At 41.9% G+C, this 247,231-nt stretch overlaps 2 protein-coding genes across 7 annotated transcripts; both read left to right on the top strand.

Annotated features, from left to right (window-relative positions):
* Positions 1–18,493: 18,493 nt before the first annotated feature.
* Positions 18,494–49,426, top strand: HDAC11 (histone deacetylase 11). Of its 5 annotated transcripts, none has more exons than XM_049826688.1 (10): positions 18,494–18,571; positions 20,363–20,511; positions 23,216–23,316; positions 29,752–29,868; positions 34,867–34,909; positions 36,323–36,399; positions 38,157–38,219; positions 40,281–40,377; positions 43,456–43,634; positions 47,080–49,426. In XM_049826688.1, the coding sequence occupies exons 2-10, from the start codon at positions 20,445–20,447 to the stop codon at positions 47,320–47,322; spliced, it is 987 nt and encodes a 328-aa protein (XP_049682645.1). In that variant the 5' UTR covers positions 18,494–18,571; positions 20,363–20,444; the 3' UTR covers positions 47,323–49,426. The 5 variants fall into 5 exon arrangements, with proteins under 5 accessions (XP_049682645.1, XP_049682647.1, XP_049682642.1 ...); XM_049826690.1 differs by lacking the exon at positions 18,494–18,571 and adding an exon at positions 18,823–18,952; XM_049826685.1 differs by lacking the exon at positions 18,494–18,571 and having other exon boundaries at positions 19,132–20,511.
* Positions 49,427–124,458: 75,032 nt separating this feature from the next.
* FBLN2 (fibulin 2) lies at positions 124,459–233,710 on the top strand. 2 transcript variants are annotated; one of them, XM_049826937.1, is made up of 17 exons: positions 124,459–124,619; positions 152,750–154,213; positions 195,671–195,782; positions 199,978–200,107; positions 204,895–205,081; positions 206,514–206,720; positions 209,257–209,373; positions 209,820–209,921; positions 217,849–217,983; positions 220,085–220,222; positions 220,546–220,689; positions 224,275–224,403; positions 224,933–225,058; positions 225,708–225,824; positions 226,659–226,787; positions 231,021–231,144; positions 232,175–233,710. In XM_049826937.1, exons 2-17 carry the CDS (start codon positions 152,833–152,835, stop codon positions 232,530–232,532), a joined length of 3,636 nt encoding a protein of 1,211 aa, XP_049682894.1. In that variant the 5' UTR covers positions 124,459–124,619; positions 152,750–152,832; the 3' UTR covers positions 232,533–233,710. The 2 variants fall into 2 exon arrangements, with proteins under 2 accessions (XP_049682894.1, XP_049682895.1); XM_049826938.1 differs by lacking the exon at positions 124,459–124,619 and adding an exon at positions 136,417–136,516.
* Positions 233,711–247,231: the final 13,521 nt, after the last annotated feature.

Genomic DNA, 247,231 nt, shown 5'->3' with positions numbered 1-247,231 from the left:
ATCATGTTCAGGAAGGCTAAACCAACTTGATACAAGTACTAAGCATGTATCTAATATTACGGTTCTGCATACCTGCTTTCCTGGATTGAGAGCTGAGTCTCTGACAAATTTTGAATGAAGAAAATCTCAGGTTCTAGAGTTCATTCTCTAGAAAAAAAAAGGTTACTAAAAACATCTCGCCAAGGAACACCTGACTTTATTTTCAGGCATTTCATATTTTAACATGTCTGAAAAACGCTCCTCTACAAAAAACAAACAAACAAAAACCCCAAACCAAAACACAACCCAAACCCCCTAAAAACCCCAACTCTGAATAATTGCAACTCAGAAAGTGAAATTTCAGCAAAATGATAAGGCAATGAGGTGTGGAAGATTATTTTAAAGTGTACTGGGTCAAACTAACTCAAAACTGTTCCAACCATAACCCTTGTAGGTATGTCTATACTCGTGTAACTGTATAGGGCTGGCTCTGTGTAGTATCAGCAGCTAAATGCATTGTGTACAATTTAATTTTAAGAACAGTTTCATTAAACTGGAAGAATCAGGGGTCACACAGCAAAACGATGAAAAATATTCTGTGCTATCACGCTCATGAACCTCTCAAATAAAATAATATTTGATTTAAAGGCTAAAGAGCAACTAACAGATAAGAGTAACACATTTAACGAAAAGACTGTTCCTCCAGGGATGAAGCTCTGGTTGAGAAGAGATGGGGAGCTGCCTACACCAGGCTGAGTAGGAGATGAAAAGGGCAGGTTAATAGACTTGGAGAAAGAAAGTGGTCTGGGAATAGTAACTTAAGGTGAGGATAACAGTGATGGACGTTTTTTTGTCTGATGTTGTCTGTGTTTAAGGTGAAGAATAAAGAAGTATCCTGCAAAAATTGCTGTGAAAGATGGTCAGTTTCCTTCCTCCTTATCAGGCCGCATCTTATAACACTTCAGCAGCCCCCTTTGTGTCTGTCTTACCCATCGCTGATCTCAAAGTACAGTGCTTTATGTGTATTTGCTGGCTGACCAGCTCTATGGCTTTCATTGCTGTGCTTTTCTTCTGCTTAGTTTGCTGTCTGGTTTCATCCTCATAGCTGCAGAGCCTTGCAAAAATATCTCCACCAAAGAAAAATCAGTCAAAGAAGTATTTAAAGTAGTCCAATATATGAAAAGGTACTTTAAAACACAGTCAACAGAGGAACAAGATTACAACTGGTGTCCCTTAGTACTAGCAAAAGGCTCATGGGAATTAGTAGTTCACAGGTAATTGTCTTTGAGTATGTGATTATAGCCATCCATTATTTAAAAATTAAATGGAAGATCTTACATATATACAACTGTTAAGCTTGACTGGCAAAACTCATTAATTAGGCATTGATCCTGCTGCCAGAAATGCATGGGATAGGTTGCTGCCTCTGCATTATGTCTCTGTTCAGCTGCTCCTGCCTACCTATGGAGATCTAATTGTAAGAGGGGGCATTACACTTCATTACTTTAAAATAGGTATCGTAGACTTAGAGGGTACATAAAACAACATTCCTTTTTCAATTATTTCTTTATCACTTTCTCTACTAGTAGAGTTATCATGTTCAATTTACTGTATTAGACTTTCTGTATCTTCATACGCCTATTGAAGATTTTATGAGAACATCCTCTCAGTCTTACAACCGTTCTCTACAGAGATAATGATAGATTGATAGCAACTATAAAACTGAACACTTTGGTTATGCCTGCCAGTATTTTCCTTCCAAGAGAAGATTTTTGGCCAAAGGAAGGCATAAATTCAGTAAATATTCAAAATTAAGGCAGCCAGTTAATGGTAATAAGGAAGGAAAATTTGAAATTCCATCAAGGTTGATTTCCTTCAGAGTATTCAGAAAGGAGAACTTGTGTTTAGAAAACCAGTAAAATAAGGGCCAAACCTGCCATTCTCTGCATAGTCTAATCTGCCAGGGATGTCACCAGGAGTTTTTGAATGTGTACCAGGTAAGTAAGATTCAGTCCCAAAAGGGAAATGTAGCCCTTTTTAAATCTCTGCTCCTATCGTATAAATCCATTTGATATGCAAGACTTTCCCAGATGGTCTAAAACCCCAAGACCTTACTAAATTATTCAGGATGAATCTGATAACACGGAGATTATGAAACAGTAACATCAGATAAAAATAAACGTTTTTCACTTCAGAGTTTATCTACCTTTCTAATGTAAATTTATGGTTATTAAAGTAGGTTATTTATAGCTGTCTTTTCAAACAGTTACATAACTGTGGTCTTGCCATGTGCCTTTATACACAGATAGAAATCATATTAATGAGCTATTCACTGAACAACTGGATGAATGTATGAGTGATGAGAATTCACAAGACGAGACAAGTAACAAACAAACAAAAATCCCAACCTTTGTTTGTGCTTTAAATACATCAGGGAAATTTAGGAAAACACAGTAGTCTTAAATTTTGAAAATAATTAATACAATTTATGAATAGGCATGTGAATATGTTTAGTGACTTAGTACTAAGGAAAGTGAATTGAGATGGTTTCAAGGTTACTTGGTTGCAAGTTATGGCATGTACACCTCAGAAATTTTAAGTGGGCAATCAAGTACAATAATTCTGAGTCTTTTTAAACATTAACGCTGTTCTGAATTGGTTTGTTATTTTTTATGCTTTAAACACCAACATGGGACAATTTATAAAATTCCATCACCTTTTCTATTTTTCCCATTCTCTTCCTGCAGTAGTCTGACCTCACTTATCTCAGCACTGACAATGATCTAGAGGGCTTCTGTACCTACCCAGCAAGACTGTCAGACTTCCTCTGTATTTCTCCATGTATACTGGCAGTATATAGTATGCATTTCAACTGTAAAATTGAAAATTTGTATTCAAAATAAATTCTATTTTTTCCACTCTAATATATACAGAAGTACAACAAATTCAGCACCTCTTGCTGACCTTGAAGAAACCTAACACAAATTCTGCTATGTGTATAATGAGTCCTTCCAATGGAGATTCACTTACTGCAGTAGAATGTTAGTGGAAAAGCAGGATGTGCTGCAATGCACAACAGAATATAACGTATCATGTACACATTGCACTGAAGTGAACTGATTTCTATTTTGTCTCCTTAATTCCTTTCAGGGTCACTGTTCCAGGTAGGCCACCTACCAGTCAAGTTACCCTGGGGAATGCAATATTCAACACTGAAAAAAGATACCATTCCTGAAAGCAAAAAAGTTATCTTCGATATGAATTTGCAACTGCAGATTTGTGACAAATAAAGTTAAATACAGTGTCACTGAGACAAATTCACTGCAGATAGTGAGGCACTGGACAGAGATTTTAATGGTCTCCTTTTAAAAAAAAAACAACTTTCAGAATCTTGGCAAACCAAGGTCTAGTCCCAGCAACACAGACACAGCTTGCATGAGTAAAATTGTACCCAGGCTAGCAAAGTATGACGCAGCAAGCTAAACTCCATGGCCTTTGAAACCGAGGTCTGAAGTTTGCTGCTTGCAGCCATCTCTAAGTGCATACACCTTTTTCCTTTTTTGATTTTTGTTTCTGTGTTGACTCTGACTCACCCTGGTTACATGCAAGCCTCGTTTTCACTTCTGCCCTTTCTGTCCTGCGTCTTACACTGCCACTTTACCACTGGTACAGCGCGCTTCACAGGTATTTAATTAGTGTGTCTTCACAGCTGCCCTTTATCCCCATTTTGCAGACATGCAACTAAAACCCATGAAAGAAATCTGAGATTATGCTAGAAATTCCATTCTTAACAACGAATGTCCCCGTCTAACATACCAAGCACCTTCCCAGTCCACTATATGTTTGGGTTTGCCAAGTGGCCTGTATCATGTCTGGAAATGTGATTTGGGTGAAATTTGGAGGCTGACTAGGACTTTCTTCAGACAGGACAGTAGCATTAGCCCTTGATGGGACCCTGAAAATCTTGCACGCAGCCACTGCGCATGCTAAAATCTCCTGTACAGATCTGAGTACAGTAAATCTGACTGTGTGATGTGGCCCAGTGTTCCACTGAACAACAAACATCTAAATTGCCATGGTGGATATATGGAGAAGAATTAGGACACACTGAATGCTGCCCTACTCTGGCATGACCACTGAAACTATAGGCTAGTCTGGTTACAATGACCCTCACTTAGGTTTAGGCCCCTAATTTATCTTTGAGATTGGGTCTTAGTTTCTAAAGTTGGCGATCCAGATGAATAAATGTGAGTGTGTACCTAATTATGCAGATAGCATCCAATAGGACTTAAAAGGCAGAATGCTCCATTTTTTATTTTTTTCTTTAAACTTTAACAGAATTTTCTCAGCATCACGCATTAGGAACCTGTATCTGCCTTCAGGCACTTTGTAAACTCTTCTAACTTAAGTAAAGGAATTTGCTTTGACTAGAACCTATACTGAAAACTCTAGTAAGACAAGGCACATCTCTCAGTGGCTTCCTGTGAAAAGGACTATTAGCTCAGTAATACAGGTTATTAAAATGTTGATAATTTAAATGCATTATTACAGCTGTATACTTTTTGTGAACATCTGTGCTAATAAAATTTGATCTCTCAAAATGTTCATGAATGAAGGAGGTTCATTTCAAGAGCATGTGAATATTCATTAGTATTTTTGCATTATTCTTGTAGGCCTTCTTTGGTACAAAGTTCAAACAACAGGATTTGTATCTGGAAGATGCTAATTAGCATATTTTAAAGCTGCTGTATAAATTACACAGTTTTGTACATGCTGAAGTATGATAGTTTCAGAAATAACTAGATGTTCTGCTGATGTTTATAACACATCTAAGTTTTAATACATTAATTTTTATAACAATGGCAGAACATAAAGAAACTGCCTTTGTGTGGCTTGGTGCTGTTTGTTCCAAATATATTTTTTGCTTACAGAAATGTCTGCTACAAATACTGTATCAAAGTGTCAGAGAAATGTGAGAAATTTTCTGATATCTAGAAAAAACTAAATTACTTTGACAAGGGAGCATGTCCTGCCAACATGATTATAGCTATGGTAGTCATCAGTTTAGTTCATTTTTGTTCATCTTTTACAGTAGGCTTGATTAGCTATAAATTCTATACCTTGTCCTCTCTGGATTGAGAGGACACAAGTTTTGACATTCCAAGGGTATTCTAGCCAAGGCACTTTTAACAGTTTTGTAGGGGAAGAAATGCTTAAGGTACTGTTTGATAGCTCAGTGATTCTGTAAACAGCAAGTGAAACAGGTATATGGAGGTGGTATTTCCTCTTTTTTTAATTGGTTTTGGTTTTTTCTTAACTAGTCTGTTTTTTTCTCAAGTCCCATAAAAGTCAGTGGAAATTGCAGGTGCTTGTACTTGCAGAGTTTTGGGTAGTTGGGTTTTTTGGTTTGGTTTTTCCTTCAGATTAGGGATAAATCACAAGTCATCCTGATTTTCACTGTCAACACTGTTGTTCTTATGTGGAGAATTTAATTCATTAGTCTGTCAGTTTTCAATTCAGTAGAGGTTAATATTACTATGTCCAAAGGATCTGTACTGTAGTTAGTATTTAATAAATTCATTAATTATCCAGAAAGGCAGAAATGAGGTGTAGCACAAAAAAAATGAGATCAGCAGGATTTGCAGATGACAAAATTACTTAGTGTAAGTCTTTGTAAGAGAAGGCTGTGATGAACTTCACGCAAACAGAACTAGACAAATTGGCAGCATAACGGTTGATGATATTCAGACATTGACAAATGTAGGGTAGAGCACGTTAGAATGAAAAATCTGAACTGCTTGTGCACATGGCCCTGTTCTAACTTATCGCTAACTGCTAAGGGAAAAAGAGCACCCAGCACAATTAAAAACTCTTCTCAGTGCCCAGCAGCAGTCAAAATCTAAATAAGGTGTTGTAATACAAAATAATAGCATAGAAAAGACCCACAATACAGTGGAAAAATATTAGTTCCAGCTTTACTTTAAACTTTACAAGAAGCTAGGATCATTCCATCTCACATGAGATATGACAGGAGAGGGCTGTGTCTCTAATAATTCCTAAATCCACCTTCAAGTCTATTTTGTTTGTGATGCAAGAAGCTGGAAGCCCATTGTTATAACACATGCTGGGTTGTGTAGGAACCTGTGAAGATAGTTTGCCTCCTTTTGCTTGTCATTATCAAGCTCAGTGCTGTTTGGCGATACTCTCTTGGATGTACTTCTGTCGATTTATCAAGAGAAGATCTGCTCTTTACAAGTTGTCATCAGTTTTATTCGTTTATGATCACACTGAGCACATCAAAATCAATCTTCCATTTTATTTTTCCTTACTAGCTGCCATCTTGGTGACACCATTTTTGATGTTCTTCATAAATGTTTCCTCTTGGAATCCCGGAGACGCATTTGTATTCTCCTTTTTCGCCCATATGCTTTTGTTATTGGTTTTGGTTCCTTTTGAGTAAGTTCTTACTACCTCAGATCAGTTCTCTGCATAACAAGCATACTAATTGGGGGTTAAAGAGACAGGAAGATCGATTTATAAGAAGTTCACTAGCATTACACATGCTGAGGATAGAGCCAAGGTTAGTTACACTGTAAGCAACAGCAATCCTACAAGACTAAATATTTTTGTTAGATGACCTCTGTTGCAGCATTAAATTTCAATTTTTAACTTTTTTCTAATGGAATTGCTAAACAGTCCTTTGTAGTTGTGGCAGTAACCCAGAACTGAAACCATAGAAGGGTGTTTGTCAACAGGTTTTCAAGCAATTTTAAATTTTTTCTCATTTTAGTAACAGCAGACCAACATTTTTTCTTACTTTTCTCAGGTAAGAGTTTTGCAACAAGCTGTGTGAAACACATGAATAAAATTAGAAGAATCTCCATATAGCCCCATATTGGCTTATTTTACAATCACAGAGTTCTACTTAAAATTTGTAAAATTCTTTAAGTTTTTCAGATTGTAAGAGCCCCCAAAAGTGCCATGCTGTTTTATATACCTAGGTATCTGACATAATTCATAGAAAGAGGGAAAAAAATTAAAGCAACTCTGCAGCATGTATTTTCTCCTTGTGAATTATTCTCCCCGTATTTTTATGCAATAGCATAAATTAATTGCAAGGATGCCAATTTTAGTTCTGTGTTTGTCAAATGAAATTACACAGAGATTCCCGATAGTACATTGTATGAAGGCCTACGGTTTTGGAAATATTTAAGTTGATGAAAAATTAATTTTTCACTTATTAGTTCTCATTTCACAATCTTCTTTGTTCATAACTGACTGCTGTAACAGCTTTGAGTCTTTGATTATTACCAATTATTTGAATAAAGATTTGTTATTATTTGAAAGTTTGAGCCTTTTGGCTCTAACTAATTAATAAGACAGGATGAAGGAAAAAGGTGGTGAATTATTCACTAACATTTGGCTTAATTACAGTCAAATGACCCTTTCAAATTGAAAAGCACTTGGTGAAAAACAGAAGACAAATTATATTTTTCTGTATAGAATAATGAATGGCCCTAATTTTTAAATTAAAAAAAAAATACACTATGTATTCTATAACTTTGTAGTAAGATGTACTTTGTTTTCGTGAGTGCAGAACGCATTCTCTTTGACCTTCGTGGAGTTTTCTTTCTGATCTCATCTTGCATCTGCTTAGCTTTAGGGACTGTAATTCTATTCCGCTAAAAAAATTATGCTGAAAGCTCCATAAAGGTTTTTTCCTTCCAACTTATGCCTGATTTTCACCTTGCAATGAACTAAACAGATGAGCTATATTGCAGGACTATGTGTGTGTGCAAGTACTATATTTGCAAAAAACAACATTTGCTTCAGTATTCAAATATTAAGTAATATCTCAGTCACTTAACTATGCTCTTCTTTATCCTAGATCATCTTGTAAAGGACATAATTTAATTAAAAACAATTCAGCAGAGCACAAGATACTCCTTCAGTGCAAAAACTATCTGTAAAGGATCTAAATATTTTATTAACTTTCCAATGTCTTTAAAAAATGCATCATTATAATTACAGGTGCTCTGCCCCTCAGCAGATGTATGCATATCCTTACCCTTGTACACTGCTTGCCCTCTGAATTGTTTTATTTAAAATGCATCTTTTGCTATAAATTGATCCAGATTTGTGAGATGAGGGTATCTGAAGTGCATATATGGCCTGGAGTTCACATTTGCTTCCATTTTGCAATGTTGGCATTTTGGAAATAACTGTCCCGAATCCTGCTATAGACTCTACGTTCCTTTCCACTGACACTGGGTTGGTGTGTGTAGAGACCAAAGTCAAAGAAAAACTTTGATGCCTTAGAAGACCAAGCAAGTTATCTTTTGAACTAGATAAATCTACTTTTCTTTCAAGAGGGGACTGTAATGAATTGACAAGCAGAAAACAGATGGGTTTTAATGTTTTCTCTACTTAAATTAAAAATTTTCAGAAGTCTATCTTTTAACACATTAGAGACAATTGGAGACAACGCATCATTCCCAAAAGAAGCTTATCTGCCCTGCAAGCCAGGACTTCTAGTTCAGGCTGGTGATCTGAATTTATACCTGGCTATTGAATATATCCAATTATATACTTACATACATTACATGTTTGCATTTTGCTGCAGTTCGTCATTTACTCTTCATCTCTGTTGCCTTTTTGCCTGATAACAGAGCAAATCCCCAGTGCACTAGCCTACATTGATAATGAATGAATAATGTTAATTACATTTTAGCTGTGGTATTAGAAATGGGTATTACATACTTGGCCTAGTAATGCAGTTGAAATAAACAGATATACTTTTGCTGAAATTTAGCTTTCTGTAAAGTGTAAGAATTTACTTTTTGATTAACGAACCAACAGTTTATATATCTGATACTGAAAAACAGAAGGAGCCCAAAGTTTTGTGTTTACATGGAACTGTCCTTCACCCCTTTTCCTCCTTCCCTTTCTCCCAGCTATCCCTTGTGTCCTGGTTTATAGAAAGAGCAGACAAATGTGATTGTCTAATAATTGACAAAGTGGGTAAACTGCTCAGTGTTCCAAGGCAGACACCGGGAAGGAGGAACACTCTCTAGAGAGGTCAAATTAGTGTGTTTGTTGCCAAAATTAGAAAGGGATAAACAGTACCTATCCTTGACTACATCACTGCTAGTCAATCAGCTCTGTACAAGGGTTCCAGGAAGAGGGAAAGATGAAGCATAGCGAAACCCAAAGCATATTGCACTGCCAGGAGCATTTACAGGGGAATATAAGTAATCTGTGATGACTGATCTCACGCCTCTGGCCTTCATCTTAAACACATTTGAAAGTATGAAGAAGGTGCCTCCCCAAAGGCTTAGTTGTCTTGACAATTTAAATGAATGAAACATACTGCAACTGTTCAGCCGGGCTTATATGGAAGGTGGCTTCCAATTTGGGTTAGTTTTGCACTGTGGAGAAGGGAATATTGGGTTATATAAGGAAGGTAATCCATTCAGGGAAAAAAACCCCACTATTTAGTTTGTTTGCTTTTTCACCAAATGCCACTGTTTAGTCATAAAAATATTCAAATAAACCAATAATAGCTTGCCAGAAGACAGGCTGTTACAAAACATACAGACAAGTTCGGATTAAAATATGCTAAAAATTATTAAAAAAACCCCAAACACAAACACTGAAAAGTTAGGAAATACCAAAATAAGATTACTTGGGCAAACTTAATACGCCTCTTTTTTCACATGTAGGATTTTACAATCTCTAGTTACCTGTCCAAACAGTGCTGGTATATGGACAGGCACCTTTCAGAAGAACCCCTGCTCTACTCAAGGGCACAGAAAGGATGATGCTTAGCTATTTTGTTTTCCCCTCATTATTCAAGCGTGTGCCCTGAAACCTTATCTGCTGCACATGATTCAAACCATGCTCTGGAGAAGAGTAATTAATTTCCTTTTCTGTCACATCTACCCATCCAAGAGCCACCACTAGTGAACAGATCTCCTCAACATTTCTGCAAGCCAGAAAAGTTATATTAGTCATAATTATAGGAGTAGTGGTATTAAGAATACTAAATATACTGGTGGACAACTGAGCCACAGATGCACAATTTACAACTACTCATTCGAAATGCCCTGGTTTAGGGGCGTACTCGAGGATTTCTGACACTGATATGTTTAGATTTTACTTTGGTTAATTTTATGTATAAACAATTCTGTAACGCCAACCACAGAGTGCCAACCTCAGGCACCCCCTAAACAGCACATTATTTTAGCGAGCATTTGATGAAATCTTTAGTCCTAGTTATTAAGAACTCAGTTTCAGAAGCAAGGTTAGTACTGCTCTCAAATGGGGAGAGCCCAGAAAGAATAAACTTCATTGCATATTTTGGTTCACCATATTCAGCCATAGCAGTTGGGTTTTTTTACATAGATAGGAAGATGCAGACTCCTGGGAGCTCTGCCAAGTCCCAAATAGGAGATTTTGTCTCCCTCATAGTAGCCATATAACCCAAGGATGTATGAATTTTACAAAGGTAAATAATTTTAACTGAAGGACTAGAAAAGACCAGGCTGACCCAACAGAACTTACTCACCTTGAAGTTAATCCCTTATTTCATAAGAAAAAAATAATAGTTAAACTTGAGAGAGCAGGAAATAGTCTCATGAGTTTCACTGTATTAGAGAGAAGGACTGAGCGGGAAGAAGAAATGGAAGCCTGCGACGTGCAGCAGGTCAGCAGGCAGGGAGATGAATTACCTGACCTGTTGTTTCAGTGATTTTTCCCAGCTTTTCTGACCCTGAGGGAAGTAACAAAAGGCTCCACCCCCTACTGCTGCTTTAAATCACCACACACCCCAAATCAAGATGATAAAAGCTGCAATTAATGCAGCACTAATACAAGAATTGGTGTAATCACAGTAGCTAAATGAGAAGGGTGCTGATTTCTGGTCATTGACATACTTCAACTGATAAGCAGCCTATTAGCCTTAGAAATGAGGGAGGTTTATTACTATCACGTTGTGTGATCAGCACATCTTTGTCAAAATAACTTCCTGTGGAATAAAAATAAGAAATGAGCTGCTCCTTACACATTAAGAGGAGTTTTGCTGAGACAGTTGAAAAACACGTTTTTGTTTTGCTCTGATTGTAAGTATTAGTCGTATGGAAGATGGTGAGGGAAAGCAGAAGGAGTCATCTTCTGAAATTCTCTTCCTCTGTGCAGACGTTATGAAGGATCGCTGGCTTTGATACTTTCTGAAAAGCAAGTATTTCTTAAACTGGGATTGCACCACGGTGCACTAAGTGTATCTTTGTTCCCATATTACTTCTACTACCTTTTTATATATAAATATATGCATATATATCTCTTACGGTTCTTCACCAGTAGGAATTTTTATTGCAATACAACTATGAAATGTTATTTTCTTCTAGAGAAAATAAACACAGATCATATCCCAGATGTGGGAGTGTGATGCGGCAATATTTGTCACAACTAGATTTTGGGTAGTTTCTGGCTGGCAGCTCCTCTGGCCACGCACCAGAGCACCCCAGAGTCGTGCTGTAGCTACACAGAGCCAATGCAGGCTCTCCTTTGGCACTTTATTTTCTTGCTGGTAGGGTTTATCGTCACTTCATAAGTTTCTGGCTTCCTTAAGAGTTCCTGGGTACGAAGCGGAGCAAGCACTGTTGCAGAGTCCTGTCTACTCCCTCTGATTTCTGTGAGCAGTATATCCAATTCTGGATTAAGAGTAATTAAGACCATTTTTTAAAAATGTTGCTTAAAGTGACTGAAAAATGGATTTAAAAATACCATTGGGAAGTTCCTTAGGGAATTTGATCACCATGACTCAAAGGAGTGTTCTTCACCCTTTAAAAATAAATCCTGAATATCCCTAGCATCCCTCCATGTATGCCACTTTCATTTTGAAGTGCTTCATGTAATAGTTTAGTTCTTTCCTTCAATACCCACAGTCTGGCTGAATGCAGTGGTGTAGGGCAATTATCTCGGAAGCTGCATGGCCTTATTCAACTACATTTTACCGTGTCTTTCTTCTTGTGATCATTACATCATCATTCAGCAACCGAAACATCTATTTAGTAATGCCAGACGTAAGGAGCTGGATTGTACTAGCTGCCTGTTTGCTAAAAGAAATGATACAAAACGTTGATATTACTTCATCATGCCTAATATAGTTTGAGTGCCAATTATTTGATAATTCACCTCTAAGTTGTGCCGTGATATCTGAGAACAAATAAAATGTCCAATCTAGTTATCGCAAGACATCCCTATCTCAAGGTGGAAACGCCTCATGGTGCCGGCGAGGAATTTCATCTGAAGGCCTTTGACTCTGAAGGAGAGTTTCTGAATAGTTCTGAGCTTATCAAACCTACAAAGCCTGGAACAAAGTCAGGTTGCTTAGTAATGGTTCATATTGTTGTAGTTCCTTTGCTTTTCTTGACTGTGCTCAGGTGAATATTGATGTTGAAATTCCTTCGGGCTGTCTCTTGAGGCATTGTTACGTTGCAATTTATGAATCTAAAACTAGTAGAGAAATATGAAAATATTGAAAAGGGATAATGGAATTGGAAATGTTTCAAGTCTGTTTTGTGTCATGATGAATTTTCCCACAAGCCCAAGCCACACCTCACTTCCTTCACTGAATCCCTGACTTCTCTTGGGACAGTACAGGTGTTCCTAGTCTTTGCAAATGGTAATTGTGCTGCTGGTAGCAGAAAATTCATGCTCCTAGTTATGCTTGATGTGCTTGGCTTTAACCCGTAACAAAGTAATAGTCAAATATAATTGTCCTATATATTCAAACCAGATTTCTATATTAACTTATCTTTTTCAGAGAAGATTTTTTTCAAGGGAACTTGAACTTTCACATGTATTTGTTTTCCAGCGTAAGCTTGAATGTCCTTACTTCTTGTATGGTACCTTTTCTAAAGAATGTGTAAGAAATGTGCAATGTGTATATAAAGGCATATCAATGATTCTGATTCATCTTTTTCTCATGAGACTGTTGGACTGGACATTTTAGCCCCTTCCTAGACTTTATTCCAGTAGGAATTCTCCTTTCAACTTACTGATATCTTCAGAAATATTCTGTAAAACTGCATTTCCTTCCCCACCCCTCCACCCCCAATTTGATTGAGTACCAATACTAATTACTAGGAAGTTGTTACAGTTGTTGCACAGAAAATTGTAGCAATCGTTACCTTGTTAATGGGAAAGGTGCATGAGGTCATCAGAAACAAAAAGATGTCCTGAAATCTGAGATTTAATCTTTTCCTGGTAGTATAAGGAATAATATACTTTTCAACATTTTGCCAATGTTTATTACACTTTTACCACCAGCTGAATAACAGATGTCTAAATGTATTTCTATTGAATGTACTTGGAAAATGCAGGACAGAAATTTGTGTTTTACTTTGCCTCTCTCTTGCGTATTATAAACAGACTAAATATCACTCATATTGTCAAAGCACTTAAAAATCAGAATAGAGTAAATATCAACTAAACATGCTCAGCTGAACATGCTAATTATTAAATGAAAACAGGTTTTGTGTATCTGGTTGTTCTTAGGACTGAATATTATGAAATCTGTACATGTTATACACAACCTTGTTTATTTTGACAGGTAACAGAGTACTAGACTTCAGGTTGTGTCTGTAATTGGCAATGAAATTACAAAATTATATGCCATACATACATTTATAAATATGCTCTGGGAGAATGGATACAAATTAATTTGGAGACAAATCTGAGGTAATAAAGAATGTGTTATTAATTAACTTAATTGTGTTTCTCTCCTGTGTTCATGTTCACCCGGTTAAGTAGCTAGCTGCACCTCTGAAGGGACCTGCAAATGAATCGCTTGTTTGAAAACTCTTCTTGCTTCAGAAGGCACCTCATTGTACTAAATACAATTTTCTCCATTTTGATATTGACTTGCAGATGTTTACAGTGTATGAGAGTAAATCAAATCTTATGGCTTCCTTCACTGGTCATCGGCTCAAAGCATTAAGCCGGGTCCCTCTAGTGAATTTGAAAAGGCTATTTAAAGTCTATTTTGAATAAACCCTTGCTGGGATTTTTATAATCTGAATTCTGTTGCAATAGCCTACATCTCTCATTTTGAAAATCGCCTGACACTGAAGGCACAAAGTGGTGGTTAGTGGTATCATGCTCTATTGTTTTAAAAACTGAGGATTTCAGTTAGATGTAATTCAGTGAGGGAGAAGGATTTAGGCTAATAAGAGTGAAGATAAGACTACAAGGAGAATAATGATATCTTTAAGGAATATTCAGGCCTTGCATTTCCAGCTGCTCTGAGCAAGAGGAAGGGAAGAAAACTGTATCAGGTTCTGAGCTATAAAAAGCATAGACCTTTTTCTGCTCCGCTGGATTACAGGAATCAATAATTTCACATTTTCAACACACCATGGAAGTAAATGCCTGATCTCCATCATGTCACTACATGGCAGATCAAAGCCCTCAGGATCAAAGAGATTAAAGTAGCACAGGCTCTCAAAATATTATTTTCTGGTTGAAAAACACTAATTAAAATTTCTGTAGAAGCTCATGTAATGAGTTACTATTAAAATTTTTTACAGGAAAAGTCAGTCCCAATGTAAATAAAAAATCCCTTTTCTATATGTTCCTTTAAAAGTGTTTCATCCCTGATTTTATCTGTAGCACATTTCCTCATGTTACCTGTTTCAAAAGCCTCAGCTCAAAGTAGTTTGAAAGCAAACTACTTGTGACATGGCTCTTATTTCATTCCCGAGAGTGTCTCGCCCTTTAAGGAAGGATATTTCGCATCTCACAACTGAAACAAAATGACCTGATTTGCACACTTTTCTTTTCTACGGGGGACAGGCTGTCGTGACAAGAGATGGGGGTGAGACTTTGGAGGTAGCTAAGCTGCCTCTATACAGAGGAGGAGGATAGCTGCACACGTTGGGCCTGATCAAACCTACTGGGATTATTCCAACTCTTGCATTATTCCAGCTCCAGGCGGTAACTGCAAAGTTTCTAGGAGGTTAAAACAATACTGTAAGTTGCATTAGCTCTTAATTTGGCATCATACTGCTTCACCTGTGAGGCAGGTGACCCAAAGGTTACATCGCTGATATAGATTATGGATGGCTGGATCTGGAGTCCCAATTTTCATAGTATCATGAATTTGCTACCACTGACTTCTGTCTCTAACGTCACTGTTTCTTGATATGGAAAAGCTCTTGTCATGTTTCATTATTCATCATGTTTAAGTAATTTCACCATCATGGAACATCAGAACTAAGAAGTCATTTTTTATGACATGGGAGGTTGAGAAGCTGATGAAGGGCTTTTGCCAATTCCCTCATTCTCCTACGGAATCAATGTGCAACAAATTACTTGAACAGATTTAATAAACTGGCACAATTACTGGCAGGCCCGGCGGGCCAGTCTCTTTCATATGGGACATTAGTCAGACTCGTTTTTCTGTTTGCTAAAAGTTGGTTTTGCTAGTGATTCAGACTCTGGGACCCATCTTCAAATGGATCTGCACAAGTGGGTCCCTGAACTTTAAAGAGACCAATCACGTGAACAGCCTGAAAAGAGTTCCCCAGAAGGACAGCACCATTATCTGAATCAATTTCAAACCGGAGCCCCATTATAATGAAGTATTTCTCTTTGGAAGGCAGTCTGTCCTCCCAGAGGTGCTTTTTATGATTTTCAACATGAGATGAATGATCTCTTGGATGACGAAGAGCACGTTAAACAGGCCAAACCTTGAGAGTTAATAGGTTGCTGGTTATTTATTATAACAATGATATGCCTGTGCTTTCAAGTATGCAGCAATTAATAAACTCCCTTACCACAGGATGCCAGCGTTATCCATAATATTGTCAAAACCATTCAAGTTGCACTTTGTGTCAACAGAAGCAAAATGGTATAAGGAGAAAACATTTCCTTTGTCTTGGCAAAATAGAGCTATCGGTTGAGAAAGAACATCAGTACACTGCACGAGCTGAGTTGTAATTCAACTATTTTCTCACTTTTATGGTGTATTTGGGGCCTAATTTCGAAGGATTCCAAGAAATTTAGAGAAGGCTGGCTTCTGTACATTCTGTAACATTTTTCTGCTTGTTAGGAGTATATGCTTTCATTCTAAAAGACTTAGGCCATTTTCTCATATTTTCCACTCACCTATGGTTGTTGCCCTGCTTTTCAAAGTTGTAAGGAGCAGATTAGAACTCAGCAGAACTTTTAAAGGAAATATCTTTCAGCCAGATGTATGGATTCAGCTATTCCAGTATATTTTGTGAATGTATATTAATTTAAAAGTTTATTATTTGTTTGAGTCTGACTTTTTTTTTTTTAATCAAAATATTTCACTTATACATATTTAAAATACAATTTCAGGACAGACTGACTTTTTTTGAAATTTTACTTTGCTTTAAATATTGCAATGTTGTAAAAAGACAATGTGAAGCCCAAATTTTCTTCAAAAAAGTTTTTTTCAGAGTGGCTAGTGAACCAAAAATGTCATTATTTGCTCAGCTCTTCTTCTTCTACCATGCTATAAGGTTTCCGAATCCATTTGCCTTGAAAAGTCTGCTGGCAGAAAACTGGAGCTCGGAAAACATCAAAAATCCAGCACGGGTCATTCTCTTGCATATCTTGGGCCTAATTCATGAGGAAATAATTACCTTCCTACATAAAAAGATAAGACTGAACAACGTTATGCCCCATATGGTTTGTTTAAAAACTGTTAGAAACTCATTGTGGTAATGAAACTAACTGTCAATGCTTCTGCAGTAGGGCTGTACCTGCTCTGGGGCGAGGACTGCCCACATGCAGACAGCTTGTTCCCTGGAACCGCCGCAGTGTCAAGAATAACAATCACAGAGTGCCCAAATGGTAAATACATATTATAAAAAATATTTTCTAATTGATAGTATCTTAAATATCATGGCCTACACAGAAACAGGGACACGTCCCGATCGTATTTCTTTTTCAGCTGGAGAAAAAAAAGAATCGTACCCCAGCAAGAATGAACAGGCATTAGTCTAAATACACGCAGCACTTCTTTAGGGGGCCTCCAAGAGAGCCTGTCTCTGCCACTGATGCAGAAAGGAAAAGGTGTTATTGGGGAGCCTGGCGGGAATCAGCCTGCGGGCAAGAATCCAACTCACTGTGGCACAAGAGGAGGAAAATGAGAGCAACATCACAGCTAGCCAGAACAGAGGAGTAGATATTTTCATTTGATTTTTTGGAGGCACACAAAGGAATGGCTGAGCAAACTTTCCATTTGGAGAAGTGTGGGTGCCATAGTTTAGATGTGAATTATTAATGGGAAAGCACGTACGAAAAACAATTCACAACATCCAATATGGAAAGCAGTCTGCAAGTTTATTTTTAATTTAAAAGTTAATTTAAATGAAAATGAAATAACAACACATTATATTTGTATCTAGTTAACCAAACAACACTCGAACTCTAATTAAGCACCAAGCATTAAGTAGTCAGTAACAAGGAATAAAAGGTAGATACGCTGAAATACTGAGGCAAGCGCACAAAGGACCAGAACAAAAGAAATGTTAATTAAAAGATAATGTCAAAGGGATAGAATGTTTTCTTGGGATAACAGTCTCCCGCTGCTAAATAAATACCAAGGTGAAGTCCAGGCATCCATCAAAACTGAATGCCAAGCCAAAGCCAGCATATTTTAAGAAGGAAGACATTTATCTGGAACTCTCATGAAGAGACATTACCCCTCACGTGAAAAGAGTGCTTCCGTACATTCATCCTTGGTTTGGTAGATACCGCCGCTATCGATGGCCCGTTTTTCATGACAGTGTTATCGACTTAGCTATACAACTGCGTAAGAAACGCTTTTTGGATATATTCAAGCAGGATTAGTGAAGTACACTTAGAAATTGGCTTCTGACTTGAAACGAGCTTATTTTCCTTGCGTGCCTGAATTTAGGGGTGGTGTTGCTGGGAGGGGTGGATCCCGACCTGACGAAATCGGCGCGCGTTCAGTTAGGCAACACCACCGCTTCACCTCTGTTTTTCCTCACTCTGCTGCTGACCTGCTACGTCTCTTCACCTGCTGGTATCGTGTTCGTTTTATTTTGTAACGGGAATCGTATTTTCCTGCCCAAAGACACCGTTTGGGTGGATTCGCTCTGAGGCCCGTCACGGAAAATGACGGCAGCAGCTGATGTCCGAACCCGCGTGTCGGTGGTTCTCCTCCGCCTTTCCCACTCCCACACCATCACACCGGCCGCTTCCCCGCCGCGGCCTCCCGGCTCCCTTCTCCAAATCCCTTCCCCGTCGGATCCTGCACCGCCCCGTCCCTCACGGCGGTCCCGCAGCTCGCCCCCACCTGCAGGACGGCCTTACAAGCGCCCTCCCCGCCGCCACGACCCCTCTTCCTCCCCGCCTCACGGCCGCCCCTCAGCCCGCCGCGGGGCTGCCAGCGCTCCGGCCCTGCGGGGGCTCCGGGGCGGCCCCTCCGTGTCTCCGCCCCGCGGCGGGGCGGGGCCGCTGGCGCTCTCGGAGCCGGGCCGTGGGCCGCCCCGCAGCCTGCGCGGCCTGGCCGGCGCGTCCGCGGAAGGCACCGGTGGGGCCGGGGGGGGGGGGAGGGATGTGAGTACCGCGGCCGGGCGCGACGCTGAGGCGGCGGCGGCGAGAAGGGCCCGGGCAGCAGGGCCGCAAGGGGCGGCCTGGGGAGCCGTGAGGGGCGGCGGCCTGGGGAGCCGTGAGGGGCGGCGGCCTGGGGAGCCGTGAGGGGCGGCGGCCTGGGGAGCCGTGAGGGGCGGCGGCCGGGGGAGCCGTGAGGGGCGGCGGCCGGGGGAGCCGTGAGGGGCGGCGGCCTGGGGCTGCGGCGGTGCCTCTTCGCTCCGCAGCCCCGTCCCGGCAGGTGGGCCGCTTCGGCCGCCTGGAACCGGCGTCGGAGTCGGCCCCGGGTGGGCGCTGAGGGCACCCGCCCCCGGGGCGTGAGGTGTGGGGCTGCAGGCAGGGCGCGGAGCCGTCCCCTTCCCTCAGCCCCCCGGGGGAGCGAGGCCTGGCTGGCGGGCGGGCTGGGAGAGGAGGAGCGGAGCGGCGGGCGGGGGTGGCAGGTGGCTTCGGTAAAAGCCGCCTTCTGTGGGGCGGGAGGGACGGGGGGAGGATGGAGGGAGCGGGCCCTGGCGCTGCTCGTGGGCGGTATGCGTGGAGCGGGGCTGCGGTCTCCGCTGAAAAGCGGCCTTTGTCTTCGTGTTTGGTTTCTTGCTCTGTTTTGTTTTTCGCTGGGGTTTAAAAGGGTATTTGGGGGCATATTTAGGCTGGAAATAAGGGGGGTTCTGTTTGCATTGTTCACCTGACAAAAGACCCTTCTGTCTCGCTCAGGAAGTTGTGAAGCCTTCTGCAGGCTTCTGCTAAGTTTTGGGGAGCCAGATGGGTCTCGGAGTAACTCAACAACCCGGGGTTTGGGGCAGAGAAGGGAGGCGGCGGCTGGCGGAGCAGGCTGAGCGTGAACACGGAATCGCCTCTGGGGTTCGGCCTGTCTGCTGACCCATGTGTGTGCAGGTGTCCGCCGAACGATCGGCGTCTGCGTTTGTAAATGCAGAGCACGGCATTGCTCACCTGCTCCGTGAGCGAGGGCTGTGGGCTGGCTGTGCCGTTGCTCCTTGTATTTGGAGAGTACAAGAATTTGGAGGGAGGGTAAAGGAAAGTATTGGTTAAGGGTTACAGGCGTGAGATCTAGAGTTGAGACCATGTCCTGTGGTTGTATGCTGTGCAGATACAAAACCGAGCCTTTTTACTGTTGCTGAGCTGGTCACAAAATAACCTGTCGCTGCTAGGAAAGGACCCTAGAAATCTTTCCAACCTTGCCTTGTTAGAAGTATCATGTGTAGGAGCAGTGTGGTTTGGTTTTTTCAGTGGTGTTTTGGTACAGACTTTAAAAGGTAAGTCTAGGAATGTATTTGTTGAAGGTTATGTTGTCTGGAAAACTGGATGCACCTTCTAAGGTAGAGGTGCCCCTTCATGAACTTGAAAAGACAAGTGGAGAGAAGCAAATGTTTCCATTAATTGTTGTCTGCGATGAACTTCATATGCATCATTCGTTAATGTACATTCTTTGGTCTTCGGGTTGGTCGTCCCGTCCCCCCCCCCGATTAGTTCAGGAGTATAACTGTACTGGTTGGAAGCGAGGGATGTTACTATCCCTGACCTTACTGCTGAAGAGCAGTTAAACAACCAAGTGTTTCCTTCAGTAACCGTTGGAAATAGCGTCTTCAGGAGTCCTTCCTAATGTAAAGTTGGTATTAACGAGGACTCTTAATTGGTAATTTGGGATTTTAGTGAAAAACAGTCAACTTTGTAAATAGTTGCTAAAAATGGTGACTAATTTGTTTTTTTGCTTTTCAAGGCCTCACAGAACCGAGTTGTATGAGGATCCTCCATCACCATGCTGCCCTATCGTATATTCTCCAGACTACAACATCACGTTCATGGGACTTGAGAAACTGCATCCATTCGATGCAGGGAAATGGGGAAAAGTAATCAATTTCTTGAAAGGTAAAATAACAGAAGGTATCTCTTAGACCAACATTTGGACAAAAGCTAATAGAAATCATGTAGTTAGTGCAGACTTGTGTTAATAATTGCTAATATAATAGTGACTGTGCATCTTCATTGCTTGTTTTGTAGATTTAAGCTACGCTCTTTAATCATATTTGGAGTGCTTTCGTTTTCTGATATATTTGTAGACTTAAATCTTAGCAAGTTAAATTGATTGTAGGGTTTCTGAGGTGGGTTGGATGTCATGTGTTACGCATTGTTGAAGATCTTTCTATGCAGTACTTAAAAGATGACATTGTAATGTTAGCGCAAACATCCTACACCAGGATTTTTTAATACAAAGGTTTTTTTCACAGTCCTTTGAAAATGTATTTTCTAGCCTGCTCCACTAAATAAACCCACAGTTTTGGTTTCAGCTCCGTTGTGTCTGTGCAGAGTGAAACTCATGAAATGTGATTGAAAATTCAAGCTCATTAAATGATTTGCTCTCCCCAGAGGCATGACTAATACTAATCAGAGTAACTAGTTTGGTTCATTTCAGTCTGGCCCAGAGCTTTACAAGACTGTGGGTAAAAAGGAGGAAGGAGAAATATGAGCATAGCAATGTCTTACACCATGTTAAAGTATTTCTGGTCTTTGGATTTGAATGTTCCATTGCTTTACACCTGGTGTAGCAGGAACTGGGGCATTCCTTTCCGCTTGTGAAACTACAGGTGTTAATGACTGGCTTGCTGTGGGGTGTAACTTGGTTATTCAACTTCAGCTGCAGACAGTCTACTGGCAAATGGCACTTTTCAGGCTGAAAGATAAGTGCATCTTGTATAAATCCATTCTTCATCAACCTCATGATACTCTGATAACGTTTGGGAAGAGCTGTGAGATGCCTCTGGTGACAGGCAGAACTTTTTGTGATGGTGCTCATTATAGCTGTTTAAACAAATTGGAAGATGCAGAAATACATTAAGGAAATAAAAATGTAAGAACCAAGTTTAGGATCAGGGCCTATAAAATCTTGGCATCTCTTCATCTAAAGTTCGAGTTTCTTCATCAAGTTAAAAAAAAACAACACCCAAACCCCAAACTTTTTCTCTTGCCAAGACAAAGGTTGTCTGAGAGCCAGGCCTCTTCCATTTATGTGGTCCTAATGACTCCTTCAGCTGATGTTTTTTGCAGTTAAGTATTGCCCTTCCAATTTTAGGCTGCCTTGTATCATTTAACCTCGGTTAAAAGAATTCTAACACTCCATTTAGTACCTGAGTTTTGGATCTTCCCTCTAATAACCTTAAACAATTAAGTCTTGGGTTCCATGACTATTTTCTTAATTAATCAAAAGCTTTGCCTTTCTACTCCTTCTCTGTGTAAAGTCTTTTCCTCTAGCTCTTTTCTGTGTGAAGCGTCCACTCTTTATTCTCAGCCTTTCACAGAAAATTAGTTTTCCCAATCGCTTTACTCCCCTTGCTTTGTAAAGGAGAAAGAAGCCACAGGATACCCCAGGGTGCTCTTGTTTTTCTCTGGCTCTGTAGCAACTCCTGGCAACAGCTGACCTACGCTTTTCCCTATCACGTTCTAGAAAATAACCAGTGAAAATCTTCTTACGCTTACCTTCTCCTTCCTCAAGAATAAAACTGTTAGTAGTTTGGCTTTCTCTCAGACACCAATGAATGAATGAAATGTTTCTCAAGCCTCAGTCAGGAGAAACATAAGCTTGCCAAAACAAATATTGTTGCAGGTGCTGTTCTTGTATAACACTTTAGAACAAAATCTCTCACATGTGAGAATTGTTTTCTTCCTCCTCCAAGAATAAAATCGGAGAAAAGGTACAGTCTTAGAAAGCTGCAGCTGTGCAGCAATTAAATATCAAAATTTGTCTGGGAAGATCAGCATGATGCCTTATATTTGGTGTTTGTAGTGATCATGTGCAAAACAATGTTGTTTTTCTGCACTGCGTGGCTTTTTTAGTTGACCCTAACTTGAACTTTCTGGCAAGTATATCCAGATGTATGTGTTCAGAATGTGATCAAAGATAATATGTTCGAAATCTTGGAGTGATGTTTTGTAACTTGCTCTTATTAAACTAGGTTTTTAAATAAACCGTCTTTTGGTCTCTTAAGGGGGAGAATTAAAAGCTGGTGATTGATATTTCTTGAAATTAAATGGAGGTAGGGGTGTGACAGAAATATCCTAATGAAGTGTAAGTTCGCTTCTGAGAACATCCAAGCAATTATTTTGTTTTGAATTTTGATTAATTTTTTTTATTCTCTTCTGATTTAGGGAATTAAATACTAGTATCAACTGCAGAGTTTCTTAAAGCATGTTAAGGAATAGTGAATATTTGATGGTATGAGCACCAAGATTTCCCCAGTGTATCAAGCCCTAGACTGTAAGGAGTCTTGTAATTCTTTTGTGTGTGTCCATCCTCTGTCACTACCTGTCTTCTCTTTCAGTTAAAACAAGAAGTTACCCCGATTCCACTCTGAAAACTGTCTGTAAACAATATTTATCATATACAGGCTACCTTAATAGCTTACATGTGTAGAGGGTTTGTATTTGGATAATTTATAAACACTGAGTAAACAACAGTTGTTTCAGTGATTTACATAACAGATGAAGTTATTGCATCAAGGTCAAAGTAGCTTCTTTGGCAATATGGGAAGTTAAGTGATGGTATACAATGCCAATTGTTATTTCTCTCCTGTTTCAGAAGAAAAACTAATTGCAGATGACTTGATTGTACAGGCACGGGAAGCTACTGATGAAGATCTCTTGGTTGTTCACACAAGGCGCTACCTTAATAAATTAAAGGTGCTGTACTTATTAATGTGTTTTTCAAGCAAACTGCCTAGAATTAGTGTCAAAGGCAACAGATATCCTACTCTATTTGTTACAGAATGAACTTTTACAGATTATAGAATGGTGTATTTTGATAAGATTGTCTTTGAGAATAGTGAAAGAAAAACATAGAAATAGTAGGCAATTCACACTATAGAGGGGTGGAGGGTAAAGAGGGTCTATGATGTTATATGGGTGACCTGAAATGATATTTCAGGAGAGTTGAATGAACATAAGGAAAATTTTAATGTTTGAGATGTAAATAATATTCTCCTTAGTACCAGGGGTTTAGTCTTCAAAAGTGTAAGTTTTGATTTACTCTAGTAAAATATGGTTCTGAAATGGAAAATACATTGGAGATCACTAAAATGGAGTACTTTATTGGATGTGTTTTAATGCAAGGATTGCTTTATAGGTTTGGGGTTTATGTAATCTCAAAAGAGCATCCGCGTAGGGAATCTGTTGTCAGTCCGTTGTGGTGGGAAGTACTGGCTTCATACTTAGACACTGCCTGTATCGGTGGAATATGGAGAGAGTTTAAAGATCAATGTAGGTGCATAACCTTGCATGTTATCTGTGTGTGAAGGTTTCCAATACCAGCTCATACAGGATTACATATTCACAGGGGGTAAAGAGCATTCACTGGGTATTTCTAAATGAAACATCCATTTGTTATACTTCAATTTAACTTTAAAACATAAACATGAGATCTCTGTTTCTGAATATATTCAGTCATCTGTAGGTGGAATTGGATAGTAGGTGAACGCAGGTGACATTGCTTTTGTTTTGCAACTCTTTACTTGGAGGGCAGAGAAGGGATTTTTATGAGAAATCCTCTTCCATTTCATAATTCAAAAGAAGTTATTTTGAGTCATCTTTGCCCTTCCACAGTGAGAGTCCTTGTATTGCTATTTCTGGAATGTTTTATTTTTCTGTGTAAGGGATCTATTATTTGTGTGAACTTTTTTCACTCTTAATCCTTTTCTGAGTTCTCTTACGTTTCTTCATTCTGTGCTATAAAGTTACATGCAATTTCATACATCATTAGATTTGATCTCATTGCAGCTATTCTTGATATTGAGCTTTTAATTCCATAGAACCACCCACCTCTTTTTACTGAATCACTTCTTTGAGGCAGGGTGTAATGTGTATAGCTCAGTTTGGAATACCATAATAATATTTTTAGTACCTACAGGATGGTTACACAGGGAATTGGCTGTATAACTTGTGTCTTGGTGTTCAAAACCAGTACTGTCATGTGCATTCAGATGTGATTAACTGTGTATCTCTCATTCCCCTTTTCTTGAGAGAATATTTCCTGCAACTGTAGAAACTGGAAGATGTTGTATTGGTCATGCCAGCAAATTCCCACCAAGCAGTGAAGATAAAAGTGCTTAGTTGCAAACAAAAAATAATATGGTGAGACATGAAAAGGCCCTGGGTATCCTCTGTATTGCCTTATCCAAAGTCTGCTGTGCTATTTTTTTATTTTTTTTAATCCAGACAAATACAGATCCACCAATAAATGGCATAGTTTTATGTTGGATCAGCTCTAAAGAGTACAAAGGTGCTTGCATTTCTGGGAATGCCTAGGTCTCTTAAAATAATTAGATCACTTGAGTATTCATTTAAAATTTGAGCATGAATTTGGTAGGAAATTCCATACGCTTGCAAGAAGAGGTGGTGTTTGGTATCTTAGCAGCAGCTGAAGAAGCTGGCTGGGGGTTGGTCGAAGGGAAACAAAATGGTGTGCATGAAGTAGATGAAGCAGTACTGGCAATTAGTTCTGTGTTGGAAGGAAGAGTCTCCCCATTTCCCTGTTTTAGGTAACATGACTAGTCCTTACAACCAAATTTGGCCGCCTTTTGAATTCAGGTGATTCCCCCTCAGTTATTCCTTTGAAGAATTTAGATCTCTAAGGCAATGATTGGACTTCAGATAATTTACTTACAGTACTTTTCCACTTACTGCTTTTTTCTAATGTTATGTAAAATAACGCATTTCCTGCATATCAGCTTTCTGAAATTTTAGAAGGAGATAGGCAATGAGGTTAAAGCTAGTTTCAGACCATTGGAATGCAAGATGTGCTTTTCTGAAAGTGATCCAAAACAGGTGATCAATTGAACTTAGAAATTTTAATCTCTTTTATGTATTTGCAAATTGTGTAGGCTTAAAAATAAAAAATTAAGCACTTTATTAGAAATGTAAATTTGTATGCCTAGTGAAAAGTGGATTGATGTGATTATAGGGAGTGTTGTCCGGTGTTCAAGTGCTTGTGTACTTTGACTCTTGCCTGGTCATGTGAGTGCATCTGCCAAGAGACCAGAGGTACCTGCCTCTTTGCTGCATGGTGGTATTGGCAGTGTGCCTGGGCAAGGTGGTAGGGCTCTCGGGAATAAAGGCAGTAGAAGCAGGCTCATAAAATAATCGGTTCAGCCTGTGATACTTCTGGCTGGTTTAGGTGTTTAGATAAACCAGCACAGAATGCATCTTGGGCTGTGTGCATTCTGTAAGTGACCACAGGTGACTTGGCACCTGAAAACATATGGGTTTGGTTTGGATAAAACAAGCACCTTCAGAAGTCCTTAGAATTCCCCTGTCCGGTTCCTCAGTTCATGCAGTTCTTGTGCTGTCATCCATTGTCTCTGTTTGCTCCCTATGTTGTGCTTTTTCCTTGCTCAATTTTCTGAACGTCATTGGTGAAAAATTTATGACGGCGAGTGGTAGTTTGCTATAAAATGTTAATTTAAAAGGTCATGAGAGCAGGTAAATGAATTTGATACCTTTTACCAAAATAGTCATGCAGATGTTAATATGTCAGGTAGAAGTCTGTAGGATATACAAAAATGTTATTTTAAAGGTAATGATATTTGAGTATGTTTGGAGAAAACGCTAACAAGAATACCTAGTCATAGGGAACAAGGTCTGACAGGTTTCAGTATTTACACTGCTGCGCAAATGCTATAGGGCACTCTTTGCAGCTGAAGCAACTAGTAAACCTCTTGAGGATAAGGTGGCATTTGGTTAACAGTTATTTGCTTCTTTACTTTTAATATTTCCAACTCATTGGTTGGGAGACTGATGCACCAGTATTATTTCTTGGCTGGTTTGTTTTCTTGGGTGTGTCACCTGGCTATCATTTGTTTCTATCAGTGCAGTATCTTATTCCTAATGATAATAGTGCCTTCATACCTTGACTTGGAAACTTTTGTGACAATTGCAAACTTCCTACTCTTCTTTATGATTTTATTTTATGTTAATTCAAGCTAAAAACATACTTTCTTTATCTATTGAAGATGGACACAAATAGCTTTGTCCCAGGCAAGCTTCTAAATATAAAATCAGGTTAGTTGCTTGGTGTTGGATTTGTAAGTCCATGGATTTTCCCTTGAAGCTGCGACTAGCTCCAGGAACGTAGCAAAGCTTTAAGCACGGTTTAAATTTAGGTAGTAAAGAACAAGATTGCATAGTTTTTTAAATTTAATGTGTTGTTGGCTATTTTAAAATGCTGGAATATGATGAATGTGTAACTTAAAAGGCAGTTCATCATAAGTTGGTTTTGATCATTAATGTGCTGTTTGTGTTAATCCAGGATGTGTCAGCATAAAAGCAGCTACTTTCATTTTATCTTCATAATATTACTTTTTCAGTTTAACTTTTAGTCGTTGAACACTAATAATCTGAAATAATTTGTAAAGTCATTTAAACTTACTAAGAGTTTTTATAGTTAAGGAATTAAAGTTAATAGTAATAATACTTTATAAGTAAAGACCTGCAAGAATATCCTCATTATGTATATGTTATTATGGAGTTTGGGCTTAAGCAAGGAAAATAAAGAACTCTTGAAGATGTGTGGATTTTTCTGTTTGTTTCATTTTGGTTTGGGGTTTTTTTTGAATGTAGCATCTTGGTATAGTGTTACACTTAGCCACATTTAATGATATTCCCTAGTAGTTAATTTGGTAGGTGGCATGTATTAAAGGAAAATGCCTGGTTAACCCTTAACTGTGTATATCTTTACTCCTTTTAAGAAAAAATTGAAACTTAAATTCATACATTGCATTATTTATCCAACACACAGGAAGGTAAATAATTTAGAAGATCTTATGATATTGGCAATAGAAAGAAAGGAAGAATTAAATGGAGTTGATAACTAAAAAGAATAACTGAAGGCATGTTATTGAATAGTGTTTATATATGATTATTACTCTTCCCTGAATCCAGGCCAAGTTTTAATTTCTGTTAAGTTACATAATTAGATGGCTACAAAACTTTATTAGAGAATCAGTAACTTGATGATGGCTGAGTGAAAGCAAGTATCTACCAAAAGAAATAGTAACTGATATTATTCTGATATATGCAATTTGAATGCAAAAAATAGTGATTTAAAAAAAAATAAAATTGAAGGGTTTGTTCTATATGAAAGGAAACTAATATGTGTAAAGAGTTGTGTTATGGAAGCCAACTGCCAGCCTGGAAAATGTATTTAATGTAGTCCTCATTCAAAATAATTATTTTATTAATTATTATTTTATTTATTTATTATTTAATTATTTAATTATTATTTTATTAGTTATTTTAGTATTTATTTATTATTTTTTATATTTATTTTTATTATTTTTTATATTTATTTTTACAAAATTAGCACATTGAAAAAAAGAAGCGCAAAACTGTCCACAGTTTCAGGCAATAAATTTCTCGATTACTATGATGGTGTTTTTTGAGAAGCATTTTCATTAGTCTATAGCTGCATTTTTGAACCCCAAGACTTTCCTCACAGTCAAATGACTTCTTCCTGGTGTGTTAGGTATTACATAAACACAATAAAGGACTAAGTCTGGAGCAGTGAATGTCTTTGGGCTTGGTACTGTTCTGTAAATGTCTTCAGCTGCAAATAGAAAGCTTTGCTTACCCTTTACTCATACCACATACGGATTTCTTGCATTCACTTAAAAACCTGCAGCAGCATACATGTTGATTTGAGTCTTTATTGCTCCCACTTCTTCCTGTTGAGATTAAAATTTTTTTAAACTGTGTTAAAACTTTATGCAATTTTGTTATCATGGTTCACATCTGAGATCAAAATTTATTTTATGCAAATGTAACCTTTTCAATTCTATATTAGAACAGAGGATTGAATCTAGTTTTTTTTACATTATACTTGTTTAAAAGCTAAAATATCTTGCAAAAGGACTTTATCAAGATTGACTGTATTACAAAATAATCAAAGCACTTTGTTAATGATGGAGACCTAGATAGTATGGTAACAGAATACTGTCTTACAAACAACAGTAGTAAGAGCTTAAAATGAATTGTTGACAAAATATAGTTAGTGCTTAAGAACTTTATGAATAATGCCACCCCTCCACTCCACCCAATAGTACTTTGTAGTTGAAACATTGATAACTGGGAAGCCAAAGTAGCTTAAGTTTTTCTGAGTATCAGAGTACCCTGAAATTGGCATGTGATTGTCTTTGGTTAAAATTGACCACTCGTATACATCCTATCATTTGTAAACAGACAGCTAACAGCAATTGGGCAACGAATGTACTGAACCTAGTTAAATTTCCTAGTGTTGAGGAAAATAGGTTCTATTCAGAATCCTTCTACAGGGTGTCAAATTCATAATTCTCTGTTCCTGAATATTTCAGATTGGATGAAGAAGTAGGTTCTTGCTTGTGACTTACGCTTTGAAATATATTTAGAAGTGTTATCGCTGGTAGCAATGTTAGTAGAATTTCTTTGAAGTAATCTATATGTGTTTGCAAAAAAAGCATTTACATATTGCAAATATTTTGTGTTCTAACCTTCAAATCGTATTCTTGATGGTATGACTTTTTAACAGAACATTTCCTTGAAACATTTTCCAGAAGTGTTTAATATGCTAAATAAATTTTAATCGGTTCTCCATGCTAAAATTTGCACTGTGTGTTCACTTAAGTATTTGAACTTCTCAATCGAGTTGTCTGTTTGTTTTTCCTTCCTCCTTGGTATATTCTTTTGACTTGACACAGGAAAAAATATTTTCAGTTTGAACAATATATCAAGCGTAGCTTACTATTAATACTGCTGAAGGACATTTTACAATTCTTCCCCCCAATCCCTGGTGTATTAGATTTTCTGTAATACCAGCTTGCTGAGAGATTGCTGATTTAGTACCATTTGATACTAAAATCTGAAAAACATATTGATGATGATTGAAAGTGATGATTCTCATAGTTAACAAGTCAAGGACAAACCTACTTGGAGGTTACTAGTAAATACTGTTGTGGTCACCTCTATCTAAAAATATTAAAAATATTGCTAAGGACCTTTGAGCTCCGTTTCAGTAAATAGCAACTGATCAGAGATCTAAATGTCATCATTAAGACAGGCTGCATTTAATTGGAACGTTTTTCCCCCTTGCAGTGGTCATTTGTTGTGGCTACAATCACAGAAATTCCACCAGTTGCCTTTCTTCCCAATTTCGTTGTTCAGAGAAAAGTGTTGAAGCCTCTACGAACCCAGACAGGAGGAACAATAATGGTAAGGTGCTCTTGATTCACTTTATTGTATTTAAACCTGTTCATCAAAACACTATTAACCTGTGAGTTGTGATATTTTGTATAACTCAAAGGCTTGAGCCGTGGAGGCCTGTAGAAGGAAGTGACTTAGTGTACAGCTCTAAACATGAGCAAAGTTTGCCACTTGTTAACAGCTACCAAGGTGAAGGACATACCTGATTTTATGGTCCGTAATTTGCAGAAGCGGAAGAGACAGTAAGGGGCAGCCTGGGAAAGCAATGATAGGTATGGCAGGACTTAGGGCAAATAGAGAAACTGACAAATACAGGCAAATTCTAGGAATGGGAGGTTTCAAAATTGATAATATAGAAGCTATTTTTGAAGCACAGATTTACCAAACAACCTTGGTACTGTACGGGAAGAGAAGCATGGTTTGGTTGCTCTTGAGACTAGGCAAGTGTTTAAAAATCATATCACCTTGCTCATTTTAATGATTAAAGTTAGTTTATCTATTTTTTCTATTTTAAATACTGCATAAGCAGCTTGGCTGAACTCAAGTGAGACATAGCCTGTTTTACCTTAACAGAATTGTTCTCTAATTAGTTAAATGAATGCTCTGGTCAGAAGAGCTCTGTGTTGCCAGACATTTAATTTTGCCTGAGAATTGCCATAAGAGGTGTTGAGGAAGTAGGAGGAAAGAAAACAGTTAAAAACTGGAGCAGGAATTAGTTATTTAAACAATGTATTGAGGAAAAGATGCCTTCATAATTGTAAACTGGTAACTAATGGAACCTCTCCTGCCCTTTTTATCATTCCTTGTCATATTAGAGCTAGAGTTCAGGAACTATATAGCATGGTACTGGGAGTAGATGGTAACAGTCCTGATGTCTCTTTGCAGGTACTGAGCTGTAACAGTTACAGAAATGGAAGACAAATAATCCTATCTGAAATCATTAATATTATGCTACAAATAGCTCTTTGCTGCATTTTAGCTACTCTTCCTGAAGGTAGCTGTTACAGTGGGTGCACGTGAAAAGGATAGAAGCCCATATTGCTTTTTCTGTATCTCTTTGAAGCTAGTTATTGAAGAACACTATTCTGTGGGTTGGCAAACCTTTCAGAGTATGTCTATGCCAGACATGAGACTATGATTTATTGCAACTACTAGATATTAAATGTGAGCAAGACTGGGAAGCCATAAATGAATGATAAAATAATAGCATTACTCTCAGAAATAGGATAATAATAGGTAGCTTCCCCTTTCTTGTCAACAGAAATGTAGGTACTTAGTAATCTGCACTGGAATCAAGGTTTCTTATTTTTAAATCCTTACCTTCGCAAATGTATCAAGAATCATTAAAGGCATAAATAATGTAGAGAGCTGTTCTATGACTACTGCATAAAAGGCACCACAGTACAGTTTTCAGAAGCAATGAACAAGGTCAAATCTGTTTGAGTCTGACCTATGAGAATGTGAGTGAGCCAAAAGTTTGGTGAAGCAGTTCTCCAAGTCTTAAATTTTGTGGGGCTGATGTGAGATTAACTGTTGCTACTATCACTTGTATAAGTGGATCTGGGCACTATTAAGTTTCAGCCCTTTTGGGTTTTACTATGTGAAATGAAAGGAGAGCGCCAGTTGTTATCAGATTTTAAGTCAAGATGAAATATCCTGCTTTTCTGTTGAATTTACTTTTTTAATGATAGAACTACTCGATGCTCGATTCTTTATCAGAAAAAAAAAAGGCAATTTCTTTCAGTGTTTTAGCACACTGTCGTTAAATCTGTCCCATCCAGCTGCTGGATTTGTAAGTGTGTATGTAAAAGTAACTCTGCCATTTGTTGTTTTTGCTACCAAAAGGTAGTAGAGAAAGGTATAGAGTGGACTGGCCAACTTGTGACTGGGCTTAAATATCAACTGTTAAGATTCAGAAACATCTTCTAACAGTGCAATGTAATTGTTTTAAGCATGTCATCTTAACTCCCTTTGTAATATCCAAAGCAGTGGTCATAGATATTTAAAAATCTGGAGCTCTTTGAAAAGTTTGAGTATATATATCATCATTTTTTGAGCTGTGTTGCAAACTGGTGCATTTAATTATTTATAATGAGGAATGTAGTGTTTATGGAATGTAGCTCTTCATGGTACTGTGAAATACTCAGAGTAGTTGAAAAATGTATTGACATACATATGCATGTGCTCAGAAGAATCTTGTTTATGATTGGAGGAAAAGGTGAGAGTTGTAATCACAGCAGAGAAGTAGCAAAGGAATATTTCCAGTAAGTTTTTGAACATGGGGACAGTGGAGGGAAAGATCAAAATGTCACCTCATTGATGCTGAAATTGTCTGTGTGCAGTAAGTTAACTATTGTTTATTGCTCTGAGCTTTTAAAGAAAAATGGCCAGCGGTCTCTTCCTAAATCATGAGGACAATATAGTGAGTCCTGTGACATTTACGGTGTTTAAGTACCCTTGCTGAGTCTGGTTTTAATTCAGGCTTGCAAGCGGGAAATGGCTTTCTTTTATAAAATAAAAGTTGTATGTATCGTGCCTATCTTGGACTCTGTTTCTCCAACTACTGTTCTCACCTCAAATCCCATTTCCTAATTCTACTTTAATTCTCTTGTGTTGCTCTGTCTTCTTGGATGTAGATATTAAGGTGAAAGAATAGTGAGGTAAGGAAATATGTGAAAGCATTTGAACAGTGTAGCAATATCTGGTGCTTTTGTTGAAGCCTAAAAGTCTGCATAAGCATGAGAAAACCAGATAAACTACTGAAAATGTTAAACCAGTCTTTAAGCACAACTTAAGTATAGGAGTTTTGAAAGAACATGCTAAGTTCTGGATAAATCTTTAGATTTACTGGATTATGGTAGTAGGCTAGATAACAAAAAGTACTACCTCCTTTAGTAGGTGTTAATTGGCAAAAGCAGACATGATGGAAGTGGAACACAGGGCATCTCCTTAATGCAAATCTGCATAAATCACCTGGAACGCTTTCTCCTGGCAATTTACCCGCAGGAGCTGGAGATAGCACCAAACTGGTTTTGTTGATATTTGTGTAGTCATCTTGCTTTCAATGGACTGCTGGGAAGTTTGGGGGTAGTTTGACTTTTTTTTTAAAGCTGATGTTATAGACTGGGTAGTAGTAGAGAGAAAGAATTCTGGTTTCATGTGGTTCATGTAGTTCAAGGTCCTTAAAAATTTTTGGTTGTCACTCAAAGAAGTAGCTCTGTTCTGTCTCCATGTAGTCCATCAGCATCACTTCAGAGTCCTGGTCAGTTCTCTCTTCTGTGCCATATTTCTGACTGCAATCAGTAGTGATTATTGAGATGGGGGTTTCTGGTCTGCAAAGTCCTGTCTGAATAGGAATGTGCAGAGTCTTCTGTTGTTATAGCCACGCTGTCTTTTTCTGTACAATATTTATGAGGAATGAAGGAAATAGCAGAAGAGAAAAATAATTGGTGGAAGTCTAGTTTCCTAATATTCTACCTTTGATACTTCTTAAGGGTCTTGACAGTACGCGTATGTGAAGTCTTTCTCCACTTGGTTCTAACTAGTCGATACTTTTATATAGTTTTGTGATGTTTTTCATTGTGCTTGTGTTATCTTTAATTCATAAAGTGTGTTCTCTAGTTATGAACGTGGTCATGTAGAAGAGATAGCCACTAGTTGTCTATTACCTCTTTGTGTCATGCCTCCTGAAATACACATGACATCACTGGTCACTTTTGGATTGATCTTGATGCCATATACTGTTATTTTTACTTTTTTTTATTTTTCATTATGGGGAAATAGGTATGTACTTTAAAAGCAGTTTTGATTTGTCAGACAATAAAATTTGTACAGTACCAGTCAGAAGTACAGTCTTCTGCTATTCCTGATGGTCCTGTTTATTGTGAAAATTCCTTTTGAGTTTCTGTACTTTTTAATGATTTTCTAGCAATATGGGCAGATTGTTTTCTGGTGAGGAATCCCTAGGAAGTATGCTAAATCACAGATAATGTGCTTTCCCTGTGACTTAATGGGTTTTATAGTTCAGAAATTACAATCTTTTCTCAAGATCTAATTTGTGTAAGTTAGCACACTCATAACAGGATGATGTTTACTTTCCCAGTAGTTTTCTTAATACTAAATTAGAACTGTTCAAATGTAAATATTGATGGTGAAGAATTCTCAACTGTTCAAACTTCCTTTCATATATGATGTGTAATATGTTCTTTCTGTGATTATGGAAAAAAAAATCTGGTTTTACCCTCCCCCCCCGCCCTATTTATTTATAGTTCTGGCTAGTAATATCTTCTGGTTTTTAACATGACACTTAAGGAATACTGCAGTTAAACACTTGCTTGACTCTTCCAGGCCAAAATAAGTCAGTTTTTTCAATTAAAATTTCATTATTTAAGCCTTTTGTATCTCTTCCTGTCAATACTTTCCCTTCTCTGAATGTCATTTGATTTCAAAGGAGAGATACAGGCATAGTTTTTCTATAGTGGAGGGGAAAAGATTGGTAATATTCTATACTATGCATGCTACGTAATTTAAAAGTCACAGAACACTTTATATTGTAGCATTTTTCTGTCCCCACCCACAGCTGAAACTATGTTAATCTGTATTTTCAGGTTTTTGAGCTTACATTCCTCCTATTTTTACATGAACAGGAAGGATATTAGGAGATTCTTGCTCATTTTTTACTCTTGCCACCACTTGTACTTTTCCCTTTCTCATTTGTCTGCTAGGGGTTGGTGTTCAACTCTGCAAAGTGCAGTTAGTTTTACATCTGTTCAACTGCCAGAGAATGAAATACAGAGGAGATATCAAGTATTTTTTCAACTAATTATGCTGAGGATAGTTTTGTATGGCTCGTATTCAGAGCTCTGATGCAGAATGACCTGCAGTGGTAAAACATCTGAAAATTCAATGGGCATGTCCGACTGCCAAGAGTTGCATTTGGGGTGGAAGCAGACAGTGTTAAATTGTTGCCTCGTTCATTCAAGAAGTTCTCACTGTAATTTTCTTAAGGCAGGAAAACTTGCTGTTGATAGAGGCTGGGCGATCAATGTGGGTAAGTACAAATGTAGTACATTAAATGATACTTGAAATAATGTGTTTAAAATCATATAATTTTCATTTAGCACAATGTGTATTCTGTTCATAATAACAGAATGTGACTGGATTGTGTTTAACAAAGGTCAACTCTAAAGGAAAAAATGGAAAAAGTACTGGATTTGTTTTCTTATCCACTATCACCCGTATTGCAGTTTTATAATTAAAATATTTTTGGAAAGGAAAAAAGGTAACTGGATAAAGGTATGATATCATATATAAGGAAAAGCATTTGGATTGAAGTTGTGCGGGGAAAAAAAATAAGTAAAAATTCAGAGTAAATGTAAATATTTCAATCTTTGATTTAATTAAATTAGAAAATAATTATCATAGATGTTATCAGCAGCTAATTTATATATTATACCAGATCAAGGGATTGGTTGGTATGCTGGAGAGCAGGGCTTCACTAGTTAGTGTCTATATCTGGCTGTGCAGTTTTTCCTGAAAAAGACTTGAATGAACAAATTATGAAGAATATAGTGAACATAAATATGCTTTCCTGCTCATAGTAAATAGCAATGCAAACCCAGTAAACTATCGAAGCAATATTTTGTGTCATGTAAGACTTAAGTTGTCATTTTCACAGAGCTCATCAATTCTGGGGTTTTTCCGTTATTTCTTACAAATAACTTTTGAAAAGTGAATATCCAATGTTAAAAAATAAATAGACATTAAAAACAAACCCAAAAGCCTGTCATATTTACTGATATATAATGTAAGCTTGTTTATGTTTCTTGCTTAGATATTTGTAGTGTGTGTCTCAGTAAAAAGTTCTGGTTTATTATATTAAAAATATGCTTTGGGCCGGGGAGGTCCAAGTACTTTTTTTCATGTGAAGAGTGTGTGTGTTTGTGTTTTAAAGAGGAGTTCTTAAAAGTTTCTTCTGGCCTGAGTGTTTGCAAAAGACAATGGCATGTGCAAATAACACCATAGTTCTTGGTTTGGTATTTTTTTTGACCCGATGTTCAGCATAGAAAAGAACTTTCAACCTGCCCTGTAATGTTAATTATGCAACTCCAACAGCCTGGGGGAGTTGAACTTTCAAAGCAGTATGCTTTGTCGTCGAGGCACCATGTGTTAGATACATATACATTTCTCAGTTATTCGGGCGCTTGCTAGATGTCAGGGACAATTCCTCTTAATCTGGGCTTCTGCACATCCTTTGCCTGATGGTCTGGTAGGCCACATGTAAGATCTGTACAGAAGCCCTGTGAGATGTTTTGCATTGCTAGGTAAGGGTTTAACAGCTCTAGGTGCGATATTTGCTAAAGAAAAAAAGTGCCTGATGTGTAAGTGATCTCTGTCTCTTTGCAAAGACCATCAATGTTCCTTAGCATCTAGCTTTTCACCTCTTCAACATTTTTATGTTTAGGTGGTGGTTTTCATCACTGTTCAAGTGACAAAGGTGGAGGATTTTGTGCATATGCTGATATCACACTGGCTATAAAGGTAAGAAGTACTCTTAAACCAGTATTTTCTCCTATTTGTGCAAATGGAAAAAAATCCACACATTCATAAGAACTAATTTGCATCTTAATAGGAGAAAATAAAGCCATCTGTAGATGGGTGGGAATGGGAAAATGGTGTGGTACTTGATGCTACAGAACATAACGCGTATGCAGTATTGTTAAGTGGAAGGGAAGCGTTGCAGGGGTCAGAATTATGAATGTAAATATGAACCACTACAATTGCATTAATAATGTCGTCTTGGGGGAAAAAAACCACTATTCAAAATCAAACCAGATTGACTTTTAATATCCTTAATGATAATTATCCTGGCCTTGCAGTTGAACCTGAAAATTCCACATTAGTTTTAGTGGTTACAATCAAGACAAATGCGGAGACAGAAATCCTCTCTCTGAATCAAGCTGCACTATACAGTGCTCAGACTGGTTCAAATTCATGAATAAAAATGTGAGTGTCTCCAAAATAATCATTGAATGTGAATGAATACATTTGGTATTTAGCTGTTGAAAGGCTGAAGCAAGAGCCTTCTGCAATTAGGCTTATTTTTATCAAATGTACTATGGTATATTTGTGTACTAGAATATTTATAAAGTATCAGTAATAATCAAACATAAAAAAGCTCTAGTGATTGCAGCACACCATCACATAACATCCTAATTTCTGTACGTGGTAATTTGCAGGAAAGTAATCCACAGTGTTCTATTTTCCCTATCATTAAAATACAGATTGAGAAATTATGGTGGGTGACAGTTTGTACAAAATCTTTGGGTTTTAGCATGTCTATATTAAAGATAGTAACTTGTCAAAGTTAAGACTCAAAGAATTAAAAAATATTTTTTTCTTCACAGACGTGGAATGAGAAATGAATTCTGTTACTAAAAGTGGCTTTAATGCATACAGTCCCTACAGCAGCTTTTCCTAAATAGTAGATTTCATGCTTATACAGTTGGATGCCATCACAGTGGACTGTTTCTCCCTTCCTGCTGATAAGCCTCACTTATGCTATTGTTTGTGTCTCATGAAGTTAGCTCCTCGATGTTTTGGGGCTCGTGCAGCTCTTGCTTCACCCTGTCCCAACCCACAGTTGTTGCTGTTGCTGTCTCCGTGCTGTCACTGGTCCCACCCCAGCCTCTGACAGCACCAATGCCACGATCAGCTTGATGATCCCTAGTTGGACCCGTCCTTTTCTGTCTGGCTGGTGCGAGAGCAGAGATGTACCAGCTATGTCTGTGTAGAGCCAGCGTTACTACAAAAGGGTTTATTGCCCTGGGCTTCAGTGACATTGGGCTTATGCCTTATTTGCAGAGTCCACGTTACAGGTTAGTGCAGGATGCTGTAGAAAGACATGTCCTTGATCCTATGTTGTGTCTGGTACTTTGTGGGAGAAAGAGGAGATAAGTAGAAATCTCTTTCTTCCCTCTCTCCACCAACTTTCTCAATAGGTAGACAGATGCCTGCACAGATGACTGTGAAATGTATGCTTCGTGCATTTCACTTGGTGGAAATGTATAGGTTTTGTTATTGTATAACCACAAAAATCATCTTTTCATGTGAAATAACTAGAGCTTTTGTAATTAAATATATTAGAATCATTTAGCCATTTATTTGGTGAATGTAATGGAGGCACACTCTACATTCAAATCAGAACAGTGATATCCTGTGCAAGCATCAAGCCTCCAGTTCAATCTGTCACCTAACTTCATAACATTCTCCATGTTTTTCTTTGTTTATATATCCAGTTCTTATTTGAAAGAGTACAAGGGGTATCTAAAGCCACAATTATTGATCTGGATGCTCATCAGGTGAGTAGCTTACTTATATTCAGTAGTGCAGATGTTTTGCTTGAAATACAAGTGTGTGATAAATACCATTTTTTCTAATAGTAGTATAAACTGTCAACTTGCAGAATACAAAGTTAATCATAGATGATGGAAACTGAACAGTTAATTATTTTATGGTGCAAAAGTCTGTTAAGCCAGTTCAGTAAAATTAAACTGAGTTGTAGCTCCATCATGTGGCTAGATGGAAAAAATATTTTCGAGTTACATACTGATCTGAGGCATAACGGTCTCCAGAGTAGATCAGTATCCCAGAAGAAACAAGGATCTCTTAAAACAGAATTACAGTTAGTTCAGCATGCATGATCATTGCAGCAACCTTTGCGGCGGATGAATTTGACCTTCAGTGTTTTAATGGAAAGCCTGGCTTCAGGCTAATGAAGTAACGAATACATCATTCTTCACCTGGTAGAGTGAGTTACTGTGGGTACTGAGAACAAATCTCATCTTTGGTGGGATTTCCAAAATAAATCCTGAAGGGGGGGAAATACTACTTTTAGAAAAGCAGTTAATGGACTAAAATTATGTCCAATCTGAAGCATTGAAGATAATTTATTATGTGTAAATAAACCATTTTTAGGTAGTTCCATGGCAGTGAAGAAGCCTAATGGCTGCAAGTTTTCCATCTTCTGTCATTTCTCTTATCTACAAGTTAAGGCATCCTAAAATTACCATGAAATAAGGACATAGGTTATGCAGTAGAAAGATGTTTTGTGTTCATGATTCTCTTCAGCCATCTCTGTCAGGGTGTGCATTTTTTGTGCTTTTCTGGGGTGTTTTTTTTGTTTTGTTTTTTTTAAGAACTTCTTGGAATGTCTTTTGATTTTCAGGTATCATGCTGGTAATCTCAGTCTGCACACTAAATCACCCCTTTTTTTTCCTTTCTTTGGGGAATGAGAGGTGTGTGAAGTAGTAGCTCAGCAGATCCTTTTTAAGTATGCAGATACTCTCATCTTGTAAGTGTTCCAGTTCTTGGTGCATTGGCGAGTTTCACCTTTCATAAGAAAATGATTTACCCAGAGGCTCTCGTATTCCTAGATTTCTGTTCATGAACTGTTTATTTGTGGACCAAAAGTGTTGAAGAAATGAGTAGGTGTTGCCATTTTTTAGCATAAAGAAATGCAATTCTGGTGCTTCCCATCCCCTCTTTCACACAGATTGACTAGCTTCAGCCCAGTGATTCTTGGAAGGGAGGCTGTAGCAGAAATATAGCTTAACTGTCCAGGGACATAAATTATGTAACTGAATTACGGAGTTAAATCTGTGGAAATGTCTGTTTTTGTAGTTTAAATGAAAGTCTATTGGGGGTAGGGGCTGGGGTCCTGTATGGTGCACTGGTTTCAACAAAATTATCTTGGTGATTGCTGTGAAAAGATGCTTTTATACTAGTGGAAAAAAATGTAAATGAGAGCCAAAAGAATACTATTTAAATTCAGAAATGGGGGGAGGGGAAATACTGAGAATCTGAGTTTTTTCCTGAGCATCCATCTTTACACCCAATACAATCTTTCTGTAAGAAATTCCAGCTGTTAAACAATATGTTAAACTGTTGGGTCTTTAGTGTTTGTAATTTTTCCAGGGATTGCTTAACTCACCAAGGCTTGAATTTTCAGAAGAGCTGTAGTCAGCTTTATTTATTAATCCTTGTATAAGAGTATCAGTATCTCTGCAGCAGTTGAAAGTGACTTTTTTTGCACAATTGGAAGACAAGATATTGCTTTTGTGATGCTGCTGAAGACAATTGGGTTTAATTTTTGTTGTATTTTTCTTATATGTGCAATAAGATTTATGATAATTACCTTCACAGAGATATTAGGATGTTGATTTTGAACCTGCTGTCTTCAGACTGATACTGTCAAAGCCCCCAGAACTCTACACCTCAAAATAACCTTCAAGACTATAAATAACGGAATGACAGAGGAGTTTTAAATATTAGATCTTTGTAGTCTGAATTACTCTAGCATTTGTAGATTACTTAATTCTGTGTTAGTATGCTAGGAATAGCTAATTGTAAATTTTCTTCAGGGAAATGGCCATGAGAGGGACTTTATGGATGATCATCGGGTATATATTATGGATGTGTACAATAGATATATTTACCCAGGGGATGGATTTGCCAAACGTAAGTATAATTGAAATTCATGTTCCAAAATGTGAAAGACCTACTGTGTTGTTAAATAACTTCTTCATTTACTAATAAGCTTCCTTGCAACAATGTTAATTAGATTATTTTTTATTTTTTTTTAGATTTCCCATTGGCCATACGATTTTCAATCATCACTGTGATATATCACAATAGTGTTAATGCTGTAGTGTTTTCCCTTGCTTCTGGAATGAATTTCTGGAATGCAAGGTGTGGGTATTACCTGGACTTTGTTAGCAGTCCATTCAAAAGCTCATGTCATGCTTAGAACAGCAAGTTAAATAATCCTTTAGATTTGAAGATAACTGTTAGAACTGAATCTTTCTTTTACACTAAATTTATGAAGAATTCACTAAGGATTAGCTGCGTGAAAAGGTTTCATGTTCTTTTGAAAGTTATAAATTAAAACATATTTAGGTGTTGTCTTTCCAGTAGAGCTTGTTTTATAAGCATCTAGAAAACAAGATGCATCTGAACGTGACACAAGTTGGGAAGCAAAAGGAAGTCATACAAATGTTGAGAGCTGGTGCTTAATTTTATGGTTGTTGTTTGTTTATCTCTACTGTGATGTACCTATTCTGTCTGGTGACCTCTCACAATTAATTAGTGGGGTTTTGATAATGGTTAAATTGGAATGTGAAAGCCCAAAGTTCATTTGATCTTTGATTCTGTTACACTGTCACTTATTATGGGCTTAATTTGTTACCTGAATCATAGTTTATTGGGGGAGATGTTCTTCTGCTGTTGAATTTCTTCAGTGGTGCTGTCATTCTGAAAAGCCTACTTAATTTGGATTCTTGGCAAGAATTAGGTGCAGTTCATTGTACTTCTGTTTTTTAACTAGTAAAGATTTTGAAAAATGTACTATATGTATTTCAGGGTATTAATCTAAAAAAGACCATTTAAAGCACATCCTGTCTGTAAGCAGACAAATTGCAAGCAAATGAAGGTATATTTTTTCTAAGAAAAGCATTTCTTTATTCATATCTCAAATGGCAACATTTTGAACAGATGGATTAAGACCAAAACAAAGTAAGCCCGTGTTAGCAAATCCGAAAAACTGAATTCACCTCTCTCCTGTGAAGCTGGGAATACTAGCATTCCCTTTCTACAGATGAAGCATGAGATGCAGAAGGCTGTGGCCAAAGACATGTGAATATGTAGTTCCTTGTAGTCTGCATAAGGGTATCTAAATAGGAGTTCAGTGGCTAAATTCTTTAAACTCTCTCCTGCTAGGTGACGAGACGAAGATGAGATCAGGGAGGGCATCTTTTTGAAGAGAGGTCGAGGCTTGAAACCTGGGAGTTTGAATTCTTAGGGTAAACTCTGATTGCTCTCTCCCTGGACTTCCTACTCATTTTCTCCATGTTTTATTACAGGAGTCTCTGTACATTTTTTTTGTCCCATGCGCTTCACAGGGGGGGCGGGGGGAAGGCTAGCTAACACTGCCTAATGCTTAGCTATAGGCATATTGAGTCCCTAAGGGGAAGTAGTTTGGAATTACACAGACGTTTGGGAAAAGAAAGGAGAAGATGGATGGGGAAGAGGACTAGTTCACTGAAGGGTGAGCATAAAAAGTTGATAGCTGAAACTCAAGGCCTTAAAAAAGTGTTGCTGTTTGAGTGTCATTTTACAGTATTCAAAGCTGTAGAAATACATTCACTAGCTAGCAAGAGATGGACAAAAGGGTGTCAAATGCAAAAGCTGTGTTCATTCTAACCTACAGATGCATCACCGTGTCCCTCGGTAGTCCCTGATCTGGATAATAACTGATCTGTAATTCTGTGTTTTGTGGTGGAGATGAAGACAAGAGACCTACAGAGGCATGGAATCTTATTCACTATTGTCTCAACTTCTTAATGGTTTCATCAGAACAATACTTATTTGTCCCCATGCTAATGTGTTTACCTCCTCCTCTAAAGCTCTATCCAGCTAGCGGATTCTTTACCCTGAAGAGGGTCTAAGTGCTGTTTAGAAGAGCACAGCTGTGCAGACTTACATGAACGTTTATATAACAATAAGAAAATAATTCAGGAAAAATATCATAAAGGAACAAAATTCTTTGAAAGTAACGTTGATGCAACGAAATAAAGAAAAAGAATGCTTCACTAATGCTGAACAAGGATGAAAAGCGGAAGAAAACCCCTACCCAGCAATCGCAAGAATAAATAAGTATCATTCTGTGTTGAATGCATTCATGCACACTTGGTGGGTGCTGACTCTACACTTCAGATTTAGGACTCCAAGGCATTTAATTGAAGGCATAGGGTATAGTGAGGTAGAAGTCATACCTTTTAAACACCTCTGATGTAGAGTTGATGAATTCAGATTTAGAGTTCACATAAGTCCGTAAAAGCACCCAAAGCTAGGCTGCAAAACCTTGGGTTTCTTTCCTCTACCTTCTCAACCCTCGTCTTCTAATGCTTTATTAGAAGCATTAGAAATAATTTGATTTAAATTAAGAGTAGATATTTGCTCTTCTGGTAGGATTACAGGGTAAGAACATTAAATTGAAAATGCTTGGGGCAAAGATGAATCTTGTTATACATTTATAAAGCAGTTCACATAAATTCATGATCCCTTGCTGTTAGCTTTGAGTGTTGTGATAAAAATAAAACATCTTAATTTCTCAGTGATATTTATCTTGTGTTTTCCCCCAACTGTTTCCTCTGCAATAGCAATTTGGTGTTTTCTTTCCCTTATGCTTTATTTAGATTACTTTTAATAATTTTCTTTATGATTTCTTTGCTGATTGGTAAATGGACATGCAGATCAGCTGCTTTTTCAGTAACATTTTCCACTTGTGTCTCAGATTATTCCCTCCCCACCCCCCGCATCTAATTTTCTGTCTTCAGTGGAATTTTTTCAAGGTCATTGTGCTTACATTTGCTGGGAAAACAAGTAGTTGAATAACTTTCTTTAATTCAAGGTTCTGTGAAAATGCAGCAATTTACAAAATTTCCAGAAATGTTATCTCTTTCTCTTGCTTACCTAAATCTTGTGTTTTCTGTCAAAACAATGCTTTGGTTATTGAGTAACATCGAAACGTTTTTTTAGGTGCCATAAAACGCAAGGTGGAATTAGAGTGGGGTACAGAGGACACAGAATATCTTCAGAAGGTACATACACATGTGGAAGGAGCATTAAATGAATTAAAACCTGACATCATTGTTTATAATGCTGGGACTGATATTCTGGATGGCGATCCTTTGGGAGGACTAGCTATTTCACCTCAGGTTTGTATAATACTAAAATAGCTACGGTCTTTCACTCCTCAATAGATACTGAAGGCAGTCCTGAGAGTGACTTGTGGCCATTTGTTAGATGAAGGTAAGGTGCATACTTCACACTAAACAGAGCATTTTCCTGTTACAGATATGTATCGATACATCTCTGTTCCTCTTTTCACTACTTTTTTTTTTGTGTGTCTTCCTGACTAAATATTCTTGTTCTTCAGGTGCCTGTTCCAGTATCATTTGTCTTCTTTCTAAAATATACTGATTTTGAACAGCAGTAACCAGACAGTAACCAGCGAGGCATATATTTTCACACCTCAGTGGACTCCTATTTTTCCTGTTTGGTTTGTTCGTTCTTTGTTTCTTTTACCCTCACATAACCCTTTTTGCGATGTATTTCTTTTGTCACCTGCCCCCAGTGTGTATCTTACACCTAATTTCCTCTGTAGCACTCCCAGCTGTTTTAAATTGCTCTTCTGGTATCTTCCAGTCCTAGTAATTTTGTGCAGCCTGTCTGTGTATTCTTGGCAAATGAACAGATTTTTTTTCCCCTTTCCTCATTCTTTTCTATACAAATATCATTACCTTTTTACAGTTCAGTTTACCTTCTCTCTCCTCAGATTGTTACCAGATCTAAATTTTGATTTATTCTGCATAGCTTCGTAGAAGTCTTCACCTTCCAGATACAACAAGTCTGCTTTTCTCAAAATAAACAAAAGTTTACAGATCTTGTATTTCCTCCATTTTTTTAAATGATTCCTTCTCTGACAGCTCCTCAGTTCTGCATGTCTGCTGTTTTCATATTTGGTTCTCCTTTAGTGTCTACCAGTTCAACATAGAAAAGTGCATTCTTGATTTATGAGCTCTCGGATTCCCTTCTAATTGAGCCATCACTCAATCTGTTCAGTTTTCATTCTATTTTGCAGTACTTTAGTTCTCAAGTGCTTCCTTTTGCACAGAGCTTTAGCTCCTTGCTGGGTTTTATTGGCTTCCTTATGTATCTCCTCATTCTTACCATCTCTGTCACTGAGCAGCTGCTTCGTTACTTTCTGCCTGCCCGCCACGTCCTCGGTGGACCCAGGGTGGAAAGACTTGGGAGCCACTCTGAATCTCCGGGTTTTGTTTCCATGGCTGTGTAGAAGTCTCTAAGGAGAAAGGAAGAGCTGAGGGGCTTGGACTCGTTTAGTTTTAACCTTGGAGAGGATATACCAGAGGTGTAAGATCTCATTTGATAGAGCAGAGCTTTTTGGAGGGCAGTGGCCACCAAGAGAAATGGAAGCTAGTGATAGATAGAGAATACTTTAAGATGTGCCTTTTCAAAAAATTTTCTGCCATTTGAGAAGGAGCAGTGTTAATTGCCAAGAAAAGTGAGTTGCTGTAGCTTGTTGGGTGCTGTGTAGGGAAAGAGACAAAATGCGGGGATGGGGAAAGAAAGGTGAAATGATTCTTCTGGTCACAAGTAGGGATGAAAGGCAGAGTGCTGTTTCTCTGCACAAGCAGTGGCTCGGGTCCCTGATGGAGAAAAAGTTTCTGTAGCTAAGCCTTCATTTTCTGAATTGAGGGCAGGGTTTCTTGTCTCTCTAATCTTGTTGGCTTAGGTGTGAATAGTATGTTTCACCGAGCTTGAAATCCCGGGCCACTGGAAATGCCGAAACTGAAGGCATTGAACCTGGATAATTCATCTCTTCAAGGTTCGCTAGTCCTGTCTTCAGTACTGCAGTTGTAGATGTCATTCATGTTTTAAAATCTTGCTACACTGTTAATTCTACTCAAAATTATGCCTCCTCAGAGTGCTATGAGTAATAGTTTCTTGGTGCTTGAGGCTATAACCAGAAAACTTGAGGTATAGTGGGTAAGTCCCTCTTATCTTTGTAAGTGGGAGCTGTGTCAGGCTGTCATTTTCATTTGATATATTTTCTTTCTTGGTAACACATGAATGCTGGAATAAGCCCATGTGTTTTCCCCTCAGTTCTTCCAGGCTCAGCCACTAGAGATGCTGGAGCAGGGATGAGGCTGTTAGGCTCCTATGAATGGTGACTGCTGCCAGTTCTTCTGTGGTATAATGTTTGCTACATCCAGCAATGGTTCCCGAGGGATGTACAGCTCATTCTGTAATTCTGTTACTTCCTTTAAGGATCTGTTCCTAATATAATTCTTCAGTTTCCTTTGTCTTATTTTTCAGTTATTATTCCTTACTCCTATTGTTCTTTTACAAGGCTATGTCAAACTATACAAAAACCATTACAGTTATATGGTTTTAAAAAATATTTTTTTCAGCTACATTTGAATTTTATTCTTTCCCTCTACCATTTGTTTGTGGTCTAATTTTTTTTAATGGCAGGGTAATATTTCTTGACATATTTACAGTCTTCCTCTAACCAGTCTGAGTAGTGCATACTCATTTTGTTGTAACACTTTTACTGCTGCTTCCTTAATTTTTTCTGTTTGATTGCACTTTAATCCCTTTCCCCTTCTCCAGCTTTTGCAGTTATTTAAATTTTGAGCTGTCCATTGTAAGCTGTTGTCTATTATGTTGTTAGTCTTTTTTTTTGAGGAGTTGTAATGGATTATTTATGCCTCCTACTCCTATGTGTCTCTGGAACTCTCTGCTTTTACTTTTTCCAGAAAAGTAGATTTTAATTCTGTTCTTACTTATTTCTGAATTCTTTCTTTTTCCCCACATGTACTTGTTTGAAACTGAAGAGACTTGAAGTCTTCTGTTGTATGAGTTTAATGATAGTACAGTACCACTTGGTCAGCAGTCTTTTGTTACTTTTTAGTTCCATACCCTTCTCTGAGTAAGAGGTTATTTAGAATTTGTTTTCCTTTCTATGGATTTACCATTACTTACATTATGGAACTCCCCCTTCAGCCATAGATTCTTTTAGTATTAGCTTTTGTTAAACAAACTGGAAGCTTGTAATTCAGCTAGTGATTGTGAACATGAAAAATCTTATTTGAATTTTTGGTTCTTCTGTACGTTTGTGAAGTCTTGATCAAGTTGCTAAACTTTTATCAAAGGGTGTCATGCAAGTTGAGCACAAACTAAAGCACTTCGAATTCAGACAATCTTTCTTAGTCTCAAATCTGTGCTTGTAAAATAGGGTGAACATTTCTAAACTTTGTAGTCAGTTTAGACTTTATGGCCTCTGATCAGGAATTCTTCTAGGAATTTATACTAAAGACTTATCTGTTGTGTCCTCTAAAACCAAGTCAAGGATTTTTGATTTGCTGTTTTCCTTTGTATTTTTTTAATGATTATGCATGTAAACCTGCTAATGGGACTTCTAAATGAATTTTTTATTTGTATTGTAAAATGTAAGGCCTAATCACTTATCAAGCATCCAATACTCTGAATCTATAAACCATAGACTGGAACTAAAATACCATATTTGTAATATTCATATCTCTTTTTTTTTTTTTAATAACTGTTGTAAACTTGCAGGGAATTGTGAAGAGAGATGAGGTCGTGTTCAAGGCTGCCAGGAGGCGCAGAATCCCAATCCTGATGGTGACGTCTGGAGGCTATCAGAAGAGGACAGCGCGGATTATTGCTGATTCCATCCTCAATTTGCACAACCTGGGGCTTATCGACAAGGAGCTAGCAACCAGTGGAGCTGAAAATCCCAAGGTAGAGCAGATGATTAGAGACTCTGCTAAAGACTTAACCAACTTGTCACTGCAATGACAAGTTACTAAATTTTAGGAAACAACTTCCTGGTTTAGGAGCAGGAAGTCTCCACATCATTATCAGGGTTAATATAACATATTTAAAAAAGACTCAACTTGCCTGTAAAATAACACAGTAGAGATAACATGCAGTCACAGATTAGCTCTGTCTAACTTCTGAAGCTATCTTGAGCAAAGGCAGCAAATTCTTTTAAGCTAATTGAGACACATACTCAAGGGTACTGTCTTTCTATTGGAATTCTATTATAATGTTACTGTAGAAAGCTTTTAATTGCTTCTCTTATTGTTATGGGTAGTCTGTTATGTTGAAAGAACTATGCAGCTGGTATCCAAAAACTGTCCCAGACCTATTTTGGATGATGCAGTTTGGACTGTGGTGGGAGAAATACAGACTAAAGCTACTGGCATTTTTTTTTTAGATACCGCATTTTATTTATTGCTTTTTCTGTTGAAATACTGTTATAAAATGAGTTCTGTGCAGGCTTCAACTGTCAGTTTAGTATTAAAGTTAAGTGCAACACTATAAAAAACAGTTCAGTTGGTAGGCTTTTGGGCTGTAGCCTATTAGAATGAAAGTTCATTAATTTATATTTTATTCCTGTTGTTGATAGTGACTTAAATCCTACTTATAAACACCTTGAGAAATAAAATACGAAATGCCTTTCACTCCATATGCAAATTAGCTCAGCATTAGCAGTCTGGTTTTTGCCTCTCTTAAAATGAGGCCTGCATATAAAAGGCAATAGTTACTATGCATCGTAAATCACAGAGTAAAGAAACTACAATAAAATTAAAACTAATTTTAGACTTCTGAGAATTCTTGCAGAAAATATGATGTAGAAATGTAGAGTATCTTTTATTATTGCTAACTTGTAATGTATAAAAGTGAAGGGTAAATTTTGATTTCTTTTTTTTTCCCAACTAGTGCTGTGGTTTTTTTCACTTGCTCAAAGAGTAATGGTACTCATAGTTGCAGTCGTAGTTGGTAACCAAACTGTTCATATTTACAGATAAAAATACGGTGAAATGTCTGCATTAAGTTAATGTGCTAACTTTATGTGGGAGCTTCTAGGAGGATTTGGGAACAAAATAGTGTATACAAAAGCAAATTCAGTACACTAACTGTAAAGTTTGGTTTTATTTACGTTGGTATATTTTGCATTAGGTACTGTTTGTAGCATTGGGTCGTAAACGTACTAAACTGTACATTTTGCAAGAGCTGTTTTAAATTCCAAGTATTCACTGATTTGTAGTAAAAGTTTCACATCATGTTTAGGTTTGAGCCTTCCTATGAAGGAACACCCGGATTTTCCTTGTAGTAGAATTGGTATGTAAGCTATTTAAGGAATGTTTAATTCTAATTAGAATACTTACCTCACTTAGTGTTAATTTTTAGATTGATGGGGTTTGTTAATTGTACGAACTTGCACAATTGCTATAAATATCTGCTTTAAAACAGATTTGACATATTGCACTAATCTTGAGTTGCAACACTGTTATTAAAAAGCACTTTTAAATTTCTTACTAGAAGGATCATCAGAGTACAACTAATGTTGAGATTTATTTTTTCTATACTGTCTGATGTTACTGAAAGATGTTGTTGTTCTTTCATGTAATTTTTATAAAACTATAAATTACATTTCTATAAACTAAAACCCTGTCATAGTACCGTATGGTCTTTTCTAAAACATTTTCTGTTTGTGTTAACATGTTTATATTATTTTTCCCTCGGTGGAGATTAAATGATGTTGAACAATGCTGCCTGACTTTTCTTTTCACTTCGCATGTATCTTGGCTGTCAAACTTTGAATGGAACAGTTTATTGAAAAGACAAGAAGATGTTTTTCATACTTAAAATGTAACTGAAACTCCAGTGAGTCTTAAGGGTGAATAGTACAAGGTTTATCAACAGTGGATGACTTCTCTGAGAGTTAATGTGTTGACCTCTGAAAGTAAGCTTGGAATTTTTGTATCCAAATACTTTTTAAGATGTCATCATAAGGGGTTAAAGTCACTTTCTAATTCCAAGTTACATTCGGTTACCTATATTGTAAATCCTATTTTAAGTATCTTATTGTTACAGGTATTAAATGGTAAACTAAGCTTCTGTTAAGGCTGCAATAGTTTGTTAGAGGTCTTTTATAAATCAGCATCTTCTCAGAGAGAGCTAAGAAGAGCCTGCTAGCTTTCAGACTCATCTGTAAAACTTGTGATTGTTAAGCCATGGACATATTGACTGCATTTTCAGTGTTCATTATAAAGTTAGAATTGGTAAGCAGATAACTCCTTCATATTTTTCAAATATTTTAATTTAGTGTGATATTTGACTTGGTAAAAACAAAAAATCAATTTCTACACATTAGGAAACCAGTCCAAGATAAACGTGTACTGTTTTTCAAAAAGAAGTGGTGAAACTGTTTCTAAGTTGAATTTATACTGCAGATAACAGTATATTAACTATGAATCATATGATATCATTAGGCAGAGTTCACTTAAAATTTCATCATGGGAACCTTGCCTTGAGCTACCACCACTAAAAATTTAGCTTTGACTAAAACTTTTGTGGAACGCAAAGACCTGTGGAAGTCTGCTAGGAGAATGCCGTGTAGTCACAAATTTTATGGGGGAAAAAGTGTGGAGTTTTGGGATTTTGTTTTCATTTTTTTAATTGCAGTTGTAACTATAAAATTCTCCCATAACAGGAAGGAGTGTTTCAGAACTGATGCCCTTACTTAAAACCAAAAAACTACCTTGAAGAAAGGCCTAGTAGGTCTTGTCTTTCATTATAAGACATTAGTTTTGACTCAGATTACTTAAAGTAAGTGAGGATTGTTCAACAGCTTATAGTTAATGTATGAACATGCACTTCTTGCTAGTCATCCATGTATGAAATTTATTTAAAAAATAAACTGAGGAGTTGTTTTCATCTATTTGATTTGACAGTTGGCACATAAAGCTCCAGCACCACTTGCCTCTCTGACAGTTGACACGCAGTATAGAACTTGGCCTTGAAAACACTGGGTGTTGTGGTCATAGTCTTACACTGACTAAATTTTAGCTTTAGATGGTAATATTAATCTCTTTCATGCTGAAAGTATGATTTTATTTGTTTGTTTGACTTTGATTATTTTTTTTAACACCCTGCATTGTGAATCCCAGGCTTGTATCATGAATACAAGGGAGAATTTGAGAAATGCTGTAGTCAGCTATGATTAGAAAAAAGAAAAAAAGATATTATGAAAATGTAATTGGTAGACAGCTTATGGGGGGCAGGGGCAGGTAGTGCTTGTGTTTGGTGAGTAATTAATGTCTGTGCTCCCAGGTTCCCTATACCTTGCTGCTCCTTGCAGCTTGAGGAACCTAATGATCCTGAAACCATTCCCTGATACCTTTTGGTCCTGGTACCTAAGCTGTTCAGCAGTGTTTCTGCCTTCTCTTGCACATACAGCAAGGCACATAGTTCTTTTCAGTCCTGGCTGCATATGGTTTTTGTGGCCTGTGAAGTGACACTTTGGAATTTCTTGTACTTTTACAAATTGTACTATACAATTGTGTCCTACATGCAGCATAGCTGCTCTGGGGAGAACACTCTCTGACGAATCCAGAAGTTATGAAGTTAGTAATCTTGGATCTAGACTTTGCTCACACTGTGCTGCCAGGAGCTGAAGGAACTTGCTGAGTTCAGAAAGCTGCAGGGTCTCGGATCTTGGTGCGGTTTGCTATGCCAGTTTTTGAATAACTGAAAACGTTCTTCTTTCGAGAAAACTGCAATCCCTTGGCGAAGAAGAAAGTTCACTTGCTATCTTTGCCCAGTAGAAGATGATCTTCCTTATACCCCCTGGTTGATTCTGAAGTGCAGAGCATATCAGAAGCAACAATAAAGGGCCTGATCCCAAACGATGCTGTGTCCTGAACTTGCCTTGAATTTAGCATGGGTTGTGTATTCCCCAGCCATTCTAGAGGCAAGCTTGCAAATTGTTCAGTATGCGCCAGCCTTTAGTTTAGACTTTAAATAGGTGTGATTTTTCAGGTTTTCAGTCTTTCCTTGATCCTGACACTTCTCGTAACCTCTTAGATTTCCCATCCAGTGCTCAATTAATTCTCCCTCCTTTAATTTATCTTACCCTTTATGCAGGCCATTTTGCTGCAGCCAGTCACTTTTTACCAAAGATCAGTAGAATTAATTCCTTCTAAAAAGAGATGATGTTTTGGTAAGCTGTATGAATGACTAATTCCTATTACTAGGTGTGATGGGTTAACCCTGGCTGAACACCAGGTGCCCACCAAAGCTGTTCTATCACTCCCCCATCCTCAGCTGGATAGGGGAGAGAAAATATAACAAAAGGCTCGCGGGTCGAGATAAGGACAGGAGAGATCATTCACTATTACCGTCACGGGCAAAACAGACTCAATTTGCAAAACATACTCAATTTATTACAAATCAACCAGAGCAAGGTAATGAGAAGTAAAATGAAATCTCAGAACACCTTCCCACCACCCCTCCCTTCTTCCCGGGCACAACTACCCTCCCGGATTTCACCACCAAGCCCCCCCAGCGGCACAGGGGGACAGGGATGGGGTTTATGGTCATCACATGTTATTTTCTGCCGCTTCACCTCCTCAGGACGAGGGCTGATCACACTCTTCCCCTGCTCCAGCGTGGGGTCCCACCCACGGGAGACAGTCCTCCACGAACTCCTCCAACGTGGGCCATTCCCACGGGCTGCAGTTCTTCACGAACTGCTCCAGCATGGGTCCATTCCACGGTGTGCAGTCCTTCAGGAGCACACTGCTCCAGCGCAGGTCCCCCACGGGGTCACAAGTCCTGCCAGAAAGCCTGCTCTGTGGGCTCCTCTCTCCACAGATCCGCAGGTCCTGCCAGGAGCCTGCTCCAGCGCGGGGTTCCCACGGGGTCACAGCCTCCTTCGGGAACCCACCTGCTCCGGTGTGGGGTCCTCCACGGGCTGCAGGTGGAGATCTGCTCCACCGTGGACCTCCCTGGACTGCAGGGGGACAGCCTGCCTCACCAGGGTCTTCACCACGGGCTGCAGGGGAATCTTCTGCGGACCTTGGTGTCCGCAGGCTTGTTTCTCTTACATGTTCTCACTCCTCACTCCAGCGGCAGTTTCCGTCTGTCCCAACTTTTTTCCTTCTTAAAAATGTTATCACAGAGGCGTTACCACTATCACTGATTGGCTCGGCCTTGGCCGGCGGCGGGTCCGTCTCAGAGCTGGCTAATATGGGCTCTCTCTCTCTCGAACACAGGGGAAGCTTCCAGCAGTTTCTTACAGAAGCCACCCCTGTAACCCCCCCCCCCCCCCCCCGCTACCAAAACCTTGCCAAACAAAACCAATACACTAGGCCTGATTCTCTTCTAGGCTTACCATGGCAGCGAGAACAGGAGGTTGGTTTTGCTCAATGCCTGACTTGATGGAAGTTTGGTACCAAGCTGTAGATGATCCTTAGGACAAAGCAAGTAACTCCTGTCCTACTTTCCTAGTATTTTGAATGTGTAAGAATGCTATGTGCTGCACATGGTACTAAATTCCTGAAATTAAATTCAGAAAACTGTGGTAAGACAAAAATGCCATTTTGATTGAGAAGATTGAATAGACATAGGAAATTGTTGTGGTGGGGCTGTGGTTCTGACTTACCAGCCTGGTGCGGTTCTGATCTCCTTCCCAACAGCTTACCTGAGATTAAACTTCTGTTTGGAGATGAACTAAGTACAAAAATTATGAAAAGACTGCCAGGCACATCTTGTATTACCAGTCCTGTGGTATTGTATTTTGCCAGCACAGTGGTGTGCAGAGCCATGACACACTTCTGTAAATCATTTCTTACTTCAAAAGGTAATATTACAGATAATTAGTTAAACTCTTTATTGTCAGATATAAGGCTAGTTACATACTTCACTAATGAGATCCAAACTCTTGTTTTATTTTGCAGTTGAGAGTAGACATCCTTTGAGCTTGACCGGAAATTATTATCTTTATTCTGGAAATGCATGCTTGATTTGTGTAAAAAATGAGAAAAGGAAAAAAAAAGAAGTATTCAAGGCCAACCTAAAATAATGCATCTTGTCTTTATAGTGTCTTGAATTTAGTCCTTAGTAGAGTTATAACAGATTGCAATGCTTTGTAAGAGCAAAGAGATTCTCCTTTCTTTCACTTTTGACACCTAAGAAAGGTGGTAATTTAATCCTGTGAGCCAAAAGCCTGTCATTTGTCGTGTTGATTTTTTTGCCCTTGTGTTTGCTACAGGTACAGAAGGCGGCAAAATAGACTTAAGGTCTATTTTGGTCTATAGCAGAGGTGAGAAAAGGAGACTGAAAATTTCCTAAACAAAAAGCTGCAGCCTGCTCTCTACTTTCCTTGCATGTGTTGTTAAGAGCTGCAGCCAGCCAGAGCCTCTTCTGTTTCCCGTACATATCAAGTAGGATCTTTCCTGGTATATGTGGGTATTGGCATATTTATTTGCTTCTTCCATATCTTGTATGCTAGCTTCTCTCTGTTTTCAGTCTTTGCTAATCTTTCCTGTGACAACTCTCCAATAAAAGTGTCACCAAGAACGTTCTGCTTTTTTATGGTGGTGACCAGGATTTTCTCTGTGTGGGCGCTGTTGTCCAGCTGTGCTACAGCTTCCCGCTGACTGATTTTTCACTTTATAGAGGCCTTTAGTCCCTCTAGAAATTCTCAGTGTAAGGGTTTAGTAGAATTTGGGCTTACTCGTTTTGGTCTGTGGCTACATTAGAGTTTCTATCTTGTCTAGTGTGAGAGATTTTTCAGAAATGGATGTGTCAAGGCAGGGTCTGCACGTGCACCTGAGGGTCTGAGTAAGTGGCGCAGCAGCTTTTGTTGACAATTGTTTGTGTTTTAGGATGAGCAGCTCGAGAGGGTCCCAGATCAAAAAGAGATGTTTGATTGCTAGCTGAGTAGAAGTAGTTTATAATAGCTTGTTCAAGAATGCAAACAGAATCAGATTTTAATTTGATTCCTTTAAAAATCAAAACAAGTTGACATATTTCGGAAGTAGTTGTGGGTTTTTGTAGGACCTCCAAAAACCTAGTGTCTGATGGTTCTTAATTTCAAGATATTACGATTGTCTTGGAGTGTTATTGTAAATTAGATGAGTTAGTTTTTGCCAAGACTACATCCTGTGGTAATCACAGAAGTGCAGATTAATGGAAAGCAGAGGGGAGAAGGCAGAGCTGCAGGTGACGTGGTGCGACTGCTGTCATCATTCCCAGTTTTGCGATAGCTCTGTTCTGGCTTAGCAGAGGGAGTAATGGTATAACAAGACGCAGCCCTGCATGTTGCTTTGTGGACATAAGCAAGAGGGTGAAGTTCTGAAGCAGCTAAGTGGTTCTAAAGATTCTAATCCCTGTTTGTTTTCTTTATTCATAACAGTTAAAATGTAATTATTTGAACGTTGTGAGATTCGAGTGCTCTTTTAAAATAAGAAAAAAGTGTTAACTCTTACAGCTTCTATAAGAAGAGTTTTAAAAACGGCATCGTGAGCAATGGCCACAGCCCAGCTACAGCCTAACGGAGAAGGGGAGCACAGGCTGCGGCTCAGGTGTGTGCAGGAGCGCTCCCGGCTGTCCCTGGCTGCCTGCGGCAGCTCCGGCTCCGCTCCCAGGGAAAGGCCGGTTGGTCACGCCGCTGAACACCAGGCAGCTGGTTCCGATCTCGGTCATACCTTGTGTCTGTTTTCAGGTAGCCATGTGAGATCGCACATTGCGCTGCTTATCGCCGTCCGTATCTCTTAATTGAGTTTGAGAACTTCCTAAAATGCTATTAGAGGAAGTGCTTAGACTATTGGAAGTTGCAAACAGCAGCATTGATGAAATTAACCTTTTCTGGATGAATTGTTTCAGCTTCATGGTATGCTGTCTCTGAAATTGATTCTGAGGTTAATTTTCTTTATCTTGGCCACTGCTTGTCAAAGTCAACCTTTTGTTAATTAAAAAAACCCAAAAAACAAAAAAAAAAAACAAAAAACAACCCACAAAAAACCCCCCTGACGCTTCTGGGCAACTTTGTATTAGCCATGCTAAATGTATCACAGGAATTACGGGAAAATGGTTTAAGGATTTTTACTTTGGCATGCAATTAAACAATACGGTTAAAGCTGTTGTTACTGTGTTAGGATCAGAGGACAAAATTCTACAAACACAAATTAGATGTACTCACAGCTTAAAGAAATATCCTGTGATGAGATTATAAAGACAGACTAGAGCTTGATATCGTACTATTGAACAGAATTGGCAACCAGTAAGTACAGAAAATCAAAGAATTATTTTAGATGGAAGAAATAAATTAGACTGTATAAAAGCAAAGAAGTCTCAGTCCCCTCCCACTGCCCCCCTTTTTTTTGAGAAGAAGAGCCAAACTTGGGCTTTCATTCTTTCTAGTATGCAGTATCATCAGGTCTGTAAATGATGCTAATCTTCTGTTTCTCTTTTGTCTTACTGTTTTTAGATGTAAGCATGGTGTCACAAAGATGCAGTTTTGAAGTGGAAGCCATAGTAAAACACAGCTGTATTTTGATTTCTGGAGGGAAAATCACCCAGGATTTGCTGCCCAGGTGATTCTCTCCAATTCCTCCTCCTCTTATGTTTACTGACTTATAAACACATCAAGTAGTATATAAGTAATATTTGTCTATAAATAATAGACAAACAAACAAGTGTATCTCAAGCCAATGTTCCTTGTGATTTCTTCTATTTACTGGTGATAGTGTTAGAAAGCTTTAAGAGTTCCAGTTAAGAGTTATGTTTTTAATGCTATTAGCAAGTTGGAAACACCTGGAGTGTTTCAGACGTGGCTCTTTCACTGAGCTGTAGAATATATGCATGTTTTGCCCAATCCTGAATTAAGCACAAGTTTGACAAATAACACAGTACAAACCGTATTATGACAGAAAAATAAGTACCATGTGCAGTGGCTACATTAAAAGGCAAGACAAGTCTTTTGTGTTTTCTCTAGCCTGCATTCATTGACTCTTTAGGGAGTAGGACATTGAAACAAAGCTGGTGAGTGATAGAGCTGTAGAGGTTCCATGGTCCATCAAGATTTCACACTGTTTGTTGTGATTAGATACAAGACCATATGCTGAAAAATTAAATTGAAAACTGTATCTAACTGTGACTATGAACACAACTCCATATAACTCCTAATGCTTCATCAGCTATATCTCCTGCTAGGGATAATTTTCCCTATATTGTCATAAAAATCCAGAAAGTTACTAAATGTTCTGTAGTCTGGTTTCATTTGGTTAATAAAAATATGAACTATATTTCTATGCTGGTTAACTAGAAAAATTAGTTCAAAGAAAGAGACGCTGTGGGGGGAAAAAAAAAAACTGTCTAAAGAAAGATGACATTTTTCTGAATGTATAGTTTGCTAAGCTGTAAGACAAGGATGAAAAGCGAAGCTTGATTTAATGCTGTTCAAAAACTCTTTCCAGAATTCTTCCTTTCTCACAGAAGCTGTGTATGAATAGTAATTATAACATGTTATATGTAGGTGTTGAGGATCTGTGCATGGCTATACAAAAAGGGCTTGATCATTAATGAAGTTATAATACATTTCCTAAAGTACTGCAGCAGGAGATAACTTCTGCTAAATTTTACATGGCAAGCAGCGTGAGGCCTGCTTCTCCACTCCGTATGCAAAGAATCCTTGTGACTTGGTCACAAAACCAGATCGTTTTTTCCTGTCTCCGACTGGGCACATGTTATGCCACCCATGGAATTTGAATTGTGTGATACTGTAAATATGCTCAGAATGGAACAACAGCCAGAAAGATGAGTCTCCTACTGTACTGATACATCAGACTACCTCACTATTTATTTTCTGAATTAATCTGATTTTATACAGTGTTTCTAGACAGATGTTTTCCTACAGGCCAGAAAGCAGTGTAGCTATCAGTCTGAATGCTGCAGCTCATTCAATAGTGTTGAGTGTAGTGAATGTACTTCACGGTATGTTTAACGTCTCATACGTTAGTGTAAATTGAAAATTGAGTACACTGCAATACGAAAATAATGATGGTTATTAACAACTGTTCAAACAGTAAGAGTACTTTAAGAAATAGTGAACTGGCTGAGCTAGCAATTAAGATGTTTTATTGGATTTGCAAAAAGAAAGGCTAGGTAGCCTCATTTTATAGAAATTCTTGGTTTATAGAGGAAGAGGTAGCAGAAATAATCATTGTTAGCCTTTTCATTTCAGTGCTGCTTGTTTGATATGTGCAAATTTTTGTTCATTCTGTCTGCTCGTGAAAACATTGTTTGCAGACCGACAGCATATGCAAAGCAGGAATGTGAAAGGTGAGAGTTGCAGTATAAATGTGTAGCCTTCCATGCCAGCACACTGATTGAATTAAAGGGTTTCATGAAGTGTGGCAGCAGCAGTGCTGATGAACTGCAGACGTGGTTTTTTAGCGCTGGCTGCATATGCTTGAGAACGATATTAAGAATTCAAAAAGTTTTACCTTGTTTTGACCTCAGAAAAGTAAATACGTACGTCTGAAATTTAACAAGCTATAATAGAGATCTGTTCTTCATGGTATAGTTGCAGTAATTCTATCTTATTTTTCAGTACCTGAGGCTCTTGATGTAATGGGTCTACACAGCTTGAGAAATAAAGCTGAGTCACCAAATGAAGAATGCAATAAACTGCATTCAAAACAATTGCCATCTGTTTTTTTTATATTCCTCCTCATTAAAACTGGAAGGCTGATTTTTCCCAAACACTGCGATGAAAATCAGGCATTCCTGTGTTGTAGTATGACCATTTTCATGTTGTTCATAACTAGAGAATTATACATGCCCTCTCCCTTTTCTCTTAAGCAAATAATTTGAGGAAATGTAACATTTTCAGGGTACAGGTAAAACCAAAGACTAACCTTTCATTTTTCCAATGATGACCAAGCCTTACTTAAGCTTCACCTAATGTAGTCTAAAACAAATAACTACATGTGATGCACTGCTATCTGAATGATTTGTTATTAACGTCAATTTTATTAAAAAAAGGGGGGGTAGGGTGGGCAAGAGATAATAGTTGTTTTATGTGAACTAAAGCTTACAAACTGCTTTTCTTAACAAGTACTTTCCCAGCTAAGGACAAGGAATATTTCACCTTAGATGTGGACAATATAAACCTATCAAGAATTGTCAAGGTCAGTGCTAACGAAGTTGGGCCTGATTTATTGCACATTTCTACAAGACAGACAGTGTTTAGAGGATTGGATTTGATTTAGTTTTCACCACTGAGGTATTGCTAGGGGAAAAAAAACCCCTACAACTCAACAAATTACCATGATGTGGATGTGATGAAATCAGTAGTGGTCACACAACAGAGATAAGCTTCTGGTTTCTTTTTCTGAGGCATGTTTAAAGGCCTTCAAATTTTACAGAGTGTGGAAAATGTAGTCTTTTAGCATGTCTCAGTAAAATGCTGTCTTTGAGGTGCCCACTGCTTCCACACTGGGTGACGCTACTGTCCCTACAAAAGGCATGTACACCTTCTCCTTAAGCTGTGCTCCAGCACGCGAGGAGAGCAGCCTACGGTGTTTGGGAGGTGGATGGCGTCCTGTTGGGGACATGCAGTACGGCTCTTCGGGAGACATTTGGGAATGTGGGAATAGCCTTTTTTTATAACACTCAGCAGCATTTTAAATGAGTGTACAGGGAATGATGGGGTCATTTTAGTTGTTCAGGAACAGTTCAAGTTTTGAAGCTGGAATAATATCCAGGCAGATACATTTTGATCGTAGTTGACCTCGGGGGGAAGAAGAATACTGTTGCTCACCCTTGACCTGTGACTGCTAATCAGTGCTGTCTAGAGGTGGAAAGCCAACAGTCCTCTCCAGAGGGAAGACCTGGAGACTGTCGTGGACTGGCAGCTAGTAAAGCTTATTTTAGAGTTGAAGTTCATTGTTCAAATGCTTAGAAATGTTTTAATTTTTGTGTGTTTTTAATATTTCCCTTCCATTGTTGGCAGCAGCTTGGGTTTACCAAACCGGACTCCTGGTGTATCTAATAATTAGGGCTCTGGTTGCGTTTCATCTCTCTCTTCCTCTGCTGTAGCTGTTTTGCAGTTCATCTACTTAAAAGGAGTTGGAAAAGATTTTTGCAAATCAAAGGGCTGGCTCAGTTCTTTTGACTGTTTGGAAGAATTCCATTGAGAATAAAATTGTAGATCTGAAAAAAATATGCTGCTTTCATAATGATACTTCCCCTGCTTCTATGGAAATGGTTTGCTTTTCTTTTGCACTCTATATGGGTGGTTTTCAAGCTGTTCTTCAGTGGAAGAGGGCAGGATGCAACTTTTGTGTCATCAGCCAGAAGTCAGGTCATTTTAGTGACTTAATATATAAATGGCAGAATACTGTGTGTGGAAGTTTCTCTTTGAAAGTTCCTGTGTGTTACCAGCTGTGTGGTATTCTGCTCTGCTTTAATGGGGTTCCTCTGCTGCACGTAACTTGTATGTTATATGAATAAATCAGCACACAGTTCTTTTGAAAGATGTAATTACTAATCTTAAACTGTTTTTAAATGGAGTGAAAATATGACTAGTAATACAGAGTATCACAAAAATGACAGAAAAGATATAGACATTGCAGGGGCTGAGGAGTTTGAGTCAGACAGCTGGTGAGGTTTTGTCCTATCAATAAATAACTCGTCAAGGGAGAGAGAGGCCACAAATCCTAGAAATTAATTATTTTCGTCAGAGGTCTTTCCAGAGGAAAATTGGGTCTGACCTATATAAATAATGTACACGTTTCAACAAGGCATTTTAGTGTTACAAGATATTTCATTTATTTACACTTACTTTGAATATTTTTCTCATTAAGTCTAGAGCTGTGTAGCAGATGACAAAGACGTACAAGTCTTTTTCAGTATTTCTTTACGAACATAAGCAGAGGTAGCAAGACTCTGGTTAAATTTTGACTGCGTGGAAGTTAGAGGAAACTATCATTGCTATTAGTATATGTACGTGTGCATATATTTATTTTGCACTGCATGATGACTGTTTAGCAAGTTTCTGCTGCCACCAAGGATTGTATAACTCCTTCTCCCTTGCAAAGAGAGACTGGCTAGGAAACTCTTGAGCTGGCCTTTTTGTCACTGAGATAACATCCCACACAGCAATCCCATGGCCAGTTTACAGCTGTAAATTACTAATCTGTAAGCAGACCACTGAATTCAGAGAAGAATGTAGGCTTTCTTCTCCAGATTTTAAGAGCGCGCCTTGTTTTTTGCCAGTTCAAGGACCTGTGGTGGGAAACAATAGCCATTATGGTCATGAAGATAAAATCTCTGAGAGAATGTGTCTGATAGGAGTAGGTCTCCTAATTAAGCATGTGATGGTTGAGTTGTGGGCTAATTATCTTTTCCATCTGTTACCTAATAGAATTTTGTAACACTGGGATTTAAGGTTTGTCAATTTTCGCTATCTTTCATTCTAAACCTGGACATCTCTGCCAAGGCCAACAGTGAAATGAGCACATTAAGATAATAAATCTCCAGTGAACGGACTAAGTTATTTGTTTTGGATGAACGAGGCTACATGTAAAACTGGGGTGTATTTGGGCTTGACTGGTTACTGGAGGTGGGAGTGCTTTAAGAGTTGAATGCTTTTATAATATGCTTTAGTTGTGGGAACATTTGAGCCTGAAACGTGAAAGAATGCAGACCTTTCAAAATAATGGTATGTGAGAAAAATGTATGATTTAGTGTTTCCATTTCCATAGAGGAAATAGCAATGCTTTGCTTGAACCAAATGATAAATTTCCTTTAAACTTAGTCGTATGATGATCAGGGAAATAAATTCCCTCTAAACTTTTGTCAAAGCAGTTGAGGGAAAAGTTAGGTGTCTTAGAGTAACCTGCTCTCCACAAGGATGTGGTTATATTAGCCAACGAGCAGAGGATTTTGGTTTTCCTTTTTTTTAAAGACATTTTATAACAGCCTTAGAAAAAGAAATAGAAGTGTTTATCAAAATTGGGTTTGTCAACTGCACTGTCAGACCAATTGTAAACATTACTTATTCTTGGACAAAACCACACTTGTTCCTTCAAGCAATAGAGACAATTGGGTGGCAGTGCCATATCATTAGTGTTCCTGCATTTGAGCTTTGTGACAGCATATGGTTTTTGAAATGTACGTTCTTCAGCATGTAATACACCTTTCCAACCACATTTTGTGCAGAAGTGTGGCAGGAAAAAGTCTACACTGCATCTTGATACTTCTGTTACCATAAAAATGCATCTTGACTTCTCTGTGTAGCATTAAAAGTGGATATAACTCGGCAGAGCTTTTGATACGTCGCAGAGAATAGTGCTGAATCGTAACTAGGTGCAATAAGGATTTAGAATATATACAGCTAAACATCAATAATGATCATTGCTGCCTTTCTATCTCTTGCCATTTTTAGTACTTGAGCCTGAGAAAAAAAGATCTTTTGGTGCTGCATGGGGTGTTAAAAATTCTGAGGGGAGATGCTAAGTGAATTTGTAGGCCACTAAGCTGCTCAGTGTTGGAGGTTGCTGAGTCTTGGTGTACCGCTCAGGAGCGGCGTCTTACAGCGCTGCTGTCCTCTGAGATGGAAACAGCTAGTTTTTTGAGCATACAAGCAAGATTCATGCTTATAGTGACTCTGCTGGGAGCTAACATGACTGGTTTTAGGCAGGTTCCCTCCTGGCATTGTACAAGGGATGGTTCAGTCTGGTTTGAACTGGGGAGACTTGGTTACATCATGTTGAAGCTAATGTACTATTTCCAGCGACCCACTTAAAACCTGCTCCCATGAAAGTGTTCCTTGTTCTTCAGCTCAGTGGGGTGATCTGTGTGTTGAGAGTCAAAAATGTCTTTGTATGGGTTATGGCAGGAGCCATCAGACGTTTATAGGATGGAGCCTGTCAGAAGCATGCAGTCTTGGATTAGCATCACTTCATAACAGAGGTGTTGCAGGTCTGTTGAACAGGTGGAATAACGTAAGAGGTGTATTATTAAAATTAGGTTATTTAAACTTCTGTTGCATTTACAACAAACCAAGTGCTCTGCAATTAAAAAAACCAGAAGTGCTCGGTTTAACAAGCATTGAGCTACTGTGTAAATCTTCCCGTGAGCCGCTTCTTGGTCCATCTCATTATGTAACGTAATTGTGTGGCTCGGCTTGCTTCCAGTAAATGGCCTGTCTGGCCCCATGGCAATCTCACCACCATCCCTTATTCAGCCTCTCTCCACAGGGAAGAGCCAGAAAAAAAAACATGATAATGGGAAAGATGAGCAGTGTTTACAATAAGTTAATGGGAAACCCAGCTGTTTTCGTAGGTTGCATAATCTTCGAAAAGAAAATCCAGTGCCTTGAAGAGAAGGCAATACCAATTATCCTCTTTATGGTAACACTATTAGAAGATGTGTCTTCATCTGTGCGCGTGGTCGTATTTAAACCCTCCAATCTGTCTTTTTTAAGTTAGTTGGTTATTGCAGAAGGGCCTAGAGGTTTTATATTTTAACTGGAGGAAATATCTCTTGAATGTGTGTTGAATTTGGAAGTATGATTTGGCTCAATTAAAATGTGATTAGGCTTTCTGTCTCCATTGTAGAGGCTGTAAGTGCTCTGGAGAAACATTTAATGTTGAAGGCTGGCCTGCTGGTTTTGGCTGAAATGTAGATAGAAATATGCAATGTGCTGAGAAATTCCAGGACTCCCACTAGGTCAAAAATTTTCTCTCAACTATAGCATTTCATCAAGTTCCCTAGTAACATGTCTCCATGTATCACAATCGTTATTGCTTGGAAATCCACCAACTTTGCAATGAGCTGAGAGTATTTATTATATGTGCTGGATGACATTCCCTTTACTAGAGAAGTCTGATTAAAATAATTTCCATCCCTTCTGGTTTCAGACTGCATTTGTGTTACATGCTGTTGTTTTACTGTATGTTACATGCTTTGGATGAGATTAATTTAGTTATATGAGTATTTATTTAGTCTAATTCTATTAATTACAATATTTTAAATCAACCTAACCTGGTATAAAATGTTCAGGATCCAGTCACTTAAATCTGGGCTAAAGCAGAAATTAGCTATACTTTCAGAAGTGTACTTGGCGTAGTTCAAAACATTATATACAGGAGATCTTAAAAATCCCTGAGCTAGTCATCTTGTTATAACCAAATTAGTTGGGAACTCTATGATAATGGCTCACTTCACTGTATCTAATCTTCAAATCTTTGTAAGAACTGTATCTAGCTGGTCTTTTTATGGAATATCACTTTTCTGGGTGAAAATGCAGAAACCTTCGCTTAATCAAAGTTAAGATTTGCAGTGCACCTGTCCTCTGGTCTAAAACTGGCTGACAGCATAGGTGAAATCTCACAACAGGCCTTTCTTGGCTTTGGCATGGTGTTCTTGAGCAAGTTGTTAAGAGGTAGTACTCATCATTTGATGAATCATTTTCAGCTGAAAGAACAGTGTGATTTGCATACAGAACCAAAAAAGTCTTCCTTTGTTGCCACTCCAGTCTAAAGATGTTGATAATACAGTAATTTTGTAGTGAAATGGGGCACTGATGTTCCATGTAGGGTCAGTGTGTTCAATATTTTTGATCCTATGATGTGCTGGATCCCCTAGACCCCTCTTATTCTAGGTTGTGAATGATTCAAGCTGGTTTCCTGAGTCTTCACAGTGAGTGGCTTGATGTCCATTATTTAATGAGAAATTTGAGAAGCAGAGCTAGAATATTCCGCACTGTGGGCCTGCCAGCACCTTCTCCATGTGGCCCCGTGTGGTGAAGGGTTGTCCATGCCCTTTTCAATATCCTGCCTATTCTGTCCTTACAGAAGTGCTATGCTAGCATTGGGAGGCATCTCTGCATCTTCACGACTTCTTAAAGAAATAAGGTTCTAAAAAATCCTAAATGTTGCAAGTAGGGCGTCAGTAAGCATTGGCTGGGACCCAAGTTTCTGAAAATATTTGGACACCCTGGGCTCATTTAGTTCCCAATTCCTGTTGAATCAAAGGCATGGTAAGCACCTCGTGGGCTTTATGGAACTCATCTGATGTGAGTTGCCAAAGGCTACACAGAAGTTACCTGCAGAGCGAAGAGTGGACTGCTGGGCTTGTAACTCCATGTCCAGTGCTTTAACCACTAGAGGACACTACCTCCATTATTATTAGGGAAATCAATCATTACATGTTTAAAATGCCACATTATGGGAATCATCTTTCTGATGGCTTAACTCAATCTCAGATAAGTTGGGGGGGTTTTTGGTTTGGTTGTTTATTTATTTTGCGCTGTAACTATCCACAGTGCTGCCATATGCTCAGATGCTACTTTGAGCTGAATCAGTGCCCAAAGGGAGATGGCTATGCTGCCCTTCCCCAGGTAAAAGCAAATACCTGATCCTATTGCTCAGTGCCTCAAAGAATGCAGACCAACACTAGAAGACCCTGCAACCCTAAGAGCCATGCATCGGTTGGGTGAGCTCATCTGTGAGTGATTCGCAGGCTCGCGCTTCTTGTTGCAGTCTCTTTCAGGCTTGGTAAGCTTTGGCCTCTGCTCTGAAGCACGCGGACAAGGGCTGTCCGAGAAGGTAGATCCCACTCCTCTGCTGCGAGCAGCTCCCCAGGGAGGCAGAGGGCAGCTGACTGAGACAGAGCAGGAAAGACATGTGCCTTTCTGCCCATTTGGGATTCTCCCGAAAGGGCAAAACTAGCGATGGCAGAGTTGATCTCCTGCTTTACCGGTCCGTGATGCTCTTCTCAATGGTGCTCCGGACTCGGATGCAGGTCTGGTATCTGAAGATGTCGGGGGCAGAGCTTCGCTCCCGCTGGGAAGGGAAGAAGGAAGAAGGTACAATTCTTCTGCTTTCATCTCAGAAGAGCTTCAAAAGTGGGCTGTCGATCAAAAAGCTTTTTTTTTTCTGTAGTTGGATACAACCAGGAGAATATAGAGATGCTTCAGGGTAAATTGATAGAATTCGCTGCTTTCGCCAATCAGAGTATTTAATTGTAACTAAGTCGCATGGTGGTAGCAGGAATGTATCTAGACTTTTAAGTATCGTGATTACATTCACAGAGCTGCTGTAACATGAGGAATACCTGAATGTAGTAGTAGATATTCTCGTGTTAAATCCCACAACTCATTTCCATTGCATCATGAACTTGCTGAGTTGGGAAGTCATCCCTTGTGAATCAGATAAATGCATCTCCTCCAAGAGCTGCTTATTTTCTTGTACCTTGTGCATCACATGCCCTGCAGATTGGAAAGAGGTAATTTGCTGGGTTAAATTACAGAACTGGCTCTGTTAAGTCACTGTGAATTACCGAGGTGTCTGAGAGTGAATTCAGCTTTGATAAAGTGGTGTTATAAGCATGAGGAGATAGGATAGTCTGAAAGTATTCATCAGTCAGTTCCTACGCAGTGTCAATGCTGGCGTACCCGCGTGCACCGTATAGAAACTGCTTACATTTATCTGCAACACATCTCGCCGGTTTTCAGCTGCTCCCTCCGTGATGAGTATTCATACTAGTGTCTGCTCCCCATAAATTCACGCTATCCCAAATACCCCTTTTATCTGCAAAATCTGGTATTGTTATATTAATAATGGAGATGCAAAGAATCTCATGGAGCTTAAAGAAGAGGAAAAAATAATAGAATTGTCTAAAGGTAGATAAATGTTGCGGTCCAGACATATGAATGCCAGTTAACACCACCGGCAGGGTCTGTACCTGGCAGGTAAACTGGCACATTTTTCACTTCCTAGGAAGCATTTCTGTGCTTTAGTCAGAAAGTGTCTGTGCAGATTTCCCTGCTGAATGCTGCCAGCAAGCACTATTTCACTTACAAATTCATGATAGCTTTATTAATTTCCGTTGTTATAATTGTGGTGAATTCTTCTCTTGTACGCTGAACAACTTTTCTGTTCTTTTGAGAATCATTTTAGTGCAAAGGTCTCTCAAGGCTTGAGTTTGACTGAGAGACAGCCAGATGGGAAACATATTTTTGACTGGCAGATGCCTGAGATTTGTAGCCCTAAAGCTTCTGCTAGAAACGGCGGGGGCTCAAAACACAGTGCCGCCTGGAAAAAGGGAATGTATAATACAGGAAAAACCGCCAAGGTCTTGCCAAAGGACAGCATGAAAGGAATGTGTATGGTTTTAATACTGACTTATTAGTATGTCTGATTAAGAAAGACAACGGCTCTGGGGGAAGGGAGATGAGTAATGGCTGGTTTTGAGGAACAAGGTGAAAATTGTTCCACGTGTTTTGTGAAGGAATTGGTGGTGCTTTTCTGCAATACGACCTGAACAAAAGAATTGTCGGGGTGTTCAGAGATGCTTGCAGATGACCAGCTTTGAACTTCATTGAAGAAACTGATCGAGTTTGATAATATCAAGTGTGGGTAGCTAATACTTGTCTGTGTGTGGAAATATAGAGAGCATGATCACTTCTGTACAGCTGGAGGCCCGAATCAATTAAATAAGCACTGATAAGTGTAAATTGTTTTGTGATAATTTTATTAGGAGAGCATTTGGGTTTGTCTTTAAAACTTGCTGTAGGACTGCATCAAATTCTCTTCTGTGTCTCGCCAGATAATAGGTGGTTTTTGCTGAGGCTAGCGTTCACTGCGGGTTTACCTCTAGTTATACCTCTCGGGCCTGTCTGCACACGCAAACAGTTATTTGTGTTTTTGAACTTGAGCTGGCTCCTCTCTCTGGGGATGTTGCTTACAGCCTGTGCTAGCACAGCTCCCCAGCTGCTAATGCAATCTCTGTGCAGTTTGAGTAATATTTAGTGCTGTATCTGCTCTCACTTAAGCACAGCTAACGCAAGGGAAGTTAACTTAAGCGCAGCAAACTCGTGTTAAATCTGCGATGAAAACAGCCTTAAATGGGTATGTTCAATAGGTTCTGCATATGTTCACAAAATTAAAAGAAAAACAATAAAATCACCGCACAAACACAAACGGGCAAGTCGCCCAGATCAGCACAATTTAACGGCCGAGCTGTAAAACGCCGACGTGCCACCCCTGAAGCAGAGCAAACGGTACCAGGGACCCTCTCAGGGAGGACCCGCCGCCGGCCAGCCCCGAGCAGGGGAGACCCCGCGCGTGGTCCTGGGGAGGGCAGGCGCTGCGCTTTGAGAGGCTCTTTCCCTTTATGCTCTCGCCAAAGCGGCTTTGTTTCTTTGTTGTGATCTAGGTTCTGCGTAACCAAAAGCATCCTTGGTCCTTCTTTGAGTCAAGGAAATGCAAAATTCTCTTAACCACCGTCCTGGCTTCTCTTTTGTGCGCGTTACAAGGGATGCCCGGCTGCTGCAGGTGGACAAACCAGGTGGATGCAGCGTGTGAATGAAAACCACTTATGTCATGTGTGACAAAAACTTATGAAGCAAATTTAATAATCTTGTTGTTTACCAGCACTATTTTTGTAAACATATTCACTACTGAAGTTGTGGAATGTTTTTTCAAGCGTAGTGCTATTATAAAGTGTGTTAAAGTTTTGATATATTTGTGTTACGGTTCACCTAAGTCTTATACGTTTCTGTTCTTTAAACAGACACCGTCACTGAGCCACTGGCTAATGGCCTCAGCACTGTCATGTTTGCTGTCTCTTGATCAAGATCTGTTCTCATCAATGCTAACAAAAATGGTTATAGGTACATCAAAGCTCAGTTGAGGGTTCTTTAGCACAGAAATACCTGTTACGTGGGCCATTCTGCTTGGGATGCCAACGAGAGTTGTCCCAGTCACACCTCAGTACCTGAGGGACCTCCGTGTGTGAGCCAAATCGAGGAGGGTCTTTAGGGCTCTGGTCTATCAGGTTTTTGCACTGGGTGTTTCGTGGGGAGGGACGGCTGAGCAGCGTCGGGGTCGAGGTGTCTGGCAGAAAACCCCACGGCAGCAGCGCTGTTCCTTGGAAAGCAACAAATACACCGTGTGTGCTCTTTCCTCACCCTGCACGGTCAGGTTTTGTCTTGGGTTCAAAAAAAGGCCAAATTCTTCTCTCATTAGAGGCTCTAAACGCGGTTCATCTCCATCACTGCCTCGTTTGCACTGCCGCAGATTAGATGCAATTGATAGCAGAAGGTTGCCCAAGTCCCTAAATGCTCAGCAGTTCGTCTGTTGGGGTGTTTTCAGACGTTTAATGGAGCTCAGCTTTCCGCCTGCTCTTGGGTCCCTTTCCTTTGGAGATCAGCAGCAGTAGGACTGCACGTTGGAAATGTTTGGACTTGAATCGCAACCCAGAGAGAGCGGGTGTAGGGATCCCACCACCCGAAGGTATTTAGGAAAGGGAGGTGGGGAGCCGGGTGGACAGACCAGGAAGAGGACTTGTGAACTGGGTCTCTTGGCAAGAGCTGTCAGAGGAAATTTGTTCTGGACAACTTCATACCTGGAGCCAAATTTTAGCAGTGGCGTAACCTGTGATGCCAAGAATTTTTGTCCTGTCTGGTTGGGAGTATTGGAGTAGTTCAAAGTAGGTGGGGGTAGAGAAAAGAGCCTAGATGAGTTTTAAAACTGGTTTTCAGTGAAATTCTGCAGCGTTTGCTGTTATTTGCATTGTCTCCTTTGAATTTCACCCTGTTGCAGAGTCAGATTAGCTAGAGGAATTAAACTCTGATAATTAAATTCTGTCTTAAAATGAGTAAACATATTCTAATCCTTTCGCACTAAATAACAGTGATATTAGACACTGAAAAGATAATCCAAAAATTACTCATTTAGTAATACTTTAGAAATTATTTTAGTGCCTGCCTTTTAATATCTTCTGACATGTACTTTTTAAGTGATTTATCCATGCATTTATAAATTTCTCTTTTGCTTGGAATACAGCAGAACTAGGTCTTTGATATTTAGATCCTCATAATAGTTCTTGGAATTTTTCTTTGGATGAAGATTTTGGCATAGATGATACTTTGTGAAACAGTCCTGTGTCTGGATCTCGTTCATCACAGATCTTGAAAAGAAATGTCTCTTGGCTTTCAGATAGGGTCATGGAATTTTTCAGAAGATGAATTCGAACTATAAAGTGTATGTACGTTTAAATACAGGTTCCTTTAAATATGCAGAGCTTACGTAAGGATCAGATTTGTATACATTCCATTAACGGTAAGTGTAAATTTTTAAATGTATTATAGGCAATGGAATATGCACCTTTGTATTAAGCTGGGTTTAAATATGACAGCATTTGCTGAATTAATTTATTTTCTTGATTTAATTCTGTTCTGATCAGGCATCATGAACGGAAACTGAAGTTATTCCTGTACACTCATTTTTTTTGTTAGCTTGCATGTGCTATTTCTCCTTACATTGTTTTGCACTGGGGTGTTCAGCAGCTGCCCTGCAGAGAGGATTGAGCAGACCCCGTCTGGAGCTGGGATCCTGACATTTGGGCTAAGTGTTGGGCAGAGGTAAAGCACAAAGAGAGTCTGTGCGAGCTCACAAATTGCTGAAGTGCAGCTTAAAAAAAAAGGGGGTGGGCGGAGGGAGCAGTAAGGGGTCCTGGACTACACGATGTAATAGGTTTTCTCTGTCTCTGATCTCGATGCCTCTAGTTCTGAAAAGGTGTTTATGAGCTGTGCTCCATCCCGCTGCACTTCAGCAGAACTACTTCTAGTGTGTAAAATTAAGCTCATACATCTATCATGTCAGGTTCAGGGCTTATCACTTTAACTGGAGTGTGGTTATTGGAGCCAATATTTGTTTTAGGTGGGTCACTGGAATTATTAGGTAGGGTATTGGGTTGTATTAAAGCAACTGAGCTCGTATTAGTAAGGCCTGGCGGTTCTGATGTGGAGCCTTTCGATTTACATAGTCTTTTGTCGTGGGCCTGACCTAAATCACCAGCATTTAGGGGCAAAAAATGAATTAAGTCTTGTCTCTGTACAGACGAACTCCCTGGCCTCTGCTGAGTGTAGCATTACCAGAGCCAGCAGCGGTCATGCCTTTCCTTGAGACCATCATAAATTGCATTTATTAATGGCAGATTATATAAATTTCGGCCAAGTCTTTATCAGCACTTAGGCCAGACACCAGATAAACAGTTGGCTGCAGTTCTGCCCTCTAATAAAATCGTACATGAAACTTGAACTCAGTTTTGCAGTTTAAAGACTCTTAAAAAACCCGAGCCGGTTACTCAGCGGTGTAAACCGGTGATGCTGCCTGAAGCCAAAGCAAGTCGGCTGCGATACATCCGATGAGGATCCAGCCCTTTTCTCTCAGTGGGAGAGTCCTGGCTCCTGCCCCGGCCCCCGCTGCGCTTGCGGAGGAGGGAGGATGAGGAGGAGCGCTGCCGGGGAGGCTGCCCGGAGCCGCGCGTCGGTGGGGCGGCCGGGAGGGCACCCGTCCCCGGAGCGCGCCGTGCGTCCCCGCTACGCGTCTGCTGGGCTCGGTTATGCCTCGCGCCTCATTTTTGAGATGTGCTTCCCTTCCCATCTTGCTCGCGGTTTCCCCTCAGAAGGACAGGCTGTTTGCTGCCGGTCGCGCTAAGGGAAATTTCCCGCTGCTGGGAAGAGATTCCCGGCTTGTGACGTGGGTGAGCAGAGACCACACATGCCGGAGGTCCCAGGGACCGTGCTCTCCAATTAAAGCAAAGTGACAACACGTTCAGCATCAGTGTTTGTAAGGGGGACTCGGGCAGCTCCGGCACAGTTAGCGAGCGTAGCCTTTGTGCTATTTTTCTAAGTTTTGGGGTTTTTTTCCCCAAGTCTTTGAAATACTTTTTGACATCTGCTCTTGATTACACAACAATATAGCTGTCTTTTTAGGAAAAGAGACATTTTTCATTATTCATTTCAAAGTCAACAAACACATTTTAAAGCGCCCACAATAACTGCAAGTGATTTGCTTTCAGGTGATTTGGCCATACAGCCAAGTCCAACTACAACACTGGTTTCTGTTCCACGTCCACATTTACCTTGGTCACAACTAAAACCAGGTTCTTAACGGAGTTCCTGGGTTTGTTTTTAATTAAAGAAATACTTTGACTTCGTCTGGATGGGCAACACGAAACTCTGATAGGAAATCTGAACCTTGTGGTACTTCACATACCAAGTTCATCGGCAAAAGCGTCTTGTTTGCCCTTTGTAGAGACAACATGGTTGCATTGTGGCTTTTCCATTTCCTATCAAAGGCATGACTTGTAGTTTTTTTCTTTTACTCCCGAATGGAAAAATATGAAACTTTGAAGGGTTTTTAAGCAAAAGTAATATGTAAGAATTTTAAGACAAAGGTATGCAGTAGCGAAAAGCTGACCTCCGTTTCCCCTTTCATGCCACATCTCATTTGCTGTATTTCTTTCTCTGAAACACCAGAGCCGAGTGTAGGACTTGGGCCGCTTTCAGAAAGTGAGGATGCTTTGAAGGAGCAGCCAAGGGTGCAGCGGCTGTAAGGGTGAGAGCGCACACGTACCTCGACTCGTGTCTTCAGTAATTATGGCTATGCCACCTGCGTTTTCACCTCAGGGAAAGTGTCGCAGGCACCTTTTGGGGGTTTGTGTGTCTTACACAGGAGCCCTGAGTCTGCTGGGAGTCAGAGATGTAAAGTGGGGAGAGATCAGAGGCTGGGGGATGCTCTGAAGGATGAAGAAGAGGGGTCTTGGAACTCGACAGGTCCCACTTCTGTAAGAGGAGGTTGGGGGGTTGCTTTTTGGTTTGGTTTAGGAAATCATCAAGCTTTTAGTAAACAAGGAAGGGGAAACATTTTTCTACAGAAAATACTTGTCATCTTGGCATTTTGGTTGTTTCTTTATACTTAAAATTCTTCACTTTTGGTTTTGTGCAGGTAGGGGAAGATTTTCTGATCTCTGGGACAGCCAGAGAAGATTTTAACTTTTAAAATATTAATTCCCCTTTTAGCAGTGCTAAAAGTTTATTAAGAAAAAAAGAAAAAGCTCTACTTATCAGTAATAATGTAGTTTCCTAAAGCACATGACCTCTTTTGGTCAGGTAAGGTAACCTGGAGCTGTGCATGTGATTTGGTGAGGGTGTAGCTGAGAGGTCAACCCAGATTTTTCTGTACCCCTAATACTTTCTGAAAGTGTGATCCCAGGGCTTCCAATCTGTGTTGCTCTGCCTTTTTGGAAGAGAAAAATAAATCAAAGGAACAAGTAAGAGCGAAAAGACCAGGATTAATCTGTAAAAATAGATGGAGAGCCGTCTGTAACTAACCAACACCCTGCAAGCTTCAAAAACCTTATATTTGCGCTAGACATCTTCAATTCCAGTCACATGCAGAGCCCAAGCCTTATTCTGTATTCTCGATCTGAGAGCAGAAATTGCACATTTGCATCCATAACGTCTTTGTTCTGTTTCTCATTCTGGATAGCCTCTGGGTGAAGTGTTGGAGCTGGGGACGCACTGCTGACGGGTGATATTCTGCGATGCAGGAAAACAGCCAAGGTGAGTTTTTCTAAAACCTGTTGTTAATTAGAGGTACAGCAGCCGGCTCATAGCTTGTTTACTGAAGATGCCTAATAAATTCAATCCCTCTTGTCTTTTCCAGTGTAAAGCAAATGCCAGAAAAACAAAGAGAAAGCTTCTGTCCTCACAGGGCAGAGGAGCTTTAGCTCTAAAGAACTTGGCTTCCTCATTCCCATTGAAGCATTTTGATAAAATGAGAGACAGTGTGTCCCTGCGCTTTGATTTCCCCCCTCGGGGCTGCAAGTCTGTACTCTCAAAATACCCGAAGGTTATCTTCCAGGCACAGGGCTCTGTGTGTCCTCGGTAGAGCCGGGCTACCGCTGTCTGCTCATGCTGATTCACTTTGAGAGTTTCGGTGTCACGACCCTAACACATCCGACAGAAAATAGAGCAGTTTACTCCAAATTTAGAGCACAGCAGGGTGCAGCTGGGATTAAGCAGGACAGTGACCAGAGCAGCAAGGCTACAAGCTAGCTTGGTTTGACTTGTTCCCCATAGTTGAACAGTATTTGCTTTATTTTGTTGTGCTGAATGCTGTCGTTTTCAGAAGAAAGCTTGAGCTCCGGACTCATTCAAACCCTGGACCGACTCTTCCAGCTGCCTCGACCTCCTTACGTGCGGGGGGCCACCTCCTTGTTCAGCTGCCAGGGGTTGCCGGAGACCTCTGTTGCCTTGTTTTCCTTTTGCCAGATGCTGTTTCGGGTCTCCATCCAAGCACAGACCTAACATGGGATGATGGTGTTAGTCCCGAGGGTGACGGGTTACCTGCTGTCAGAGCCCTCCTTCAGCCTGCGCTCTTCCATACACTGCTTTTCTTTCTCTTTGTTCGGGTATGAAATGGTTTGGTGCCGTTTACTCCAGATGTGAGGCAGACATCAGTATCAGCTGAGGCCTGATCGCTAAAGCTTTCTTATTTGGTTGACTCCAGAGTTATGTCCGCAGGCTGTAGCGTTGCATCAAACTGCTTTTAACGATAATAGCGCTGCTACACTTTCAAGGAATGATGCAGCCTGTTCTATAACCGTTTAGAGAAGCCCTTTAGGTACGGTGTTGCAGTACGAGGAAGTAACTCCACAGTCTGACTTGTTAATGTATTTTTATTAAGCAGGTCATTCTGATTATGATGAGAACATACAACATATTTACTTTTGTTTTCCAGAATAAAAACGGGCAGTTTAGTTTCTGGGGATGAGAACTATGTTAAACATGCTGCTCGCAAGTCATGTAGGGAGGGAGGGAGAAAGATTTGCCACTGACTAATTTAAGGGGTGCTCTAATCAGCTCCAACATTTAAACAAGCTTCTTTTCGTACATATATTGGGCCATTTTCAGTACTAAATGGCTCCGTTAAATGGTTTTCCAGGTCTTACGCTGGCCAGACAGCTATTAAAGTCAATGGGAGTTGAGCCTCTGTAAGAAATGGAGCATCAGTTTTTCTGCCAGGTGAAATGTATCGTTCAACAAAAGCTAAACTCTTGTTCAGAGAATTCAACAAGCTAATGTAAACAAGGATATAAAGCTTCTCAAGCCCTGCTGAGCTGTTTTTGCAGACGTAATGTCTTTTACAGCACTAAAATCAGTTTCACGGGAAGGCGAGCCGGGAACCGCATCGGTGCAGCATCTCCAACCAGCGGAGTGGGGACCGCTCAGCAGGGACAGCCCTGAGACGGAGCAGAGCGGCAGAAGGCCGAGAGCAATTCCCCTGCTCTGGTTCTTCCAGAAGCAAACCAAGAGCCTGTCTTCGAGAGCTTCCCAGAGCCTGCTGTGCTTAAAGCTTGTCTCTAGAGACTAACAGGTTACCTTGTCAGAAATGCCCTGTACATGAAGGTTCTTTTGCAAACGCACGAAAGAACAAAAATCCTCAGAAGTATCTTTGAAAAGGACTGAGGTTGCCAAGGTTGTAGGTTATTTGGTTGTGATAAGGTACAAATCTTCAATCAGAAAAGAGCCTCTTCAGCAGGTTGGTTCTCACTAGGGTGTCTTAGTGCTTCCTAGAGTAAAGATTAAGAGTTAAATGTAACTTATTTTTTCCTGCAGAAATGTCAGAGTATTTTTAGTTTCCCAGAATTGCTAAAATAGTTTGACAATTAAACACTGAATTGGTGGGGAAAAGGGGGACAAGCCTTTAGTTTTCTTTACTGCAAAAAATATTTTTTTATGTTATTTCTTTGAAAAACAAAGATAGTAGCTAAACCCATCTATTTAAAAGATTCCATGCGCAACCCTCCCCCCCCCCCCAGCGACAGCTTGTTTTTTCAAAAAACCAAAACAACCCAGGAACATGTTTCTTAAGATGTAAATGATCCTGGAAGGTGTTACCATTAGTGAAGTTTCACACATACACACGCAAACAGACAAAAACCAAACCAAAAGAAAAACCCCTAATAATTTGATTAAAAGCTACTGAGTTGCAATAGGGCTGGTGTCCCGAAACCAGCTGTGCAGAGTGTGAGCGGCCTGGCTCGAGCCAGGACATGTAAGTGTGAAATGAAGAGAGAATTCCAGTTGCGGTGTGTGACTCCTGGAATGTAAATCTGAGGGTAACAGCCCACGGCTGGGCAAACGCTGGCCGGTGCTCGCTTGCGCTCCCCTCAGCTTGTTTGTTTTTCATTTACCTCTGTCAACACAGATGTAAAACTAGATATAGAAGAAGATTTCTTGTATTACTTTTTGGAAGAGAAAAAGGTGTTGTATCAAAGACTTCCATGGACTAACGGTTACTAAAGAAAAGGACATTAATATTTCCTTCTCAGCTAACCAGTGAAGCGCACCGTTTGCTTTGCTCTGTCATATAAATAACCTGGGCTGCTGTCTGCCAGCGCGTCCCCTCTTCTCCTGTGATCCTGGAAAGGGGATGGGTGGCACAGCAGGGCAAATAAATGCGCTTACCTGATACTCTTAAATGAACATAGTCATGGTATAGTCATGCAAGCAATGCACAGAGGGAGGCTGCGGGCAAGGGCGGCCGGAGCGTTTTGTTCTTTGCTGGCTTTATTTTGTTTGCACGCAATATGGGGGGGCTGCCAGGGACCCTCCTGTGTCGCAGGCTGTGCTGCGGTGCTGGCTGCCCAAGAGAAACCGAAATGCCCCAGCTCAGAACCTGGGAGCCGCCTGGCTTGGCAGCCAGGAGCAACGTGCGGGCTGCCTCGCTCTGCTTCCCGGGCTGGGTTATAGGGGAAAAAAAACTTGTTTCACGGAACTTTGTGCTCCCAGTGTTACTCCCGGGTCCTGGGCTGTCCTGCGGCAGCTGCACCGTGGGCACCTGTAGGCTGCCCTGCCGCCTGCTGTAGGTTTTAGGGGCTTAAGGATGACAGATGATCAGAAAATCCTTTGGGAGAGCATTACATAGAGAAGAGCATATGGACTTCCATCTATCCTGAAAACCAGGTCCCAGTAATCTGTTAACCTGTGGGTGTGGTGTGGTGGTTGGTAGCAGGGGAAGCAATCCATCAGTGGTGGGGACCTCGGCCGGGCACGAACGTGCTGAGAAAAGGTACGAGGCTGCTCTGCTCTCCCGTGCCACGTGTGCTGAGATCAGACTCTCCTGATTTCTTTTTTTTTCTCTTGGTAGGCGAGACCCTGAGTTTTTGCCAGCGTGTATAGGAAGAGATGCTGGTCACCAGCTGCAGAGTTTTGCAGCGGAGATGTCCCCTCACTGCTGTAGGTCACTCGGTGGCACCTCCGCAGAGCTCCTTGGCTCGCTGTAGCCCGTGTTGCTGTCCTGCTCTTCGAAACTGGGATGGCAGCCTGTAAACCTGGGGCCTTTTGGTAGGGCCTGTTGCCGTAGGACAAGGGGTAACGGCTTTGAACTGAAAGAGGGTAGGTTTACATTAGCTGTTAATGAAGAAGTTCTCCACTGTGAGGGTGGTGAGGCACTGGAACAGGTTTTCCAGAGTGGATGCCCCATCCCTGGAAGGGTTCAAGGCCAGGTCAGATGGGGCTTTGAGCAGCCTGGTCCAGTGGAAGGTGTCCCTGTCCAGGGCAATGGGGTTGGAACTAGATGATCTTTAAGGTCCCTTCCAACCCAAACCATTCTGTGAAACCAAAACTGCTGCTGATGCTGTTGCTCAGCACTTTGTGCAATATGAACCCCGGGGGGGGGGGCTGGCTTATGGCTGAGGTTCCCAGGTAATACTGCAGAAACTGGTTTGGGATTTTTTTTTTGCCTAATGCATTCCTCTGTGTTTGGGATTTATCCCTAAATATAACTTATTATTGATGGGAAAAAACCCTGCTTCTTGTAGAAAAGCAGGTTGTAAGGTAGTGGGATTTGTTTATGGGCAGTTGTTTTCACTATGTGGATTGATTGCACAGCCGATACCTGCTTTTATCTGCTCATGTATCTCTTGATACATTTATCCTTTCTTGTTTATCACCACTGTTACATAGTTAGAGAGTGATTTTTCTAGTCTAGGAATTTCCTGGGGAGCAGGAGGCAGCCTTTCAAAGAAATGCAGGCTCAGTGTTTCTGAAATGCTGGTATCACCTCTGGGGGAAAAAAAGGGTTTTGTTCCTTTTCATTGCAGGCCTGGAGATGAATTTTATCAGAGCCTTCTCACAGCTATCGCTGTCTATTTGGTCTTCTACAGCCACATGCAAGCACTCACACCTTTCATCAATGCACAGTGATGGGAAGTTTCAGAACCGTGGTGTATTGTTCAAAGATTTATTTTGATAAAACTGGGATTCTCCCTCCTTCTGCTGTTTCAGTACGTCTGTGTACGTCTCACCAGGCATTCCAAGGTGGAAGTGGTGGGTAACACGATGGATAACCTGCAGGTGCTGGCCAGGAGGGTCCCGGTGCCCGGTATTGCAGGTGATCCTGGGCTGCGTGAATTTAGGAGGCTCTGCCAGCGGTGGGGACCCGCGGCCGGCTCTGCAGCGATTCAGCGGGCACAGTACTGATCCCGCGCTGCACCCTCTGCCCTTTGCGCACGAGGAGGTTGCGCACGCACCTTTTGTGAGCGTTTTCCCCGCTCGGCCCCTTGGAACAGAGAAGAAAGGTTTCCAAGGGTGGTTTCTTCTTGTGTTTTTCCCCATTTGAGTTACTGGAGGCCGCTTGAGGGGCAGACGATTGCTCCCGTGTTGCCTCTCACACCGCCTCGCTCGCAGGCACTGCTGAGGAGGACCGTGAGGATGCTGAAGGTGACCTTCTTCCCCTCTCCCCTCGCTCCGCTCCCCCCCCCCCCCCCCCCCCGCCCCGAACTGCAGGCTGGCTGCTGCCCCTGTGTGCACCCTCACTCTGCGAAGGGCTCCTCTGAGCAGATGTTACCATTAGTTTACTCCTCTGTCTCCCTACTGACGTTTTTATACACAAACAGCTTGCGGTCCTGCTGGCCTTTTGATGGAAAGAAAACACCCTGCTCCGCTGCTATTTGCGTTTTTTCCTGGTGCTTGGCCGCGGGGGCACGGGAGGGTCCGCAGCCTCTTCCCGCAGGCAGCTGCTCCCCTTCGCACCCCTGCCCCGTCCCAGGTTAGGTGCCTGGGTGGCAGCCAGCAGCGTTGCTATTGCTGCTGAAATACCTGCTTTGGGCCTCTCTTCTTTCTGGCAGAAACCGTTTTGTGCTCTCCTGCTCCTTCTGGCGCAGGTGGCTGCCTGGGGCAGAACGTTGCTGCTCAGCTTACCGAAAGGTGAGGCTTTACGCTGCAGGGGAGGGACCGATTGCCTCTCTGACATTTGCCCCCCCCAGGGGCTTCTTTGCTTCTTTGCCCCCTTGCGCAGGCCCCTCTGCAGCGTCCGTCTGAGTGGGGACGCGTCTCCTGAACAACCTACTGGTGTTGCGCTTGGGGGTGGGATCCCACAGCAGGGCTCGGCTCGGCTCTGCTCCCAGGGACCCCAGCAGACCCGAGGGTCCCCGCTGACTCCACGACCTCTCCCAGGTCTCCTCCCTGAGCTGCATCCCGTGGCTCAGCCCCGAGGGTGCTGCGTGCCGGGGTCAGGGGGATATTGGCTTAGCACAGGAATTTCTCAGCCTGTCGCTAGTGCCTCGCAGCCAGAGTGCACAGGAAAACTGTAGCCGTGTTTCAAAATACCAGACGCTCTGTTGTTTCCTTCCCACCGTGGATTTTCCATCACCCCAGCCTTGGCCCGCCGGCAGCCTGCCCGGACGCTCTCCCTGCTGTGCTTCGGCAGTCCCGCTGGTCCAGGTCCTCCCATTTCCACAGAAAGCCCTTCAGGTCGATGAGTCTCCGTCCCTTCTTATTTAGAAGCATGTTCTGGTGAGAGGTGGTTCGCCGAATTTGCACCAAGACATTCAGCGATGACGCAGTCGGTTCCTAAATGCACCCAGAGCCCGCAGGCTTCTGGCTGCTGGCCAGCCCGAGTGGCAAGCGTGTCCTCGGGGGGGATCCGGAGGGGGAGGCCAGGCAGGAGAGCAGCCTCCGCAGCCCCTGCCCACGGTGGTCCTGCGGCCTCCCGGGGTGCGCGGAGCAGCGGGTCGTGGCTTGGCAGAGGCAGCAGCCACGGCAGGTAGGTGGGCAGTGCCGTGAGGGGTGACGTATTGCATGCGTATGCTACATAGATGTGTATATAATAGTATGTGTGTGATATTAGGTATACGCTTTTATTAAATGTTACAATTTGAGAAAATCATGGGAAAGTGGGCTGATTTCAAAAGCATCGGTGAAGAATTATTACCACTGTTTTCCTAGCTTATTTATGATTCAAGACCATTATACATAATTTTTTCTTATAATACCTTACACAAACAACTTCTGTGACACTGCAACAGTTCGTTTTCCCCCGAGCCTTTGCTTTTTGCTTCTCCCTGCAGCACCCGCTTGGGGAACGCTTTTGCTCCAAGTGCCAGACTGGGACGGGCGTCCCTCTCGGGCACGGCTGGGGTGGTTTGAGCACAGGTCCCGTAGCTCCTCCGTGGCACAAGGGCTGCGGTTGTTGTCCCCGCCGTTCTCCAGCGGCCAGAGGAATCTGTCCCCGCGACGGGGCTGACCGGCCGAGCGCTGGAGGAGCGGCTCTGGCAGAGGCGATTCCCTGGGGAGCGGTCAGGGGGGAAACTCTGCTGCGCTGAACTTTGCAGCCCATCGTGTCAGCGGGTGAAGCTCACTTTTCCGTATGAACGTTTTTTCCATGCTTCTGAGATGTGCTTTGGCCAGAGGTGTCCAGGAGGCGGCGGATGCCTCCCCACTCTTTGGGGTGCATGGGGTTTTTCCTTTCCCTGGGTGCCCACGGGGACCTGGGGACCAGCCGGAGCCCAACTGGAGCCCCTTTTTGGGGGTGTATGGTGTGGCCTCAAGCAGCGTCATGTTTCTCTGCGATCCACCTTCTCCGTGTGGCTTGTTGCCCCCTTTGCATTGGCCTTTGCACCAGGTTTTCTTTTTCAAGCGCCCTCTCCCCTGAAGCTGTTACAGGGGTGCTACCGAAACCACTGCACACCCGTCCCAGGAGAGGAGCAGGGCGAAGAGTTTCTCGCAGCCCCTTCCTGCTGCTGCTGCTCGGAAGGATGCTCCGGCCAGGAGTGGGAGGGGGAGGCAGAGGAGGGGAGCAAGCCGCAACTGTGGTCAGTAATAGACCAAGTCATACAATAAACTGACACTTCAGTCTCATGTCTTCTTGCTGACAGAATGATTCGTTTCAGTGTTTTGAACCAGATTCTTCCTTAATTTAACAGTGTGTTTGGTAATTAAAAGGTATGGAAGGCTAAATGAAAAACTGAATAAGGATTAAAAAAAGAAAAAAGGCTGCTTCTCCCCGTAGCCTGTGGGTTTACTGGGAAGTGAGTTTTTTCAAGCGCAAAAGTTCTTGCTCCACTCCAGGAAAAGCCTAATTCAGTGCACCAAGAAAAATTTTATTCTTCCCCTGCGCCCCCTCCACCTTGAAACATTGCTGATGTTCTCATGCTGCCATTCATTAGTAGAGATGGGCTGGTTTCTTACTATTTATGTTTGATTTTTGTTTGGAAACAGTAGGAAAAAACCCGTGCCCACTGTGAAGATTTAGCTCACACAGGTTGGTGTATTATTTCAGCTGCGAAAGTTGCACGGTGAATTCACAGCGGCTTTCCTAGGCGAAGACCAGCGCCAGCGTGTGTGCCACTGGAGTCGGGAACGGGCCCTCTTTTAGCACAACACACCACCCCAAGCTGCTGGGCATATTTTGTTTGTTTTCTGGCTTTTACTGACTGTAATAAGAGCGGCCACCCAGGGTGCTGGGCATCCCAGGCAATCTTTTAAAAATGTGTAAACCGGATTTGTTAGTTCCCCTGAATCAAATCAAACAACCCAGTGATAACATAACCCCAGCTTTGTAAATGTAAGTAAGTGGCATTTGAAGCTTTACGCTGTGAAGAGCGTAGCGCCGTTAATGAACTTCATGTTCGGCTCCAGCACACAAGTGTGGTTTTGGCGGGGGTTTTTTGGGTCCGAGTCTCTCTGCCCTTCTCCGGTGGTGATGGTTTTTCTCCCCTCAGGACTGTGCTCTGCTGAATACCCTTCGTGTCGTCGCTCATCAGCTGCTGGGGGTGCAAAGACTCGCCCCGTGGTCTGGGCCGGGCTCCTCCCAGCCATCCAGGTCACGAGCAGAGTAAGGTGGGCACGGGATGTTTCCCAAGACTTTTTTGTGTGTTTCTGTCTCTTTCTCCTCTTGCTCAAAGTAAATAACTGTGATTACAAGAAATAATTAGGCGTTGCTTGAAATATTTGGACCCTGTGATAAAAAATTAGCATATTCACTGCAGAGCTTTTTTTCCCCCCCTCCAAAGGCAAATTACTCTTCAATTTCCCTTTTCCTTACACATCACCATAAATTCCTCCACTGTGTCGGAGGGGGTTCCTCTCCCCAGATTCCCCAGCCCCGTTCATCAAACGCTCCCGACACGTGTAGCTAAGTACACGAGGTGGAGGAAATGCTGGATATTCCTGCAGACGCTGGACAAACCAGGCAGGCTGCCATCTCCTGAGGTGCAAATACAAGCAGAAGAGAGCAGCAGGTAAGCGGCAGTGTGTGAAACAGGCGCTTTGTGGGGCAGGTCCCGCAGCCGTCGCCTTTCTCGGTGACGCCGTTAATGATGCCGTTTGGCCGGGCGCGGGCGCAGCAGGCGGTGCTGCGGGAAGCCCTCGCCCTGAAGGAGCTGCAGCGTTGCTTTGAGGAAAAACACCGCTGTGAGCAGTTTTGCCGTAGATGAGGAGGACGCAGGCATGCTGGAGCCCAGGTCAGAGATCTCCTTTCTTTTCGCAGGAGGAGCTTTGCCTGGGAGAAAGGAAAAGGGGTCAGGCAGCCTCTACAGCACTCCCTCAGCTGCTGGAGAAGGAAGGAGGGGGGGAAACAGGAATGAAAAAAAAAAAGCTGAATAACTAAGTACTCCCCTAATTTCTCTCCCATATAAATGGCTTTGGCTTGGTCCACTCTCTACTTCCATCTTCCAATGCATCTCCCAGCACACGGAAGGAGTAAACTGGGTGGGCAGGGGAAGGAGCCCATGGTGCTTTCCCCAGGAAGGGGACAGAAGATCCTGCGACTTCCAGAGGAGACGAGAGACAGAAAAAAGGGTTAAGAAACTGATGTAGAGGCTGAGGGACCAGGGAGAAGAAATAAGACGGGAGAGAAATGGTTTGTGGCTCTTAATTGCAGGGCAGGCAGAGGACACCGGTAACTCTGAAGAGTTTGGCACCTCTTTGCCATGAGGCAGCTGGCCCCAAAAGTTCATTTCTCCTCAAAGGGCACCCACAGCCTGGGTTCAGCCAGCACAGGTACCAGGAACAGCAGAAAGAAAAATGGAGGTTAGCATAGAAAACCACCTGAACATTGCTGTATGCGTTTCCAGCAGGTTTTGCGGCCGTACCGAGCACCGTGGTTGTGGTGGTGGTTATGCCGTTCCCGGACACCAACCCGATTAGGTGGGAGGGAGCTGAAGTACATCCGTGCAAGCTCCAGCTGCCCCCTCAGCTGCTGCGTGGGCGGTGAGTGGTCACTGTCCTTCCTCGCTGATGAGCAGCAGTGGAGCAGAATACGTGGAGAGGTGCCCCGCGTCCGCCTGAGGTGACAGGAGTCCTGAGAGTTTGAGTTTCGGTGTCGATCCTCAGCCACCTCCGCTGAGTTCTCCTTCGTGCTCTGCTTTGGGGGCTGACATGGGGAGGGGGGGTATCAGCTGAAGTCGTGTCAGGCGGGTGTTTTGGATATGGGTATTTTCCGTAGTTAGTGTGGGTCTGTATCAATAGATCTCTCTGGGTGCAGGGTAGGAACAATTTTAATCTTGCTTGCTACTGATCAGAAGGCAGAGGCTTGGGCTAGAGCCGTAGCTTGTGAGGAGCGACCAGATAGTTACAGACAGACCCAAGCAATGAGTAACGTGGCACCACCTCCCTTTGGGAAGAATTATTAGCCCAGCAGGAGCCCAGGCCCAGAGCAGGATGCCTGGAACGTCTGCAACACAAATAGTAGGGAGTTCATTCATACAGCAAAAGATTTTCCGACCTTATCTAGCCTTACATATTCACTACACCTCTTCATTTAAAAAAATCATCATGGGAGCACTCTGCCCCTGCCGGAAGGTCCATCCTTCCCCCGCTACTGCTCTGCAAGAAGATGCTCTCTGTTATGTTGCTGTATGGTGGGTCTCCTGGGTCCCTACCACTGAAGAAAAATAAATCTGTTTACAAGAAACAAACAGCTTTGTGTAAACTACAGCTATGAGTTGCCAATTTCATGTTCTTCCAGCATAGAAATGCATACTTCCCCCACCATAAAGCTCTCTGTTAACAGCAGCCACGGTACAGCTCCAGGGGTGTGTGGTTATGAGATCATGTCACTTGGGAACAGAAAGCACCAGACTATGCCCTGTGTCTTTATAAATACAGATGTGTGATGATTATCTCAGGATAACCATCAGAGTTCCTGCCGTAATGATACTCTTAATAATTTATCCTTCAGAACTTTTCAGGTTGGGCTCACCCTGCGCTCGGGGCTGGAGCAAACTGCTGTGCTCAGGGTCTGCTCTGTGGGACAGTCACGGAGATCCTAGTGCTGCGTGTGCCGTGAAAAGATGTAGCTGTGATGTGTTCCTGGGTTCGAATGATGTGTGTAACCAGAAAGGCAGATAATTTCTAGTTGGGATGACGCATAGTAATGCTCAAACCACTAATACCACTAAATATGGTTGCATGAGATTAAATAAGAAAACCCTTATTGTCAACCACATTCCCTTTTTTTATTGCCAGATAATATGTTAATATATTATTATAGTTCTTTCTCTGTGTTTCTTCCCTATATATGTTCATCATCTAGACTCTAGGAGGGCTGCAGCTGCAGCAGGAGTGGAAGCACATGGGGAAATGACTCACCTCCCAAGGGCTAGACATGGATTTTCGACCCAGCAAACCACAGGAAAACTGAGATAAAGGTGGAGCATTGTGTTATGCAGGGAACAAAATGTCACAGCAAATGACTGCTTCAAGTTTGGTCTATTTTTTAATAGACTTGTAGGCTGTGAAGTAAGTGTGAAGAAAACGTGCTTTTTGTTGCATTTCAAAAAGTCAAGTATACTAAACACCTTCAGCTGCAAATGATTTGAAGGATGCTGCAGTTACAGTCAGTCTGTGCCCTATTCTCTTCTGGTAGGAGGGCTCCGGCTCTGAAATGAGGAGCTGGGTGAAGTTTCAAGAGATAGCGAGAGGCTCTCTTTTCCTTTGTGTTTCTTAAAAACTCCTCCCCTGTTCCCACTCAATGTCCCATACAAGCACTGTTGGATGTGGCTTCCACTTGCATGATTTCTTCTTCTGATACTAGCACTGAAATTGCAGGGCCCCTGCAGGAGGGACCTCTGTAAGCAGGGGTTTGCACTCTTTGTAGTTGTGTCTGAGTAAAGTCCTGATTATACAGAAGTGTCGTGGTTTAACCCCTGCCGGTAACTAAGCACCACACAGCCACTCGCTCATTTCCCCCCGACCCCATGGGATGGGGGAGACAATTGGGGAAAATAGAAGTAAAACTCAGGGGTTGAGATAAGAACAGCTTAATAGGACAGAAAGGAAGAAAATAATAATGATAATAATAACAAGAATAAAATGACAATGATAATAATGGAATGTGAAAAACACAAGTGATGCACAGTAGAATTGCTCACCACCTGCCAACTGATGCCCAGTTAGTTCCGGAGCAGTGCTTCCCCCCCAGCAAACTCCCCCCAGTTTATGTACTGGGCATGACGTCACACGGTCTGGAATACCCCTTTGGCCAGTTGGGGTCAGCTGCCCTGGCCGTGTCCCCTCCCGACTTCTTGTGCCCCTCCAGCCTTCTCGCTGGCTGGGTGTGAGAAGCTGAAAAATCCTTGACTTGGTATAAACACTGCTTGGCAACAACTGAAAACATCAGTGTGTTATCAGCATTCTCGTCATACTGAACCCAAACCACAACACCATGCCAGCTACTAGAAAGAAAATTAACTCTGTCCCAGCTGAAACCAGGACAAAAGGCATTTCTCCTCGGCAGTTTGCAGTAACATGCAGGTGCATCCAAAGCTTGTTTCAAGGGTTGGTTTAGTCTCTCTGGGCTGCCAAGAAATTCTCCTTCAAAGCTGCAGTGGGAGCCAGCAGTATATGCAGGGGAGTCCGAAGTGTCCCTACACCCTCATAGTTTTAGCCTGAGCTTGGAACACATGTATTCCTCACCTATGGGACCTTAATGTCAGACTAACGAGTTGCCCCTTTTGTTTCCAGAGCTGGGAGTTAGGAAGGAGGGTGCTGGGAATGGTAGTGCAAGGCAGTTCGGTCCCCATCCCACCTCCAGCAGCCCCCTGCCTTCCCCACTGTCCTCGCAGGAGCTCTGCAGCTTCTCCCTGTGAAAATACCCCACAGAAAATCCTCTGCTCCTTCACAGGATTCGGAGGTAATGCAAAATCTCCCCCCACTTCCCCCCTTCCCAGAAATCAGGTTGTGTGCGTGTGTCTGCATGCGTGCACGTGCCAAGTTTCAGCCTACAGAGAGTTTTGACACCTGACTTCAAAACCTGCCGAGAAAATTTTATTACGGAAGCAGTGACGTAACTTTATAGCCAAGCACAATAATGCTGCTGGCTTCTAACGCTTTTACGAGGTGCGTGTACGGGAGGTGACATCCCCAGTGCAGGCAGAGCCAGCGGTACCTGGCCGGGACCCTCCCAGCGAGGGGCCGGGCGGCCGCAGCGACCGACGGAGGGTTTCTCAGGCAGAAGCCTGGGACCTGCGAAAGGGCCGACGACGTGAGCCGGGATCGGTTAAGGCAGGAGCTCTGCTTCACGGATGGGTGGGAGTTTCCCATGGGGAGCACGTTCACCTGAGAGCAGAATATGACCCCGAAAAGCTGGCAGGTTTTTCTTCTCCTTAGCCCTGAAGTAGGGACAATAAAAACAATTGCATCGATGCCACTATTGATCAGCTTCAGGTACGTTCAATAATTAGAGCTCCTACTCCTCCACCCCCTGCCAGAGAAAATCGGTAGCAAAGGAAGAGAAGAGAATACCTGCTGTGTTTGTAGTGTGGAACCCTGGCATCAGAGCCTTGTAGCAGTGGTTTTCTGCTGCCACGGGCCATGAAATGGAATGTCCTTGGCTGGTGCAGTCATGTTTGAGGGAGCTGGGATTCCTCTCAACAGTCGGTAACTCTGGAGCATCACTGGGGACCAGGTTTTAATTAAAATGTAAAACTGCATCTGCTACGACCTTGCGTTATTGTTATTAAGAGGATAAAATCTTCCATCACCATATAATTTCTGAATGTGCAGTCATAGCTGAAGACGGGTTGGTGACAAGGAAGAGAGGTTTTGGCTAATTCGTCACTAATTCACGCATAGGTGGCATTCAGCGACCAATTTGCATTGCAGAATTTGTAAAGATGAGGTGATATTTCAAAGCTGAAAAAATACCTTTGTGTTACAGCGCTTGATTCCAAAATCGTCCTAGAAAAGAACAAATATGCTTTTAAAAAAAAATATTTGTTGTTTCTATTGCACATACCACTACGGTGTGAGAAGGCTGCCTGTATAGCAGTATTTTTTCAGTTACCTGATGTTCTGAAATGATTGATTCAGAAACTCTGACCCAAATGCCAATATGAGCAAACCAGCAGCTTCAATTATATACCTGCACTTGTTTCTGCAGGGTATCTCTGTGCTGCGCAGGTTGTTCACTCCACAAACCCACACATAAACAGGTTGTGTGTCCAGTAGAGTGATACATCTGGAAGAAGCATCTAATTTATCTAAAAATGTGACCTAAGAAATTAAAAACTCAGGCAGTCGGGGCACTGAAATGATATTCCTGGCAAGACTGGTGGCTCAAAAGGAACTGGATGTCCCAGAATAGCGAGAGTAAACGGTCATTTTTAGAGAGTTCACGTATGTAGTCTATGGGGTGAGAACAGGAAACGGAGCCCAGATTTGAAACACGAACAAAATAGGTGGTTTTTAAAAACCTCTGTGGGTCTTTGATGCTGCCCTCCATTGCTTCTGTGATGTTCTTGTGCGCTGGTGAAAACCAGAAGTGTAGCACGACTGGGTGGGAAACAGACAACAATACCAGCAGTATTTTGGACTCAGGTATAACAATTTCAATTCTTTAATGTTTTAATATTAAAGACAAGGAGCACCTGTAAACTTTGTTAAAAGTTACTTATTAGTTAGCTGAGACAGGAGTACTATACAAATCCAATTTATTATTTTCTAATTGCTACTGTTAATTAGAATGGCAAGGTATGAAATTGCCTGAGTAGATTAATGAATCATTTATTACTGTTTTTTTTAATTCAACCAACTTCATTTTTCTTTTTTAAACTGAAATTTGCAAAGTGAATGCAAACAGCTAATTAGAGAAAGGTGCCAGCACCAGCAAGTGCTTTGATGGGGGTTTTGAAGAACATACACCTGTTTTCATGCTTTAAGCATGGGACTGAGTTTTGAGAAGGGATGGTGATGCTGGTTTAGGATGTTCAGTCAAGGATAATTAATCCTGTACGCTCCTACCACTTTTCTGTGTTAGTATTCATGTTACTGTGTGCTACGCTGGTTGGCTGCGCATGTGCAGAAGATGAGCAGAAGTTTCTCATGGTGCAGAGGACTCTGGGGCTGGTGGGTCCGCGCTGCCTCTTCGCGCTGCTAACGCTGGCGTTAGAGCCCCTCCGAGTTTGGTAAAGCAGCGATCGAGCTTAGTCGCTTGCCATTATTGCAAGTGCCAAAGCAGTATCTGCTGCGTACCAGGTAATTGAACTGGTTTTCCAGTATTTTCCCCAATGCTGGTTATTGTGGTGGAATGAGTAGTCTAAAAGGTTGAAACAGAGAAACAAAAGAAAATTGTGGCAACTGTTTCAGGTTGAGAGCGTGCTTTTCTTCAAGACGCCTAGATGAAAGAAGTAGCTATTGGAATGGAGCCAGGAGATGCGTTAGCTAAATGGTGTGAAGAGTTTTTTGGAAGGTCTGCACCATCAAGTCAAGAGCACCGCAGTGAGCCTGCCTTGCCCTCAGTGGGTGCAGGAGAATTTGAAGGAGTCCGAGCAGCAGGTCCTGTGAAGCCCTTTCCCTGCCTGTGCAAGGGCAACTGGAAAAACAAGAGGGTGGATAGTGCTGCTGGATGCTGTCTTAAGAGTGTTTTATATTGCAGCCTTCAGTAAATACAACTAACTAATGCTGTGGTGTTAGGCCCATAACAAAATAGCATTTTCCACTTATTTAGCCCCCCCTCATTACTTATGTAGCAGATGCTGGTTGTCTTAACTTGGAATTAACTCACACTAAATCAGTGATGAAAATGGGACTGGGGAATGTGGAGCCTCTGCCCGGAGACAGGCAGTGCTTCCGCGTGGAGAACTTACTGCACCGTCTGTGATCTATTAACTGAAGTGTCAAAACAACCCCCAACCCCCCAAACGAACAAACAAACAAAAATCTCATGGGGTATCCAGGGGTCTCAAAGATTCTGTCAAGCCTTCATGCGAGCTGACTGAATACCTCGGCGTGATTCTCAAGCAAAGAATCATAAAGCAGGTGAGCCCCAATTAATACGTACTTGAAAGCTACTGCCCAAAATCGGGAAGAAATCAAGTGAATGTCACATGTACGTTTTTCTCGCCTAAACCCATGTGTATTTCAGTAAATCTCTAGAGAGCTTCTGGCTACAGAAAATCTTTAACTCTTGCCACAACAGTGTCTGAACCATGTTTTCACATGTATATTGGCACAAAACACTGTATTTAGGAACAGTTGTATTTGAAGCAAGCTTTGCATCTTTCACTGCAGTTTCTAGGAGTTGTTTACCTAAGTCTCACCATATGGGGAAAGAATAACACTGTACATATGTACTGTGGTATTACAAATATTTATTCCTTTACCTCCATTTCTCTTAAAGGCTCCCTTTCCTGCAGTCACGCTAGCAGTTCATGTTTCCAGTATAATGCAGTGTCTTGGGTCATGTTCTAAATTTCTTTTAAAATAAAAATCTAATGAGTTTCAATATGCATGTACAACATTATATATATACTGGTATATGTATGTACTATACATACACAGAGTATGCAGTATGGTCTGGTATCCTTTCCTCTATTTCCTAGGTAAAGTGGGTCAGCTGTTTACGTAGAGGGGAAATGCAAGGGCAGAGACTGAGATTTGTCACAGACTTTGATGGCCTATAAATTTTTCAAAACAGTGACATAAATATTTTAAAGTAAAGCCCCAAAGCTTGCTTGCAGAGAATATTTCTCCTAGCAAAAATACCTAAGGTTGGAGGTGATGGGATCTTATCCTCTCTAGTCTGCCTGTGTATTGCAGTCTTGCCCAGTGGTCTCGGCAGCTGCCAGTTGTTTGCTGAGGCTGCTGATCTTCAATAGAGACCCTCGCATGCTACTCAACGATGTGGTGCTATTGGGGAGCTGGGTTAGTCTTTGATTTTCTGCCTTAATTCTGATTTTTGGGTTTTTTTCAGACTATGTCCCCATTTCCTCTCCATAGCTACTTTACCAATCTAAAACTATTTGTTTTCGGTTTTGGTTTTTTTTCCCCTCTGGCTTCCCTGTCTGTTTGATGTGTCCCTTGACATCAAGAAGTCCACCTTGCCAACCCCAGTGCTAGTGTAAGACTCTTGACTGATACAGCTGTTATGGGCCATGGCATCCTTCCTTCGGTACTACTTACGCTTCTAACTTGGTCATCTTCCCCTGGTCTCCTTCAACAGTGTCTCCATCTCTTTCTCAGATACATCTCTGTGTTGTTTTCCTGCCTCCCTCATGTCCCTCCTGAAGACTTGCATCTTTCAGGGATTTTTCAGGTCAGTAAATATTAGCAACATAAAACTTGAACCTGAAAATTAAAAGATCAAGAAATAAAAAGGTAGCTCTGGGTGGACCATACTTAAATTATCTCATAGCACACACAGACCCATGGCTACGGTTCCTCTGGTCATCTGCGGAGCTGCTCACCTCTTAACAGGGACCAACTACTGCGAACACCCAGAGATGCAGGATTTTAGACACCCAAACAGCTCTGTTTGTTTGGCTCACTGCTATGTGTATGTCAGAGGGCCTAAAAGATCAGCTTTTTGCTGCAGGGAACTTGCAATTCATTTATTTAGCACATTTCCAGCAGTGAAATTGGTAATAACACAAGAGGTAGATACCAAAGTCCAGCTTCATAATTTCTAGTAAGACCAGAATGAAAATAATGAGGAATTATTGTGTTTCTTAACATGAGAATAGGGAATATTTTTAATATCCAATATGATTAATTTACAAAAAATTCTGAACAGATTAACTATACATGCATAGTATTTTTTTCCCCGGTGATCATTTAACCAGATAACTATGCAAAACCAACAATTATAGCATCAATTCCACTGCTCTAATCATATTTGCTGGTGTTCCAAACCTCAGCCTGCTCAGCCAAATGATGGGCTATGCAGCAGCTGAACACACAAAACAAAGCTTTTAACAATATCATGAAATGATAAAGCACCATGCGTGAAAGCTTGGTGCTCCTTTGCCAAAGGAGTTTTGATTCAGAGCAAAACTTCTAACAGACTGGTGCTTTCTCACTTCCATAATCTTCTCCTACTGACTTAAATAATGGCCGGAGGGTGAGGTTGGTTGTGACCTGTTTTATCTTCAGTTCTCAAGTAGCATGTCACTGAATGATCTTGGGAAGTAAGTCTTCAGTAGCTTTCCAGTCTTTAGTTTTTCCTAAATATTAATCTCAGGGTTGCTTAATTACTGAGTCTTCTACTTTTACTGCTCAGCTCCAAGGTGCCAATAGAAATTTTCTCCCTGGTTCTTTTGCTCTGTGGTGACACCAATTACTCTTGCACCCTCCTGGCACTGGGAGGGAAGGCTGCCAGCCAGTGCCCAGGACACAACCCTTTCCCGCTCCACCCTGGCTGCCGGGCTTGTTTCCAGGGCTGTCGCCCGCGTGGAGCCCAAGCCACGTGTGCAAGAGGAACCTGTGATGGTTTACGTGGGTCCTGTTTAAGCACACGTTTATTGCAGCCTACCGAGGTAGCGAGGCATTTACTAGTCTCTGTGTGACCAGCTACTTGATTGTTCCATCCTTATTTTTACTTGTGAACAGATTTCAAATCTGCAATGGCTTTGATGCCTGCATCATACGATGTGGCTCTTCAAAACCCGGGCTCCATCCACTTGGTGAGCTTGCGGGAAGAGATGGCGAGTACGCAGCTTGCAGTCCTTTGATCCTTCTTCTGAACACCAGACTTGTCTCACGTTTTCTATTTTCATTCTATATTTTTGTAATTAATGATATCTTTTGCCACTCGAAATCTTGCCTAATTGTCATTCTTGCTGTAAGCCCCATCCCTCTCTGGCGCAGTGGGAATGTGTAGGATTTCTGCTGGGTGCCTTGATACCAGAAGGTCTGAAGTTTAGGGTGCTTGTGCAGAGCTGTGCTCATGTTGGAAGTGAAACTACTCCTTTAAAGAGTCTGCAAGATCAGCAACGAGGATTTCAAGCTGCTCATGCCAGACGCTGTGTCCATTTGGCACCTGCAGCCTTTCGAAGGGAGGCTATCTAGTCTCAATGAGCAGCCCGGTGATACAGCGTTAAAACATCTGCCTTTCCACAAACACTGGTAATCTTCCATGGCTCGGCTGAACTACTTGTAGCTAAAGATTCACGTATGAATTTACATTTTCAGAGGGAATTTTATTTTCCTGCAAAGTCTGAATGCACTTTCATCGCAACAGCAGCCTATTTGTTTGACACTGCCTTGGCTCGCCTGAAGCACTATTGGCTTTCACTGAATGTCGATGTTCATGTTGTGACTGTGGAAAAGTTATCAGAGAAGCTGCTCAATGTTTGCCGAGTGGCTGTTTTGAATTCGCTGCTAAATAACAAGCAGAGGTCTGCTGTGCTGCCATTTTCGGTGAGATTTCAAATGGCCTATTTTTGTGCTATGATGAATTTTAATAATTGCTGTAAGTATGCTATTAGTCAAAATGAAGCAGAAAGAAACCCAATTATTGAACTAGACTGCTGTGACTGGAATCTATAGCTGATATATTAAAGCCCAACTGTCATGCTTAATAACTAACTCAACCCACTGGCAATTCTGGAAAAGAAAATGAACATTAATAATGAGTTAACTGATCATTATTTCTTTTCCCCATACCATTAGAACAATATCCTGCAGTATATCAATTAAGCAATAAATAATCTTACATCATATACACTCTCTGCTTTTGCCTGTACTTTTCTACCTCCTGCTTTCCCAACACCACTTTTATGTAATTACTGCTTTTCTCAAAGTCTCCATTTGCTGCCCTGGTCTGCGTAAGTATTGAGGGAGCCATTACAGGATGCAAACACTATTTAAAATGCCTTTGTTTTCACCCGAACCAAAGAGGAACGATCCACAATCAGACAGACACGTACCTACTTGAGAGCACTCTCTGTGCATTCAGAGTCTTCTGATTCCCTAGACCGCTTTAGCAAAAGACTGGTGATAGCAGAAAGAAACACCTAAATGAAGTGATCAGTGTACTACAACATAGGAGCCTCTCTCTTATTAAGCTCCCAGTGATGACTGTCTCTCCGTCAGGTCTGAAGTGATTGCTGATGGGGCAATCACAGTGATTAGATCCTACAGCTCAACGCAAACTCCTCTCTGCTCAAGGGCCCCGCGTGTCTCGCGGCTGGAAGAGGAGCAGCTTTTCTGCTCTTCTGACAGCGCAGCTCGAGGCCCAGCTTGTGTCTGACAAACCGCAATCAGTGCCCCGCACTGGGAGTGTATGGGTACCGCTCGGGTGTCTGCCTCTGCTGCCAGCGGTCCCTGCCAGGCAAGGACAGAGCAGGCATCCAGGTGTGGTCAAATCCTAACTCAGCGCACATCACCGACCTCCTGAAGCCAAAATCTTGACTTTTCTCTGCTGCAGAACGAACTGGCTTTATAGGCTTAGTTGTGCTCCTCTTTCAACGGGCTGCGCGGCAGGTGTGGGCAGCAGCCAGTTTTCTGCTCGGGAAGGCACCTACCCATGCTGAAAGGTGCGCCGATGTCGCCTGGAAAACCTCAGCTTTGGCAGAGTGGCTCCGTGATCGTGATTTTCCCAAATTATTTTAGAAACAAGCTCACTTTTTTTAGTCATAAATGTTCTTGCAGGGGGGATGGATAGACTTTGACTTAACATTTCCCTCGGTCGTGCGTTGGAGCTACCTCAAGGGAGTCATTTTAATTTGGATCTTCTCTCCCGCATCTCGGTGAGCTCTGCCAACCTCATCTTGCAGTCCTTGCAAAAATCACCATTTTGGCTCTGAGCTTGCTAATATTTGCAAGGGAGTCTGAGAAACAGTAGAGACATTGCACAAATTCGGAGTAGTATCTGAAGTTATCACAAAGATGACTATTCCCTAGTCTGCGCCAAGGGAGAGGAAAGCTGAATGCAGATGGCAGAGGAGAGCTACCCTCTGAATTATTCAGAGGTCTTTGGTGCCCACCAGAGACCTCAGGATAAGCTAGATCCTTTCGTACATTTACCTTTTTGTTTGATTTTGTTTTTTTGTTTGAGGAGGAGACTGAACTCTCCAAACAGAAACCTGGATTTAATGACGTCAATAAGAGCTTATCAAATACTGGGTGGTGCCCACAGCTGATTACCTGTCCCCAGTGGGCTGGATGGATTGAATTCTTTTGCTTTTGCTATTCACGATTAGAGGGCTGAATTTACAGATACAGCTGTGTTTGAGGGATGGCTGAACTTCAAAACTCCGTTTGTTTTTTCGCGTCCTACAAAAGGCGGTGTGCGCCTGGACGAGAGGGTTTGCTGTGCCCTGTTTGCCTTTGCTATTTCTTCACCTTCTGTCCCCTGCTCACCTCCAGCCCGTACCGACGGTGGGCATGCGGTACCCTTGGGTGGCAAAGCAGAGGCATGGCGAGGTGAAGCCAATTTTTCACGGTCAGATATCAAATGGCAGGATGGAGAGCTCAGCCCTGTTTGGTGGGGGGGCCCTCACCTCCTCACGTGGGGTGGTGGAGGAGCCCCACTGCGGGGCCGCCGTGGCCAGTGCGTCCCTGTGCCCTTGGGCCTCAGCCCCTGCCCCTACCCAGGATTTCCCCTGCGGGGACGGGGGGGTCGTCTGACAGCAGGGCTTAAAGCACACGTTGGAGCCTCTGCCCCTTCCTGTCCTGTGCTTACAGTTCCTTTTCTAGACTATCACTAACCTGGTGGGGCTGATTCTGCCAGGGTCCTCTCACAGGCTCCGGTGACGGAGCCCAGCATGGTTCAGAGACTGGATAAAGCTAATCTCAAGGCTTGGCAGGATGGAGGCTTATGCTTCTTTTGCCTTTTTTTATAAGACAATTTTACCTTGAAGTGGTTCAAGGAACAGTTCTGACGTAAGTGGTTCTTAAAAGGATTACCTAAAGAGGGACATGTAGACATAGACCAGATAAAAAGGACTTTACGAGTACATTTGTTAGTTATAAAAGTAAATCAAAGTGCAACTCTAGAATATTGGTTAAAAAAAGGAGAGGGGAATAAGCAAAAAAACAACCTCAAAGTGGAAAACTCAGTTATAATCCATGCGAGAGAAATATTGGGAAATGCCTTCTAGCTCTTACTTCTAGTCTTGACTCCACGAAGCCCCACATCGCTGAAGTCCCGAGGGGCTGGTGCCCGACCCTTCAACCTGCACGCGTTCATGGATGTGGCTAGAAACAAATGTGAGTCAGTTGTCTCCTTGTGTCACTAATTATAGAAGCACAATTCCATATGTTCAAGATTATTTTTTTTCTGATCTGGACCTACATTTTAAGCTGTGTACTTATTTTATTTTTGTATTCCTGATTTGAGTTTTGCTTTCTGTGGTATTTTCTGGGACTTGCTGCAGCTACAGCCCTTGTTCAAACTGATAATTTTGAGTACGGTGCATTTAAGTGTGTAGGCATGGGACTTGTAAATAGAATTTTCTGTATGGCAGCGCTATCATTCTAAATGTCTACTGAAAAAAAACTTGTTTCTGCTACGCATTAAAAATGCAAGGATATCAAGGGGTTTAGCATATCATGTCCTTTAGTACATATAAAAATGGAAAATGATTCTAGATCACATGTTGCTAGTCTATGCAAAAGGCTTATATAAGATTTGGTCTAGTTTACATACACTCCTGTATTGCAGTGCATGGAAAACCCGTGGAAAATACGTCCATGTGGGACGTTGGTGAGCTAAGCTGTGCTGATGTGGGTCTGGGTGCGCCAGGCGGAGCGGGCTGGGCTGTGCCCGTGTAGCCGGCGGCGTGGCGGCAGGGATGCTGCTCGGCATGTCGTTTCCACCACCGGCACAAACCTGCCATTCACAGGTTTTATATTTTAGGTGTTTAGCGCTTCTTGTGGTCAGTGATGGCGAAGTTGCATTTTGGTCAGTCTCCTACCACACAATGTCCTGAGCATCCTTTTCTGCCTTTTCCAGCTCTCCTTAAGGGTCTGGCTAAAGGGGAAAGGGATTTATTGGAGGTAGCTGAGGAGAAAAAAAAATTCACTTTGGATCCAATTTGGCACTAGCGTTTAGAAAAAGACAGTGGGGGCAGGGCAGGGAAAGTTTGATATCTTTTCTGGAGCGTGGGTCTCAATATTAACCATTTTGTGGCACATTAGTTACCTCCTTGCCACCTATTTGGCTGCTGAAATGAAAAGGTCCCCAGCTCAAAGTGGGCCCGCGGAAGCGCCTGCCGTGCCGAGCGCACGTGTCCAGGGTGTGCTTTCCCCCCTCTGCTTCCTTCTCACTTCTTTAAGGTTTGCGCTGAACGTTTCCTGCTTTAGGTTTAAATGATTTTCACGCTGTGGTCCGAGGGGGTAAGCAGGCACAGCGTTCTCCCGCACCCTAGGAGAAGGGACGCGTTGGGCATGTCCAGGCGACTGCCGCCCGCAGCTGGTGACACCCCCGGGTGCCCCCGCAGCGCAGGACGGCGGCGGGTGGGAGACCCTCCTCCAGTCCGGGCACGTTTCTAACTGGAGAGGATGGCGGAGTGTGTTATCTCCATGGTCACAAACCCGCGTGCGCGGGCTGGATCTGGGAGCACGTTGCTATACTGAAGTGTGTCCCTAGTCCAGTCCCTGATGCCTGTTTTGTTCCCATTTATACGCAGTATCTAATTTGACATCAGGTTATTGCTGGAGCTTGCAAACGGCTTTTATAAAATGTTTGGGAGCGGGTCCGTACCCCGCTAACAGCCCATGAGCAGTCCGCACCGCTGTGCAAGAGGGACTGGGGCAGTAGCTGGTGACTTGTCACGGTGAAAAATATACTCTGGCGAAGACAGTATTATCTACTTTGGAAGAAAACACCATAATTCTGTCTCTCCTTGGGGTGGGTGTTATGGATCAGCCTGTAAAGATTGCTCTCATCCTGGAAATGGCTGTTGTGCCTTCTGGTCCCATTGCAACGTGCTGGAGGGGATGGAGATTGGGATTCCCACCATGGCACAAACTCACTCTTAGTCTCGCTGTCCTGCACGAAGCCACTGACAAGCGCAGATAGCCGGAGTGTCACAGAAAGCCCAGCCTGGCCCGCAAAACATGCCAGAACTGGAGATGTTGCATATCCAGGAGGGAAAAGCTGAGCTTGCTCCAGGAGCCGCAGCAGCCCCCGTTCTGCAGCAATCAGCAAGTGGGGGTAATTTAATCAATTTTCTGAAGGGCGTTAAGCTCTAGCTCAGAGTTTCAGGTTTTTCAAGGAAATCTCGCTCCCCATGAGATTGCCCCAGAGGTCAGCTTCTCGTTAGCACAAGAGCAACAGGAAAACGACTTCCAGCGCTCACCTTTGTGCCTGCAATAAATTAAGTGGTGAAATACCAGAAAAGGACCTATGAAAGAAGTTGTCCTGCAACTTGAGAAAGAAAGCATGAAAGAACTCCCTGGTCTTATGAATTGGTTGCAGGGCTGAGGGAGGAGGGAGTGCTGCTTTTGGATGTGGAAGAGACGTCGAGGTATCTTTAGAATGACCAGGAATAAATGTTACTTGTATATAAAACTTTCTTTAAATGGAAGTTAGATATATTAATATTTCTAACAGTTTGGAGCAAGTAAATGATTCACTGCATTGGAGGATATTTACTCACTAAGTTTCTTCAAATAAATCCCCCTGATGCTTACGTTATCTGACACTTTTTATTTTTCTATATTTAACACAAACCAAAGTACACGTCTCTACTCCAGGAACCATTGCCAAGGAGATGATTATTCATTAACTCTGGGTAAGGAAAAATGGGCTTAGCAACATCTAAGATCTCTGGGGGGAGTCTCTACGTTAATTTCCTGTCAAATTCCTGTTGGTATTCTGTGTTAGCATTACTCCAAATTAATAATGCAAAATAACTAGAAAGTAGCAGAAACCCCAAGGAGAACATTGCAATTTTTAGCCAGAATGGGTTTAATTGATATTGTTTGATGCACCCATTGCCCCTGAAATCTGCTGAACTACTTCTGTGTGGGTACCTGAATAATTATTTCACTGTGCACTTTATATAGAAACTATAGCTAAAGGACATTTTATCTCTCAATTAGAAACGGTGGAATAATAATTGCTAATAACGTGTTTGATTAATTTTCACCATCATTGTTGAACATATTTCTTATGAATAAATGCCTTCATTAATAGATCAGTTTCATAGAATATAAATAAATTATTTGGGATACTTCCCCCCATCAGTCACTGAATAAATTATTCTTGAATATTTCTATTCATTAAGCCAGCTGCATTCCATTAAGAAAACGATATAAACCATAGTTCAGGGAAAGACTCTGTAATTCTTTAAAAACCCATAGGGAATATTTCTCTCATATCAACATTATTCTAGATATAATCTTTTAACCTGGAAATGCTGTGCTCTGAATATAATTTGTGGAACACACCAGAACTTTTGGGATAAACAAACTCATGTGCCTGGAGCCCAGCTCTGCAGAGGCCCTGGGACGCAGCCCAGGTGGCATGGAGGTGAGGGGCGCTGACATCGGCCAGGGTTTGCATGGGCTTAGTGGTCTAAAATAAGTACTTTGCTCTACGGGGCCATGTTTAAGCGCCTTCAAGTGCAGCAGCACTTGAGCACGTCCCTTTCTGAGGGAAGATTGTGGGAACTTGGGCTATTGGGAAATGTGGGAGGGCCAGTGCTGCTGTCTTTACCTGTCCCAGGGCTGGATTTCATCTTCCTCTTGCATTGCAATTCCCCCATAATAACTGTACAAATTAGTGACTGTTTGGCAATAAGGGTTGAAGGCAACTCGTCCTCATTGCTTAAATCTTGGAAGAATGTCTCATACCAGGAGTAGTTTGACAGTACCCGCCAAAGCATATAGACCCATTATAATTTTTTCCCACAATTAAACAGGTTCACACTTGAGTGTTTGGCATAGTCTCCTAAAAACTCTCCACTTAATCACTTTAAAAGGAGCCAATATAATTTTGATTTTTAAACAGTAATAATCCTCTTTTCATTTCAAGCGTCTACTCTCTCGTTTTTATTCCTGTGACTAATTGTTCATCTATTTCTTGCTGATAAATGCCAGTCAGTGTGGCTGGTGGCAGGAATTGATGGAAACCATAAATTACTTCTCGTCTGTGGTGATTCTTCACTTTGCAGTCCATCTGGTAGACAAAATTCCTCGGCGGTGCAGTGTATCAAGGGATGAGAATGTCTTTGTTCTGGGTAGAGCTGCAGCACCATGACCACTTCAAAGGTATAGAGAGAGTGAACGGCCTTAAAGCTCTGAACTGCTCCAACGCGCCACCGGAAAGCGCTCGAGACTCACTGGCAGTGCACGCAGGATGCAATGGTGAAGTTAGGTGAGAAAGAAAAGGGCCGAATACCACTCGTAAAACAAACCAAAACCGTATGACTCCAGTATAATCTAAATTCAGTTTAATTGGGTAAGTTGGTTGGAGATGATTGAAAAGCAGTAATAGGCCAATTAAAGAACAAAACCTCTTGTCTTATACTTGCGGAGGAGGACTCTTCGTTAGCAGGAGCAGAGATAAGTTGAGCGTCATCCCCCAAGGTGTTTTTCCATACGCGTTGACTGTTTTGCTGCTTCTGGTCGCTGCGTCGCTGCAGCAGTTCCCTGGCACCTCCGAGTACCCCACAAGCTGAAACAACCTGCAGGGGAAAAAACCCCTCCTGGCCTTCTAATACTCAAGGCGAATGCAAATGCTGCAACAACAGTAGCTCCCTGTAAAATATTTTCCTGCTGATACCTGCTGTTTCACTGGGAGCTGCTTGGAGTGAACCTTGCCTCCCAGTTTCTTTGTAAGTCTAATCAATAGCTACAGAAGATCTGGTTGCTGGGGGGTGTGTTTATTTTTATTTTTTTTTTTTACATAGGTGATTGATCAGGCTCTAAATGAATTCCCATGTGCTTCCTTGCAAAAGCAGACTGCTTCAGCACCTCATGTTCTTCAGCTACAGTAAGAAGGGGGTCAGTTGATCACGCATTGTGCAGCTCCTGTTTGCCCTGGGGCAAGTGTAGGTCAGCCAGATGATCTAAAGGGCACAGGATCTTGTAGCTATGGGGGGGGTGAGGGGGGGGGGGAAACAAAAAGGAAAAAAAAAAGGCCAAGCCCACTCTTGTCTAGCAAACACTGTCTTGGGATGTCTAACACCTCTTGCGGCTGTATGGGATGCTAGCTGCATGGACTTCCAGCATTGTATCACAAAATTGAAGTAGAGGCCTTGAAGGCATTTCATAAACTACTAACTCAAAAGAAAGTACATAACTTTTTTTTTAATCATCAAGATTTTTCTCTTACATCTTTCTCATCCCCTAGGTACAATATATTTAATGTAAAACTCGACAGGAACATGGAGTATTGCCCAAAGGTGGTGGCTAGTGATGAAATACTATCCTGTATGCTGGTAGATGCCTTTTTGTCCCCAAAGATTTGTAGGTTAGACCGGTACACATGTATACAATATGCTCTTACAAACTGTTATGCTGTGGTTTTGGCACATGCAAGTAACACTGGTTTTGCATTAAATTTTTAATATATTCTCTATGTAATTATGCTCTGTATAGTATTTTGTTATTTCCCATTTGGATTGCTTTAATCATTCAGTGAACACACTAAGGAAATTCTATTTACAATGGTCTTAAAAATTTAGGGAGGTTTTGCTCTTTCTAATGGATCCTAATATAATATTACATATGAGAGACAGGAATTCCATCATTATGCCAATGTTACTAGTCAGTGACAAGATCAATGGGTATTTTAAAAAGGGGTTATTTTGAGTCTGTCTCAGGGATATCAAGTGACATTTCATAAACAGACAGCATTTCTAATTATGTGTTTATCCTAGGTCACTGCTTTTTCAAGACCTTTATTTGAATTGACAAACTGGTAAAAAGAGCAGTCTACTACCCAGAAAGAGCTGATGGTTATCTTTGCTGATCTGCTTACCTTCGTGAGGACACATTTACCAGGTGCTCTAGCAGGGGGTCAGGACATGCAATTATTAAGTAAATATCCCACCCACCCACCCACCCCCACTCCAGTTTTTATAAGTGAAAATAGGAGTGTTTCTCCCAGATTTACAAATCAGAATCAAAATTTAAACTCCAGTTGCTGGGAGAAGGGAAGCCCTGCTCAGTCAGCTGTGAAGGCAGTGTTCGCTGTGCAAAGAGCTCAGTGATCCAGAGACAACTTGTGAATGAGGGAGAAAAAACAACCTTCCAATCATCTATACTGTAATTACATGAAATTATTTTGAGAAGTGGAAGATATTAAGGAAAAAAAAGAAATCAGTTAAAACAAAGCCCTTGAGCTTTGTGAAGAAGAGTGAAACTGCATAACTCTCTCGTTTTAAGGCCTGGGGAGTTTTGGGAGGCACGGCTTCTGCTGCATCCAAACAATTTTGCATGCTGTGATTTCAGTCTTGTGGAAGGGGACGGGTGAAAAAGAAATCTCCTGCAAGATATTGTGGGTTAGACTGTCCTGAGGACTGCTTCGATATCGATACCATGATATGGACCTTTTGAGCATCGCTGCTGGCTCCCTCCTCTCCAATGAGCGAGTGCCTCACTTGTCTCATGGACTTGGTGTAACCTTCACTCCTGAGAAGAAGTGGGGAGGGTGAATTTCAGATGGGTGCTGTCGGTCTGTTGCAATCCTCAGTTATTTTTGGGTAATGTCTAGAAGAGGACCTTCCTGACATGTTAATTCGATGGTAACTCTTAAACAAGTTTCCCAGGCAACAAGGAAATGGTTGTGCTGCATTCCACTCGCACTATAGACAAACCAGATATTTAATGGATGACTAAAAGGGAACAAATATTTTAAATTCGTAAATACCAGTGAGAAGAAACTAATTATGTAAAGTAAAAAGGCAAATTAGCATGAAATTAAGGAAAGAGGAAATTTACATTTTGTATCAGAAACATATTCACAGACTGACATATTGGGCCGTGACTAAAACTGATCAGAAGGCAGCACTTTCACTGCTGGGGAGGTTGCAGAGTGCTAAATTCTGTTTCAGAGCAATTTGCAGAATTTTTTATATTTCTGCGTTGGCAGGAAAATACCAGAGCCCAACACCCAAAGCTTTTAATTTTGAAAACTGTGAAGGAAGACGTGGGTACCAGGATTAGGCTCCCATTGAAACACAGTCCCAATGTTTGTCAGTTGTGGGTTTCCTGCCCATCCTGTCCTGTCTGGCGAAAAAAAAGGGCTTGGAAGCGCCAGGAGTTTGAAGCTGGTGATGCAGGAGGCTGCGGCAGCTTCAGCTCAGGAGCAGTCCACGACATATAGCTGCCCCAGAGCTGAGTGACCTGGAAAGTCCCAGATGCAAATGTGTCTAACTAAAGCCAGCTTCCAAAATCCTGTCCCCCTGACAATAGCTGTGCTGTCGTCACAGAAACAGTCTCCCCTTGCTATAAGTGAAAGATGGGTTTGACTGCTTTTCCTCACCGTGTCTGGTTACACCTGGGCTTGCAGCTCTCTCTTTGAGGCACGGTATTGTTTTTGACTGACCACTAAGGATCGTTTAAACGCTATCTTTAAAAATATAGTTATCTCAGATTCCACATAGGTGATACACTGGATTAGTTGTTGTTACATGCCAACATTTGATAGCTAGTATGGGAATTTGGAAGAGAAACTAGGGATACACTATCAGCCCCATTGTGGTGTTGAGTAAATGGGCTCTTGATAATTTTTTCAAAGTGGATAAAAGTGGGAGGAAAACTAGCTTGCCAAGAGGAATAGTTGGCAATTAATGAAAAATAGCTTCGCTCTTTGTAGACTTTACAGATGCAAGGATGGGACAAACATTTTTTTGGTCCTGATTCAGCAGGTTCATGAGGGTCACACAATTCACAGCACAAAGCATTGGCCTGACCTGCAGAGAGTCATCCACTGGAGAGCCATGGAGCCGCAGGAAAGCCTTTGATCTCTGTGTGCGCCTGCCAGTTGGCCACTGCTGTGTCAGAAATGCCTCTGTTGTTAGTGGGGAATGTGAATGTGATAAAGAAGAATTTCAAAGCATGCTGCATGCAAAGCCTCAGCTTTCTCCCGCCTCCAGAAACCTATGTGGCTCCAGAACCAGCTGTATGGTAAAACTTTTTTGTAGCCACCTCATTCCCCCAGACGCCATACTCCTCCATATACCACATGAAAAAACAAGCAAAACCAAGTCCAAGGGCTCTCCATCAAGTTGTATTAGATCTTTTGCAGCCACAAAACATTTCCTGTAGCTGCATGAACCATAATGAGACACCTGTAATTTATACGGCCATGCTGGTGCCGTAGGCTCCTTCAGCTGGCAGCGGTGACAGTGGTGGCCATGACATCCCAGTATTACCCAGGATGGAGGCCAGCTTCCAAGAACTGCTGCCATGCAATCAACCTGCAGCAAGAGAAATATGGGAAGGTGGGTGTGCCCAGGATTTGCAGGGAAGCATAGGGCCAAATCTGTTTGCTAAACTGCCTTCAATGCTAAATTGGCCTTTTGACTCTTTGTGACTGGTTAGACCAAAGGATAGACAAGAAGACCACTACTGCCTCTTGGGAAAACCCACTGGTATTTACATGAACGCAGAAAATATTCTTACAGTAACGTGGGTGAGGGGAGGATTGTGCCTTTGAACCTCACCCCCAGCAGGAGCTGCACAGCCTGGCAGGAGCAGGAGGGTCTCCACACTGACGCCAGGAGCAGATGTTGAGAGCTGCATGTGCTTAACTGCCCTGGTGAAATGGGGCACCTCTGGCTACTAATTATTGATCTACATGGTGAGCAGTTCTGTAGCATGATCATCCATGTCTCCATGCTAAGTTCCCACTCAACAAGTCTCCCAGGAATTGCTCCTCACCTCCAAGTAAAGGGTAAATGGGGTAAGTGTGTGTGTGTGATATAACAAATACTCACATCTTTCCTATGCAGAGGTCTCTAGGCTGTGAAGCCAACAGCAAAGACTATTCTTTTCTGCAGAAGAGCAGCATTAACCATGAAGGGAAAAAAACCCAACATTTTTTAAATCCACTTCCAAGTTTACGCTGTGCTGAAATGTCTTTCCATTGCACAATAGCACAGTGAACTGCTCTGGGATAAGGATGAAGCAATTTTTCATTTAGCTCTCCAGGAGTGGAATAAACCACATGTATTTTTGACACCGCATAAGGATTTATGGGAAACGTTGACATGGTCGTGCCTGTCTGTCAAGGTTATAACAGCAGCTTCAGCATTTTTGGACACATTTTTTTGAAATATAACTGTTTACTGATTTGTCATCTTTGTCTTACAACAAGTAAGGGGTAATTTTCTTTTGTACTTCAGGGATCTATTCAAGTAATTGCTTCTCCTTATTTATGAATATAATGAGGTGTGATTTTCATACCTATATACTCAAACTGCAGCTACCACCGTGTCCTTCATCTCACAGGAGTAATGCCACCAACTGATATACAGATTTAATATTTTTATGGGTTTTATAGTAATTTTCTTTCCATACTAGGTACAGAAAACTGAGCATACTGTCCTGTATACTTTGTATTGTATCATAAAAAGGAACTCATTGCTCTGGACATTAAATGCAGTTTGCAAAACAATGTTCCTACTGCAACCACTACTGCCAAACAAAATATTTGCCTATTTACTGCTCTGACAGTCTGGCAGCTGGAATAGGGCAGGTAGTAGCAGAACCATTGCATCTACCTTTGCTAAATGGTAAGGTTTTGAAAGAGGATTATATATATTAAATGCCTCGCAGTCAGGTGGAGACAGACTGGAAGGTCGAGAAGAGAGGGCTGAGGCCCACAGTAATAAATGGCTGAGAGACTTACTGTGGGAACCTGGGTAGAAATAGAGAAAGCTGATAACAAAAATTCAGATCAGCCAGCGACAGATAAAATCCTTGGGGAGTGGTGCAAAGACTGGAAAGTGAGATTGGGACTAAAGCAGGGAAACGAGAGCATCAGATGAAGTCTCTGTTTTTGCTCTGTTAAATCTTTTTCCCTTTATCCAGGCAGTTTAAATGACTGTGGAGATTCTAACAGTGATGCTGAAAATCTAATAATCACCTGAATTTTCACTAGAAATAGTTTTTGGTTTTCATTGTTGAAAAAAAGTGTATTAAAAAATATTTAGGTTTATTTAAAGCACTGCCTAGTTTTTTAAGGTGCAAATTCAATGAAGGTACAATCTCAGTCAGTGCTGGTTGCCCTGCCCTTGCCCTGCCCTCTCATCCCTCCCAACAGCTGAGCACGAAGAGCTTCAGGAGACAGAGCTCTGCATGGTTTTCATTAGGCAGAAGGGTTAAGCGAGTTTTTTCTACAGATCTTTATTGCTAGGGTATGACAAGGAAGGAATCCAGCTTGCCTTTCAGATCCCAGATTTGGTTGTGTAGTCTTAGCAATAAATTAAAAAAAAAAAAAAAAGAAAGAAAAAATCACCCTGTGAACTGTGCACACATTATCATTTCCCATGGATTTCTAGATCATTATGAAACACCACCAGGCCAGCTTCCCAATGTCAAACTGCGGAGTGGAACTGCAGTGGAAAAAAGAGGTCACTAACAAGAGTTCGGAGCTGAACCGAAGAGCAGCACAAAGGGCCTCGGCAGTGTGGTCTGCGTGAAACCGGTCCTGCGAAACTGCGGGGCTGTGCAACCCCACCTTTGTGTCTGCCACCACCAGCTCTGCTTCTGGACAGCGTCAGGTAGATCAGTTTTAAGTATTGCATGAAAAACTTCTTAGAAAATTGCTAATACTTTTGAAGAGCTCCAAATAGATCCATTCTTTTGAAAATATGCATACAAGTTCATACGGACACTGCTGGTGTCCTCACCACAAAATTTAGCAACTGTCAGTAATGGTTGCAAAGGGAAAGAGAAATACAGCTAAACTGGAGAGTGTTCGGTTATTGGCTGTCTCTGTGGTAACTCATGCTAAATAATGATGCTTTTTTCTGGTTACTTCAACAAAGCAAGCACATCAGACTCTTAAAGCCAAGTATCTGCTGCTGTTCTTCTGGTAAGAAATATCAGGCTCTAAGGAAGTCGCATATATTGTAACACAACCCACATTAACATCTTGGTGAGAGGTACGGCACAGCTGACATACTATTGATCAAGGCAGACTAAGGAATGTCATCTTAAAAAAAAGCAACTAGCAGAAGAAAGACAAAACATGCAATTCATTAAGTAACCCCATATGATCTTCTGAGTTCCAAAAACTCTTCAACTCCAAAAAAATGCCGATTAGGAGGAGGCTTTCAGTTAAAAGAAATCCTGTGGTTGACGGCGCAGAAGCAAACAGGACTGTAACTTCTCAGGCAGCGCAGGAAGAGCTGTACTGCACAGTCAGCTGGTGCCTGTGGGTACTGCTGCAGAAATGGTGTGAATATGCTGGTGTACATCTTTCTGTCTGCCTGCATTGGGAAAGTTTCTTTGCAAATGCTAAATTAATGCAAATAAGTTGTTCAAGTGAGTTTCAGAAGCCGTACAGCCTCCAGCGAGTGAGTGCACATGTTACAGATGCCTGCTTATGATCCCCTCCCCTGCGCCTTTGGTGAGCCTGGCAGGGACTGGATCGGCCTCGGCTGCTTTGACTTCTAAAACCGCAGTCACTGCTGCCTCAGATGGTGACTAGTCACTTCCAATATTTTGTGGGTAGTTAGTGAAATTAGGTGTTTGGAAAAACTTGATAATATGAAAGTATACTGGAACATTTCTTGGATCAGAATACTGCATTACTCATGCATCATTAATTCTCAAAATATTAAGGGAACATTTCTTAATATTGGGCCATATTCCGTTAAAGAGATACAAAACAGCTTGCTGAGTTTAAACCATGATGCAAAATGCACCATTGGCTAAGCAGATCCCCTGTGTCAGGGTAGGTAGGAAACCAAAGTGAGACTGTCGGTGTTGTTGGGCTTAGACCGAGAGGTTTGGATTTTCTGTTAAGCGTTGTGGTGTCTACATTTTTTATTAGCCCAGAACTGCAATATCTCATTGTTAATGCTTGTATTGCTTAACTCCTATGTAGGATTTTCTGTTGTCACAGCAGACCAATTTAATGCTCTATTCAGCATTCCTTGTATAACTAAAACCACTACTAACTTTGCCTGCAAGCCTGAGTTTGAAGAAAATGCAGCCTTAGTACTAATGGTACTGCAGCTGCATTCATTAGCTCTGTTTCTTAGTTTCTGCCATTCCTGTGAGATTCTCCTCTTTTCCAGGCTTAGGGCTGCCCTGGCATTTTCACTGCATTTGTTACCGCCGTGCCAGAAGTGCAAACAGAATTTCAAGTGAGCCTCATTTCCCCTCTTCTCTACGTTGGTACATAATGATGTTACCTACTGTTTTATTGCTCACATCCCAGCTCCTGTGAAACTGATAGTTGTGCATAACGCTTTGTTACTGGAAAAAGTTTGGAGCATGTCAGCAACCAACTGCTTTATTAAGTTATTTTTCTGGACGGGTGATGCTGTTCCCTGCATTTTAAGGTCGTCTATTAAGATGGAGCGTAGAATTGGTAGATCACAGAAGAACGGACCCCAGGCAGCTGCTGGTCCCAGCTCAGCATGGATTCCCACTATCGCGTGCCTCCTCCCTCAGTCCCTGAAGATCTGTGCTTGCAGTGGAGGAGGTGGCAGCCCATGCCCGACAGTTCCATCAGTTGGCACGTTTCATCCAGTCTGAGCTGGTGGGAATAGCTGACCAGAGACTGCTTCTGCCTTTTTATCACTTTCCAAACCTTCCATCCTGTTGCTCCTGGGCTCTTAACTCCCACTGGGTGACCTGGCTGTCAGGATGACTTTTTTTGGTGACAAGCTGGCTCACCACAGCTAGCTCATTCTCTAAGATTTCTATGTAAGAATAGTGTAATTGATAGTTCATGGCTTTCTCCATTAATGACCCCTTAGTAGACGGTTTGTAGGTAGACACCTTTTAAATTATGGCCCAAGATGGACACGGAAGACTACAAAAACGGCAAGGGCCATGCATCCAATTAGGGAAATTGGATAAAGATTAATAATGCAACGCCCAGGATGCTGGGGGGAGGTCTGCGGTACATGTGGCCTGCCAGACACTGCCTGTCTTCCCACTGAGCCCCTTTGAAGAGTGGAGCACTTCTGCCTTTGGGATCCACTTAGGATGTAACTATTGATTTATGCAAACCCAAACATCCCTGTGAAGAAATGCTCAGAATTCTGTGTTATCTTCTTGAGCTGAATAGAAATTGATCTTTGAGCATCCCCCCCGTTTCTGTGGGACTGCTCAGCAGGGGTCAGATGCAAACTCCTGCTAACTCAAACTCCCCGAGCTCTGATGGGGCCTCTGGTTTGGAAGATGCAGAATCAGAGGGGAGCGAGGAGTGGGACAGGTTGGATAAACCGTGTAATCCCTGGGCCCCGGGGACATTCCTTCTGCAGCAGAGTGAACTTCACCGTAAAAATTTATCAGCTTCACTTGCTCTTGCATACAGAAGAGTTTATCTTGCAGACTGCTTTTTTTTTTTTTTTCTTTTTTTTTCCTTTTTTCTATTTTAGTGGAATTATTTTAGATATTCCTGCTGGCTATATGCAGAAAGTTGAAAGGAAACAATATATCTGCTTTTGGAAGATGATGGTTCTTTGTCATGGAACTGATTTCTTGAAACAAAACCAAATTTCTATTTAATCCTTCTCATGTGTTATTTCTCTTTCTGTATTATGCAAAGTAGTTCTTTACAGAAATTATGCTCTTGTATATAACATAAAAGGTAGACTTTAAATAAGAAGATATTTTTGGCAGGCTACAAGATGGAATTTGATAAGGTGAGCTCTGGGGAGTTACTGTTTTGGGAAGCACAATGAGGGCAGGTGAGCCAAACTGGCTGTCTTTTCAGTGCCCCTGCTAGGAAGCCCCAGTGGCAGGGAGTTTAGGGGAGATTTAAAACAAGCCCTCCATTGCTACAACCTACTTCACATTTAAAACTTGTCAGCATTGATGGAACTATAGAAAGATAAAGTGAGAGACTTCTGTGTGAAATCTGAATGGGGAGAAGGCTGTTCAACACCACTTGATAAGCTAGGAAATTCAATTTCTATATTTTTCAACAATTTTCTCGTCTCTGGCATGTCAGGTGGGTGTTAATGCTTTCAAGTTGTTACCACCACAGGGACTCGCTAGGAAGAACAGAAAAGTCTAAGCGCGACAGCAACCGCAGCCAGGCATCAAGCAGCTGTGAGGGATAGCAGGCACCAAGCAGCGCAGGATTGCTGCTGGAAGGGAGCCTGTGATCCTGCAACAGTCAGTCATCGCCCGTGGTGGAAGAAGGGCGAAAGAGAAATACAAATAGGAATGGCAGCAGTAATGTAAACATTTTACAAGGGAGGTCAAAACTGCTTTATTATTTTTATCACTTGGATTAGAGTGAAAGATGAGATATGGTCGGAGTGTTTTTGCAAATAGCTAGCAGGTCTGTGGTTATGAACTGCTAGGCTCGATGCAACACTAATACTTGGTAAGTGGTAAATTACCCATGTATTTCCTAGACATGTGAGCTCGGCTTGGAGTGTTAAATGGCTGTTGCAGTATTTCCTTAGCAAAGACAGCTACTTCATTTTTCTCAGCAGCTTTTCCAAGCAGCACTCCTCCCTTTCCCACCTTCTCTCTGAGGGGCTCACAGGCTGTTGAACATATCTAAGCACACAGTTTTTTCTGTGTCCCAGGAGCTGGCTTAGTCATTTAATGATTTTATATATCTGTAGCTATATCTATATCATCTCTTTTCCTTCAGGGAAGAGAAAAGGTACAAGATCTGCTATTCTGACACTATTCAAGTTAAAGGCATGCTCCTGTTGAAGTCACACAGGGGATTAGGTATCCTGCATAGATCTCTAAGGAAAAATGTCACAGAGCTGAAACCAAAGCTAGAGGTGGCCATAGGACCTACATAATAACTGCATGTCTCTGTGCTGGAGGTTACCCGGGGCTCCAGGGAGGCATCTCTGGCACCCCAGTGTCACCCGGTGCAGGAACCAGCCCACATAATGCCTGTGTTAAGCTGGGGATGTCCAGCACCTGTGGAAGGTGCTTCTCCTCTCCAGCATTTTGCCTGGTTGCTTGAGCAGGACATGTAATCTCACTGTCTGGTTGCAGGAAGAACATTTATACTTGGTTTCTATGTAGTAGCACTGGACCCAAGGCAGTCTGCTCCGAACATGAATGCCTGGAGGCTACGAGTCCCCAGTCAGCCTCAGGGAACGCTTCCAGCTGTCCTTGATGGCCTTCCCTCTCCAAAGTCTCTGTTTAGCAGAAAGGTACCACATCTTACCTGAAAAGAAGAAAACCCAGATGATCATCACCTAAAGTTTCCTTGGGTATTTAGCCAGGATCAATGAGTTACCAATCAGGTTAGCTATGATATGGACAATTTTGAATATAAACATAGTTCACCTAACCCCCCCAACTGAGTTAAAAAGTGCCAGCAAGGATGAAGAACAAATAAGCACGCCATTAAGCTAATGAGACCTATATGCTTGTGCAGTCAAATAAAAGTGAACTAAGTGTATTGAGAAGCCAAAAAGCAGATGAATGAGCCATGGCAGACATCCTCAAATCATGTTTAAAATGCAAATATTGATATTTCTCACACTTTTTTTCCTTATGTAAATCACATCTAAATAAGGCATCTGATAGAAGAGAACATATTTTTGCCTTTCAGCTCATACTCAAATGAATGAAGCAAACCCAACTTGACAGCATACCTACAGGCTGCTACAAATATTGGAGACTGCAGACAGTTGGGGACTCACAAAAAGGACTTGCCATCATGATGGAAGCTGAGCCTGAAAGTAATTTACATCCAAGTCTGCACAAAGTCATCTGAGAATTTTTTTCCTAAAAATGCAAGCCACACAATTTTCTCCTGGGATGAAACTGCAAATGTCCCATTTGAGGAATCCAGAAATAGTTGCAGTCAGAAAGCACTTTAATATTAGAGAAATTGTCCTCTTTCTCCTGTTTTGTTTCCATGTTACTTATACAGAAGAAGAAGAAAAAAAAAAAGAAAAGAGAAAGAAACCCACCAGCTTTTATGAGCTTGATATTACTTTTTCAGGAAAGGTATATCTCAAGGAAGAATTTTCCTTCTTTTGCTAAAGGTTTGGGCTACTTGTTGTTATGCATTTGCTCTTCTAGCTGCTGCTGTCACCGACATTTATTGCTTTGCAGGTCTGACAGATCAACACACCTTTCTCCACCAGTGATGTCATTTAATTGGGCAAATTATGTCTTATAAATACTGCTGGAAGAGGGCTACGAGCTTCAGGCTACCCTCCAGGGAAAACATGCCAAAATTCCTCTCTTTCCCTTTGAAGGCGCCACTTTGAATCACTGGAGCTACCAACTTAATTTGTGTGGGATGGACCAGCCCTTCTGCCTGCTGAGATGCAAGGATGGAGCTTGCAGTTATGCTGAGTATGGTTATTACAGCATGTGCTCCTGGGTGCTGGTGTTTATGATTAAGAGCAACGTGGCTGAATTGTGAATTTGGGGCTAATTCAAAAGGAGATCAGGGAAGGAATTCTATGTGGTAGTGTCTGCTTGGGCTGAGGAAGAGGGTCCTTGGTCAATGCCATATTCGCATGCTTGTGTAATGGATGCCATCTTCACCAGTGATACCAGGGTTTGGACTGGGGACTAGCATGAGCTCAGCATTAGATGGACTTCTTGTGATATACTTTATGTATCATGAGGTATATGTAATATACCAGGCATATATCACATGCCTGGGTCATAAGGGCAAGCGTGTGATACTAAGTAATGTTTGGCCTAATAGCAGTCCAATGTGTTTTCTTATCTGCTTTTCTTTTCACATATATATATATTTGCCTTTTGCTGATACTGTTATCTTTCCAACCTCCCTTTCAGGGAGCAGAAAGAAGAAATACACCCTTTTCCTGGTTACCTGCCTTCTCTGATTTCCCTCTCCATGGGTAGGACACATTGCAATAACTCATCAGGGTAGTGCCCTGCTTTGCACCACTGAATTAAATGCAAGTATTCCTTTACCCAGCCGCAGAATACATTGAGCTGCAGCACTGAGTCAACGCATTGAAACTGTCCTTAGAGCACCCATGAAATGCTCTGGAAAATGTACTATTGCCAGAGCGTCTCTTATCACTGCCACAGTAATTCTTACCAGCTTGACTTCCTTTTGGACTATCTTTGTGAAAGCCAAAAAGCTGTGAATATTCATCACATATAGTTTAATTCATAGTGCCTTCTCAGATGGAAGGCTTAAATGGCCAGCAGGTACTGATATGCTGTCAGAAATGGACACTTTGCCAGTCCAGGTTGTGTCTACCCAACTGATGCCCAGCAGCAAAAGATGAAAATGTTTGGAAAAGACACTTATGTGTTTTAACCAAGCATAGATTTTCACATGTCACAGTTTCAAACCAGTAGCTCAAAGTTTATAGTCTGTTTCTCTGCACCTTGAAGTGGGAAGGTAGAGCTTAAAAACTATGAAATAATGAGAACTGAGCCCAGAGTGGAGAAAGTGAGTGTAGATGTACTGGAGCTATGCTAGTTAACAACAGCTAAGGATTTGGCTTTCAGCTTCTATGTATTATCTGATTACACAAGTTTGTTGTTGTTGTTGTTGTTGTGGGTTTTGTTTTGATCTCCAAGTCTGCTGTTAAGGGATTTGACTGCATTGCAACATCTCCAGCTAGAAGCCTGTCAAAGACCCTGCTGACAAAGGTTTTCTTGTGGTCCATGTTACATCTATAATATCACTGAAATATAACCTAGCATTTGCAGTCAGAGGGTGCCCTAAATGTAACATAAGTGCTGATTATGTGACACCTCCTCTAGCTGAAGTGTGACATTATCATGTGCTGGCATCAGCTGACAGACTATTACAAGCCACTACTGACAATTTCCTTCCCTCATATCATTGTAAATTCATTAACAGATCACAACTGTAGTTCATATCTTGCTTAGCAGATGCAAGGAAATCATTCTCCTCCAGATTAACTGAATTAAAATGGGAGTGCCATTCCTGATTCACCAGGAATAAAGCAAAGACTTCTTTTATGATTCAAGATTGAGAAGAATAGCTGTATTTTCCTGTTTCTTCTCAGTAACCAAAAAGGTTCAGTTTGGGAGATCATATTAAGCACCCTCATGAAGTGCACCATATGTTTTAGTCTTTTTTAATTACTGTAGCCTTTACAATCTCAGCTAAATGTCATACTTAGTGCTTTGTTTTACAATTAAATCTCTCCTTTGGGGAGATCTTAAAATCTTTTTCCCTCATCATCTGTGAAGTGTAAAGGAGAACTTCAAATTTACATTACTATGACAAACAACAGTTTTGTTTGGAAAACAAACTTTAAACTATTATTATATCAAGATGCTTTTTATTAAATGCTGTGTTGATGCCACATAACAACAATGTAGGAGATAAAAGATGTTTTCTCTCCCTCTTCAGCAGTGCCTTGCACAAGCCAAAGCATTGGTTTGTTATTGGAAGATAAAGGTCTACACAAAATAAAAAAGACAATATCAGCTCTGGTCTCCACACATTTTTAAGATCTCAGTACTAAGGGCTAAGGATGAATTTACATCTCAAGCAGACTTTTGGTAACTGCTGAAGAACTTGAATCTATTCACAGCTCTCTCCCACTCCTCAAACCCACACATACTTTCCACAAAGTGCTTTGCACACAGATATGTCTCATTAAAAAAAAAAAAAAAAAAAAGAAAAAAAATTCTTAAATAACAGCAAGATTAAATTTAGCCCTTCTGAACCTCATGCGGAGACTGTTAAAGTTCTGCTGGAAAACTTCTAAGTGTGAGGCAATGCAGGGATGGAAACGTGACTTTCTCTGCCACAGGGTTTGGCTCCGGAGGATCTCCAAGCTGTTCCCAAGCACTGTTTAAACATCACAGCTCCCCTGTAAGATAAATAAGGGATTAACCACACCTTGCACACACCACCTCGGGGTGAAATTCAACAGCAGTGTGACTAAAGGCGAGCCAGAGCTGCCCACGACTGGAGGTGCAGGCTACTGGGGTACTGGCCATCGGGTTGGCTTCATCCGAAATCGTGAGGAGCTGCAGCTACTCTTGTCACAAATATCATAAGGTCTTCTATTTATGGCAATAATTTCCAACTACCTTTTTTTGTGCTACTTTATGTAGATAATGCTTAAGAGGGAAATCTTCATTATCCTTCCCAATTTCTAGGTGACTGGCGCTTCCTGTTTGTTACAGAAGCTATTAGCATTGCACTCTTGGGGAAAATTAACTTAATTTATTGCTGATTAAAATAGAGAAGTTCAGAAACAAAAAAAATAAACCACCTTCTTCCTCCTCATCTCCCCTGGGTGTCACAGTGCTGTTTCTAACACTTTTTTCCTCACGGCCGAGTGGCACTTTAACCTTTCTTAACTACCTCTCCCCAGAGGTGCCGCCAGCCTCCCTGAGGGGCTGAGGCAAGGCTGCTGCAGAACCGGCCAGAACCGGCTGGAACCGGCCATGTCCAGCATGGGGCAGCCCATGGCCCTCCTCACAGAGGCCCCTGCAGCCCCCCAGCCTTGCCACAGACACCCAGTCTGAGGAGAAACAAGGACAAGGGTTTTATTTTTGTGTGGAAACCGTAAGAAGTGAAAGCCACCGCACTGCTCCAAAGGTGTTTCAAAAGCAGAGAGCAATGGTGAGCGCCAGGAGGAGGGAAGGACTGCTGTGGCTCCCCTGGCCTCTTGCCCCGCAGCAGGGGTATGCTCTCCCCGCTTCTGTTACTGTTATTTTATACAGGAGGAATTGTAAGTGCAACTCATTCATCTTGGGAGACTGTCCCTCTACTTGTCGCTTTTTCCCTGGTCTGAAACTCTTCCCCGTGGTTGGAGGCTCACCAGCTTCTGGCAGACACTCCTCAGGTGGCTGTAAGCTGTACCCCTGCGTTTTCCCTTCGTTAATTAGTTGCCCCGCTCTCTTACCCTGAACCAAGGCACATTTCAGTGGGCACCCCTGCTCCAGGTTTGCCACCTGCTCAAGTGGGACTGCCACAGAGGATCTAGTCCCCATTTGGCCACACGCATTCGTGCTGGGGAAGGAGAGGCTCTCCTGCAAGAGGAGCCCTGTGTCTCCAAGGGCTCCCCTGCTTACCGTGTCAACGGGGCCTTTGGCAGCCATGCAGAGTCACCTCTCCTCCTCCCAATGCCTGCCTTGTGTTAAAATCAGGGGAAAAATGAGATCCTCCTTCATTCTTTGGTGGCAGGGGGTTGTACAGGCTCCAGGTGTGCCCTCCAGTTTTTTCCCTCTCCTTCTCCCCTGTGCAGGGTCAAAGCGTGGGCCAGCTGTAACTATTTCAGAAAAGCCTGGAGGTGAGCAGGTAACAGAGGTAAGTAAGTGGGGCCTTTCTGATAAGCAGCTGCCACAGTGCTTTGGTAATCCCAGTTTTTCAGTTTACAGATCTCATCTTAACAACAACAAACCCCCAGACAAACAAACAAACAAACTTTTCTCTTTGACTCTTTCTTCTCCCTGCAAAGGCGCATGGCTTACACTGGAGACCACCGGAGTGGGATCTGTGGGCAGCTGGGGACCTGCCCACTGCTGCCTGAAAACTTCTTCAGAGCAACACTTCCCCAGAAACTCTAACATGTTGAGAAAACAGACCAGACTGCTGCAGGTCAGACCCTCACTGTAGAGGGTTTTATTTTTTTTTCTATTTAATTTTTTTTTTTCTTTCAGATGGTTATAAAACTAACAGGCCACATTTTTCATTCTCTCTGGCACTGTTAAGGAGAAAGAGGGATATCCCTAAACAGTTTACATCTGTGTTCTGAATCTTGAAGAAAACACCCAGCCAAATTTCAGGAGAGAAACTGGAGACAGCTGTGAAAGGGGCGTTGCTGCTGTCTGTTTTATAGGGTCATCTATTCCCTTCAGTAGTTACAGGAGAACCCCATCCAAAGCAATCATGGGTTGGCCTTTGAGTATTAACTAACCAGGGCCACATAGTATTACAGCCTCATTACTTTCCTACACAGCAGCATCCATAAATTCAGCAAAGAATATGTGCTGTTTGTGGATGCCTATTGCATGGATCCAGCTCCAAAGCTGCAGTGGAAAAAAAGGAAAGGAAACATCTCGGTTGGATTTTTCCAGAGCAGGTAACATTGGGACTACTCTTTAACTTTGAACTGAGATGATTTTGTGTGAGCTAGGTATATTTGTGCAGGATGATATCTCCAAATAGTCCCTGTGGGGCTCATGAGATGGTTTTGCTAAGAACTTGGCTAGCTGTGTGTCTGCGCTGCCCAACAACGGGGATGTTTTGCCTCACTAGATGATAACTTTCACATGTTGTTAGAGATCCATCACAGTAGAAGTCGGTACTAACTGGCTCACATGGCCTTCAGCTTTCCAAGATTTAATCATCAGGTCTCTAGGCTGATTCAAGTTTTTATTAGCTCCACACCTTATCCAATTTGGGAAGCCTCTAATATGAGACCTTGTTCCTGGCTGGAGGAGAGGTATGGTCTGCCAGTATTTGGTGACAGTCACCCATTTCACCATACCAGTCAAAACACCATTTTACTTGTTTCTTTGTATCATTTGCATTTTAAAACAAGCAAGGAAATCAGCAATGACAATTTCATACTAAATAACAGTAGGTTAGTTTCTAACCCAACTGGTTTATTTTAACATAAGTCTAATTTTCTGTGGAAAAGGTGCTGAAAGCTTGAGGCTGATGCTTTTACTAGAGAATAGCTTTGGGGGAGGGGGAATTGAAGATGAGTATTCTGGTGGTGGCCCCCACTGCCTGGTGGGATCAAGAGACAGATTTAGTGGTAAAACCAGCAGCCTATGCCAAGTCCATCCCCATGTTGGTGTGTTACTGGAGGGAAGAGCCAGGCAGTGTGGCACAGCTCTGCCAGCCTTGTGGCTGGATCCACACCCAGACTAGGGCAGCTTCTCAGATGTTTTAATGATAATGGCTTGTAATATCTACTGAAAAGTATTATGGCAAGGAATTGCCCATCATGCTCCTTCAGGATAGCAGGTAGCATCAAACAGCAACTTGCGTATGGGGTAACTTTGTGACATCTGGGGAAATAGCCATTCAGGTGGTTTATTTGTATAGTAGGTATTTATTACGAATGCAGGATGTTACTAGGGCAGATTGCTACCCTGCATTCTTGGCCTCAATGAAAACATTTTTATTTGAGCTATCCACCAGAGGAAAACAATGATCTGTGTCAAGTAATTATAAGGGTTTACGCACTTCTTTGTCAAAGGGGACCATGCTGTACCTCCCAAATGCAGAGGTTATTGACAGTGACCTGCACTCATTGGCAGCTGGTCTCTGTCTGTGTGGGCTGAGCCAGAAACCTCTCACAGCAGTGGTGGTCTCTGCCTTAGTCTGGTATGTCACCGTGGCTGGCGTTATACCAGGCTTATCACAAAAATTTAGGTGCTGGTTAGAAGAGATTCCTGTGTGCGAGTCACGTGTGAGGACTGAGCAATGCCCATATCTGGACCAGACGAGACAAAGCAACAGCCTGGGTTAACAAGGTGATGTAAAGTGCTGCTGGGATTTGAGATCCTGCTGGAGAGTAGAGAAGGCTTAAACAGTGTTTCCCTCTGCATTTGTGAGCACTAGAGGTGAGATAGATGTAGATTTATTTATGATTCTAGTGGTTTTGAAGGGCCGTATGTTTCTGGCAATTTTCTGGTAACTCGGGGAGTGGGCAAAGGCAGTGGGCAACTCCAGATAGATAGCAAAGCAGAAACTTGAGAAATTATACTTCCCATGCAGTGAAACGCAGAATTATTAGATGGAAATCAGACCTCGCTTCAAGGATGAAGACACAATCTTCCCATTTTGGGCTGGTAATGGAGCGTGTTATGGGGATGACAAGCTTGTGACTGGAATCTAGATGGGAATGTGCAGGCCCAGAATGAAACCTTTACAAAATTAATTGATAGTTTGGAAAGGAAAGAAGGGGATCCCACATAGGCTGGTACATGTGAAAAGCACATAGAACTAATGTTGTGGACGTGGGGAATGAACACCAGATTTTACCAGAGCAGAAATATGAGTGCACAAGAACAAGCCTGCAGCACTGTCTGTGCCATGGCGAACACACATAGGCCATTTTGGGGGAGTTCTGTGGCGTGGGCAGTGTGCACATGGGCAAAGATGCTGACTCTAGCAGCAGCAACTCCTGATAGCTACAGGATACTGCGGCAGAAGATGGATATGTGCTCATCTTGGAAGCAAATGCGAGCACTATTAATTTTAAGGTGGCCATACAAGTATAAGCCACCACACTGCTGTGAGCAGAAATATTTCCACAAAGGGAAAAGCTCCTGGCAGTAGAAGATGAGCAGGTAAAATTCAGTAGTTGTGAGGTATGTAAACTAAATATCTTAGTAAAGGAATGACAGAAGATACTCTTTACTTCAGGTTAAAAACCTGGCAAGTCCTTGCTTGCACTGAAAGGGCAAAGGGATTAAAAAAAAAAAGCCCACACAAACTTAATGGAGAACTTAGTTATCCCTGCCACCCTGCCTGGGGCTGGCTGCGTGGCCCTGCAGCATCTCTGATTTCATCCCTTCCCCTTCCCTGGCAGGTGGCTGCTGCCCTTCCTCCTCCTCACTGTGCAGTTGTCGGGGGCTGCTGCTTAGGGCAGGGAGCCGTGGCAGTCCTGCTCCCCTGGGAGCACCCTGCATTGATGCTCAGATCCTAAGTGGACCTAGAGAAGCAACAGTCCAATGTTACCAGACAGGGGCACTTTGCTGCCTTCTGTTTCCTTTGCTGTCAGTCCCTCTCCCGGTTTTACTGCCTGCCAGTTGCTCTGTCAGTGTCCTTTGGGAGATGCCCTAATCCTTAATTCTTCCTTTGCTCTGAATAGCTCTGGGCAATGCCACCTATTTGCCCTGTCAGTAAGTCCTCTCCAGACAAATTAGTGTCTTGTGACATGAATTTGTTCCATGCACCAATAGGGGACAAAAATGTAAGAGGACTCCAGAGTTTGAAAACTGGAGTGGCTCTTTACAAGAACACTAATGTAGAGCGTGCACAGCTTTGCAGGGCATTTCAGCCCTACTCACAGTCTGGCTGCCTGGCTTCCCATTGCTTGCTTGCTTCTTGCAACTTGTAGCCATCCTGGCTTTCACACTGGCTGCTCTCCTGCATCCTACCTACTGCTATATCCAGCAAGGCTGGGTGCAGTGCTGACAGATCTCTGCACCCACAGAGAACCCTGCTGACGCTAGCGGAGTTGTATGTGGGTGCAAAAACCCACATAAAAAGAGCCCACACAGAAAGAGCCCGTGGGCTCTGGGTCCTAGTTGGCAACCTTAAGTATTTGCAATGTTCTGTTGAAATGACATTTCAATACTGTTATCCTTTCTAAATTAAGAGCATGTTTCAGAATCATAATGCAAGGCACTACTTGGAGGGTAGCTTCACATGATGCAGCATGTTGGCGGTCATTCTTATCTTGGATATTTGTTTTGTTTTGTTTACAACCTGCATGCAATTTGCTGCAGCAAATCTGAAGTGGATTTTAATGGTCTGCATTAGTCGCTCATCTACCACAAAGAGCTAGAGCTTCATCTGTTTTTCAAAACTTCAAGGTCAATACTGAACACTTTCAAAAAAAGAAAACAATAAAGCCCCCTCATTGTTCCAATTGCATCCTCAACTTTCTCACTCTCAAAATCTTCAGGTACTGAAGATCCTGTGAGAGGAACTGGGATGGCCAGGAGGAAATGAGAGATACCAACAGGGGTGACTGGGGAAAAATGCAACTCTACCTCCTCAGTGCATATCTGTATGGATGTCAGCTTTGAGCCACTACTCCATAATCAGAAATCAGTCCAAACTAAAGTGTGTCTGACATGCTTAGCTGGGGTTTCTTGGGAACTTTACGTGTGACAAAAATGAAGATAACAAGCACTGGAAGAGGGCATGTTATACCTGTTTCTATGGCTATGGGGTAAAGGAAGAGCTTGCCTTGGCAGAGGATTTGTCTCAGCAGCCTTTGCAGTCCAAAAGTTCATCGATGAGGTGACATTTGCTGGCATCAGAGTGCTGATTTCTGAGAGCCATGCTTTCCATTATGTACTTATTGATGGTGAAAAAATTTGAGAACAAGGAATAGTTTCAAGTCAGGTTCCAAGATAAAGATATTTTTCCTGCCATTTGTCTTGAAGAGCCCTTTGATCTTAGATTTGGGTACATTTCTCAGGCACTTGCAGTAAAATGTCAGAATCTGAAAGAATGCCTTATCAAATGCTGCTTTTAAGTGCTCTTGGTTTGTCAGTACATTAAATTAACAGCAAGTTACTGTTGGGCACACTTGCTTCTTGCTTAAAGAATTATGCTTTACTCTGTTACACATGCGTGACTTCACCGATTCAGTGCCCTTGAAGGAAATATACCTGCAGAAAAACTGGTTGATGATAAAGAAAGGGCAACCTCCTAAACTGTCCAGGCAGGTAATTCTCACACTGCATTCATCCAGCACCACAGGAATCTTCTCTTGTAGGCTGTTTCTTTAACTTTCCACTGTTAAGCGTTCAACCATGCAGGTCACAGTAAATCTTTGCAAGTCCTGGTGATTAGAAATCTCTAGAACAGTATGAGCTTTTCTCCACTGGGTTCAGGGTAGACATATGTTGTAATTGATTTGTGTGGATTGGGCTAGTCTATAAAGTGTGCAATTTTTCTCTTGTTTGAAATGTGTTAGAATATTGACTCTCTGCTATTTCAAAGCAGCAACATCTGCTAAAAGCTTTTCCTACGTGAGCTGTACTTTTCTTATGTTTTTCAACTGTACACTGGAATAAAAGGCATGCTGTTGAATGGCCTGACTTTGGCCAAGTAGGCATTGTTTTTTGTTGCTTTGTGACATCTTCCCAAATTCTGAAAAACTGTGGTTGGATGAGGACGTGTGAGGAAATATTTCAGTCTGAGTCTTCCCGCACTTGACAATTGTTCAGCTCTGCTCTGTGGTTATTCAACCAGAGTTGCACTGCTTTAAAGTGGGAATGCTATAGCCATGTGGAAGAGAGAGTCATGGAAGATATGTGGCAAAAGAGTTCCTACAATTTAGTGGCATCAAAAAAAGGAGTAGAGGAGACACTGGTGGTGTGGTTCCCACTGGTCTGCAACTAGGAAACTGTTGCTTAGGAAACACTAAAGACTTTTTTTTGTGTTAGCCCTGGAATTCTAAAATGTCACATCTTCTCTCCCCTGATTTGTTTCCTCTTCTTTGGGGCTTTTATTTGGAAAAGCTCCAGCTGATTCTAAGTGGATCAAGTTCTCTAGGATTAACTACACCATGTACAGAGGTTTCTCTATGTGTTCTGGTTTCCAACCTGACTCTTGGAAGGAGGCAGTGCTACCCTTCTCCCCTTCGGTGCCCAATGGAGCGCTCAGAGTTTCAGGAGTGCTGGAGATGCAAAAAAATGGCTGGATGAAAGTCCAAAAGAACATTTTTCCTCTTTAAGTCAGACTTTCAAAGAGTTAGTTTTGCTTTCCAAAGCTAGTCCCGGAGTGGGTATGTGCTAATCCCACCAACGATGATGACTGCTCTGTATCTTTGTGTGGATTCACATGACCTGCCTTATACTTTCAGTCCCCAAACAATGGGGTTTTTGTCAGTTTTCTTTCATTCAAAAATGATGGATATTTCCATTTAGCCTCACTTAATGAAATCCTGGATGTATTAATTCTTCAGTGTCACTTGAAGTCAAAGCAAAATATTTTGAGTGATCTTATGATGTTAAAAAAAATTACTCTCTTTCTGAGCCATATTTTTACTCAGGCAAATTGAGTGAAAGTACTGCCTGAGGACAGGCCACTAGCATAGGACTCCAACTTTTGATTTAGGTTTAGGGCTTCCTGAGTTTATCCAGGTGAGTGGTGTTGTGGTGAGGCGCAGCAGAGCTGAGCTGGCAGGTTCTTAACAGCCATTTTGCTCTGCTGTGCTGAGGAGTTTCTATCCTCTACAGTAAGGTCCTCTGGGGCCATACTGCATCTGTTATTTTTGTTTTACACGCATATGTAGAGGGATGAATTGGTTTGTCCCAGTGGCATGGCCAGAGATCACTGGCAGAGCAGGGTACAGTCTGTTTCCTGTGTCAGTTATCCGCCCTGGTAGTGCCATTGCTCTCCTTCAGCTCAGTCCTCAGCTGCTGGACACAAGACTGAGACTCTGTGCATGACTTCCCCACACGTCTCCCCTCCTAAAGGTGCAGCAACAAACACTGAGTCTGTGGTCATGTTTCCTCCTGAAGTCCCCCCCCATTGCTATACATTCAGGTCTGGGTGTAGCAAGGGCATTAGAGATGCTCTTGTACAAGCAGTGAGAAGGATTTTTAACTTCTGTCTTTAATGGGCCTGCTTGTTGGCGTCTCCTGCTGCCTCTGGCTGTGTTGGTTGTGTTGGTGGCGCAAAAATGGTGATAACAGTCAGTGGGTGTTTCAGGGAGAGGAAACCTCATGTTGAAGACCTTCCATAGTCAGAGGTGCAGCTTGCAGTCCCCTCTTAGATCTGAGGAAGGATTTATGTGCCTGAAAGCTCCTTAAATATTTTCCATGTGCATCAACTGGTCTGATGAGAGATTTTACCCCTACCTACAGACTTTGCCTTGCTGAGGCCATCATGGCTTTAACAGTAAAAACTGCTGGAGTGATTTCAGGAGTCTCCTGTAATCTCCGTTTTAGTTTTATCACAGTCCTGGGGTTGACTCCATTGGTCTCTCCCGGTCTTCCTCAAACACGCGTGACTCAGACCCCAGGGTGTGGAACTGGCAGACGTGGGCTCGCTCCCAGTTCAGCCACAAACCCAGTGCAAAGCCCAGATGAAGCGTTACCGCTGGCTCTGCTGCTTCCCATCTGCTCATGGCACAGCTGGGTGACAGCAAGCGGCACTCATGGGCTGTCACCAGATGATTTAAGGAGACTGTAAACTCTACCTTCAGAGCAGCAATGTTCACGTTGCATCTTCGCAGAAATGGAGAGAAATCGGAGTCCTCTGCTCTTTCTATGCTTTCTTTTTTTCCTTCAGATGAAATTCAGGACTGGTAGGATCATTTTTGGAGGGTTGGTTGTTTCCTCACAAAGCAAACAGCATTATTCCCTCTGGCTAAAGTTACACAATAATTTTGTGTAGTGTCTACCCCTGAGGGTGTCCAGCAGCGATCGGCATCAAACCCCTTCCCCACGCACGCTGCAACATCACACAGTAAGACAGTCCCGCTTTCCCAAGCTTTGGCTGTGTCGGAGACAGGATACCACAGTATTCAGAAATGGAAATTCTTACACTGCTACTTTTCCCTAATTGTACGCACATTTTGTCTGTGCAGATTTCAAACTTGCCTGTAGATGGGAGCTACTGAGAGCCAGAGGCAGCCCAAAAATTTCTTTGATAATGTTGCCTTTTTACTGTCACAGACTGGGCTAAGCTGCATTTGCTGGAGGAGGAGAGGAGAGTACAGGAGGAGAAGGGCGTGATGAGGAACCTCTCCCCCAGGGTGGCAGTGACAGGAGAAGATGACGGAGCACTGCAGGGAGCCAGCACCTCCGACTGCAGCAGTAGATGCTGCTCCATCCGTTGGTGCCTGGGAGAGGCAAAGCCGGCAGTCAGACCGCGGGTGCTCTGCTACATCCATCAGCTGGTTGCTCCAGGCAGCTGTCCACATTGCCTGTGCTAGGGGCAGGCTGGTGGTGCAGAGCCATTTTGCTGAGGGCTGATGAGTGCCGCGCAGGCTTGGGCAGAGCTGCCCTCTGCCAACAGCTTTGGTGGGCATCAAACAGGATCAGCAGCAAGGCCTGGACGTGCAGGGAGTGTTTGGTCAGTCCCTTTGTCCCACCAGTAAATGCCCGAGAAGATGGAGGAGCTCTGCAGTGGGAAAACAGCCCGGCAGGGTCTCCCTGTGCTGCCCACCCCAGGCGCTTGTTGCAGAGGTTCAGGGCTGGCCCCACAGCCAGGCTAAGGGCTGGAAACAGCTTGTGCTGAAGGGGCAGAAATGCAGGGGGGAGCTGAGCCTGGTGCCCCAAAGGGAGGTCCCAGAGCTCCCCATCCAGGATGAGACGGGCTCCCTCTGAGCGAGCCCCCTGGGCTTGCAGGCACGTCCCTGCTGCCTGGCTGGGAGAAGGCACCCTGGGTTATTCTTAAGACCCTCTGAGGGATGTTTTCTTGATGACATAGTGCTGCAGTGACTTTGTTCTTCCCGGGGACATGTGTCTAATTCATACCAGGATGGGTTGCTATAAACAGTCTCGATTGTCACATATATGTGACAACTGGACTCTCTCGATGTAAAGATTAGGATCAAAATCACCAAATGCTTCTGTGGTGGCTCACGGCGAGGTAAGTTTGGGGCCACTTAGATCTCAGAAAGCAGCAGTGGGACGAAAAGAAAATTGAAAGTGCTTCTTCGCACAATTTCGAAGCCACCTTTGATCGAGTGAGCAGGCTTAACCTGGACAAATCCAGGAGGTGCGGCACTTCAGCCCCACGGCGGGCACGGGGCTCGGCTTTCACCGCCCGCTTTTTTTTTTCCCCCTTTTTCTTTCTTTTTTTTTTTTTTTTTTTTTTTTTTTTTGAATTGCAAACCCCAGGAAATAGGATGCAGACTTTTCTCCTCCACGTGAGCGTTATAAAACAGCCGATCTCATTGTTTCAGTATGTCCAGCCCCGCTCCGCGGGCTCCCCGGGACGGCGGGCGCTCGCCTCCCGCCCGGCCCGCGCTGCCGCCGGCCGCGGTGCGGAGCGCGGTGCGGAGGCGGCAGCAGCAGCAGCCCCCGGTGTCGGGTTAGACAAACACCCCGCGCCGCCGGTCTGCCCCGCCGCAGCTTTCCGGCCCCTCCCTCTGGCTCCCGGGGTCCCCTTGCCCCTTCCCCCGCGGAGCGGAGCGGTGCGGCGCGGAGCCGGGCGGTAAGTGCAGCAGCGGGGGAGCGCGGGCGCGGAGCCCCCGGGCGCGGATCGGTCCCCGGCGCTCCGCTCCGCGGAGGTGCAGGGCTGAGCCGCCCCCGCGGAGCCCGGCGGAAGGGCCCGGGACGCCCGCCGGTCCCGGTGCCGGTGGCGGGCGGAGCGGAGCCGGCTGCAGCCCCTCGGTGCGGGGGACGCGATCCGGAGCCCTTTCCCGGCTACTGGGACAAATGTGCAAATGTTTCCTTACGCCGCTTCTCCTCTCTTTCTCCTTTTCTTTTTTTTTTTTTTTTTTTGTTGTTGTTCTGAAAGTGGCAAGTTGTCAAAGGAAAAAAGTTGCCGTGGATGTTTCAGAGCTGTTGCTTTATTGAAAACAACTCCCTGGGTGGAGGCGAGAGCAGGCTGTGGTTCGGTGGGAGTGTTTGCAAATCAAATGTCATTTGGAGGTGGGGGGAAATCTGGCAAAATTGCTCCATAAATGCATTCTCCAAGTTGTGCAGGCTTGCTCGCCTCGTGTGAGCTTAACAAAAACCAAGGGGAAGTTTGAAAGGAAGAGGAGAAAATACATGGGATAACTAAGAAAAGTGCTTTCTGCCTGCTTTTGCTGGTGTGCTTTTTTTTCCTGGAGCGAGCAGCTTTGGGTGTGAACACTTGCCGGCTGCCTCCCTGGCAGAGTGGAACAGGGGGCTGTGTCGGGGAGATTTGGGGGACCAGGCTTGCAGGATCGGTGGAGAAATCCAGCCACAGGCAGCAGAATTGCCCACGGCATGTTCAGGGCTTGAGCGAGAACCAGCCTGTTCTCTGCCCCCATGCCTCCCCTCACCTTATCTCTTCCTCTTGTCACTCAAAGGCTTGTGCTGGAGCCTTTCGGTCCGCCCAGAGCTGAGCCACCCGCGGGGAAGGAGGCCAGAGGCGGTGGGGTTGGGCGCACGGTCTGTACCACCTGCAGGAAGGTCCTTGAGCTTACTGGCGCCACACTGGCACTGAGTTTTTTCTCTAAGCCTTTGGTACTGAAGGAAAAGATATTATTTTTGCCGAGTTATATTAGTACTGAGTTTTGCTTCTTTGCACCCATAGGTGATGAGTAGAGGGGTGGTGCTTGAGAGTGTATCTGTTCCCAGGGTTTTCTAACGGACACCAGCACATGGATTCTCTCCTTTCCTGCTCCTCCTCATGGGACATCTTTGTTTTAGGCATCCTTGCCCTTTCAGTTGCAGAGGGAGGCTATGGGCACATCCCATAAACGTGGCTTTACTTGGTTAGTCTGTCATTTAACAAGAAAAACTACGGCTTATGGTATATAGTTAATGATGGGTGTAAAATTATCTGAGAAAGATACAGCTTTCTAGACATAGAACACCCTTATTAGTGGAATGGGTGAAACCATTTTTAATATGAAAGATTTTCCTCTAATGGCAGAATGGGGCCTGCAGAGGCCAAAAAAGGATCTTTTAACTGCTTCTTTTCCCAAATGGAGTCATCTGGACCTTCAAAATCACTTTGAAGACAGTTACACCAGCATTAATTGGACTGGTGCTGGCGTAAAAATATCATCCAAAAATCACACCCTTAATTGGTATTACTGTGTTGGCAAACCTTTTCCAGCGCTGCCTTATTCTTCAACAGCCATATTATTTTAATTGTATCCATGTATTCTGTCTCACAAGCAAGGCTCTGAGTAGGATTTATTGAATTCAGTGTGGTGGCTGGTGCTTTACCTTCTCCAGTAAAGACAAGAAACTGATGGCAAAGCAGCTGAGGCCTTCAGTCCTGGTAGCTCCTCAGGGGTTCCACTTTTGTGGGACTGCTGGTATGAGCATATTGCAGTAAGCTGATTTGCAACCTATACTGGGAGAAAAGGTGAATGCTAGCCTTGCAGTGTATTTAAATACTAGGAAAAATGTTTTTTTCTTTTAATTCAAATCAGTTTCTGTGACTGGAGAGGTCTCATTCTTTTCCTTCCATCTGTCCGTCCATCCACTTTAACACCTTTTCAGTTGCTTTAGGTGATAACGTGGCATTATATACTTCTAAATTTATCTGATCTACTTGAAGCTGGAAGAAGCCATCTTTAGGCAATTTTGTGCAATGAGTGGTAGGTAGCCTTTCAGGGGCAATGATGGGCAGTGAGTCCCATGGTGCTTGGTGGTACTAAAGGTGACATTCCAGTGCCATTGGCACCTTCTGTCCCACTCAGGCATGCAGCATGGGAGAGCAACAACAACCCACATACCTGAGGGCTGGTTGGGTGGGCATAGCTGGGGAGCCGTTGGCCCACTGGAAAAGGCCCATGAGCACACGGGAGTCTGCACCGGAGTGCTCATGAGTGTAGCTTTACTCCCGCATATGCGCGAGGTGAAGCCCACCAGACATCCCAGGCTGGCTTTTGGCTCAGGTGGTAGATTGGTATAGAGCAGCAGCACAGTGACGAAATGGCATCTTCTCAACTGCTATCTCTCTGGTTGGTACTGAGCCCTGTTACTACACTTTTTGGAAATACAGCGTTTTGCTGGACAGTTCCTCATCAACAGGAGGGACAGTGCTGGGGCATTTCCACGCTGCCAGAACCGCCCCAGCCCTGCAGATGTCCATTCCTCTGGATTCGCAGGAACAGAGTATAGACTAGAATCATAGAATGGTTTGGGCTGGAAGGGACCTTAAAGATCACCTAGTTCCAAACCCCCTGCCATAGGCAGGGGCACCTTCCACTGTGCCAGCTTGCTCAAAGCTGCATCCAAGCTGGCCTTGAACACTTCCAGCGATGGGGCATCTACAACTTCTCTGGGCAACCTGTTTCAGTGTCTCACAACACTCACAGTGAAGAATTTTTTCTTAATATCTAATCTAAATCCACACTCTTTCAGTTTAAAACCATTACCGCTCGTCCTATCGCTACACTCCCTGTTAAAGAGTCCCTCCCCATCTTTCCTGTAGGCCCCCTTCAAGTACTGGAAGGCTGCTATAAGGTCTCCCCAGAGCCTTCTCCAGGCTGTGGGAGTAACTCCAAGTAGTTACATCGCACCACCAGGCTGTGACCTGCTTTCACTCCATGTTAAAAATTATGCTTTTTGTGCCTTTTTCTGGTGTGTGTGTGAACCTCTAAGGGCTCCTGTGGCTATCATTGCTGTAGAGTCTGGTATCTGCTCTCAGTTCTCAAAGCCTGCATGGAGACTCTTGGGTATGGAGCTACCTCAGCTGTCCTTCCTTGTCATCCTTGTGCCCTTAGATTTTTGCATCCCCTGTAAGCCAAACCAAGCCTACAAACCAAACCATGCCTTTCACAGCTGCCTTCTTTCCTTTATTCCGGGAGATGACAAATGTTTACAGTGTTGGTCTTCTCTTCCAAGCTGTTCTTTGGAAATTTTTCCATGCCTGGGAGTTTCTTCCCCTAGTTTGCGGGTAAGAGGTGGGATTTAACTGCTTCTGGGAAAACCAGAAGTGTCCTTTAAACTATCCAGAGATTTCTGTGGCTGCTGAAAGACTTACCGTGGGCACATGCTTTCCTACAGCTGCCTTCTGGCTTTTCAGCATCATACTCTGAAGAAACCGGACTGCTGCTAGCTGGCCCACCACTGCCGGGGCTGCTTGCCTCTTCCATGAGCCTTTGACCTTGAGGCAACCATGATCTCAGGTGGCCTCACGCTGCCCCGGGAGAGGGCTGTGCCTGCTGGGATCTCCCCTTCCTCCCCTGTCCCAGGGCTGAACTGTACTGAGGTCTTTCTTTTCTAAGTTGTATGCAGGTCCCTAGTGGCAGAAAGAACCTTGACTCTTAATTATTCTGCCTCTTATCTCCTCTTAGATGTACCAACAGCCCATGTGTTTAGAATAAGGCTCTTATATAGTCATGCAGTCTCACGCATTCACTTTTGTTTAGCTTTTCCCCTCATTCTCTTGCATTAGAAATTTGGATTTCCTTTCAGCTCATTGGCATAATATTAACCTTTCTTTTTGCTGGAAGTGACATGTTGCCTTTAATAACAGGGGCCTGGATTTAATATCCTAAGAGGTCCTTTTCCAATTCCATGTTCATATAGATCAGGAGCTAAAAGAAAGAGCCTTCTAAAAGGGGCTTTCCAGAAAGTGGTTTGTTTTCTCTTGCTTACATTGTTGTGGTCTTTTTGTAAGAAACCAAACTGTTGAAAAAAACCATATATCCCACTTAGATATGAAGAAATTGCCGCTCACTTGTGGCCTGGATCCACTCCTTCTGCTGAACATGATCAGAGCAAGACCAGATCCTTTGAGTTACCTTTTCATTCTTGTGTGTTAAAAACCTAATGTAATTAATGCAGCTTAATTTTCATGAATAATATATCTCCTGGTCTGCTTTAAGACAGACATACATTCCTTGTCTGTCTTGTTTCCTAATGAATATTGTGGATTGAATCCAAAATCAGGGAGAAGTTTAAGCACTGTCCCTGATCCATGCATGCAGCTCTCCCTGACTTCATTGTTCAGATGTGACCTCCAGGCTTCCCGCGTAGGGGTGGCTGTGGAAGTAAATGTTTGATCAGGAGATGTCACTGACATTTATTGCTGGGTGCACTAGAGCCTGTGGCTTTCATCAGTGTGGCCTTATTTTTATGAATGAAGGCAGGCAATGACTGCCGAGCTGTCCAAACCAGTGCCAGGAATCCGGTATTGTAGAGACGTGGGTGGAGACGGGAGCGTGAGAAGTGCTTCTGCGCTGGCGATCCCACCGTGGTACAGCTGCATGTCCAGCCCCAGATGCGATGGATGGCTGTGCTGTTTCTGTGGTCTGGAGGTGGTCTGGGGTCAGGGGGCCCTGGAGATAAAAAGTCATGAAGAGGTACGTCACACACTCCTTTTTGTGACATGAAGTTTTAAAAAGTGTCCCTTTTCACCTCACAGACTCTTTCCTGCCTATTTTGGTAGGAATTTTTTTTTTTTTTTTTTTTTTTTTAATCCTTAGCATGAAACTTCTTTTAGTTCAGTTCTGGTTTTTACTCTTTACTTTATTCAGTGAACACACCTTGGAGACAAGGAGCTCATTTTTTCCTATATCCACAAAACGTTTTAGTTACTGCTAACCCCTTAGACCTGTACATGCATAGTCAAAGAAGGTTCTTAATGTGGTTGTGTCTAGACTTGTCATGGAGAAAGAGAGAAAAAGCAATTCCTGGGGCATAGATACATGACTTTTTGGAAGTAGAAAAATATAACCAGCAAAGATTATATCCCCAACAGAGCTGGCAGAAGGGGTCTTATGGGTGTTCTTAATCCACCTCACTGCACAGTCAGCCAGGTTAGCTCAAACCACCTTTGTTTTTGACTTAAATTAGCTGAGTCTGCACTAGCGCAGTGAATGTTCTCTCTGTCCCTCCTGCCAGACATGCGGTGGGGGACTACCAGCCAGCTGCTGGTCCTCGGCCAACTCCTGCTATAGCCACATCCAGGAGAGACCGTCTGTGTGTCCCCCAGGCATTACTTAAATGAGAGCTGAGCCATTTGTTCAATATCAACTTAACCACGTTTGTCAGACAGAATCAGCTTAAGATGTGCCCCTTACACTCACGTTTGTGCTGTCCTAAATCATTTCGGCTTGGCACCTATCCCCCAGCTCTTAGCTCAGGTCCCATTAACAGTTCTTTCTGGGAAATTTCACAGGTCACTGGTGCTCTGCGGCAGCCATGAGGAGTGGGACCAGCTGAACACCTTAAGGGTGTCTGTGTGGTTCAGAGCGAACAGCTATTTTACCCATGGAAGGACAGACCTGTTCTTTTACCTGAGGATTTGCGAACCATTTAGGATGATACTGGATATGCATGCATGGACAGAGACTTAGAGGATGCCTATGAGATTTGAATTCCTATTTAAATTAAAAGGCAATTTGTTGTCTGTGTTTCTGTGACAATCCCATTCAAGTGTTTTATAGAAACAACTTCTAGGACTTTTGCTTTTCTGTACTGTGCAGTGGGCTTTGGAGGCCAGGTTAATTATAAAAAAGAAGATAGAAGGTGGAAAAACACTGTTTTGCTGGTGTCATGAATCTTTAGATAGGAGAGAAACAGAATACATTTAAAACTCTGAAGTGTTTTGCAGCCTGAAACCTTTTCACAGGAAAATGCTCCTTTAAATATATGGCCGGAATAGAAAAAAAAATCACTTCTGCAAATGATTATTTTTTTTAAGAATTAAAAAACACTGTTAGAAATGATTAATTATTGTAACATGTGAGCGCTGTAAAGTTTCATCTATTCGCAGTAGTATTTCAAATGATTTAAAGTTGTTTGCTTAAGGTTTGCTTTTACCATGTCATTAAATGTCATGGATTTGTTCCAGCTGTCCTCCACAAATGTATCACTCATGATGGATTTTGCATGGGAACAGGCTACCAGATTTTAGTTTTGATACCAAAGCCCCATTTTGTTTTATTTTTAATATAGTTTTGCTTTGCAGAATGTATTATTGGCTTTTAATGGAGTTGGCAGAAAAGATGCTAGCAACTCTACTGGGCAGAGTTATTGGACCTGGCTTGCACCTTCTTCTGAAACCCTTTGAGGATGGACTCAAGGGTGGGCATCTGTGCAGATATCTGATCCCTCTGACTGCTACCAGACTTTTTCCTCTGGTATTTGGCTGTGCCTGGTCACTGCCTCCCATTGCTGTCACTGCCTCCTGGCAGTATGTAAGTCCTCCTATCTGCTAGTTGCATAGTTCACATGAGCACTTCCTAATTTGCTTTAGGCAAAATCAAGTGGATTATCTCAAGCCACTAATTAGACTATTGAAGATAATCCTGCTGGCTTTGGGGTTTGTCTCTTTCCTTCCTGAAGTGAATTAGGGAGGACTCAGAGGCTGCTAGACCAGCCACATCTGAAGGGAGCTGGGCTCTTGCTGGGTGTAAGGACAGGCAGCTGAAGGTCTCCTCACCAGCACAGCTGCAGCCGAGAGGGCAGAAAGTCACCATGGACTTACTAACAGACTAACCAAGTCATTATTGAAGGAGAACATCTTTCTTACTGAGCTGCTGAGGCATGCCCGGTGGCTCTACCAGGTCTGTTGACACTTATCTTTTACTTACTCAATTTTTGTAACAAGAACACTTACGTTTGGTAGCCCATCATGTTTTCCTATTCTAAACTAATCAGCCTCATGCATGGAGCTCTGTCATATAATCAATATAGCATACCGTCTGATAATCTTGAAAGACTGGGTATGATTAATGTATAGAAATTGGATGGCTACTTGGAAAGGATATAATCTGATACTGTACAGAGCAGATTGATTTGGGAGATTACCCCTGAGTTCCGAATTGGTAAATAGCGTAAATGGATCCACTCAGTAAGAGGAACTGCAGTATGCTCTCAAACGTTAGTTTGCCTTTAGAGCAAAACCAAAAATGCGATCTGCTTTGTGACATGCCATTTGGTTCCTGGCATGGCTGCTTGTCCAGAAGGATATGTCCCGTGGGAAGTGTTTGTAATAATTGTGGAGTTTTCTAAAATGCAGACGTTAATAGCAGGAATACATGATAAGCAATCTCTCTTCATTTTTATTAAGATTTTTGCATTCTTCTCGAAGTGTTGACATAGTACCCTGGGGTGTTCCAAGTGTCTGAATATTTAGGATGTGTAAAAGAACAAGAACATAATGATATCTTTTCTGTCTGGGCAAACAGGTTAACTTGAGTGCATCACTTTTATTCCTACATTTAAACAGAATGAACTAAGATGCTAGTAATAAAAAAGGAAACTCACTGGTATATACTTACATGTACTAAAATATCTCCTTCTGTAAAGAGTGAAAAAATAAATTAGCACTTTTTGGTGTTTATTATCTCTAGACTAGACAGTTGCATATATTTAATTCTAATTCTTGGTTACATTTCTGTAGTTTGTGGTTGCTTGTCTCTGAGGCTAGAAATAGCATTTTGTTGCATGCTTGTGTAGTCCAGTTGTACTCTAACATGCTGCTAAAGTTCCACGTGCTGCCATGATTGTGATATGTCTTTGCACTGGAAAAAAAAAACCCCACTAAAATAGGCAGTGAAGTGTGTCAGGCAAGTATGTGTGTGTTTTAAATAAAATAGTCTCCCCGGGGTTTAAATGAAATGTTTCCATTTCTTTTTAAGCCTTCTTTTCTAAAGCCCCTTTAAAGCGACTAAGAAACATCTGCCATCAGTAACATCCTTATGTATGGGCCCTAGCGCTGAGAGTGCAAAGCACGTCACGTTCACATTAGTCACTAGGATGGGGTGAAGAGCTAGGTGTTTGCAGGCAAGCACTTGGGCAGGAGCAGAGCCCAGGATTAGTGTAATAATACTAGTAACAACTTCTAGTTGTTTTTCAATGGCATTTTTTCCTGATGGGTAGATTAAGTAGGTCTCGTTTCCTCATTAAAAACAAAGCAAAGTTAAAGAAGAAAAATGCTTTCTGCAAATCACATCCTGTTTTCATCCTCATTCAATTAGCACAGATTTTAAGTTGCAGAGTGAGTGTCGTCCATCTGACCTGCCTCCCTTCCCCTCCTTATTGACACTGATATTAGAACTATGGGAAAACTTAGACTGTTGGCAAAATGGGTGGAAAATCAAATGTTTAATGTTTTGCTTGAACATTTTGTGGTTTCTCCTGAAATTCTTTGTCTGAAACAAAGGATGTTCTTTGTTCTTTTTGGGGGGGTTTGCTTTTTATTTGAAAAAATATGCAATGTCATTGTGGATTGCAGAAGTTTCTATAGAAATTGCATAAGTAAGTTCTCTACAAAATCTTTTTCTTTTAAACATGGAAAAAGAAGGACAATTAGAAACTGCAAAAAATTGTCTGTTTTGATGGTGAAGAATGGTTTGTTGGCAGATTCTTACAAAAATTCTTCAGAATCAAAATGTTAGTGATTTGGAAAAATCTTGAAGTAGAATAATTTCACATGACCCCCTCTTGGAAGCTTTTAAGTTTTGCATTCTTTGCTCCAGCACAATTCCCACTGAAGAAATTCTTCAAAAACCAGGATTATGGATTCTTTTAAAAATGTCATTCCTTGCTTTTTGGGTACTACACTAAGTTGTGTTTATATATCTTAATCTTATCCTGATTTATATGATCAAACCTAAGCATTCATGGATTTGTTTGGAGCCTGTTAAAGAGATGAGCTGAACTGCAAGATAGACAGTCGCTGCACTACTGAGTTTGCAGGCTCTGGATGCCCAGGCTCTTCCAGCTGGATGTTGGGCTGCTACAGCAGCGTGCTGCCCTCTCTCCCAGGCATCCCAGCCAGAGTTGCCCCTGCCCTGGCCCTGCGGCACTGTGAGTGCTCCCTGGCCTTCCTCGCCATTTACAGGCCTGAGGAGCCGCAATGGGTGCAGGGGATGGGCTGGAGGCAGTGGTCGGTTCCCTCTGCAGAGCTGCAGCTGGGAAGGGGGTGAAAAAGCAAAGCCCTGGGAACAAGCAGTGTGTGTGTGTGTGTGTGTGTGTGTGTGGGGGTGCACCTACACTTGGCATGCTTGGCCCAGTATGGGCCTCTGAGCTCTAAGGGACTGTCTGAACCAGAAAAAAAATGGTGGTTTTGTGACCGTGCGGGTGAAAGGACCTTCTAGTCAGGTCTCTTCTGCCCTTTCAGCCAGACTGGCTTTTACTGTGATGCTAGCTTGCTGCTGTTAAGTAGCTGCTAGTTGTCGCTCTGAAAAGTATTCCTTTGTTATTTCAGAATTACTGAGACACTTAATTGGCTGTTCATTAACTGCCTTAGAGAAAAATAAGATCTGATTAATTGTCATTTCAGCAAATTATAGCCTGTTCTACAGGCTAATGAAATTAAGCAGCGAAGAGCTGGCTTCCTACAGTTAGCTGTAACCTGCCTTAGCTGTGCAGGCCTCGCTGCCTGGCCCTGACCTGGAAGGCTTGAGGTGCACAGGAATCAGAGGGGTCACCGACACGAATCAGGGATGAGGAGCATAGAGTCCCATTTAATGGGGTGAGGACCACGGAGCACTGCTCAGGGCACGATGGAGATGATGCCTGTGCCTGGCAGCGGTACGAGTTGTGGACATAAGTGCAGACAGCCAGCAAGAGAGACGTCTGTTGGCTGCAATTCCTGACCTTTGAGATCACTTCACTTCCTTTTTGTTACTTTTTTATAAGCAATTGTCATTATAACTGATCAAGATAAAATTTCTGAGCTGAGGTCTTGAATTCATTATTGAAGAATGTGTATTTTTCTCTGAAATATTCCTATATAGTACATTATTTCAAGTTTTACTTTACACACATGCTGATTTCAAAGGTAACTGGTTTCAGTAAATTATGCAACAGGGAAGATGCAACCAGCATCTTTGCTTTAGAATAAAAGTCTGGGGTTTGAAGATAGGAAAACTCCACAGATGCGTAATGCAATTGTTAGAAATCCCACACAAGGCATTTGCAGGTGTTACTCACAAGGCCAAGAATTTAAAAAGCAGGTTTCTCACATGAAATTGCTTTGCCGCCTTCTGGCCAAGAGTTAAAAGTGCCCCCAAAGCTTCTCTATTTTCTGCCATCTTTGTGTCTTACATCCTTCCTTTTCCAAGATCCCTGACTTTTGCTCCCCTTCAATCTCTTTTAGGGGGCCTTTCTCAGCTGTTTAAAAGCAGCTATAGCTGTTCCCCCCATCTGCCTAGGGTTGGCAGAGAGAGTAACAGAAACCTTCCATTTCTTTGCCAAGTGGGGCTCCTTCAGCCTCCCTGCATAATTTGATTTAGAAGCATTTGAGACATTGACATTGGCATTCCATGGAATTTGCTTTCAAGAAAGTTGGGGAATAGCACAACCATTGCCCTTTTCAAGACCTAAACATTCATGAAAAGCCTACGCCAGGTTGGTGCTAGTTGTTAGTCACCTGGGTGTTGGTGTGTGGCACTTAGGACCTGATGGTGTGGTCGGGGCTGGACGAGCAGGAGTGACAGTACTTGAGGACTATACCCCTTCTTCTCTGCACCTTCTCTGGTGTATGCAGCTTTGCAACTGGTTTAACTCTTACCTGTGCAGAATTTGTGAAGAAGAGGCATTTCCTTCTTTGGAGTGTAGTCTTCTCAGAACTACGCGTGATGACGATAGCAAATACAAACCAGAAACAGATGAATAACAATAGAATGGAAGAATTAATTGAAGAAAGTTTAGAGGTTTTTTTTTTGTTTGTTTGTTTTTTTTTTTTTTTTTTTTTTTTTTTTTTTTTGTAGTAGTAGTAGTAGCAGTAGTAGAAAGGTTTCTTCCGTTAGCAGAAAAAACCTGAGATTGTTTCTCACTTAGCTGATGGCAACACTGGAGAGGAACGGATGGGAGTCTTGCAGCCCAACCCATGTAATAATGTCTTTGTTGCCAAAGATCCTGGACCAGATGCCCAGGCTTTGCTGGGTCTCAAGAGGCCTCACTGGGCTTTACCAGAGCTGTCTCAGCGGGGAGCCTTGGTAGTGGCCATGGGGATGGCGATGGCCCCTGTGGTGGTGGTGGCCCGGAGCAAGGAGGGCTGGCCCCCTTTGATGTGGGGGCTATAGTCCCCTCTGTGCTGGGCACCCAGGGAAAGGGAGACAACAGCCTCAGCGGCCCAGTGAATACCCCATCCCAGGGTTTGGTAGGTGGGAGCGAGCTGTTTAACAGCCCCGTTCGGGTGGAGGAGGCAGCCCCGGTGCTGCCCGGGCTGTACCTGGGTCAGGCGGCTGTAGGCACGGCTTTGAAATGTGAAGCAGCTTCCTTAGGCATTGCGGGGGGTAAAAAGTGAATTAACCATATCATAGGCACATGGTACTTCCCTGCTCAGATTACACTACAAAATCTGGGCAGTTCCTAAGATAGGGCTGGAAAAGGGGATTTGGGAGTGTGAGCAGCACTTGGAGCAGAGCACAGCTGACATGGCTGGGAACAAAAGGTGATAGGAAAACTCACTGCATCTACATTGCTGCACATCCACAGGTCAGCAGAAATCCTTCCTAACTGGACATTTGTTGCAGATTTACTGGGAGAAGTGTAAAATAACTTTGTTTGAGTGCTGGCTTTGCTTTGTGCCTTGTGTTCTGCTAGTTGCAAAGATTGTATTTGCTGTGTTTCTCTTTGATTTTGTACTTTGTTTTCAGATTTACTTTCTAACTGTTCATCAGGCTCTAAAGCTCTTGCTAAATATCTTGTTTGACAGAGTTTAAAGACTTAAGTAGATAGGGACGGATTTGCTTTGTTAGTTAAGACTGCTAAAGCTGTGTCTACTCTGCTCATGGACAAAGCTTTTGCAGTACGGATCTTTTTCACAAAATACTCCATAAGCAACACATGTGTTTGTGCTATTAGTCAGATCTTCATGGACTTTTTTTAATCTTCTCCTCAGAAGTGAGCTTCTTACAAAAACAATTATTTTTAATGCTGCTTCTGGCCTTTTGACTGGGAATTCAGAGAGCATTTTACCTCATGTACTGAAGCGAAAGTTAGGTTTGTTTTTGTTAATGTAAGTCAAGAAGTAGCAATGATTCAGTGTGACAGGCTGAATGTGAGCCATATGAGCCAAGCTGCACAAGCATAAAGGATGATTGTGCTGCAAAATATCTCCAAGTAATTTAGATTTTGACACACTTACCACTTCTTAAGTTGCATTTCCCCCTCCCCGCCACTCCTGCCCTTCCCCCACCATCCAGGATCTGATGTGATGGAAAAATATATGCATTGTCTGTGGGAATAGTAATGGTTGGGCTAAAAGTGCTTTTGCTTCTGCAAATTTTATTATAGCAATAATGCAATGTGAGAGCTTCACAAAGAGATGATAATAATTGTATACGCTTACGTACATAGTCTTAAATAATGACTTTATGGGCTTAAATAGCTCAATTTTTAGATGATAATTCTTATCACTTAGAGCGTGTGTCATCTGCTTATCTGTTGCACTAGCGGGTTTTGTTACACACCGGTATATAGTAGTTTTCTGATTTAAGAAGTGTAACTTTTGAATTGAGCTGCTGGAGCACAGCTCACACGCAGCTCCCAGCGCGTGTGACAAGAGCTGCATGTTAGGGAGGACTGCCTGTCCCCAGGAAGCCCAGAGAACCGGGCAGAGTGCCACTTGAGTCCCGCTCTTGGGTGGAGGATTTTATAATGCCATTTATTTCCAATTAAGCACTATTGATTTCTTTTGTGCGTGTTTTATTTTTTTGTTGTAGACTTTTTTTTTTAATCTGTGGTTTCTCTGTATGAATGGCAAGTGAAGGCTGTTTTAATGTTGTTTCAAATGATACATACTTATAGCAGGATTTTATGTCCAGCCTTTTTATTGATTAAACATCTGCATGTCTTAGCATTTGGATGTAGAAAGGAATAGCAAATGGTAGTTCATTTCTGGCTAGGATTTCTTACCAATATGTGAAACGTGGGGTGGGGAGCCGTGTGTGTATGTGTGTGAGTGTAATATATTAGTGTAACATCTATAAAATAAGACATATTTTAATGGCTTTTAAACTTGGAGATTGAGTTCTGTTCTCCTAGGAAGCGTATCATGCAGATACAACAGACACATACTGGCGTAAATGAGAACAGAATTTGGTTTTTCAGTGAATCTGTTCTAACCCATTGGCCCAGTCCAAGCCTTTCCCTGAAGTTATTAGAGAGGACCCTGCAGACACTGATGGAAGTGGGGATGAAGCCAGGCATTAAGATGGTCTAGATTGTGACACGCCTTTGCTGTTTAATGTTGAATGTGAAGTTTTCCAAGAAGCAAACAAACAAAAAAATAATAAATTGGATACTATTTTTAAGGCGAAATCCCAGCAAAATGTCTGTCATCAGGTTCCAGACGATTCCTTGCTTCACTTTAACAATGAGCTGTCCATTATATGGCCTTTATTTATGGAATGTTAAACAGTTTCTGGCATTACTGTGCCCCTGCAGGAAGAACAGATGGTACTTTTGAATGAGTTTTGCTATGGGATAAAATGTTCCAGGTCTTCAACAGATCATATCCATCTGTAAGAAAGGAATAGCATTTGTGTAAAATAAACAGGGTAGAGTCAAACAACTTGAAATCCTATACTGAAGGAAGAACAGTGGCTGTAGGCTGAGGTGGTAGTACCCATTGGAAGGTATCGTGGAAAGCTATTGCTTAACATTGTTTTAAAGGGGAACACTTATTTTGTTTAAACATGCCAAATGGGAAATCTGATATATCAGAACTTGGAAGGCAGTGGTCAGTATATAACATGGTCAATATATACTGACAGTAGTCTGTGTATAGCAGGAGTTTGTTACATTTATAATCAGACAGATTGGCTATGTCTTCATCTTGTCTCCATGCAATAAAGTTCTGCCTTGTTTGATTTATAGAGCTTTGGCTCTCTGAGAATAGTGTGGAAGCAATGAAGACCCAGACCCTGACAGTCCTTATCATGTCAGTGTATAATGTAGCCAACCCTACAGAACTTAGCAGAACATCTCCATCGTGATGCACATCTTGCACCCTCCATAAAAGTTAGTTTTACAAGTCAAACAGAGGAGTGGCAGAATTGTGAGAAGTTGCACCACTTTCCTTTTCCATTCTTCTAAATGACCAGGAACTGCTAGGATGACGGAATCCATCATTTTTCAGAGCTCTGTTGTGATTCTTCCAGCTGGCCTCTCAGGGAATGATTGCTTTCTCTTCACTGGCCTCTGCGCTTCTGTGGTCCGCATTCAGTGAAGGAATATCCCTTTCAGTATATCTGTCTTTCTTGCAATTCTATAAATTTTGTTCACATTCCCTGTAGAGTTCTCCTTTGCAAATTGAAAAATCACAGGCTCTTCAGCTTTATCTGCTTGAAAATAAGGTAATTAATCATGTAAGGTCCCCGTATGGTGCATAAAGACAAGCTCACATCTTGAGGGGGCAATCCATCCATCATAAACAGATTATCAGTGAGAGCAGTTGCTCTCTGAAGTTTTAACCACCTCTCCACTGACTGTAGAGGAAGCTTCATCAGTGAGGTAACTTCTAGAAAACTGAAGTTAAACTGAATCTGTGATCTTTAGAGAATTTAAGTTCATGGTCGCCTTTGTTCTATTCTTGTTCTTTGAATACCCAAGATCACTGTATCAGCAACTTGCTTTTAGAAGTGATTCTGCAAAGTAGTTGTGCCTTTATATTATTGGAAATCTAGTGAAAATCTTCCTTCTCCCAGCCTCCAAAATCAGTCAGCTGGGTGTGAATGTCTGACTGGGCTGCCAAAGTGTTTAAAATCATTCTGGGGTGAGGCAAGGTTGTGCCACAGGAAGGCTCTCTGCAGGTGCCTCTTTCTGCCGGACGGCTGCATGTTAGTCAGGCCTTGGAGGCTGTATTTGTGGAAGCACTAACAGAGGAATTTGAGAGAGGACTGGAAAGCAGGAATACCTCTCATTTCACTTTCTTTAGTTTCCTTGGTGTTTGTTTTGCTTTGTTTTGTTTTGTCTTGGTTTTTAATACCAAATGTTCTGTGATTTGGGGAGACTTTATCTTTTACATTTTAGTAACTTTTTCATCTTAATTTTTCTTGCCAGTCGTGTGCTGGACTGTGCATAACTATGGTGGAGGGAGGGAGTATCAGCTCATTCTTCTTCCATTGTATTAATGATTTCTTTCCCCTTGCATAAATCATCTTTATAGTTGCAGGATTTCTTCTGCTGCAAAACAAAATAGCTTCCTTTCCTTCCTGGAGAAAAGTGACCAAAACATACATATGTGTTTTAACATACCAAGGCCAAACAAATTGTGTGCACTAGTCAATACCACCTTCATGGAGTATTGTTCATTGTAATGAAAATCAGATTGAATTTACTGTTTGGTTAGTGCATTCAACAAAAACAAGATGTTGTGAAAGGAAAAGAAGTATTCGTATTGTTTAAATTATATGCAACTCTATAAGGTAACATATAAGAATATTCCATCAGCATTTTATGTTAGTGGGAGTACCTGCATGTGCATCATTTAATGCAAAAAATGACGTTCTCATCAGTTGATTGCTCTGGATTGTCTCTGCAGCATCAGAGGAATACCTGGGTATGGCCTGACATGAAAAGCAGAGTTAACATTAGTGTTTTCATTTCCCCAAAATTTTATATGAGAATATGGGGCTAGCTTGCTTCTCAGTATATTTGAAAGGAGCTGCCTTTTTCTCAGAAATGTTGGAGAGGTCTGGTTGGTTTCTTCAGTGATGACACCGGTTCTCTTCTGGGCAGCAGTTAAAGTAAAATCCCCATTTTGTTAGATACCTTAAACCCATAGTATGTTCCTCATTACAACAAAGCCAAATTTTGCAGTATCAATGTTTCTGGATTGCTGAAATTTCTAATTTTGACTGTTCTGCCTTTAGTTGCAAGTATCATGGGTTTACTTGTATTTGTTGATGATCAGTAACTTAAAATATTCAGGAGTATGTGTTGCATATTTACACAGCAGATCATACTAGCTTTCTGTGGTAATAGGAAAAAGTAATGTATAACTTACAAAGTAAACAAGACTTGCTCTTCTAATATTGTTCTGGTTTGTAGGATAAATATGGTACAGAACCACAAATCGTTATGAACGCAAGAACTACGTTTGGGCATCTGAGGGCAGAAGTTGTCTAGATGTGTTTAGACATATGGCAAACTATCTGTTGGTGATGACTGAGTATGTCAGTTTGAGTTTCTGTACAGTATACAGAAACAAAACCAGTGCTCCTATCTCCAGGAAATTATCCTCCAAATTAAGGTTGCACCTCAGACAGTTTGGATCTGGTCCAAAGCTACTAAAATCAGTGAAAGGAGTTCAGGATCCAGGGCTCCACAGGTGCAGCAGACAAAAGGGTTGGGCACCTTCCTTAAAGAGCAAAAGCATTCCAGGGGAGTACAAGAAGTATGTGAAATTTTGTTTCTATATCTGTTTATGTTGAAACCCTTCAGCAAGAATTAGTATTAGATATTTTGCTTTTACAAGTTTCAAAGTACTGGTCAGTGCTTTCATTTTATGACAGCCTCTTAATAGCTTTAACTCAGGTTGGTTATAAATAAATTTGCTGCTCAGAAGAGAAGAGGTCTTATCACTGAAGAAATGAACCAGAGTTTCTCCAACATCTAGTATGATGCCTCCACTGAAACACTTCTCTAGATTTTAATCTTCACCAAATGAGGTAGCATTACTGGCCTTGGCATCTCTTGAAGGATAAATAGGACTCGGAGCACTACCCATCAAGATCCTCTCTGGCAGAGTACCGATTCTGTCTGTCTGTAGGAGCTAGACGTCTTCCTGGTCAGCATCAAGTTTGGTTCATATAATTGTGTGCTATAGCAGATATAATAAAAGGTCCCAGGCAGTGTATGTATTGGGCGCATGGGACCCTGACCTGCTTGTCCCATCTACTCAAGCACTTGCTGGCCGCCGAGGAGCAAAACTTTCCTCAGCCTCATGCCTAGCCAGTGAAGCACAGGCTAGTTTACATTCCAAAAATGGGAGTCACACAGCAACTCTCAGCTTCTCTTACACAACCCTTCACAGTCTTTGAAGATCAGTGAAGAATAAACACAGAGTGGAAGATGGGAGGAATTGCAAGCATAACTTCTATTAGTTACATCAGGCATTATTGTTGTCTCTGAATGATAGGCTTGGAGATGAAATAGCAGAGCAGGCATCTTTTCACATTTTGGTATCCAATGAACCAAATTCATTCCATTATCTTTTATGGAAAGTCTGTGCAGGAACAGTTTTGATTGATGGATTACATCTGTGGCTGCTGACTGATTAGCAGCGTGATAGATGTAGCTTCATTTACAGGGATTTGCTTTCATTCATAAGGAAAAATAGAAGGTTTCTTTCCAGCACATTTTTTGCATTAAAACTTTTCAAAGTGTTCAACAAATGGTAGGCTTTGATTTCCATTTGTTTAATGCCTGTGGTAATTAACATTTCTGTGAGAACATTTTAACCAAATGTTCAAGCTTTTCCTCCATTAAAATAATAATTTCTTGCTTTAGCTAAAGAATTTAATTGGTATATATAATAACTCTGATATGGGATTTCTTTTGTCACCATATGAGAGGAAACTGTTCCTGAGGAACGATCATTGTTGCTTTTTCTGGACTTCATTAATTTATAATTGGCAATATGCCTCATGGTACATCCAGTCCACTTATTACAGATATGCTCTGTCTGCAGTCCATTGTCTCATGGTGTGGGTGGAGATAGGGCATGTATGTGAGTGCAGAAATAAATCTGAGTTCCTTTTCTTCATACCAAAGAATATCTGGGCAGATACTCAACCAGATTAATTAGCTGGACCTTTTTCAATGCAAAATTACAAGCCTGGATCCTTAACCCAGCCTGTCTTTGTGGAGTTGATCTGTAAACCCTATCTCCTCCTTCGTGGCTTGTAGAAAACCACAAGATTGGGAAATCAAGAAATGGGGCTGAGAGGCAGCAAAGCGGAGATGACTATTTAGTGATACCGGTACCAGTTTCTGTTGGGAGATGCATCCACCCTTGTATATTTTTTTTTTACACCTCCATTTCATCCTGTATCCATGGTTCTTGTGTGCAGGTTCAGGCACAGACTGGCCTCTGGCAGTGGAGGTCCTCTGCAACCTGTCCTGCAGTGAAGCTCAAAGATTTTGGTTCATGCCAGGCTTACTCTAGATAAGCCTTATGGGTAGAAGTAGTGGTCAGGACAGTTACTTCTTGTGCTGCTTATTCTTGTCCCTGCCTTCTAACAGGAAGACTCTCTGTTCAGATTAGAGCACAGCAAACTCTCAGGATCACTGTCAAGGGAAGAACTAGCAAATCTGGGATGCTTCCAGCAGTAATAATGTGCTCAGGGCTACATAGAGGGCTGAAAATTTTGTAAATGAAAAATTCTGAGAACACTTACTGTAACAAAGAAAACGCAATCCCAATGACTCAAGACAGAGATACTTCCTCAAAGTGTGAGGTGGAGGTGAAGACGACAGTAATGATGCCTCCAAAACCTGGGAAGGATTGCAAGCAGCGGTGTGCTTGCGATGGATAAATTTGAGCTAGCGTTTTATCCACTAGTTATAATAAGCTAAGGAGTCTTCCTTCTCTGGTTCCCCCCGCCCCCAGCCTTTATCCAGAAGAATAGGGCAGAGAATGCACTCTCTGTATGGAACAAAGACAGTGATGGCCTTGTGTGCTGTCTCTAAGTGTTATTTATTTAAGAGCCAGAGTACAGGCAGGACAGTGGGTGTGCAGAGGTTCACCTACTGTCATGCAAGTCTCAGCTAGGTGCGTTCTGCAGCTGGGAGAATGGAAGATGTATTTTCTCAGCTGTGGAGCAGAGCACAGCTAATGAAAGGAGTTGGTTTGTTGCTACAGTTGGCTGCTGAGAGCACGTTTACTCTCTTGAGGGACAGATTTGGATCCTGTTGAGTCATAAAGGAAAAGAGTTTGATCTTGTGTCCTTCTGGGGATTTTGCCACATTGTGAAAAATCATTGTGCCTTTTGAGGGGAACATGTCAAGATTCACAGTCTACTCCTAGGGAAATCCTGATTGTAGACAGCAACTGTATGTGTTGTGGATCAGAAGTGGTATGTTGACAGAGCTCTGTATAAAAGTTATGGAGAAACTGTGAACCAAATTAGTAAGAGACTATAAAATGTTCAGTGTACAATATGTGTTATTTTCACCTCATCAGCAGATAGAATTTCATTATTAATCCTGACAATGACAAGGCCTGGACACATTTACTGAAAAATTATTTACTACGAACTTACTGTATTGACATTTTGTTTTGATATTCATTTGGAATTAATTGGCAGACTGAAGCAAACCCCTCTGAGTTACTCTGGAGAGTCTCAAATCAAATTCTTCAATTCTGAGGCTGAAGTGCAGGCAATGCAGGAACTGCTGCTCCTCTGGCTGATGAGCGGTTTTGCCTCACAGGTAGACTGTGGAAAACTGTGTTGCAGTTCCCTTCAGTCTTCCCTCAATGAAAACAGTTGTTAATTATTTCCAAATTGGCACATGACGGTGCATAGGGCCGGAAAGGCCACTTGCTAAGCTGTCAGTTAAATAGTAGGCTTTCTTTTGCCTAATTTGTATTTTAGGGTGGGGGTGGGGAATTGTCATTTTCAACTATTCCAAAAGGGCTGCCTGAAATAGGTAGACAGTACCCCAGTGTGCTTCTCTTTAATGCCCAGATGCTCCAGCCAACATGCTTCCCAACAAAAGGAGAAGATCTGTACTACGGGCTGTCACTGCTTAAGGCAGTGGGGTTCAAAGTGCTGGCAGGGCTCGTGCATAATAGAAGACTGGATTAAGAAAACAAACAAACTCAAAGCTTAGATCTGTTCCTTACAGGAAGTTCTAAGTAGCATCGTAGTAATTTCATTGAGGAAAGAAGAAATGGGGAAAGGGGATCACGGAGGGAGTGGAAATGAGATGCTCGGATTTTGCATGCCACTGTCCTTGAGGTTGCAGCTGGTTTTTTTTCCTTGGTGAGAGTCAGCAGCAGCCCTGCAAATATGTGAACTCTCTAAAACACTGGGAAGGGGCAGAGGACTGGGGTATCCTGGAGGAAGATGAGGGAAAGAAAAGATAAGAGAGAGAAATGTAATCCAGGACCTTGAAAGGATGCTTTTTGAGGAGCACCATTATGAGACTCTACAGGGGTATGTTCTGCTTGAGTTACTTACGGTTTCTTGCCAAAAAGTATCTAAATAATGGGGAGCATAGTGGAAACTAGGGATTTGTTTCTTCCTGAGAGGGAAGGGAGGAGTGCAGCTCTTCAAGTAAATGAGAAAACTCTTTTCATTCACTCATCAGAGCAGCTACCAGTATTGACAGTGTTCACCTGAGCCCAGAGCATTGAACTGGTGCTGGTGACAGGACCTGGGGCAGGAGCTGTGCTGCCACATCTCCTGCGGCTGTCTCCACATGTGTGCGGCTGCTCGAGGTGCTGTGGAGCTGAGGGACACGCTCTGCTTGCCTGCTGCCAAAAGAGCTCTCTCTGTGCAAATTAGTTCATAACTTACGAGCTTTGACAAGTTTTTGTTGGCTGTGCCTTGGGAAACGTTTCTGAGTGGCTGTTGCTGAGTTTGCTTTTATCTTATCCCAGATTTTTTTGGCTGTTGTGGAAATAGCTGGATTATTTAATTGTGTTTTTGGGATGCATATATAGTCACCTGAAACTTGGTGATGTAAAAAAAAAAAGTGTATCAATAACAAACACATTTATTTTCACTAAAAAGAGAGTTAGGCTCTGCAGAGCTGTGTGACCCTGGCCCAGCTGCTGAGCCTCCTGTGCACAGACACTGCACTTGCATTGTCCTGAGAGAAACTGAATCTTAGTTGGTTTGTCAGAGATTCCGTGGCAGTGCGCTTGGCATGTTTCAGCTGCCGTAGTCGCCCTGTCCATGCACAGCCCCTTTGCTGAGCTCTCCACTGCCAGCGTGTCAGAGCTGGGACGAGGACCAGCCATGTGCGCTGGGTGGGACGGTGTTTCTCTTTGCCTCCTTTCCCCCATGTGAGTCGTTTCTTGCTCTTCTGCAGCTGCCATCCTCCCACTGAGTCACTTTGGATCTGCTGCAGTGGCGACTCCCAATGACACAGAATTTTACTCTCCAATGAGCCAAGTACCTGCCCTGTTATTTATGGGCTGATCTGGGGTGAGGGGCAGCACTGACACAATAGACCCAAGGCATGATTCTCCCCTCCTCAGCTCTGCCCTGTCATTCACTTGGAAAAAGGCTGTTTTCTTTCTCCGGGACTTTAAAAATGGCTTCAAAAGCTGCACATTCTGGAAGAATACGTCCCAGAGCTGCCTGGTCACTGTTGCTAATGCTTGGCTACTTCAGCTGAAATACCTTGGGTGATGCTTTTCCATTACTGCAGCGTGTCAGGTTCCTGTTTGGATTTGAGCGTGGGGAATGTCCTGGAGAGCATCGGGAGCATCTCTGCCCAGGGGCACTTCTGCTGGAAAGGGAGGTCTTATCGGAGTCGCTTTTGGGAAACTGCGTGAGTTTTGATCCTGTGCTGCTTGCTCCTTGTTTGTTCCACTCTTGAGTTCTCTGTTGAATTAAGTAATGATCCTCCGGACTCCCAAATGTCCATTTTTTAAGCTTTTCCATGAAAAGAGGGTTAACAGTAACTGATTTTTTTATTTAAAATAAAGCTGAGGAAAACCGCCTGCAAAAGCTATGACTTCTGAAAACAGGCTGATTTTGCCAAGAACTGGAGTGTTGACAACACTGAAGTGACTAAGCATCTTGTGCTTTACTTTCGATAAGAAAAAGCAGCTCGTTGAATTTGGATTTACACTGGGGTTTATCCTGCCTCTCTTTTCTTTCTCCCCAATCCAGGTGCCCTGAATGAGAAGGCTGGCTTCAGCTCATCTCAAATTCCATTAATTAGCCAGCAGAAATGACTGGCTCTGTGCACTGTATGTTGCATAAGAGCAGTAAAGGAAACCCGTCTCCACTTTTCATTCATCTGTCTGGTGAATAGCACTTTAGTTACCTCTGCTAGGGAGATGGGCTGGGAGCAGCCAGCAGCAATCCCTTCCAGCACTTGGTGAGATCACAAGTTTCCGGATTGAGAGGGTGTGAAAGGAAGAGCTAATCCACTGGCTGGCACAGCCGAGTCAGGAGTTACCGGGTTTAGTTTTTTTTTTTTCTGTTTTTCATACAAGAAAGATCTCACAAATTGCCATTTTTCTCTTGCATTTAAAAGGGATTGTTTTTAAATTGATATTTCCTTCCGTCCCCTCCCTTCTTCCTCCCTTAGTCTAAACTATGACCGCAGCCATTTAAGAGCTTCTGGCAGCTGCAGCAGACCAGAGAGGTCTGGCTAGGGAGAGGTGCTAAAATACACAGACCGGTGAAATACATTAGTCTTGTTGTTCGGTGTGGGCGTGCACATGCGCTTCGGCCTACCACTGTGCTTTTTACAGTGCTTTCACCAAAGTGATAGAGAAGAGATTCAACATGACAGACCAGGGCTGTGGTTGGTCCCTGGCTATGTACAGCCTGAGCCTGCAGAGCCAGTTTGGACTGGGTAGCCCTGGGAGACGAGGAGAACAGTTCATAGCTGCTCTGTGGGTTGATGAACTTGCTTTGTGCACAGGTGGCGAGTGCCACTACAGGATTTGCTTTCTCACAGCTTAGGGCATAGACAGACTTCTTTTTTGTATGCATGAAACCTGGGCATAGATTAATGGATGAACTAAGTGGCTAACCCCCACAGCTGCACCCAGCAGAGAGTGTGCTCCCAGTACATGGCACAGGAGGGATCGCACAGCTGTATGCCACCTTCTGCTTTCACATCAGCCTTGCATCTGGCCCTGCACATTGTTCAAAAGGAAAAGATGTATATCGAAACAGCATTTCTATTTTTACCATCCTTGAAAAGGGCAATTTAGTGAGGAATTGAGAGTTAGGATAGAGAAGAATTGCTCTATCTAAACCTGTTTGTAGGGATCTGCAGCAGATTAAATTGCAGGTACATCTTCAAAGCTGGAGGTCAGCGGGTTCTCATGCAGGTGTTGTCCTCTGCAGTGGGCTGAATTTATTCTGTTTATTGCTTTGTGTTTATAAATGGCTGTCTCTTTTTATTCCATGAACATTTGAAAGAATGCTCTTGGACCTGCAGCATCTCTTCCATACATGCACACCTTCTGCAGTTGTTCTGCCTTCTCTGGGGCAACCGTCACACAGAAATATGGTGTTCGTGTGAAGTCTTTGAAGGGAAGCGCCTCCTGTCACCTCTGCTTACCTAGAATAAGCTTTCTGGTTCAGCACTGAAGTGAAACCATCTGGAAAAAGAATCCCAATAAAATACTCCTCTTAATTTAAAGAAGTTGCACATTTAAAATGTCTAGATCTTCTGTGGGAACACACTGGTTTCATCAACATTTTCAAGTAATACAGCTGAACTGTTTTAATCAAGTCAACATTCTTCCTTTCGACTTTATGTTATGGCTTTGATTGAAGTAAATCACTTTGAGTATATTGTTTTGCAAAAATGTCAGAATTTATAACTTTTTGGCCCTAAATTGAATTGAAGTAAGCATTTTGAAATCTTGTTTTGTTCTACCCACTTCCCCTGCCAGGAGACAGGAATATGATGTTTTTCAGCCAGTGTTAGTTATAATTTTGATGGTATTTGCTGTGAGCCTTGGATGTCCTGTCACACAGATACTGATTTCATCTGCAATGTGAAGCATTCTCATTTCCTTTTCCATGAAGATGTGTGCCTGTAGTTCATGTGCATTTGGACTCTTACTTTTTTAAGCTGTTTTTCCATAAAGTGTCTTTGCGTTGCCTTTCCTAGGAATCGTTTTTAAAGAAGGAATTGAGGAATAAGGAACTCCTTTGTGGTCTGACCATCCTATTTACTGCTGATTTACCTCCCAGGTTTACTTCTGTTGACTTTGAGGGACTTAGTCCCAGTCCAGAGCATTGGCCCTCCCTTGCGTGGGCACTCACGCTTTCTCAGGATGCACTGTGTGCATAGGACCAGCAACAGCTACTTTAATAGTGGCCCAGTACAACTCCACTAAAGCTAACAGGGTTAGCACTTGAACCAAAGGAAATCAGGATGTGCAGCACAGCAGGTTAGGAAAGCGCACAAAGGACATAAATTGAAGTCTTCTGGATCATGGAGCAATGCATGAGGACTGGGGTGTCACTTGGGTTATCTTGCTGTAGAGCTCTGTAAAGCTTTCAACAGAGACTATGAAAGACCTTTATTTTAGGTGTGCAGGGCTTAATTTGTTGTGACATCTCGCCCAACTAAGCAGCGAAAGTCAATGACATTGATAACAGTGGGTGAAGGACAGAATTGAGACTAAAAAGACCTGATTGTCATTTAGGTGAAGCCCTTGCGTATTGTCCCAGTTGCGTAAAAGGACATTAAAGAAAGCATGAAAATAGTTAATGGAAACAAATTATTGCAGTAATATCTACTGGTATGAAACTCCCCTATCCTCCAGAGATAGAGCATTTTTTACCCTCTTGGTATAGACACCTTTATTTCACAGCTCCAGCTTTTGATGCCATTACCAAGTAATTAGCTGCTGTCTCTAGAGCATCGTTTCAGCAGTGGGGAAGGGCAGAGATCCAGAGGCAGTTGCACATCAGCTGCGTGGGCTGGCAAGAGCACACACACTCTGTTTGGAGGGATGCGTTTTCTGAGTAGGGCTCAATAGTCGTGTCTGCGCGCTTCACTCAAAGCTGTTTTTCTCTGTGCCTGAAGTCGAGACTGTTTCTTTGATATGCAAGTTTATGGGAGGGGGGGTGGGGATGGGTGGGAGCGATGGGTGTGGGGAACAGATGGAGAAAGCACAGGGAAAATGCAATGGTTTCAAGGAATTGAAAGAGATAGTTTTGTTGGAATCCTTACACCAGAAACAAGCAGCCTCTGATGAAGGAAAGTGAGCCTGAGTATGGGGAAGGTTGTGGTGTTATTGACATAAAAAGGGTTTATAAGGGTTTCAGCTTTATCAGTTTGAGGTTGGTAGCTTGAGAAACCAAATGTTGAGGGATGTGGAAGTGATCAAAAGAGAAAGGTTAGAGAAGGACTGAATAAGGCATTGAGCAGAAAGCGTGAGAAGTGGGGAGCAGGGACAGGGCTTGCTGTGGGAGAGGGACCACGAGCTCTCCGAACCTCTCCATAGGGGAGAGGCAAGGGAGTAAGGAGAGCAACAGAGGAAAAACTGGAGGTGACCTGGACAAGCAAACAAACCCTTGGACTGAAAGTGGGTGCAGATGAGGAGGGGAGGAGGTAACTGTACAGGGGAGGGCAGTCAGGCAGCTCCTTTCACGAAAACAGGACTGTCCCATGGTAAACCCTCAGCTGTTCTTGAACTTCTAGGCATGCTAGATATGAATTATGACTGGATTTCTGCTGCTTGCTTCAGGAGATGAGGTAATTTGGGGGTTTCCTGTTGGGCGTTCAAGTTCATGCCTGAGAAGTGAGTGCTTGTTTTGGGGAAACCTGAACGTATGAGCAGGGCAGGCAAACACCGTTCACAGGGGTGTCCTGCTCCCATTGTCACATTGACCCGACGGGCTGTGCTGCACCAGGACAGCAGTAGTTGACTGTGAGCAGTTGCCGTTTGGATATAAAGTGGGTGATGCGCACAAGCTTGCCCTCTATGTGACCCACAGGAGCTGATTACCAAGGCAATGCTGTGCCCTGCCTTCATGCACTCAGAGGCTGGCCAGACCTGGGGCTGTGACACCCAAATGGCCCACATCGGGGTCCTGGGGCTTTCTGAGCCTGGGAAGCACTGATGCAGGAGAGGGAGTGCGGGCCAGGGCAGAGCTGAGCTCAGCTGCCACCAGCAGTGCGCTGGCCAGCACCGAGTTTGACCAAGGGACTTTAAGTGCACCGAAGCATTAAAGCCAAGAGGTACCAATGGGAGGGGATGGTGACAAAATCCTGCTGTGGGACCCTCACAGAAGAAGCTTCTGTAAGCTTTAATTGTCCTTCCATTCATTATTTCCCACCTAAAGCTATGTAATAATTACAGATTTGGATTACCTGGAAAAGCTCCTGAAAGTAGGATGAATTATTAATTCGCAGGCTGGATTCTGAAGAATTAATTTCAGCACCACATATTGAAAATTCTCCTTCATACAAAATACTGTAGCTTTGAGAGCAGCTCTGAAAAAGTGAGATTCTTCCAAGGCATTATTATACTTTCTGACAATTATATTTTTCCTTCAATCAGTATCTTTTAGCACACTCAACTAATACACTCAAATTAGTAGTAGAAAAACCTACATTTGTAAGAATTATATCTCTGTACAATGTACTGAAGTAATTCAAATTCCAGGGCAGAACTGTGGAAATTCTTAGCACAGTTTGTCCATATCTTATCAGAACAGGCACGCTTTTCCCACAGCCTGGCTGCTTTCCAGCAGTGCCGAAGCAGACTTGTTGGAAGCCCAGTTTGAATGGGAGAAGTAATCTTTCTGAATGGATTTTTTGGCAGGATTCCTGTTGCGTGTGTGGTTTATTGTTCTTGGTGATGTGACTACATTTTACCCCCTAGATAAATGTTTTAGGGTCTTTATTTTTTGATGATGGGAGGGGTTCTGGAAAAATAATCAGATCACTAATTCTATAAAATTCTATAGGCAGACTTTTTTCTGTTTTAACTACTTTTCCATGTTAATCGTGTAGCTTTTTGAGCATGCTTTTGATATAAAGGACAACAGCTGATTTACTTTAACTCCTAAACTTTCTATGGTCAAAGGGTTTAGTAATTAAAAATCAAACAACTTTATTTTCCTCAACGCATTTTAACAAAGTGTTATTATGCCAATTCATTTATATGTATTTATTTATTTATTCTGTTCATAGTGTAGTAATTCACTATAAAGTATTTACTGGTGGTGTCGAAAATAAAAGAAGTGGTTGCCAATGGTGGCATATCCTCAGTTGGTATAAACATCCACTGCATTTACAGTTGTAACTCTAGTGAAGTCAGTTGATCCCTCTGTGTGCTACAGGCCTGCTGTGGAGCTGTGCCAACTTCTGTGAGCTGAGGATCCGGCCTCTAATATGTATTACAGGATAGCTAATATGATGTTTAACCACACAGGAACCGCAATATACAAAGAAGTTCTATTTTAGCACCGCTGGGGCAAAAAAAATCACTGTTAATGCTGAAGACTGAAGGGCAAAAGATTGCTAAGTGGGGGAAGAAAGCAGAAAAACCCCTCCTCTTATTTTGAGTTAACATGTGTACAGACAAATTCTCACATCTCAAGGCTAAGTTTTGTCTAAGAAAGATCTTTAAGGTTTGGGTCTTTGCAATTGAAACATAAAGAATAATTATCTTAAATGTACATCTGCAGAGGAAGAACTGTGTGTTTACTTATTATCTGCCAAAAAATCTTTCTCTTTTTAGCTTGAAAGATTAACAAAAAGGCGTTGAAGTATAAAGGCCTTCTTTTTCTTGAAATATATATATACATTTGTGAACAGATTCAAAAGAGAACAGTCACAACCCTTTTTTCTTTCTCTTTCTTTCTTTTTCAAAATGGGGGTGGGGGAAGCATGCAACTCCAAACTTAGTGCCTACAATGCTTGGAAGACATTATGATTAATTTCGTGCTTAGGTTTCCAGATGTTGGATTTTGTCCCAACTTTTAAAGACCTCTAATGTTTAACAGGATATGTGCTGAGTATAGTCTTTAACAGAGTTTTCTTTCATAACTCTAGGATCTATGAGAAAAGGTAACTCGGGAAAACACTGCAGATTCGGAGCTGAATTTACAGCCTTCTAGCAGAAAAAAACCCATCAAATGTGCAAGTTTGGACCGGAGCTATATTTGTTTGGGAAGACTATGGATAGGTACCAGAGCTGGCAGCAGAGCTGTTTGAATGCCATCCTCCTTGTGCTGCTGTGGACTGGCTTTTCCCATGCACAGAGGGACTGCACGGGTGCAGAGTGCCAGCCCCTGGACAACTGCATCGAGGACGTGCTGGAGCCTGGCGAGTGCTGCGCCACGTGTCTGCAGCACGGCTGCACGTGTGAAGGCTACCAGTACTACGACTGTGTCAACGTGGGCTTTATCAACGGCAAAGTACCTGAAGGGCAGTCTTACTTCGTGGACTTTGGAAGCACTGAGTGCTCGTGCCCCAAGGGAGGAGGCAAGATCAGCTGCCAGTTCATGCTGTGCCCAGAGCTGCCCCCAAACTGCATTGATGCGGTGGTGCCAGCTGACGGGTGTCCTCAGTGTGGGAGGATAGGTTGCCTCCATGAGGGCCAGAAGTATGTAGCGGGGCACACCTTCCACATGCCCCCCTGCAAGGTTTGCCATTGCCCCAATGCTGGTGGTGAGCTGATGTGCTACCAGCTTCCAGACTGTAACGCGTTCGCCTTAAACACTGCAAGTCCAATAGACACTGAAGATAGCGAACCGGAGAGGCACTACGACGATCCATACAGCTACGACCAGGAGGCACCAGAAGGAGACAACACCCAGGTGGAGTCTCCAAAAAAATACAGGAGTTACTCGTCCCACCTAGAGCAAGAGAGCATCAGCCAAGAGCAAAGCGAGGATTATGACTACCTCCCAGCTAGCATTGCTCCTTCAGCTTTGGCTACGGCCGATCCGTACACCGAGGAAATGGCTGCGCCACTCACCACGCTGGTGCCTAAGGTCCCCGCTGAAGTTCGCAGTGCCACAGAAAGAAGTGAGCGAAAGAGGGTGCCCCGCACCACTGCGGCGTCCCTCCAGCAAGTGATGCATAAAGAAGCACCAGTAACCACCAGTGCTCCTCCGGAGCACACAACAGCCACCACTGAGACACCCAAGCACCTGGAGGAATTAGAGAGGAGACCAAAGGGAAAGCAAGGTGACAAAGAGAGGCATGAGCAAGAGCGAGCCCCACACTCTAAAATGAAAAAGCATGCCAGAAAAGAAGACCCAGGGAACAGCATGCATCTAGGCTTGAAAGAGGTGAATTTAACAGAGCCGAGTTGGTCAAAAGCTTCCCATGAAACGTACGAGGGAAATACTTTCCCCAAGGTAAAGTTCAGTGCAACAACCTCTCCTCCTGTTGCGCTAAAGGAACACCATAGTCAGTCATCCCAAAAGCAGTCACAGACGCTTTATCGTTATCATCCTGAGGAAGATGGGGACCCCAACTCTATTCACGCTAACCCCAGATTACCAGAAGGTAAGAACTACTTATGTAGTAGTGTAGATGTCTAGAGACATTTACTCATAATAACGTTGGTGCGTATCCACTGTTCTTTTCTGCTTATTGCTCCATATGGGCATGAAATCAAGAAAACCTCCAGTTACCTTCTTTCATCTCTTTCAGAAGATAGTTTGTGTTTCATTTGACATAATAGATAACATTTCACTATTGCCTACCTTGCTTTGATTTTTGCAGACTGTGGATGGTGTTTTCTGGTATTTTAACTTTATTTCAGGTAATGATTTGTTAAACTTAGACCTTTTCCTTCTATTACTTGCTTTTAATTTCTAATGTGATGTTAGAGAAACATCTTACTCTGCACAAAAGGATTTAATTAGTTATCTGCTTGGATCATCCAGTTACCAACTGAATGTAATGACATTTGTAGCTTTTGTCTTTTGCTGGGGAGGAAGTGAAGCAGTTGTGCTTCTACTATGAAAATATTTACAGCACTTGTTGTAATATTTATCCTATGGTTGGAAGGCTGTCTAAGCTCGTTAGTACAAGAACTTGCTAGATACACTCAAATAACCCTGAGGACTAGTAGGGAGAAAAAGGACTGTCTCTTGCTTTGTGTTTTTTGGGGGCTGGAAGTTTATGGTGTTTATGATCAACTGTGGCAAGTGTACATATTTCCTCTCTGCCTCTGGATTCCTCTTGACATCTGCAGTGAATGTTGATTATATGCTTTATGCAATGCTCATTACTGTAATGAATGCAAACTTCATCACTATAAATTAGCACATACACAACTCATATTTCCAATTCATTTTTCATCAAATCAAGAGTGATATCTCCCTTTTCAAGATGTGGCACAAAATGTTCTCATGAGCCTCAGATGTATAATACTTGCAGTCTGAGTGGAGAATACTGATTACTCCCTAGACAGTGATGTTTCTTCCTGGGTTATCTAGGTAGCCCTTAAACATCTTGAGCTGCCTAGTCCATCTACTCAGAAGTTTAGGGGAGATAGGAGGAGAGCAGATTTGGAGCTGAGACTCTAGGTCCCAACACAAAGAGCACTTCATGACTGCTTACCAAACAAAAGATGTATGAGGTCCGTGAATGGAGGTAGTAGCCATTTTCTTTTTCTTTCACTTCCACTTATGTTTTTATTGTAAATGTTGACCTCCCGGTTAGTGGTAGCAGCTATAATCTCAGTCAGATCTTAACTTCTTGATTTCACCAAAAGAATGCTCTAGGAATCAGTCTTACCTGAAGAACCTCACTGCATTGTAGGAGTACACCGGGCAGCAGTGTTTGAATACAATGCCTTGACATGAGAGAACTTTAGCTGAGCACACTTACTATCCAGACGGATGCCATTAGGAAGTGTAGACTTTCAAAAGGATTTAATAGATTGTTAATGTGCTCCAAGCCTTACCTCCATCCTACCTTCTCTTCATGGATGCCTGTTGTATTTTACTTCTAGCTCCTTTTGTTATGTGAAAGATGAATCAAACAGGGGTGACTGGTTGATTATCCTAGGGGAGTAGTGAACTGATTCCAGCCTTCCAGTTTGTGTGACCTGAATAAGAGGATCTGTCCATAAGACCTTTATCTGCTTTGTGCAAATGCAAGCGGCAAAAACATCTACCTATGTGGTGCACTGAGTTCATCTGCAGTCAGATTTTACCCTGCATAGTATTACCATGCAGCTTAAGCACAAAGCTCTTCCTTTATATTTGTTGCAACATACCACAAAATCTGATATGAGCTGAGCATCAAGGCTGTGCACAATATATGGGTCTGAGTTAGGACTAATAAGCAATAACCCGTTTTCTGATGTAACTTAAAAACAATCTATTTAAAATTAAGTTGCCTTCTTTTTTTTTTTCTCTCAAAAAGGAAAGATGGGTGGACCATCCTGAAATTTTCAATGAGAGGGTTTAAGAAAGCCTATTGGGGTGAAAGCATTTGGCAGCAGAGCTGCCTACTACATTTTAGAGTCTCCTTGGGTGATTTCCAGTCTGTGATTCCTGGGAACTGCTTGGCTGAGATAGGTCAAGTTGCGGTCTGGATTAGGTTGGGAAGCCTGTTGGATAGGAGCAAAATGTCATGGAGGTCATGTCAGGCGTGAATTGTCTAGCCCACAGAAGCAAGCTTGGAAATCACTGGATGCTGTTATTGCTTTAGTTAAGCTACATAGTTATCTCCCTCTTTCTCTCTAAAATTTCCCTTAAATATTGTAGAAGTAGAAATGAAAATAAACAGCCTTGGGGAGCACAGCACTCTCTGTTTGGCTGTAGACAGCGCAGCTCTGAGGCTGCTGGTTCTCCGTTTGGCCCACGGGGTTGCTGTGCGTCCTGGGAGTGAGCACTGGTGCCACGGCACCACGTACATCACCCCACAGCCTCTGGCAAGTGGGGCCTGGCCAGGCATCCCATCCGCTCCACCATTCCCATTAGGAATAGTTGGTGGAAGCAGATCCGTACAGGCTGTAAAGGAACTACAGAACGTTCTCCAAAAACGAGGAATGTCCCTTGACGCGGCTAGCACCAGCGCTCATGCCTAGGGACTGCTGTATTTTCACTTGTTTTGTTGCTTTAATTGATGCTGTTGTGACTCATGTGAGGAGATCCGTATGTTTCAAGTAATAAAACACATACATCTTCTGTCTCTTTGGTGACTCCTGAGCCAGTGATAGAGGGTGAGTGAAGATATTAGTCAGACTTGAAAGAAAAATTAATTTTGCCTTCAGATATAGAATGAAAACATAAATTTCGTGCATGTATTTCTAACTAGAAAATGGCATAATCTACCAGAATTGCCAAATAACTTATTTTCTCCCCTCAAGAATCAGCAGCATGATGTAAACCGCATCAATCCCCTAATTTTTAAGACCTGTGAGGCCATTTAGCTGTTTCCCAATGAGGCTGCCACTCTGGCAGCAGGGGGATGCTGCGCCTCTGGGTCCAGTCAGGCTTTTCCTTGGAGGCAGCACGTGGACGTCCCAAGAGTGGGTTCAGGTCCTGTCCAGCTCTTTGGGGTGCGATGCGAGCCAAGCCTCAGGCAGGCGCAGAGTCGCTCCTGTCCCAAAACAAGTAGGTGCTCCCAGGCCACCGGCCACCCCCTGCCCTGCCCGGGGGCTCTCAGAAGGAGCGAGTGTGGATTTTGTTTGCCCAGCTCTCGACAGGGTGCTGTGGGGTGCAGAGGCCACTGCCTGCAGCTCGGGGAGGGCGTTTTGGCCTCTGTGGGTGCTGTGTGATTGCAGAGGGTCGCAGCGTGCGGGGAAGATGTTTGCAGCCCGAGGGGCTGGCAGCAGCCGTGCCTTTCCAGCAGCGGCTGCCTCGGAGAGGCGAGCTGGGTTAGTGGGTTGCTTGGGGTTTTTGCACTTAATTGAATTTTCCTGGTTTTCTCATCAGTCTGTGTATGGGGTTGGATTTTCTTTATTTTGGGTTTTTCCTTTTTCGAGATCATCAGTATGGTTGGTTATTAACATTTCATCTTAATTGCTTTTTTTGTGGAAACATACATTTATTTAGGTTCCCAAGTCACTGGGAGTTACATTTTTGTGACTGTAGGGACATTCTAGATATTTTTTTTAGTCTTTCTTTTTCTCCAGAGTTTAGAAAAGTATAGGAGGCTTCACAGAAACATTTGCTGCCGCTAAAAATTCAGCCTGAGTTAGATGGCTATTGCTTTTGTTCTTCCTATTAGCTGTATCCTGGCACCAGAACTCAGCTGTGGTTGGATCCCTGATGCCTTTGGTTAAAAACTTGGCTTCATTACTTATATTTTATGTATCTCATTTTGGTTTTATATGTAGCTGAATTTTCATCTCCCAAATCTCTGATGGCTCATAGGTAATCTAATAGTGGAAAAAACATGGAGTACTTTGGTGCTTGGAAAGGTTAATTTTGTGTTTTGATTCTCCTTCTCCTTTTGTGCTTCGCTTTTCATCCGTGTTTCAGTACAACTCTGTGAGGCTGCCACGTGCTGCTTCCCTTCTCGCTGACATGGGGCTTGGTCCCCAGGAGAGGTGCCGTCCCCGGCGAGGCTGCCCTGGGGTATGTGCTGAGCTTTGCCCGTCCCGGGGACAGAAATAACTCTGCATCTAAAAACCTGCTGTTGTTAGACACAAGCACAAACAACAAGATGTAATACTACACTGTGTTTCACATCAGCCAGCTAAGATGATCTACTTAGCATCTTCACTCATGGACTCCAGTGAACTGTTTGAAACAAACTACCGTTTGTTTGGGGAATTTTTTTCCACTCTTCTTTTTTGGCTGCTCTGAGCTTTCCTGAACCAGCTGTTTTGCTGATTATCTGGGTGCTGTGTGAGGCCAGGCCCTCACTGGGGGGTCCCTGGGGCAGCAGCAGTGCTCGTGGCCCCCAGGGAGGATGCATGTGCTGCTGCCATCACAGAAATGGGCCCTGTTGCAAACCCACCGCTGAAATGGTGACTTTGAGGAGCTGGATTCTCCATTTGGAAGGTGGAAAGCACAGCACCAGCTCTGCAGGGCTGCGCGAGCCCAGTGGATGCTTTCCTGCCTCTGACAGGGGCAGCTGCTGCTCCTCAGGGGTTTCCACCACCCTGTGCTCTGTGCTGGCCCATAGCCCTCCCTGCTGTGGAAACATTTGTCTTTACTTGGTGTGCGAGTGCCCTTGTCATAGATCCTGAATATAGACTAAAGAGCAACTTTCTTCAGCAACATACAGACCAATTGAAGTTTCTGTGGCAAATACTAATTACACCATTCCTAAAGGAACTGTAAGTGTAAAGTAGAGGCAATTACTCAGCTGAGAAAGTGTAAATTAAGTATTTTCACCAAGGGAAGGGATGAGATTGATGGAGACTATTCTTTTTATTACAGTCTCTTTCCAAACATTGATCTTATCCTGTCACTTACTGCAAGAGCAGCAAACAGAGGGAGTTTTAATTTCTGTACTTCCTATTTCCTCATCCTGAAAATGCCCTGAACAGGGGAGGGTTGAATAAAACATCTTTAAAGATCTTACTGTCAAGTCTTATTATGATTTTTCCACTTTTTTCCATTTCCCTATGCTCTGCCAGTAGAGTGCTGTTTCTTGGATAAATGTAACTCAGGTAGCAAACAGCCTCATTGTGAATGTTTTATGATTTGCATTCTGGTTTTGGCAGGCTGAATAGCAATTTGCATCTAGCTGGAACCATTGTGTTTCAGAATGGAGGTATTTTTCCACTTTAAAAAACTCACCAGTTGTGGATGAGTTTATCGTGGTCGTTTTTAGAGATAAGGATAATTGCCGTCCAGCTGAAGTAAATTGCACCAAGTAAATATTTGTGAGCCGAGATCAGTGGATGTGAGAATGGCATTTATTGCATGTCAATAATGATCAGGTAGGAGGTACTGGGAGGCTCTTGTGTAACTTCTAAGGATGTAGTTGAGATTTCAACCAACCCATCTACTGCACCTTTGCTGATACTGAGGCTCATGAAGAAAGATGACCTTGAATTTCTGAACTGAGGACAAACAGGAAATGAGATCCATAAAGCAGACCAGCAGTGAGGGTTTCCATGGCGTTCCCTGAGCACACCAACCTGTGGTACCTCCTACTGCCACCATGAAATGCACTGGAGGTGGGAGAATGCTGTGGATGGTGCTTCAGAAACACAAACTTTATTTGCAATTACTCTGTATTTTTTTGGTATCAACTGAAGTGTTCTTTCACATTTACTTGAATTACCTCAGGCTTAATCCTGTGTTGTCTACTTCATCTCAGTTCTCTCTGCAACAGGATGAAATCAGTTTTGAGCCCTCAAACTAGGATACCTGAGGAATAAAAATAAACCTCAGGAGAAGAGGGTGCAGGGAGAAAAAGCCTCTGGGCCACAAGTGTGAATCAGCATGAATTATGGTCCCAGGTGACAGTGTTCAGTTGTCTCTTTGGTAGTTAAAGTTCTGAGAGAGTAAGATTATAGAGGAAGATAGCGTGAGTAGGTATAAGGCAGGCTGAGATACTTATAGAAAGAGGAATACTAAAATACTATAAAATTAAGTAGTGTTTTAAGAGAGAACTGCAAAATAGATCTATCTGTTCTGCCAAAAATGGCATTCATACCTTACAGGGTAGCTGGATGCTAGTTTAGGAAGAAAAAGAAAAAATGCAACCTTTTCCTAACTAAAAAGTACCATGTGTGGTAAGTGTGGGGCTGATCTTCTCATGGATAGTGCACAACCTCTTTCGAGACCCCTTCCCTTGCTCACCTCAATGCTGTGACCCCAGTGCCCACGGCCAGGGGCTGCCCACCCCCTCCTCATCCAGCTCCACTGGCGCAGCCGGTGGAGAAGCCGTGAGCAGCTCACGCAGCCGCCTTCCTCGGACCGGCTGGCAGATTTGGGGTGCTGGGCCACTGCCAGCCAGCCCTGCTGACAGCGGACCTGTCATTTCAAGTTTGTGCCTGAACAGAGTGTTGCAGGATGAAGCATGGCAAGGTCTGCCTCCCTGCATGCAAGGTTTGGAAGGAAACCTGCCTGAAGTGCAGTAGTTGCCACAATCGTGTTTTCCTGTTTTTTGTCTTCCTTCCAATATCTAAAAGCGTAAGTAGGGGCTGAGGTTGGACAGCGAGATGAAGGGAACTGCTTGTGCTGGGATGGGCCCTCTTGGCACTTTTTGTTTTAACAGGATCAGTAATTTCAAGTGTGTGTGCGCTAAACACTGCTTGTGGCATGAAATTGTGAGCAAAGGGTGCAAGGAAAAACAAAGCCTGCCTCAACAACATGGAGCAGTGTATTCAGACTAATTGTTTGCAGACTCTGAAATAAACAGTAGCCAAAAGTATCAAATCTCCAGGCACTGGACTGCCAGATGTGGCCAGGCTTTCTATTTCCAAAGCTCTTGCTTTCAGTGGATGCAGCGTTAGGCCCGAATCAAGTGCTTTGAATAGTCCCACTTGAGGAATTTGAGCCCAGATCAGGAGGGCTGATCTAGCCTGCCAGCCTAGGCATGTAGGCAGCAGCTGAATTTTGAGTATCCAGACTTGCCCTACCCAGGAGCATAGTTTTGGGGTCAGCGTTGATGGTACGGTGTCTAGATGATCTCTCTGGACATGTTGCTGCATGACTGCTGCTTGCCTGTTTTGGGAACTGCTGTGGGTCAGACCACTGCTGCTGGTTTTCCAGCTGGCTGGGCTTCATTGTGCCTCTGAAAGCTGTGGGCTCTGAATATGGAGCATCATGCTTTCTTCGCAAGAATCCTCCTGGTGAGCCTAAGCCCTCCTCACTGCAGACCTTCTTCCATTCATCATGTGCATCTCCTTGCTTAAAATGGAGATATTCATCGAAGGCCATGAGCTCCTGGTTAGCAATACTTTTGTGTCAGGCTTTTATGGTGCTCCTTTAGTCCTTAACTCTTGCAGAGTGTTTAAGTGTTTTATATATTGAACGAGGAGCTCATGATCTTTAGTTAGAGGAAATGGTTCAGAAGATCCTTGCTTAAAGATGTGAAGATCTGTGAATTGGTGCAAGCACAAGCATGGTGTGCAGAATGCCAAGTTTCAGCGCCACGTGCCACTAAAAACTGCCTGCATAACCTGTCATAGTCAGATGTATGCAGATTTTTAAGAGCCTAAAAACCTTACAGGAATGCTCAGGTCTTGAGGTCTTTTCTTTTTAAACCCCAGTACCTGCCCATCTAGTAACTAGAGGTGTTTGAGGTGGTGGCTTGCTCTCTTCCTGAGTTGCCCATAAAATGAAGATAACAGCTCCTCACTTCGGTGTGATCTTACAGATAAGGCTATAGGGCTGGGGACCCTGGCAAGCAGGTACAATGTGCAATATAAGGTGGGACAAACATGTATGTTCCTTCAGATCTTGCTAGTCTTGCCTTCATTAAATACACTCTGAAGAGCAAGGTCTTTTTCCCAGCACCTGGTGCGATGATGGGGTGTAGTCAGATTTCCCATCCGCTGATAGTGCATTTTATACACAGAGTTCTTTTTGCAGCAGCAACAAGGACTATTACTCATGCAGTTGGCTGGAGCAGTTTTTTTATAAGGAAATTCGTTGTGTTAAGTGTTGGCACCAAACAGAGGTGCAGAGAACTTTTGAAGAAAAAGCGAAACAGGATGAAACATTCACACCTGGCTGGGGAATGTGTATGGGCAGTATCGGTGTCCCATCCCACCCTGGAGGAGCGCAGCACTGTCACAAGCACAAAAGGCAGTGTCTGCGTGGGACAGGTTTTCCACAGTGACACTGAACACAGGCGAGGATCCTTAACTTCATGGGATTTAGTTACCAAGATAGTTTAAATCTTATATGTTGAAGTAATAATTTCAACTGGAGTTGAGCACCTAACCTGTGATGGCATCAAAATATTTTTGGAAACCCATCCCATGTAACTATTTTGTAGAGGTAAACATAATTGTTTGTGAAAAGTTAGCTCCATCCATGGTTCAATTCTGAAATTAAAACATGCTGGAGACGAACTATGGAAATAAGATGGGACTTTCCTTGTACAAATTAATTAACCACTTGAAAGGACAAGGCTGTTGGGCTCACCAGGTTTCTCAAGGGGACTACATTTGCTGGTTATTTATAGGATGTATCCGAGACTATTTTCTTTTTTTTTTTTTTTTTTTTATGCATGTTTGATACTTCTTCAGAAAACAGCATTTAAATGAGACTTCTTTGCAGTAACGTTTGTAGTATTCTAATCGATCACTGAGGAATTAAAAATGACCCTGAATATAGCTCCTTGTTAGAGAAAGGCAAATACAAGTAGTAATTTCTGATCCAGATTTTGTGAGACAATAACCTTTTGAACAGTTTCAAATACGTAGGCCAAATAAACGTAGCTTTCTAGCATATGCTTACTCATGAAAGGATTTGTAATTTCATTACCCTGGGCCTCACAGCGAGCAATATCTCTTACCTCTTAGGGATTCTTAGGTAACAAGCCAGAAGTAATTGGAATTTTATAAAGATCCCCTTATGTATGAGGAGGTTTTATGTTTTGCTGGCTGTTCCCAGTCTGTCTGTGCTGTGCCTGAGATGACCGATTCTCTTCCAAAGCCACCAAAAAGTCCTAAACCGCCATCCCAAAGCACGGGTGGTGCTGGCACTAAGCCAAAGTCTGAGAGAGGGCTGGGGGGGCGGGGAGTAATTGTGCTGTCTTTAGGACCAGCAAATCTCCACGGCAAAGTTTCCCCTTTCCTGCCTTTGCCTGGGGAGGGCAGGGAGCTGCAGTGCCTGCCTGGAGCCGCTTGCCTTTGCCCTGACACGACACGTGGAGTGTCCGTGACCCACCAAACACATCGCAGTGAATGAATTTGTAAGCAGCGACATTACAGAGCCTCTGGGTCTGCAATCGTTCACTGCCTGGTGGAATTACTGGGTTTTACTCCATCACTGGGGCGCGCTGATAGTGATGGAGTACCTAATCAGATGGTAGCAGTTGCTAATGTGGATGCTGTGGGGTGTTAGAGGGAGGCAGCCGCTCCTTGCGGACAGCCCGGGGAGCGTGGGGCTAACGGGGGTGCGTGGGCAGTGTGCTGAGGTTCTGCTTCGCCTTGTCTGCCCCTCTACAGCTTGGTCATGCTGTGTGTGGTTCTGGCTGCAACTTATTCAACCCCTTCATAATGCCAGAAAAGGAGCAATTTAGAAAAACACACAGTACAGTAATTCCTTCTCCCTTGTTGCTGTGAGTGCTGGTTGTTTTTTTTGTGTGACTGTTGTGAACCATAGGGATGCTGATTGCATTCAGAAGGGCTCAGAGTGGCTTGACCGTAGTTTTGCATTACCAAGTACTAAAATAAATATTTATGGCTCATACAACTCTGGGTTTAAAACCTTTCAGCAGTATAAACAGTTGCATGAAAGGGGAGGATTTGCATCAGTAACTTCTTTTAAAAGATGTTATGAAAGTTGATGTTCTTGTGAACTGTTTCTCTGTCTATAATACACATCTTAAAAATAACGAAAATCATCAAATGAAACCTCGTAGCCTTACTGTTATTATTCATAGGGCAAGTTATTGCTTGCATCTCCAGTGACCCCGGTACTGCACAAGTAATAGGTTTGTATACGGTGTTGTATGCCTTTCCACTAAGGTTATTTGAATTGGGCACATGAGTATGCCTCAAGGATAAACAAGGCAAGTGCTTAGGATAAGCTTTACTTTGTATGAGGTCACTATGTAGAAATTTTATTTCGAGAAGAAGAATTTGCATCTTCTCTCCTGTGTTAGCCATCTGTGCTGTACCTTTACCTCCCCTGCTTTTTTTTTGGCTGTCACTTAAGTGTATTGTGGATTTTCCCACTCCTCATTTGCTGTATGTCTCCTCCTCCCCATCCCATAGCCCTTGAGGAGCCAACTTTTGTGGCTTTGCAATTAAGGAAATGTTTCCTTTCACCTGAAGTGAGCACTCTGGGGCATGCTGATAGCTGCAGGTTGGAGGTGACGTGGCAGCCCCTGACTGCTGCAATGGCTGTGGGTGGCTGCAGCCCAGCGTGGGGTCTTTGTGGCCCAGCACAGGGACTTTGCAGCCTGGTGCTGGCCACCAGACAATGGGGACCAGTACAGGAACTCTGCTGGGAGAGCTGCAGGAAAGAAATGGAGGAAGATGTGCCTCCAGTGGTGTTAAGGGAGTCAACACGTTACAAAAAACCCAAATAAACTGAAACGGCAAGTCAGTCCTCAGTACAGGAACATCGGTGAGCACTGTTGAAAAGGGACAGAAGAGTATTAGATAGGAAAAGATGGTGTTTGCCATGGATATCATACATAATCCAAGAAATTTTAAGCCAATTTTACACAGTATTTTCTGGTCTTAGTATGTCACTGAGATGTTTTTGGTGTGGTTTTTTGAGTAATACGCTCAATAGCACCATGTGAGGGCTACAGTCCGGCATTGAGCTGTAATAGCACTCATGTCCTCCCTATATTCATTGTGAGCAACATCATCAGCTGTGTTTGGAGCAGGGGAGCTGGAGTTTGACTGGAGCTGGCTCATATGCAGGGAACAGAATTGAGAAGAAAATGAATGAGCTCTTGCAACAGGAACATCTGGCTATACATCAGTTTCCTTTTCTTCTCACCTCTCACTATTTATATGTTAGTTTCTGTCTGAGTTTTGAAAGACATTATATGTGCTACTTACTGGAATTATTTTCAGAGCACAAGTTACATTGATTAATATTATAGAGTTATACATCTTGTATGAAGTGAAACATCAAAAGTGCCTTTTGTATTCATATTCTGATTGAGACATCCTACAAGGACTTGGGAAACAATTACATTTTGCTGTCAGTGGTTTGTTACATAGAATTTATTATACTTAATACCAAACCTTCTGTGTAATGATAGCACATGGCACATGCAAAAGAAATTCCAGAAACACAAACCTTGCTTCAGTGGGGAGCAGAATTTCTTAAAAAGCAAACACGGAAGTAAAAAGCATGTTGTCTTCCCCAGCTACCTTAGCGATGAAAGCAGATAGCCTTGTGTGCCTGATACAGGTGTTGTGTTTTGGGAGGACAGGTTTTGGAGAAGATGGGTGTTCAAGCTTGTGTAGTTTGTCATTAAAAAAGTAAAATTCATTACTAAACCAACATCTTTTTAATGAAAATGGAGCTTACTGTATATAATGGTCATTTCTTATGACTCTTTCCATAAGGTTAAACAGCTCTTTTGCATTAAACAAGCAGAATAGGAAACTTTCAGCTAGTTTAATGGTGTTTAAGGAGTCTTTTTTAATAATGATTCTGAGAAATCACTGGGAGGAGGACTTTTAGATAAGAGTATTAAGTCAATCCATTATCTGCTTGGTGGCATGGAAAGCCTTACACCCACCCAACAACTCTGCCAAATGTTGTCAGTATTTGGCTATCAAGCTTTCAGTTGATGCCTGTTTCTCTCTAAAGCTCAAATAGACCCAACTGTAATTCTTCAGCTACCGCTATAAAACATCTTGTTTATGGCCTATAAGCAGCTGAAGATCAGTATAGTTCTCCCTCTTATCCAAGAATTCTTCCTCTGCAATGTGCATTAATTTTCCTTGTGTTGGAATTGCCTTGCATTAAGCTACTAGTAGTTTTCATTTCCAGATTCAAAACTACAGTATTCTAGCCAAATGATTTTGTAAGAGATTTACTCTGAGGAACTGTTTTTCATTGAAAATAAAAATACACTTAAGTAATGTCTTGTGTAATAATGATAAAATTTGTACTTTCACTGGTTCTGTATCAAAGTTGATAAGCATTGTCTTAACTCATGGCATTGAAATCAAAAGAAAAGGATAGTAAACATCAGCGGTTACTGGGTTTTACATTAGAAGGTTACATAAATGTTTAATTTCAATCAGCTTGGATTGACTGCAGTCACAAGCAAATTGTGTTTTTGCTTGTATCTTTAAGTGACGTGGAAGATAAATATGGAGACTTTCCAAAATCTTGTGCACTGGTCTCAGAAGTTTCTGTTGTTACATTAAACTAATGAATGTGCTTTACATATGTTCTTGAAAGACGGACTTTTGCCTTGCTCGGCCTATGGCCCTGGGATGCAATTTTCCTGGTAGTGTCTGCACTCTTTCTCCTTTATGCATGGCCCCGGGGACAGTAGGAGCAGGTTTGTACTCTGGTATGACCGAGAATCTGTTGTGGGACAGGCATGGACTGTCACTGCCTTGGTATTAGGTGAAACTAACCAATTTAGATGAAAAAAAGAGTTATACTACTAGTTTTCTTACTCTTGATGAATATAACCAACCAGTTAAAACGAATAGGAGCTTTTGGAGTCAACCAGTTAAAATGAATAGGAGCTTTCGGAGTCAACCAGTTACATTTGCTTTGCAGTGTGAATAATTTGGTATGCTGAAAAATTCTGGCATGTGGCAGAGAGGCCAGTTTAGGCTTACTATTTATGCTCACACTCCTGTGCTAAGGTTAAATGAGTTTAACACTAAATGTCCTTTAACCTTTAGTCCTGAGTCCCCATTCTTGCTTTGGTGAGTGCAAACCTTGCAGAATGCCAGCACAGTCTGGCAGAGCAAGCAGCTTGTGTGTAAGGTGACATCAGTGACTTCAAAGGTGGAACGCTTCATCAGCACTGCTGTTTGTCTGCACTCCTTTAAACTATGGGATCTGACCTTTATTGGGTAATATTAAAGTCCCGTTTTGGTATGGTGAACAGCTTTATGCAGTCTTGAAATCTGACCCTGATATTTCAGAGAGATTGCTCACTGTTATTGGGCTTTTAAATGGAGTTAGCAACACTTCTTGAAAAAAATACTTTGAAGGTCAAATCCTGTCCTGTCAATGCCGAATTAACCCCATTAGTTTCAGTAAGGTATACACTCATTTTAGCCGTATTGCTTCCTCCTGTATAACTTTAAAATGGTAAAGGGCAACTGTTAAGCATTAGAAATTCTAAAAAGTAAATGCTGTCTTTAAGTAAGAACTCCTTACATCTCACATGAATATACAACAGTTGCTCTCATTTCACAAGGCTTTCTTTGCAGTCGCAAAAAAACCTTGTTTGTCATATTTTTTGGTCAGACTCACATTCCTCTTCCAGATCTTACAGCTAATTTATAGTAAACAAATACCTCATAAAACGTACGATCATTATACAAATACATTATTATAGCCATTTGTCTTTGTGTTTGTAAATTCCACAAATTGAATGTCTGGGTAATGGATGTTTATGGAGATGCAGTCGATAGCACTGACTGAGCCCATGGGACGACATGGTGCTGAGGGTCATGAACGAGCACCTCTTCCCATGACAGGCAGGAAAGGGCTTGATGCCTACTGATCCAGCATCACAAACCCCGTTCGTTTAGAAAAAAAGAGCTGTTGTTGATGGATGAATATGCTTCCCCCATCCATGCCCATATAATAGAACTGAGATTCACACTGCTGTGTTTCAAATGTGACACAGAAAATTCCAGGCTCCCCCAGGGAGTTAATCATGCACCTGACCATAAGTACCTGGATTATGGTCAGTTTTGTAGATGAATATAGCTCTCTTTCAGATATTGGAGAGAGACCAATTAATTATTTTGCTACTCAATAAACCCAGAGTAATTGCACTGTCTCCTAAAGATGTTAGTATGAGAATTGTCCTTGTGTACTGCCTTCATACTAGGTTAAAATACTGCTGTTCTTGGAGCAAATCTTGGCTTACTTTGGTGCAATTGCAACACAGGTAGGCCCTTGTACTAGCGAAGAAATCTCCACAGCACTTTCATATTTTATATTCTTTAATGACAAGAAACAAAAATATATATATCTGCTGCAAGATTAAGGATTTAGTCCATTTCCTGGAAGGCCAGAAGACCACACTGCTGAAACGGTGATTGATTCTATTCTCAAAGATGAACTAGAGAGGTTTTCTAAACCCAACTTGTTTGTTTTGGCTGGCTGTTTGCTGCCACCTTGCTGAGATTTTTCTTTTGCTGCTTGAATCTCCTCCAGACTCTTCAGAACCTGAAAATTGCCAAAGCTGATGACAAATAAGAAGGAGCAAGTGTTGGTGCAGTGCAAGGAGAATGCGAGTTAGCAACAGGTGTTAAGAGGACCGATATTTCTGGTGTCGTACCCGTGGCACACTCCATACTGTGGGTATGTGTTGCCCTATCTGTGCATTCTCCTAAGAATGGAAAGCAGCTTATCTGCTTTCATAACCTGTCTCCTTCTCTCTGCTCTGGTAGTGCTAGTGGTACAGTGCAGGTTTGTTCAGCGGTGCCTCTCATGGGAATGAAAAGGTAAAGTTCAGGCTTTATCTATGCCCTATCTTGATCTAATTAGGAGAAGATGCTACATGTGGGCTCCTGCAGACCAGTTTCAGGGCTTGTCTGTGTGTGCAGCTGGTGGAGAGTAAGGAGACAGCTGTACCCTCATGCAGAGATGTGCAGGCTGAACTATAGCATAGAATTTAAAGTTGGTATTCATTACAGAAGTTACACACAGTGAGCATGCAGGATGAATGCGTAAGTACAGCCAACACTGATGTACAGATTGTGTGTGACTCTGTTGGGTATCAAATGCCTTAAAAAAAGGTGCAAAGTAACTTCCAGCTGTGTGCTGGGGAGCTGTGTGCTAAGACTGGAAAATGCCTTTATCTTGTTCACCCTCTTCTTTTCTTATGCCCTGGTAGTAAGACTTGGTTACTAACTTTCAAACTGCTAAGCAACTTTTAACTACTTGTCTGTACTTAAAAAAAAACCCACCTCAGTCTGACACTAAAATAATTCCTAACATGTTCTCTGAATCAGTCTGTCAAGCAGGGCAGAGTTCGGTTCTGCAGTAGTGATGGCTGTTGCCACAATTTATGTAGTTGAAAATAGAAGTTTTGTACGCAGGAGTTTATAAGTAGCAAAATTACTCCACAGGTTTGCATAGTGCTGTAGGAATGCTTGCTAGCTCAGTGTAAAGACTTATCATATAGGCAGATGTAAACTTTATTCATGTCAATTAAAAAAAGTGTAGTGCTGCAGAGAGCCCCATGGGTTTGGTGGCTGGAGGTGAAGCCATATGGCAAGGTATCCCTAGTGAAACAGGGAGCCTTTGCTTGGGTAACCAAGTTGAGCCCCAAGGCTCAGAAAATCCTCAAAGTAGTGCAAAGTAAGTCCTGGTTTGCAAAACCAAAACAACACAGCAAATGCGTTTCTAACTGTAGCTTGATAACAAGAACATGTAAACAAGACTTCACCTGGTTTCACATTTAACTGCACCATTTCTGTCAGTTCAGACTTGCCTGCCTTTTTCTTCCATAACTGCCAGTTATGCAAATTGATTAATTTGACAAATTTCTGCCTTTTGTAGCAAGTCATGCTCAGAACAAGAAAGAGTGAAAATCTAGTCTGTGGTAAAGTTGCTCATCAAGTGTTGTGCCACACATGCTTGTAAAGGAGACTAATAAACACTTTCCAGCACAGAAATGTATGCCTTGGACGTCACCTACAAAATTAAGGACAGAGTGCCAAATCCTACAACATGTTTCAAATAATGTGATATTTGAGGTTATTTGTAAGGTCCCATCTCCCAGAGTCATGTGGCCGGCCAAAACCATCACCTTTCATTTAAAAGATTAAAAAAAAAAAAAAAAAAAGTGCACGAGCCACAGTCTTCCATAAAGAGAAAAACTAAATCACAAATGTTTAAAAACCAACAAACGAAACCCACTCCACCTTGTAAATAGACAGCAAATTAAAAGAATTCAAAGATGTACATGTTTCTGCTCAGCCCGTTGCAGTCCTCCCCCAGCCATCGTGCTCCGTGGGCAGTGTGGGCTGTGGTGGCAGGGCCGTGGTGGGGTGGCTGTGAGCGTGGGGGGAGCCGTCTTTCCAAGCGCTCCCTCCTTGTGTGCACCTGGAGCACGTTCATAGGAAGGTCACTGCAGCAAGGAGGAACCAAAGAGGAGCCAGGCAAATTCAGAGTGAGAGCCAAATGAAGGCATTTCTCTTGCTGAGACCCACAGAAGTTGCTAAAGAGGGAAAAACAGAACCTTGCTGAAATTTTCAGCAAGGGAAGGGAGATTAGCAGACAGGTGTGTCCTACTTTGTCGCACACTATGAGCCGTTAGAGGAGTGGGTGATGGGTGGGCTTGGTATTTTTTCTATTTCACTTTCAACCTGGAGGCGGCTAAATAGGAATGGTTTAAAATAGTATCGTAGTTGCCATAGATACTTCTCTAAATTGAAAATAGGGGTCTGGACCAAGCTTTTAGTCTGCCCGCCAAAGCAAAACTTGGACCTGAGTGATGAAACCTGAGTGGGTTTGAGGAGTCATGCTGAAGCTTGCGTTGTCGCAGTCAGTGATTCAGCTGTGCCGCAGAGGATGTGGATGTGTTTGACGTCACTGAGCAGCTCCAGCAAGGGTTCACATGGGCCTGGAGACTCTGGGAAGGGAAAAATCCTTCATGCTTCAAACGTTTTCCTCCTTTTTTTGCCCCAGGAGGTCTGTAGAGCTCGGAAAAATGCCATGGAATGCTGCTTTCCTAGGACTGGGTTTGATTTTTATTTTTTAAATGTTAATGTGCAACAAGGCAGCAGCAAATTTAGAGTAGTTCAGCTGGATAAAAGCATCCTGTTAAGGTAAATTCAGTTTATTTGGCCCAGGAATGTGTGGCATATGTGTGTCTAATTACAGATAAGGCAACTAAGACTTTTACCTTCTTTCAGTGAAAAAGAATCTGCAAATAAAGTATAAAATGTTTTGGTGAAATGTAGGAAGGTCCTTTCAAGGATTTGGTTATTGTGAATGAGCTCCACTTACTGGAATTGGAAATGTTTCGCCCTATCCTGCTTTGTGGGTGGCATTGGATGTATTGGGACAATTTGAGCTGACACTGGAAATCCCTCACTTTGAGATAAAAATCTGCCGTTCTGCCTTTGGAGATTTCTAGTTTCATCTGTCCATTTTTAGATGTAGAGGGAAAATCAGTACTGGTCTGGTGAAGATGATGGAGATGCACAGAATACATCAGTTGAGTCCAGCCTGAAAAGTACATACTTAACATTGTGTCATATTTCCTCTCCAATTTCTTGCTCAGTAGGTGGTAGAGAATTAGTGCTTAATTACTTGCAGGCTGTGGACAACAAGCAGCCCCCTTAAACTGTTTACATTTCTGGATAAGGCTGGAGCTCAATGTTCTTTGTGGTTCAGTCTTTCTCAGTATCTATGGAAGATTTTATAGTGCTTGTTTATCTTTTATACCATATACAGGGATAAATGTTTGTTCCCAAAGAACTTTCATCTATTAAAAAGAGCCCCATTCATCCACATCTATATCACGTTATGTATGATAAATCCGATTTATACCATTCAGCTTCCCAGCTTGTGAAAAGGCACAGTCTGTCATTCAAGAAGCTTGTGAAATTGTGGGAGTTCATAACTGAGCCAAAAATCAGATCCAAGTCTTAAAGGTGGAGCTGGAGTTCTAGACTTGCTTGGATACAAGGAATTACATCTAGCATACATCACTTGAATAAAACATTAATTTCCTATTAAAAAACATTATGTTGCTCTGATAATTGTTCCTGTTTTGAGTAATCCTCATTTCCTGCATATCTCTGGTGACTCATCACAGCAGAGTTCTCATCCATTCTGCTTTGCAGATGCTCTCAAGCTGTCTATTCCCGATCTGACTCAGCTTCTTTATCATCAGCATCTTCTCTCATTGCTATTGTGCTGTGAAAATGTATGCCTCGCTAAGGACTTCATTCTCCTTCCAGCTTAAAAATTACTGGCACTGCTGGCTATACTTTTAAATTTAACTCAAGTTTTAAGGAAGTTTTAGGTTAAAAATTGACATTTCATATTTTCAGGTTGTCTCAAGTCTTGAACCTGCAGCTCAGAAGCCCAGATTGCAAAAATGTATGCCTCTGAGTCCTTATCTCTGTCTGCAATGGGAACAAATCTTTCTTCCTTTCAGATTTTCTGCGAGTGGTTTGCTGGTATAATAAATTCTCAATGTGATCTGTGCATCCTATAGCTTCAATTAAACTTTACTTCAAGGGGTTAAAAGAGGTGGGTGGTGCATACGTCTGTGTGGAGTCCTGTGCCTGTCAGCTATCACCTTTGTAACAAGGTTTGAGATTCTGTTACTGAAGTTTATAGGTAAATATAAAGTTTTAAGAAAGCTAATTGGTGGATGGTGTACCAAGCAACAAAACCACAGGACTCAAAGAAATCCTTGTTGAATATACGGCTTAGAGGGCTACAATACTCTGAAGTGTTATATGCCTCCATGCAGTACGTTCTAGCACTTTTAAATTCAGAGCCCTCAGAGCTGTGGTACAGCTGCAGGCAAGTCTCACGTGATGTTTGTATTGCTCGTGTGACATGTTTGTCAGCTTTGGGGTGCACAGCAGCACCTTTTATGACTCTCACTTTGCAATTTGGTCTAAAGGAGTGGAGGGTGCAGGTGTCATAAGGGTGTAACTCCTGTTAGAATTACCTGGCAGTAAATACTCATTTAAAACTTACCTCTGCTTTTAGTTTAAAGCTACAAGAAATTGTTGATCCCGAAGCAACACCCAAAGTTTCTGCCAGGAGTCCTGTGGGTGGTGGGGATGTGTGCGAGGAGCAAGTGAAGGCTGCTTGCACAGATGAGTCTTTCCTCCTTCTCTCAGTATTTCCTCTGCATGTTGTTCTGGGTTACTGGTCAGGAGGTTCATTGTCCAACTCATTAGTAGCATTGAGTCATACAGGTAAACTTTCTTTTCCTTTTTTAAGTCACCCTCATCCTCCTATGTTCAAAATGGTATCTGATGTTTAATACACAGCACATTGCAGTGAATAATTTGTTACATTTTTCTAGTGCTTTCATTACTGAAGTTATGCGCTCTGAATCGGCACTCCTGTTGTACTACTTGGAGTTACCCGAGTTACCCTCTTATCACTTGTCATGCAAGATGTACATGCGATTCATGATAGCAGGTCATCTTTACTTTCAATTGACTTTTCCACTCTTTGTATTATTGGCAGTTATTTAAGCTTCTTAGGTCATATTTAGGTAAACGTTTTCTTTCCATACGGAAAACAGGTTCCAGTATTGAAAGTTGCACACTGACAATAGCTTTCACCCAATGAATGATGACAGAGGAGTTTTGGGATAGTGCCATGCTTCATATGGTTCTTTAGATATATCTGTCATTTGAGGTGGTTACCTCAGCTGTCAGTCTGGTAAGTTATGTAAAGTTTTTAAATTATCTCTTCTTTGTATGGCCAAAAAATGATTCACTCCTCTTGCATATTGTATTACCTCAAGTCCTTGGTATTTATTATGCAACAATCAAGAAATTAAGAGTCTGAAGCTTACAAAGATTTATTTAGTAGCATTTAATAGCTAGCTGTTTGCTAGTAATTTGGTTCAACAGAATGAGAAATTTATTTTTGAATTGTCTTTTAATGAGCAGATAAGCAGGTTTCTCTATTACTCTAAAACTTGAGGTTGTCATTTCAGGGCTGCATTTTTACAAATGGAAATTGTTATCTCTTGGATAGGTAGCAAGCGGTTGTGGTAGTTTCTGTTGGTTTTAATGGAGCTTGATTTTAAATACCCCCATTAGCTAAAAGAAGACTAAAAAACTTTCTCTTTTACTTGAGAGATATTTCTTTTACTGTATATTTGATACTTGATGGAGTTGGTACAGCCAGAATGAACCCCTAAATGATTGTCAACTCTATGAATATCTGTATGTTATTTTTGTCATTGTTTTTGCCACTTGAGGAGACAGTCATGTAAGAAAATTTAAGAATATCCTCTTATTTTGAAGGAGTTACGTTTATTGTAATGATTTGGAACTTGTTCATCGTTGGATCTGTACCTATGACTTGAGCAGCAGTCTGGTCCAAGAAAGCCTCTTACACAGCAGAGCTCCAGTGCGGTGCAAATCCGCCTGGTCCTGCAGCGTCAGCAGTGAAATGTCACCATGTCGCGATCAAAAAGAATGCTTGAACGTGTGTTGAGAGAATTATGAAATAAGTAAATGTGCTTCTGCTTTGCTAAGTGATGAAAGTTTTGCGGCTGCACCGCATCTGTGCCCAAGTAAAGAAGGGTTTATGCAGGGTTGGCTCCACTGACATGCAGGACTCTGCCCTGAGCTTCTTTGAGGCTGAGAGAGGTTTGATACAACAATCCTGCCACTGAGAGGAGAGAGAAGAGAATGGCTTGTGACATTGTAATACCTGTTTTGGGGAAGGCCAAGGTAGACAGAGATATTTCCTGTGTGATAAGGATTTCTGTGACTGAAACAGAGGATGAGCAATGTGGTGTGTCTGTGTGGAAAATAAAAATAGTTTTAGTTAACTAAAGAACTAGCTGTGCTTTAACTTAATGCTGCTGAAACAATTCATATGTGCAGCTGAAGTTTTCTGAAAGGAAGGAAGGAAGGTAACCGAACTGAATTGTAAGGGGTGAATTCAGTGCCTGGGTGCTTGGTGCCTGACCTCTCCAAGCAGTAAATCACTGTCTGGCGCTTGCAGGTTCTGCTGCAGATCCAGAGAATATCATCTCCATTCTGGTCAAACGAGTTTAGTTCAACCCTTCCTTTCATCAGAGCTTGGAAACTGCTATGGGGGAGTCTTGCTAGTCAAAGTCTAGCAAAGCAGGTTTTTCTTTTCCAGTCTCTAAGTTGAAAAAAATGTGTGTGTGTGTGAGACAGAGAGAGAAGGTGTGGATCTACCGATTTTAAAAAGATCAAAGCCTATTTTGCACTTAAATGTGGTATTAGTTGTCCTAAATACTGGTTGTGCAAGCTGAGTCTGGGAAGGGCAGATATTTCAAAAAATGCCCCAGAGAGGATTTTTTTGTGTCTGCAGTGAGGTCCTGCCTGGCATTAAGCTGGTCTTCCCTGGGGCACCGCGTTGGGCTGCCTCTCTCTGCCTGGGCCGGCCAGCCAGCCTCACAGTGTTTCCAGGAGCTTGACGTCTTTGATATCGCTATCTTTCTGGCAACTTCAACTGGAAGTCTGGCTAAGAAGTTAAAAAAAGTATGAGATGATTGGAAATTGTTATAGAGACATGTAATGTGCAGTTCTGTGGGGCATTTCTTTTTGACATGAGGTATGAAAGTAAAAAAGCCAAAAGAGTAGAGGAGAATCTACATGCTGTTCCAGTGGGGTCCTGTAACAGCATTTAGGTTTTTTCTTTTGTGTTTTCTAATCAGAAATTTAAAATTAAAAGTCACTGCTGATGAAGCCTGTAGATGACATGTAGGCTGAGGGAGTGATGAGTAACAAGGAGGCCTGCACAGGGCTGCATGGATTGCTTGCACTTTAGAATGGACAAATGTAAGGTCATTCACCCAGGCTCTTCAGTCAGGAAAGAAAAAGAAAAAGCTAACTCTGTCTTCTTACAGTCTGTCAAAGCAAAGAGCTTTGCATCACACAGGGCTTAAAGCTGCCATGAGGCTTACAGAATAGAGATTGGGGTGACTGAAGATGTACTCAGCATCCGTACTTCAATTGTCATTACAGTTTTAAGGCTGGTCTTCCTATGAACAATTAACGTACACAAAATGACTTACCTTTGGGTACTGTGTTATGATAAGCAGCCTTTACCTACAGGTAAAAAGTCCACTTCTGTCATTTGTAGTTTGTGAAATCCTGTGAAAAAAAGAAAAAGAAAACAAAGGAGTATTGTGTCAGGGTAATAGAAATAGGTAAGTAATTGCAGCTTCATTTCTGTTCTACAGACATGGGTATATTTGGCACTGAAAACTCTCAGTTTTAAAGAAACACAGAATAGTAAGTAAGTTGGGGGGATTTTTGGTGACTATCCATATCCATTTTCAAGGAAGCCAGAAAGAAACTTAGTAGTACATGTAGTTCTTAATTTTTGTTGGCTTCTTCCCAGGTCATCACTTTTTTTGACCTGTGTCCTTCAGTTTACTGCAATTGTGACTTGTTTACAATCATAATCATTCAAAAGCCATGTACTATGAGACAAGGCAGATCTTAATTTTTCAAAATGTCAGATTAAGCTGTAGAAAGTGCGATCCTCTGGATCTAATAGGACATATGGCTGGCCTCTTTTTATTTTTTTGTCTGCTGAAATAAGCTTGTAACTATGTGGAAGTAAATCATAACTAACATAATGCTCATACCTGTGAGCTGGAGCTAGTTGAGCCAAGTCTCCTGAGGGGAGATGGGAATGCATTGCACAGTTGTAGTAAATCAAGCGAACAATGCACACGGTTTGCCTGAACTCCTCGGTGTCAGCAGAGCTGGGGATTGCTCGCAAAGGATAACTCCAGCCTAGAGAGGCTGGTCTGTCGGCTCCTTCCCCAGATGATGGAGGAATGTGGGCTGCTCTAGAGCGGAGCCAGCCAGTGGCCCTGGAGTCCCCTGCAGCCCTTTGCCACTGGGAGTGCAACCAGGCACCAGCAATGGGGGTCCTGGCCCCCAGGAGCAGCACACAGGGCTCCCATTCCGTGCTGGAGGGTCATCCCAGGACCAGGGTGTGCCGTTCCATCCATCCAGCTTGAGGGAATTTGCTGGCACCTCCTGTGCAGGAGCCATGCCTGCAGCCTCTCCTCCCTTTGGCTCGGGAGCTGATGTGACTTGGCACCTGCGAAGGCTTTTGGCACAAGAATTGGCAACCTTTGCTTGAGAGAGTGACGTGGAGCAGGAATTCAATTTAAATATTTTGCCTTGTTGTCTGGAGGAGTCTGTCCCTCCCTGCTGTTGTCAGGAGCCATGGGGACGTTAGACACACCGCATTTTATCTTTTGTCATTATCCTTGTACCTTACTTTCCTCAAATCCTGCCCGTTACAAAAAGAAAATGAATGTGTTTTTTCATAAAACATGAAAAATTACATAATCTTTTCTTTTATGGGGAAAGAAGGGTTGGGAGAGGGATTTGTATTGCGCCAGCTCTGGTAAGTGAAGATTACCACTATTAAGGGAAAAATACCTTGATAAGATAGTTTAAAAAATTTATAAAAACTGCATGCTAGCTTGGGTCCTACTTTTAAAATAAAAATATCATTCTGTAAAGGTGATGTGTGATGGACCCATTTGTTTATCTGGGGTGACAAAGGAAGGAAAAGTCATCTGAGAAAGAGATCTGTATGAAATGAAGATGACCTCAGCCATGCTGTACATACTTTATAGATGGGAACAATGCCTCATGCTAGCAGCCAAAACAGTTCTTCAGGCACTGAGAAGATTTTCAAGATATGCATAAGGAGAGATTATTGTGTTAGACTGCTGGGATTTAAATTTATGGCCATATTGAAAGGAAAGTATCCTCAGCTTGAAATCATTCTAATTAGTGTCGGGTCAGTCTGTCCCCAGAATTTAAAGCAATAAAATAGTTGCTTAAAAAGTGGATGCATTGCAATGGGGAAAAATTATGAGAGGCTGAGCATTTGTGGAGCTGTGATTGTAGTTATAATCAATGATCATTTTTTTAATTGCTGATTGTAGGTATAACTTTGTAAAATTTCAGATCGCTTGCATTCCTGCAATAAAGTTGGTAATGGATGGTGCTGGGTACATAGTTCATAAGTTCAATTTATAACTTGTTTTCTTATACCAGACTGGATTGTGAAAATATTACATCAAGAGTTAAAAATGTTGAGTCTTTCTTTTTAGCAAATATTACTGGATATCAAGGAAACATATCAAATTTAATTGACTTCTTAAACCTATGAAGTATTTTGGAACTATTCCATGGAAATAGCATTTAGAAAGTCTTACCTGTTGGTACTGTTCCTGTTCAAGTTGGATCTACATGTTGCTGGCAGAGAACTGGGCAATTTGGGCTCTTGCAGGTCCTGGGCTGATTTTGTCTGAAGCCAGGTGTTGACTCTGGGGAGCTAATGTAATGCTGATGTATTTTCCTTATTTGCGGCTGGTTTTATGTGCCAACCCCACTTTACAGATGTTTGTAAAATAACTGATTCTTAGTGACAATTGATGTTATTAAACTTTTTCATGTCATAGATACAAAGTGACATAAAGCCTTGGCAAGCTGGAAGTAGCGAAAGTTTCCCTGCTCCTAGGCAATTAAGCAACTGTAATATGGGAAAATTTGTAGAGAGGAAGAGAACGTGGAAAGCAAAATTGTATTTAGAAGGCTTCTTTTCACTCCTTTCAGTATTCAATATTACTTCCTCGCTAAATAACTTTAATCCACAAATCAAGTGCATAGAGTTGCACTAATCATTACTTTAACAGACGATGGTGTGGAAAAGTAATTAGCCTTCAATAACAAATTGTTACACTACACCACGCAATTTTGCTTTATACTTCATATGCTGTAAATGTAAGTCATCTTAATATCATTATGAATTCATGAAACTGTTAATGCAGGTTTCCATGTTCTCTCAAATTCTTGAAATATTATTCATTCACTTATAGCGCTAGTCAGTTCATGTGCAGACACCGGAGATTAAAAGTTATATAAAAGTCAATGAGCTGCTGCACAGGAATAAAATCTTTTCCAATTGTATGAATTCAGTGGAAGTGTCATATGAGTTTGATTTCATCCATTGGCTTGAGGTGGTTGCAAACAGGAATTGTGCAGTGGGCTGGTGCAGCACAGACACAGTATGTGTTGGTGCTGCCAACAGTATAATGGATCTCCTCTTCTCAGACCTGCTGAATATGAGCTCAGGGCTAATAGCACTTTTAAAAGCACTTTGAATACACTGAGCACTGGGAGTCCTGACTGAAATCAGAAGCTTTGCTGAGTCAGCGAGCGAATGTGCAAAAGGGTTTAAGACTGATAAAGGGCTACGGGAAACACGTAAACCGTACGAGTAGTGCAGTGGCCAGTAAATGTAGCATCAGGAGTTGTGGGCTCGCTGGGTGGTTGTTTTGTGTCCTGACATAGAGGGAAAGGGATATTTAATTTTTTTTTTTTTCTGTTGGAGGGTTTCCAAAAAGACGTGGGAAAAGAGAGAGCACTTGGGGTGGGGGGCAGGGATAAGAAAAAAGGGTCAAGAAAAATAGGAGTAATGTGTGCAGGTAGCAAAGGGACAAGACTAAGGGCCTCGGAGACGAAAACCAGTAGTGAAACAGAGAAACCTTCCAGGGTAAGAGCTACAGGAAGCCAGCTGGACACAGATGACATTGCCTAGTGTTGTAGGGGGCTGTCACTGCTATAGTTACTTCTGTCTGCCCTGGCAGCTGGGTTACTGATGCTTTTATCAATACAGTACAGTGCCACGTGAGCAGCAGACTCAGCTCATGGTCACAGCTGCGTGCACCAGCACTGCCTTTGCCCTGTGTAATTTGGGTGAGACAAGAAGATTAAAAAGAGTGTCCCTAACCTGAAACATGTGGATGGCACTTTTCTGTTGTTGAAAGCTGAATACTCATATTTTATAGGAAAGTTTTTGTAACAAATTGCCTAGAAAGCTTGTGATCCCAAGACGTTTTTTATTGTCTCTTGCCAGATAGCCAATCTTTCATTGTAATGTGGTTGCAGTGCATTTAATATGAGTTTAAAAACAAACAATTCCTCCCTAAAAGCAGCCTTGCCAATAAACTCCGTTGGTGGTCCTAACCGTTGCTGAAGGGAGCACAGCTCGGAGCGGGTGCTTCTCCCAGCAGCTTTGGAGCTCCGCCTGGCATGGCAGCTTTAACCTTTAGTTGTGCTGCTATTACAGAAAGACCTTCTCCCGTGCCCTTGTACTGAACATCAGAGCCATAGGGACAGTGTTAGGCCTCAGAAGGCTTTCTATCTCATCTGTGGAAAGGACTGGAAAATCCTTCAAAACAAAATGCGTCTTGGATAGCTGCAGCTTGGGCTAGTTGGGTGAGTGACCTTCCAGACCACTCCTGTGTGGGAAACAAGTACATTTTTCTTCAGATTTTTCTAAGGACTCGCCTATCTGATGCGATATGAGTTTCTGGCTTTCATTTGGGTTCGCAGACACTGTGAAGATATGGGCTGATACTCTGCTCTAGTCATATATACCTCATCTTCCCTCCACCCCTCTTCCTTTTCATTGCAGGTTTATACAGAGTGGCAAAGCCACACCAGAGGTCAGATTTTGACCCCGTATTTCCAACAGTATGGTAGAAGGGAACAATTCTTCGCCTCTCACCCCTGCATGGCCCATGTCCTATGTGAAAGCTGATGTCTTGCAGTGATTAGGAAACAGCTGACAGTTAACAAAGAGTGTTTGTTGACTGGGAGAAGCAGCAAGTTCAAAGTTGAACCTCTCCCTTGATTAAGAAGGATGCATTCCTTACTGGGGGAGGGATCTGGCTGGTGCCCAGCCACTGCCAAGAACATGCTGTACCGTTCTGCATTGTCCCGCACGTTGTTCCCTTTCTCCTTCCCACTGAGGTCTAGAACAGTTTATCGGTGATGGCAGCAATGGAGGGTGGAAAGCACTGTAGCCACTTCTGGAGCTTGTAGAAATGCAGCTAGTGCTAAATGTCAAAGCTCTCACCTCATAGGTGTCATCGGAAAGCACATTATTCCGGAGTTCATGTCTGCATTACACAGGTTTCATCTCTGAAGTCTTAAAACTTTTGTGTTTTAGTGCTGTAAGAGAGAGGATTTCCCCTTGGATGGGTTAGTTGGGTACTGAGGTTAAGAGTTAGTGGGTTTAAATGTGACCTGGGGCCTGGTGGAGGTAAGGAGGGTCCATCCCACAGGAACTTGCCACCTTTCGTGCCTCCAGGATCCCATCTGGGACGTGCGGGATGTGCTGCTTGGTTTTTCAGAGGCCTTTCTCGGGAAGAGAGGCTTTTTTGGGGGGTTATAGGAAGAAAATGCATCTGATGAGGAAAACGAGGGGAAGAAAATGAGGGGATGCCACTGGCACTTTACCAAGATCTACAGGTTGCCTGTGGATGCTCCCTAGTGTTGTATTTTGCTTTTGAAGATCCATTTCACATCCATTTGAGACTGCAGATACAGCATAGAAAGGTGTAATTGGCAAATCCAAATAAAACCAAAGTAGCTCTCAGCAAGAAGTCAAAATTTTAAAATTGCTGGAGGGACCAAATATTATGCATACAATCCTGCTTCTATGGAGTAGTTTATAAAAGACCTATTTTGTGCTGATTTACCTTTGTGTACTTAAATAACAAAGTAAATCAGATTAAATCTGCCACAGAATTAAAAATCTACATTACAGTCCCTTTTACAGAATGATGTCAGTGTTTATAAGTAGTACAGCCAATGTGCATAGATAACACTAAGATATTTCTCCTCTTGGCCTGGATCTGTTGAAAAACCAAGAGGGGGTGAGTTCATCTTTCACTCGTCTTCTCAGTGCTCTCTGACCTTATTTAAAGAATCTGTTTTTCATGAAGTGTACTGACACAGGAAGAAAAAAGCACTGAAAAAACCAAAATCTGCCTCGTGATTTTGGTCTCTGTGCAGGATATAAATATATCCCTTTGATTTCAAGGGTGGACATGCAGCTGGACTATTGAAACAGGGTTGAGGTGGTAACGACACACTTCAGACAGTTCAGTCTGTGAAGCCACCTCTAGACTGAATGCAGACTATGTAAACAATGCTTTTAATGATGTGTCAGTAGTTAGCAGAATTGTGCTTCTGTTTGTAGCTCTTCAGCATGCAAGCAGCTCTGTATGAAGTAATTACCTTGTACATGAAGATAAAATTTATGCTTTATTAGGCTGTGAGTGTATTTTTCCGTACTCCAGGAAAAATGGGCTGATCCTTTCTCAGTGAAGATGCAAGGATTTTGCTCATTTTCCTTAGAAATTAATAGGCCACTGAGAACTCAAGAGGGGTGAGAGAAAAACTTTAATTTTAAACAAATGTGGACATTAAAAAGCTTGACTGCATCAACATTTTGTAGCCTAAGATTGTAAACAAGCACTGTCCCATTTGAAGGTATTGGCCAGCTCAGCTAATGGAGCACGGTTGTCAAGCTTACAACTAAAATTCTGAGAATAAAGGACTTTGGCCTTCCTAAGCACTGTGCTTGTCTACGTGGGCCTGTACAATTTGGTGGTGCTCCAAAACCTCTCAGCCACTAAGAGCCTGGTGTTTCAACCACTTGGATCCCTACTTCATGGATGATTACTCGGCAAGTTATTTTCTTTTTGCAGCTACATCCAGACTTTCCTGGCTTTAAGTATATAGACATTTAGTTCTTTTCTTATGTGCTCCTCCAAGAGGTTTCTATCACCACAAAGTGCTTTGTATGGATCTTATTATCAACAGCCTCCAGTACAGAACTAAGACTGTATGCCTATCACTAGCTATTAGTAGGCTGACTTGAACTAGAAACCTGGATAAAAAATTTTGGAATTGAACCATCCTGATACTTTGATCATTCAATTACAATTTGATCTTTAAACATGAAGCACTAAAACCGCTTCCCTGCTCTGTTTTTTTCAGTCACTTCTGTTCTCTGTCTTCTCCTCACTTATCTAGCTTCTGTTTCCTCAGCCTGAACAGGTGATGTGTGTGAATGGACATTGCTTTCACAGTTGGTGGTTGAATATTAAAAAATAAAGAACATGAGCAGTGGACTCTTTACTTATTTACATAAAAATAATAAAACCTGTTTTTTGGAAACATATTGATGAAGTGGTATGTAAAGCTCTGCCTCTTTTAATATTTTTTTTTTTTACTCTGTTTCAGCTGTGTCCGGCAGTAAGTAACTGTAATGAGCCTTTGTGAGAGAGATGAAGAGAGTCCTCCGCCCTTCATTAGAATTTGTCGCCTTATCCCAAATGCTCCAAAACACATTTAAATCACAGAGTTGGAGCTTTTCACAAGTCAGTCTCTCTTCTTTCTCTTCATCTCTGGTTCCAAAGTAAAATATGTTCAGGAATGTAAATTCCTTTAAAATTGGCTGCAGTCTGTAGTTTCCGAGTAGGAAGTGTAGCCAGAGTCCATTGCAGGAGATTGAATTCCAGCTGAGATTTAACTTGCGCCTGTTTCAGGTGCTGCATGCGGGGTTATGGAGCCTGCCCCAGTGCTGCAGTGGGCCACAGTCCGGCTGGTCAGGACCAGAAAGAGAGCTCCTTCCTAGCTGGGTGTGGAGTGCATGGCTAAGCTGGACTACGGCTCTGTCTTTCCAGTTGTGTTTGTGCTTGTTTTGAGTGGTGTATACATAAGAGCTTGAGAAAGAAAAGTATTGCGACTATATCTGCAGCTTACAAAAAGCATAAAATGCTGAGATCACTGAAGAAATAGTTTCTGTAGAGACAGATACAAGCTGTCAGCTAATGAAATGCTAATCTATTCACAGCATCCTTATGATTATTTCATACTTTGTAGGAGACAGATGTTACTTGTTCAATGTTCCCTGTAGGAAGCACTGTCTTACTTGATCTCACTGCGCCTCATGGGACTTGAGTCAGCAAAGGACTTCAGCACATGTCTGAGTTTCATCAATGCTACTGAACTAAGGACTTGCTTAAATATAAACATGTTCATAGTTATTCTACATATTCAAAGACTTTGTGCTTTAGTTTTTTAGTAAAGGAGCAGACCGGGCCTGTAGGCTTCCATGGGCACTGGTTCAAACACTAGCTTTAGGTGAAAACATCCACTTCTGCCATAGTTTACAATAATTTGCAAATGGTTGCCTTATTTGAAGGTGACTTCGGTGACAGTGCTTGCAAGTATACAATAGTATCGTTAATCTTGATGAACACCTGTGAGCATGACTTGCTACTTTTAAATAGGAACATGGAGTTGAAACAAAACCTATGAATTTTGTGTGTGATCTGAGTGGTATAGATTTTTGACAGGAAGGAATTAGGGAATTAAACACTTAATGTCATTGTATTTCTCTTGGTATATCATGGCCAAAGGCCCCAGTGAGGTTACACTGAGCTGTACCATGGGAGACCAGATAGTTTGAGCTGGAGGTAAAGTCTGAAGTGGAAATGAGGAAAATGAGTCACCCAATAGCTCCTGTGTGAAACCACAGTAACAGTATCAAATAAAATGCTTCATTTAGAAGTTAAAAACTCCATTTTCCTAATTTCCACCCCAAATCATTAATTTCTTAGGGAATTGAAAAACCTTGTTCCAAACAGCTCTGGTTCTGTTGCATACTGCATGGCAAAAGAGACATTTCCTGCTGTGCTTCCTGCTAGCGTCTGCTAAATTCCCCTGGAACACTCTAAACATCATTATCAGCCCATTCAAATTAATATTTCCTCCTACATTTGTGAGGGATAAAAGGAAGTTTGTTTTCTTGCTGTTGACTAAAGTATCCCACTGAATTTCCTTCACAATAACTGCTCTGGCAGTGGGTGCTTCCTGGAGAATTTAAACCTTCTTGGGGTTAATGGATCAAGGCAGAACCGTGGGCCATCAACTCTTCCAGTCTGTCATTAATCCAGGAAATGCCCTGGGCTGCAATCGTTATTGCTGAAATTCTTGCACAAACACTGATTGCAGAACTTCAGAAAGAAAAGCCAAAGGAAATGAGAGACCTCTTCAGAACATCATAAAATAAATAATGTAATTTATGATTATAAACCTGACAAGAACTAGCAAGAAGTACAGTAGGATACCCAAATAAGGAGAGCTGGAGCCCTACACCAACTTTTCTGTTCGGTTTAAGCATCCCTATGCACTAATTAGAAACTCGGTAAAACTCAGAGGTTTCCTTTCTCTGATGTTCATAGTTTTTTGGTCAGCAATCCTCAGCCCTGTCCAAACAGAGCTGGAGGGCACATACTTCACCAGGAACACGTCAGGCTCCTGGGGCGTGCTGCGGCTGACTGACTGATGCTATTGTGTAATCTTATCTTTGCCTTACGTTTTCAAGGTGTGCAAGACTGTTTGGCTAGGGCTGCTGCTTCTGTTAACATACTGTATTAAGTTACTTTGAAAGTTGTGTTGAGAAATGTAGCAGAGAAAACAAGCTGACACCACCAGCTGGGGATGAGTCAGTGAGTAAATTTTCCCAGTTTGTTTCAGGAATATTCTGAACAGAGATGAGCATTCATTTCACAGTGAATAACTTCTCTGATGAATTTTACTGGTTTTGTACTTTACATGAATTGGTCATGAAGAGAAAGAAAATCTTGGCCTTTTTTTTCCCCCCAAATGATTCATGAGTTTTTCTGTGAACAATTTCTGGATGGGCTCTCCTAGAGTGCAGCTAAGAGTGTGTATTTTTAGTCTATGATGGGTGCGGTACTGATTGAAGCAGATCAAGCACTGGTCATCTGTTTGTGATTTTATTTTTTTTTTTCAGTTACTAAAGTTGCAAAACTCAAATACCTAAAATCTCATAACTGCAACCTGAAAGATGAGTGACCTTTGGGGTTGGCTTCCTCTGACTATTCATAGCCAGTTCCCTCTTGTGTGTTAGCTCTGCCAGTGTGTTTGCGGTGTCTAAACCTGTAACCTGTGCGACAGTGAGGAAGATTCGGTTCATATACAAATGTACAATCCTCCTTTGTGACTTTAAACAAAAGTACAATTTCTACTGTGATTGGTAGGAGATCAAATTATGTATTTACATGGATAGCATGATTAAGGTGTCTAGCGTTGTTAAGCAATTGAACTCCAAAATGGCACCATAGTGCGGCTTGTCCTCATTCAACGTTCCCAGTCCAAAACTAAGACCTTTTTCACTGCTACACTCTTAAATTTAAAGCAGCAATGTGTCTTGATGGATGGCTGTCCCTAGTATTGCAGTGTGTAGGTTTGAAATTAGTTTCACAGTGAAACTAATGGATTTTTTTTCTGTAGATGAACACACAGAAGTAGGGGGAGCACGTAAGCTAAATTTAAGGCCTTACACGCACATCCATTTGCCTCTTTATGTTTGTTTGCCTTTTTTTTTTTTTTTTTTAAAAAAAAGGAATATTATTTCTGTAATTTAATTACCATTACAACCTCAGCTCAATTTGTAACTGGCTAAGAACATGCTGAAAGTGCTTGTGTTACTAAATGCTTGAGTTGCATCAGATTCAGTGATCCTGCCTAAATTTCCCAAGTGCTCTGACAGACAGTTCATGAATACATTCCCTGATAAGCACTATGCCTCTTAATTTTAACTTTAAAATTAAACAGGGCTGGTGGAAATGCTGTCTCTGAAGAAAGGAGCCTACCTAGCCACAAAAAGGAGCATGCAAAGAGCATGCTCTCCCCCAAGATAAAATTCTTTAGGCAGGAATTACAAGGATAATCGGAACCAGGCTTCCCAAAGCCTCAGCTCTTTTGAAAGTTAATAGACAGCATAAATATACTCTGTGCAATATCTGAGGAAGGAAAGTTGAGGAGGAAAATACGGCCAAGACTATGCTGAAGGGCAAGAAACATTATGCCTACTTTGAGTTATTATTGTAGCTAATAGAAGGATGATTGTGTATGAACTGTTTCACTTCAAACTCAGTGACAGAAGGATAGACCCAAATGAGCCAAATTTTTAAAAGGCAGGAAGAGAAATTGCTTAGGTTTTTAGTTGGTGAAAAAGGTCAAAGAATTTATTTAGTTGTCCCCCCTTCTTCCAACCTGGAGCTAATAAAGGGTGCTGTCATGGAAACGTTAAAGACCAAACATAGTCTAAATTATCTGACCTCTGGCACAGGTAATACAAGTTTTGACTTACAAGGATTATCCAGAACTAAAGCCAGAGGGAATATAAGGTTGCTATTCATTCACACATTGAACAAAATCTGCCAAACAATCCTGGCTGAGGTTATGTTGATGTATGTCTCTATTGTACAGTGCATAGTAAAATGAGAATATTCAGTTTGTTTTATCCAGTTTTTCATTGTGCCTTTGGGCAGACACAACTCTTTATATTTTGCCAAGCAAGCCAGCATAAGGAATTTATGAAAAAAAGAATAATGTAGGAAACAGAGAGTTTTCAGGTTGAAATGGAAAGCAGATGCCTCCCAAGGAGTGAAGGCAATATAACAGGAACTTGTCCTGGATGAATGGTGGGATGGATTTCTAAAGAGACACAGGTGACTTCAGAGGAAGTAGGAGAGCGTAGAAAAATGCTTTTCTGCATGAAGTTTAAAATGAAGGCAGGTTGCTGCAAGTGTGATGGACCTCACTTACATTACTGCGGTGATGGCATGGCAAATTGAGTCCAGTAGGAATGGAAGAGGATGATGGAGAAGAGGAGAGGATTAGGTACTGGATTGAAGCCATGCGATGTGTGTTGAACTGTCAGCTCAGCCTATATTTCTCCTGCAATCTGCTTTTTCGTTATTTCCAACAAGAGGAGCCTAAAAGTCTAATGAGTGCACGTGGGTTAAAGCCCCTTCCCCAGCAATGAGCTAACTGAGGATTTGATCATGGAAACACATGAGGACCACTCTCATTTCAGTAAGATTTAGGGTCAAATGTGCTCCTGAACACTGAGGCACTTTAAGGAGCCTGCAGTAACCTGCACAGAATAAACCATACGCTAATTTATCTGGGAACAGGTCCTGAAGAAAGCTTAACCAGTCCTAATGACGTAAGTGATAGTTCAGTTTCAAGTGAAAGCAGCTGGCTTTGGGGCTGTGTTGTCACTCTCCCCTCCCCTTATCTTTGCCAAGATAAATGTTCTTCTCCTCTTTACCTTTACTCATTAAAATGTCTTCCTAGCCATCTCAGATAAATCAAGTTAAGAACATGTTACACTGCACAACCAAATGGTGAAATTCAATGAGGGAATTTAATAAAGCCTCTCAGACTGTTGATAAGATAAGAAATGACAACCTATTAAGGGGTAAAGCTACAGGACTTTTTTTTTTAAATTTATTAAAGCTTTAAATGATGAAGAGATTGGAGCAGAAAAAAAGACCCACTGGAAACAGGTATTTTTCAGTATTTGAAGAACTCTGTCAAGTTAATCGTTGTTCTGTGAAGAAGTTCTTCGTTATTTGCCATAATATATGGTTTTCTGTTCTCAGGCAGGTATTTGATAAGAAAATAGAATACCTCTTTCTCCAGTGTGAGCAAATAATTCTCATGAAATGTATGTGCTGGGTGGATTGCAGGTCTATATAACCCTTCCTTTAAAAGGAAAGATAGACATATGTAAAACTATAAACATATTTTCAAGGTGCTTTTTTTTTTTCTTTACAAGGGAGCGTGAAACAAGTTATAAGGACTTGACTAGACAGGAAAAGCAGCACTCTGCTTTGATCCCTTCCTTGACCATGTTGTGCTCATGGAAAGGTGGTGGAAACTGCTCCTCGTCTGCTCTGTACCATTTCTGTGCTTTCTCCGCTCATTTCTGGTGGGTGAGGGTGGTTGCTGCAGGTGAAAGCAACCTATACCACTGGATCAACTTTTATACCAAATAACAGCTTTCTTTTGAGGTGTGAAAAATGCTAGTGTACTCTAGTACCTCAGGAGTGAGCCTTCATGTTCTGCTACTTGGGAAGTCATAATCTGCCACGGGTCTTGCTGGGGAGACTCATTAACTGCTCTCAGAGGCTGGTTCGTTAACCTGATGTGTTGCAGGCTGCTGCTGCTGCCTTCATGCAGGTGATGCTGGGCTGCCAGACCACTCCACCGAGCTCGGTGGGGTGACTGATTTATGCCGGCTCAGGACTTGGGCAGTTTGTGCAGTGGCTTTTTTCAAAATTATGCTATAGCTTGAGAGGCACAGCTGTCAGCTTCCCATGTGGATGAGCAATGAGATCCTCAAAATGAAGATGCATCTTAATGGAATGCCTCATTTCTAGAAGGTTCCACATCAACATTAATCTTTGTGCACAAACTCATTTCCTTGCAAGATCCTGTGTTGTTTGTTGTTTTTTAGTTCGCCTCCCCCAGCCCAAAGAGTAACTACTATAATTTTGAGGAAGATAAATTATTTTCCTCGGGTATAGGAACTGAATAGCATGCTTCATCATAAGAACAAGAGCTCAGCTCAGTTTTGGAGGTATGAACATTGCCTCTTTCGCATGTGAGTGCTGATCCAGCAATTAACAGCTTAAATTAAAGCCAGCAGTGAAGAGATGTAGCTGCCTGGGGCTGACAATGTCACGCGGCCTCTGAAGTGCCAATCTTCCTAGTGATTCATGCTTCATTTGGAACATGGTGTGCTTACTTTCCCTGGCTATAATAGGTAATCTTGTTTGGGAGTAATGTAAGTTTTGAACTTTGCCTTTATCTTGGCTCAAATGGTTATATCCAAGCCCCTGCACTATGTCTGCCTACATGAGTCTCTCTGTAGATAAAAATTGCTGTCTTCAATGTGTCATGGCTCCTATAATATTTTTAATAGAAATGAAAATAATTGTTTATTTTAACTGAATGAAATCTTGGTAGTGTTAAAGCTAATGGCCAAGATTTAACCCATTGCTTGCCACTTGTGGGTGGAAGGCTTGGTTAGTGTGAGGGGCCAGTGCTCACTGTTTGCACCGTGTGAGAAGTGCTGAAGTCTTAAGATTTGTCTGTCTCTGTTCTGCTTAGACAAAAGAAACATCTAGGACAGGTAAATGGTGGATAAAACATGCCTAATAGCTCAGTCAGTGAGCCAATACATTTGCTCAAAGAATGGGTATTTGCACAACAGGAGTTAGTCAATGGATGCAAACGTTCTGCAGAGCTGCAAAACTAAAGTGAGAACAGCAGTAAGCAGTGAAATCAGAGGTGTTAAACCTCTTAAATGTTCTGAGTGGAAATTCAGGTGAAGCTGAAATCAGTGAAACTTTAATGTTAAAAAAACTCTGGCAAGAAACTGAAATATTCTATCACTTCTTGACTAGTCATAGACCTAGCCGATGTTTATCACTCTCAAACCATAAGGGGAGGACGGGTTTTGAAAATCCCTTTTGTCTCCTTTGTTAGTTTAATAAACTTATGCTTTCCTGTGTGAGTGGGGCAAAATAATTCAGTAGCCTTTAACTGTGTGTTTTCCTCAGTGTAATGTCTGAGCTTCAGCTAAACTTTTTAAGAAACATACACGCTCCCCTCCGCCCCCACCAGATTTTTCTAGTTGAAAGATGAAATTCCTGCATAGCAGCATGTAAAAGCTGCATGGATATCATGTGGCTATGGAAAAACTTGATGTGACCCTGAGTCAGTGGGAGGCCATCCCACTGCTAGTCAGGTTTGGACCAAGCATTGAGACATGATGTTTTAAGGCACAGTCAAGGATGAGTTAAAATTCTCTGGGGGGAAAATGTTTCTTTAAATGTTTGAAGTAAATTCTAAATGTCTCTAAAAGACAATACACAAACTTTTGAGATTAGGCCAAAATGTACTTTAGTTCATATCTTTAGAGTGATGTAGATTGATAATTGTAGGAGATAAGTTACTAAATTGAAAATGAGTGAGGAGACATGATGTTGTTTTATAGTACAGCCTGAAATAAAATACGTTTTTTGTCCTAGTGAAGAAATTCATAAATAGCAAATTATCTGTTAACAGGTATCTTGTTAAATGACTCTATGAAGTATCAGAAATGTACACAGTGTAACAGATATTCAGGATTATAGTGTTCTCAAATAGAATGACTTTGTTTTCTGTGAGCAGATCCAAATCTACTTCTAAATCTGCTAATATCATGAAAGCCCCAAATAAATAAAGCTCTGTTTGAATGCTTAAGTATTTCAAAGTCTGTTATACGTATAGCTTAAAGTCTCCATCCAGCATAGAAGCTGTGACCTTCAGTCTTGTGCATCTATCTGGTTGTATATATTTGTTCTTGCTAATGTATAATCAAAATATCATAAATACTTCCTAATGAGTGAGTCCTATTATGAAATATTCAGTTTTTCTAATTCCTGATTGAGATAAAATGCAATAGTTTGTTCATTTTATTATAAGTGCATTCCAGATTTAATTATTCATAAGATCATAACAAAAGGCCATATATTTTGAAAATATGACTGCTTAATAGTGTGGCACTTCAGTACGGCAATCTGATATTGAATCTTCAGTGAGGAATGAGTAATTCATTTTTATTTGAATTGTAAATCATGTAGATTACTGCAGTATAGATTAGTAAATTCTACTGTATTCTTGTGTTTAAACCTAGCAATACTGTAGCAACAAAGTTGTTTCAGTCCCTGGTAAAATGAATGGAGTTTCTACCAAGTGACTGAATTAAAACTATGTTGAAAAACTGTTTTATAGCAATGTTTTGTAATTATCTGGTACCAGGTGTATTTCCAGCCTAGTTTAACTGCATATATCATCCGTCTCATGTCATATAGCAACTCTGACACATAATACAGCTTTCAAGACTCAAGAAGATTTTAACACTGTTAACATGCTGTGTAAAATGAAAGCATTGCATAGACTGATGTCCAGTTGCAGTTTGTTATGGCGCTGTGTCCCCTTATATGTGAGCATGAATGTGGCAATGTGGGAAGATAGAAATGGCTTCGGTCATCAAAACCCCTCTGCAGCTGGGCTGCACAGGGTGAGGGTGCAATGGCTTCAAGTCTGGTTTGGGTTGACTCTCCTCGAAGCCTTAAAGAAAACAAAGTAAAATTTACAAAAGTGTGAAGTGCCCCATCTTTTCCCCCTCACTGCTTTTTTTTCAACATGTAAATAAGGACTTAGGGTAGAGATGAGGCTGGCTGTGCCAGGATCTCATCTGCAGTCCTTCCTGTACACACTATTCTTCTGTGGCATTCAGTTGCCATAAGGTCTCTCCCCTTCTCTTTGTAACCTAATGGAGTTGCACAACTGGAGTTTGTGGGCACAAAAAGGGTGTTTTTTTTCCTGAAAGCCCAACTCTCCCTCTTAGTGTCAGCTGTCAAAACTGTTACTACTTTTTTTGGAGTTACTGTTAATTGGTGCACTAACAAAAAATGCCGAAGGGCTGGGGCAGAATGGCAGTCAGGTGGTGGGTGACGCAGGGTTTGATGCTCTGGGCCACAAGGTTGCTGCTGGTTTGGGCACACATGGCTGCAGCTGTGAGAAGCCACGTCTTGTCGCTTGCTGTAATCTCCTCCCCTCACCCAGACATCTGAGTTAGCGATGAAGAAGGTATTTTTCCACAGACCATTCTCTCTTTTCAGTGAAAAATGTAATTAAAAAGTGGAAATATTTTCAGCAGGTACTGTGGTTTGGAAATGCTTAATGCTCCCATCCACCCATGAGCATGGGCTCTGTGTTAGAAACGATGTTCCCGCAGTACCGCTGCACAGCTGGGAGTAGAGCGGGAGGCAGCAGCCCCCATGGAGCCCTTCTCACCTCTGCAGGTGGCTCAGGCTTGGTGGAGGTAGCCCTACCTATCCTTGGTTACCATGGCTTAATCGTATTGCAAGACTATCCCCCAAACTGTGTTTCATCTGGCTACTGGAGTGGTCCAACACTGCTCAGCCAAATCATACTCGGGTCTGTTAAGACACTGCTATAGAGTGTGTGAAATGAACCCTATCGGGGATCAAAGAACACAGAAGGAAATGGAATTTGGTAATTTTTCTCCTGCAAGATCTTGATCAGTAATGGGACGTGTGTTCTTTCTTTCTGCTCCTCTTTTTCCCTCCTGTTAGATACAGTTTCTTAAAGTTGTTTTCTTGTGAGCAGACATTTCATGATTGCAAGCAGTATATTTTGTGTGTGTTTAATTTTTCTAGTTGCTTTTTATAAAGCAAGCCATGCTGGTGATGAGAACTTTCCAGTTTCCAAAATGTAATATTATCTCCTAAATTAACTGTAACAAGTATAAAGGATTAGTCCTCTGCTGAGGAGGTTTGTATTGTTTGTGTGAGTGCCAATATATTTTAACATTGAAGACAGCGCTACACTTCACTTACCCTTGATATCTAATGACTATTTAGCTCTACAAGACCCTATATGAAGTTCTTCTACTATTGTTTGAAACATAGAACAACTGCTGTAAATACAAGACAGCAGAAATGTACTGGTAATGTAGGCTGTCTCTCTTTCTTCTGAATTGTGCAGCATGGATACCCAGATGTTTGAATTGTAGCCATGTCTAAAAATGTCTCACTTATAGTTAGTGTTACAATTTTGTAAAGAAAAATTATTTTACTTGGTACCATATATCAAATGCAGACAAAAGAAAGGATTCTATTAACTTTTTCATCAAATCTGGCCTATTGGAGAAGCTGCCATCTAACACTGCTGTTCACACGCAGGAGGAGAAGGTTCTCAGTTCAAGTGGGATGACTGCAGAGTCCCTCCTATCAGCCTGAATGCAATTCCCTGACAGATCAAAGTTGTGCAAGGCCAGGCCAGCAGATGCTGGCTTTCAAATGTTTAGCTTTGTTGCCAAGCCTTGACAGGAGAGTGCTGCACCTTCAGCAGTGCCATTCTGCAGCAATGGCATTTTTCCTAAAATTCTTGTAGAAAAAAAGGTTCCCCCTTCCTGCTGTAAGCAGAACTGATTCAGGAGGGATTTATCTAAAAACTGGCTGAGGGTTCTTGAAAATACGTTGTTCTGCAGTGTGGGTTGCTGGTTGTTGGTCAAGAAATGCTCAAATGTGGAGCTACCCAAGTTTCTTTGCACCCACCCATCTCCTACAACTCAACTTTGAGGTGGTTTTGTCTTTCCTCTTAAAGGTAACACCAAACCATGCCAGAGGCTGGCCTGGAAGTATGAATAAAATGCACAAAATGTTCCTTATATCCATATAAATGGCTTTAAAAGGAACTGGAGCACTGCTGATGAGCCAATGGAGAGAGCAGGTGCTGCTCCAACTCATCAGCACAGGGCCATTGACTCTTTGTGGAGAAAGCAGAGCCCTGTGGTCTGATATACCATCTTTATGATGTGTGTTGAAATGTATAACAATACTGGGAAATCACAGCCCCCAAGCATTTGTAATGCACCTCGTGTCTCTCTAAATGGCATCTCTTAATCATTTTCTTACCCGGTATCTGTGTAACTGTTCCTAAAGCAGACAGCCCCTGCTGCGGACCCATTAGCTGGTAAGGGGCAGACCGCATGCTTCGTTCGATGGAGCCCATCCACTGCGTGAGCAGTCGCAGGAGAAATCTTCCTTCCGATGACACAGCACAGCACTTGCCAGCTGTTGCCACGAAGCAGGCTCCTTGCACTCCAGCATTGGTTTAGTTGGCTTATGTTAGTGTTTGGTATTTGCACCCCAGTAGCATGGCAAATGTCCCATCATGAAGTAAACTTCTGTACAGACTCCAAAAAATACTGTTTCTGCCCAGTTTGATGTGGCCTGAATCTGTTCTATACAGTAGGTATCCAGTATATTGCAAATCCACTAGTTTAAGTCGTATTTCACTGTAACCTGAAAATTTACATCTGAAGTGGAAATCCACAAGGAAAAATGTAAGCTAGTGCAGCATTACTACATCTTACTGCCAGTGTTTTATATGAGCTCATTAGCAGAATCAGAGTTATGTCTCTCAAACCCTTTTCATTATGGTTTTAAACCAGCTGAACCCTTATATTCAGCTGTAGAGCACTCTAGGTATATGTACTCTAGGTAATTCTGAGGAGTGAAATTATTTATTCTGCCTTATGGAAACAATTTCTTAATGCTACATATGTCAAACCTACTAAAAGCACCCTTTCTAAATACTAAGAACTTTAAGGGACTGTGACAAGGAACGTATTTCAGTTTGTTGTTACTCATCAGTGAAACTTCATATTTACGGTTTGGTATAAGAGAACTACTGAGGCTTGTGTGTGCCATATGCCAAGCTTGTATACAGTCTGTGTACTGTGTTTCATTTGTTGTGAACTTGGACACCTTCATACTAGCCCAGCTAGTTCTAGTGAATGCTCTGTTACAACAGCATAATGACTTATTAAATCAACTTGCATTAAGTGGCCAAGCATGACTTTTCAGGGGTTTTTTGTTCAGAGATGTCAAAGTTGGAGTTGTCTTCAAACCAGTTATGTCTTTTATTGTATTTAAAACTCTTATTTGCTTCTGCTGTTCCTGCCTGAAAGACTTTACCAGGTGATTGATTATGTTAAGATACTGCAGGTACCAGTTGCCTCTTTTTTTATATATAACCAAATGAAATGTGGAAAGAAAAAAAAAAAGAAAACAATAGTTCAGCTTTTTCTTATTTTTATTTTAAAGATCTTCTCAATTAAGAAAACAGAGCTAAACCCAATCCATTCCATACAAAAAATTCTGGGTGTATGTTTTATACAGGTTCCACAAAGGAATTGATTGAGAGCTGCTGTGGAGCTGGACAGCAGTGGGCTATAGACAACGGGGAGTGCACAGAAATCCCTGTAAGTGGAACGGATGGTGATATTTGCAGGTATGTAAGGCAAAACTGAACATTTTTCATTAACAAAGAGAGCAGCCCTTTAGAAGAAATCAAATGATTGTACAGTTCGTGGGATGTCCGGGAGACTGGGAATTGTTTCATTCATTCTATAAATTATTGGTAGACTGGCAATAAGTCATGGCAAATTAGAAAGAAGGATTTCCCCCTCCCTTTCTGCAAAATCTAATCTAAACAAAAGACTTTTAAGGTTTCTTTCCATCCCTCATGAGGAGAGCACAAATTTTTGTTTCCCAGTTTTATGCACATCTGTGGAGTTGCAGATAAATAGAAGGGCAGAGTTTGTCTTCCATTTGGCAAGTGCTAAGTGCAATGATTATCCATATCATTATATGATGCATTTATTGTTTGATATGAATGGCTGCTGGTTCTGATGTCTATGTTCAGCTGGAGGGGGGATCATATGCCTTGGTAATGCTGCTGGTATCAGTAGCATCAGGACTGAGTGAGGGTGCCAGATTCAAACTGCACAGCAAGAAAAGAAGAATGGGTACAGAGTAATGTGGACAGCATTTTACGCTAGCTGCAATTCATCCCATCTCTCTCTCCTCCCCTGTAGTCTGAAACAGACCTGAGGGAGGGATGCAGGTAAAGTTATCTGAGACTCACACGGTGCAACGTAAGACAGATGGATTTCTCTAAGAGTGATCCCAACATTTTCAGCATTAAAAAAGCTTGGCATAATCGTTTTTATCAAAGTTAGTATCACTGCACCTTTCTGAAGTTACTGGGAGATTAAAATCTCTCCCCACCCCAGGATCTGCCATGACATAACTGACACATACCAACTTTACTTCATGTCTATGAAGTAAAGACAGATTAAAAAATTCCAGCCTTGGCCTAAGTAGGTGCAAATCCAATACATTAATGAGTTGCACCTGCACATCTGAGGCTGGGTTTAGATGAAAAAGCCAGATCATAAATGTTTCAGTCCCTGTGAATCTATTGGGATTTAAAAGAATAGAGATCAGGAGTTCAGTTGTTTTACTTTCAAAATTTCAGTTGTGTCCCTGTTTTGAAGATTTAAAACCACCTGTAAATATTGTGTGTAAAAAAAACATTTCATGTGAAAAAGTATTCAAATCCATGGCCTCAGAACCTTGAAAGCATAGACAAAAACTTACTGCTCCCACTGGGAGATGTGCCAGTGTGCAGAGCTGGTCACTGTGCACGTATCCAAACCTCAAGTGCATTGTTTTGTGTGCCAGAATGCCTGCAAGTAATGCAAGTTCCCAAGACTCTGCCACTAATTCAACTCGGTATCTAAAGATTTTTAAAAGTAGAAGATAGATACTAAGTGTAAAAATCAGTTACTGTTCTATAAATACTTGCGTTTTACAAGTGACCATCGCTGCACTGAAGGATTGATTTTTTTCAGCTGAGGCAAATGAGTGAAGCCTCCCGTGTCTGCCGAGGTTGTAGATTGTTTATACAGAGGTTGCAGATTGAGGTGTCTGATGTTCCCATATGCCATGTTGGGGTTTTCAAGTGGTAAAAACTTAGACATTAAAGCTACTTATTGACGTATCTTGATGATGTCTCTGGACATTCGTGTGCCAGCTTGGCCTACCTCCGTGTAGTGACCAACAACACTAACTTCAGGATGGGAACTGGGACTACCTAAAAGAGATCATGTGTAGTAACTAGGTGAATGAACTTCAAATAAAACAAGTTACGGGAAATCCTTAGTCAATTGATAGCCAGATGTAAAAATAACTCCAGAGCTTGTACCAGTGGCTGTATCAGAAATAGGATGTTAGTCTAGATGAAATCTCATCTGACCCATAATCTCATAATTGATATGTGTTTTATCATAAGAGCAGCGTTTATCTGTGTGGCATTTACATCAGCTGTATAAGTATGAATCCTGCTTTTTGCTAACACTGTGTCCCAATTAAAGACCCACATCAGTTTAATACATTGATGTCATTTCACTGATCTTAACTCATTAACTCTTTCCCTAAAGCAGGAATGTTCTGAATCATCTTTGAACCAACAGCTGATTTATCTCGTCTGTGAAGAGTAGATTTGTGAAGAAGAAACAAGAGAATGTGGTTAACACTGTTCCCAATTCATTTTCTGGTAATAGAGTAGCTGAAACTGAGCTGTGCTGATAGTTAAGGAAATACTAAAATAAAAAAATGGCCAGTGATACTCCAGCGCTCCAGACAGTTCTGTTTCTACTATGTATTTCGTACATGAAAGGAATTTCTCATGGCTAAACGTCACGTGAACATGAACCTATAGAGGTTTCAGTGTTTTAATACAGTAAACACTTTGCACATATAAAGACAATTCTAGTAGCATTTTGTCATTTCTACAAATGGTAATAACTTTCAGTTAGGTTTTTTAAAAATTTTTTAATGAAAGTTTAGATGTCTTATGTAAGCAATAAGAGTTAAATTACTGGTGTTGGAATATATTTGGGTAATAACCATTCATTGCTCAAAAAATTGTATTTCTCCAGTTGGCAGTTAATACTGGATTAGCAAACCAACTTCCTTAAAAACAAAGCACATGGAGGTAGTAATCCCTTTGCTGTAATCAAACTCAAACCACTGCTTCCTGGTTAAACCTCTCTTATGCTATCCAGCATAAAAATATCAGTGTAAAGCTGACACAACAGGCCATAGGTATTGGGAAAATGGCCAAGTGGCTGTCACTGGCTTGTTTCTGCCAGAATAAGAGACATCCCTTTCCTTTTTTTTTTTTTTTTTTTTTTTTTAATTGAAGCATTAGGATGGAAGCTGTGAATTGGAAATATATTCCGCTCAGAAGAGAAAAGGTTTTGTTTCCTAGGACAACTGTATTTTATTGCAGTAATAATGGTAACTTACTGACAAAAGTTGTTTACTTGCAAATATTTCTGTTGCAGAATTGCTTTGCTATGAGGCACTGGCTGTTAAAATGTATCAACCTCCCATTCATCATTACCAGGGTACCCCATGAGGCAGTGTGCCCTGTGACAATGCATCAGCAAAAGATAGTTAGACAGCAAGGCTATTCTTGGAAAAAGAAAAACTTTGCTTAATTCCTTCATGCCACCAAATCTGTCCAGAACAGAAATTTGCCCTTACTTATAACATAATGTATTATTTCATCTGAGTTTTAACAAGTTCATCTGTGTCACGTATGCCCAATTTACAGGTCATGTACTCAGCGTAACCCCCTCAGAATTCCTGTGGCCTGCAGCTCTCAGTCCTCACTCGCCCTTCCCCACCATACGGTCCCTTCCCTACCCTGGGACTGGACACAAACACCTCCTGGGACACTGCTAGTCTCCATCCTGCATGGATTGGGAGAGAGGGTCATGGAGCAAAGCCAAAGGGACTGTGTGATTTTGTCAGCCCTTTTGGATATGAATGAAAGAAGCACATACCTCTTTGAAGGGATGGGGAGGAAATCCACTATAGACTTTAAAATAGCAGGGAAGAGTATTTTATTATTTCAATGAACATCTATTAAATTTCATTTAGGAATTTGCCATTTAGATTTTCAATCTGTTTCATTTCAACCTTCAGTGAATCTTATTAAATGTTTGATTTGAAGAGCCGTATATAGGAAATATACATTCCCAAAGTACTTCATATACAGTGATCAAGTCACCCATAACCTTCTCTTTGATAACTGAAGTTAGAGGAAAGCTTAAATCCTAGGTTACGATCTGCAGGGCTATAAAGGAGATTTTATAGGAGTTTTGTGATGTGACACTTTCCTCAAGTCCTGTCCAGAGCTTCAGTCCTCTGGTTGGTGAAGAAGTAAGTGTGTACAGGTGCATTCCCCTTTCCCCTCTTTCCAGGGAAGAAGGTTTCTGTCTGTTTTTTGTTTCTGAAACCTTCTGAAGACTTCTGAGAAGCAAAACATGGGGAAGAGGGAAACATCTGTTGCACAAACATAGATGAACTGTAAGGGACATTGGTGACCAGAATCTGAGAGACAGTGACCTAAACGCAAGACTTCTTGAGCATTTATCAGTACATCTTTTTATTAGAATGAGAAAAAAGTATATCCTGCAAAGGTCAGTGGTACCATCTGTATTATACTAGTATTGACATGTCAGAGACAAAATCTGTGGATTGTATGGTGAATCCAATAGGTCTGGGGTTTTTTGCATCCCATCCTGATGTCTTAACGTCAGTGAACGCTTGACCTCCGTGATCCTTTGCAGAATTGCTCAGAAGCAGTGTTGCGTCTCCACCGTAAAGGAGAACAGCTGCCTGGCTGGCATGATTGCTGCGAAGGAAGGAGATGTGTGTGGACCAGAGGAAAGCGATCCCTGTGGAGGATCATCATATAAGGTAAGTTGCTCTGATGCTTCTATTGGTTTTGTTCTGAATGTGAGGTGTCCTCGTTTCCTGCATTTAGCAGTAATTTCTTTGTACATTATTATGGAGCACAGAAAATTATAAAGTTGTAGGATTTATAAAGTGGCAGGGAAATTACACTGTGTTTAGGTTTCAATTGCCTGGTGATGCAGCCCCTTTTAAAACTTCACAATAATGTTGTTTCGAATTATTTCCATCTTCGTTTTTAACTTGCTGTATTATTTTCACTTCCTCACTTTGGAATTAGCTGAAAAGAGCATTTTAGGTTTTATATCTATGGTGTAGAAGAATTTAGAAAATGATAGGGCAAAACTTAATCGCAGATGTAATGCAAAACCCATTACTGAACAGTTTGCTTGGCTACGGTGTTGAATTGCAGCCTCATTTCTCAGTTAAACAAAATGATGGACTAGAGGAACAAGCATTTTAGATGATGATGGAAGCTTTTATTCATAAATAAAGGCAGACCATTAACGAATGTTTCAAATCACAAATCATGAGCCACAGCCTCAGCTTATATAAATGAGATTTGCATTGTGAGAATCAGTGGAGCCAAACCAATTTAAACCAGTTTGAAGATTCAGCATCTTGCTTGCTCACTTGTCTTGTTTTTACCAGAAGGGTGCATTTCAGAATTTATTTCACTCTGATAATAATTTACATAGCTATATCTCAGCTTAAATGCAGCTTCCGTTGTCTCAGCAGGAAACTGATTAGTTCTGTCTGTTCTTATATATTGGTGATCTTGTGGATAATTGTTCACTGGAAAAGCAAAATACATGGATGTCTACTGTGGAGTTTAAAGTTTAATTAGCTATGCCAGTTTGTCATTTTCAGAACTATTATTTACTTGGTTCTGGAGCCCACCATTAGAATAAAAAGAGAATTTGTGCATTTGAGAGGAGACAATTAATATTTCTGAAGTGTGACAGAATTATTATTCTTAGGTTTTCACCATGGGTCTTTTGCATGCCAGACAGAGCACAAGCTGTAGAGTAAGTCTTATCATACGTGCCATTCCTCAGAAAGAAGTGGAGAGGGAAAGCTTCATCATTCCTGTCTGAACTGAAAAAACTTACAAAATACTCTCATGGAATAGCTCCTTGTGCCAGTTCCAACGTAATGTTTTCCTTCAAGAGACACCGTCTGAAATCGTAAAATTACCAATGCAACAGCTTTGCCCTCCTCTTTAGCTCCTTTAGCCATTGCAGCTACTGCTTGAAAAAAATGACAAAAATGAATAAATATTGAGACTGTTGAGACTTTAAGAAAGGCTTTCTGATTTTATTATAGCTAAACATAGTTAAACATAAAAACAGTTGTATTTGTTATTAAATCAGTGGTAGAACTCTGATGAAGTTCAAAAGGTAGCTAATAGAAGATCAAGATATCCAAGTTTTTACATTTTAGCAGGAACTTTTTGACGAACAAGTTTTTCCACTGGAAAATGAGACACTTGTATTCATCTGGAAAACATGTGAACCCAGAAGTGTATGACTGATTTAATACTCTCTGTGATGCCTGCACATGGGATAAATTGTGAATCAAAACTATGACTGAAAAAAAGCCATATTCTTCAAGGCAAATACTCCAGTATTTTACGATACTTCAGTAAACACGTGTATTATCCTTAACCTCTTTTGTTTTGCATATTGAAGCTGAAAAAACTGTACCAAACCTAAAAATATTTACAGACAGTAGAATTTTCAGTTCATAAAATTTTGAATTTTGGGATTCTGGATTTGGCAAGGATGTGTTGTGAATGAGTGGTTTGAACTGCTAAAAGAATCACTATCAAAGGTATTAGCAAAAGTGATTTAATAGGAATTTATAATAGCGTGACTTCGCAAAGTTTGATGGCAAGGTTCACTCTATTACTTAATACATGGGTGAAGTGTACAAAGACAAAGCAAGTTAGAATCAAACTAGTATGATTTTATATAGAGACTGTAAATGTAAAAGAGTAAGGGAGAAACATACAAAAGAGAATTTGAGTGAGAATTGATTTTTCATGATTTGTACAAAGATCAGGCGTACCAAAAGGTAAGGGAGACCCTCCCATTGAGTCATGAGGTTCAGGGAAGACCCCCTTGCTTTCTAAACTGCTGTTGGAGCTTAGGTGTGGCTGGATCCACTCCTAGTCCCAAACTTGGTCAATGGTTTATGTCTAAGGGATTATGTGTGTAGCAGCGGATTGAGGTTCATTTACAGTTTGAGGTAAATGACAAGATTTAGTAACACTTAATCACTGATTAATTTAACATTTACAAAGTGATTCAGTTGAATATACCTAGGTCAATTCACACATGCACGCACACAGATACAAAGATAAATAGATAGACAGATAAACAGACATATACCTGTTAAAAATTCCCCTTGAGTTCAGTGAAATATTCATGTCAAATGTCATGGTACTTCTCAACAGGCGAAGGGTTGAGCCTCAAGCAGTGAATATCAGCCCAGGTCCTGTCATCAGCTTTTGGTGACAGTCCTCTGATTTTCATCAGCGAGAGAGTTTGTGAGCTCTGAGAGGTGTCCCCCTCAGAGGGAGATGCTGGACGCAGCCCACTGTGGTCCAGGAGAGCTCAAAGGGCCTCGCTTGGAACCGCTGTTTATAGGTTCGCAAGATGATTGACTTTGGTCAGTGCGATTTCATTCCAGACAGAATTCTTGTCAGGTAACCACAACAGCGAGTCATGATCCAACCAGCAGTAGTCTCAGGTACAGATCCAGGAGTTTCAGGTGCAATTAAGGGATGCCTAATTGTCCTGACTCACTGTACCATAGCCAGGATGAGAAGGTACTGGGCTGTCCCAACTCACTGTGCAAGAACACAATGTTGGCTGGTCCTGACATCGCAGTGTGGCCCGGGGGGCTGCACCACCACAGGATGAAACCAGGATTTTTCTCTTTTCTAGCCTGACCATGATCCATTATAGTTAGATATTTTTTTTAAAGATGATTTAGCCCACTTAGTATAAAAAATAATTCAGCATCTTCAGGACCTGTACTGTAAATTTTTCACAAACGTGTATTTGGGCACATAAAGGCAACTCTTTATGGCTGTGCATATTTGCAAATGTGAATAACGTCTACTATTTATGATGTTTGGGGATTTACAAGATTAGAAAGCAGGGACATAAAATGTGAGCTGTAGTCCTAGGCGCTGGGCTGAACATGCAAGGAGTACATATTGTGTGTGCAATGCCCAAGAAACCCTAAAGCTACAGAGTTTGAATCTTGAAAAAAGTGACTCAGCAGAAGAGTTTCTGCAGATTGAGCTGTTAGTGGACAAGTTTCCCTGTCTCCCTAGTGGAGGCAGACTCTGGTTTAATGGTGAATGCCCATCTAGGATTGCTAATCATGAAATGTGTTTCCTTTCCATTTCCATACCGCATCCAACCCTTACAACACTGCTTCTCTTATTTGCTCTCCTCAGGTCAGACATCTCTCTCCTGGGAAGGGGGAGCTTAGTTCAGTTTTCTTCTGTTCTGTCCTTGGACTTTCTGTTGACATAGCTAACTGCTGCCAGTTTGAATTATGTGTCTGATGCCTTTTCCTAGACTGAATATTTGAATAGACTGAAATCACGTCTCTTGGTTCAGAGAGGCTGTTTGAGTGTAGCTGCAAACTATAAATGAGTGCTGCTGGGCTGGATGTCTTGACTATCAAAGGAGTTGCAGAGGAAAACAGTCTCTGCATTTTATAACTGTACTGTCAGTGAGAGCATCTAAATATATACATATGATGCCAGGACACTTACACTTAAATCCAGACAGCCATCTTCAATTCATATGTGGCCCCTGTATGTCTCTGTAGCAGAGACTTACAACTCCTCAGCTTCCTTGCTTGATTAGGTATCAATTATGCATACACAGTATAGATTTTTGAATTTTATATAATTGATTTATTTTTGTGGCCTGACTGTGCAATATATTTGTATGTGACTGAGTAAAGCATAACACAGTTTTTGTCTGCCACCTGCAACAGAAGAAACTGCAAGAGACTACATTTCAGGGATGCCCCGTTGCATCAACCTGTCCGTGAAGCTGCTGCTTAGATGCATTCAGGAAAGAAAAGGAAGGCAAATAGCACATAAAATATACCCTGGCTTTTCTCTAGCCACTGTCTCAGGGGGATGCTGTCCAGGACAGTCAGGTAATTAAAGGTCATAGTAGGTTTGCAGGGCAGTGGTGCATAGAGGAAAGAGTCTTTACTGACATGCTGACAGAGCTCAGATGCTGCTGCTGATCCTTTTGTCCATGTGTCCTGGGTTCAGCTGGGATAGGGTTAATTTTCACAGGAGCCTGGGAGGGGGCACAGCCAGGACAGCTGAGGACACCAGGCAAGATATTTACAATTTCTTTCACATTGCTTCAAATAGCTAACCATTTTTTTAGATCTAATGCAAAGAGGTATAGATCTGTATTATTTTGTTCATAATATACTATATACAAAGCAATGGCTGTGTGCAAGAGCTAGAAAGAGATGATCTGTGGCACCGCTTCTTCCTTGCATGCGAAGTTGCATTGTCACAGCGAGACTTTGTGTTTAGCCTGGTTGCAGTTGACCCATTTGTGCAGGATGGCAAAACCAAGCACAAATAAAGCTTTGATGTTTGCAACTGTCTAAACCCTAACTCCTTTTCCAGATGCTCCACTGTTAAAGAAAGTGCAGATCAGTTCCAAGCGTGTGTGGGGGCTCATCCCTGAAGCAGACTGTATTAAATCCTTGTTACTGATAGTCTCCTTCTTTTGTAGCAATGCTGTGATTGCTGTAACCTGGGCCTGCGATTAAGGAGTGAGGGGAAAACCTGTGAGTCCAACATAAATCTGGGCTACCCCTGCAGTCATGTGATGCTGTCCTGCTGTGAAGGTGGAGATCACTTTATCCATCCAGAAATAAAAAGGCAACCTGAACCTTTGCCAACAGTGACACCCAAGAAGGGTAAGTGTCCATTTATGATTTGAAGACATTGCAGATAAGGTCTCTGTCTCACGTGGTCATATGGGGAGGTGCTGGAAAGTGTAGTGCTACAGGAGCACAGTTGCCTTCCCTCTCAGATCAAGTATAGACTTCCTTGTTCTTAAAACAGTTCTGAAAAAGAAAAAAATATGTAGGTGTTTCTGATCCTTAGAACATACCTTCTTTAGTAGTTTGGGGGTTTTGTGTGTTTCTTCCCCCCAAGCCACATAGTACAGAGACCTGCCGCTAGCCCTTGGTAAGAAGCAAGTTGAAGCTGGTCTTTGTCTTTTAGCAGAAGCAATCCTGAAAGATTCTGCATAAAGCAAATTATGAGGTTTTTCCAGACAAAGTAGTCCCATGGATTATGATACCAATGAAACGTCCTGGGAATAGATTTCCTATTGTACTGCTGAACATCACAGCAGCTTTCTCACAGCACACTCTGGAGAAGCCCCAGAGCACTGCAAGTTTATTTTCACTCTTTCAGTATATGAACATAGTGATGCTGAAGAGCTAAATCAAATCCCTGCAGCCAGAGAGGCATGACAAAGGGAGCATGACAAATCTGGAGTTTGGACAGCTAGGCTTCCTCCCTCAGCCCAAGGTCACACTCCTTCCAGCATCACTCCGTAGCCACCTGTCATACATGAGTTGCATGGTAACCTCCTGCATATGCTAGGGTTCCATTTTTGTCCATTCTTTTCTCATGAACTAAATGTGTATTTTCTCTCACCAACAAATGTAAGGGTTGATTTTGACCTAGCTGAGACCTCACTGAGCAAGAAAGTTTTCATGTATGTGTTTTAAGAAAAGCTTATGTGATGAGAAAATCACTGAACAATTAATTTTAGTATCACAGAAAGTCTTGTCAAACTTGGTCAGGAAATGGAAAGGATAGTCCTTTTGCCAGTGTTTAAAGCAGTAGGTAGGATAGCCATGTCATTATTAAGTGGGTCCCAGAATGTCTGTAATGCTAGCTACAGAAGTAGCCAATAAATTAATAGTGGTGTTGAAAAGAGTTTCCAAACCAACTGGGTAAGTTTTCTTCTGAAATTAGGAATTCAGTGTTGTTCTTCAGTGGGGCCAATTTCAGATGGGACTTCAATGTGATACCTTGGTTCAAATAACAATAGTAATGGTGTTAGTGTGAAATGTGAGCTTGTGACCTCCCAGGGTCACCCTGTTTTTCGGTGGCTCCTGTAAAATGTCTGTCCCTCTAGCCTTACGGAAGGAGGTGGCGGACCTTCAGCACAAAGGTCTTCTCTTCAGGTTGGGTTTATTTGCTCTTGTCTGTGGAGTAACTGTTTTGGGTAGATTTGACTGTATCTGGAGTTTGTGTGACCAAATGCTCCGTACTTACAGTCCTCATGCTAAAACACCTGTTAGAGAACCAGCAAGTGTTGTTCTGTTGTAGTTTCAGAGACGGAAGATCACAAGGAAGCTTTGTCCATTAGCAGTGAAGCTGAACTGTCAAATAACCTGCCTGGAGATGACCTGGATGAATGTCTTATCTATGGTGGGGAGCTCTGTCAGCATTTGTGTATAAACACCATGGGGTCCTACAAGTGCTCGTGTTTTCCAGAATTCACCTTGCAAGATGATGGGACCAGCTGCTCTCCAGGTGACAAAATGGGCAGGAAACACCATGAATGATGGTGTCTTTGTGCCACCTACATTGATCTACCAAGCTTTTCGTTAGTTTCTGTGAGGTTTTTTATGGGTGTTGATGCATGGACATTTTCTGTAGAAATGGGACAGGTTAATAATGTAAAGAAAAACAACCATTTAGGAAACTTAATTACGCCGTATTTTTCTGTATCGGTGGCATGAGATCAGGGTGTTATTTAATATGTTAAAATCAAGACTGTTTTCACTTTTCAGAAGTGGATTTGTAAAGATTTGTAAAGGTGTTAATGAAACACCTTTTCTTCTTAGAGTAATTTTGTATTTCACAGTTAGCTTTCCTTTAGATAAACTTTACTGAGTTCAGACAGGCAACATTGCTTCCTGAACTTTGATTTTTATCTAAAATCATTAACATCTTTCAGTGATACAAAATCTAAATATTTCTCGTGTGGTGGAAGTCTTGAAAAGAAAGTCTGTTGTGTTGTAATTGTTTTGATGTCTGGAGTTCTCCAATGGCAAGATTTCAAATCAGATAACTTGAAAAGTTGAAACCTTATATTAGTTACAAGTGCTTTCAGGTATTTAACAAGCAAAATAAGTGTTGCCATCCAATGACAAAGTTCCTTAAACTTCAAATACTTTCTGGCCAAGCCAAACAATGAGCATTCATTATGTCATTCTTCTCAACATGATGTTACAGTGCTTACATCAATGATGTGTTTGACAGTGTTTCTGCAGCAGCTGTGTGCTCTGTTGTTTATATTAAGATTCTGGGGAAGGAACCTAATCCAAAAGAGGCAAGAAAATGGTTCTTATTTTAGCACTGCAAAATTTGGCTTGATCGTTCACCTGGAGCATATATGTGGTTTTGTTTTGCTTTGCTTTGCTTCTCCCACTACTAACTCAGTTGAAGCGTGGATTTGGGTTAATACATCTTGTATCTGGGTAGTCAGTATTCTTGGCAGATCTGCAAGACTGCAGTGCTTATGGCTGTGCCAAGAAGTGTAGAGGGATTTACAGAGCTCTGTTGAGGTAGAGGATTGTGACGAGGGTAGGGGACTCTCAGTGAGACATGAGACACATAGGAAGAGTGTGGCAAGGAAGGGTTGCTGCTGTCATTCTGGAGTCCTGGGTCAAATTAAAGGCTGGGCAAGGGAGATGGCAGGGCAGGGAACCTCACTTGCTATGCTTGGCTAAACTGCATCTGCTCTGCCTGGCAACGTGGCACAGTGGCCTTTTATTTCTCATTTTTCCTCTGTGTATGTGCACATCTCTGTCATGTGGTCTGTGCATGGACACCCATGCCAGACAGTTTTAAAACTCATGCTGTTGGTAATTTTTACTGCTGTGATTAGATATAATGCTCTTGGTTTTGTACCTGTCCCAGTACACTTCCTGTTCTTTGCTGGACTCTGACTGTTTTTGTATTTAATTTTTGTTTTTTAAAACATGTCACGCTTTTTCATGAGGCTTGGAAGAACTGATGTTCTTGTAGTGGCTCTGTGAGGCAAGGAGAAAGCATACATTAATGAAACTTCAAAAACTTCTTCCTTCTCTGCGAGCTCTCTGGGGAACTCCTTCAGGGTATGCCACAAGCAGATGTGTTGCATTTGCTTCTGTGTCATAGCCCATTGTATGTCTGTGATTGCTTGGGGGGGGAGGGGGGTGTTTTGGTGTTTGTTTGTTTTTTAATGAAATTGCCTTTCCCGTACCCCAAACCTGCATTGTAATCACGCTTCGTCATTTAATGTTGTCATTGTTTGGTGGCTCACACTTTGCTCCAGGTGACACTGGAACCCAAATCAATAGGAATAGGACACATCCCTCTTAAGGAAGAATTTAGCCTTATGGATTTAGGCTTCTGTTTTGATGATATTGACAAACTGGATTACTCTTATTGATGTAACACAGCATTTTTTTTTTTTTTTAACTATTCTGATACCTTTAACATTACTGTTTATTGAAAATCTTAATGAAAGATAGCAAGCTGTCATGTTTTCCACTTGGCTGTGTAAAACTCATTCCAGAGTATCCTGTGCTTGTAAAGGTGAGCATCTGCTTTTCATCTATGTTGAAATAGGATGTACAGAGTAAGTTTAAAGACTTGTTTGGGGTTTGACATTTTTTTCATCATACACCAAATGAAAGACAGCCACTGTCTTTACAATATAGCAGCATTTAAAAAAACCCTTCAAAACACTTTGTTTGATTCATTAGGTGTTGTAATATTTTACTCTAAATAAGTTATTTTCAGCCAAGCTCCCTGATCTGTATCTATGACGTTCGTGAGCATCTCCATTAGCATGCAGCACTCTGTGTGTGCATGCTGTTGGACAGTTGTTCGTATCAAACAGATGGCAGCTTCCAAAACTGACTATTCACCTCCATGCATAGACAGTTCTCCAGATCACCAAAATGTTTCCTCCTACAAACCATGATGGAGTGGGATGAATGGGACCGGGACCTTTGCTATGGTGTGCCTGGTGAAGATGAGCCATCGTTGATCTCTCTCTGCCTCCCTTTCCTTGCAGATCCTGACAGAAGACGGGTGACAAGGCTGGAAGCAGAAGCCACCATCCCTACAGCAGCCTCTCCTTCTCAGCCTCTTCTTATCATGACCTTACAAGAAGAGCAGGATAAGTGTAAAGGTATGTTGGAGGTGTAAACTGCAGATGTAGATGAGTGAGGAATGTTTAGAGAGCTGGAATAAAATTCCACACATCCACACACCAATCTGATTTCAATGCACATCCTTAATTTGTTACCTCTGGCATAAGACTGAAGAATTGTCAGGGGAAACCTGAGGAAGTAATTTGAGGCTCTACTCTGATTTCAGGGTTATTACACACCTGCTACTTAGTTTAAGGTAAGCGGTGCAGCTGTGCAGCATAATGTGAACAATACAGGTAGGAGTGGGACAGGTGTGTTTCTGTGGAGGGTTGTAAGTATTCATTAGGGCTGCCTGGACAGATTGTTTACAAACTGCATTCCCCATTGCCTAAACTGGGATTATATTTGGGTGACCTGGAGGTCTGTAACTTCAGCTGATCTCTATTGTGAATGCTAATATATTTTGCAATTTTGCTTTGTATAGATAATGGCCCCTGCAAGCACGTCTGCAATATTGTGGAAGGAAATGTTGTTTGCTCTTGTTTGTCTGGATATACTATCATGGCTGATGGGATTTCCTGTGAAGGTAAGTGGTTCAGGTTCACCACAGAGACCTGGTTAAAACACTTTTATGTAGATCTCATTGATCTCATACCCCTAGGTGTTTCTCTAAGGATTCCTCATTTTCAGTATTGTGTATCGCAACTGTCAGTACAGAGACCATTTGGCAGAAGGAATACCAAAGCTGCTTCACAGATAACTCCTAAAGCACAACTATCCAGTGTGCCTGTTACCTGGGGACTTCGGGTGAAGGCAAGCCTGGATTTGTGCTCTTTTCCTCTGACATTCCTGGCTTTTTTTCAGCCCTCTTGATTTCTCTTCACACTACCGTTCCTTCCCAGGGTCTGTCTACACAGCTATGGACATGCAGCTTTTCTTCCTGAGAATGGGAGCAGCGAGCAGGACGTGGGCACGTTTGTTGCCCCGAGGAACGCCCTCAGAGTTACAGCTCTCCCCTGTCCCCTCTTCTGTTTGTTTTTATTTCTGCTTGCCATGAAAACCTGAATTCAGTGAGGCTTCACTGCTATAAATAATGTGCCATTGTGAGCTGGTCCAGCTCCATGTGTTTCACTTGATGTTGCAGCTCAGGCCTGCACAGTGATGAACAGTGAATTCCAAAGCTGCAGCATGAGAGTTTGCATTATATAAATTTTAAATGAACATGTTTGGGTAGTGGTAAAGGATACATTTGCCCAGGAAAGATTTGGGGGTCAGAACCAATGCCCTGTGACATATCTTAATTGTAAATCTGTGAGTATGGGAGCAATAACAGCCAGCAGTGAAATGCAAGTAGAAATTTCTGATGCTCAGAATTGCTCACAAGTGATCCACATCCCTCTTAATCTCAGATCTTATTGAATAACAAATAATTTTCATGAAATTCCAGACAGTCTGTGAAGAAAATGGGAATTTAATATCACCAGATAAAATATTCACTGTGCATTGCTTACTCAACTGTGGTGGAAGCTAATTTGATTAATTAATGTCAGAATCAAAAGGGGCATTTCAATGTTTTCCTACAGGAGGTGAAAAAAATCAGAAATGTCAGTGGAAGTAGTGAGTTTAAATTGTAGCAAGGGACATTTATAATCTATATTAAAGTAAGTATTTGATGGTAAGGGTGGTGGTGTACTGGAACAGGTTTCCCGCAAAGAGAGTGTGTTGCCTCTGTGTGACTGCCTATTTTTAAGAATGGGTCCTTCTGGAATGATAGAAGTGTAGGGGTGCAAGCAAGGACTAGATGATATCCGAGGGTTTATTCCAGCCCTATTTTCAGTGTAACGCTGTGTGTATTATAGCATGATGCTGATGTGGTAGCTCCAACACACTTCATTTGGACATCTCTAGCATGAAAGAAGTGTTGTTTCATTTCAGAAATTGTTCTAATAGAATTCTGTTTTTCCCTTTTGGTTGCAACATGTTGATATAGATTTGGATGAGTGCCTCACAGGTGCTTACGCTTGTTCCAGAGGACAATTATGTGTGAACACATTGGGATCATTCTACTGTGTCAACCACAGAGTGATCTGTGCAGAGGGCTTTATACTCAACAGGCATAGAAAATGTGTTGGTAAGATGATAGGTGTAAGCCGTTCACCACAGCATCATAATTCTTCATGCTCTGCAATGCATTTAAACCATTTGTGCTAAAAGGCTTTCTGGCCATCTCTACATATGACATTTCAATATGAGTTAGTAAAAACACATGTGCACCATTTGCTCAGCCGCTTAACATCATGAGTTGTATGCTATTTGGCTTTTTCCCTAGCAATACATTCTCAGGATACATATAACTTTACTCAAAAGTCATAAAAGTTCATAGGTATGATGACCACAGCAGTACTGATGGCTATTAAACTGGACTAAGAAAATGTAGCAGTTGATCTCTCTGGACAGTGTCAATACTGCCAAATCCCAAGACATCATGAAACAACAAAACTTCATAAATACAGCTCAAGAAATCTGTATAAGTCCAGGCAGTAGAAAAGATCCATTCCAAAGCGATGGAATTTTTTAAAATTCAGATTAGTCCTTTGTTGATTCTGGCACAAATTTCTTTGTGTAAGAGGCCAAGATGCATCATAATTCTGCTGTATCATCCTTGCTATTTAAGTTCATATAAGAAATCAATCTATTTTTACAAGTGTATTTATGAGGATTTAATTTGCTTCAAAAAGCCAAGGCCTGAGCTTATGAAATAGTTTCTATTTGGGGTACTTTTCTAGAAGCTGGTTTAGGAGGCACCTGAGCTGCAGCAGTATTGTGTGGTAATGCCTGGAAAAACAGAACAACTGGAGACCTCTAGTTGTTAATGAAAGCAGCAGTGCCTGTGACTATAATGTCATGTGTGAATACATTTGCCTTCTTCCACCCCTGTCCTTCTCCTTACATTTATAACGTTGTTTTTCTGACCATCACAGCTTTGGTTTTGTTCCTATCTTTAAAGCTCTATGATCTCATCTTATTAATGAGCATTATATGGCATGAGGGCATGAGCAGGAAAGTTCATACAGTGTCATAGTTTAGAGCAGAGATGTGATTTACTATCTTCTGGGTTTTCCTTAAATTTTCAAAATTGGATTTTAAAAATTTTTTTTAAGATTATTTATTTTTAAATCAGAGATACTGGTAAGCATGGAAAACTGATAAAATTATTTAGTTTAAATCAAACGGCTGAGAGAACACCACTGGAAGGAGGGATGCCTTTACAGAGAAAATGTCAGATTGCAAGATGGAAGATGGTATTTGTAGTTGGCCATAGTCTGCATGGTGTGTTTCAAGGCTTTCACAGAGCCTGCTGCATGTACCACACTTCTGAATATAAGGTCTGGTAAGTGAGCAGCTGAAGGAACTGCCTCACCTTGCTTTCTGCTTCTGAAAATCTTGCCATTTAATCCCTTGATATTTTTCCTGGACTATGCAGCAGAGATATATCTGTCCTTTTCTACATCTCCCAGGAGCGTTTTGAAACTAAATTAATGCATGTTTGGCAGCAACTTTGGCAGAAGGTGCTATAGAAGATGCCAAATGCTTCCTTTTATTCACCTTCTTCCTCTCCTGCCCTCTACCTCATGACATTATAACCGAGTTTTATTGTGACTGATATAAGATAAACCTCAGGCATCGCTAATAAAATGAAAGATAACAACTCTCATTTGTAAAGGTGAAAGATCCTCTTCTCCCTCACTAAATAACAAACCTCTGTATTTCTCTGATGCAAGTCTTGTAAATAATCTAGAAAACGTTGAAGTTTCTCTTTCTTTTCCTATAGATACACCCTGTGTGCCCCCTAAATGTATACAGCTCTGCTCTGTGTGTGGTGCCTGGAGAACATTTGCTGTATTTAACGGGTTTTTTCCTACTTCTCTAGTCAAAGGGGAAAGCCACAAGTGTACTGTGGTTTCTGTTTTGTTGAACTGCCTCATTGCAGCCACGTTCACCTAAGGTATCCTTTTTCAGCTTAACTGCTTTTGTGCTCCATCTTGAGCTATCTCAAGCACCATGAGGAAAGCTTTGGTAACTTGTTTGCAAATTACTGTTGGTTTAATGGTGTTACTCTTTGCATATTTTAGGGATGGGAGGAACAATCTTTGTACAGCAACAAAACAGCTGATAACCTTTTATCTGTTGAATTACCTTTAGTCAAACTGTGGAAGATGATAATTCCAGGTGCATTCAAGAGCAGATATCCAGAAATCCTGAAAGCCAACCATGCACAATGAAGAGTCACCAGCTGTTTAAATAGCTTGTACACACCAGCCTTTGTGTAGCTTTGTGAACAGATATGAAAATGTTTTTAGGCTTGAAAGCTCCACGTTCTCCAGTGATAAGAGCCAGGTTGGGTGTTTCTAACGTGGATTGCTTTTCCTGGTGACTTTCAGGCAAAGTCATTACCACCACCCACATGCACACTGATGGGAGACCGCTTTGCTACTTTCTTTGCTACTCCCATTTAAATTTTCCCTCCTGCCAGAGTGAGCAGTAAGTGGTCATTTTATTGCTGAACCATAGGGACTGTGCGTGAGCACAGGATGGGTGGCTGCAAAATAACAATGTGTCTAGATAAAACAGATGTATTCCATAAAACAAATTGAGCTGAAGTAATTTGAAGAGGAAAAAAAATCATGAGAAAGTATATATGCAGGACAAAAAAAGTCTGCATTTCACATTTTTATAAAATGTGCAAAAAAATATTTTAATGTTGAAGTATGTGTTGAAAAAAATAGCAGTAGGTAACTGTTGATATTCCTGTGTAAAAATGTCAGCTTCTTAGATGTAATAGATATGCTCAGGGATCACGGATACGTTGCTGTTCCCAACAACAATTCCAGGTATTTCTCAGTAACATTTCATTCTGGTTTTTACTGACATAAAATGAGGAATGTTGTTGCCACACACATAGACCTAGTAGATTTCTCAAAAATTGACTGTATGACTTGTTTTTAATATATTACTGAATTATTCCTGTTTTTTAATAAATATAATCTTGCCCTACATCACAGTCTTAATTGTGTTGGATGAAGACTACAGCTTGGGAATTAACTTTGTTTCAAACTGAAAACATAACTCATATTTTTCCTAGTGCTCTGTCAAGTGTCTTACTGACTTGTTGAGTTGGTTTCCAGTACTGAAGAGAGACAGGTTATGGGCCCTCGTCATTTTATGGATAATCAACAGGGAGGAAAAAAGGCGAAAGAGATTGTCCCGCTTCATAAAACTGTATTCAGTGCTCAATCCTCTCTACCTTGTGCCATAACAGTAGAGCAAAATGGTACTAGGTACAGCCTGGGCTGAACAGAGCTGGTGCAGGTGCTTGTGTGCTGGGACCCTATTCCCAAAGATGCACACTGTTTTGCAGTAGGCATTGATAGTGACAGCAATGACGTGGACTGATGGGAACTCATGAGAAAGATGCTGCAAGTCTTCTGAGATCTCATTTTGTGGCATGACCATTTAGGAATTTGATTAGAAAAACGAACAAAAGAGGGCAGGTCTGCTTAATAAAATGGAAAGGAAACTCTGGTGGGCTGGCAACTGGCCTGATACCAGAGATAGAGATTCATGCCCTAACATTGGATAGGACAGAGGAGAGCCTTGCATAACCGCATGGCTCATAGTTTAAGCCTTGCATCTCAGCCCAGGTCACGTTCATTAGACTTTAGAGATCGTCAGTGTATCAGTTGTGCACAAAACTGTCATTGAAAGCAAAAATTCTGCATGTAATCTTCCAGTTTCCGTAATTTTAATTTCCTCAATGCATTCTGGCCAACTCTACTTATTTTCTCAAGTATTCAGAAATCTGAAAATTGAATCAAAAAATATAGACAAAACATGGAATTATATTAGAACTTTTTTCTCTGTGGAATCTTAACCTTTTTACCTGTTTACACCTGCTAATCAGGTGGAATACTTCCTGTGTTCTTTGGGTAGTGTTTCAGACGAACATGCTTTCCACCTAGTGGCTCTTTTGATATCATACTGAACTGACTTAAGTTCATATGATGCAGTGTAGTGCTGACAGTTTGTTTATATGAGAAGGCTTTTTGTGGTTTGCAAGAAAATATAATCTCAGATCTGTTGTATAGCCTCTTAAATCAGTAGAAAGTCTTGCACTGGTTTGGATGCTGTTAAGTGGCTCTCCATTGCCATTTTTCTCTAAAATTAAAAAAAAAAACCCTCAGTTTTATTTAAGAACTAAGTCTAGTTAGGTGGGAGGAGTCTGTCACAGCAGGTCATATTCTTCTCCCAGCACATGAGGGGTTTTTTGGTGGTTTTTTTGGTTGTTGTTGTTGGTTTGTTTTTTTTCCAAGGCCACTTATGATAATATTGCTGCTTATACTTCAAGCTCATGTGTAGAAAATGGGAAACTGTAAGAGCATTAGGAGGACATAACCCTGAAAAACTTTGGGGTAGGCAATTACCTGCCAAACAGTGGAAGTACACAAACATAAAGTGGGACAGATATCCAGCTAACAGTAGTGACCTTGCTGTGGATTAATCAGCTTGCTTTGGAAAGCAAGTACACAGCATGTGAAGAATAGCAATGGCAAACAAAAAGGAAACACAAATAAATGAAAAGTGAAATGGCACCAAGCTAACATACCGGTCTTGCAAATCTCAGTGCACATCACCGGTTAGCTGACTTCAGCAGGAAGGGAAATTTCTTGGTGCTCGTCTTCATCTGTTTAGTAGAAAACAATATGATACATTTTCTAAGACAAAAGGCTTTTAAAGTGGCCTGTCCTGTTTTCATGCTCCACAAGGGGAAGTAATACATTTGATGTTGTACTTATCTGAGAGTGAGGTTCCACAGCCAAAATGAAAATCTGATTTAAACGGTACTTGCTTTATTGTGTAGTATGAAAACAGCTTCATGTACAGAGAGGCTGGATGATTGGTAATAGTTATGGTCATATTTGGCTTTTGTTAGCTCTAGAAATACTTCTTAGCTTTATATAGAACTGTGAATGTGTAAGATTTTGTGGAGAATGGCAAAAAAGTTTCTCTTCCCATCCCTTTATGTTGCTTGTAAGTGTTTGCTCATCACGGTATTCCTAGCTTTCATTATTAAAATAAGCAAAACCTGAATTTGAGATTATTTCATCCAAGCCTATCAAAACATATAATTTTAAAGGTGTGGCATATTCCTTTCCGATTTGTGTCTTACATTCCATGATCTGGTATTTAAGTGATTCTTTCAAAAGAACTTTTCTGCTATTCCACCTGCTGAAATCAAATCTCTTTAAAGATTTAAATACAAATTTACAAACTTGATTGAGCCTTTAGGATTGCTCTTTCCATGTTTTCTCGTGTATCCAGTTCTAATGACGCATTCCTTAGGAAATAAGTATGTGTCCTGGTTTCAGCTGGGATAGAGTTAACTGTCTTCCTAGTAGCTGGTACAGTGCTGTGTTTTGAGTTCCGTATGGGAAGAATGTTGATAACACTGATGTTTTCAGTTGTTGCTCAGTAGTGTTTAGACTATAGTCAGGGATTTTTCAGCTTCTCATGCCCAGCCAGTGAGAAAGCTGGAGGGGCACAAGAAGTTGGCACAGGACACAGCCAGGGCAGCTGACCCAAACGGGCTAACAGGGTATTCCATACCATGGGACGTCCCATCTAGTTTAGGAACTGGGAAGTGGGGGCGGGGAATCGCCGCTCAGGGACTAGCTGGGTGTCAAGTCAGTGGGTGGTAAGCAATTGCCCTGCGCATCATTTGTACATTCCAATCCTTTTATTACTGCTGTTGTCATTTTATTAGTGTTACCATTATCATTATTAGTTTCTTCTGTTCTATTAAACCGTTCTTATCTCAACCCAGGGGTTTTGCTTCTTTTCCCGATTTTCTCCCCCATCCCACTGGATGGGGGGGAGAGAGTGAGCGGCTGCGTGGTGCTTAGTTGCTGGCTGGGGTTAAACTACGACAGTATGTTACGTGATTCCACCTGCAGCGAGGCAGGCGGTTTCAGTACCTATCTCTTGCAGCAGTTCCACACCAGCAGCTCCTGTCTACCTGGCATGAAGCAGCAGGACTGATATATAGCCTGAGCTATGAAAACCTGGTAATGAGCAATAGACATTAATCACTTTCTCATTCAGCTGTCCAGGAGGTTTCTATCCAGTGAATCTGAAGCTGATTATCAGTCCTCTGCCCACCCTGTATTTAATGAGTTCTGTCCATCCCTTGTCCTCAATGCCTGCACCATCCACTGCACGTTTGGGAAGAGGGGAGGAGAAGGAAATGTCCCTGTGATTTGTGTCTTGAGTTACTCTGTGTTAACAAAAGATCCTGGAATAAAACATCTTTCATCCAAACACTGTAGCAAAGTCTATATTGACTATCTTTTGGAAGAAACGGTTTCACTTAAGCTTTTGACTCCTTCCAAAAGAGCAGGAAGAGGCAGATCACTTGATAAATATGTGGCACTGAGTTCTTTAACTATTTCTTGTAGACATTAATGAATGCGTAACAGATACACACACCTGCCAGCGGAGAGAGCACTGTGTCAACACGATGGGATCATTCAAATGTCTCCAGGAATTGAGCTGTCAACCAGGTTTTGAACTTAAGGATGGAGAATGTGTTGGTAAGACAAGTGGGTTTCAGCTGATGCAGTTGCTGTTACCAAAAAGGAAAGGGAAGGGATTGCAAAGCATTTTATTGTTGCTGGTCTGTGATATCAAGATTATAACTAAAAAAAAGCTGATCATCATGGAAATATTTGGCTTCATAAGCCCCTTCTGTACATTCATTTATTTGAAATACTTTCTAATGATAGCTATAAATAATTTGGAAAATGCATGAAACCTTATGAATTAGGATTTACCCTGTTTTTAAGGGGTTAGAGAGAGATCTCACTGATGGAGAAACTCCTATTATGCTCCTCTGGGTACCTCTGATTTTCTCTGAAGGGGCTGACAGATACTGTTTGCTGTTGAATATTGAAGGAATCATGGGGCTTACTCAGTCCAGTCCTTCCTGCATCTAGGAGGTCTGTCTGCATTTATTTACATTTGGAATGGTCATGGGGTTAAGAAGATATTCTTCATCTCCCCGTTCTTGGTCTGTATAGAGGTCTAATGGAGAAGGTAACGTCAGTAGTCATAGCATTGCAGAAGATGCTCTGCAGCATTGGAGCATGCAAGAGACACATGTGCCCTGCCTTCCAGGGCATAAGTCAGTGTTATTTACTCCTAGATTTTTTTATACAAAGAGTTTCCTGACAGCTGGAGTAAGACATGCCTAAGGAAAGAACTTAGCTCTTGTCATATGAGGTTTTAAAATAGAAATTATCAGAAATCTCACTTTATATACAGCTGTCATAAGTAAACCTTGGTTTACTTGAAGAGGCTCTTTGTGAACATCTTGTTCTGTTATCTGATCTTCTATAGCATTTCTAACATTTATTGCTAATCTAAATTGCTTTCTAGTCTTAAAGTTAGATTATAACAGGTTATAAAATTTATGAATTGTTTCAAAGTAGCCTTTAAATTAATGACTTATAAGAAAGACTAGAATTCCAGAACTACTCTGGAAATTCCCTGCAGATAACTATTGAATTTGCAGAGGCCTATGAAATACTGAATTCCACATTTTTTGTTTCTCTTAGTCAATAAATATGGTTGGAAGACCATATAATACCTTCTGGGAGAGTGGTGATGTTCCCTCGTGACCTTAACATTTAACTGAGGAGTTAGGGTAGAACGAGAAGCGCCAGCAGTTCTTCCTGGAGGGGGAACCCCTCAACTGTGGAGTTTGCTCCATTTATCTTCTAGTAAAGGTGTTCATCATAGGAAGTGTCCTCAGGAACCAATGCATGTTAAAGCAGCATTTGAAAATATTCACAGGAACTGAATTTCAAACTGAATTCTGTTCCTAGGTGAGGTTTCTTCAACTGGAAAATGGAAGCAATGCCACTATACCAGCTGATCCATGCAGTTACTCAACACAGACCAGTTGAGTGTAAATTTATAAGTTTGAAATTTGCAGGAAGTGTTTTCAGTGTGCCTTAGAAAGCCAGCATTAAGTTGGTGAACATAATTTGAGAAATAATTTCATATAAGTAATAAAAATTGAGAAAGCTGTGTTGAGCTCAGCTGCAGAGTAAGAAAAAAAAGCTGCATTTGTTACTAATATTACTACCTCTCATTCAGATTTTTTTCAGAATAGTTTTCAGAGTTGGATAAGTGCTTGTTTTATGTACATAAGTACATATATATACACACATGTGCCAGTGTACACAGTGAAATCCCAGCCCTGTTCAAATGAGGTGCCCTATTAGTATCAAATTCAGTGGAGGTGGGTTTCTATGTAGAATTCCTGAGGTATATAAGGAATAAGAGACCATTTGCTTTGCAAGAGTGTGGTACGCATTTTATTATGTGTACCTTATTCCTAGTCTCAATTTGCGTCTAGGATTTTAAAACTGCAGATGTTTCAGTATTTGTGGTTTACAAGAGATGCTGTGAACAAGCCTGAAATCAAATTTGCTGCAGGACCCGACAAATTCTGAAGCCTGTGCTGAAGAGGTTGTCCAAGAGCAAACCTCAGATTTCCCATAAGCAATGTTGGGTGTCTGGCTTAAATAATGCTTCCTAACTTCCTTTCTGAGAAGTTAACTAGTGATGAAGACTACTGAAAATTACAGCTTAACTAGTCACAATTTGGTGTTTTGATCTGATTAACAGATATTGATGAATGTGAGAGAGGAACTCATAGTTGTAAAGTAAACTTCGTTTGTCAGAATACAGAAGGATCATTCTACTGTGAGTCAAAGCAACGCTGCATGGATGGATTTTTACAAGACCCTGAGGGAAACTGCGTTGGTAAGCGTGACCAGCAATATGTTTGTAATATGCGCAGCAGCACTGGCCAACTCCTGTTTCTTTTAGCCTGTCCAAGCGGTGTATATTGACCACATGTAGTTTTCCTCAAATCCTGCTGTGAATTTAATTTAAACATTGCTGTCCTTTTTAAAATATGTATACTCGCATATTGAATTTCAAAGTGTTACCACAGCAGACCTTCGTCAACCTTATCTTTGCAGCACAATAAATTGAAATGAAGGAAAAGAAGTGACAGCTGGAAGAAAACAGACCAGAAAGGTTAAATAGCTTCTCTCACTGTTCTAATTCATTTTCTTCACCAGATATTAATGAATGCACATCTCTCCCTGAGCCATGTAAACCAGGATTCAACTGCATCAATACTGTTGGGTCTTACACCTGCCAAAGGAACATGCTGACATGCAGCAGAGGCTACCACTCCAACGAGGAGGGAACTCGATGCATCGGTAAGGTCTGACTCCAGTGTCTGGTCAGGTGCCCTCTCAGAGGAGAAAGTACATTACAGTTCTAAAAAGTAGTTTGATTTACCTCCATATTCCTAAATTTATTTGAGGAATGGGAATTTGCTGTATGCATTTGCTGTCCGAGCAGCTCAATGATTTGTTTGCTCTACAGGCTGCTGCACTGATGTCTGGCGGCTGCCTGGAGTTCCTCTGGGTGTGCTGGGTGACATTGGTTTTGACTGCATATGAGATTTACCGGCTTCTGTTCTATAGTGATTTAGTTACTTTTTAACCTCATGCTGTCAGTCAAAACCATGATCCTTTGCTATTTTTTACAGTATCTTACTGTAAGTGATTTGATCTGAAGCCATGGGATGCAGCAGCTGAGAACCACTGAGTTTGTGGTCTTACAAGAGTAGTACTAAGTGGATGTTCTTTGTAGTGCTATGAATGGTGTTCCCCGTTTACATCCAGTTGTGTGTACATTTAGGATAAATTCTTACTTAGTGAAAAGAATGCTGAAATATTCATATAGGCTGGCATGCAGCTTGATACTGATTTGTATTTGTTCCAATGTGTTTATGGAGTTACTGACTCAGAATAGCAATTTCATCTCTTATTAGCATTTGTTCTGTAAATGAGCACACTAGGCACAAATGGATTGAAAGCTTGGACCTTGGTGCCCAAGGCAAGGCTGGCTATGTACTTTTTGAATTCCCTGTGTTCTGTATGACACGAAATAGGAAATTATACAATGGCAGGAGAAAAAAAAGACAAATCAGTATTTTGGTTAGTGATGATATCCTAATAATTCCTACTTATGTTCCCTTTGAATAAAAGGAAGGATGAAAAAAATAAACAAAATATGCTTTTGTGATGCTGCAGATGGGTGGAAGCTGTGTTGGTCACGACTAGCAACTTGTAGCAAAAAATAGCAGTATAGCTAAAAGATCCCATTCCTGCCTAAATTTCAGCATTCTCCTTTTTGCTCTTTGTTACACTGTATTTCCCTTCATGATTTTACCCTCGGGACTATCCAGACTATGCTTGGCCAGTGAGAAGGTGGGGAAGATTTGGAAGTAGCAGAAGATGGGGACAGTTTATGTCTGTAACTGAGGAAACTGAGAAAGCTTCCTAATACAGCTCTAGGGGGTTGTGTTTTGTAAATTTGGGGCAAAGTAGTGCGGTCTCACTTGCTGTCCTATTACATAGCAGCCTGAAATATTTCATTTGTTACAAAAGGAAGGTCCAAAAGTCCTGTCTCAGTTGCTGTAAAGAGACAGTTCCTCAGCTGGTTTCAATCAGTCCTGTTTCAGCAAAGTCAGCTGGGCTAGGTATGTTTGCACCACCTGAAATGTGGTGACCCTGAAATTGTTTTTAGGGTTACAACCATGCCAACATCTCCATGAACACCATTTTTTTCACAAGTCAGCAGTCATCATTGAGCAGCTCAGAAGTCCTGGCTGTAGTGCTAACAGCCTTTGTTTTCAAGCCCTGCTAATGGCTAGGGCAAATTATACGCCTAAATTTCAAACTGATAGTTTATAGAAAGAATCCAGCTTTTTTCCCCAGTTGTTCCTAAAAAAGAGTGACTGTGTGTAAACATGTGATAGAGGAGGAAATTGCCATTATTCATACAGCATTTATATCTTTAAAGCATGATGAGATAACACAATGCGCTGTAATTACTGATGATACTTTATGTGACTGACAGTGCTTTTAGGGAGCAGGTATAAAGAAGCTCCTCTAGTCTGAATTTGGGAAAACAAATGTTTAATGTTAATTGGTGATTTCTCTGTCTTTGCTGTGTGCACTCTGTCTCTGCAGTCTACATCTTTTGCTATTTTTTTTTGGTTTGGCTTTCTTTAAGTAGGCAGAGAGCATGGAGAAGAAGAAAGAAAAGCATATGGTCCTAATTTCCTCTCTCTATGATAAAGACTAGTTTCTTTAAGGCATTACAATAGCTAATTAGATTCCTGATTCAGATTTATTCACAGTAATAAATACATCATCTGCACATGTTTCTCCAGCAGAACTACTCTTGTATGGTCATATTCTCTATTTAGAGGATTCATCTCTTTAAAATGTTCATGTTTTCTGATTTAGTAAATTAGTTACTAAAAACTACCTCTTACACTTAACTGAAAACCACTGCAACTATGGTGAAATATAGCACACTTCTAATGATGTAAATGACCTCAAACTAATTAAAGTCTGAGCACAATGGAATATACTATTTTGGACAAACTAATGAAATTAGTTAATTCATTACAAATAAAACTCTAATGCAGATACAAATTTGTAAAGTAGCAAACTTCCTTGTTTTGATGCTACCTGTGATCTTAAAAGAAAATGAGGAGACAGTGTTTCAGCAGAAATCTATGAGCCCGTCAGGAATTCTTTGCTTGGCGAGTGGCATTCCTTGCCATCCCTAACCCCGGTGCCAGCAAGGTGGGAATCTGTGCTGAAATACTGAACAACGTCTTTGTTAACATCTCTTATCGTGGTTGATATAATCCACTTTTCCAAATCCAAGTTTCTGTGATAAGTAACTTGCTCTCACTTCCCTATCATTTTCACAGCAAGTGACTGCTTTTCAGAGCACTCTCCAAGGCTGTTGTTTGGTGGAGAACTGCCCAGGAACCCTTTGAAATGAAATAGTGCTCAAATTTATGACTTCAAATAGGGCAGTATGGAGAACCTCCAGCCTTAGACTACCCTCTTAATTAATATTACATGAACAGGGATTTGGGTGGTAAAAGTAGCTGAAGCTGTGAATAATAGGAAGGAAGCAGGATCTGATGGCTTAAGAAATGGCAGAACTCAGAATACTTGAAGAAATACAAGTTTCTGAGGGTTAATCAGACTTTTTGATGCTTCTTCTCACAGACGGTAACAGGGATTTCTTAGATACTGATGAGCTATTTAGTCATGTTACAAGTCTTGTAAATCAGTGTGTATTGAAAAGTCTCATCTTCATCTGAGGCTTTTAAAAATGAGATTGGAAGTGATGCATGTGAGTGGAGAAGCAAATAATTTGTTGGTATTGGTTTTTGGATGAGAGGCCGTGAAGAACATCAAAATGTTAATTGATTGAGAAAAGAAAAATCAACATTGGGAAAGAGCAAAAGGTAGACAGCAGAAGCAAGACTGAAAGGGCAACTGGAGATGAAAATAGCAATTGCTTTAATTGACGGGATGAACAGAATTTCTGGCTAGTTCTTGTTTTGCTTTAAATGGCTTGCTGTGACTCACGTAGTGGCAGAACATCAGAATAGGGTGTTTAAATGTCATGGTTTGATCAGAATCAAAATGTGTTTACATTGAAATGCAGAATATGCTGGGAAAGCTTCATTGCCATTACCATTTTCATTTTTAAGGTAATGTATTGCTTTTCAAAAGTTTGACTTACAGATATGTAAAGCTGACTCTGAGAAGAGCACAGTGGGAAAAGCTGATATTCTTTGTTCTGTCCAGGGGACAACCCTAACAGTTTTTATTCCTATTATTTAATAATTTTTTTTCTCTTCATAAACATTGATTTTCAGCAAACTATATTTCACCTGATTGCTTTCTCTGGTTCTGCAGATGTGGATGAATGTCAAGCTGGTGTACACCGTTGTGGCGAAGGGCAGATTTGTCATAATCTTCCTGGGGCTTATCGCTGTGACTGCAAGATGGGGTATCAGTACGATGCATTCAGCAGAAGCTGCATTGGTATGTAAGGCACAAGAGGAGATGAAATGACTGATTGATTGAGCCTTGGACCTCAAGGCAGTATTTAGCACCATTGTGGTGTGCAGTTATTAGTTCTGCAATGCAGTGCCTCAAAAGATAATGGAATCACCTCCAAAGCAGCCGTTGTTCGGTGTGACTGGCCATTTAGAGCTCTGCCACTCCATGCTGTGATTTCAGACCGGGTACCCTTGGTTTGGTTTAGCTGCAATTTATCAATTAAAGTCATCTGCAAAGTACTTTCCTGTGGGTTATGCTTCTGCTGCTGTAGAAATTTATCTGTCTGAAGATTTCACAAGTTTCTTCATAAGAGACTATGTATGATACAGCACTTTGTATTTTATCGCTACTGTACGCCAATTAGAGCGCAAAGTCAGACAGCATAAAACCTAAGGTTGCAGCATTTCATGCTCTGCAAATCAGTCTCTGACACCTTTTAAAATATCCTCCTGCATCCTGCTTGATGCTTTTGTTTCTAAGTTGATTGTATATTTGCTTGTTATGCTGGCAGATATAAATGAGTGCTGGAATTACCCTGGACGCCTGTGTCAGCACACGTGTGAGAACACCCCTGGGTCCTACCATTGCACTTGTTCTTCTGGTTTCCGCTTGTCTTATGATGGGAAGCATTGTGAAGGTACCAGACATTTTTTCCATGAAGAAGAAACTGCAGTGTGAATTAAGGGACTTTAGAGAAGGAGCTGAGGTGAAATATAAATACAGAAAACCCATGATTTATGTGTACTCAAATTTGCAGGTATTCAGTTGAATACTCAAACTGTCAAATGAGAGCTGACAAGTTTCTCCTCTTTCTTTCTTTCCCTCACATACTTTTTCCTTTCCTTCCAGATGAGAGAAAAGGAGAACATAACAAAGTTAAAACAGGAGGCTTTTAATTCAAATTTTAATAAAGATGAAACTTGGTGGTGACAAAACTTGAAAGAAATTATTTTGAATTAAATGGAAATTGTTTAAGTTCTCTGTGATTTTTTTAAGGCAATGATCACATATTTTTAATAATCCGTAATATATAAGGTCTGAAACAGGTATTTGTATGTGTATGTGTTTTCATTGGCATATATAGAAATGAAATTCAGGTGCAACAGACATCCTCATGCTTCTTGGCATTCTGCCTAGGGAGCAGAAACATGTTCTTGGGACAATTTAGTCCATCCTTATTCACTCTGACTAGAAGGATGTGGTAGCTGTTCTCAGGGGCAAGAAACAGTGGAAGATACTGTTCTGAGCTGCTGTGGCAATGTCTGTGGGTTTGTTTTTGGATACAGATGTGAATGAATGCGATACTAGTCCCTGCAGCCAGGAATGTGCCAATGTTTATGGTTCCTATCAGTGTTACTGCAGGCAAGGTTTCCAGCTAGCAGAAGATGGGCATTCTTGTAAAGGTAAGGCTGCTGCTTTGTCAGCTCAAGGTAAATATGTGTATACTCTTTAACGGTCAGGGCTGTCTAACTCTTTAACAGTAAGTGCTGTCTAACTCACAGCAGCACCTAATGCTGCAGGTGATACATAAGGGTGGTTGCAAGTTAACCCTGCTGCAGAAGCTGCAGAAGGTAACTACAGCTATTGGAAAATGCAGTTCATTTTCATGCCTCCTACCTGGGGCTAGAATACACTTGTGTGACTGCAGAACTGGCTAGGTTATCGTTTCATGGGTCTAGAGCTTATGATTGAAGAAATTAGAAGGGAAGATACATTTATCTCTATTGTATCAATTAAAGCCTCCACTCAGCCACAGTTGAGTGAAGGCTTGCTCTTTTGCTCGTGGCGGGTGAATGAGGAGTAGAGTGATCAGAACGGAGAAAGGAAGGGTTTTACCTCTTTTCTTGAAGTTACCGATACTGACATATTGGAGAGTCTCTATTTAAGAAAAGGTGAAGAAACCCACATTCCTCCGAGCACAAGGAAGCCCTCAAAGCAATTCTAGAAGAATTACAGAGGTACCAGAGAGAGTTTTTCCAACTCAGATGTGCCCTAGATTTGTTCTTTTCCATGAGTCCCAGCTACTTGCAACCAGTATGTTGGGGAGCAGTCTTGTGTTCAGCATTCCAGAAAGCACCACCAACAGTCCTAGAGCAATGTCAAACTTTTATGGTTGCATTCTCGTTTAAAAATATATTATAAATGCTTCAGATAAGAATCTCTTTGTGTTCTACAGCTTCCCTTTTCAGATTTCTGTTCTTTTTTTCATATGTTTGTAATTTTGGTTTTTTTCCCAGATATTGATGAGTGCACCCAGAGTGTAGGCATTCTTTGTACTTTCCGCTGCGTGAATGTTCCTGGTAGTTATCAGTGTGCTTGTCCTGAGCAGGGATATACCATGGCAGCAAATGGAAGAACCTGTCGAGGTAATGAGAAGTTTAGGAACTGAAAGGAGTATCTCATGAAGCTTTAATCCTTGGAATAATCTAATATATTATGGTTATTCAATCAAGTCTCCGTGTTTTATATTAGCCACTGTTAAAAAGCCAGTATTTGACAAAGTTGCCAAATACCGTTATCTGCAATATCAACTTTTTCCAGTGTTAGAAGAAAGTACTGTGGCAACTCAGCTGTCAATGTGAGCTAATTGTTTAAATGAGTTCCTAAGGGAGCCCACTTCATCATTCAAATTGGGGCACTTGATTACTTGCATGAGCTGTACGTGCACCTTGGCACAGCAGTAAGTGATCTGTTTTTTTAGAGGTGCCAGATGTAGAAATCTGTGGCTTCATTACAAGTTGCAGTTTCCTGCACAGAAAACTGGGAGAGTGGATGTAGGAGCTGCAATGGGAACTTGGACAACCAGAAGTCTGCCACCTAAGCTTAATTATGTTGGCGTTAGTAAATGTTAATGTAAATGACATGTATCTTCCACCTCCCCACACCCCCCCCCCCCCCCCCCCCGCCTCTTTTCTCCAGAATCATAGAAATGTCTTCTTGGTGTCTGGTGTTTTTCATCTGGTGCACAGCTGTCTGGTTTTGAAGTAAAAATCCCCCATTTCCAAAGGATGCACTGACTGTGTAATGATGATTGAAGATCTGATTACCTTTATGTACTCTACATGCATTCCTGCAGTCGGTTACACTAACTACCAGGCATTTCCTGCTCTTAGTTTTTCAGGAACCCTTCACATAACTTTTGGTTATGTATCTCCTATGCTTAAATTCTCTTCTCAGTGGTAACGACAGTGAATTTACACCGTGTAAATCATGAACAGCATGAGCATACTTGATCCTGACTTTGAAGCAGAGAAACGGACTAAATGACAAAACCTTTTGAGAAGATTTTAAAAGATTTTTTTTTAATGTGTTTTTAAGTATGGATGCAATTATATCCATGTGCATTTAAATTCGTACATAAAAGTCACCTTTAGAAAACTGCAGCTAAAACTCTCCTCAGGCTTTGGTGGTGTTTTTTTTTTTTCCTGCTAACTATGAGTGCTGGCATGTTAGTTGCCACCTCCGCCAGCAGTGAGATTTGAGCTGAGGACGTTAATAGCGTGAGTCACCGCATTAATCGGCCAGCGCAGCTCTCCTGAGCCGGAGGCACCTGGTGTGCTCCAGGCGCTGGAGGAAAAAGCTTTGCCCCACAGACCTATGGATCACACTTGCATTGTTTGTGTGGTGTGAAATCCTCTCTCCGCTCTCACCCTGTGCGGTGAGGCTTCCTCTTGTACAGACTAGCCCTGCTAAGCGAGCTGTACGGCAACACTTGGAAGAGCTTTTCAAAGTATCTATGCCGCCTGGTGCATGCACCCGCCTTCAAGGGCGAAGTTGGTCTGCTCGCAAAACTTAGCGCACGTGCGGCAGCTCTGTGCGTGGCTGGGTGAGCTGGCATTTAGTCAGGCGCTGGAAGTAAACCCTGGGTACGTGCTCTTTTTTTGAGCTCTGAAAGTTCATAGTTATATAAGTTTGGGCAGGCTTATATATTGAGGTCTCTCTGAAAACGTGGTCAGAGAAACTGTCTGAATTGATGTCGGCTGCGCTAAACTCAAGACAACTATATTGGTTTCCACTAGCTAAAGACCTGGCTCCAGTTGCTCGTCATCTGACCAGTTCTTAAGAGTTACTGGTGGTACGTTCTTTGTACCTTTTTTTTTTTTTTTTTTTTTTTTCCAAACAGATGAGTTGTATCTAGTGTAATAGCATCTCAACATATGGATCTTTTTGGAGAAACTGCCTATGGTATTTTGCAGCCCATCCAAACTGGTGAAGTGAGTGCTTTCGTGACAATGATTGCAATATGGAAGAAATTTTCTTTTCACCTAGGGGCACTTCTGAGAATCAGCAAGGGATTTAATTTACTTTGATTGTCTCCTACTTCCTATTGTATACTTTTCTTTGCAAGACTTTTAAACAAGTCAGTTCAGTGTATGAGATCAGTGTGCATCCCAGGGGAACAGAAGGAGCGGGAGGTTATAGTTTTCCTCTAAGAGTCTCTCTCCTCTGTGACAATTGGCAGAGCTGCAGAGCCCTACACAGTCCACATGGTTTGTCTGTTAGCATTTATTTCATTTTAAAGCCTCCGTGCGTTGTCTAGACATTTGGGAGTACACAATGTGACTGTGAGATCTTTGCCAATATTTTCTGCTCAAGCTGGATCCTTGTTATTGCATCTGGTTTTCAGCATTTTAAGGTCCGTGGCTTGGGCTTGTGCATATGTATTATTTAGGTAACCACATTTATGCCTAGGCCATAATGAGTCTTTGAGCTTTAAATGTTCTTTTTTGTCTTCTGCAACATTACTTCTCATTATGGAGAGATATTTATATTTAACTTAAATTTTCAAAAATGTGTGCCTTGTTCTAAAGTGTTATTCTTAAGTTCCCATATTTCATCATAGTCTGGGGGACCTTATATCTCCTGGATCATGCAGCTGTACAGCAGTGGTTACTTTGCTTTGTATTTGCCCCCTGCTTTAATCCAGAGCAACCTTCATGTATAGATAAGTTCTTCTGCTGACATAGCCCAGCTTTCTCAATTCTCAGAAAGTCAGTGAGAAGGTCCTGTTGGCTTTTAACATGGGTTGGTTACATTCTGAAGGGATTTGTTTATTCCTGAAGGATAGCTTTTGTCACAACAGGCTGTGAACGGCTAATATGTAGGCAGACGTAGGGTGTCCCTTCATCCATTCATTAGGTGTGTTTGCTCTGCAGAGGGGAAGGCCCCTCAGCAGACTGAGTGATGGGGGAATGTTTGTTTGCTCGGGTTATGTGGACATTTTACAGCGTTGTCCATGAAGAAGGGGCCATCGTGATCACGCACGTTATGCAGTGTATGAGCAATTTATCGCAGTGGCCACCTTTCATCAAGGGCTGTCCCTCGTACTCCAAGCGCTTGCATGCAGTGTCTACACCATGCACAAGTCCGTGCACGTGCTCTGCTGTTTGAAACCGGTTAGATGCTTCCCTCAGCTATTGAGCTTATCATGTGTGCACTGTGCTCATGTGCTGAACAGCATAGGAGCACTGCGCTTGTTTAAAAACACCTTGCATGACACAGGCTAGCTCTAAGCATGAAACTGTGGTTCAGGGAGTACTAGTGACCTGTGAAGCTGTAAAAATTGGCCCAGCACTATCAAGAAACTATTTAAAAACTATCTTCAGTCAGAACAGCTGGGGAAAGCTTACACAGCAGCTGCAAGGACAGACAGGTTGGCTGATGTGAGAAGTTTAGGGTTCCATTGCCTTAGACTACTGCTATCTAGTTATTTTATTCTGTTTCCTTTCAGTCTAGTTTATAGTATTGCTTACAACACATCTCTGACATCTCAGGAGCAAGGGAGAATATGACAACACAGGCGATTCTGTGTCGATCTTCAGGTTTGGTTTGAACTAAACAATTCATGTTTGGTTTTTATTGCAGAGGGAAGTGGCAAGACAGGAGGATCATGGGGTGTGAGAACTTTTTTTTTTCCTTCTCACGTTTATTCTCCACAAAGTTAAACCCTGTGTTGCATCAGGTGTGTTTGGAACGAGAATAGCTAGGTTCACAGGGGTGTGCCAATGCTTGCAAAGTACAGGTATAGAAACAAACTTCCCCCGCTGTAGGCAGCCAGCCCTGGCCATACGCTGGGTGGCTGCAAATGGCCACACTCTTTGCCAAGCAGGCTGGAAAGGATCACAAGCTGTTTGTAGGGAAGAGTGGGCTCCCTTGTTTATTGCACACACTGCCGAGCGGTAGTCATCTCTTATTAACTGATAATGTCAAGGAAGGAAATTTTTTTCCGCAGAAGACACATGAATTTTAGCAGAATTGGAATCAACATGATTTACCCTGTCACTCCAAACTCCAGCAAGTGTCTGTGTGCAGAGAGATGAACCTGACACACCTCACCTGAACGTGCATTTCACAGCCCAGGTGTTTCCTGCAGGGTTCTCGCAGTCCTAGTCTGCAAGCAGCAGGCACAGGTACTGAAGAGGTAACCCACAGCAACTGAGTGGTGAAGACCAGAGCCCTCAGCTTGCAGAGCCAAACTCGCAGACTCCTCTTGCTTCTCATGCACACAGAGTCCTGTAAGCTTATTACAGCCCGTGAATTGTGATTACTTCTTATTTTTGAACTTAGCATGTCTTTTTCCTTGTGTTTCTTCTTGTTAGATATCGATGAATGTGCAATAGGAACCCATAACTGTTCAGCCGCAGAGACTTGCTATAACATCCAGGGCAGCTTCCGCTGCCTGTCCTTCGAGTGCCCTTCCAACTACAGAAAAGTATCTGACATGTAAGTATTGCCATTGCAACAAAGCCAGCAGCCCAGTCCAGTGGCTGTGGATGTTACGTAGTGCTTTAGTTTGTGGCTGGGTCTAAGTGCTCAGAGCTCTAAGAAGATGCTTCAGCACCTGGAGCACATAGAGTTTCCCCATATAGAGTTTCTGTCTGGTTTTGCCTCTTCCATCTTCCAAGCCCTAAAGCCCCCGTTTGTCCTCCAACTGCTGCTCTAACAGCAGTCATCAGAGCTTGCAGCTCTACAAGGGCTTTGTTTATAATTAAGTTTTAAAAAAATAAGATCTCCTGTGCTGCTTATATCATCGCAGTAGCTGCCAGGCTGCTCAGTGCACCACTTTTACAGTGGTTTGGGGGCTCCCTGTTTAATATTCAGATTGCAGTTCCTCAGAGAGTGTTGAAATGTTGCAGGGGAGCAGGATAACGAGCTTGCCAGGCTACAGGCTTCTGGGAATGGCACACCCCCACAGCTTCCAGCTCCTCAGCAGCTGCGGCTCAGGAGCCCCAAAATCTCCCGAGCCATTTCCTGCCTCAACGGCTGCCAGTGCTTTGGGAAGCCATATTTAGCTGCTTATGACTTAAAACATACTTTTCCTGGTTTATAGAATTAAGCAGCTCTGCAAGTTGAGGAGCTTGTTTCCCATTCCCGTGTTTTAGCTACCTTTTTAAGTGTTTTTGTTCTTATTTTCTTGGAGCGCTGTCCCAGGCTTGTGCTGTCAGTGATGAATCACAGACTCCTCTTCCAAGTTCTGTGCTGCTTGCAGCATGACTCTGGCTCTTTCCTCATTGTGGAGCTTCCCAATACAGCTCCCCATGCCCATGATCTTTTTCTTACACTTTGGTACGCTGACAATTACATCATTTACAAATGCTTTATGGGCACTGTAAAAGCAGAACAAGGAGCTGGTAATTACACAGCTGAAGTCTGGGACTCCTGTTTGTCTAATAGTTTTGCAATACTCTGAAATACATGTATTTTTACCTGCTGTTACATGGACACTGATTGTGCTTCATTTCTTATCTCTTAGGAGGTGTGAACGAATCAGTTGTTTTAATTATCTGGACTGCCAAAATACCCCGGTGCGCATTACCTATTACCAGCTGAACTTCCAAACCAATATTGTGGTCCCAGCTCATATTTTCCGTATTGGACCATCGCCTGCCTATGCTGGAGACAACATTATCCTTACTATCAACAAGGGAAATGAAGAAAACTACTTCAGCACTCGAAGGCTGAACTCGTACACGGGCATTGTCTATCTTCAGCGACAAGTGAAAGAGCCTAAAGACTTTTTGTTAGATGTTGAAATGAAACTGTGGCGTCAGGGAACATACACTACTTTTCTTGCCAAAATTTACATTTTCATCACAGCTCATGCGTACTGAAGCATGTATTGACATTGGATTTTATTGGTGCTATGCTCTTTAACTGCTCTACCAAAGCTTAATACTGTTGAACTGGCATTTAACGTATCTAGCCTTCATATTATTTTTCTATCATTGCTTTAAACTTTTTTATTGGTTGTGTAAATTAAGTTAATTTTTATCTTTTTGTTTTGTTTTGTTTTCTTATGCAATTCTTTACATCATCATTTGACAATGAACGCAGGAAGGGTTAGAAAGGCAATACATACATTGTGTTAAATGCTGGAATCTTTTCTTAGAAATTATTTTTAGGTTTAGTCACATCTGCAGGGTATTGCACTAGAGAGGAAAGATGTTCACTTGTGAGTATTGGTTTTTGCCACTAAGGGAAAAAACCTTGAGCAATTTCTCTTTATTACACAAACTTATGGTTTGGCTTAGCCACTGACTTCACTGAGGTTTCTCTGTGTTGAGATGCTGTGTTGAAGGCCGTATGTGTACACTGACAATTAGCTTGCCTCATATTACCGGTTTATTTTCCTCCTTCCAACTTGCATAATATGTTGCCTAAAAATATATATGAATAAAAGAAAACTCCACCAGTGAAAAAGCCTATGAATGAGTCTTGCTTTAGTAGGACTACTCATATGCTAAATATTTGCAAGACAAAGGCCTTAAGAGAATGTCATGCTTTAGGGTAAAAGCTCAAATTGCCATTTTTAGTAGTTTTCTTCATAGGTGCTGGGATTCCTCTCTACACAGACTCTTTCTATTTAGGTAACTATACGTACAGACTAGATGCTTTATAATTCTTAATGGAATGTCCGAGAGGAAACATGGAAATAATGAAATAATTACTGCTCCTTATTTTAAAGCCCAAGGTGTGCCACTGAGGAATCACTTGCAATTCTAAATAAACAAAAAGGGGACTTGCTTCTCTTCTTCAGGAAGATTACTTCAGTTGGCGTTACTAAATGATGCAGAGGAAAATGCTAGTTAAATTGGCGGTTTGTATTATGCCATTTAGAAAATAGCACAACCAAAGTTTTGAGCTAGATTTCCTCTAGTTCTACAGGAAATTGGATGAGGTCCAAAGTTGAAGGCCAGATGTGGCAAAGCATAGTATAATCGAAGTATTTGTCAGAATTTAGAAATGAATATCAGAACTTCTTTATGGCTGTTTTCTTTTTTTTTTTTTTTTTCCCCTCAAAAAAAAAACCCCAAAATCTCCAGTGTTGGAATTTTCTGAGTTTCCTTTGTTCCAGCTATAATTATTCTGCAAAATGTTTTAAAGGAAAAACATAGCTACAATGTATTGATGTTTACTGCACTGCAGTTTAATAATCACAGAATCATAGAATACCAGGTTGGAAGGAACCTCAAGGATCATCTGGCCCACTGTTTCTTGGCAAAATAATAATCTGTTCTTTTCTGTAGTTGATCTTATTTTGACCAGTGTGTACACACAAAAAAAATGGAGAAATCAAATCTTATGGCTTCTTATGCCATAATCAACAATTTTATTATTCTGTAAAGTATTTGTTTGAACTGTATCTTAAAATCTTTTAAACACCACCTATATGGTGAGAAGGCAGATGTTCCATATTGACTATATCCCAAGGCCAATTTCTACCACTTCAAGTCACTTCTTTAATTTGGACTCTCTTATTGATAATAAAGTGCAAATCTTTCTGTATCTGATATCATAAAGACCCATTACCAGGGGAAAATTATGGCTATTACCCAGCTGTGAAATATGGGATATTTGTAAGCTTGCATACATCAAGCTTTTCTTTGTTTTTCTATAAAAATCATTTTGTAAAAGTGATCTTCTTCCATCCATCTTTTGTTTTCTGTAGTTAACAGTTTCATAAGCATTTAGCAGGGAAGTGCCAACTGAGAAACGCATGTTTATGCAATTTGTCATTTCAGTTAATGCATATCTTACAGCTACAGGCCTGGCAAGATGAAGAGGCAGCCGCAGCAACGAGTAGGAGAGCCCTTCAGATCCATTATGCAGGATACATGTTAAGTGGCGATACATTTCTCCATGCCCCAATGGGGCACATCAGGAGTCACCGAACCCCAGAGTTTTCCATCAGCATTAGTATTTGATTGAGTGTAAGTGATATTCAAGCCTCGACAGTCTTTCTTGTCAGAGAACAAATGGACAAGCCATTTGTTACTTGGAGACCTTTTGCTGACTAAAACCAGCCATAGTCAATCATATTAAGGATCTGGCAGTTTGTAACACTGACTTTTCATTTTCTAGACAGGTAATTGATGAAGAAAGTTTTAAGAAAGGCTTTGCATACTATTATAAGAAAAATGCTATGTTATAAAAAAACATGTCTTCATCAGCACTGTGTCCAGCAGGCATTCAAAAAGGTTAGAAATAGTTGCTCAGTGCAACTGGTCGAAGCCAAGGAAAGGTTTATGGTAGATAATTTCACATTCTTCTGTTCCCAGAATAACCAGAGGAATCTTTTACCTCTTACCATTCCAAAGTGTATACCCTGTCAGTTTCAGTAGGAGCTGCAGTGCAGGGACAGTTAGCACTGCACCCATTGCTTTTTCTTAGGACAGTGCTCATGACTGAATTTGAACAGACACGTCCACCAAAGACCCACTGACCGGTGAGGATGCGCTTTTGCTGTGTCGCAATGGCTTTGGACTGGAATTTTGGTCTCCTTCAACTGGCGTAGCTCCTAGAAGGCCCAGTTCCCATCTTCAGTAATGCTCCTTCTGCTTTATTTGGCTGGGTAACCTAGACAAAGAATGAGTGTGTGTATCCACATACACAAAAGAGGTCTGAGTGAAAAGAGCTCAGGCCTGGAATGTACCTTTATGACCTCTTATACTTGCTTAAAACAGCAATAGCTTTCCTGAATTCTCTCTTGAGCAGCCTTTTTTTTTTTTTCTTTCTCCATTTCTAACAAGTGAGTTAAGTAGCTTTTATTTATTCCCTTAGCTTCTTCATTCATGGCCATCCCCCACCCCTTGCCTGGTTGAGGTGAATTAAGAACAGCTACCCAAGAACTATGCAAGCTGATAAATTCATGAGGAAGACAACAGCTGCAAACCTAATAAAGAATTATAGCAGACTTGGGGCATATGATTATATGTGTGTTAAAACTCAGGTGATTAGTATGTTCCCAAAATTGGAAATGGCCTTTATGTGACCTGTCTGAACAATGCATGTTCTGCTTAGCTTTGCAGGTTACTTACTCCTGCCTCTATGAAATCTGACCTCTCTGTACTTGGCTGTTGTATTCCCTGGGAGATCCAGTGACCCCAGAGACAGAGGAAGATCAAATGTGTCATTGGAAGGAAGGAGGAGTGAAAAATCTGTGTTTGGTGGAAATTTGATGGGTCTATTACAGAATGAAACCAGGTTTTCTTTTGACTGGAATTTACATAACGTATAGTTGAAATAGCAGTAGATGGGTGAGAAGATGTTTTTACCTAGTGTTTTGAATTGTTTCCTTTCTGCACCAGGGAGGAAGTATTTTACAACCTCTTTGTATGTAAAAAATGCATGTACATGGATTACTGCAGGTGCTGAGTAGCCTATGCTAGCATTCCTCTGTGAGCCTGGTGTAGAGAAAAGGCATCAGAGTGCTCAGCTTGGGCCTTGCTCCTTCTCCTCACCCTGGAGGACCAGAGCGTGGCTCACCTGTCACAGAAGAGTAAACCGTTAACTGTAATTGGCCAAAATTCTTCTGTTACCTCCGAGATCCCACAAACAGAACTTAATTCACTTTTTTTTTTTCCCCTTCTCCTTTATATCAGTTATTCCTTAGTCTAGTGATTTAGGACAGAAGCAGATTTCAAACTTATGGATTTCATGGTTTGGATCATTTGCGGTTAAAGCTGTAATGAGGGACATACTACGATAATGGCTTTAACATCAGAGCCTAAAACATCCTCCTCTGCAAAGGTCCCATTCAAAATGCCTCTATCAGCACAGGTACTGGTGGTTCAGAGAGCAGGGGAAAAGCTGAGCCACCTCCTCCTCATCCCTTGGTGGGTTGCTCAAGGAGCTGCTCCATGGCAGACGCGCGTCACCAGGGAAAGCCGGCCAGAAGCCCCCCGGTGATGGGGAGCGCGCGCTGCGGCATGCTGCCCACCCACCGTGGGCTCTGTCTCAGCCCTGGGGAGCCGGGGGGCATCACGAAGCCAACGGGCTGCCTCCGTGTCTCCCAGCTGTGAGGGCTTTGCAGATGCTCAGCACCCAGCAGCGCTCAGCTTTTGGGTGGAGCGGGGCCCCTGGTGAGGGGCTAGTTCTTCTCTGCACCCACTGGTTTGCAGCTTGTGCTTGCGCCTGTGCTCGCTCACCCAGCCTTGGGGGCTGTAGTGCTCTGAAAAACGCTGCTCTTCGCAGTCCAGACAGAAGCAAGAGTGCTGAAAACTGCGTGCCTGAGATGGAAAGTCAAGGAGAACAATTAAATAAAATAACAAACATGAAGTAAGATTTTGCAGTTCTCTGGTACTGTGATAGGCGGTTATGGTGCTGAATTTGGGCTTTTCTGGGGTAAAGTCTTGAGTATGTGATTAAAACTGGTGTCCTTTGTGGGTGGGTAAGTTTTGTACTTGCCCTGCGACCTTTGCAAGGCGAGGAGTTGCTTTCATCTGGTTTGCAGGATGCAGGGAATCTGTTGGTTATTCTTTGTCTCCCTCCTTATTCTCTGTAGCTCATATGAGAGGCCCTGGCTGTTCTTCCCCATTCATTTTTCTTTTTTTTTTTCCTTCAGCTTCCCATTGCTCCCATCCATGCCAGGAGGAAAAGAAAGTTCCAGCCGGGGAGAATTAGGATTCTGGAGTAAAAATAGCCTTTGAGGTTAAATAAAAAGTATCTTTCCACTTTCAGTGTTCTCTGCATCACAGAGACATTTGTTTTGAAGTGGCTATTGAAAACCAGGATTTAATTATATCCAGTTTCAGTGATGTGAAACTGAAGTGACAAACTTGAGCCTTTTGTCTTCTAAAACACAATTCTTTCGCTTCAAGTTCTCTACAAATAGCACGCAATGCATAGGACTCTTCCAGAGCTTTGGAGCCCTTTAGATAAGCTTCACCCTTCCAGGGCTCCTGCCTGACGACCCCAGCCATGCCGCTGGAGGAGCTGGCTGGCCGCAGCAGGCCAGCTCGGTGTCACTCCTTGTCCTGAGGCTGCCCCGCAGGCTTTTCTACTTGCTGTTGGCAGCGTGGGAATCACAGAGCATCTCGGGTTGGAAGGGACCCGTAAGGATCATTGAGTCCAGCTCCCGAAGAAGACTGGTTTCTTCCAGCTGCACCCCAATGCAGGGGCTTGCTCGGCCCAGGGGGCTTTTCGGGGAGGACGGTGGCATTGACTTCCCGTGAGCGGAGGCTCCCATTGCAGCAGGGTTAAAGATTCTAACATCTGCTGTGAATTTTCTTTTTTTAGTTGGGGTTGGAGAGGAAGACGATGCAATTGTGGTGTCCTACATACTGTGGAGGGAGGGATGGGAGGAGATCCTTCGTTCATTAGTGAGTCTTCTGTGTAGTAGCCAAGAATTGTGCTAACTGCATAAATTCACAGCAGGATGTTTTAATTGCTTGGAGCTTGGGGTGGTGTGATGGTGGACTGGAAGAACTGAACTGGTGGTGCGGGGCTTGGGGGAGCTGCTGTGGCAAAAAGGGCAGTCTGGTCTAACAGACCGAGACCAGCCCAATGGGAAGGCAACCCCGGGTTCACTCCAGGTAAAGAATTGGTCTCAGGTGAGATGATGCCTTTTATGTACAAGTGATCTAGCGCTAGGTTAGTCAACATATAACGTATGAGAAGGCAGATGGAAACTAGTTCTGTCCAGGGTTCCTGGAGATTTGTTTCAGTGGTAATAGTCTATAGCTAAAGCATTAAATCAAATCTCACTGAGAAATACCAAGTTTCTGAAGAGAAATGCTATGGAAAGGGCCATCTGAAGGAGTTAAACAAATTGTTCCCAACAGAACAAGTGATGAATGCTATCCTTGGGAAGGGGAGAATGGGGCACGAGGGGAGGGGGAGATCTAAAATCTAATTTTATTTTGGAATAATAGCAAAATGTGCAGAGTACTAAACTCTCCTCTGTGCCACCATTTCTAGAAACTAATTACAAAGCGTGTTAGTAACAATAGCTGATCCAATTTAGGGAAAATACATCCAAAGTAGAGACATAAATGACCTGAGAGAATGGGAGGGTGGTGGTGCCTTTCTCTGTGTTGATGAAGGTGCCTTACAGCAACACAGTCTCCACTGGGCTACAGTCCAGAGAGGGTTTTTGACTCACTGTGATTACAGAATTACTGGTTGCAGCCAGATGCACCGTAAAAGAGGATAGATCCTCGCCAGCATTGATGGCCAGGAGAAAAATGTACATGGAATACTTCCAGTATGGGAAAAAGACTGATAATCTTCAATGAAGTACATTTGAAGTGGAGCATTGCCATTTTTGGAGTTTGAATAAATTATGTCAACTAGTGATACAGGACTGTTAAACACAAAGTGACCTTTTGAAGGTAACATACCATGATGAAAAGTTTGGGGTTTGTTGGTGGTAACAAAGCAAATGATCTGACCAAGGGCTGAAGATCATAGTAGCGAGAAGACCTTAGTGCGGCTGGGAGACTGAACAGGCCGTTCCCCACATCTAACTGGCTGGAATACCAAATGGACACAGCTCACACAACCTTGAAAGTGGAGGAGGTGCCCGCTGACCTCCTACCGTTGGGATGGTAAAGCCCAGCTCCCAAACTCATCTCAGGGTAGATGAGAAGATGCCTTCTTATGCTGGTATTGGAAATTTGGGGAGTGTCCTGTAGCTAAGATGTACTATGCTGGTGCTGCAGCCATTGAAACATAAAATTATAATTTTCTTCTTTTATGGATGTTCTTCACAGTAGTTCTGTAAGAGTAATCCCAGTTAATCTGACCTTTTGCAGAGGCCTATTATAGTTATCCTGTTATCTTTCAGTTGCACCTTGGAGAAATAGCTTTCACATTGACCAGGAATATTTCAGACAGAGTTTCAGGTTGACTAATGTAATTCTGGAGTAATGATACAGTGTAGCCTAGAATTGCTGCTATGAGCACGGGAAGGACTGTGCCTAGTAATTAGTGTTATCACCAGCTACATGTCATAATAACTGAACTCCGCATTGTAAGTATTGGTCTAACTTAGATTTAGGGCAAGTATGCAATATTATGCCAATGTATTGTAATGCTTAACCGGATGTAAATGGATATGAAGGTGCTGTGGTATTGACAAGAGCAAAAGATAGTCCTGTAATGACTCACGCTTGATTATCACTGGAGTTGGGAGGGCACAAGTGCGGTGTTTAGTCACAAAGTTTAGGGATTCCCAAAGTCAGCATAACCCTTATTACAGTCTCAGACCAGGGGAGTCTGTAAGAGGAGATGCAGCTGTTTGTAAACTTTTCCAGAGCAGACACTCTCCTGTATTTTCCTGTATATTAGACAATGCTGCTCTGAACGGTTGCTCTACAGTTTATGTAGGCAAGAGTCTGCACTCTCCATTTATACAAAAGTAGCAGTTATTGATGCAAGTAATCCCATTAACTGGGAAGGCTTGAGTACTTGACTGGGATTTGGAAGAGCTGGACTCTGTTCTGGGCTCTATCCAAATGGAAAACTGGGTGTGAAGCAGTTGTGATGCACGTGGTTACAACCCCTATGCGTCCTTGCTTCACCCCGTAAGAGTATTTGTGGTCATATTTCTATTGTTACCATGGTAAAGGCTGGAATAAATCCTACTGAGTGGTTGTTCCCTGTCACCTGAGGATCTCCTGTACCAGACACCAGAAATGGTGCTGGTGGCTGGAGGGGCTGAGGCAGAGTGTGGTCTGAGGTGTCACAAACGTACAGCTGTTGTGGGCCGTGCCGTGTACCACAGCTGCTAACTCAGGTAGCGCTAAAAGAAAAAAACAACCCAACCTCAATAACCTTGAAAATAATGATTTCCCATGAAAAATACTTAATTTAAAACTGCAGTTTTCTACAGTTTCCCAACAGCTGTTGATGCAGAGCTCCACTGAAGTGAATGGGAGAGGTGAAGTGAAGACACAGCTTTAATCATAATTTTTGTCTGGGGAGATGTCCTGGTTTCAGCTGGGATAGAGTTAACCGTCTTCCTAGTAGCTGGTACAGTGCTGTGTTTTGAGTTCAGTATGAGAAGAATGTTGATAACACTGATGTTTTCAGTTGTTGCTCAGTATTGTTGAGACTAAAGTCAAGGATTTTTCAGCTTCTTATGCCCAGCCATCGAGAAAGCTGGAGGGGCACAAGAAGTCAGCACAGGACACAGCTAGAGCACCTGACCCAAACTGGCCAACAGTGTATTCCATACCATGGGACGTCCCATCTAGTTTAGGAACTGGGTGTGGGGGCAGGGAATCGCCGCTCGGGGACTGGCGGGGTGTCGGTCGGCGGGTGGTGAGCAACTGCCCTGCGCATCATTTGTACATTCCAATCCTTTTATTACTGCTGTTGTCATTTTATTAGTGTTATCATTATCATAATTAGTTTCTTCTTTTCTGTTCTATTAAACCGTTCTTATCTCAACCCAGGGGTTTTACTTCTTTTCCCAATTTTCTCCCCCATCCCACTGGATGGGGGGGAGAGAGTGAGCGGCTGCGTGGTGCTTAGTTGCTGGCTGGGGTTTAACCACTACAGGAGAGGAAGAAAGACAGATATGATGCTTGTAATGTTGCCTGAATCATGCCTGGATGACTCTGACATACATAATAATGAAGGCAGATAACAATATGATGGCTCCATATAGGTACCTGTACTATAGTTCAAAGAATGTCTTTTTGGCTTGTAAATCAAGCGATCAGAAGAGGGTGAAGGCCAGGCCTCCAGTTTGGAAGGACACTCAAAAAATAACACAGTATTAGAGCTGCCAGGCTGTGCACTGCGAGACTTCCCCGTCCTTCCACCAGTCCCGCACCTGTACGCAGATGGTGTGGGGGCAGTTTGGTTGGCGGCGGTGGGGCTTTGGGGGTTTTTTCTGTGTGCTCAGTGATCTGGACTGGGGAGCGTCCAGAGGAGGAGGTAGTGGGTGTTCGCATCTCTTGCATGGGTACGTGGTGCAGGTCGTCTGCATGTCACTTTGGTGGAGGCTGAGTCCTCTGGCGTGTGGTGCCGAGTTGCTTTTTACAGGTAGTATTTACCAGCCCAGGACTGCAAAAGCCCCGTCAGCCCCGCTTCACAACTTTCCCATCCTTAGAAATCCCTGGACTTCTCCGTGTATTTGGTAACTTTGGTACCTTTAACCCAGCAACAATCTTCGTCTCTTCCTTTTATGCATTCCACTTGTAGCCTCTCCTCTTCTGTAGTTGCCTCCTGTGGGTTGTGTTGCTTTTACCCCGTTGCCAGGAGGTTTATGTTTCATCACTTCTCTCCCTTTTAAAAGGGCACAGGTCAAAAAGAGAAACATCCAAAAGTCCATCAACCCTTTTCCATTGATGCCTTAGAGACTGCACCAGTGTTAGCAGCTGACGAATCCGCTGGCAGTACCACTGAGCTGCCAGTCCAGAATCTGAAGAATAATATTATTCTAAATTACACTACGGCTTTAAACTGTGCAGTGTTGCACGTTTGGAAGGCAGCTGTTCTGTGTACTTCTGGGACTTCGCAGAGTGCGTTGTTGAATGCACACCCTGGGAAATCACTAATAAAAGATGATTTATATTTTCCCAAATTCCACTGATTTTTTTAAATTTATTTTTTTTTAAGGCATTATGTTTCCTTCTTTCTTGGAGTGCTTTTATAGAAGAAATCAAATGTAGAGTTTAATGTTAAATATTTTTTCCCGCATGTTCTTCGTGTAAATTTGTTTTGAGAGGGTATTGGATTTTTCAGTTTATGTCCTTAAGCATCATCTTCAGTGTGGGTTGACATAAGAAACAGCTTGGAGCAGAGCAGTGGGCATTGCCGTGGCAGCGTCTGGCCTGACCCACAGTTGGTGTTCAAGTAGTCGAGTTGGTTTTGGGCTGACGACCTGCTTCATTTTATTCTGTTTTTTTTAGTGGTGGTATAGCTGACTGTCTAGAACAGTGTAAGTGGGTACGTTCATGGGAAGCAGTAGTATAGTAATAGTTGGTTCATAAGCTGGTCACAAAAACTAAAGGTATGGCGGGGGGATTTCTTTTCTTTCATGCGCTGGCACTGGAAGACTTTGAAAAACAGAGTCTAAGACCAGTTGTTACCTGCAGTCAGTATTTTCTCAAACCTGCCACTTGGCACTGGGTTTCTTTTGTTTTTTTTTCTCCTTCGTTACAATAACTAGATTACTTCGTAGATCGCTATATTCCCCTGTCCAGGCGGGGCTAGCCATTTTCAAATGCAAATCAAGGTGTTTCATTATCTCCATTGTATGCTACAGCTTCCTCTCATTTTCTTTTAACACTGATCTAATTAGTTAATAAAATAATAGTTTCTCCCCTACCTCCTCCTACCTTTTTCCCCCCTCATTTCTTATCTTAGCCATTGAAGAAATATTTTCTCTGTTTTCATAGAAAGTAATGCATTTACACTTGCCACAGTAGTTCGAAGATAACAAGAATATACTTTTTTTATGCTGGTAATTACTTTTCTTGGCCATTAGTTGATCGAAGTGGAGGCAATAGACTAGGGCAGTCAGACTAAATAATAGATGTTTGGAGTAGAACCAGGACTAGAGCTTTCTTGGGGTTTTTGTTTTGTTTTCAAAGTGCTAATTTATTCATTCTCTGCATACAGATGTCTTGCTGGTGAATACACGTGTAGTAACTGTGAAGGTAGTCAGATAGCTCCTCCGTGGTGTAAAAAAAGCCTTAGCCACATCAGCCTGTGCAGATGTGCTGCTGTCTACCCGTGTCCTGTTGGAACCACGTTGTTTCTCCAAACTCTAAATTGAGGTTTTTGGCCACACTGCTATCTGAAGGAGCATGCAACTGTAATGCAGGTTTGTCTCGCAAGCTGAAACATTTTTTTCTAACTATGAATACCTTTTTTACCTATCCTGCAAACTATGCAGGCTGTAATGAAAAATTGAGGAGCAGGGGTTTTGGTGTTTGGTTGGGTTTTTTGATTGGTTTTTGCTTGGGTTTTTTTGTTGTTTTTTTTTGAAGGTGAAAGTTAAGATCATTCTTCTATGTTTTCTGGCATTGTTCTTGTTTGAAAAGCTTGTATGGAAGGTGAAACTGAAACTTTGTGTTAGCATAAACATTTAAAGGTCTTTCATCATATCTGTTACACTTACAATGTACTTCATCATCATTGCTCTATAATGAGATTTTGCTGGTACTGGCTAGACAGACAGTCATAAGTTCACTCTGTTGCTTCATTTGGTTTTTTTGTGTGTATTTCCCCCCTCCCCGTGTCCGTCTCCATGAGTTTTGGCGGATTTGCTTGGCTCCAAGAGTGCCGAGACAAACCAGTTTCTAGATTTCTCCTTATTTGGAGCAAGTGCCCTTATCGCTGTTGCCAAGAATATCCTGCGCTGTGTGGCAAAGGTCCAGGAGCTCACTGCAATCACTTGGAGGGTTGAAGTTCCCAGAGAAAGTTTGGGCTGGGATGATTAGTACAGCAGTACACCCTCTGACCGAAGGTGTTCAATAGCGTATGTGCAGTGCAGACTTTTTCCTTGTCATTTCATAAACACCATTTTCACAGAAATTCTGGCGTCTGATAATCCTCACATTTTAATTTCATGCTGAGATGAAAGATAACTTTTTATCTGAAACAAAGCTTGGGTGTTTTGGTAGAAGCCTCCTTGTTTACTTGAGTGGCATGTAATCATCTCAAGATCCATAATACATGTAAAGACTCCCAGAAATGTGGGAGATGCTCTGATTTTCTCTTTCTTTCTTGGAATAGTGTTCTGGAATAGACTAAAAAAGGATTTTTATGAGCTTCCTGGGAAAATTACTACTGTCCTTCATTCTTGTACTGAAGGGCCATCTTAGAAACAATGAACAACTACTCAACTCAGAACAAAAGGGGGGAAGTGCCTGAAAGTATGAATATATTAATATATATTTATTGGAAGAGAAGGCGACATTAAATAGTCTTAATGATTCAAGACGCCACAATGTTTTCCTTTGAGTATCGAGGAAGTTAGTTTTGATGACCTGATTCAATTTCAGTTGTGATTATTATAATTCTCTATACCTGCCTGTGTTCTTTGGGGTGTTGCGGTACAGTTTTGCTGTGGCCTGAACAACAGTTATATGTTCCCCTGCAAGAGGCAGCAGGGGTTCGGAGTCTGACAGTCATCGCTGAGTACATGTCTGTGATCTGCATTTGCATGTATGAACAAGAATATCCCTCTGTGAGCATCCTGGGAAAGCAGAGGGACAAACTCATTTCTGATACAATACTGGTGAAGTCAACAGACTTGTGACGGGGATGAAATCAATGCAGTGTTTCTACTTTAAAAAGAGGAAAGGCAGAAACACCTGGGAATAGGTTGGATCGCTGAGCACTCTTGACCTTGGCTTTCTTTGGTGCATGGAAGAATGGCAGAGGAAAAAATTGCTCCCTGGGATGGTTTACCTGAACATTATCAGTTTGCCAGAGAGGACCATCATAAAGGACTAAATGGAAGAATTGCATAAGAAGGAAGATTAATAGGGCGTGTTACCCATGGAAAAATTAAGACTTTCTTTTAAGTGCAATTGGTAAAAGCAATGACTGAAGTAGTTGCAGTTATTCCAGCCATGCCGTCAGCTAATGATCAGCTAGCAGGCATAATAAATGTTTAAAACTAGCCTTAACAGCATAAAATTTTAAGGACCCTAAAACAATAAACTGGATGGTTCATAACCTACTTTTAATTAGTACCAGTCAGGGAAGTAGCACACCTCCAGGCATTTCCATTCATTCTACCATGCCCACATTTTCTCAGACATAGAGAGGAGAAATGCACATCGATAAAGCCATGGACAGAAGGCATGAGCTGTTCACCACGCAGTGAGCACCAGCTCCTTGCGCGGTGGCGTACACATTGGAGACTGAACGCTGGGACAGACATGCTTTTGGAGGCTTTCCACTGTGAAGAGTTGGAAAGCACCATTTTAGGACATCACTGCCAGGAATTACATCCCTCAAACCATAAGTGCTGAGGTTTACCATGGTTCAGTGGATGCAGTTTAGTTCTGGGTTCTTGGCAAGATTAGCCTATAGACTTGCATGAAGTCATTGCAGTATGGCATGTGGCTGGCTTAAAAAATGGAGCAAAGCAAAACTCCCCCTTGCTGAAAGCTGGCAGGAACAGAAGGGAGGAATATTTTTGTCTATATGAGCGCAAGGCTTTGACGGGGGAGCTAGCTGGCTTCACTGGTTTATAACAGACTGACATAATGTTGAAGAAAGGAGCCAGAAGAGTGGGTGGATTTCTTGCTGGCGCTCCTGAGTACACAAGCATGGCTGGCATTTGTAATAAGAGTGCACCGTGTGAGTGGGCTGCTAAAGACTGGGCTGCCCCAGGTAGCAGCCATGGCCAGGAGACTGCACCTTTTCCATCTGTGCCCAGCAGAAGGATTGTGATCGTCCATGGGAGTGCAGGCGTCTCTGCGTTTGTCTGTGACCTCGTCCCCTTATGTTTGGATGGTGGCACTGCCTGTATGCTGCTGAGATGGAGGCCAGCCCAGGACATGCCAGCTGAGTTCTTGGACCTCATTTTCATTAATGCCAAGGCTACCATGCACAACCTTAGCAGCATATAAATGAATTTCAGTGCATATAAATTGTACCTATCTTCACTGTAAAGCCACCTTACCCTGGCGGTATGATGCAAAATGGTTTGAGTGTAAAAGGTGCCTTGTTGGCCAAAAGGCCTCTCCTCACTTCTGCCCTCTGTAAAAACATGGTGGGACTTTACCCAAACAAGCTGTTTTGGCTTTGGCCCTTCATGGGAATGCCCTGTCCAAAGGACAGAGACCAGCTGTGGTATGGGCACCTCCTTGGGAAGAGACCAAGGTATAATTTCCCATACTGCCATGGATTTGATGTGACTGGGCAAATCAGCTAAACTCCCTCTACGTTGCTTTCTTCTCCAAAATGGGAAATATACTGCCCCTTAACCCATGTTGCATGAACACAAAAGACTTTTTTTTTTTTTTTTTTTTTTTTTTTTTTTAGTTCTAATAAAAATAAATGCTACCTTAGCATCTAAAATATGAGTTTAGGGTATTTCCTGTTTGCTTTATTTTTTCTTATTTCTTTTGGGAAGACCTGAAACTAATTTTTCTACACCCACCAACTCTTTACCTCTTAAATCTTTTTTTTTTTTTTTTTTTTTTTAGTAAAAGATTTTTCTTAAGGATTTTAGACTGATTTTACTGTACACATATTGCACTGAAACAACTGGTAACTTTTTCTTGAGCCTACTCTGAGAGCTGGGTCCTACAAATAGAATTTCGTGTGGCAAGTATGTAATACCCATGCTCTGTGGTCTCTGCCATGAGTTTTAGGAATGGAAATGAGGTTAATGTTCATCTAAAAGCCATAATTTATTTGGAAACTCTTATCTATAGAAGTGTACTTTTCCCATGTTGGTGTGGGAAGGGTGAGAAGCAGTGATGGACAGCAGCTTCATCTCTGGGAACAGATGGAAGGTGCAAAGCAGACATCTTCAAGAAGAGCTGACATTTTAAGCACTATAAAGTCTGCAGGGAGAGATAATATCATTCCTGAGATATAATGATATAAC

This window comes from Accipiter gentilis, chromosome 23 (assembly GCF_929443795.1).
Source record: "Accipiter gentilis chromosome 23, bAccGen1.1, whole genome shotgun sequence".
In the NCBI taxonomy this organism is placed as follows: Eukaryota; Metazoa; Chordata; class Aves; order Accipitriformes; family Accipitridae; genus Astur; species Astur gentilis.
Note: the sequence above shows the minus strand (reverse complement) of the source record. Positions and strands in the feature narration are given on the sequence as shown.

Coding starts and splice junctions, on each gene's coding strand:
- FBLN2 (XM_049826937.1), top strand. CDS start 152,833: ATGTGCAAGTTTGGACCGGAGCTATATTTGTTTGGGAAGACTATGGAT. Junction 205,082..206,513: donor AACAGTGACACCCAAGAAGG/GTAAGTGTCCAT, acceptor GTTCTGTTGTAG/TTTCAGAGACGGAAGATCAC. Junction 231,145..232,174: donor TACAGAAAAGTATCTGACAT/GTAAGTATTGCC, acceptor CTTATCTCTTAG/GAGGTGTGAACGAATCAGTT.
- HDAC11 (XM_049826685.1), top strand. CDS start 20,331: ATGGTGACTAATTTGTTTTTTTGCTTTTCAAGGCCTCACAGAACCGAG. Junction 34,910..36,322: donor AGGCTGGGCGATCAATGTGG/GTAAGTACAAAT, acceptor TTTTATGTTTAG/GTGGTGGTTTTCATCACTGT. Junction 43,635..47,079: donor GACTAGCTATTTCACCTCAG/GTTTGTATAATA, acceptor GTAAACTTGCAG/GGAATTGTGAAGAGAGATGA.